The sequence below is a fragment of the Ovis canadensis genome, chromosome 12 (assembly GCF_042477335.2).
Source record: "Ovis canadensis isolate MfBH-ARS-UI-01 breed Bighorn chromosome 12, ARS-UI_OviCan_v2, whole genome shotgun sequence".
Classification (NCBI taxonomy): domain Eukaryota; kingdom Metazoa; phylum Chordata; class Mammalia; order Artiodactyla; family Bovidae; genus Ovis; species Ovis canadensis.
Window position 1 is genome coordinate 42,694,583 of NC_091256.1, and position 254,777 is coordinate 42,949,359.

At 41.3% G+C, this 254,777-nt stretch overlaps 2 protein-coding genes and 1 pseudogene across 3 annotated transcripts; 1 reads left to right on the plus strand and 2 right to left on the minus strand.

The window, feature by feature from the left end:
• Window positions 1-20,290: 20,290 nt before the first annotated feature.
• On the minus strand, window positions 20,291-166,223 carry EFCAB2 (EF-hand calcium binding domain 2). Of its 2 annotated transcripts, XM_069545502.1 has the most exons (8): window positions 165,699-166,223; window positions 117,069-117,153; window positions 77,805-77,877; window positions 53,899-53,978; window positions 53,269-53,311; window positions 53,098-53,164; window positions 22,043-22,109; window positions 20,291-21,098 (listed from the first exon to the last, which is right to left on the minus strand). In XM_069545502.1, exons 1-8 carry the CDS (start codon window positions 165,727-165,729, stop codon window positions 21,056-21,058), a joined length of 489 nt encoding a protein of 162 aa, XP_069401603.1. In that variant the 5' UTR covers window positions 165,730-166,223; the 3' UTR covers window positions 20,291-21,055. The 2 variants fall into 2 exon arrangements, with proteins under 2 accessions (XP_069401603.1, XP_069401602.1); XM_069545501.1 differs by lacking the exons at window positions 20,291-21,098; window positions 22,043-22,109 and adding an exon at window positions 47,930-48,062.
• A 62,356-nt stretch (window positions 166,224-228,579) lies between these two features.
• Window positions 228,580-229,733, plus strand: LOC138415878 (protein Mis18-alpha). Its single transcript, XM_069544412.1, has one exon. The coding sequence runs from the start codon at window positions 228,700-228,702 to the stop codon at window positions 229,252-229,254; it is 555 nt and encodes a 184-aa protein (XP_069400513.1). The 5' UTR covers window positions 228,580-228,699; the 3' UTR covers window positions 229,255-229,733.
• A 22,690-nt stretch (window positions 229,734-252,423) lies between these two features.
• Window positions 252,424-252,724, minus strand: LOC138416416 (keratin-associated protein 3-3-like; annotated as a pseudogene).
• Between the last annotated feature and the right edge of the window lie 2,053 nt (window positions 252,725-254,777).

Below are 254,777 nucleotides of genomic sequence, written 5' to 3' on the forward strand. Positions count from 1 at the left end.
GTACACCTCCGGGCAAGTGCCTGCTTCCGTCCATATCTGTATTCCGCGCAGGTGCTGCGGGAAATAGCATCGCCATTAGCTACGCCCTGCTCATCTGCCGAAAAGCAGCACGTGGCCAGGTGAAACGCACTAGCCCGTGAGCCGCGGGTGGGGAAGGTGAGGTGTCGAGGGAGAGTACTGAGGAGCTGGGAGATTCACCTTGGAGACGGAGACCAGAGGTGGTCTGATTTGCGTCCCAAAGTAGCTGTGGCTCTGAAGCCTGTTTGGTGAACTCGGAGCGCCCTCTGTTGATCAAAGTTTGCAACATGAAGCCCAGCAAGAGAGTTTGATATGAGGCTTTTAAAAAATGGATGTAAAATTTACATGCCGTGAAATGCACACTTTTTATGTGTACAGTCTATTAATTCTGATAAATGTACACTCCAAGGTAAGGCACCAACTCAATCAAGTTATATATCTCCATCACTCCAGAAAGTTCTTCCTGTGTCTTCCCAGGTGATCCCAATCCGTCATATAAAATCACGGTTCTGATTTATGTTGTATCACCATAGATTAGTTTTACCTGACTGAGAAGTTTTTGAGCGATATGTTGTTGATAGTATGGGTCTGTTTTCTGTGTGAACTCTGTTTTTCATTCCTGTCTCTCCGGCCTTCTTTTTGTTGATTGAATTGTTTAGTATTTCCCTTTCACCCCTCTATTAGCCTTTTAACTGTTCATTCAGTTAACTCAATCGTATGAGACTCTGCGACCCCATGGACGGCAGCACACCAGGCCTCCGTGTCCATCAACAACTCCCAGAGCTTGCTCAAACTCATATCCATCAAGTTGGTGATGCCATCCAACCATCTTATTCTCTGTCATTCCCTTCTCCTCCTATCTTCAATCTTTCCCAGTTCAGTTAAGTCATTCAGTTGTGTCCGACTCTTTGTGACCCCATGAACCACAGCAGGCCAGGCCTCCCTGTCCATCACCAACTCCCAACTCCCAAACCCATGTCAATCCAGTCGGTGATGCCAACCAACCATCTCATCCTCTGTCGTCCCCTTCTCCTCCTGCCCTCAATCTTTCCCAGCATCATGGTCTTTTCAAATGAGTCAGCTCTTTGCATCAGGTGGCCAAAGTATTGGAGTTTCAGCTTCAATATCAGTCCTTCCAATGAACACCCAGGACTGATCTCCTTTAAGATGGACTGGTTGGACCTCCTTGCAGTCCAAGGGACTCTCAAGAGTCTTCTCCAACACCACAGTTTAAAAGCATCAATTCTTTGGGGCTCAGATTTCTTTATAGTCCAACTCTCACATCCATACATGACCACTGGAAAAACCATAGCCTGGACTAGATGGACCTTTGTTGGCAAAGTAATGTCTTTGCTTTTTAATATGCTGTCTAGGTTGGTCATAACTTTCATTCCAAGGAGTAAATGTCTTTAAATTACATGGCTGCAATCACCATCTACAGTGATTTTGGAGCCCAGAAAAATAAAGTCAGCTACTGTTCCCCATCGATTTCCCACGAAGTGATGGGACCAGATGCCATGGTCTTCGTTTTCTGAATGTTGAGCTTTAAGCCAACTTTTTCACTCTCCACTTTGACTTTCATCAAGAGGCTTTTTAGTTCCTCTTCACTTTCTGCCATAAGGGTGGTGTCATCTGCATATCTGAGGTTATTGATATTTCTCCTGGCAATCTTGATTCCAGCTTGTGCTTCTCCCAGCCCAGCGTTTCTCATGATGTACTCTGAATATAAGTTAAAGAAGCAGGGTGACAATATACAGCCTTTACGTACTCCTTTTCCTATTTGAAACCAGTCTGCTGTTCCATGTCCAGTTCTAACTGTTGCTTCCTAACCTGCATACAGGTTTCTCAAGAGGCAGGTCAGGTGGTCTGGTATTCCCATCTCTTTCAGAATTTTCCAGTTTATTGTGATCCACACAGTCAAAGGCTTTGGCATAGTCAATAAAGCAGAAATAGATGTTTTTCTGGAACTCTCTTGCTTTTTCCATGATCCAACGGATGTTGGCAATTTGATTTCTGGTTCCTCTGCCTTTTCTAAAACCAGCTTGAACATCTGAAAGTTCACGGTTCACATATTGCTGAAGCCTGGCTTGGAAAATTTTGAACATGACTTTACTAGTGTGTGAGATGAGTGCAACTGTGCGGTAGTTTGAGCATTCTTTGGCATTGCCTTTCTTTGGGATTGGAATGAAAACTGACCTTTTGCAGTCCTGTGGCCACTGCTGAGTTTTCCAAATTTCCTGGCATATTGAATGTAACACTTTCAAAGCGTCATCTTTCAGGATTTGAAATAGCTCCATTGGAATTCTATCACCTCCACTAGCTTTGTTTGTAGTGATGCTTCCTAAGGCCCACTTGACTTCACATTCCAGGATATCTGGCTCTAGGTGAGTGATCACATCATCGGGATTATCTGGGTCATGAAGGTCTTTTTTGTAGAGTTCTTCTGTATATTCTTGCCCCCTTTTCTTAATAGCTTCTGCTTCTGTTAGGTCCCTACCATTTTTGTCCTTTATTGAGCCCATCTTTGCATGAAGTGTTCCCTTGGTATCTCTAATTTTCTTGAAGAGATCTCTAGTCTTTCCCATTCTGTTGTTTGCCTCTATTTCTTTGCATTGATCGCTGAGGTAGGCTTTCTTATATCTCCTTGCTATTCTTTGGAACTCTGCATTCAAATGGGTTTATCTTCCCTTTTCTCCTTTGCTTTTCACTTCCCTTCTTTTCACAGCTATTTTAAGGCCTCCTCAGACAGCCATTTTGCTTTTTTGCATTTCTTTTTCTTGGGGATGGTCTTGATTCCTGTCACCTCCATGCATAGTTCATCAGCCACTCTATCAGATCTAGTTCCTTAAATCTATTTCTCACTTCCACTGTATAGTCATAAGGGATTTCATTTAGGTCATACCTGAATGGTCTAGTGTTTTTCTCCATTTTCCCAGCATCAGGGTCTTTTCCAATGAGTCAGTTCTTCCCATCAGGTGGTCAAAGTATTGGAGTTTCAGCTTCAACACCAGTCCTTCCAATAAACACTCAGGACTGATCTCCTTTAGGATGGACTGATTTGATCTCCTTGCAGTCCAAGGGACTCTCAAGAGTCTTCTCCAACACCACAGTTCAAAAGCATCAATTCTTTGGTGCTCAGCTTTCTTTATAGTCCAACTCTCACATCCATACATGACTACTGGAAAAACTATAGCTTTGACTAGATGGACCATTGTTGGTAAAGTAATGTCTTTGCTTTTTAGTATGCTGTCTAGGTTGGTCATAGCTTTTCTTCCAAGGAACAAGCATCTTTTAATTTCATGGCTGCAGTCACCATCTACAGTAATTTTGAAACCCAAGAAAATAAAGTCTGACACTGTTTCCAGTGTTTCCCCATCTATTTCCCATGAAGTGATGGGACCAGATGCCATGATCTTAGTTTCCTGAATGTTGAGTTGTAAGCCAACTTTTTCACTCTCCTCTCACACTTTCATCAAGAGGCTCTTCTGTAAAGATTATAATATGCATCTTCGACTTGGGCTACTTAATTTTGTGCCACTTCACCTAAAATGTAAGAAATTTGCAACAATATAATTCCATTTTGCCTCCCTCCTTTATGCTACTTCCCTGGGTCAGGAAGATCCCCTGGAGAAGGCAATGGCAACCCACTCCAGTACTCTTGCCTGGAGAATCCCATGGAGGGAGGGGCCTGGTAGGCTACAGTCCATGGGGTTGCAAAGAGTCGGACATGACTGAGCGACTTCACTTCACTTCACTTTATGCTACTATTTGTTGTATTTTATATCCACATACATTGTAAAATCCATAATACCATAGTCTCCATTTTACTTTAAACAACTTGTCTTTTGGTAAAGCTAGAACATTTTAAATATGTGGGTTTTTTTTTTAAAAAACTAACTGGGTAATTCTGGTGGCTTAGAGGGTAAAGAATCTGCCTGGCATGCAGGAGACCCAGGTTTGACCCCTCGGTCGGGAAGATCCCCTGGAGAGAGGCATGGCAACCCACTCCAGTACTCTTGCCTGGAGAACCCCATGGACAGAGGAGCCTGGAGGGTGGGCTACAGTCCATGGGGTCACAAAGAGTCAGACACGACTGAGTCACTAACACATACACACACAAACTGTTTATTTATTTATTTGGCTGCTGTTGGCTCTTAATTGAAGCACAAGTGGGATCACAAGTGGGATCACAATTGAAGCACAAGTGCTTCATGAGGGATCTTTTATTGTGGTTCCCCAGTTCCCTTGGAGTTTGTGGAATCTTAATTTCCAGACCAGATATTGGACCAGAGTCCCCTGCATTACAAGGTGGATTCTTAACCACTGGACCATCAGGGAAGTCCCTGGTGGTGGCGGGGTGGGGGGGGTGGGAGGCGTTGTTGTTTTTTTTTTTTCTTTTTATATTTACCCAGTTTTATACTGGGGAGACTGATAAAAAATTTTTTCCTATAGAGCCAGCTTTTCAACTAGGTCATTTCCCTTCAGACTGAAGAACTTCCTTTAACATTTCTTGTACCAAGGGTCTAGTGGTGACAGATTCCCTCAGCTTTTGCTTATCTATCTTTTTTTCACTTTTGAGTCTGAAGAACAGTTTAACGTATTTTGAATTTTTGGTTGACAGTTATTTTTCTTTCCACCCTTTAAAAATGTCATTCATTGCCTTCTGTCCTTGCTTGCTTCTGATTAGAAGCTAACATTAACTCTCATGGGAATTCGTGTGTGTGTGTGTGTGTGTGTGTGTGTGTGTATGTGTGTGTGTGTGTGTGTTTCTCTGGATGTTTTGAAGATTTTTCTCTTTACAATTGGTTTTCAGCAGTTTGGCTATAATGCTCCAGGATGTGGTTCTCGCTGTATTTATCCTGCTTAGGGTTTGCTGAATTTCTTAGACCTATAATTTGATCTGTACGTTTTTCAGCAAGTTTGGGGAAATTTCAGTCATTATTTATTGAATTTTTCTAGACCCATTCTCTCTTTTCTGTCCTTCTGGGACTCCAATTACATGTATACTAGGACACTATTTGAATTGTCCCATGAGTTACTGAGGCTCTGTAATTATTTCAGTCTTTACCCTTTTATTCTTCAGATTGGATAATTTCTATTGATCCTTTATTAAGTTCACTGACATTTACCTCTGCTATCTCCAATCTCTGTCAAACCTATTCAGTGAATTCTTCATTTCAGATATTGTACTTTTCAATATATAAGTATATAGTTTCCCTTTAAATCTGTGGATATAGTTATAATGACAGCTTTAATTTTCTTGCCTGCTAATTCCAACATCTGGCTCATTTGGGGGTTACTTTCTATTAATTGTTTGTTCTCTTGACTCTGAATCACATCTTTCTGTGTATTTTCATAACCAGTAAATTTGACTGCAAGCTGGATATTATGGATATCACATCACAGAGATGCTAGATGCTGTTACCTTCCTTTGAAAAGTAATGATTTTGTTCTAGCAGGCAGTTAAGTTAGTGGTGTGTGCGTGCATGCATGCTCAACCGCCCGGTTGTCTCCAGCTCTTTGCAACCCCATGCACTGTAGCCTGCCAGGCTCCTCTGTCCGGGATTATCCGGGCAAGAATACTAGAGTGGGTTGCCATTTCCTCCTCCAAAAGATTGTCCCAACCCAGGGACTGAACCTGAGTCTCTTGTGTCTTCGGCATTGGCAGGCAGATTCTTTACCAGTGGGTCACCGTAAACTTATAAAGGCTTGGCTTTGTGCTCTGTTAGAGCAGATAGTTCTGTTGAGGTTTGGCTCTTAGATCTGAGGAAAATCCCTTAGTCCTGGGACTTGTTCTTTACCCCTAAAGTATGCCCCTTCTGGGGTTTTGATGGAAGGACTAAAGTGGAGGCTTCCCTGCGGGCTCAGTGGTAAAGAATCTGCCTGCTAATATGGGAGACACAGGTTTGATCCCTGGCCCAGAAGGATCCCACATGCCACAGAGTAACCAAGTCCGAGCACCACAACTACTGAGCCTGTGCTCTAGAGCCCAGGAGTCGCAGTGTGCCCTCGAACCTGGCTCTGCAGCAAAGGAAACCACCTCAATGAGAAGCCCCCTCCCGCCGCAGCTAGAGAAAAGCCCAGCGCAGCAACAAAGACCCCGCACAGCCCAAAATAAATACATACAATTTTTTTTTTTAAACGAAAATTTTAAGTGTTTATCAGGTCCCGCCAACTTGGGCATTAAACTCCAAGCTCTGCTCCCCGGTAGTGATAGCAGCTGAAGTCTCTTCAGCTCTTTCAGCTTCGAGATGCCTTTTCCCTTGGACTTCTTGTAACTCTTCCATGTATGCAAAATTAAAAAATATCAGCCAAGGATTTGAGAGAAATATAATGTGAATTTCAGGCCTGCCTCACTTTGACTCTCTCCTCCCTGGGATTTTTTTCCTCCCTTTCCAGCTATACCCTGAACTCCACTGTGTAATGTCTCTAACCAATAAGACTGGCTTTCACGTTGAGTTATAGCCACTGTGCCCAGCAGACTGGAAAAACCCCTGTAACCCTTCTTTCAAGGATTGAATCTTTGAATCCCCTCCAGTCTCTGCCCTGCTTTCGGCTAGTCTCCAGTACCTTTAAATAGGTCCTTGTTGCTGTTGTTACCCAGATTGTAATTGTTTTCTTTTGGAAATTCAGTTGTATGTAAAGCACACCTTCATTTTAGCTTAAACGTGTTTTTTTCAAGTTGACCTAGGGTTTTGTAATTCTTGTAGTTTCAGGGGTTTCTGTTTTCTGAGTTAGCAGCCTAAAGAGTTAGTTTTTAAAGAAACTAGCTATAATTTTATTTTCTATCTAACTGAAGTTCTTTTCATGATGCAACCCAACTCCTCACAGATAGGTAGAAATTTCTATATCTATACAGGCATGTTCAGTTCCAGACTACCACAATAAAGCAAATATCATAATAAAGTGAGTCTCGTGAATGTTTTGGTGCCTCAGTACATATAAAAGTTACTTTCATACTCTACTGTCATCTATTAAGTGTGCAATAGCAATATGTCTAAACAATGTACAGAGTAAAAGTTGCTCATTTGTATCCAACTCTTTGGGACCCAGGCCAGAATACTGGAGTGGGTAGCCTTTCCCTTCTCCAGCGGATCTTCCCAACCCAGGGATTGAACCCAGGTCTCTCACATTGCAGGGGGACTCTTTACCAGCTGAGCCACAAGGGAAGAGCAAGAATACTGGAGTGGGCAGCCTATCCCTTCTCCAGTGGATTTTCCTGACCCAGGAATCGAACTAGGGTCTCCTGCATTACAGGCAGATTCTTTCCCAACTGAGCTATCAGGGAAGCCCAAAAAATGTATGTACTTTAAGCTAAAAATGCATCATGTGACAATACAGAGTTGCTGCTGCTGCTGCTGCTGCTGCTGCTAAGTCGCTTCAGTCGTGTCTGACTCTGTGCGACGCCATAGACGGCAGCCCACCAGGCTCCCCCGTCCCTGGGATTCTCCAGGCAAGAATACTGGAGTGGGTTGCCATTTCCTTCTCCAATGCATGAAAGTGAAAAGTGAAAGTGAAGTTGCTCAGTAGTGCCAAACTCTTAGCGACCCCATGGACTGCAGCCTACTAGGCTCCTCAGTCCATGGGATTTTCCAGGCAAGAGTACTGGAGTGGGGTGCCATTGCCTTCTCCTAATACAGAGTTATAAACCTTCAATTTGTAAAAAAAAAAAAAAAGAAGAAGAAGAAGAAGCAGCATTATAGGTGAGATGTAATAAAATTTGGTGTGCTTGTATACTTCTCACATCTTCCTATTTGAGAGTGTTAATGGAATTACTTCAAGATTTAGGTTAAGAAAAAAAAAAACCTCTTATTATGGATAAATTACATACTGACTTCCCAAAACCTAGAGCTCCTATTAACATCAATTTATTTATTCCATTGATATCCCTGGGTGAAAAACAGTATCTCCCTGCTATATTCATAAGTACAAAGTGCAAAAAAAAAAAATGTTAAGGTCCATTACCTGACTTAGAATGAAATTCTTATTCCATATTCCTTGTTGCTTATTTATTAAGCAGATGTAGCTTCTTTGGGAGTGTTTTGTGGGACTTTTATATTTTCAGAAAATGAAATTTAGCTTTTTCATTATTTATACCTCAGGGGTGAGTAGCTCATAAATTTTATAGCTAAAATATATTATGCCGCTGTGCTTTTGAAAGCCCCAAAGTATAAATCAGGAATAACCAAAATCAGGCTGGCAACTTCTAATTGCTAAGCAGAGAGCAGACTATAATAGCTTCCACTCCTCTTTAGTATTTTTCTTTTGAATAATTTCCACATTGGTTCAGGCACCAACATGCCAGCAGAGCCAGTGGAGCGCATGTGCCAGAGGCGCCTGCGTTTCTCCTTGAAAGAGAATCAAAGCAGCTTACACTGTCCATGTGGTATCGTGATGAATATGCAAACAATATTTGCATGTGATCTACTGGTGTTCTGGGGACCATATGATCATGTATGGGCTGCCAAAGAATCATCCGCAAGCTGATAACTTTAATTTGTGTACTTGGAGCACTACTGTAGTGCTGGAGAAGGTTGTTATCCTGCAACCTAAGGAAGGTTTTCCACTCTTGGATGATCATTTCAATCATTAATCATTTTATGCTCACAAATTCCTTTCATGCTCAATTCCAAGTTTGATTTCAGTCCAAAGTTCAGATAGTTCAGAAGATAAAGAGGAAAGGGTGTGAACCAAATTTGTGTGGTTAGAGTGATTTTTTTTGTTTTTGTTTTTGGCTTTCAGATTGTGAAGAAAAGACCAATGATTAAAAATAGAGATGTGGGGGCTTCCCTCGTGGCTTAGTGGTAAAGAATTCACCTGCCAATGCAGGAGACATGGGTTTGGTCCCTGGGCCGGGAAGATCCCCCAGGCTGCACAGCAACTAAGCCCAAGCACTACAGCTACTGAGCCCATGTGCCCTAGCGTCCATGCCCAGCAACAAGAGAAGCCACCCCAGTGGGAAGACTGCACACACAACTAGAGCAGAGCCCTTGCTTGCCGCTACTAGAAAAAAGCCTGCACAGCAACAAAGACCTAGCATAGCCCAAAATAAATAAAATTCAAAAAGAAAGATATATTTAAAACCAGAGGACGATCTGATGAGTGCCCTCCCATTGACACTGGGCACCAGATGTGATGGCCATGGAAGATGCTGCCACTTATCACAAGAAGCCTCCTGCTCTGAAAAGGGATTACAGCACTCTGTGTACCATTGTTTATGATAGTGAAGTCAGAGAAACAATTTATGTGTGCATCAGTAGGGGATGGGTTTAAAAACTTACAGTAGTCAGACTGTAGAGTACCATGCAGCCATTAAAAATGTTCTCATAAAAGAATAATTTTATGGAAAAAGTGGAAAGATGTTGATGATATATTAGTGTTAAGTTTTTTGTTGGTTTTATTGGCCAAACTGTGGTACATGTGGGATCTTAGACCCCTGACCCAGGATCAAACCCATGTACCCTGCATTGGAAGTTCAGAGTCTTGACCAATATCTTTCCCATCAGGGGAGCCAGTGTTAAGTATTTTTTAAAATGTAAGTATGTACAATATAATGATAATTCAGTGGAAACAAAATTATGCAACAGAAAAAAAAAAGAGAAGTAACATCAAGGTATTAAGAGTACAACAGCTCTCTGAGAGTTTCCTCTATGTTTTCTGAGAAAAATGTAACATTATAATCACTATTTTACTATAAGAAAATTTTAGTTCAGTTCAGTCACTCAGTCGTATCTAACTCTGCGACCCCATGGACTGCAGCCCACCAGGCTTCCTTGTCCATCACCAACCCCCAAAAAGCTTGCTAAGAAAAGTTACTAAATTTAAAAAAAAAAAAGGAAATTAAAGCAAGTTTTAATTTTTAGAAAATGAATCACAAGGAGCTAGAAGGGTAAAGGATGTGGGTTTCCTACCTATGCGTAGTGGAAGCCAGGATACAAAAACAAAAGAAACAGCAACAACAACCAAAAGGGCAAAAAGTACGATATGCTGGCAAGACAGATGGAAAGAGAATACTGGTGATTAAAAATATTTTACAACAAAATAATATTTCAAAGCACTTTACAAAAAAAAAGAAAACTAATTTTACATCATTTACCTTCACAACTCACTAAATTTATAGTTAGGAATATAAGAAGGGGATCCTAGAACCCTCTAAAGGGGAGGTGACCTGCCCAAGACACAGATCCAGTCGGGGGTGGGGCAGGGTGCAAGGGAAGAAGCACAGACCTTTCTTCGGTCCCCAACCAGGAGCCACACACAGAATCAGAAGTACAGCACGTGCTGGTGATAGATGAGACTTTAAAAGGCTGTGAGAGTCCAGGACACAAAACAAAACCACTTCATGTCTAGTTGATGACTGCTCTGATGAACTTAGAGCTGGAGCAGAATATCATTGTATTGTTGGGTGCCGGGAAACATTCTTATATAAAATTTCAAAAACAGCACTTGGTTTAGAGGTAGGTCAGCTAAGCAGGTCAGCAGAACAAAGGAAACAGAGTCAAGGAAGCCAGAGAAAGGTGGGATATTCTCACTGGGGAAGTCAGTGAGGAGGAGTGGAGAGTGACTGGGCCTTGAAGGATGGGTCAGAGGTTAGGAAAGGGTGGGAAAGACGTCAGACAAGAGACAGACACCCAGGAGAAAAGGGCAGGGATGCCCCGAGGGAACTCTTTTTCCAGAACCCAGGTGCCTGTGGGAGTATGGAGGGATGGAACCATGTCATGTAATAGTTTGAATGTCAAGGATTAGGGTTTTGAACTTCAGACAGTGGAGAACACTAAGGGTGAGGAACATGGCCAAGGCCACACATAACTTTAATCTGGTAGCACTTTGTAAAAACTAGGTTGGAGAAGTGCTACATGGCAGCAGCCAACCAGTCAAGAGGAAAAAGGTAAGGGGAGGTCATAGAATTCAGTCATTAGGAACCAAGAATCCTCATATAAAGACAAAAAATGTGGACAGTGTTTCATCAAAGAAGTTATATAAATGGCTAATAAAGCACATGAAACAATGCTTAACATCGTTAGTCATTATGGAAATGAACATTAAAAACCACAGTGAGATACTACTTCATACTCACTGGAATGAATATAATCACAAAGGCAGACAATAGCAACTCTTGTTGAAGTTATGGGGAAACAGGAACCCTCATACATTGCTGGCGGGAATGTAAAATGAGGTAGCCGCTTGGGAAAACAGTTTGGCAGTTTCTCAAAAAGTTAAGTATAAACTAAGTATCTACCTGAGAGAAATAAAAACAATACCACACAAAGACTGGCACACAGAAAGTTCATAGTGGCATTATTCATCATAGCCGAAATGTAGAAAGAACCTAAATGTTCACCAGTTGGTAAGGGGTTAGACAAAATGTGGCATATCCATACAACAGAACATTATTTAGCAATAAAAAGGAAGGAAGAGTTGATACCTGCCTCAACATGGATGGCCTGCAAAAACATTAGGCTAAGTGAAAGAAACCAGACATGAGAAACCATATATCATATGATTTCATTTATGTGAAATTTTCAGAATAGACAAATCTGTAGGGACAGAAAGTAGATTAGCAGTTACGTGGGGCTGGGGGTAGAAACAGGGATTAACTGTAGGCCTGAGGGATCTTACTGGGGTGATGCAAATGTTCTGAAACTGACTTATGATAATAGCTGCACTACTTGCTAAATTTACCCCCCCCCCAAAAAAAGAAGTGCACTTGTGTAGATTGAACCTGATTATATGTAAAATAAACCTCACTAAAGTCATTTCTAAAAAGTAATGGGAGAGATAAAACAGCAAGTGGAAATGAAGATTGATTTCAGAACTATCAGCGCTTGATCAGCTGGGCTCAGAGACCAAACAAATAGGAGGAGGAAGCTTGAGGTGCAAGGGGTGATTTTCAGGATGTGAGCTGAAATAGCCTTTTTGACAACAACGGAAAAGGAGAAGACGATGTGTTTCATTTAGAAAAGATGTAGCCACAATAATCCAATTGCCTTTCCCTCTGAAGCAAAATTCCCAGAGAGAAGGTTGACCTGCGTGTGCACTTCAGGAATTCCAGCAGCTACAGCTGGAACCCTGGAGTCTCTCTTCACATCGATCAGAATGAACGCAACACGGGGAGGAACACTAGGAGACACTCGTTAATTCCTGGCGGGAACAGAAGAGTCACGAAAAAGCTGAGAATACGTGCTTGAGAAAAAGTTGTGCTATTAGCATCTCTGTAAGGAACTGCCAGGGGCTTCCCAGATGGCTCAGCAGTCAAGAATCTGCCTGCACTGCAAGAGATGAGGGTTCAATCCCTGGGCAGGAAAGATCCCCTAGAGGAGGGCATGGCAACCCACTCCAGTATTCTTGCCTGGAGAATCCCATGGACAGAGGAGCCTGATGGGCTACAGTCCATTGGGTCTCACAGAGTTGGACACGACCGAAGCGACTGAGCATGCAGGCACGCAAAGAACTGCCAGAACAAGATCGAGGTGGCGGAGGCAAGGGAGTGAGCAAACATTGGCAGGAGCAGGAGTGGGAGCAGGTGCTGGGAACGAGCACCACAGTCAAGCCCAGGAGGTGATGGGCAGGGAGGTCCATGCAGCCCAGGGAAGGGCTTCGAAGCCTATGGTGGGGGATAGGTGGCCACATGGAGACCCTTCCTGAGGGAGAGAGGAGCTTGCCGGAGCTGGGGAACTGCACAAGTTCCTCCAGTGAGAGCTTAGAGTCAAGATCGATTTTTCTAACCAGATGCTGCTGTTGCCACACCCAGATCCCCCAGCTACATGTTGCCTGAGCCCAGGGCACCAGCCTGTGGGGCCTCTGGTCCTCCGAATTGCTAAAATCTCCCCTTTCCCTGCAGCCACACCCTCTGTCGCCTCCACCTCCATCTCGCCACTCTACAAGATCTGCCAACACACATCTCTGTCACCAAAGACATCCTCTCAGTTCTGTTCCTGCTAGAAAATCAATAGTTCTGGTCCACCTGCATTTGCCCCAGTCGGCTCATGAACTGCAAATGCAGTGTGTTGGATGGGTGAATAGATGGGTGGGTGGGTGGGTGAACAGAGACAAGACCTTGGGGGAAAAAAAGAGGGATCAGATGAGAGAAACTGGACAACAGATGTTCCTTGGTGGGGAAGAAGGGACAGCTCACACAGCTTCTTATGGAAATGTTGTGATTGAGATCAAACGCTGATCTTTCCTGATACTTTTCTAATACGAAAAAAAAAAAAACCCCACAGGATTTAAATTTAAAGCCTCACTTAAAAGCAAAATACAGATAAGTGTCAGAGAATTCAGGCGTTACGGTTTCCACAGCAACATCCACATGGCCATCCAACTACTACTAAATAAATGAAATTAAGCGTTTCTATTGCCCTTGACATTCAGCCATATGCTAAGCAATCTCTTTATTGGTTTATAATTCCTTGCAGCCACCTGTGCAAGAGGGAGCCTTTGCACGCCCACATAAAGAATGATGAAACCAAGTCCCAGGGGAGTAATAATAACGTATCCAGAGGAACCCTGGCCGTCTGACTAAGTGGTGAATCTCACGGAACAGCAAGCGACAGGGTAGAATGACAGTCGCAGGGCTGCCCGGAGTGCACAAGGAAGGCCAGTCACTAGTTAATGCCTCTGCGTGCTAGGTCCTGCTGGTGAGCTTTCTCAAGCCCCCGATAATGAAGACGGAGCCACAGGCAAGTAATGAAGCGATAAGAAAAGCCAGAGGCCTCAACATTCCAAGTGGAGGGGATGCAAAGAAATACTGCGTAACCTGGGTTCAGTTGGCCTCTCATGTGGCCAGCGTCACGGCCTGCCCAGGACTCTGAACATATACTAAAGGAAGGAAAGTGTTCCTGCAGTGGTTCAGAAGAATGAGGGGCAACAAACTCCTAGGCCTCACAGAACAGAAGCCAAGCCCAGTGTACAAGATTGCCTGTGGAAGCTCCACTTGTCTGACAGACGAACAGGCCCAAGAGGTGGCAGATGTTCACCGTGGCAAAGCTCTTATGGCAACAAATTCTAGCAAATCTCACCTAGCAGATGCACACGGGCACGTGGATTAAAGGCATCAATACAACCCAGGGCTCTGAGCCACAAAGTGTGACGTGGGGCCCACGGTCCCAAGGCGGGCCGGCTAAGGACTTAGCTGTCATCTTAATGAGCGATCTTTAAGGAGAAATGAATGGTGGCTCATGAAATACGTGGCTGAGCTAAATCGGGAGGTGTTGCCAACGCACACCTGAACAACACAACCTAGTGCGTGAAAATGCACACTTTTGGTTTGAGAACAAAAAGCACAGAGGCAAGCCCCAAACATCACACTTCCTGCATCAAAGAGATAGGTTTGGAATCCCAGATTCTGAATGGTAGAAAATTAGAAAGTTTTTCCTAAAAGACAAACAGATAATAGGTTCAAGATCAATATAAACTTTGGCTGTATTAAAGCAAACCCACCTCCTGCAGGAAGTTTTTCCCAATTAGTCCTACTTACGTACCCTACAGCCCTTCTGGGACAGCAAGCTTATCTTCCCAATATCCCTAATAACCAAGCATTAAGCAGGTACCTATATAACAACATAGCCATGCATGAGCTGTCCATATATCTGTTTTCAGTTGTCCTCTTTTCTCTATTAAGTGGATTATTCCTCAAGAGTTCTAAAGCCATGGTGCAAAGGTGCAACCTGATTGTTAATTACAGAGCTCCAACTTAAGATATGAGGCATCCATGTAGGATTCCAAAACTGTGTGCGTGACATGTTAGATTATGAGCCAGTGGCCACATCCTTAATCTTTATGTCCCTAACACTCAGCACAATGCTGGCTGTGGCTCTTAATACATGTTTATGGGGGAAATAAATGTGTACCATTATATTAGTGCTTTGCTTTTCATATGAAATAGGTGACTTGAAACTTACCTTGAACACTGCATTCTGTTCCAAAAGTCCTACAGCCAAAAAGACAAACGAAGTGACCAATCACAAGCAATTAAAAAGCCTAGGAGAGACTGCTCGACAGAGAAGACAAAAATGACTAGAATACAGAGTCTAAAAAAAAAAAAACATGTCATGCACACAGTTTTGGAATCCTACATGGATGCCTCATATCTTAAGTTGGAGCTCTGTAATTAACAATCAGGTTGCACCTTTGCACCATGGCTTTAGAACTCTTGAGGAATAATCCACTTAATAGAGAAAAGAGAGCAACTGAAAACAGATATATGGACAGCTCATGCATGGCTATGTTGTTATATAGGTATCTGCTTAATGTTTGGTTATTAGGGATATTGGGAAGATAAGCTTGCTGTCCCAGAAGGGCTGTAGGGTACGTAAGTAGGACTAATTGGGAAAAACTTCCTGCAGGAGGTGGGTTTGCTTTAATACAGCCAAAGTTTATATTGATCCATTTCCAGGAGTGAGAACAAAGACAGGAACATACCTCATTCTCAGTTCAGTTTCAGTTCAGTTCAGTCACTCGTCGTGTCCGACTCTTTGCGACCCCATGAATCACAGCACGCCAGGCCTCCCTGTCCATCACCATCTCCCGGAGTTCACTCAGACTCACGTCCATCGAGTCCGTGATGCCATCCAGCCATCTCATCCTGGGTCGTCCCCTTCTTCTCCTGCCCCCAATCTCTCCCAGCATCAGAGTCTTTTCCAATGAGTCAACTCTTCGCATGAGGTGGCCAAAGTACTGGAACTTCAGCTTTAGCATCATTCCTTCCAAAGAAATCCCAGGGCTGATCTCCTTCAGAATGGACTGGTTGGATCTCCTTGCAGTCCAAGGGACTCTCAAGAGTCTTCTCCAACACCACATTTCAAAATCATCAGTTCTTCGGCGCTCAGCCTTCTTCACAGTCCAACTCTCACATCCATACATGACCACTGGAAAAACCATAGCCTTGACTAGACGGACCTTAGTCAGCAAAGTAACGTCTCTGCTTTTGAATATACTATCTAGGTTAGTCATAACTTTTCTTCCCAGGAGTAAGCGTCTTTTAATTTCATGGCTGCAGTCACCATCTGCAGTGATTTTGGAGCTCAAAAAAATAAAGTCTGACACTGTTTCCACTGTTTCCTCATCTATTTCCCATGAAGTGATGGGACAGGATGCCATGATCTTCATTTTCTGAATGTTGAGCTTTAAGCCAACTTTCTCGCTCTCCTCTTTCACTTTCATCAAGAGGCTTTTTAGCTCCTCTTCACTTTCTGCCAGAAGGGTGGTGTCATCTGCATATCTGAGGTGATTGATATTTCTCCCAGCAATCTTGATTCCAGCTTGTGCTTCTTCCAGTCCAGTGTTTCTCATGATGTAATCTGCATATAAATTAAAGAAGCAGGGTGACAATATACAGCCTTGATACAGCCTTTTCCTATTTGGAACCAGTCTGTTGTTCCATGTCCAGTTCTAAATGTTGCTTCCTGACCTGTATATAGATTTCTCAGGAGGCAGGTTAGGTGGTCTGGTATTCCCATCTCTTTTAGAATTTTCCACAGTTTATTGTGATCCACACAGTCAAAAGCTTTGGCATAGTCAATACCTCATTCTAGGAGACTAAAATTTAGGAGACGAGTTTAGATTAGAGCTAAGATAGTGCAGGCTTTCATGATAAAAATAATGACTGAAAACTCTGTCACAGAGTCACTCTGACACAGAGGACTTGTCATCATCTCCCTAAGCTACTGGAGGCAAGCTTACCAGTGTTGAATTTTCAAGGACACCTGGTTGATCCTCTAGTCCAATATCCAGTTTCATGCCAGCACAGCATATTGTTCTTTAGCAGTTGGCTTTTCAGAATACTTTACACCAAGTGATTAGCATTTCCTTACCCGTTATTCTTCTATGAAGACAGCTGGCAGAGTTATTTCACTTATACTGGTGAGATGCCCCAAAACACAAGAAAGCTAAATGATATGCCCAACATCACAAAAGCAGTTAAAATGGCAAAGAGGAATTTGAATTCCAAACCTCAAACCGTCCTTCTCTACTTACTCTCTATTTGCTACAGTGAGCAAGCGATGTTTCTGTTCCAGGATTCCTTGAGGACATGCTTCCTGAGACCTGCTCCTAGCTCGTGCTTCAAACTTGCAGGCATTGCATTCAAATAGTCTTTATTTTTATGTTACTGACAAATACACCCGAACCGCACACAGCTAAGAGCCCTGGAACCAGTGTTCACACTCCTTAGGGTGGGGGCGGGGAGTGATCAAATGACTGAAAACTGGAGAAGGACATGGCAACCCGCTCCAGAATTCTTGCCTTGAGGACCCCCATGGTGAGAGGAGCCTGGCAGGCTTTGGGATCGCAAAGCATCGGACAAGCCAAAACAACTGAGCACGCACACATGCATAACATAAAATTTACCGTCTGAGCCACTTCTGAATGTACAGTTCAGTGACATTAAGTACATTCACAATGTTGTAAGCCATCACCACCATCTACCTCTGGAATGTTTTATCTTCCAAACTGAAATGTACCATCAGACACTAGCTCCCCATTCCTCCCGGCCTCTGGCAACCACCATTCTACACTTTGACTTTGACTATTCTAGATGCCTCATCTTACATGGAATCGTACAGTATTTGTCTTTTTTGACTTTCACTTAGCATAAGGTCCTCATGGTTCTCCTTTTTGGCTGCCTTATTTTGAAGGTCGAAACCGGCAGACTGAATGAGAAGACAGAGAATGAGAGGAGGTGAGAATGATTAGCTAGCTTTTTGACCTGAGCTGGATGGATGGAGTCTCCATGGAAAGCGGAGCTAATACATCAGCCCATAGCCATGTCTACGTTCCAGTATGTTCTCACATCCCCTTCACCCCTGCTCTAGCACCTCATGGACCTCACTAGAGGTGCCATAGCAACAAGGGACCAGTGGGATTTCCCTGGTGATCAGGTGGTTAAGAATCTGCCTCACAATGCAGAGGACAAGGGTTCTATCTGGTTGGGGAATTAAGATCCCACATGCCAAGGATCAACTAAGCCTGCATGCTAAGCCCATGAGTCACAGCTAGAGAGTTTAGGACAGCAAGAAAAGGTCCTGCCGGACTCCTACATGCTGCAACTAAGACCTGACATCACCAAATAAAGAAATATCACGAAAGAAAAAACCAAGGCACTGGTGACACCTTTAAATCTTTCCATCATCCAAATGAAAGATGCAAGGAGGATTTGGACATTCATCTTGCCCTCCCCCAATGTCAGAGAAACAGAAAACAACTCAAGAGTCTAAGAATACTATCAGAGAACAAGCAAGCATCTCAGTCACTGATGTACACACCCTCAGAGTCAGCAATTCACCAGCTAACATGCTACGGGATGAGATGCTGAGAGAATCTTGTACACCTTACTTAACCTGAATAAGGAGTGAACGTTGATCGGCAAGGAGAGTTTTCCGCCAGATCTAGCCCAGAAGCTGAACAGTTCAGTCCCTGATCACAGAGACGATCTTAGAGCCAACTGCTTTCCTCTTTCGTCTTCCCATGACTCCTTCCCTAGGCCAGCACTCACCTCCTCATAATGAGGGTGATGGTGGTGGTGTCCACACAGGATGCTACCTCAGGTCTCACCCCAGCCCAGTAAGTCTTCCAAGGAGGTGCAGACAAGCCACCCCCTGCTCAAAGCTTTAAGGGTCCCCTTTATCTAGGGCATAGGACCCTGGGAGGAGGATGCCCCAGCAGACACTTTACACCCTTTGGAGGGGCTCTTTCCAGCTACACCCTCTACTGGAGACTCTCAAACCGCCCTCCCGGGGCTGTGCGCTCCCTCCCAACCTGAGAACAGTGCATCCGCACAACAAACTCCTTTGCATGACCTTCAGGGCCCTTCATGGTTGGGTGCCAACCCAGCCTCTCCACACTTAATCTCTGCTACTTTCTTCCACAAACCCTAACATCCAACAGAGCTGAGACCCTCATTTTTCCCCGCACACACTGGCAACCTTTCATGCATCTGTTTTGCCTTTGCCTAGAATGGCCTTCCTCCTATCATTCCCCCACACACTCAGTCCTCCCTTCTACAACAACCCTCCTCAATGCCACCTCTTCCAGGAAGCCCTTCTCTGAGCCCTCTACCCAGCTGCACTGTCTTGCCTGAATCCCCGCATCTGTCTCATGTGGGCTCCTTTCCTGTGAGAAGGTCCTTCTCTCCTATCAGACCATGAACTCACCAAGGGCACTGGTCAGTCGCATCCCTATTGGTTCCTCTCCTGGGGCCCGACACACGTCATCAGGGTTCAGAGTTTGTTAAGTCAGTGAACAGATATGACAATCATTTATGTGAGTCAAATATATAGCTAGAAAATCACTGGGCACAGGGACTCCTGGAAACGTCAGGATCGTATTTGTTTCCCTGCTCTATGCCTGCTGCATGTCACCTTTATGATCACACACAAAATCCAATGAGATAACAGAAAAAAATGGCTGAACTCTTATCATAGGTTTCTACTCCCTCTCAGGTTCTCAATTGCCTGTTTTTTCCCTCAGTCCTACTCCAGATTTTTAATAGCTTACTGTTTATCCATTCATTTTACTTTTTTTTTTTTTTACAAAACAAAACCGAAAAAGAACTTTAAATTTTGCCCAATACTCCTGAGAAATTCTCCTTTACACTTAAGTCAAAACAAGGGTAAGTTATCCGTAGTGGGTTGAATTAGAGGTACCCCAGGAGATACAGTCAAATTCTAATGCTCCCCCCCTGTAAATGTAACCTAATTTGGAAATAGAGCTTCTGCAGGTGTAATTAAGTTAAGGATCTCAAGATGAGATCGTCCTAGACTTGGAGTGGGCCCTAAGTCCAGTGACTGGTAGAAGATCTGAGGCATAGACACAGAGGAGAAGTAGGGGCAAGGGCAGCCTCTGAGAAGGTGGAGACAGAGATGGGCGTGACGCTGCTGCAAGCCTAGGAACTTCTGGAGCCTCCAGAAGGTGGACAAGGCAAGGAATGGTCCCTCCTGGAGCCTTTGGCGGGAGGATGGCCCTGTCAACACCTCGATTTGGGGCTAATGGCAGAACTGTGAGAGAATACATTTCTGCTGTTTGGAGCCATCAGGTCTGTGATAATTCATTATGGCAGCCACAGGAAATTAGTACATTAACCCATTGTATCAGTCCCCAAATAACACTCAAACCCAACTCTTCAGACAGTTTCCTCTCTTCCTATTACTCTTAAAAAAAAAAAAATCATCTCATCTTACTTGGCTTTCCTCTCTCCCACCTTGTACTTGTCAGTCTCTGTCTCAGTGTGGGCTGTCATAAAAAAAAAAAAAAAAAAAAAAAACCTCTATGGACTGGGTGGCTTAAACAATAAACATTTATTTCTCACGTCCTAGAAGCTGAGTCTGAGATGAGCATGCCAGCAAATCTGGTTCTGGCGACTTCTCCCCGGTTGCAGACTGCCGACTTCTCCCTCCCTGTGTCCTTGCTTGGTAGAAAGAGGCCCATCTATCCCTCCGCCTCTTCTAAGGGCAGTGATCCGTTCCAGAGGGCTCCATCTTCGTGGCTGATCTTCTTCCAAGGCCCCACCTCCAAACACCATCACACAGGGGAGGGTGGGCTACATCAATATTCGGTCCATAACAGTCCCCTTTCCACCTTTCGGTTTTCTTTCTCTACTCTCTGCTTCTTTCTGGTTTGGGTGCCACTATTCCTAACCTCGCTTCATCATGCAGGTGGGACCTCTGAATCGCCTCCCTGGAAGTCCCTGCGTGATAAATGTTGGATTTATACTGCACACTTCACCACGTGAGAATTGAAACCTCTCATTTGGAGCAAAAGCCACAGGAAATAAGCAAAAAGCTACTCATCACGTCATTAGAGAATCTTAGCCCACTTCCAACCTATCCACTCCCTTCCCACAGCTTCAGGCCATCATTTCTCCTGATAACCAGTAATTTCAGTCATTTTCTACATGCGTTTCTGTTGGTCTTCTGAGAATTCTCATTTCCCAAAGTAGAGAGGCCACATCGTCTTTGGTGAGCCTGGGTGGTACAGGGGGTTGCTGTGCTGGGGGAGATTATAGTGTGACAGGGAAGGGGGTGAGACGGCATCACCCCACTTTCTACCCACCCTCAGCAGAAGGGAGACAGCAGAGCAAACAGCACCTGGGAGAAAGGAGAGATTTCCAGTTACTTCCTTCCCGGGTTCTTCCCCGGAGCCTCTGTTATCCCTACCCATCCTGGGCCAGAAAAGAGTTTAGTGAATGAAGAGTAAAGTGTCCAAGCCTTGTAGGGCGCATGAAGGAAGTCATCAAACCAGGGCAGGAGGCCCCCCAGCCACAGCAAGACTCTGTGTTCACCTGGTGAAACACCACTCAGAAGTCCCCGTGTGTGTGTGTGTGCACACGTGCAGAAGTCCTCTTTTTTTGGCGTCCTTTAAATTTTCTTCATCAACGAAGTACATGTACATTAGTTGAAGGTCAAATAGGCCAAAGTGTTTTTACAAATCCTCTGTCCCACTCCCCTGTCCCCCACCTGTGCCCCTCTTCTCTGGAGCAACTTCTGAACTTCTTGGGGTATTTAGCTTCATTTTTTAAAATGTGCTTGTGCTCTTCTTTCTGCCGCCTCTTGGTTTATCCATTGCAGACACTGACCCTTCACTCTGCATTGTGACGCTTGAAGTTTGAGTTCTCTGCTCTCTCCCTCCTCCCAACGATGGTATTGATAAAAACCAGAGCAGGCTCCTAACTGTGGGGCCTTGCACAGCTGGTCACCCTTTCCTCCCTGATCCCACACTCCCTCCTGTTCCCCCCGCCTCACTGGTCACTCCCTGGGGCACCTCTGCAAGTTCTCTCTCTCTTCCCTGCCCTCTTAGGGATGGAGCAGGCAGCGTTCAATCCCTGGTCCTCTCTTCCCCTCCATCCACTCTCCCTGCTTGGTGGTCTCATCTAAACTCACAGCTCTAAGTACATCCATTTCTTGATGACTCCCGGGGATTCATGTCTCTAGCCCTGACCCCTTCCCTGACGCCAGACCCCTATGCCCACCTCTCTTCTTGACCTCTCCACTTAGATGGCCAATAGACACCCCACACTTAACACAACACACACCCACTCTGGCTGGTCATTCCAAAAGCTGCTCCCCCTGCTGACTTCAGTGGTTGCACGAGTACAAAACCTACAGGGAGGCAGGGGTACAAAGAGAAGAGAGTCAGTGAGAAATTCCCCACAGCAGATGCGGTACAGACATTTTTAAAACAAGCTAATATCCTCAACATTCATAGCAGGATTATTCATAGTAGCTAAAATGTGGAAATGCACACGCATCCATCAATAGATGAATGGATAAACAAGATGATATATACCCATACAATGGAATATTATTCTACCATAAAAGGAATGAAGTTGATAAATGCTCCAACATGAATGAACCTTGAAAACCTTACGCTAAGTGAAAGCAACCAGACACGAAAGGTCACATATTACATGATTCCATTTATGTGAAATGTCCAGAATAGACAAAGAGCAGATTATTGGTTGCCAGGGTATGGAGAGAGGGGGGAAGCGAAGAGGAACCCTGATGGATACAGAGTTTCTTTCTGGGATGATGAAAATGATATGCGATTAAACAGTGGTGATGATCGAACAACTAAAAACCACTGAATTGTACACTTTATAAGAGTGAATTTTATGGTGTATGAACTACATCTAGAAAACTTTTTTATGAGCTACATTCAAATTTAAATAGTGTGCTGCAATGTGTTACTAAGTAACTCATTCTCATTACTCCAGTCTTCAGTTAAGGACTGCCATATACACTGCCTCTCTTAGAACACATTGAAGCAAATTAGGAGAAGAGAATGATGTTCTGTGTTTGGGTGAATATGGAGAAAAGCAAACAGTCACACAAGGACTGTAGAGAGGAGATTAAGGATTAAGGAAGCAAAAATCAGATCAAGAAATAACTAGAAGAAACCTAAGAACTGTGATGCTCCTACAAGGATCTGTGGTGAAAGAAAGTGAAAATGAAGGCACTCAGTCGTGCCCGATTCTTTGTGACCCCATGGACTGTAGCCTACCATGCTCCTCCGTGCATGGGATTTTCCAGGCAAGAGTAATGGAGTGGGTTGCCATTGCCTTCTCCAGAGGATCTTCCTGACCAGGGATCGAACCTGGGTCTCCCACATTGTAGGCAGATGCTTTACTGTCTGAGCCACCAGGGACCTGTGGTAGGTGATGCCAAAGACAGAACCTGCTGGTTTTCCTCCTGTTAGAGGCATGGGGACTCTAGAGATATTTGCTAATTTCCTCCCAGCCTCCAAAGTCTCTAGTTTTGTTCAGATATGTACCTCTTCCTGACACAGTCCATATACTGCGTGGAAAGCCGTTGGTTTTAGGGGCAGGGTATTGGCCCAGAACTAAGCTACTCAGTGCTGGTCCCAAGACGACCTTAGGGTGTCAAGTCAGAATAAAGTCAAAACAGGGGATGGAAATAGGGTTTCCTGATGCTATATCTCTGCAAGGGAAAGTCCAGGAACTACCTTCAGCCATCTTGAGAGGAGGTGGTTTGAAACTGGAGCTAACACAAAGAAAGAGAACCAAGACTTAGACACTAACTCTGACATACGAGCCGCGGGCCAGGCTGCATCTACACCTTTGTCTACTATTAGACTGTTCAGTTACACGAGCCAATTAACTCCTTTTTATGGGGTGAGCTTTCTGTTACTCGGAGCAGCAAAGATCACATCTATAGTCAGTCAGGTGACGATGTTTGAGAGCACGCAAAGTGTGCAAACTACACCTTTCTATTTCCCTATCATGTTGCTTGTTTTTTTCATCAGAGGTTTATAAAAAGGGACATAAAACCTCCTGAAAATTCTGCTTATGAAATACTGCATGGGTTTCATGATAACTAATACAAATCGATAAAGCTTTCAAGACTGAATAAAAATGTAACTGACAAAATTAATTTTGATTTGTGTTAGCCTTAAATATTTTGAAAATATAAGTCTATACTTGACAAACCCAAGTTCAAGCCACATTAATATTATTCCTGTCAACACATCCACCTTCTGTAGAAGGTCAGGTGCTGTGTTGTTTTGGAGTGTGTGTGTGTGTGTGTGTGTGCTCAGTTGTGTCCAACTCTTTGAGACCCCGTGGACTGTAGGCCACCAGGCTCTTCTGTCCACGGAATTTTCAAGGCAAGAATACTGGAGCAGGTTGCCATTTCCTATTCCAGTGGACCTTCCTGCCCCAGGATTGAACCTGAGTCTCCTGCACTAACAGACGGGTTCTCTTCTGCTGTTCCACCTGGGAAGCCCATTGGAGTACAGTGGACTGCAAGTCAAACTTGCCCTTAGCCTGTAAATCCACCCAGACTCATTACTCAACACAGTTCATGTATCAGCGTCTAGGGGCCGTCCGATCCCAGAAACTAGCTTGGCCGCTTTTCATGTAATGCTCTCAGTGACAGATGTCTCTGTATATAAAGTCGAAAATTATAGCAATCGCTGGAAATGTCACCATCACTGCCTGAGTATGCAAGAGATGCACCCAAAGCAAAATGCTTAAGCAACATTGAAATATAGTATGAGCAAAAACCTACCAGGCAAACGAAATGAGGGAAAAAAATGGAATATTAATGGTTTTAGCAACATGGAATTTTCCCACCCCGACACACTGACCGAAAGCATGAGTCAGGCTCAGCCAGCACCTCACAGCCATCAGTAACCTGAGAGCACTGAGTTCTCTACCACCTGGGCCCAACTCCTCACTGAGTTAGTGAATCGGGCCCCTCTCCCAGCTGAGGAGCTGGTCAGCTGGCCCTGCTGCTACTGCTGCTGCTGCTGCTACTGTTAAGTCACTTCAGTCGTGTCTGACTCTGTGTGACCCCATAGATGGCAGCCCACCAGGCTCCCCAGTCCCTGGGATTCTCCAGGCAAGAACACTGGAGTGGGTTGCTATTTCCTTCTCCAATGCATGAAAGTGAAAAGTGAAAGTGAAGTCGCTCAGTCATGTCTGACCCTTAGTGACCCCATGGACTGCAGCCTACCAGGCTCCTCTGTCCAAGGGAGTTTCCAGGCAAGAGTACTGGAGTGGGGTGCCATTGCCTTCTCTGCAGCTGGCCCTAGGCAGGCACAATTTTCTCTTTGTACAGTATCTGCTATAAATCAGAGTTTCCTAAATGGCCCTGAAGGTGGTAAGTAGGATGTCCCCAGTTCTCCAGAGGCAGGCGGAGGGGAGCAGGAAGCCTCACTGCCTCAGCAGTCCGGCCCAATCCACCTGCACACATTGCTCTCAGCCTCTCTTCTTTCCTCCCAAGATTTACTGATCCTCCTGGAAGGGCTGCTGTTGCTCTGCCGCTCAGTCATGTCCAACTCTTTGCAACCTCGTGGACTGTATCCCGCCAGGCTCCTCTGTCCATAGGGTTCTCCAGGCAAGAATACTGGAGCGGGCTGCCCTGCCCTCCTGCAGGGGATCTTCCCAACCCAGGGATCGAACTTACATCTCCTGTATTGGCAGGCAGATTCATAATTTGTTCTAATTCCCTTCTCATCTATTTCTCATGGCAAATGGTGGATTTTTTTTTTTACTTTTAGGATCCTTAATTTGCCTATATAATGTAAATATGGAGCAGTGCAGCCTGCCTCATTCTTTCAAAATTATTCAAATTTTGCTCATTCCTGCGTGCTGTAACTGTGGCTTCTGCTTGAGTAGCCACTCCCTGCCTAGTAGTCATTATTTCTCATTTGAGGCATATTTAAAACTATGCAGATGTGCTTTAGTCTTGCTGTTATGATTTGCCAATAAAAGGAAGCCAGACTGAGTGACAACAAGCTCTCTGCAAATTGCTTCACACTGGATATCTTTGGGAGCTTCTCAAAACTGATTTTTAAAAAAAGAATGAAGAAAAACTGCAATTTTCTTTACAGTGCTTAGAGGCTTTTCCATGGATATTTCTGAATGTCAGATAAGATCATTGCTGCCTTTGTAAGTATTAGCCACAAGAAAAGAGATAAAAACAAATACTTTATACCGCCCTACACACAATGAAGAGCTAAAGAGCCAGGATATTATACAGTTCATCCATGTATTGATATTTAGTTCATAAAATATTTCTACAAGACCAGCATTCATGCTATTTTGACAACATGAATCTTTGTGTCTATAGATTAAGACAAAGAAAGATTTTAGCCAGATATTTAAGGTGGCTGAAAGCTTTAGAAAAATATAAATTAAGATTTTGTATTTACGGTACAAAATAGAAACAAGAAACCCAGGCACTCTCTTCTGCCCTTGGTGGATATCTTTGTTTGAGGCTTGCACCTGTTTGGGGCTTCCCAGGTGGCGCTAGTGGTAAAGAATCCACCTGCCAATGCAGGTAGACTTAAGAGACGTGGATTCGATCTCTGGGTCAGGAAGACCCCCTGGAGGAGGGCATGGCTACCCACTCCAGTATTCTTGCCTAGAGAATGCCAAGGACAGAGGAGCCTGGAGGACTATAACCCATAGGGTCACACAGAGTCAGACCCATCTGAAGCAAAGTAGCATGCAGGCAAGCTGGCTGGCCCCAGTTCTGTGCCTTAGCATGAGCCATCCCCACCTGAAACAACATCCCTTTCCCACAACTTGGCTGGGAACCCCCTACTTGTCCTTTAAGACCCAGCTCAGATGGCACCTCCTGATTTCTAGACTCCCCAAGCCGGGGTTGCTGCTGTCTTCTGTGCTCCACCAGCACTTTGACCATCGCCTGACCATGGCATTGGCCATGAGTGTTGTGATGCACCTGTTTGCATGTCTGTCCCCTTCACTGCACAGCAAGCCCTGTGGGGGCAGGCTCTGCAGATTAATCTTTAAGGCCCACTACATAATTTGGTACGCCTCACTCAAGGAAGGCGCTTACTGATGAACAAAAAAATGAATGAATGAGTGACTGAAAGATTGACTTAGATACACACATCCAAGGTGGCAAACAGCTGGCTGAGAATGATACATCAGTTGTCACCAGGTCCTGCCCACCACACTGCTCCACTTAAGAGCACACCCCTCATATCATTTGTGAGAACTGCCTTCCCAGCTGTAACAGCCACTCCTGAGGATCCAGGAAGTAACTCTCCTTCTAAAGAGTGGGGAACAATTTCTTTAAATACTAATTGAAATTAGTTGATTGATAGCATTTCCCTTTAATGGATTTCTAAGAAACAAAAGTTCTGCCATAGATTTCCTTCCAATCAGGCATGCTCTTCAAGCATCACTGAATTCCCTCTTGATTAAGAATGGCAAAAATGGGCCTCTGGCCAACCACTGGGCTTTGCATGGTGACTTCCACAGGAAAGGTATACAGGAAAGGACCTAGAGACAGCCTCAGAAGACACTTTTTAAAATTCGTGAAGCGTTCCATATTTTTTCTTTTTAACAAGTGGTGCTGGGAAAACTGGTTAACCACTTGTAAAAGAATGAAACTAGATCACTTTCTAACACCTCACACAAAAATAAACTCAAAATGGATTAAAGATCTAAATGTAAGACCAGAAACTATAAAACTCCTAGAGGAGAACATAGGCAAAACACTCTCTGACATAAATCACAGCAGGATCCTCTATGATCCACCTCCCAGAATTCTGGAAATAAAAGCAAAAATAAACAAATGGGATCTAATTAAAATTAAAAGCTTATGCACAACAAAGGAAAATATAAGCAAGGTGAAAAGACAGCCTTCTGAATGGGAGAAAATAATAGCGAAGGAAGCAACTGACAAACAACTAATCTCAAAAATATACAAGCAACTTATGCAGCTCAATTCCAGAAAAATAAATGACCCAATCAAAAAATGGGCCAAAGAACTAAATAGACATTTCTCCAAAGAAGACATACGGATGGCTAACAAACACATGAAAAGATGCTCAACATCACTCATTATTAGAGAAATGCAAATCAAAACCACAATGAGGTACCACTTCACACCAGTCAGAATGTCTGTGATCCAAAAATCTGCAAGCAATAAATGCTGGAGAGGGTGTGGAGAAAAGGGAACCCTCCTACACTGTTGGTGGGAATGCAAACTAGTACAGCCACTATGGAGAACAGTGTGGAGATTCCTTAAGAAACTGGAAATAGAACTGCCTTATGACCCAGCAATCCTACTGCTGGGCATACACACCGAGGAAACCAGAATTGAAAGAGACACATGTACCCCAATGTTCATCGCAGCACTGTTTATAATAGCCAGGACATGGAAACAACCTAGATGTCCATCAGCAGATGAATGGATAAGAAAGCTTTGGTACATATACACAATGGAGTATTACTCAGCCGTTAAAAAGAATTCATTTGAATCAGTTCTGATGAGATGGATGAAACTGGAGCCGATTATACAGAGTGAAGTAAGCCAGAAAGAAAAACACCAATACAGTATACTAACACATGTATATGGAATTTAGAAAGATGGCAATGACGACCCTGTATGCAAGACAGCAAAAGAGACACAGATGTGTATAACGGACTTTTGGACTCAGAGGGAGAGGGAGAGGGTGGGATGATTTGTGAGAATGGCATTCTAACATGTATACTATCATGTAAGAATCGAATCGCCAGTCTATGTCTGACACAGGATACAGCATGCTTGGGGCTGGTGCATGGGGATGACCCAGGGAGATGTTATGGGGAGGGAGGTGGGAGGGGGGTTCATGTTTGGGAACGCATGTAAGAATTAAAGATTTTAAAATTATAAAAAAATTAAAAAAAAAATTAAAAAGAAAAAAGAACTCCGGCATGCAGACCAGTAGGGCACTTGGCAGGTGAGACCAGGGACTGTATTATGCAAAACCTTATGTCATCTTTTCAGATGTTCCTCTAATAAATTGCTCCTGTTTCATTTTCACTTCAATTTTAAAAAGTACAAAATCAACTCTCTTTTCTTTCCAAACTAGACATCCTGAATGATAAAATGGTGTACCAATGGTTGGCCTAACAATGATGATGACTATAAGCTCGGACCCTGAAATCAGATAGATTTGGGTTGGAATCCCCATTTCATCACTTCTTAGTACCATGCCCTTCATCTCTGTGTGTCAGCCTTTCCCACTGTAAGAGGCAGAGAACACTAGCCAAGTGTAGGGTCTTGTGAGTAAAGTGCCTAGCATGGTGTCTAGCATGTGGTTAATGCTCAGACTGTTGGATCTTAATACCGTTATTGTTGCTCCTGTTGTTCAGTCGCTCAGTTGTGTTCGACTCTTTGTGACCCCATGGACTGCAGCATGCCAGGCTTCCCTGTCCTTCACTATCTCCTAGAGCTTGCTCAAACTCATGTCCATTGAGTCAATGATGCCATCCAGCCATCTCATTCTCTGGCCCCCTTCTCCTCCTGCCCTCAATCTTTCACAGCATCAGGGTCTTTTCCAATGAGTTGGCTCTTTGCATTAGGCGGCCAAAGTACTGGAGCTTCAGCTTCAATATCAGTCCTTCCAGTGAATATTCAGGGTTGATTAATATGCTAATATTCCAGAACATTAATCGGAATGTATTAATGTTCATATTGCATGTTCATAAATGGCATGTTAATTTTAGACTGGAAACCACTATGTTTTCAGTGGCCATCTCTAAGTGGAATGTCCTCTTTCTATTGCATTTTTCCTCAAGGAGCTGCATTACTGCTCCAGAATTCTAGGTACATTCATTTTTTGGCCATGCCACATGGCCTGTGGGCTCTTAGTTCCTCAACCAGGGATTGAACCAGTGTTCCCTGCACTGGAAGTGCAGAATCTTAACCACTGGACCACAAAAGAGGTCTCTAGGTACATTCTTAATAGCTTTCTCAGAATCTTTATGGAGAAGTACCTGGAAACCTCATAAAACTAGCATTTCAACTGTGTCTCATTTGGCTGACTTATAAGACACTGTGAGGTGCTTTTCAAGGGTGGGGGGAGACTGCATGGGAAAAATAGTCTTAAAAACACAGTATGATGAGCAGACATTATTTAAGGATCAAGTAAACTGTATCCCATTTTTCAAAATCTAAGCCATTGTTATAAAATTCACATTCAAAAAAGGGTACAGTGAGGACCAAAAGTTATTGTTTCATAAGTAAAGAACTTCAGTTTCGAATAATAAACTTCTAGAGACAGTTACACAACAATGTGAATGTACTTAGTGCCACTGAACTGTACGCATAAACTGGTTAAAATGGTGAATTTTGTGTTACATATATTTTACCACAGTAAAAAAAAAAAAAAGAAAAATAAGTTTAACAATCACATGTTTTTACACATCTCTCCAAACGTATGAACACACACATACAAATTTCAGTAAGCTTCTCTCACCCAGCTACGGATATCTCTTTTAAAAACTCCAATAGTCTTAAAGATGACCTTAAAGGAAATAATTAAAGTAATAAAGATAATCCATTTAAAACAATGATAGTCAAATCCTTCAGGTCAGCAGGTGGGCCACAGGGCTTTCAGGAAGTCCCCTGTCTGTGTTCCCTTAAATGAGCTAAGGTACAAGAGGTAGCATGTTCTTTTTTCAGGAAATTTCAAAGTCAGGAGGGAAAAGCTATCTTTTATCAAAGTGGAGAGGAAAGGGACAAAGGAAGTAGGCACTGGAAATATTTTCAAGAGGTAAGGAAGCCAAAATAGAAGTCATGAAACTAAATGATTCCTGTAACCTTCATTAGTCTTGCTTTTCGCAGCCCTAGAAAAGTCCAAGTGCACTGCAGAGAAATTGTTCGTAGCTCCATCCTTTGCCACAAATGACTCATGGGAGACCAAGGGTGTGAGAGGCCCAAGCTTTTCCTTTACAAACACTCCGTCCTGCAGTCAGCAGGTGGACAGAGGCTCGGGCACTTCCGTCCTCTGCAGGTCTCCCTCAGTTCCCGGCACCAACCCACCCACGTGCACTTGGTGGTCTCAGCGCAGCGCACACGAGTGCCAGACACCCACCCAGGAAAGGGTGAAGAAAGAGGGGGAGGGCTGTCTCCCCTCTGCCTTTCTTATGTCTTTGCTGTTCTCTCTCTATCCCCTGTTGCCAGAGAGTCAATTATAAAGTTAATTTTTAGCAGCAAAGTTTGCGTATTTTGGTCTTTGTTTTCCTAGGATATACTTATTAGTAGGTTCAGTATTTGACTGTGTAGTCAGGGTTTTATAAGTTTGCACATGCAGTTCTTTTCTTTTGTTTTTATTAAAGAGAAAAGTATCATTTTCTCAACTCTCCATGGGCTAGTCTATTACAGTGGACCTGGGTGGAAGTTTCTTCCAGTGAGAAGCTGTCTCCCTCCCACTTTAGGATGGATGGAAGGTCCACACTAAAACTTTAAACCCCTTTGGCCATGTGAATTCAAAAAACTTTTAAGACAGCAGAGCTCTGGAGGGTGAGTAGTCCACTGACACCTCCTCGTCTTGCCTCTCTATGACCACAAACCACCGGCCAGCCTCACTCAAACATGTCCTGTCAACATTCCCAGGACAGGCAACAAAGGCAAAGACACACAAGTACAACTGTATCAAGCTTTAAAACTTCTGTGCATCAAAATCAGTGGAGGGGAAGACAGCCTACAAAATGGGAGATAATATTCACAACTCGAATATTTGATAAGAGGCTAATATTCAGACTATACAAAGAACTCCTACAACTCAAAAAAATCAAATAATCCAATTTTAAAATGACCGAAGGACTTGAATAGATATTTCTCCAAAAGACAATATACAAGTGGTCAAGAAGCATGTAGAAAGATGGTCAGCATCACTAATCATTAGGGAAAGGCAAATATAAACACCCATTAGATGGCTACTATCAAAAAACCACAAAACAAATGTTGACAAGGATGTAAAAAAATCGGAAGCCCTGTGCATTATTGGTGGGATGTAAGATGGTGCAATCACCATGGAAAACAGTATGGCGGTTCCTCAAAACATCACAGACAGAAGTACCACATGACCCAGCAGTCCATTTCTGGGTTATGTCTGAAAGGACCGAAAACAGGCTCTGGAAGAAATATTTGCATTTTCACCTTGTTAGCAGAATAATTCTCAATAGACTAAAGCTGGAAGCAACCAAGTTGTTGCTGTTTTGTTGCTAAACTGTGACTCTTTGTGACCCCAGGGACTGTAACCCGGCAGGCTCCTCTCTCATGGGATTCTCCAGGCAAGAATACTAGAGAGGGTTGCCATTTGTCCCTCCAAGGGATCTTCCTGACCCAGGGATCGAATCTCTGTCTCCTGCTTGGCAGGCAGCTTCTTTATCACTGAGACACCAGGGAAGCCCAACCAAGATGAACAGATTAAAAAAATAAAGTATGATATGTACGTGCAATGGAGTATTATTCAGCCTGGAAAAGGAAGAAAATTCTGACATATGCTGTGACACAGATAAACCTCAAGGATACCATGCTAAGTGAAATAATCCAGTCACAGAAAGACAAATAACGTACGCTTTCACTTACATTAGTTATTTAGAGTAGACAAATTTACAGAAACAAAAGAAGACTGGTGGTTACCAGGGGCTAGGGCACGGAGAAAGGCGAGCTGTTATATAAAGGACTGCAAAGAGTTGGACATGATGGAGCAACTAACACTTTCACTTTTCATACCATTTCAGACGTACAAGATGAAAACAGTTTGGAGATGTGTTTTATAACATTGTAAATATACTTAACTGTACACTTAAAATGGCTAAAATGGTAAATTTTATGTTATGTGATTTTTTACCACGATTTTTAAAAACACATTCTGAATCACAGAGGTTAAGAGCTTTAAGGAATTTTTTATTTAATGTTTTGGTCTTCTATACATAAACTAAGAAGAAAACAGACTGTCCCTTGATGTGAGCAAGGGTTTTGCCTCTGTCCCCAGGGGAAACCCCATCTAGATCGAAAACCACCTAATATTTCAGGGGCTTTTCAGAGGACCCAAACCTTGCACCAGTAGGGTTATTGTGCCTCTTTCTTTCCTGCCCAGCAAAATGTGTCCAGAAGAGTCAAAACAGGCCTCTATTTTTCTTTAAAGAAGTTTTCTTTCTTTTTTTTTTTACTTTACAATACTGTATTGGTTTTGCCATACATCTTCCTCAGTGTTTGTGTGCATGATATTAAAATGAAAGTCCAATTTTAATATTAATTCAGCTTAATTGTAATTTTAAAAGTTAATGAAGGCCTTTAGTCCAAGTTATGCAATGGGCCAGGCATTCAAGATGAAACACAAGGGATTCACAGACTAAAAGGCAAGTCAGATGAATGAACAAGTAACTATGCTACAAAATAACACCTGCTATAAAAAGGCATATACCTAAAAAGGTACAGCACACCATGGGAAGCTGAGAAGAGAACATCTAGTGGGTGAGAAGGAATAAGGACAGGTCACTGCTGTGAGCAGAGTCCGCAAGCATGAGGCAGCTCATCGTAGTGGTTAGCCCACGACACAGACTTTGGAACAGAGGAACCTGAATGTCAGAACACAGCCCTGCCACTGCTCGCTGTGTGCCAATAAGCTTATTAGTTAACCTCTCTGAGCCCCAATTTCCTTACCTACAGAAAGGAGATAGTAATTTTTAGAAAATATGTAAAGTTATTATAAGGGTTACATTAAATTAACATAAATAAATGACCCATGCTCAATCCATGCTCAGTGTTATCAGTTAGCCTAAAAGAGAAGGCTCACGTGGAGGCAAGAACAATACGTGTAAGGCACGGAGGCACAAGAGGTCTTGTGTTCCCGCCAGTGTGCATGGAAGGTCTTGCAGGAGGGAGCAGGACAGGAGGCTGGAAAGGCTGTCTGTGGGCAGCGGGGACCTGTGGAGGGTTTAATCAGGAGGGTGATGAGGAGACATTACCTGTGCCCCTCACACTGCCCCACCTTGTTGTTCAGTTGCTTAGTCATGTCTGACTCTTTGCAACCCCATGGACTGCAGCACACTAGGCTTCCCTGTCCTTCACGATTTCTCAGAACTTGCTCAGACTCATGTTCATTGAGTCAGTGATGCCATCTAACCATCTCGTCCTCTGTCGTCCCCTTCTCCTCCTGCCTTCGATCTTTCCCAACATCAGGTGGCCAAAGCATTGGAGCTTCAGCTTCAGCATTAGTCCCTCCAATGAACAGTCAGGGTTGATTTCCTTTAGGATTGACTGATTTGACCTCCTTGCTGTCCAAGGGACTCTCAAGAGTCTTTTCTCATACCGCAGTTCGAAAGCATCAGTTCTTTGGCACTCAGCTTTTTTTATGGTCCAGCTCTCACATCCATACATGACTATTGGAAAAGCCTTACCATTTCAATAACTGGTCTGACTTCCATGTCTGAGGGCTTCACAGGCTCCCTTCCCCCAAGTACTGCAGGAGGGTCATCCACTGCTACAGAACTGGCTCCTCTCCCTGATCCCAACCAAGCCTGATGAGAGCTGGGACAGAAATGGCCCTGCTCTCTCACCCTCAGGTAGGATAAATCTGAAGCACGCATTCCACGGTGACTCCACCGGTCCCCCAGCAGGACTCAGTTCCAGTTACTCACATTGGTACCCAGCTTGATAACACATCCCTCACTGGCTGGCTTCCCTTCCCCATCCCACCTCCCTACTCCCATGGTACCATTTCCTGAGATTACCTCCCCAATGAACCAAGAACCAGAATCCTTATCTCAGGGCCATTTTTTAACAAAAGCTACACTAAGACGTGTGCCATGACCTTATCTGTTTAAAAAGATGCTTCTTGAAGCAAGTGAAGAATGGATTGGACTGAGTGGAGCTAGAGGCAGAGAGTCAGGAGATCCCTGCAGTAAGCTAGGCAGGAGGTTGTGAGTATTATAGCAGAGTGGAAGCGACACTCCGGAGACAGTGCTGCTGCTGCTGCTGCTGCTGCTGCTACTGCTGCTGCTAAGTCGCGTCAGACGTGTCCGACTCTGTGCGACCCCATAGATGGAAACCCACCAGGCTCCTCTGTCCCTGGGGTTCTCCAGGTAAGAACACTGGAGTGGGTTGCCATTTCCTTCTCCAATGCATGAAAGTGAAAAGTGAAAGTGAAGTCGCTCAGTCGTGTCCGACTCTTAGCGACCCCATGGACTGCAGCCTACCAGGCTCCTCCGTCCATGGGATTTCCCAGGCAAGAGTAGTGGAGTGGGGTGCCATTGCCTTCTCCGCCGGAGACAGTGAGGCAGGTCCTCAATGACTGATGCATGTCACTAGGTTGGGCCAACAAGAGTTGAGGAAGAGCCTCCTCTTGCAGGTTTCGCTGCATACGAGGGACCTGCAGGACATTCACTGGTGAAAGCCTCAGTGACAGGTTGGATCTCGAGGTTTACAACTGCAAGTTTTCAGCTTGGAAGTGGTAGATGAGATCACTGGGATGAATGAGGCCACGTGGAGAGAGGATTAAGGAAGAAAAGGTAAGACTAGCATCCTGGGGATGCTAATATTTAAGGATAGGCACCAGTCAAAGGTAAGAGACAGTCAGTCATCAACAAAAAAGGAGAGAATCGGTGAAAAGCACGTCTTTGAATCCAACAAGCATGAAACACTGCAGTGAATTCAAATTGGTTAAGGCCTGGAACAAGGTTACCAGCCTTGGCAGCTGCTGTGTTGGTGGCAGCAGCTTGAGCAAAGTGATGAAGGCGAAAGGCAAACTGCGGGAGCCTTCGAGACAGAGGGAGGTGTGGATGTGAGCTCAGAGAGGATGGAACCCTCTTTCCAGTTGGTGGGCTTGATGGGATGGAGAGAGAGAGAGAGACCATGGGCCCAGAGGAGTGGGGGTGGGGCACAGGAAGGAGAACACATCTAACAGAAGGGAAAGCGTCATTTGGGGTTTTTTTCCCAAACTGTAAACTTTTTATTTTATATTGGGGTATAGTTGATAACAATGTTGTGGTAGTTTCAGGTGAACAGCGAAGGAACTCAGCCATACATATCCATAGATCCATTCTCCCCCAACTCCCCTCCCATCCAGGCTGCCACACAACATTGAGCAGAGTTCCATGTGCTATACAGTAGGTCCTTGTTGGTTATCCATCTTACATATAGCTGTGTGTACATGAGGGAAAGTGTCTTTTAAAAGATGGGGTAGACCTGAATAAGATTATGGTCTGAGAGAAATAAACGCACGGAGAAAGGTAAAGACAGAAGGATAAAGACAATATTTGACAGCGAAAGGTCAGCAGTGAGGCAGCTGGGGGTGGGGACAACGGCACAGGAGGCTGGCTTTGAAGAGGGTGGGGATGTCTGAGAGCAGAGATTAGGAGGTTGGGATGAGTGAAAACAGGTAAATTTAGATATGAAGAGGACTGCACACTGAACAATTGCATGTACAGGAAATTTGGGCTGGCACGGGGTGGTAATGCAGAGTGTCTTGAATTAAAGGGCTACTCTGGGAGCCTGAAGGCTTCCCTGGTGGCTCAGATGGTAAAGAATCTGCCTGCAATGGGGAGAGACAGGTTCGAACTCTGAGTCAGGAAGATCAGAGAAGAGAATGGTTACCCATTCCAGTATTCTTTCCTGGAGAATCCCATGGACAGCGGACCGTGGAGGGCTACAGTCCATAGGGTCACAAAGAGTCAGACAGGACTGAGCAACTAACACTTTCACTTTTCACTTTGGGGGAGCTTGTGGAGTGGGGGGAGGGGCAGAGAGAACTGGAAGGCCTGGGAACCAGGAGAGGGCAGTGTGGAGGCAGGAGCTGGGGCCAAACCCACAGAGCAGACACTCCAGGACACTCCTTTGCCTGGCAGCTGCACCTTCTGGCCCTGGATCTTAAAGGTGCCATTTGGTCTTTGATGAGGGAGATTGAAGAGCATGCAAACCTAAGGGTGTGTGTTTTCCGTAAAATAAGAGACCAGGTCCTCCAATCAGAACAGAAGGCCCAGGGGTGGGGTGGGAACTTGAAGAAGAGTTGTATAGATCTGGAGCAGCCTTTGATTTCATGTTGATTCATCAGGGGGTTAGCGACGGGATGCAGTGTACAGTCTCAGAGTGCCTGGCCCAGAGAACAGCTGGATGGCCACTTGGCTCCATAAAGTCTGTTACCTGAATACACACACACTTCTTTTCCCACATCTTGACTCTTGGCTCCACCTCCACTTCTGCAACTTGCAAGCACCTCAAGCCAATAAAACTCCCTGTGCTGACCTTCCCTGCATGGCACCCTGTAGGTCTCAGTGTCCATACCCACTTACGGACACGGTGGAATGACTCCCCGATCACCTTCCTCCCAGAACGGTTTTCAGTTACTGACTGTGCCTTTTAGGCCCACGGGGCCCACTTCTCTCTGTAGGTAGAACTGACCCTGCCCACTCACCTTCACTAGTGCTTCATTGCTCTCGGGACTAGTGCCCTGGATCTTAGCCATGTATTAGGATAACGTCCATCAAGGAACTAGAAATGCAATTTTTCTTCGGAGTTAGGTTACCACTGTTTGGAAGTAGTTCTGTTTCCTATAGTGTATGAATTTTTAATCACTAAAGAGAAATTTTAAATTATCTGGTTAATCCTGATTATTACAGAAATTAATCTCTACCTGGTTTACAAGTCCAAACTCAGTGGTAACCAATATATGTTGTCAAAGACCAAATTTAAAATGGAAGAATGACAGTAATGATAATTTGCAAGTATGAGTTGTGTGAGTGATTTTCTTCTTTTTTAGTATATATTATTTTCACATACAACTTAGATATACTATTGATAAATATCCAAATATATTGTATGTATTAGTTGATTAATGTGTTTTGTTAGGGAAGAATTGTATTCAGAATTATTATGAATCCTTGCTGTGCTATTATAATTTATATGTCGTTATTCTAAATCACCGTTTCCCCTGTAACCTTATGATGTTTGAAATCTGTTTCATCAACCTGCAACAGCTTTATTAAATCAAGTCAAATCCAAACACTTCACTTCCACCTACACTGAAGAAAAGATAGACTCTCACTGCGACAGAAATAGCAGCGTAACTGCTAATATAGACACTGCAAATGCCAGGAAGTAAGAAGGCAAGAATGGTACCCAGTGCAGCCTTGGCTGGCATAGGTGCCAAATGGGGGCTTACACTTCTGATAAGGACACAAGCAATTTCAAGCCCCACCTGTCATACACACAGGTAGAAAAAGAAAGTGTGTGTTTTTTAAATAAATTAAGAAATACTTTTGAAAAATTAAAACAATGAAGAGAACTGCTGTATCCTTGCTAGTATAAACTGCATTTCAAAGAAGCCAAACGGTCCTTGAAGGAAAATTATCCTAAATAAAGGAATTGCAGCATATATATGCAAAAAAGAATGATAGGATTTTCAAAAAATCACATTTCCCAGCTCCTGCTAACCCATGTTTATAGGCAAGCATTAGGGAAAGGTCGATGAGGAACATTGCTTTGGCTGGATTATGCTGACAGCAATTGAACCTGAGCAAGTGACGAAAAGAGAGATGACAGACATCACGTGCCTTCACCCGCGGGAAGGCAATAAAAAATACACCACCTGCAATGAAGCTGACTTGTGGTGGTCTAGTTGCTAAGTCGTGTTCAGCTCTTGCGACCCCATGGACTGTGTGGCCTGCCAGGCTCCTCTGTCCATGGGATTCTCCAGGCAAGAATACTGGAGTGGGTTGCCATCTCCTTCTCGAGGGGATCTTCCCGACCCAGGGATTGCACCTGGGTATCCTGCAATGTAGGCAGATTCTTTACCAACTGAGCTATGAGGGAAGCCCTACTTCCTACAAGGAAGCCTTACTTCAATGAAGTTGATGTACAAGAAAGAAAAAACAAAACTGACCTTGAACTTGATCAAGCCTCTAGATAAAACAATGGGTCTATAGCGAATACCGGGAAGAGAGGGACATGTCACTTAACACCACAGAAGTGCAATCAGACAAACCCAAAACGTGGGGAATAGAACTAATTCAGAACCAATGGCCAAGGTTCTCAACAAATAAATAGCAAGAACCAAAGTGGACAGGAGTGTTAGAGACCAAAAGACACATTAACCAAACTCAGTGTATAGGCCTTGTTTGGATCCTGATTGGAATAAACTACTAGTAAAATGGCATTTATTAAACAACTGTGGAAATTTGAATAATGTTTGTGTATCAGATGTTATTAAAGAATCATTGTTAAATTTTTTGTTACGAAAACGGTTTCAAGATTGTGTGGGAAAAAGAGGAGGAGATCCTTATCTGTTAAAGATATTATCAGAGCCCTTATAGACGTGATGTCCCGGAATTTGTTTTGGAATAACCCAGCAAGGGTGAGGGTTGAGGTCAGGGAAACTGTGGGGGGGCGGGGGGTAGATAAAGCATGATTGGCCATATGTTAATGGGTAATGGCTACATGGGGGTCTGTTTACTCCATTCTTTTTGTGTTGAGATTTCTTAACGGGAAGTCCTTTTCTTAACCACCTAAACTGGTGATCGGGCTTCTCCGATAGCTCAACTGGTAAAGAACCTGCCTGCAATGCAGGAGACCCCGGTTCGACTCCTAGGTTGGGAAGATCTGCTGGAGAAGGGATAGGCTACCCACTCCAGTATTCTTGGGCTTCCCTTGTGGCTCAGCTGGTAAAAAAAAATCTGCCTGCAATGCGGGGGACCTGGGTTCGATCCCTAGGTTGGGAAGATGCCTTGGAGAAGGGAAAGGCTTCCCACTCCAGTATTCTGGCCTGGAGAATTCCATGGACTGTATAGTCCATGACGTCGCAGAGTCAGACACCACTGAGCAACTTTCAGAAACGGATGATCAGTCCCTTGCAAAGATAGTTCCAAAGCCACTTGAACTTGGTTGCGCTCCATTCATAGACCCTTCTCTCATGTCCCCACCTTCTCCACCAAAGCAAGCACCCTTTTAATTCTAATGTCCCCATAAAGGCACTTGAAACCAATTCATCACTGTCTTCTGACTCTGTATGTTGAGTCTACTGCCCCATGCCTCTTTTTACTGTGTTATCCCCAAACCTACCCTCCCTCCTTAGGTCTATTTTTATGGATCTTAGACAAAGAATGTGACTTCTTTCACAGTTATCCTCTTGCCAGCCTCCAGCAGACCATGCTACACATAACCATTCTTCTTCTCTCCGCCTTTCCTTCAATGGGTCTCACTCCTGATACCACGGAGTTTTCCAAGCCCCCAGTAGAAGCAAATAGTCTTAACCACTGGTCTTCCAGGGAAGTCCCAACAGCCTTTCTTATTCCCAAAAATCCTGTAAGTATCTGGACCCAAACTTGTTTATAATTTTAAAAGATTGAGAACATTGGGGAAATATTTATATTCATCATTCAAAGGATATTTCCTGAGTGCTTTGTAATGGTAGATACCACGTATCAAGTCCTGGGCAGGTAGCCCTTAATGCTCAGGGTAACCTGACTAGGGTATCTACAAGGTAGATATGATTATGGCCATTTTATACCTGGGCAAGAGGTACAGACACATCAAATGACTTTTCCCACTCACATATTCTGTACCTGCTGGCACAGCTGTAATCCAAAAGCAGGCCTATTATCCTCCCTAAGCCATGCTATCACTCTATTTTAGCATGAGCCTTAAGCCACCCCATTCCAGAACATTCTCTCCCACCCAGGACTGCAGCAGTACTGCCAACAGGAACACAAGAACCACTGCGGGTTCATCCTATCAGTTCCTCTAGGAAGCTCTCTGTGAGTCCCACCAGCAGACCTGGCAGCTCTCTGCTCTGATACCAAAGCACTTTGCTAGCATTGCTGAACACCTGTTACTTGCTTGTAACTACTTGTCTCCACAAGAATGAAATCTCTCAAGGACAAGGACTATGTCTCCTACTTATTTTGGCACCTCTGGTGCTGAGAACAGTGTCTGGCCTATAGTGGGAATTCAATAAATGTTGACTGAATGAGCAAATGAACTGCATTGGGAAACATGTTCCCATCCCAAGAAGCTAGTAGTGGAGCAGATGGCCAGTTGGCTGCTTCTTCTGGCCTTGGTGACCATTCCTCACTTCTCATTTGCATGTTTGTTTCCCAAGGTCCTGTTTCTTTGCTTGAATATCTGTGACATCTCCTGCTAACAGTTCTGTGCGACAGCAGCTCATTCTCACTAATCACCTTCTTCAAGTGTTAATTGTTCAGAATGAAAGTGTACCCCTTAAATTCAGAATCTGCCCATAGTGCTGTGTTTTGTGGGATCCATTTCATAGCAACCAGAGGGGTTCTTATATCTGATGGGAAACAATCTGTGAGGTTCAAATTTGGTGCCTCCTTGAGCTAATCCAATTGAATTCTTCAGTATACATGGTCATGAACCTTTAGAAAGTTCAAGTAATCAACAGAATGCAAATTTCAAGAAATCAATCAGATTATTTTTTGTCTATCAGTTTGGCAAAAATTAAAAACAAAAAAAAAATGCTGATGAGGTTTGGGATATGAGAACAATCTTCCTCTGAGATACCTTGAAAACACATTAACAGTAGACTTTTAAAAAGGTCTCCAGCTCTTTAAAGTTGATCCAACAGTTCCAATTCTAGGAACATGTTCTAAGCAAATAATTAAGATTTAACTACCAGGAGGTATAGAGCAATTTATTATAACAGAAAAAAATTTGAAAATTATTTAAATAACCAGGAATAAGAAATGCACAATGGAATATTACTCACCTATAAAAAAAAAAGAACACATTTGAGTCAGTTCTAATGAGGTGGATGAAACTGGAGCTTAGAGTGAAGTAAGCCAGAAAGAGAAATGACCAATACAGTATATTAACCCATATATACAGAATTTAGAAATACGGTAATGACAACCCTATATGCAAGACAGCAAAGGAGACACACATGTAAAAAACAGAATTTTGGACTATTTGGGAGAAGGCAAGGGTGGGAAGATATGAGAGAACAGCATTGAAACACGTATATTACCATATGTAAAACAGATGACCAGCGCATGGTTAATGCATGAAACTGGCCACTCAGAGTTGGTGCTTGGGGCCAACCCAGAGGGATGTGGTGGGGAGGCAGGCAGGAGGGGAGTTTAGGATAGGGGGACACCTATACACCCATGGCTGATTCATGTCAATGTATGGCAAAAACCACCACAATATTGTAAAGTAAATTAGCCTCCAATCAGAATAAATAGATTTTAAAAAAAGAAATTAGTTAAATCAGTTAAGGTACATCCCAACAACTAGATGCCACTCAGTGACTAAAATTTGTATTTCCGGACTTCCCTCATGGTCCAGTGGTTAAGAATATGCCTGCCAATGCAGGGGACACAGGTTTGACCCCTGGTCCAGGAAGATTCCACATGACATAGGGCAATGAAGCCTGCAGGCCACAGCTACTGAGCCCTCCTGCCCTAGAGCCAGTGATCTGCAACAAGAGAAGCCATCACAATGAGAAGCCTGCACATCGCTACTAGAGAAAAGCCCACTCACAGCAAGAAGGACTCAGCACGGCCAAAAATAGATCGATAGATCGTTTCTTACAAACACCTGATGTAGCCAAATAAATAAATATTTTTAAAAATAATAATAATTTCTGTCACACTCTAACCTTTAAAGAATTTTCACTTTCATTATCTCAGACAGTGCCTCTTACCCTTCAGCATGCATAAGGCTCCCCTGAGGATATCTGTGAAAATGTGGGTTCCTGGACCTCTGGAGGGTCTGTTCTAGAGGTCTGGAATGGGACCTGGAAGTTTAAGTTTCTAACAAGCACCCCCTCCCAGGTGCTTCTCAGCAGGTGATTGGTAATCTATACTTCAGTAGGTGCAGGCCCAGGAGACCATCACACATGGCACGAGGCAGGCACATGTGTCCAGGAGGTTCTCTGCCTACTTAACCTGCCCAGGAGAGACAATGTAGTTACACTGATCTTCTACAGGGAATTGGCTATATAAATAAGGTAACTTTCTTAACTGGAAGCGGTTAGAAAAGGGGAAGGAAGGAGACAAAGCCCTAGATCCACTCCATTCCACAAAAAACTGTCCCACCAGCGAAAATCCCAACCAGCCTGCCGTCGTGGACATTCTTCCTCGTCTCTTACCATTTGACACTTGGACATTGGGTACATGCAAAGGGGACTCCATCTGCGCTGCTTTTGGAAGGTGGAAGGAGAACTATAGTGGGACTCTTTATTTTCCAGACACAGGAACACAGGATGGAAATGCCTGACCCAGAGTGGGTCTCAGGCGAAGCAGAAGTCAGGGTGAGAGGATCTCCCGATGCCAGGCTTGCACCCCAGCCCTGAGTGATGGAGCTTCCCCAGCCCCGAGGGTTTGAGAGCAGACTTGGGTTTCTACAGGGCCCGAGACAGCGGGCCCTGCACAAGCCTGGAGTCACATAGACAAGCAAATTTTCTACGCAAGAGACCGAGCTCTCTTCTTGCCAGGAAAATGCCATTGTGACTTAAACTGGATGTTGAGGGCTAAGATCAGTGAAAGAGGTAAAACATGAATCTAAATGGTTAGAACATAAAGAAAAAATTTTCCTTTTGCAAATATGCTACAATTATTCTGCAACTAGGATATAAAATAAGATTTTTGTGGGAAGCCTGTTGTACTTTTTCATGGCCTTTTAAAAAACAAATCAATGCTAAAGATAGAAAAATGAATCATTCATAAAACTCTTTTAATTACTAAAGAGATAAAATTTCCTTGAGATGCGGTGTGAAGTTTGACATCAGTCAGAACTTTTGAAAGTATTCTAGAAGGTGAGACTTGGGGGTGCCCAATCCTGAAGTATCCTTCCCCAAAAGAGAATATGACATTACCACTTATGAAGAACGCATGTGGGTTGTATGCCCAGTCATGTCCGACTCTGCGATCCCATAAACTGCAGCCCACCAGGTTCCTCTGTCTATGGAACTTTCCAGGCAATAATATGGGAGTGGGTTGCCATTTCCACCTCCAGGGCATCTTCCCGACTCAGGGATCGAACCCACGTCCCTGGGGTCTCCTATATTGGCAGGTGGATTCTTTACCACTGAGCCACCTGGGAAGCCAATTTATAAAGAGACTGGGGCTGATTCACCAGCCTGTATTTCTCTGTCGTGACCAGGGTCACGCAGGGTAATGGGCTTAGAGAAGACCACTCAGAGCTGCCTTGTGGGCTCCAAACAAGTCTGTACCTGGGCTTCCGCATGGGGCGCCAGCGCCCACTTTCACGGTGCGTGTTGTGCCGGCTGCTGCCGCCGAGGGATATGCCCCTGGGTGTGCTTCCACCCTCAAGGGCGTTGCATGTCTCTGGCACCCTCCTTCCCAGCTGCAGTGTGTCACCTATCAGAAACAGCCTGTCTGCTAAGGTTCTGGGGGTCGCCACACCCCTGCCTCACACTTCTCCGCCCTGGCCTCAGGGCACGTGGCTCACGCTCCCTCTGGGTGATGATTCTAACACGCCTGGCGGGGTGAGAGGCACCTTACGCCTTCACTAGGCTCTCACCTCGGCACAGTCTCAGGACACTAGTGAAGGAAGAAACGCTTCCTGGGAAGCACTTCACAGTATTTCTTCCTGAGAAGAAATACAGTCTGTCGTTACTTTTTCATAAAACCTCTGTTAAGATGATTCCTCGCCACCATTTTGATGCACTGTTTTTCAAATAGGAAGACCACATATTCAGGGACACTTCTAAGAGGTAGATCTGTTAACAACTACGCTGGGACAAGTGAATGCTGAGACCACCCCAGGTAGCCTGGGACACATGGTCACCCTGCTTAGGAAGGAGATGAGCTGCCCAAAGACGGCACGTGAGGCTGAGTCCCAGCTGACCCCAGGTCACACAAAACACGAACACAAAAGAACTCTTCGTGTAGTAAGTCACTGAGGTTTCAGGTTATTTGTTACCATGGCATCACCCAGCACAGACTGATGAATACAGCCTTATAGCTGTGTAACTTCTTTGTTACCACCTGGGAGAAATGGAGGTAACATAACACAATCCACGTCACTGGGTGTTTGTGAGGATTAAAGGAGCTAATATAGAAAAGCACTTAGCTCGGTGCCTGGCACATGGTCATCAGTCCACCAGATGTTAGCCAGTGTTATTAATTATAATAATAACACAAGAGAATGAAAGAACACTCTAAGAACACAGGGAAGCCAAATTTCAAACCAAGCATGCATGCACTTACTCAGGAAGGCCAACCGCGTTTAACCTTCGCCCACAAGCTGTTTGCCCCTTTGGCCATTGGAGGCCCTACCTCCTTCTCTCAATCCAGTAGCCTACTCCCACCTGTATCTCTCCTGACCCATGGACTAGAGACCATCATTACAACGGCTCTCTTGCGAATTCCTCCACTCCTTGACCTTGGGTTGCTTCCATCTCACCCAAATGACAAACCTTAATCCTGAATCAATACAACGATCCAACATTTTTGCTCCTGGGCCCACGTTACTGAACAAAATCCTCCCCCATTTCCTGATGTCTTTATATGGGCTCTTTCTCAATTCTTTCTCCCATTTCCCACAAGAGATATTTCCAAATTTCACCATTCTCCTCGAGCTCTCAGCCCTTTGAATATAAATGTGCCTGCTTGTGTCCATCTTCCAAAAATAACTCCCTCAGCCTGCTCTATCCAGCCCTGCGTCTCCCCTTCTCGGCATGGCCAAGGAACTGTCCTCCGCACTCCATTTCCTCACACCCCCTGCTCCTCCACCCACTGGACTCTGCACCCTGCCGCTTCCCAGGCTTCCCCAGCAGAGGTTATCAATGAACTCTGTTGTGATGGACATTTTCTCCGTCTTTAATTGACCTTGCCTCCCGTGACATTTGACGGGGTTGGTTACTGCCTCCGAGTGCTTCTCTCCTGCCTTGGCTTCATGACGCCTCTCCACTGCTGGCCCTCCTCTCCAACTTCTCGTTCCCAGTGTCTTGTGGCTCCTCTTCCTCTGCCCTCTCTTAAATGCTGGTGTTCCCCATGCTTCCCTGTGGCCTTCTTCTCTTTTCTTGCCAAGGCATTAACTACTATTTAAAAGCCGAGAACTCAGAGAATCACGTCTCTGCCCAGCTCTTCCTCCTAATGATCCAACTGATTATTGAATGTCCCCACCTGGGTATCTCACTAGCTCCTCAGTCCCCTGGTGTCCAGAGCCAAACTCATCATTTTGCCTACCAACCTCGACTAGCTTCTTGGATTTCTGAATGAATGACATCACAATTCACTCACTGTCCAAACCAGAGACCTGGCACTCAGGCTTGACTTTTCCTAATCTCACTCCTCCCACCAACCAAAGGGCTACCATCTGGTCTCCCTACTTCTTAGTCTTCACCCTTCAAGTCTATTTTCCTTACTTACAAATGATCTTTCTCTGTGATCTTCAGAAGAAAGTTCAAACTCTTACACTAAAACCTTAACTGTATACTTAACCCAATATCCTTAATGATACAGCTCCTGACTGCCACCCCTCTTTCATCTCTCATGTCCCTAAATCTCCTCCATTCCAGCCTACTGAACTATTAATATTTTAAATTTCCAGACGGTTCCGTGTTTCATGACACCTCTGGATTTTTTTTGTTCTTGTTCTTGCTGCTCTTCTGAAATACCCCCTGTCCTGCTGCCCACTTAGTAAACCACTCATCTTGAAGTGAGATGTTACTTGTTTCCAGAAAGCCTTCTCTACTCAAAGTAACCTTTTGTCTCAGAGAAAGTTCCCCACTCCACGCTGAGTCAGCTGCCCTCTTCGGTCCCCTGAACATGCCCTGTCTGAAATGTGATTGCTGACTGCCCTGCAGGTCTCCCTCACCAAACTGTAATCTTGACTAGTTAGGGACTGATCCACACACAACTCCAATTCCCGGTACATTATCTGATGCTGTGGTTTAGTCACTAATTAGTGTCCGACTCTTTTGCAACCCCGTGGACTGTAGCCTGCCAGGCTCCTCTGTCCACAGGATTTCCCAGGCAAGAATGCTGGAGTGGGTTGCCATTTCCTTCTCAAAGGGATCTTCCCAACCCAGGGATTGAACCTGCATCTCCTACACTGGCAGATGGATTCTTTACCCCTGAGCCACCAGGGAAGTCTGACTTTATCTAGTAATTCTCAGTAAAGGTTTCATGAATGAATAAACAGTAATAGTCTCTTGAGTAGCAGCCCCTGCATGTCTAAGAGGAACAATCACAAGCAACATTAAGTGTTTATACGCTTATATATACATGCACATGTAGTGGTGAAGCACCTTTAAATAAAGATCAGTGTGTATGTGTGTGAAAGAGTGATACAGGTTACGGAAGATGACTCATTTTCCTTTACCTGACTTTCCTCTTTGCCTTTCCATTGTGATTCTTTGTACTCAGATAACATTATTCTGCTCTTTCAACACCTGTACCTCTTATATACCATAAAATTTCTCAATATTCTTACTCAGTGTTCAGAACAATATTCTCATGACAGGTATTCTGAATAGGTAAGATTCTAAAAACCACAAGAGAACTGCCACTTCCACACATTATCAGTTTCCAAATCAGTCTTCTTTTCTCAAGGGTCAGCCATCTCAACTCCTTTAGCTATGCCATAAATGGTAGGTAACATGCTAGATCAGCCAATTTAAATTTTTACATACACTAAGTGACTATCATCTCAGATGAGATTTGAAGTTGGCACCCACAAGAAATTAATTATTAATATCCATTTCAATGAGCCTCCTTCCCCACTCTGATTGACGAAGGGTTTGTTGTTTTAAAAAGAAGCTGTCATCACATTACTACTCATTTTCAATTTGTGGTCATCCTGCCTCATCCCAAGATCTTCATATGCTAAACCTTAGGTCTTTCTAATCAGTCTTCACTTTTGTCAGCTTAATTAATTTGAAAGCAACCTGGGTTTTATTGTAGAACATTAACAATAACCCATGGATAATGTTAAATATTTTATGAATAGCTTAAAAGCAATGTGTTTAATTAGCAATGTAATGTGTCATTCCATTAGGCTAGACATGCTAAATCTATATTTTAAATTGTATGATCACCTTTAAAGAACAAAATATCTTGAAATAGTTGTCACAAGGCATTAATTAGCAATATGTAGGAGTTATAAGATAAAATGTGAAATTAACAGGGACAAGCAGTCTTTAAAATTATACTTCCAATTAGAAATGAAGTCTTTGGAGAGTTTAATTCTCATCTATCACCATCATTGTTATGTAGTCCTTATAAAGAACTGAATTCGATTCTGGATCAATTGCAGCAGACAACATTTCTTCCATTTCCTCCTGAGAAAAAGGCTCACCTGGGAGGAACAAGAAAGGACACTCATCGTTTACAATCATCTGATTTATTTTTTTCTTTCTCTTTCCACTAATCCACTAAATTGCCATGGAGCCCCACCATCCCACGTTGTGTTGCCGGTTACTCTCCCTGGGGCCATAAAGCCAGCACATCCTGACAATCAGAGATTCAAAGAGTATGCTCTCGTGCTCCTGGCAAATCTTGGAGTTATTTTACCTTGCAGATAGCATAGTTCAAGCAACCTTCAGCATCAATCATTTCAGCCAAAACAGTAGGAGGACATGAAAACATAAATAAATAAGGTTTTCTATTTATTTAAATTAAAATCACTAAAATTGCCAAAAAGGCAATTAAAAGGATTAACCTGAAATCACAGTTTTATAGGAAGTCTAATCATTATATTTAGTAAGCATATGAAGAAAGGATTAAATGGTTGCTATGCAGAAAGGCTGAACAACAGATAACATTAAAACTGTAAGTGAAAGTGGAAGTGAAGTCGCTCAGTCGTGTCCGACTCTTTGCAACTCCATGGACTGTAGCCCACCAGGCTTCTCCGTCCATGAGATTTTCCAGGCAAGAAAACTGGAGTGGGTTGCCATTTCCTTCTCCAGGCGATCTTCCTGACCCAGGGACTGAACCCCGGTCTCCCACATTGTAGGCAGACGCTTTACTGTCTCAGCCACCAAGGAAGTCCAAAGTGTAAGAATGTCTATGAATATCCTCTAATGAGGGTAGATCAATTTAGTGTCTCAGCTGCACCCAGTGACCACACATGCCGTTCACCAGTCATTTCAAAGCAGTCTTCTTTGCTATAGTTTGGCCCAGTGTTGCTGTCAAATGAAACCAAAAGTTGGACAGAAAATCTGTGAGCTTTAGTTGGGTTCAGATAACAACTGAAGGCCATCTTGGATACTGGTTTCACCAAGATGAAAAGCAAATTTAGGAGGAACATTGGAAAGGCTGTCATCTATTTAAGACAGAATTTTGTTCTGATATTAAACCAAAATACAGAAACATCCAAATTGTCACCTTATTCCTAAAGAGAATTAATACAAGTAGATAAATTACCAAGGCCTGAGAGTTACCTACCTTACGCACTTAAGTCACCTGCTACTACAAACTATGATGACTTCTAAGGTGGAATTCAGTTACTAACACAGAAATTATTCAAGTGGGGGTTTCTATGATGATGATGATAGTATTACCAAACAATGGAACATGCTTGTGTTTTTTTGAAATCATGTTTACATCCTAAGGAAAGAAAGAATGCCTAAAATGTCTAAAAAAGACAAATTCTGAATCTTTCTTATAACCTAATGGGTAAACACTAAGTCCACTGCCAATGAACTTTGATGGATATGGGAGTCCTTATGAGAACACAGACAACAAATATTTATCAAGAACCACTGTTTGCCAAGCACTGATCTAAGTGCTTCACAGATACTAAGTTAATCTCTGAACCACCTCCTGAGAGGTAAGAACTGTGAATCCCCGCTTAGAGCTCAGGACACCAGCACACGAGGAGAAGAGGCAGGCAGCCCCAGCCAGTGCCCGGAGGAGCTGGATCTGCACGCCAGCAGAACAAGTCGAGGTGCAGGAACCGCACTCGGTCACTTGGAACGAGGCCGTGTTCACAGTGAAATTCAGAAGGTAGTCACTGCTTCCTCAAGCAAGGAAAGAAAAGTAGTATTTGATTAAGGATGGGAGGAAAATAGCTTAATCATTAAAAAGCACAGCTTGGGGGCCGGACTGCCTGGGTCCAAATGCTCCACTGTTTTGTTAGCTTTAAGATCCCGGGCAAGTCCCTGACTTCTGTGTCTGCTTTCCTGTCTGTAAAATGCTATCTCATGGGTTTGCTGTTGTGGTTCCGTCACTCAGTCATGTCCGACTCTTTGCGACCCCTAGGCTGCAGCATGCCGGGCTTCCCTGTCCTTCACCATCTCCCAGAGCTTGCTCAAACTCATGTCCATTGAGTCAGTGATGCCATCATCATCTCATCCTCTGTCGTCCCCTTCTCCTCCTGCCTTCAATCTTTCCCAGAATTAGGTCTTTTCTAATGAGTCAGCTCTTCGCATCAGGTGGCCAGAGTATTGGCGCTTCAGCTTCATCATCAGTTCTTTCAATGATGTTCAGGATTGATTTTCTTTAGGATTAACTGGTTTGATCTCCTTGCAGTCCAAGGGACTCTCAAGAGTCTTCTCCAACACCACAGTTCATAGGTTTGTTATGAGTATTAAAATTGTTCTTATTTGAATAACACTTAGAACGTTGCCTGGCACACAGGCAGCAATATGTGTTAGTTCAAAAAAGTTCTTTTGAGATCTTTCCTGCTAATAAATACTACTTGACACCGTATACATACCTAGACACATGTGGACTTCTATCCTGTAGGAGCTTGATTCAGTGTGACTTATGATGTTCATCATATAACATCCTGGGCATTTAGAATGCATATTCTCAAACTGATTAATATTCTGTGGATATTGTGAAAAGCTGCATTGTCTCTGGATGCACCGCGGTCTGATTCCTCTATTTCAGTGAGTACCATTACCCTAATACCCACCACCCAGGCCAAAGCCTTGTTATTTTGACTCAGCTCCCCTCTTTGTGCCCTGCACTCAGTTGCTCATCATATATAACCTGTGGATCTTGCTGCAGACAGTACTATTGTATCAAACCCTTCTTTCCATTCCCATTGCCACTGCTAGATATAGCCCTTATTGGGATACCTTCAAAATGCTGAACCAGCCTCCTAGCTGGTCTCCCCAGTCTAACCTCTTTCTTGCTCTTCTCACAAGCCTACCAGCCCCAGGTCAACCTTTCCACAATCCCTCTTGCACTGCGCAGCTCACCTGCTCAAAACCCTACAGTGCTTCTCCATTGCCCATAGGATAAAGTCTCCTGAGCCTCAGCCTCCACAATCTAGTCCTGGTTAATCTATCTAGATTCATTTCCTACTGTTTGCCAACAAGACTCTCTGAGTTTTCTCAGTCTCCAAAAATATCATGCTCATTCCTACTTCCCCGTCTTTGTTCATGCTTTTTATCAATCAATGTCTTCCTCTCATCAGCTATCAATGGATGTCTTCCTCTCATCAGCTCCTTCATCCATTCTACCTCACTCACTCATTAATTTAACGAGTACCTGCTGAGACGTATGATGTAAGGGAGTGCCATAATGCATAATATTTTAGCCCTTCTCCTGATAACTCACCCATATTATTCTACTATCTTTAGAAACCTATTTTCTCTTAAAGTCTTCCCAGAACAAGCTTTCCAGGCTGGTCCAGACCACACTGATCTTCTGATACTCACTTTTTTCTACTATCTTACATTTTGAATTGTTTTATTCCCTCCTGAAAGACTATAATCTCCTTGAGAAAGGAAGCAGATTTCAGTATTATTACCTCTCAGTGCTCTTGTATCCCTTACCTACACACAGTAGGCACATCCTACTAATGATTTGACCCTTTTGACTAAATTCATATTGCCTGATATAACCTAGTATTTATTTCCCTTAGCTTAATCCCTAAGCTGATGCTCTGAAACATCACATTTCCATCACAGTTCATCCCTAAGATAATTTTAAGAGGGTCATAAGTTCTTGGGTGGCAGCTTTAATAATCATGTCACACCCACTCTCACCCTCTGTATTCTCACCTAATGGTGGACAAGTCAAAACGGTCAAACCAGCGGCACATGGAGACACAGTCTTAGTCTTCTGTACTCAAAATTTCATGCACTTCTGATTGTCTCAACTGACTAGCAACTCTGAATTACTCATCTGTGAACTAGTGAACTAGACAGAGAAAGAGTTCTAACTTTATATGGGAAGAGGGCAGGTGAGACCATGAAACCATATATATGAAACCATGAGAATAGTTTCAAGAGCATGTCCATTAGGCTACTGACACTCAGGGAAAACAAGTTTACACATGAGACTAAGTAGAGAGAATTCCTAAAGAAAATATGTTGGCCTTACAGAGGTGTGCAGGTATTATATATAAGTGTGTGTGTGTGTGTGTGTGTGCAGTTTAAGTGCAAAGCAAATATATTCACTGTCATTAGCATAAAAATGAAAAATTTAATGGAATTCATATATACATTTGAGGCTGTATTGCCCCTAACTTTACCAACTGAAAAGTTCTTTAAAAGAGGAATTTGGGGCTTCCCTGGTGGTCCACTGGTTAAGAATCTGCCTTGTAATTCAAGGGACACCAGTTCGATCCCTGGTCCAGGAAGATTCCACGTGCTGCAGAGCATGTGGTAAGCGCCTGTGCCACAGCTGCTGAGCCCACACGCTGCAGCTCCTTAGAGCCCATGCTCTGCAACGAGAGAAGCCACGGCAGCGAGAAGCCTGTGCACCGCAGCTAGAGACGCAGACCCTACTCACCCACTGCGACTGCAGACAGCCTGCACACAACAGTGAAGACCCACCACAGCCAAAAAAGAAACATGAACAAACCTTTTTTTTTTTCTTTAAAAAACAAAGGGAATTTTTACAGACTCCAGGTGAAATCTTCAATCTAGTAACAAGAATGATTGATAGTTCATGTTTTCCTGGTGACATACCTTTTATTCTGGAAATACTCTAAGTGAATGAAATGACTTCAATTTATAGAAGTATCATTACACTTTACAAAATCCTATAAGGCAATAATCCATCCCCTCTTAACTTACCCTTTGTCCTCTTACCCACCACAAAACTCCAAAACCAAAATGATAAGAATACTAAGTACCTTCTTTTAACTGGAATGATCAAAGTAGACTCTAGAACTTTTGCATAATTGTTTTAAAATTATTAATCACTTAAATAAGTCATTGTTAACAAGTAACAAAACTTCCCTAGTGGCTCACACAGTAAGAATCTGCCTTGGGTGGGGAAGATCCCCTGGAGAAGGGAATGCCAGCCCACTCCAGTGCTCTTGCCAGGAGAATTCCAAGGACAGAGAAGCCTGGTGGGCTACAGTCCATGGGGTCACAAAGAGTGAGACACAACAGAGCGACTTTCATTTATAAGTAATGAATCACTCTCACCTTCTTCAGTCATATACTTTATCAGTTCGTCCTTAGAAAGAAATCCACGTTTAGCTGGATCTAATACCTAGGAGGAAGGAAAAGATAGGTATTCTATTTTTTTATGAAAATTCCACATGATGATTTTTTTCACATAAATATAAATATATGTAAAATTTGTGGCTTACATACCTCAAAAGCTCGAAGAAGGATATCTTCTGGAATTGGTCTATATCTAATTATGCAATAAAAGGAGTAAACACCACAGTATTTAGCTCAATCTCCAAATAACAAATGATCGCATTTAAAAAAATAAATAAAGCTGCTAGCATACTAGGATAATAATTCATCCCTCACTGAAATATTTTTGGATTTCTAGATAATAAAGTTGAAAGTACTCCATACCCCCAAGGAATACTTAGTTAAATGTTATCTGTTAGCTTTTTTCATCATTATGGGAACAAAATTCCTACAGTAAACAAACTATGGTAAGCTAATGCTACACTTTCTTTAGAAAAATGATTAGGGTTAATTCTTATTTATCACTGATAATTCAAACAGAAGCTAATAAGAATGTTGTTGATTTATGCTTTTTGCAGCTTCTTTGCCCTTTAATTACACTTTGATTATTAGATTAATACCGAAGTGGTGGATATTTCTGAGAACATACCAACTGGCCATTCAGAAGTGTAGAGAAAAACTAGGAGGAAGCTATTCTGTGATAAACGTTGGCTGAGTATAACATACAAAGTGAAAAGGCCAAGTGTTTTGAAATTAATGCAATTCTAATCATTACCTCAACAACTGTATTTACTTTCTTACCTTCTTTCCAGTAGGACTTCAGTCATCACTGGTAGAAATTTTTCAAATCGAATGTATCCAGTGGGTTCTTCTTCCTCCACCTGGAAAATCAGTAAAAAACAGCCTCTTATTCATTCAGCAAATGTAATGACCAGCTACTTTTTCCAAGCACTGTGCCAAGTACTGGGGACTTGATAATGGGGAACATTTCATGCAAAGATAGGCTCAATAAAGGACAGAAATGGTATGGACCTAACAGAAGCAGAAGATATTAAGAAGAGGTGGCAAGAATATACAGAACTGTACAAAACAGAGCTTCACGACCCAGATAATCACGATGATGTGATCACTCACCTAGAGCCAGACATCTTGGAATGTGAAGTCAAGTGGGCCTTAGAAAGCATCACTACAAACAAAGCTAGTGGAGATGATGGAATTCCAGTGGAGCTATTTCAAATCCTGGAAGATGAGTACAGCTGCGAAAGTGCTGTACTCAATATGCCAGCAAATTTGGAAAACTCAGCAGTGGCCACAGGACTGGGAAAGGTCAGTTTTCATTCCAATCCCAAAGAAAGGCAATGCCAAAGAAAGCTCAAACTACCGCACAATTGCACTCATCTCACATGCTAGTAAAGTAATGCTCAAAATTCTCGAAGCCAGGCTTCAGCAATATGTGAACCATGAACTTCCAGATGTTCAAGCTGGTTTTAGAAAAGGCAGAGGAACCAGAGATCAAATTGCCAACATCTGCTGGATCATCGAAAAAGCAAGAGAGTTCCAGAAAAACATCTATTTCTGTTTTATTGACTATGCCAAAGCCTTTGACTGTGTGGACCACAATAAACTGTGGAAAATTCTAAAAGAGATGGGAATACCAGACCACCTGACCTGCCTCTTGAGAAACCTATATGCAGGTCAGGAAGTAACAGTTAGAACTGGACATGGAACAACAGACTAGTTCCAAATAGGAAAAGGAGTATGTTAAGGCTGTATATTGTCACCCTGCTTATTTAACTTATATGCAGAGTACATCATGAGAAACGCTGGACTGGAAGAAACACAAGCTGGAATCAAGATTGCCGGGAGAAATATCAATCACCTCAGATATGCAGATGACACCACCCTTATGGCAGAAAGTGAAGAAGAACTAAAAAGCCTCTTGATGAAAGTGAAAGTGGAGAGTGAAAAAGTTGGCTTAATGCTCAACAATCAGAAAACGAAGATCATGGCATCTGGCCCATCACTTCATGGGAAATAGATGGGGAAACAGTGGAAACAGTATCAGACTTTATTTTTTGGGGCTCCAAAATCACTGCAGATGGTGACTGCAGCCATGAAATTAAAAGACGCTTACTCCTTGGAAGAAAAGTTATGACCAACCTAGATAGCATATTCAAAAGCAGAGACATTACTTTGCCAACAATGGTCCGTCTAGTCAAGGCTATGGTTTTTCCTGTGGTCATGTATGGATGTGAGAGTTGGACTGTGAAGAAAGCTGAGTGCCAAAGAATTGATGCTTTTGAACTGTGGTGTTGGAGAAGACTTTTGAGAGTCCCTTGGACTGCAAGGAGGTCCAACCAGTCCATTCTAAAGGAGATCAGTTCTGTTCATTGGAAGGACTGATGCTAAAGCTGAAACTCCAGTACTTTGGCCACCTCATGCGAAGAGTTGACTCACTGGAAAAGACCCTGATACTGGGAGGGATTGGGGGCAGGAGGAGAAGGGGACGACAGAGGATGAGATGGCTGGATGGCATCACCGACTCAATGGACATGAGTCTGAGTGAACTCTGGGAGTTGGTGATGGACAGGGAGGCCTGGCGTGCTGTGATTCATGGGGTCGCAAAGAGCTGGACACGACTGAGCCACTGAACTGACTGACTGACTGACTGATACTCGGACGTGGTCCCCACTCACAGGGTTCATACTCTGAAAGTGGAGATATAAATCCATTAAAAAACCAACAAAGCTGAGTGTCTAATTATAAGTTTATATAAGAAACAATGAAGTAAAGGAGCAAAGGTCTATTAGAGTACAGAAAAAAGAAAACTTTTCTTGGCCAAATTATCAGGAAATGCATTCATAAAGAAATCACACTTGAGTTGATTATTATAAAGGATGAGTAAAAGGTATCAAAAACAGCAGGGAAAGACACTCCCAGGTAGATGAAATTACAGGCACTAAGACCCTGTGGGATGCACCGGAGCCCAGGAGGCTGAAGCATAGGGAGCAAGGCGGAGAATGTTTTCAGATGAGGCTGGAGAGAGAAATGGGGACTAGACCATGCAAGGTATTACCATCCATGTACATGACTTTGGTTGTTATCCCAAGACACTGTTACCCTAAATCACTGAAGGTCTCATAGATGCGTGTCTAGAAAATCACACTGGTTGTGGGTAAGGCAGCTTCTGCAGTAGTCTAAGCAGATATGCCAAGGGCTTGGATTAGAGAGCGGTGGCCACGGAGAGAGAAGTAGGTGTTTTCAAGAAACACTTAAGATATAAAACCAAGAAAACCTGGTACTGTATCTATTACAGGCAAGGATGAGGGGAAAAAAAGAGGGCCAAGGACCACTCCCAGGATTCTGACTTGCACAAATGAGATGGACTAATGCTTCCCCTGACATAAGGAACACTGGCTAGGAGACCAGATTAGGGAACCAATGAATCTCAAGGACTGTACTATTCATTAAATAACTAGATGCTCTGTGGAACACTGTTATACCACCGCTAACTAAGAGAAGACAACACCTAACAATTTTGGTACCCAGAACTATTAGATGAGAATGAGGAAGACTCAAGCTCAAAAGGTTCAGCTTTGATGGTGTGGCTGAACAGTACTCTATTGATTTTAAATTTCATGTCAGGCTATTTATGAGAAGTTGTAAATGTTCCACTCCCTTTCAAAAATTCTATTGAAAGGCTCACACATTCCGATTCAACAGTGGCGATTTTAAAAGATTTATTCTCTGAGCAAAAGATGAGAAATCTATAGGTGCTGCTAAGTGGAACGCACTGTCATCAAATGACAACTATTTTTTAATGTTTATACTAGATTCTCACCTAGTATGAGGCAAGCCCTTGAACTCCACTATCAGTAAGAAATGTCATCCATCTAATGACAGAATGATGTGTTTCAGAATCTCTGAGTCCATCGATACATGAGCAATTGTTTTCAGCTGCCTCTAGATCCAAGGCAAGCAATTTGCAAATCAGTGTTCATGTGGCTGTGATTTGTGGCTGTGGTTCAGACGTGCTTAAGTAGCACTCTAACTCCCAGCCCCACAAACTGCTTAAAACTAAAATGCCAATCTAATGAGACTGCCTCCAGAGGGATCATTTTTAAATTAAAAGGTTGTGTTTCTATTCTGATTAATCCAGAAATCTGTTCCAGAAGCTGGCACTATAGTTTGTTTCCCTTTCCCTGTACCCTCAACAAACTGCAGAGCCAACAGTCTTGACCATGCAAGAGCAAAAATCCTATGTTATGAGCACCCTCATCAATTCACAAACGGTTCATAGTTTTTCCAAAGGGAGTTCAACTCTACAGCACGCTCTCCATCATGTGAGAAGTCACAGACACATCCTATGTCCCTCATAACGCCTACCCCACCATGATCATGCTCCTGGACAACTTCCAGAAGCCCTTGGTGCTCTGAACACAGGTGAAACGCTATTCTGTGTACAGCCAAATGGCCTGATGGATCTGTATAGGCCTAAAACTTCACAAAAATAATAAGTTAAAGCAAAACTCCAATGAATCAGGATAGCAGATGAGGCATATATTTTCCTTGATTTTTTTAAAGAGAGATAATGAACAAATAAAGGCCTTGGGGTTAAAAAAGTAAGAAGAAAAATATGTAAGTCCATCTTCAACTTGGACAGTGTGAAAATCTTTCTATGACTCAACACTGTCCTCTAGAGGCCACATCTAATCTGCTCTTTTTGTATTAAGAGATATATAAGCAATGGCATAAAAATAGTACAATTATATAATATTTCTAAACACAGTATTAATGAACTGTATAACATATACTAGACACTACCTTATATTATTAAAAGCTTTTATTATATATACGTAGTTTAGAATAGATTTAGATTTACAGATAGCAGAGAGTTCTCATATACCTCCCAGTTTCCTCTATTGTTTACCCTTGCATTATTATGGTACAACTATACTTGGTTCTTGGAAGAAAAGTTATGACCAACCTAGACAGCATATTCAAAAGCAGAGACATTACTTTGCCAACAAAGGTCCGTCTAGTCAAGGCTATGGTTTTTCCTGTGGTCATGTATGGATGTGAGAGTTGGACTGTGAAGAAAGCTGAGTGCCAAAGAATTGATGCTTTTGAACTGTGGTGTTGGAGAAGACTCTTGAGAGTCCCTTGGACTGCAAGGAGATCCAACCAGTCCATTCTAAAGGAGATCAGCCCCGGCTGTTCTTTGGAAGGAATGATGCTAAAGCTGAAACTCCAATACTTTGGCCACCGCATGCGAAGAGTTGACTCATTGGAAAAGACTCTGATGCTGGGAGGGATTGGGGGCAGGAGGAGAAGGGGATGACAGAGGATGAGATGGCTGGATGCATCACCGACTCGATGGACATGAGTCTGAGTGAACTCTGGGAGTTGGTGATGGACAGGGAGGCCTGGCGTGCTGCGATTCATGGGGTCGCAAAGAGTTGGACACGACTGAGTGACTGAACTGAACTGAACTGATACTTGGTTCATTGTAAAACCCATTGAACCAATACTGACCTATTATTATTTACTAAACTCCACATTTTATTTTGATTCCACTGGTTTTTTAAAAGGCATTTAAAAAATATGGTACATTTCTCTATCATAGAAGAGAAGCAAGAAAAGCAGGATAGAACAACCTGCCTGACAATCTGGAAATGGCTGGATAGAGGGGAGGATAATAAGTGCTTCTATTACTTCTGGTGCAGGACAAACTAGTTGACTTTATGAGGCCATGAGTAAGACAGCACAAAAACACTAGTTTCTATAAATGTTATGCAACAATGGCTCAATGATTATTTAAATGCCTTTAAAATTTAATAGAAATGTATCAAATATTGAACCACAATTTATCATATATTGTATGTAAACATATATAGATAGTTATAGGTTCAGTTATATCTTGCCCAAGTTCATATGTTGGAGTCCTGATCTCTGGTACACCTCAGAATGTGACTTCTTTGGAAACAGGGTAATCAAGTTTATCCTCAGTGAGGTAATCAAGTTAAAATGAAGTCATTAGGGTGGGCCCTACTCCAATATAACTGATGTCCTAATAAAAAGAAGAAATCTGGACACAGAGAGAGGCACACAGGGAGAATATCATGTGAACATGAAGACAAGCTCTACAAGCCAAGAAGGCAGGCCTAAGACAGATTCTTCTCTCCTAGCCAACAGAAGCAACCAACTCTGCCTAATTCTGTCCTTCTAGCTTCCAGAACTGTGAAACAATAAATTTCTGTTAAGACACTGTGGTACTTTGTTACAGCAGTTCTACCAAACTTTATACATTTGCACACAAATGGTGTGAGAAATATGACATAAAGGTGCTTTGTAAACCTTGAATTATTATGATTATTATTATTTTAATCAGTAGTATACACACTTCTGGTTCTATATTCTGCAATAACACCGCCTCCTAAAAGAATCGATCTCTGGTGGTAAAATTTTAGACACAGCCTCCTTGACCCACCATAGGGAACTGCTTTTTACAGAAGTCTGATCCTGACTCCTCTCTGTAAAATGCCACGTGGAATGCGGCACGAATGTATTAAGCTGCTAGGCATGTCTAATGCCTTGTCCCTCGCCCCTGAACCCTGGCCTAGAGGAGAGGGTTTGCAGATCAGCAGCCGTGATGTCTCCACTCTGCTGTTCCCCTACTTGCTTCCTGGGCTGAAAGGAGAGGAGAGTAACAGCCAGCCATCTGTCACATCTTCCTCCTCTTCAAAAGACAAAAACGAAACAAATATATCTTGTTATTGTGCACGTGAATGAGGCAAAGTAAGTTCTAATCTGGTCTGTTTCATCTAAGAGAAAGGCTAATGTGCTAGAAAGGAGGTGATAATTAGAAAGTAAGCTCGGGAGCATTTATGAATGCAGAGGAAATAAAACCTCTTTGTAGGAAGACCTCCAGCTTAGCCTTCAAACACCATTTATAGGAGGAGCTCATCTTAATAGCCAGCAGGTGTCTACCTGGAAGAAGACTGAGGCCCCAACACACCTCGCTTCTCCTCCTCCAAAGAACTACGGTGGCAGAGGCAATCTGAAGAAAATACCCTGCTTCCCTGACACACGAAGGGGCCCGCCTCCACGGGCTAGCACAGGGCCTCCAGCCATTCCACAGCCTCTTTGCATCCTCCGGCCCAATAAGGAGCCATCTCAATAAATATGTAAATACTGTGGGATTATTTTTAAATCAACATTTATCTAAGTGTCAAAGCAGGTGGCAAATACTCTTTCTCACTCTACCTTGGTAAAACACAATTGTTTTCACCTGTTTTGCACTTGAGGCCATTCTAGCACAGACAGGTAAAGCACCCCTCAGGGTCCTCAAGGGCAGTCAGGTGCTGTGATGGGACCACAGCCCAGAGTTCTTTCTCCCATTCCCACAGTGAAGTCATCAGGCCATCTCTTTTCTCATTAAAGCATTATTTATTTTAATACTGAGTTCTCTGAATAGGCACAATAAAACACACTGAAAATTCATTTCTCCCCAGAGACATACAATCCATCAATAAACTGAACTATTTCACGCTTCACAAAAGCAAGATAATACCAGCAGTTTAGATGGTTTATAAAGCACCTACATTTCATCTAGTTCCAGGTCACCAAATAAGACATACATATGAATTTTTTAACTATTTGTAGTAAAAATATAAAAACAATGAGATATTTCAAGTTAGACTTGAATATCACATATGCAAATTTTGACATAAATTGTGTTTCAGAACCAAAACACTAATACAATTTAGAAAATACTTCTCTGCCTTGGATAGAATAAAATGATAACAAAAATTCACCGGCATTTACCAATTAGTCTTACAAATGAAAAATCCTAAAGTTACTTGCTTTAGAAAAATTATTTACTTCAAACATCCCAGAGGCTGTTGTGTAAAAATTGGGATAAGTACTTCTTTGGGGTTATAAGTCCCTTTCTTATTCTAAGAGGTATCAAAAAAGACTAACTCATCTTTTGGGTGGACTATCAGAGAGTCGAAGAATCAATAGGTGGCCAGGCCATGTAATCAAAAAGGTCCTTTTTTGATTTGAAGTTTCCATAATTTGAAGCAATGGGAGTCGGTTTCTGTCAAGCTGTGAATCCCCCCAATCTACCTGCAGGCCGCAGTAGGGGCAGGGAGAGGAAGGGGCTCCACTTACCCCCCTTCAGTTTCAGTTGCTCACCACCCCTAGCAGACAGAGGCAGTAAGTGTTGAAGCAACTGTTCCCCCAAGGTAATCTACTATTTATATCAAAAGTAACTGTTTAAAATTGTGTTGCAATAAGATTGGAGGAAAAGCTCTATCCTGGGTTGAGACTTGGTTAGCATAATAAATATCCAATATCACATAAGCTTTATTAGGTCCAGAGACAGTTCTAAAATCACATTCATAACAACATGTTAGTTTAAAGTATTACTTATTCTTACATTTCATGAAGCAATTCAAACTCTCAAATATCTTTAACAGACTAAGAGTTCAACTACTTTAGATACCTCAAGTAAGTGGAGTCATGAAGTATTGGTCTATTTTGTGACTAGAATTTTCACATATCTTCACGTTTCATCCATTTTACAGTATATGACAGGATTTCCTTCTTAAAATGTTCAGTTCAGTTCAGTCGCTCAGTCGTGTCCGACTCTTTGCGATCCCATGAATCGCAGCACGCCAAGCCTCCCTGTCCATCACCAACTCCCGGAGTTCACTCAGACTCACGTCCATCGAGTCCATGATGCCATCCAGCCATCTCATCCTCTGTTGTCCCCTTCGCCTCCTGCCCCCAATCCCTCCCAGCATCAGAGTCTTTTCCAATGAGTCAACTCTTCGCATGAGGTGGCCAAAGTATTGGAGTTTCAGCTTTAGCATCATTCCTTCCAAAGAAATCCCAGGGCTGATCTCCTTCAGAATGGACTGGTTGGATCTCCTTGCAGTCCAAGGGACTCTCAAGAGTCTTCTCCAACATCACAGTTCAATAAATTAAATAACAGTATGAAAGAGTCACTTTGATGTAATATTGAGTAAAAACGTAAAATGTTCTGGTTGTGTTTGAGTGACGGAAACAAGAGAAATCACTCCTCTGTTTTTTGAGCATCCAATTTTAATCAGCATGCATTTTTTAAAGAATGAAATTTTTATAATAACATTGGAAATGACTGTGATATACAACCAGCAAAAAAAAGCAAGGTTGAAATTGTACATACTAAATTGTACTATAAGATTACTATTAAAAAAAAAGATTACTATTATGCTAAAAACATGTACAGGAAAATAATATGGGAGGAAGTGCACTAAATTACTCATACTGATTATATTAAGGTGATGGACTGGGATGTCACCAATATGGCAGGGTAGGAAGACCCCATGCTCCCATCTTCCCACAGGCACATCAAAATCCCAACTACTTGTAAAGCAACTCTCTATGATAATAATTTGAAGACTATCAGGAAAGATTTTTCACAACTAAAGATAAAGAAGTAACCATAACAAGGGGGCTTCCAAGGTGGTGCTGGTGATAAAGAATCTGCCATAACAAGACAGGTAGGAGGACTGGAGACACTGTATTGCCAGGACCCACACTCCCAGGTGTATGACACACTCCAAGGTATATATATGACAAACCTAGACAGAGGCAAATTGGAAGGGTCACACAGGAGATGGCAAGAGTGAACGTCTACATTTTAGGCGAACTAAAATGGACTGGAATGGGTGAATTTAACTCAGATGACCATTATATCTACTACTGTGGGCAAGAATCCCTTAGGAGAAATGGAGTAGCCATCACAGTCAACAAAAGAGTGAAATGCAATACTTGGATGCAATCTCAAAAACAACAGAATGATCTCTATTCATTTCCAAGGCAAACCATTCAATATCACAGTAATCCAAGTCTATGCCTTGACCAGTAATGCTGAAGAAGCTGAAGTTGAATGGTTCTATAAAGACCTACAAGACCTTCTAGAACTAACACCTAAAAAAGATGTCCTTTGCATTATAGGGGACTGGAATGCAAAAGTAGGAAGTCAAGAAACACCTGGAGTAACAGGCAAATTTGGCCTAGGAGTACAGAATGAAGCAGGGCAAAAGGCTAATAGAGTTTTGCCAAGGGAATGCACTGGTCATAGCAAACACCCTCTTCCGACAACACAAGAGAAGACTCTACACATGGACATAACCAGATGGTCAACACCAAAAACAGATTGATTATATTCTTTGCAGCTAAAGATGGAGAAGCTCTGTACAGTCAGCAAAAATAAGACCAGGAGCTGACTGTGGCTCAGATCATGAACTCCTTATCGCCAAATTCAAACTTACATTGAAAAAAGTAGGGAAAACCACTAGACCATTCAGGTATGACCTACATCAAATCCCTTAGGATTATACAGTGGAAGCGAGAAATAGATTCAAGGCATTAGAGCTGATAGAGTACCTAAAGAACTATGGATGGAGGTTTATGACATTGTACAAGAGACAGGGATCAAGACCATCCCCAAGAAAAAGAAATGCAAAAAGGCAAAATGGCTGTCTTAGGAAGCCTTACAAATAGCTGTGAAAAGAAAAGAAGTGAAAAGCAAAGGAGAAAAGGAAAGATATACCCATTTGAATGCAGAGTTCCAAAGAATGGCAAGGAGAGAAAAGAAAGCCTTCCTCAGTGATCAGTGCAAAGAAATAGAGGGAAACAATAGAATGGGAAAGACTAGAGATCTCTTCAACAGAATTAGAGACACCAAGGGAACGTTTCATGCAAAGATAGGTGCAATAAAGGACAGAAATGGTATGAAACTAACAGAAGCAGAAGATATTAAGAACTGGTGGCAAGAATACACAGACGAACTATACAAAAAAGATCCTCATGATCCAGATAATCACGATGGTATGACCACTCACCTAGAGCCAGACATCCTGAAATGCAAAGTCAAGTGAGCTTTAGGAAGCATCACTACAAACAAAGCTAGTAGAGGTGATGGAATTCCAGCTGAGCTATTTCAAATCCTAAAAGATGATGCTGTGAAAGTGCTGCACTCAACATGCCAGCAAATTTGGAAAACTTAGCAGTGGCCACTGGACGGGAAAAGGTCAGTTTTCATTCCAATCCCTAAGAAAGGCAATGCCAAAGAATGCTCAAACTACTGCAAAATGGCAGTAATCTCACACACTAGCAAAGCAGTGCTCAAAATTCTCCAAGTCAGGCTTCAGCAGTACATGAACTATGAAATTCCAGATGCTCAAGCTTTAGAAAAGGCAGAGAAACCAGATATCAAATTTCCAATATCCACTGGATCATCGAAAAAGCAAGAGAGTTCCAGAAAAACATCTACTTCTGTTTTATTGACTATGTCAAAGCCTTTGACTATGTGGATCACAATAAACTGTGGAAAATTCTGAAAGAGATGGGAATACCAGACCACCTCACCTGCCTCTTGAGAAACCTGTATGCAGGTCAGGAAGCAACAGTTAGAACTGGACATGGAACAACAGACTGGTTCCAAATCAGGAATGGAGTACGTCAAGGCTGTATATTGTCACCCTGCTTATTTAACTTATAGGCAGAGTACATCATGAGAAACCTTGGGCTGGATGAAGCGCAAGCTGGAATCAAGATTGCCAGGAGAAATATCAATAACCCTCAGATATGCAGATGATACCACCCTTACGGCAGAAAGAAAAGAGAACTAAAGAGCCTCTTGATGAAAGTGAAAGAGAGTGAAAAAGTTGGCTTAAAGCTCAACATTCAGAAAACTAAGATCATGGCATCTGGTCCCATCACTTCATGGAAAATAGATGGGGAAACAGTGGAAACAGTGTCAAACTTTATTTCGGGGGGCTCCAAAATCACTGCAGATGGTAACTGCAGCCATGAAATTAAAAGACACTTGCTCCTTGGAAGAAAAGTTATGGCCAATCTAGACAGCATATTAAAAAGCAGAGATATTACTTTGCCAACAAAGGTCCATCTAGTCAAAGCTATGGTCTTTCCAGTGGTCATGTATGGATGTGAGAGTTGGACTATAAAGAAAGCTGAGTGCCAAAGAATTGATGCTTTTGAACTGTGGTGTTGGAGAAGACTCTTGAGAGTCCCTTGTACTGCAAGGAGATCCAACCAATCCATCCTAAAGGAAATCAGTCCTGGGTGTTCATTGGATGTTGAAGCTGAAACTCCAATACTTTGGCCACCTGATGAGAAGAACTGACTCACTGGAAAAGACCCTGATGCTGGGAAACATTGAGGGCAGAAGGAGAAGGGGACAAGAGAGGATGAAATGGTTGGATGGCATCACCGACTCAATGGACATGATTTTATGTAAACTCCAGGAGTTGGTGATGGACAGGGAGGCCTGATGTGCTGCAGTCCATGGGGTCGCAAAGAGTCAGACATGACTAAGCGACTGAACTGAACTGAGACAGAGTATTAAAAAGCAGAGACATTACTTTGCCAACAAAGGCCCGTCTAGTCAAAGCTATGGTTTTTCCAGTAGTCATATTCATATGTGAGAGTTGGACCATAAAGAAGGCTGAGCACCGAACAACTGATGCTTTTGAACTGTGATGTTGGAGAAGACTCTTGAGAGTTCCTTGGACAGCAAGGAGAGCAAATCAGTCAATTCTTAAAGGAAATCAACCCTGAATATTCATTGGAAGGACTGATGCTGAAGCTGAAGCTCCAATACTTTGGCCACCTGATTCGAAGAGCTGACTCATTAGAAAGGACCTTGATGATGGGAAAAATTGCAGGCAGGAGGAGAAGGGGACAAGACAGGATAAGATTGTTGGATGGCATCACCAGCTCAATGGACAAGAGTATGGGTAAACTGGGAGATGTTGAAGGACTGGGAAGCCTGGCATGCTACAGTCCACAGTGTCACAGAGTTGGACATGACTGAGAGACTGAACAACAACACTCCCAGGTAGGTCGCCCACAAACAGGAGGACAGTCACAATTGCAGAGGTTCCTACCAAGAGGTAAGAGGTTCAAGCCCCACTTGGGCTTCCCAGTTCAGGATCCTGCACCAGAAGATGAGCCCCCAGCATGTTTGCCTTTGTGAACAGGAGAGCTAGAGGGCTATAGGAAACAGAGACTCCTCTCTTAAAAGGTGCACATAAAATCTCACACTCTGAATGCTAGCTCAGAGGCAGTAGTCAGAAGGAGCCTAGGTCAGACCTACTTGCTAATCTTGGAGAGCCTCCCAGAAAGGCAGGAAGCAGCTGGACCTCCAAGGGATGAAGACACTGGTAGCAGCCTTTTCCGCGAGCTTCTTCTACCACAACGACACCAGCACTGCCAAGCTCCATTTCAGAATCCTCCACTAGCAAACCTCTGCTGGGGGCTTATTCACCCACCAGTGGGTTGGCAGCAGCCCCTCCCTCACAACCCAGGCCACACAGAGAGCTGCGGATGGACTCAGCCCTGCCCTCCAGTGGTCCAGCAGCAGTTGCACCCCCTCACCAGGCTGCTCAGACAAACCACACAGGAAGCCTATCCCACCCTTCAGTAAGAGGCAGCGCCTTGCAACCAAGTGAATCAGGGGCCAGCCCCCTCACCAGCATGCCCACAGTAGTCAGCCCTGCCACAATAGAAGGGCACACGCAGCCCACACAGGGGGCATATAGCTCTGGTGATCAGAGGGGAGCATGCTGCTGAGCCCCCTAGGACATCTACATAAGGCCACTACTCCAAGAATGGGAAACAAAACTGACCTACTTAACACATAGAAATAAAGAAAATTAGGCAAAATGAAGAGAGTGTAACAAGAGACAGAGAAGGACATTACATAGTGGTAAAGGGATCAACCCAACAAGAAGATATAACTATTGTAAATATATGTGCACCGAACCCAGGAGCACCTAAATACATAAAGCAAATATTAACAGACATAAACAGAGAAATCAACAGTAATACAATAATAATAGTAGGGAACATTAACATTCCACTTGCATCAATGGGCTTGCCAGCATTTAACATTTTCAGACTCAAATCTTAGACATTCTAATGGATGTGTAGTGGCACCTCATTATCCCCACGGACTAGAGATATTCATCGTCTTTTTATGTGCTTATTGGCCACTGATACTTTTTCTTTCATGAAATGGCCATACAAATCTTTGGCTATTTTAAAAATTAGGTTGAAATAGACATTCATATTGGAGGAGGCAATGGCACCCCACTCCAGTACTCTTGCCTGGAAAATCCCATGGAAAGAGGAGCCCGGTGGGCTGCAGTCCATGGGGTCGCTAAGAGTCAGACACGACTGAGCGACTTCACTTTCACTTTTCTCTTTCATGCATTGGAGAAGGAAATGGCAACCCACTCCAGTGCTCTTGCCTGGAGAATCCCAGGGACAGGGGAGCCTGGTGGGCTGCTGTCTATGGGGTCGCACAGAGTCAAACACGACTGAAGCGACTTAGCAGCAGCAGCAGCAGACATTCATATGGGCTTCCCTAGAAGCTCAGCTGGTAAAGAATCCGCCTGCAATGCAGAAGACCCCAGTTCGATTCCTGGGTTGAGAAGAGCCCCTGGAGGAGGGCATGGGCAACCACTCCAATATGCTTTCCTGGAGAATCCCATTAACAGAGGAGCCTGGCGGGCTACAGTCCATGGGGTGGCAAAAAGTCAGACACGACTGAGCAACTAAGCACAGCACAGACATTCATATATTATCAAATGAATTATACAATATCAAATAAATTATCTTTCAAATGTTTCCCCCCAATCCATGACTCGCATTTATTTTTATTTTGGGCTGTGCTGGGTCTTCATTGCTGCCTGTGGGCTTTCTCTAGTTGCGGCGAGCAAGGGCTACTCTTTGCTGTGGTGTGCAGGCTTCTCACTGCAGTGGTTTCTCTTGCTGCAGAGCATGGGCTCTAGGGAGCATGGGTTTCAATGGCTGAGGCTCGAGGGGTCTAGAGCTTGGGCTCAGGAGTTGTGGCACACGGGCTTAGTTGCTCCACAGCATGTGGGATCTTTTTCAGATGAGGGATTGAACAGTGTCCCCTGTATTACAAGGCGGACTCTTAACCACGGGACCACCAGTGAAGCCCTGTATGTTTTTAGCTCTGCCCTTTGATGGGCAAAAGTTTTTAATATTGATGAAATTAATCACTGTTGTTTCTTTATGGTTCATGCTTCCTTGTCTCTTTATCTAAGAAATCTTTGGCCAACCCAACGTCACAAAGTTTTCCCTATGTTTTCTTCTAGAAGTTTTATAGATTTAGCTCTCATGTTCAGTTCTATGATCCATTTCAAGTTAATTTTTGTATACGGAGTAAAAGAAAATTGAAAAGAGTGTTGTTTCCTTCTATTCAGATTACCATTTGCTCAAACGCTATTTATTGAAATGATTATCCTTTTCTCATTGAATGATGTTAGCACCTATGTCAAAGATATGTATGGCTCTATTTCTCAATTCTCTAGTCAGTTCCAGTGATCTATATGTGTACCAGTGTACAAAATATCACACTGTGCATGATACCACACAATATGTGTACAAATATAATGCTCAAGATTACTGAAGCTTCATAGTAAATCTGCAATCAGTTCAGTCGCTCAGTCGTGTCTGACTCTTTGCAACCCCATGAACTGAAGCACGCCAGGCCTCTCTGTCCATCACCAACTCTCGGAACCTACACAGACTCATGTCCATTGAGTAAGTGATGCCATCCAACCATCTCATCTTCTGTCATCCCCTTCTCCTCCTGCCCTCAATCTTTCTCAGCATCAGGGTCTTTTCAAATGAGTCAGTTATTCGCATCAGGTGGCCAAAATATTGGCGTTTCAGCTTCAACATCAGTCCTTCCAATGAACACCCAGGACTGATCTCCTTTAGGATGGACTGGTTGGATTTCCTTGCAGTCCAAGGGACTCTCAAGAGTCTTCTCCAGTACCACAGTTCAAAAGCATCAATTCTTCGGTGCTCAGCTTTCTTTATAGTTCAACTCTCACATCCATACATCACCACTGGAAAAACCATAGCCTTGACTAGATGGACCTTTGTTGGCAAAGTAATGTCTCTGCTTCTTAATATGCTGTCTAGGTTGGTCATAACTTTCCTTCCAAGGAGTAAGCGTCTTTTAATTTCATGGCTGCAGTCACCATCTGCAGTGATTTTGGAGCCCCCCAAAATAAAGTCTGACACTGTTTCCCCATCTATTTTCCATGAAGTGATGGGACCAGATGCCATGATCTTAATTTTCTGAATGTTGAGCTTTAAGTCAACTTTTTCACTCTCCTCTTTCACTTTCATGAAGAGGCTCTTTAGTTCTTCTTCACTTTCTGCCATAAGGGTGGTGTCATCTGCATATGAGGTGGTATAAATCCATCTTTGTCTTTTTTGTCAAAATTATTTTGGTTGTTCAAGGTCTTTCACGTTTCCATTCAAACTTGAGAATCAGTTTGTACATTCCTTCAGAAAATTTTGCTATGATTAGTTGAAAATGTGTTGAATCTAGAGATCAGGCTGAGAAGAACATCTTAAAAATATTGAGCTTTCTAATTCACAAACGTGTATATCTATTCATTTATTTAGATCTTAATTTCCCTCTACAATGTTTGCTGTTTTCAGTGTGTAAGTCTCATCTATCTTTTGTTAACTTTATTATTTCACTTTTTAGGCTATTATAAATGGAACTGATTACTTAATTTTTCTAATTGTTAATTTATAGTTTATAGAAATGTAATTAATTTTGTGTGTTGACTTTGTAGCCTGTAACTTGGCTAGCTTCATATATTAGTTCTAATGGCTTTTTGGTAAATTTCTTAGGATCTTCTACATACACAATCATGTTGCTTGAAACATAGTTTTACTTTTTATTATCCAAACTGTGTATCTGTTGTTATTGTTTCTTGCCTTGTTGCACTAGCTAAGATTTCAAGTACAGTGATGACTAGGAGTGATGAACATAGACATTCCTGATTTTAGGCAGAAAGCACTGAGTTTTCACCAATGAGCAAGATGTTAGCCTTAGGGACTTTTGTAGATGTCCTTAGCCAGGTAAAGAAGTTTCCTTTTCTTCTTATATTGCTGGGTATTTTTATCTTCAATGAGTGTAGAATTTTTTCAAGGTTTTCTCTTTATTTATTCAAATGATCATATCATTATCTACTTTGTTCTATTAATGTAGTAAATTACATCGATTAATATTAAGCTAACCTTAAATTTCTGGTATAAATGGCACTTGCTCATGATGTATTATCCTTTTTAACATATTGTTGAAATTAATTTGATAAAATTTTATTAAGGATTTTTTTGCATCTATGTTAATAAGGCCCATAGTTTTATTTCATGTAATATGATTGTTTGGTTTTGGTATCAGAGTAATACTAGCCTCAAAAAATGAGCTGGATAAAAATTAAAAAAAATTTTTTTTTTAAATGAGCTGGAAAAGTATTCTTTCCTGTAATATTTTCAGAAAGATTTTTGTATAGAATTGGTACTCCTTCTTCCATAAATGTTAGAGCAAATTCACCAGTGAATTCATCTGAATTTCTAGTTTTCTTTGTGGGAAAATTTTTAATTATAAACTTAATTTTGGTAATCGATATGAGACTATTCAAATTCTCCAGTTTTTGTTGAGTCAGTTTTGGTCATCTGTGTCTCTCAGGGGATTTATCCATTTATCTAAGTTGTTAGACTCACTGGCATACAGTTTTTGATAATGTTTTGTTATTATTTGAAGGATAATGAAAACTCATTCTTCATCTTAAAAAATTTTTTATACAGAAGCTACTCTTTAATTTCTGTTTCAAGAAGTGACTACAGCTCTAGTACTATTAAGAATTGGTAGAAGGGAAATTTCATAATTAAATAAAAGATAATTTAAAACACTTTTTATTGAAGTATATAGTTGATTTACAATGTTGTGTTAGTTTCAGGTATACAGCAAAGTGATTCAGTTTTGTATTTATATATACATATATATGTTTATATATATTCTTCTTCAGATTCTTCTCCATTATAGGCTATCACAAGATAGTTTCCTTTAATCTTGATATTGGTAATTTGTATCTCGATGTACTTAGCTATGAGTTTATCAACTGTATTTGAACAGATTCATATTTTATTTCAATGATTTTTCTCTGTGCATTTTCTATTTCACTGATTTCTGCTCTTTATAATTTTCTTCCCTCTATTTATATTGTGTGTATGTTGGTCTTGTTTTTCTAGTTTCTTATGATGAGAATTTAGATAATTACTTGCAGATTTTTTTGTCTTTTCTAATATAAACACTTAGTGGTAAAGTGATGTTTTACCTGCATCCCACAAAGTTTGACATGCTGTATCTTCACTATCACTCAGGACAAAATGTTTTCTACTTTTCCTTGTGATTTCTTCTTTGATTCATGAATTATTTAGAAGTATGTTGCTTATGGGGAGAGGGGAGGAGAGGTGAGATATATGGAAAGAGTAACAAGGAAATGTACATTACTATATGTAAAATACATAGCCAAGGGGAATTTGCTCTATGGCTCAGGAAACTCAAACAGGGGCTCTGTATCAACCTAGAGGGGTGAGATGGAGAGGGAGATGGGAGGGAGTTTCAAAAGGGATGGGATATATGCATACCTATCACTGATTCATGCTGAGGTTTGACAGAAAGCAACAAAATTCTGTACAGCAATTATCCCTCAATAAAAAAATAAATTTTTTAAAAAAGAAGTATAATTCCAAGTACTTAAGGATTTCCTAATGATTTTATTCTCAATTGCTCTCTATTTAATTCATTTTTGGGGGTATTAAGAATCTACTAAGACTTGTTTTGTGGCCTAGTACTTGAACTATCTTAATGACCACTCCATGTACATATGGAAAGAACACGTACATTGCAGTTGTTCAGGGTCGTGTTCCATAGATACTAGTTAGCCTGGAGTGGTTGATGGTATGGTTCATATCTTCTATATCTTTGCTAATATTTTATATAGCTATTCTATCAGTTACTTAGAGTTTACTGTAATTATCATCTGTGATTCTGGAATTGTCAGTTTTTCCCTCTAATCTGTCTATGTTGCTTTATGTATACTAAAGCTCTGTTATTAGGTGCACACACATTTTTGATTTTTAGACTTTCCTGATGACTTGACCTTTTAAAAAATCACTGTGCAATGTAATAATCTCACCAGCATTGATGTTATTTTCCAAACATCTTTTAGTTCTCTTTTGTAATTACTTTAAATTCTCCATAAGTACACTTAGGTTTGAACTTCAAAGGATGTAGACCACTAAATATCCCTTCCACTTGTACTGAAATGTCATTATCTCCTCCCAGCTCTTGCACATTGACGATCCCAGGTGGCTCTAACTTAACAGCAAAGGAAAAAATGTTTAGTAACCTGTATGTTGATAAGATTTTCATTAACCTTTCTCATTTTTGCTGGGTTTGTGACATTCCAAACAGACAGAGATTATGTGGGACCAGTGGTTAACTACAGAATATTAAGTAGACGGATCAATGCAGAGTGATTTTTTTTTAATGATCTATTTCAAGAGAAACACTGGATTTCAAATTGATCTCCAAGAAGTGGACAACTGAAAGTTAGTATGAATCTACAATAAAATTCAATTAAATGACAATTAGAGAACAGAACACAGACTTCAATTTTTTATAGAAGAATTTTAAAGTATAGTCACTGTTTCACTTCAGAACAAATGAGGCGGAAACAGTTTCAGTTCTGAAACTACTACAGAGCATTTAGCAATATGACATCTACCCCTAAACATTTACTATTATGTAGCTTTGTATGTATGTATGTATGTATCAAATATCTGTGCACTTTTTTTCCTCTCAGTTATTTGGGAAACTTCAAAAAGGACAGTCACATGCAAACCTTTTCAAGCATATTGCTAGAATGCAATGTGAATAAACTGCATTGTAAGTGCAGAAAAACATTTATATAGAGCTTAGATAGCTCAGTGATCTTTATGAGACCATAACTGTTCTAAATATCTGTAATTTTCAAAAGTTGTGTCAATGTACCTAAGAAAACGGTAAAGACAAAATAAAACATTGTGACCTGAACACCTACTGTTGGTAACTGCCCAAACCTGTGGGGGTGTTTTGGCAGCAAGTCATCTACAGAGCAAGCAAATCCAAATATGCAGAGTGCCCACTAAGTAACAGCTGATTCCTTACAGTTATTAAATTTAATACTCATAAAACACCATGCTATTGTTGCATTCCTTTTGCATGTGAAACCAGACTTTGAAAGATTAAGTGGCTCACCAAAGGCCACACAGCTGTAAGCAGTAGTTATGGGATCTGAGCCCCAATCTCCTAACACTAGACATAGTATTGGTTCTACTTTGCCAGAGAAACCTATATATAGATCAGGAGTTGGCAAACCTTTTCTGTAAAAGGCCAGAACTTTTAAGCTTTGCAAATCATATGGTCTCTTAACTCTACTCTTGTAATAAGTAAATAGCTATAGATAATATGTAAGTAAATGAGTCTTACCCTGATGATGGGAAAGATTGAAGGCAAAAGGAAAAAGGGGCAGTGGAGGATAAGATGGTTAGATAGTATCAATGACTTAATGGACATGAATCTGAGCAAACTCCAGGAGCTAGGGGAGGACAGAGGAGCCTGGCGTGTTACAGTCCATGGGGTTGCAAAGAGTCAGATATAACTTAGCAACAGAACAACAACAACAAAATGAGTCTAGTTGTGTTCCAATAAAACTTTACAAAAGTAGGTTGTGGACTGGATTTGGCCCAGGAGTTGTGGTTTGCTGATCCCTGCTATAGATTAAAACATACAAGCATCAAAAAATGGGCCAAAGAACTAAATAGACATTTCTCCAAAGAAGACATACGGATGGCTAACAAACACATGAAAAGATGCTCAACATCACTCATTATTAGAGAAATGCAAATCAAAACCACAATGAGGTACCACTTCACACCAGTCAGAATGGCTGCGATCCAAAAATCTGCAAGCAATAAATGCTGGAGAGGGTGTGGAGAAAAGGGAACCCTCCTACACTGTTGGTGGGAATGCAAACTAATACAGCCACTATGGAGAACAGTGTGGAGATTCCTTAAAAAATTGCAAATAGAACTACCTTATGACCCAGCAATCCTACTGCTGGGCATACACACCAAGGAAACCAGAATTGAAAGAGAAACATGTACCCCAATGTTCATCGCAGCACTGTTTATAATAGCCAGGACATGGAAACAACCTAGATGTCCATCAGCAGATGAATGGATAAGAAAGCTGTGGTACATATACACAATGGAGTATTACTCAGCCGTTAAAAAGAATTCATTTGAATCAGTTCTGATGAGATGGATGAAACTGGAGCCGATTATACAGAGTGAAGTAAGCCAGAAAGAAAAACACCAATACAGTATACTAACACATATATATGGAATTTAGGAAGATGGCAATGACGACCCTGTATGCAAGACAGGGAAAGAGACACAGATGTGTATAATGGACCTTTGGACTCAGATGGAGAGGGAGAGGGTGGGATGATTTGGGAGAATGACATTCTAACATGTATACTATCATGTAAGAATTGAATCGCCAGTCTATGTCTGACGCAGGTTGCAGCATGCTTGGGGCGGGTGCATGGGGATGACCCAGAGAGATGTTATGGGGAGGGAGGTGGGAGGGGGGTTCATGTTTGGGAATGCATGTAGGAATTAAAGATATTAAAATTTAAAAAATAAAAAACTAATAAAAAAAATAAAAAGCAGAGACAAAAAAAAAAACATACAAGCAAACCATAAAAGAATTAGGTTCTAAAGTTTCAGAGGTATTTTTCATTACTGCTCCACTTAGTCTACTCGATTACAAACAATAATTGTGATTTCACTGTAAATTCATCTTCCAGTTTCTAGCTCTTCCACAGTGCCAACTTTCCTCTCCCCAATACAAATTCTAGCTTTCATGATAGTCACTGTAAGGGAGTGATCAACACTTTTTGTTAGTGAGGACCAGTGCAGGAGATGTTTTTTCCCGCTACTCAGGAAAAATGACTTTCAGCTCAGTTCAGTTCAGTCGCTCAGTCATGTCTGACTCTTTGCGACCCCATGAATCGCATCTCCCAGAGTTCACTCAGATTCACGTCCATCGAGTCTGTGATGCCATCAAGCCATCTCATCCTGGGTCGTCCCCTTCTCCTCCTGCCCCCAATCTCTCCCAGCATCAGAGTCTTTTCCAGTGAGTCAACTCTTCTCATGAGGTGGCCAAAGTACTGGAGCTTCAGCTTTAGCATCAGTCCTTCCAAAGAAATCCCAGGGTTGATCTCCTTCAGAATGGACTGGTTGGATCTCCTTGCAGTCCAAGGGACCCTAAAGAGTCTTCTCCAACACCACAGTTCAAATGCATCAATTCTTCGGCGCTCAACCTTCTTCACAGTCCAACTCTCACATCCATACATGACCACAGGAAAAACCATAGCCTTGACTAGGCAGACCTTAGTCGGCAAAGTAATGTCTCTGCTTTTGAACATACTATCTAGGTTGGTCATAACTTTTCTTCCAAGGAGTAAGCGTCTTTTAATTTCATGGCTGCAGTCACCACCTGCAGTGATTTTGCAGCCCCCCAAAATAATGTCTGACACTGTTTTCACTGTTTCCCCATCTATTTCCCATGAAGTGATGGGACCAGATGCCATTATCTTTGTTTTCTGAATGTTGAGCTTTAAGCCAACTTTTTCGCTCTCCTCTTTCACTTTCATCAAGAGGCTTTTTAGCTCCTCTTCACTTTCTGCCAGAAGGGTGGTGTCATCTGCATATCTGAGGTGATTGATATTTCTCCTGGCAATCTTGATTCCAGCTTGTGTTTCTTCCAGTCCAGCGTTTCTCATGATGTACTCTGCATATAAGTTAAAGAAGCAGGTTGACAATATACAGCCTTGACATACTCCTTTTCCTATTTGGAACCAGTCTGTTGTTCCATGCCCAGTTCTAACTGTTGCTTCCTGACCTGCATAAAGATTTCTCAAGAGGCAGGTTAGGTGGTCTGGTATTCCCATCTCTTTCAGAATTTTCCACAGTTTATTGTGATCCAGACAGTCAAAGGCTTTGGCATAGTCAATAAAGCAGAAATAGATGACTTTACTGGACCCCAAAATGAAAAACAGTTTCCTGCTTTATTGAATATTTTTAAATGCTAATAAAAAATGGGTACTTGGTTTTAGTTATCAAAATGGTAATGTAAATGAACTTATGGACAAAACAGAAACAGACTCACAGAAAACAAACATTGTTACTAAAGAGGAAATGTAGGGGAAGGATAAATTAGGAGTTTATGATGAACATATCCATACTACTATGTATAAAACAGATAATAAACAAGGACCTACTGTATTGCACAGGAAACTCTACTCAAGATTCTGTAACAACCTATATAGGAAAAGAACCTGAAAAAGAATGTATATATGTATGTGTATAACAGTCATTTGCTGTACACCTGAAATTAACAACACTGTAAATAAACTATACTCCAATACTAAATAATTAAATTTTAAACTTGTTAATGTGGAGCAATAGTCATCTTTCCAATCTATGTACTTTAGGATTCAAAACTTGTCTTCTTATACATTATTTCATTTATCTTTGAAGCAAATTCTGAAGTAAGTATTATTATGGAGAAACTGATGCAGAGGTTAAGCGACTCACCCCGAGTCACTTCCTTCTCTTCTGGGTAAAACTGAACAAGCGAGTACTATGCTGGGTGCAAGGAATAAGGAGATAAACAAAATCATACATGCTTGCCTTTGTTCCTATCCTCTTTGTTGATACTTGGCCTCCACCAAAATCCACATACCTCATAAGCAAGTTTGAAAAGAGTTTTCTAGTGACTACCCAGGTAGTTTTTTCCCTCCAGGCCTCTGCCTCGTTGAACTGAAAGGTGTACTTGAAATTTGATCAGATACTTTTCCGGAAAACCAAACAAGGAGTAAAGCTCTCTGGTTTTGGGCTTCTCATCACCATTTATAAGATAAGTCCCTCCAGCAACTCATTGACACTATTACAAATTAGCATTTTCAAAATTCAATGTCAAATGAGTTATTATTTTATTTACTACTTTTTCTGGAAGTTAGTTTTATTTCCTCAAATATATTCTATACAGTCTCTACTCTTTCTATTCCCGGTAAACTGACATTATTTACTATATTCTTTTCGGCTGTCAATATTCACTCTGCATATAGTCAGTCCCCTGTGTCTACTGGCCTTTCTTCAACTAATTACAAAGAGTGTAATATCTAAAGTGAGGTCCTTGCTTGATCCATCGCATTACCTGGTCATACACATTTCTTTAGGATCTGATATCAATTCTTGCAGATTCTGTTGAGTTGCTAATTCACATAGCTGTCCTAGGGCTTCCCTGGTGGCTCAGCAGTAAAGAATCTGCCTGCAATGCAGGAGTCATGGTTTTGATTCCTGGGTCAGGAAGATCCCCTGGAGGAGGGCATGGCAACCCACTCTAGTATTCTGGCCTGGAGAATCCCATGGACAGAGGAGCCTGGCGGGCTACAGCCCATGGGGTCGCAAAGCGTCAGACATGACTAAAGCGACTTACGTGCACGCATGGTCACAGCTGCCTAACGTCCTCACGGAGTACATTTGGGAATCTATGGCATTTTCACTTCAGGTATGGATTGTTGCTTGTTTTTCTTTATTACAAGAAGATAGAGCCACGCAAAGAGTCATTCCATTTCAGTCAGCCATGAATGAAAGTTTCTTAGCCTACTTACCTCTGCAATCAGATCATGCAGCTCTCCTTCACTAGGGCAGCATCCCAATGACCGGATAATTGTTCCGACCTCTCTAGGGGGAAAAAAAGTAGTCAATTGTTTTAGAATATAAACTCTGAAAAAACAAGCACTATGTTTCTCTAAATTATTTCAGAGCAGGTGTAGCACAGCAAACAAAGTCATGTAATAAACATTGCCTCAGGAGGATGGAAGATACTTTCTGGGGAAAGGAAAAGGCAGACAAGTGAGCCCAAGAGAGAAGAAAGAAGTGTTTGTGCTGACTGGCAAGCGCAAACCCTGCCACTTCCTAACTGGTTTTAAGTGTTACTTAATTCTTCTGAGCCACAGTGCCCACATCTGTAAAATGAGGATGATGATGCCTAATGGGGTGAAGTCTAGAGGCAGGGTACCTAAGAGCAGGACCTCTAGTGGCAGACTGCTGCTGCTGTTTAGTCGCTAAGTCATGTCCAGCTGTTTTGAGACCCCGTGGGCCCACCACGGGCACACCAGTCTCCTATATCCTGGGATTTCCCAGGCAAGAATACTGGAGTGGGCTGCCATTTCCTTCTCCCGGGGATCTTCCCGACCCAGGGATCAAACCCTCGCCTCTTGCACCTCTTCCTCCGCAGGCAGATTCTTTACGGCTGAGCCGCTGCGGAGGTCGCTGGCAGACTGCTGGGGGTCTACCTCCAGCCCTCTAATTTGCTAGGCTGGGCAGGGGAGTCTGCATGCATAAGCCTACCTGGCAGGCAGCACAGACTCTTCCTTGAAATACCCAGAACTGGGCTGAGAACACTCTAGCGGTCACCACCATAACATAAAGCACAGCTCTTGACAGAGTAGCCACTCAACAAATATTAGTCATTCCTCACCCCCTGCCCCATAGGAATGTAATTCAATTTAACAATAAGCTGAGAAAAGTATAAGCTATATTCAGTACTCCCTGGATGCTCAGACAGGTTGTTTATAATAGATTATTAAATATTTTCATTTAAAATGGTTAACAAGTTGTGATATTTTGAAAGTTAACTTGTTCAACTTAACTAGATGTTAATGTTAACTAATGTTAACAACTTAACTAATGTTCACTTAACTAAACTATTTAACTTCTTTACCACTCTGGCTAATATCTGTGGTATTATATTTACTCTCTATTTTACAGAGAAAACATTTTAAATAAGAATTTTTAAGTTCTTCAGGAGGCTGAAGGATGAGTATCAAGAGAAAAACCTGAAGTCAATAACTGTGGAATACAGGATTCTTGGTGTTCACTGACTGAAATTTGAGAGCCAACTAAACATGTAATGTTTTCACGTCAACTCTATTTCATACCTCCCTGAGCTCCTTAGTCTCACTGCTTTTCATGCCCACATGCCTCACTGAGGCAGGATCTGAACATGATGCTGTTACTAGAGACTAAAAGTATTTTACAAGATTATACCTTCTCTCAAGAAGCAGTTAAAGATGACGCATGAAACTGGCCAAGACCAACGTAGTAATATTCTGTAACATTAGACTGGCTATTGCATACATTAGAACAAATAGTTAATGAGGCAGGGACCAAAAAATGTAATTTGATAAACAGTCATGGATTTATCGCCTCCATAACCTTCTAGATCTTCTGTTCTGTGAATCAGAGAACTGCTTCAACTCCAGACTTGGATAAGAATAATGGCTGCCTTAACTCATAGAAACAAAGGGAAGACAGGGACGTGAGGAGGGTAGCGTCTGTATGCCCCTGCAGGTTAGAAATCCTGGGGAGGTGGGCTGGGGGGAAGGAAGAGAAATTTCAGGCCTGCACCATGCAGTACAGGAGCTGCTACCTCCACTGGCTTCAGAGCACTGGAAATGTGACCAGTCCAGGTTGAAAAGGGCTCTAAGTGAAAAATCCAAATGGATTTCAAAAACTAGTATAAAAAATGTAAAACATCCATTAATAATTTTCAATTGGTAACATGTTGAAATCATATTTTAGATATATTGGTCAAATAAAACACATTGTTTTACCTGTTTCTCTTTAACTTTTTAAAAATACAACTAAACCAATACACTATTGTAAAGCAATTAGCTTCCAATTAAAATAAATAAATTCATATTTAAAAATAAATAAAAATACAACTACTAGAAATGTTTGAATTATATATGCAATCCTCCTTTTGATGGTTCTTTTCTAGGGAGTAGCTGCCGTCATGACGCACTTTGTGAAGACAGGTACAGTACATAAAGAGAAAATTAGAATTGCATTGTGCTGTGTCAGCAATGTAATTGAACCCCCCTGTGCCACCATGAGAAACTTTCAACCGTATTTATTTATTTACTAATTTACTGGCCACATGTCAAAGCATGCAGAATCTTGGTTTTCTGACCAGGTTTCCCCCTGCAGTGGAAGCACAGAGCCTTAACCACTGGACCTCCAGGGAATTCCCTCAACCATATTTAAATGAAGTCCTGGGTCGCTGGCCCAGGTCCCACATCTTCTGCCTACATCCGAGAAACAGTAACAGGCTAACTTACTGGCTTTCGAAGGGGTTAAGATCAAAGGGTAGACTTGACATGTATAAAGATGCATAGGAGAAGATCTGGGCTGGAAACCCAGATCTGGAAACAAAGCCACGGGAGCAGAAGTGCTCCCCTAGGAAGAGCGCCTTGGCTGGAAGAGATGATGACCCAGGAAGAGCTCACAGGAGTACCTCCACTGACACAATGGCCCAGGGATGAGGAATCTGCACTAGGTTCGGAGAAGAGGCGCCAGGAAATAAGCTGAAATTCAGGACAGGGTGATGTCACGGAAACTAAGGAAAGAGATGGAAAAAATTGAGTCATCTTTGGTGTTAAATGCTGCTGAAAGGTCAAGGAAGATGAGTTCTGAAAAACGTCCACTGGAATTAGTAAAGAAGGAGATCAGTTCTGACTTTTGACCAAGGATATTTCACTTGAAGGCTGAGGAGGAATCAGGGTTGAAGTGGATGGATCTGTGCAATGAAGGGGAAGAATTGATGTCTGGAGGGGGACACAGTGTCAAGGAAGATTTTTTATTTTTTAAGACCAGAAAGATGTGAGCATGTTTAAATACCAATGGGCATGAGCCAGGGTGAAGCAGAAGACTGATTAGGGCACCATCAGCTGAACACGTGGGCTTCCTGAGGAGGCAGGAAGGGCTGGGTCGGGGGCTTAGTGCTATATCCACATGGCCATCTCACCTAAAGACCTGCCACCAGCAAGCTGCTTCCTATGAGAAGGTGGCAGATTCCTCCTTGCAGTCTTAGGAAATTTTACTCTGTCCCTCTTTCCACTTTGCTCTGAAGAACCCATCACCATCTGCTTTCTGAGGGCACTGGGCAGGCAGACCACAGAAAACAAAGCCTGATGTCCTCTGAGTATCAAGGAGATTCCTTCTGTCTCGTCCTGATGATATAAGAAAAAAGGGCAAAGACCCTTCAGCTGAGGAGTCCATAGTGGCCTAGAGAACAATACATAACCTCAAGAGCTCTCCTGTACACAAACAACAGGGTCTCTAGCTCGCCCACCCTCTCTTTCATCGGAAAGCTAATTCCTCCTCTGTGCTCTGGGCTCTGGGAGCTGTGGTCCAGATCCCTGCAGCCAACCTGGGCACAGAGGAAGGGAGTGATGCCCGTGTCTTCAGGCCTAGACATCTCAGCAGCACAGCAGTTTCCTTGCCCTTGTTTTCCCTAAAGACTGCATTAGCCTCCTAGTACAATGAGGGCCCTGGTGACTCAGACAGTAAAAAATTGGCCTGCAGTGCGAGAGACCTGGGTTCAATCCCTGGGTTGGGAAGATCCCGTGGAGAAGGGAATAGCAACCCACTCCAGTATTCTTACCTGGAGAATTCCATGGACAGAGGATCCTGGTGGGCTACAGCCCGTAGGGTCGTAAAGAGTTGAACAGGACTGAGTGACTAACACTAACTAACTGAGGACAATATGAGAAAAGAAAAGAAGGAGCCACCAAATTGCTAATGTTGAACTTTTCTGGTCTTGCACATGGTGAAATGGAATTGGATTCGGTTTAGAAAAACACAGGAATGTGACACATCTTTTACCTCTAGTCTACTAGACTACTCTAGATACAGTTCATATCTATAACCCCAGTTCATGGTTTGGGAATGAGATGCGAAGTCTTCTCTTTCTGTCTCCATTCTTTTCTGCTCCGCTTCCCCAGGGCCTGACCTACTGCACCAGCTCCCTTGCCCCCACGCTCCCGGTCCCAGTTGCCCAACACGAGGCAGAGCATTGCAGGTTTCCATTGCTGGATCACACACTGCCCAAAATGTGGGGGCTTAAACAACAACGAGGTCTTATTTTTTATAATTCTGTAGGCTGGCTCGATGGTTCCTCCACTGGTTTCCCCTGGGGTTCACTTATGCAGTGTTTAGCACTTAATTAATCTATCTACATATCGGGTTGCTCAATATTCCATAGTCAACTATTCAAAATTTCCATTATCACCGCCCTGGATTTTGGGTCCCTTAACCTTCCATCCTGCCTGCTCTATTGATCCATAACCCTGAGCATCTCTGCGTCTCTAATTTTAATTTCCTATTTCTGCAAAGCACTGCTGGAAGAAAACAACAAAAAACGTGTGGCCCACTACAGATTCATGCCATCTAGCATCAAGTGTCCTGCACGTTGCCTGACAATGCTTTCTCTCATCTCCTGTTGATGCCCTAGCAAACCTCCCAAAGAGCTATCCTGAATCCTCTCTGGCCTCAAGCTCCAAAGCATGGCCTCCCTTAATCTCAGCAGAAAACCCTATCACCTACTTCACCGAAGAAATGAAAACAGCTGAAGTCGGCACCATCACCGACCTTCCTCACTCAGCTCCGGTTGCTCTAACAATATACCACAGACTAGGAGAAGGCAATGGCACCCCACTCCAGTACTCTTGCCTGGAAAATCCCATGGATGGAGGAGCCTGGTGGGCTGCAGTCCATGGGGTCGCTAAGAGTTGGACACAACTGAGCGACTTCACTTTCAGTTTTCACTTTCACGCATTGGAGAAGGAAATGGCAACCCACTCCAGTGTTCTTGCCTGGAGAATCCCAGGGACAGCGGAGCCTGGTGGGCTGTCATCTAAGGAACCGCATAGAGTCAGACACGACTGAAGCGACTTAGCAGCAGCAGCAGCAGCAGCAGCAGCAGGGAACCTAAACCACAGACATTCATCTCTCCCAGTTGTAGAGGCTTGAAGTCTGAGATCAAAGCACTACCTGATCTGGGGTCTGGTGGCAGTCCACGCCCCAGCTTGCAGACGGCCTTCTTCCTGCTGTGTCCACGCAGAGCGAGAAGAGAGCAGGCTGGGGTCTCCCTCTTCTTTGGGGGGCTCCACTCTCACGACCTTATCTAGACCTAATCACCTCTCAAAGGTCCCACCTCCAAATACCATCCTGTTGAGGGTAAGGACCTCAATATACGAATGTGAGAAGGACTCAGACCTTTAGTCCATACCACCACCTTTCCGTGCACTTCTCTCACACCACTACAAGTGTGCACATGAAAGGGAAAGTGTTAGTCACTCCACTGTGTCCCCATGGACTGTAGCCCACCAGGCTCCTCTGTTCATGGAGTTCTCCAGGCAAGAATTCTGGAGTGGGTTGCCATTCCCTTCTCCAGGGGATCTTCCCAACACAGGGATAAAACCTGGGTCTCATGAATTACGGGATTCTTTACCATCTGAGCTACCAGGGAAGCAAACCTCCTTCCTTACACTCTCAACCATGGAGGAAAAAAAACACCTTCCTAACAAAGCTAACCCCACTCGGTTTTCTTAGTTCCAGTCTTGGCTCTTGTTCTTGACACATGTGCCTCTCTTTCAGCATCTTCATTCTTTCCTTTATTATCTGCTACCTCTCTGGCTATAAAACATTCACAATCTTCCTTCTCTTGAAAAAATTTTGAAGGGTGCCCAACCACCTCCAACTATTCTATTTCTCAGCTTCCTTTTGCCATTACAATACTTAGAAATTATCCCTCTTATAACTGTCGACTCCATTCCCCACTCATCCTCTCCATGTCTAACCCCTCTGCAAAAACACTTTCATCCCTGGCTCTCTACTCATCAGTCAGGCCAGGCCTCTCTCACTCCCTCATCCCTTCCCTTCCCTTCATCTGACCCTCTCTTCTTCCCGCAGCCCCTTTAAGTGCCCCCTGCTCAGTACCTCTGTTGCAGGATGATCTCTGCTGTTAAAAATATTAAAGGTGGCCCAAAGAATAAGGACTATCTTAGATTTGGACCAAAGAAGACCACTGGTATCTCAGTATGGAGTAGGAAATGGCAACCCACGCTGGTCTTCTTGCCTAGAGAATCCCATGAACAGAGGAACGTGGTGGGCTACAGTCCACAGTGTCACGAAGAGCTGGACACGACTGAGCAGCAGAGCACGCATGTGCAGTATCCTAGTAACAGCACTTAGAAGAAAGAGGAAGAACCCGCCACCACCAGCAGCAAGAGTGCCAGCGGTAAGAAAGTCTAGACCGGAAGTACAGAGTACACAGCTGCGGGGGATGCCCACTGAAGGAGACGCAGAGCACACCCGACAGCTCTGTCCGGCACATTCTATCAACTCCCTTAATCCTCAGGAAGCGGGCACTACTATGACCTCCATTTGCAGAGGAAGAAATTAAATCCCAAAGGCATTAAGGAATTGGCCCGAGGCCACATATAGCCAATATGTTAAAGCAATGACTCCCTTGGGACTAGGGAAATCTCAGGAGCTGGGGAGAAGTCTGACAAGGGGGCTACGCAGAGAACAGGGATGAGAACAGAAACAAAAGCCCTCACGGTGTGAGAAAAGAAGATTAACTAGCCTTCTGCCTTAGGAATGGACATCTCCTCTAAGACTTCTAGAAAGAACAGACTTTACATCTCATTCACCTCCCTTATAACATGATCATGATCTGTATGGATATGAGAAAAAATATCTCCTCACAATAGCTCTGTGCGGTAGGCACTGTTATTTTATATATGGGGGAAACTGAACCACAGAAATGTCTGGTAATTTTCCCAAGATCCTAGTAAGTAGCCGAATTGGGACTCAGACGCACACACAGGCTGGACTCCACACTCTTAACCACTGCAAGCCACTATCTCTCATAAATCCCAACTGCACATTTAGTTAGACTTAAAAAAGAACTTGACTGTAACAAGGTGCTTCTACAGAAAGCTGTGGGTATGCCACCCCATGAGAGCCTTGAAGATAGATCCAGGGATCACAAGTTGATAACCAAATGAACAAATGTGGCCCTCAGATAAGGTTTTGTTTAGTATAGCATTCGTTTGCTTCTTTGTTTACAGGGACATATGTAAACATCATGAGAATGGTCCTGCACTTCTGATTCACATATCACAGGCATGTTCCATGTAGAAGTCTGTATACATCACTCCTGAAAAATGCCAACTTTGTACTGTTTAGGAATTTATTTGCAAGAAGCAGGGGAAGGAGCCAAATGGCTTCTTAAAGTTCTCCTCAAGTGCTTGACTCTAAGATTATTTTTAAACACACACACACACACACCACACAACCTATGGCTTATAAAAGAGAATGTTCTTGTTCTCAGAATATATACATTCAAGTATTTAAGGGAAAAGGTCTCAGTGTCTACAACTTACTCTCAAAGTCTAGTAAAATGATACACATCAATACCAGAAAAACAAACAACCCAATCAAAAAGTGGGAAAAAGACCTAAACAGACATTTCTCCAAAGAAGATATAAAGATGGCTAATAAACACATGAAAAGATGCTCAACATTGCTCATTATTAGAGAAATGCAAATCAAAGCTACAATGAGATATCACCTCACACTGGTCAGAATGGCCATCATCAAGAAATCTACAAACAATAAACACCAGAGAGGTTGTGAAGAAAAGGGAACCCTCTGCACTATTGGTGGGAATGCAAATTTATACAGCCAGTATGGAGAACAATAGGAAGAATCCTTTAAAAACTAGGAATAAAAACACCATATGATCCAGCAATACCACTACTAGGCATACACCCTGAGGAAATCAAAATTTAAAAAGACACATGTACCCCAGTGTTCACTGCAGCTCTACAATAGCGAGGACGTGGAAGCAACCTAGATGTCCAGCAACAGATGAATGGATAAAGAAGCTGTGGTACATATATAAAATGGAATATTACTCAGCCATAAAAAGGAAACACATTTGAGTCAGTCCTAATGAGGTGGACGAACCTAGAGGGAAGTAAGTCAGAAAGAGAAAAACAAATGCCATATACTAACGCATAAATATGAAATCTAGAAAGATAGTACTGAGGAACTGTCTGCAGAGCAGCAATGGAGATACAGACATTGAGAATAGACTTATGGACACAGCTGGTGGGGGAGGAAGGAGAGGGGGGGAGGTATGGAGAGAATAACATGGAAACATACATTACCATATGTAAAAGAGACAGCCAGTGGGAATTTGCTATATGACTCAAGGAACTCCAACTGGGGCTTGGCAGCAACCTAGAGGGGTGGGATGGGGAGAAAGGCAGGAGCAATGTTCAAGTGGAAGGGGACATGGGTAAACCTACGGCTGATTCATGTTGATGTTTGGTGGAAACCAACACAACAGTGTGAAGCAATTATCCTTCCATTAAAAACAAAATTTAAAAAAGACTCTAGTAAAATGAAAATAATAGTAAAATACAAACATAAATATAAACATAATAAATATATAGGGAGAGAGCACACACATCAAAAGCAAGCATGGTAAAAATGTTGGGAACTGGTGAATCTAAGGAAAGTACACACGAGTTCAGTGTACCATTTATTATTTGTCTATAAGTCTGAAGTTTTTTAAACTTCATTTCATTCTTGAAGTCAAAATCAAAGTAGTAAGAAACAATAGCTGAAACTCTGCCTTGTATAAACTATTCATGAAACAATTTGCTCCTTTCATGTTATACAGTTTTTTATCATTTTGACTTGAAAAGTTGATTATTAAGGATGTCTTAGCCCTCAAGTTTCGGAGAAGGCAATGGCACCCCACTCCAGTACTCCTGCCTGGAAAATCCCATGGACGGAGGAGCCTGGTAGGCTGCAGTCCATGGGGTCTCAGAGGGTCAGGCACGACTGAGCGACTTCACTTTCACTTTTCACTGTCATGCATTGGAGAAGGAAATGGCAACCCACTCCAGTGTTCTTGCCTGGAGAATCCCAGGGACGGGGGAGCCTGGTGGGCTGCCGTCTATGGGGTCACACAGAGTCGGACATGACTGAAGTGACTTAGCAGCAGCAGCCGCCCTCAGTTTCACAATAAAATGTACAAGTTACAATTTTTCCCTCCGTATTTTAGAATTTAATATTGAAAACTTGGCAAGATGATAGATCTAAAGTAGTCTGTTTCCAGAAGTACAGGTAGAGATGAGGCTGGATACCAGTCTACCATGCTTGCAGGTAGAAGAAAAGTGTATGGAAAGGATGGAGCCCTCTCATCCCTTCACCAAATACCAAGAAGGCGGCACCAGAACTGCTCCTGCTGTTCCAGGGAAACAGCTGGTTTTCGTGAGTGACTCTAACAAGCACTGGGCTCTAGCTCTCCAAAGACAAGCAACGGCCAGGTCAGCCTCTGGCCCAGAAGGCAGCTTACTGGGAGGTGCCCTTCTGTGGCAGTCCGTTGATTGCACTGTGCTCTTTCTTCAAATGACACCAGATGAGATGAACATATTTGACTAGTCTCTCGAGTTCCTAAACAGAGTCCCCGAGAGGAGAGTAAAGGGAAATGACAGCAGAAACAAATGTGATGTGGAGCTTTTGTCTCCAATGTCCTGAAATATGAGGCCAGAGCACTGAAGACCACGTGATCCCCTGAGCTGCTCTCACATCTTAATTCTAGTGCCAGAACAAGGGACATAACAGGAGGGTTAAGGTGCTCTGAAGAACTCCAGATGGATCTGAGACTCCGGCTGTTCTGAAGGAAACCACACTGCAAACATCCAGCCTTTGGTGTTGTAAGGCTCCTGAGAGTGGGCTAAGGAAAAAAAAAAATGCAAGAAAGAACAGAAGATAGAAAACCCCGGGGCCATTAATTTTTTAGAAAGAGACAGAGGTCTGGAAAGAAAGAGATCTGGAAAGCAAAATGTAAGGAAACATGGAAAGAGATGAGAATATAGTTTTAAGAGATAAGGAATAGAAATGTCAAAGCTTAATGATGAAAATACATAAGCTCAGAATTAAGAGGAAGTATGTATTAGATAGGAACTAGAAAATGAAATAAAAATATGAAATAAGAAAATAACTAGTATAATTATATATAATATTAAGGCAGATTGGCCTATTTAACTTCAACTAAATGAGATTTTGAATCAAGCTAATTGATTGAAAAATATTTCAAAATAACCTTTTAAAATTACTGTGAAAGTGTTTAGTTGCTCAGTCATGTCTCACTCTCTGTGACCCCGTGGACTGTAGCCCACCAGGCTCCTCTGTATGTGGACTTCTCCAGGCAAGAATACTGGAGTGGCCCAGGCAGACACTCTAAGGAATCCAAAACTGAAAGATACACATGTGACCCACTGTTCATTGCAGCACTATTTACAACAGCTAGAACATGGAAGCAACCTAGACGTCCATCAACAGATGAATGGATAAAGAAGTTGGGGTACATATACACAATGGAATATTACTCAGCCATAAAAAGGACCACATTTGAGTCAGTTCTAATGAGGTGGATGAACCTAGAACCTATTATACAGAGTGAACTTAGAAAGAGAAAGATACATATCATATTCTAATGCCTATACACAGAATCTAGAAAAACGGTATTGCAGAATTTATTTACAGGGCAGCAATGGAGAAACAGACATGGAGAACAGACTTGTGGACATGGGAGAGTGGAGGAGAGAGTGAGAGGTATGGAACGAGGAACATGGAAACTTACACTACCATGTGTAAAGTGGATAGCCAACGGGAATTTGCTATACGGCTCAGAAAACTCAAACAGGGTCTCTGTATCAACCTAAAGCGGTGGGATGGGGAGGGAGATGGGAGGGAGGTTCAGAAGGGAGGGGATCTATGTATACCTATGGCTGATTCATGTTGAGGTTTGATAGAAAACAGCAAAATTCTATAAAGCAATTATCCTTCAATAAAAAATAAATAAATTAAAAAAAAAAAAAGAATACTGGAGTGGGTTGTCATTCCTTTCTCCAGGGGATCTTCCTGGCCCAGGGATCAAACCTGGGTCTCCTGCATTGCAGGCAGATTCTTTACCATCTGAGCCACCAAGGAAGCCCTACTATTATTAAAACTATTAAAGTCCTCAAAATTATTAAAGTCACCATTTAAAAGAACTATTAAAAACATATTGATGTCAATGCAATAAAATTAAAATAGTTCTTGAATTCTAATAGTTTCTTCTAAAGTCTTTCTGTCAGGCTTTTGGAAGAGGAGAGAGAGAAGGCATAAACAAGCTTATTTGTTTACATAGTGTGCGGGTGATCAAGTGGTTTCCTCAGGAGAAAAAGCCCTGATCAGGAGCGTTTGCATCTTCATCGCGCAAATCTACCCACCGTGGCCAGTTTCAAGCTACCAATCTGACGTCACTCACGATGGAGTTAGTGACAATAGCCCTATCACGTGGTACCCTCCCACACAGGAGACATATATCATCTCTGGAGCCGAGATAAGATAGAAACATAACACAGTAATTAGGAAGTGGTAAGCTGAGTGTTTGTCACCTTGGTTATTTTTTCACTGGTAATCAAACGACAACTGGAAAAAGCATAGAACCCTTCTTGAGTTTGGGTGTTACCCTTGTGCAGGGGCCACACTGATTTCTCTGCACCTGGCTTCCCTGGTGGCTCAATGGTAAAGAATCCACCTGCCGATGCAGGAGACACAGGCTCCATCCCTGATCGGGAAGATCCCACATGCCGCGGAGCAACTCAGCCCGCGCACCGCAACCACTGAGGCTGCGCTCTAGCGTCTGAGGGCCGCGGCTACTGAAGCCCGTGCGTTCTAGAGCCCGTGCTCCGCAAGAGAAACAGCCGCAATGAGGAGCCCACGCACCACAACTAGAGAGTAGCCCCCACTCTGCAACTAGAGGAAGCCCGCACAGCAGAGTCCAAGCTAAACAAACAAATAAAAATTTAAGAAGTTTCTCCGCACCATTCCAATTTTAGCATAAGGGCTGCCCAATGGAGCACATTTGTTTTTAATATAATTAACTTGTAAGTTTATAGAGCTTATTTTTTACATCACTAGGTTTAACAAGGGCTTACAGAATTCCTGAAAACTTAGTCATCAGCTCTGCTGACCTGGTACAAGTCAACACGACTTCACTCCAGCACACCACTGATCCTGTGAGTCCCAACCACCTCATGGGACTTCTGCCCTGCCATCTCAAGACAGGAGCACCACCTGCACAGCCAGCAGTTAGGTCCAACTCACTTAGTGTTCTATACACATGTACGCAAAACAGAAAGCAAATACAATCTATGTTCAAAACAAAAAAAAAGCAACTTTTTCCTTTGGAAAAAAAATTTTTTTTTCTTTTAGATAAATTTCATGGGATTTTTAAAAAATTACCAACACCTCAATTTTGATAGGCCTTTCAGAGAAAATGAAAATCAACTGTCTCATCTAAAGTCCTTAAAATTTGCAGAGACATTTTTTTGTCAGAGGTCTTAATATTGATAAGAGCTACACGTCGGTCAGTCAGTTCAGTCGCTCAGTTGTGTCTGACTCTTTGCAACCCCATGGACTGCAGCTCACCAGGCTTTCCCTGTCCATCACCAACTCCTGGAGCTTGCTTGAACTCATGTCCATAGAGTCGGTGATGCCATCCAACCATTTCATCCTCTGTCGCCCCCTTCTCCTCCTACCTTCAATCCTTCCCAGCATTAGGGTCTTTTCCAATGAGTCAGTTCTTTGCATCAGGTGGCCAAAGTATTTCAAGAGCTATAAACTTAAGTCCAAAAGCCTTTTTGGCTAAATACTAAGAATTTGTTTCCACTCCTGCATTATATAAAGAATAGTAGATATGGAGGTGAAATCATTTCACAACAAATGAGTCACAATAAGGTTGTCCAATAGTGGCATCATCATTTAGTTTACACGCAGCAACTGGACCACTTAAAACGTTTGGCCAGGGGCAGGCAGGCTCTTGGTAGGCTTCTTGGTGAGTGCAGTACCATGTTCCTGACACAAGGTGGAGCCAGTGGCATTGAGTTAGGTTGTGAGTCTTCAGTTTGAGGGCAGTCTAAGGTCAAAAAGATCACAAAGTGAAGACCCTATTCTGCAGGTCTAGGGGGAGAAAAGAATTCTAGGCAAGAAAAGATTAGGCAGAATATTGCACCTTCTCTATGAAATAGCTGACACTAGGCTAAGTACAAGAAAATGTTTAAAGCAATTCCAAAATGTCTAAGAAGGAACAAAGGGTTTGAAAATGATTTTTATTGATGTAATAAATATTTATTGAACACTACTGTGCCAGGTACAACAGAAAACAAAATGAAGACTTTGCCCTTGTGGAAGCCACTTTTTCACCGACTCATTCCTGGCAAAGCCATGGAATGAAGCTTAAAATCATGGCTCATAACACCTATGGCTAATTCATGTTGATGTACGGCAGAAACTCAAGCCAATATTGTAAAGCAATTATCCTTCAATTAAAAATAAATAAATTTTTTAAAAAGCAGAATCAAAGCATTAATTCCTCTGCCTAAGAGCCCCCAGCACTCCTCATTGCACTGAGAATCTAAACTCCTTTTTCATGGCCTATAAGGCTGTACATAATTTGGCCTCTGCTGGCCTTTGCGACTCGATCTTATACCACTCTCCTCAAAGCTACACTGTCCTTTATGCTTCTTTCCAACACATGAACCCCTTCCCTTCATAGGGCCTTCATACTTGGTCTCCCCTAGTTCACCACATGGCAGGCTCCTAGTCTTAAAGATCTTAACTCAAAAATTACCTCCGGAGAAAATTTCCTTGACCAGAATGTTTAAACTGTCCCCATAGTAGTCATGTATGAATGTGAGAGCTGGACTATAAAGAAAGCTGAGCACCAAAGAATTTATGCTTTTGAACTGTGGTGTTGGAGAAGACTCTTGAGAGTCCCTTGGACTGCAAGGAGATCCAACCAGTCCATCCCAAAGGAAATCAGTCCTGAATATATTGGAAGGACTGATGCTGAAGCTGAAACTCCAATACTTTGGCCACATGATGCAAAGAACTGGCTCAATGGAAAAAACCCTAGTGCTTGGAAAGATTGAAGGCAGGAGGAGAAGGGGATGTGAGAGGATGAAATGGTTGGCTGGCATCACCGACTCGATGAACATGAGTTTGAGCAAGCTCCGGGAGTTGGTGATGGACAGGGAAGCCTGGCGTGCTGCAGTCCATGGGGTCGCAAAGAGTCGGACATGACTGACAGACTGAACTGAACTGAATCCCACCTAACCACCCCTCCTTCTCTAATACATCAATGCTATGTTCTTGATACCATATTTTATTACCTTATCCTATTTTATTTACTTTATAGCACTTATTACTATGTGAAATTGTATCTGTTTATCTGTTTGCTATTACACTGTTTGTCTCTTCTTTCTAAAATACAAGTTCCATAAGGACAGAAGCCTTTCAATGTTATATTCCGACCCTCAGAAGGAGCTCACACCTAATAGGAACTCTAAATATTTGTTAAATAATAAGTGAATACTTTTCTATTTCTCTACACTCATTTAATTCTCACATCAATCCATATCATAATCTCCACTTTAAAAATAAGGAAACTGGGACTTGGAGAAGTCATACTGATGCGCTCTCTAGGAACATAACTAGTATGGAGCAGAGCCGGAGGCTGGTTCCAATCCTCTGACTCCTGCGATTCTCTCTCTCAGCTCTCTGCAATAACATCTTAGAACAAATCATGGTGGTGAGTGTAATTTGGGAGGAAAAGTAGTGATAGAGAAAAAGACTCAGATGCAGATCAGAATCACTATGCCTTCTGCATATTTCTCATGGATGTTTTGGTTATAACAAGAGTATTAATAAAGGCTAACTAAATTGACTAAAACATTTTGCATTGTTGCAAAAGGTCTAAATAATTTCAAATTCAACATTGCCAAATGGCTGTTTACTGCCCAAACAAAGCAAACAAATAAAATGTCCACTCTCATGGAGCTTCCTGTTTAAGAAGCAACACCGAAAAGCCTTTTGGCAGACACTACAGTAATGGGGGAAAAAAATCAACCAATAAATGCTAAAATTAGTGGGCAAATTTGGAGGAGAAATAGGATGTTTGCATGGTCTTGACGTATCTCCCCAAGATATTTACTAATTAACAAAGTGAAAAATAATAACCTCATAGTGGGAAAACACTACCTTAACTAAGAGACCAAGGTTAACATTGAGCACAGCATAACCCTGCCGTGGTGCACTAAGAAAAATACAAAATCACTTCTGCATTATTCTTGGCAAAAATGCATTAGCTCAACCTATGCATGCTGCTGCTGCTGCTGCTGCTAAGTCACGTCAGTCATGTCTGACTGTGCGACCCCATGGACGGCAGCCCACCAGGCTCCCCCTTCCCTGGGATTCTCCAGGCAAGAACACTGGAGTGGCTTGCCATTTCCTTCTCCAATGCATGAAAGTGAAAAGTGAAAGTGAAGTCGCTGCATGAGAAAACATCTAATATACCCAAACTAAGGAACATTCTACTACAACAAGTATCAGGATCATGAAACAAAGACTGAGAAGCGGTCACAGCATAGAGGACCTACAGACATATAACAACCAAATGCAAACAGGATTTTGAATTGGATCCTGGAAGAGAGAAGGGAGATTAGTGGAAAAGCTGGTACAAGTCAGTAAGATCTAGAATTTTTGTTCACGGTTCTGAAAAATGTTAATTTTTCTTTGATTTCAGTAATTGTACTACAGTTATAAGACATAACCATTAGGAGAAACTGGTTGAAGGAACACCCTGTACTATTTTTGTATTTCTGTAACTACAAAAGTAATTTCAAAACAAAATGGTCTCAAAAACATTGAAAAGATTAAATTTAAAAATACAGGCATTATAAGGTCCTTTTTGCTCTATGAGCAAAGAGTGGAGATTTCTGGTTAATCAGATACTTTCAGAGTTACCACTTTTACATGTTAGGGGTATCAGTCATTTGTAATATAACATTTTCTCAAGTTGTCATTTATCTCTGGATTTAAAGTTTTGTTTTGCTTTTAGCTAAAAAAAAACTTCTATGTGGCTGAATGTTTCAGTCTTTTTACTTTTGGATGTTATTTTGAGTCATTTTTCTCTCCTCCAAGTTCATAAAGGAATTCACCCACATGTTTTTTAATACTTATACAAAATTTTATGTTTTATGGTTAGATTTTTTGTTGCATACAACCTTATCTTGGTACATAACCTGAAGTACAGATCTAATTTTACACTTTTCAAATGGCTATCTAGCTATTAAGTCTATCTTTTCCCCACTTACTGGAGATGTCATCTATATCCTGTATTATCTTTCCTTTGGCACTTGGCAATTATTTCTGAATTTTCTGTTCTACTTCATTGGTCTGTCATGACACACTCTTTTAATTTTGTAAAGGATTTGTAATATATTTTAATATCGAATAAAGCTAAACTGGAGCTTCCCAGGTGGCCCAGCGGTAAAGAACTTGCCTGCCAACGCAGGAGACTTGAGTTCAATCCCTGGGTCGGGAAGATACCTTGGAGAAGGAAATGGCAACCCACTCCAATATTACTGCATGGGAAATCCAACGGACAGAGGAGTCTGGCAGACTACAGTCCATGGGATTGCAGAGTCGAACACAACTTAGGAACTGAACAACAGCAACAACACAGCTAAACTTACCTCCTTGCTCTCCTTTGTCAGCTTTTTATTGGCCATTCTGCTTATTTATTTTTTTTTAACTTGAACATTAAATTCACTTGTCTAGCTCCAGAAAAGACTTGTTAGTATTTTAACTGTGTTTATAAGGTGATTTAGGATTACTTGACACCTTTATGATTTCAAGTCTTCCTATCCATAAACATGGTATGTCTGTCCATTTGTTCAATTCTATCTGTATTTTTTTTTTCAGGTTTTCCTAATGTAGAATTTTATTTTTCGTTATGTCTATAAAATTTAAACTTTTTTGTTGCTATTGTAAATGGGTCTTACCTCTGATTATGGGCTTCCCAGATGGCGCTAGTGGTAAAGAACCTGCCTGCCAATGCAAGAGACACAGGAGACATGAGTCCGATCCCTATGTTGGGAAGATTCCCTGGAGCAGGAAAAGGCAACCCACGCCAATATGCTTGCTTGGAAAACTCCATGGACAGAACAGCCTGACGGGCTTCAATCCATACGGTTGCAAAGAGTTGGACACGACTGAAGCAACTTAATACGCATGTACCTTTCATTATATATCACCTAACAGGTCATTATTTGTATAACTGAAGGCTTGATTTCTGTATATTAATTTAATTTCCTACAACTTTATTAAACGTTCTTTGCAGTGATTTTTCATTGATTTTTTTTGGGTTTTCTAGATATTTCCTGATTTCCTATATGTAAATAGAGACGGTTCTTTTTCTTCTATCTTTTCGTGTCCAATATTTATGCCTCCGTTATTACTTGTCTAATTGCTGGCTAAAGTCGCTGCTGCTGCTGAGTCGCTTCAGTCGTGTCCGACTCTGTGCGACCCCATAGACGGCAGCCCACCAGGCTCCCCTGTCCCTGGGATTCTCCAGGCAAGAGCACTGGAGTGGGTTGCCATTTCCTTCTCCAATGCATGAAAGTGGAAAGTGAAAGTGAAGTCCTCAGTCATGTCTGACTCTTCGCGATTCTATGGACTGCAGGCTACCAGGCTCCTCCATCCATGGGATTTTCCAGGCAACAGTACTGGAGTGGGGTGCCATTGCTAAAGTCTCTAGTTAATACTAAATAATAATGATGAATATGGATATTCTTATTTTGTTCCTGACTTTAGTGGAAATGCTGATTGTGCTTCTTCATTAAGTAAGAGACTGGATTTTAGGCTGAGATACACGTATTTCATGTTATGGAACTATTTCCTCAAGATGTATTTCACTGAGTGTGATGGCTAATTTTATGTGTCAACTTGATTGGGCTTAAGGGATGCTCAGTTGGCTGACAAGACATTATTTCTAAGTGTATCTGTGAGGATACCTCCAGAATCCAGCATTTGAATGCGTAGACCTAGTAGAGAGTGGGACTTCCCTGGTGACAGACGGTAAAGCGTCTGCCTACAGTGCGGGAGACCTGGGTTCAATCCCTGGGTCAAGAAGATCTCCTGGAGAAGGAAATGGCAGCCCACTCCAGTACTCTTGCCCGGAAAATCCCATGGATGGAGGAGCCTGGTAGGCTACAGTCCATGGGGTCGCAAAGAGTCGGACACGACTGAGCGACTTCACTTTCACCTAGTAGAGAAGATCGCCCCCACCAACTTGAGTGGGCTTCATTCAATCTGTTGGTATGCTAAGTAGAACAAAAAAGCAGAAGGGCACATTTTTTCTCTTTGCTTGAGCTGAGACATGTATGTTCTCCAATTCTTGAACAACCATGCTCCTGGCTCTCAAGCTTTAAGGCTCAGAATGGTTTACACCACTGGTTTTTTATTCTCCAACTTGCAAATGTCAGATCATGGGATTTCTTGGCCTACATAATTATGTGAGCCAATTCTTAAATTCCCTCTTCTCTCTTTGTGTGTGTATTTTAAAGATACACATATCATCAAAATTAGGAATGTGTGCTGAATTCTACCAGATGCCTAAGTATTTATAAAAATGATCCTATGCTATTTCTTCTCAGATCTACTAGTATGATGAACAATACATATATACTTCCCAACATAGAACTGTTCTTTTATTCTTGATATAAACTCCTTTTTGCTTTAATGTGCTATTGCATTTTGTTGCAAGTAATTTATTTTTTTATTTTATGGTTTTTTAGGTTGTGTATCTTTTTCAGTCGATGACACGTTTTATTTTTATTTTTTTAAATTTTTTTGTGTGTTTATTTTTTATTTATTTATTTACTTTATTTTACTTTACAATACTGTATTGGTTTTGCCATACATTGACATGAATCCACCACGGGTGTACATGCGTTCCCAAACATGAACCCCCCTCCCACCTCCCTCCCCATAACATCTCTCTGGGTCATCCCCATGCACCAGCCCCAAGCATGCTGTATCCTGCATTGGACATAGACTGGCAATTCGATTCTTACATGATAGTATACATGTTTCAATGCCATTCTCCCAAATCATCCAACCCTCTCCCTCTCCCTCTGAGTCCAAAAGTCCCCTATACACATCTGTATCTGTTTTGCTGTCTTGCATACAGGGTCATCACTGCCATCTTTCTAAATTCCATATATATGTGTTAGCATACTGTATTGGTGTTTTTCTTTCTGGCTTACTTCACTCTGTATAATCGGCTCCAGTTTCATCCATCTCATCAGAACTGATTCAATTAATGGCTGAGTAATACTCCATTGTGTATATGTACCACAGCTTTCTTATCCATTCATCTGCTGATGGACATCTAGGTTGTTTCCATGTCCTGGCTATTATAAACAGTGCTGCGATGAACATTGGGGTACATGTGTCTCTTTCAATTCTGGTTTCCTCGGTGTGTATGCCCAGCAGTGGGATTGCTGGGTCATAAGGCAGTTCTATTTCCAGTTTCTTAAGGAATCTCCACACTGTTCTCCATAGTGACTGTCCTAGTTTGCATTCCCACCAACAGTGTAAGAGGGTTCCCTTTTCTCCACACCCTCTCCAGCATTTATTGCTTGCAGATTTTTGGATCGCAGCCATTCTGACTGGTGTGAAGTGGTACCTCATTGTGGTTTTGATTTACATTTCTCTAATAATGAGTGATGTTGAGCATCTTTCCATGTGTTTGTTAGCCATCCGTATGTCTTCTTTGGAGAAATGTCTATTTAGTTCTTTGGCCCATTTTTTGATTGGGTCGTTTATTTTTCTGGAATTGAGCTGTATAAGTTGCTTGTGTATTTTTGAGATTAGTTGTTTGTCAGTTGCTTCATTTGCTATTATTTTCTCCCATTCAGAAGGCTGTCTTTTCACCTTGCTTTTATTTTCCTTTGTTGTGCATAAGCTTTTAATTTTAATTAGATCCCATTTGTTTATTTTTGCTTTTATTTCCAGAATTCTGGGAGGTGGATCATAGAGGATCCTGCTGTGATTTATGTCAGAGAGTGTTTTGCCTATGTTCTCCTCTAGGAGTTTTATAGTTTCTGGTCTTACATTTAGATCTTTAATCCATTTTGAGTTTATTTTTGTGTATGGTGTTAGAAAGTGATCTAGTTCATTCTTTTACAAGTGGTTGACCAGTTTTCCCAGCACCACTTGTTAAAGAGATTGTCTTTACTCCATTGTATATTCTTGCCTCCTTTGTCAAAGATAAGGTGTCCATATGTGTGTGGATTTATCTCCGGGCTTTCTATTTTGTTCCATTGATCTATATTTCTGTCTTTGTGCCAGTACCATACTGCCTTGATGACTGTAGCTTTGTAGTAGAGCCTGAAGTAAGGCAGGTTGATTCCTCCAGTTCCATTCTTCTTTCTCAAGATTGCTTTGGCTATTCAAGGTTTTTTGTATTTCCATACAAATCTTGAAATTATTTGTTCTAGTTCTGTGAAAAATATCACTGGTAGCTTGATAGGGATTGCATTGTGCAAGTAATTTATTTGTAATTTTTGTATAGAAGTTCTCATAAGTAAGACTGTTCCCTAGAGTTTTTTTTAATGCATTCTTTATTAAGTTTTGAGTATCACTGTTATACTCATTTCAGAAAAATAATTTGGAAGTTTTTCTTCTTTTCTTATTTCCCAGAAAAGAGTAAGTACCATTGTGACTAAAATTTTTTAAGTCTGATAGAATTCTCCTATGAAACCATTGGTATTGAAGCCTTTTTATGAAAGAATTCTTTGAAAACTTGCCTTCTGATTCTATGCAATTTAGTATGTTTAGATTTTCTATGTTTACTGGGATCAATTTGTTTTGTTTTGCTTTTTATTTTTGGTAATTGACTCTTTTCTTAAGTGTATAATTCAGCGGTTTTTAGTATATTCACAATGGTGAGCAGCCATCACCATTACTGATCCTAGAACATTTCATCACCCCCAAAAGTATCCCCATACCTGCCAGCAATCACTTCTCATTCCCCACTCTCCCTGCCTCCTCGTAATCATTAGCCTATGGTCTGTCTCTATTTATTTGTCTGTTATGGACATTTCATATAAGCATCACACAATGCTTTCCAGGTTCCACCATGTTGCAGCACAGGTCAGTACTTCATTTGCTAGTGGCTCAGATGGTAAATCATCTGTCTGCAATGCAGGAGACCCAGGTTCGATCCCTGGGTTGGGAAGATCCCCTGGAGAAGGAAATGGCAGCCCACTCCAGTATTCTTGCCTGGAAAATCCCATGGACCGTGGAGCCTGGTAGGTTATCGTCCATGGGGTCGCAAAGAGTCGGACACGACTGAGTGACTTCACTTCAATATCCATTATATGGATATATCACATTTCTTTATCCATTCATCAGTTGATGGACATTTGAGTTGTTTCTGCTTTGGGAATATTATGAATAATGTTGCTATGAACATTTATACACAAGTTTTTGTGTGAATGTATTTTTTCATATCTTTTTGGGCATATGCTTAGGAATGAAATTCTTGGGTCATGTGGTAACCATGTTTAAAATTTTGAAGAACTACAGAACTGTTTTCTAAAGTGACTGTACCATTTTAGATCTCCACTAGCAGAGTATGAAGGCAATGGCACCCCACTCCAGTACTCTTGCCTGGAAAATCCCATGGAAGGAGGAACCTGGAAGGCTGCAGTCCATGGGGTCGCTGAGGGTCGGACACAACTGAGTGACTTCACTTTCACTTTTCACTTTCATGCATTGGAGAAGGAAATGGCAAGCCACTCCAGTGTTCTTGCCTGGAGAATCCCAGGGACAGGGGAGCCTGGTGGGCTGCCGTCTATGGGGTCACACCATCGGACACGACTGAAGTTACTTCGCAGCAGCAGCAGCAGAGTATGAGGGTTTTTAATTTCTCCACATCTTCGCCATCTTTTGTTATTTTACTTTTTAAAATTACCTTAGTAGATTTGAAGCAGTATTTCTGTAGTTTTGACTTCCATTTCCCTAACAACTAATGATGTTTTGCATATTTTCAGTTGTGTAAGTAAATAAGTAAGTGTTAGTTACTCAATCGTGCCCGACTCTTTGCGACCCCAAGGACTGTAGCCCACCAGGCTCCTCTGTCCATGAGATTTTCCAGGCAAGGATATTGGAGTGGGTTACCATTTCCTTCTCCAGGGGATCTTCCCAATCCAGGGATCAAACCTGGGTCTCCTGCACTGCAGGCAGATTCTTTACCGACTGAGCTACAAGGGAATTCAGGTGTGTGTTAACCATTACATGTGTTCTTTGGGGAGATAGCTATTCAGATCTTTTGCCCACTTTATAAGTGGGTTATTTGTATTTTTATTATTGAGATATAAGAGTTCTTATATATTCTGGATGCTGGACCCTTATCAGATATGTAATTTGCAAATATTTTCTCCCATTCTGTGGCTGTCTTTTTATTTTATTATGTCCACTGAAGCACGTAAGTTTTCACATTTGATGAAGTCCCACTTACCTGTTTTTCCTCCCTTGGTTGCTTATGCTTTACTTGTCATATCTAAGAAACTACTGCTTAATCCTTGGTCATAAAGACTTATGCCTGTGTTTTCTTTCAACAGTGCTATAGTTTTATTTCTTACATGTATGTTTTTTCCTCTATTTTTAGTTAACTTTTATATATGGTATGCTATAGGAGTCCAGCTTCATTCATTTGCCTGTGGATATCAAGTTGTACCAGCATTATTTGTTGAAAAGCGTATACGTTCTCCATTGAATTGACTTGCCAACTTCATTGGAGATCAACTGACCATAAATGCAAGGGTTTCTAGATTCTCAACTCTATTCCACTAATCTACATATCTAGCCTTATACCATATGCCAGTATCACAGAATCTTGATTACTGTAGTGTCATAGTAAATTTTGAAATCAAGAAGTGTGAGTTCAACTTTGTTCTTTTTCAAGATTGTTTTTGACTATTCTAGGACCCTTGCAGTTCCATAGGAGTGTTTAAAAGCTATTTATTTATTTATTTGTGGCTGCACTGGGTCTTCGTTGTGGCGCACGGGCTCTCTGCTGCTGTGCACAGGTTTTCTCTAGTTGCGGCGAGCCAGGGCTATTCTCAAGTTGTGATGTGCAGGCTTCTCACTGCGGTGGCCTCTCTTCTCTTGTCGTGAGCAAGAGCTCTAGGATGCGCAGGCTTCAGTAGCTGTGGCACAGGAGCTTAGTTTTCCCACATATGTGGGATCTTAGTTCCCAGCCCAGGGATTGAACCCATGTTCCCTGCATTGGCAGGTGGATTCTTAACGACTGGACCACTAGGGAAGTCCCTCCATATGAATTCTAGAAAAAGGCTGTCAATTACTGAAGGAAAAAAAGATGCAGCTTGATAGGGATTGTGTTGAATCTGGTGATTAATTTGGGGAGTACTACCATCTTAACAGTATTAAGTGTTCCAACTCAGGTACACAAGACTAGAACAAGCTTTGACAAATAATTTTTAACTGGAAAGTTGCTTTTTTCATTTGGATTCTCAAATTTGCTTATAAAATTGAACATACCATTCTCTTATGATATTTTAAATTTTCCTTTGTTTTGATGGTTATTCCTCCCAAGTCACCAGTGCATTTGTGCTTCCTTAAAAAAAAAAAATTGCCAGTGGTTTATTGTGTTTTTTTTAAGCCTTTTATAAAAATCCGGCTTTTCATTTTATTCACTAGTTTCGACTATTTCCCTGTTTTCCAGTCCCATTAATTCTGTTTTTATCTTTTCTAATTCCTCCCTTTTGCTTTCTCTCAGCTTACCTTTTTCCTTTAGCTTTTTGAGTTGAAAGTTCTATTCATTTTTTTATGTCTTTTGTTTTTCTTTACATAGGCATTTGAAGTTGGTTGCAGCACATAGATTCTGCTGTCATTTCCATTTTCATATCTCATCTCCATTACAGATATTTTCTTGATGTTTTCAATTTCATTGTCCTAAAATCTCCCCTTTGACCTAAGAATTGTGCCTGCGTGCATCTGTGTGTGCTAAGTCACTTCAGTCATGTCCAACTCTGTGTAACCCTATGGACAGCAGCCTGCCAGGCTCCTCTGTCCATGGGATTCTCCAGGCAAGAATACTGGAGTAGGCTGCCATGCCCTCCTCATGTATAGACTTTAAATTTTTTCTAGGTTGAGCTTGAAATTTAGGTGTAAATGAGGTTTCCCAGAAAAGGGTGGAAAGTAAAAAGACGGAAGGAGATGAATCTCTGGTGGACATTAATAAGTCAAATGGAGGGATCAGTTCAGTTCAGTCCAGTCTCTCAGTCATGTCTGACTCTTTGTGACCCCATGGACTGCAGCACACCAGGCTTCCCTGTCCATGACCAACTCCTGGAGCTTGCTCAAACTCATGCCCATCTAGTCGGTGATGCCATCCAACCATTTCATCCTCTGTCATCCCCTTCTCCTCCTGCCTTCAATCTTTCCCAGCGTCAGGGTCTTTTCCATTGAGTCAGTTCCTCACATCAGGTGGCCAAAGTACTGGAGCTTCAGCTTCAGCATCAGTCCTTCCAAAGAATATTCAGGACTGATTTCCTTTAGGATTGACCGGTTTGATCTCCTTGCAGTCCAAGGGACTCTCAAGAGTCTTCTCCAGCACCGCAGTTCAAAAGTATTAGTTCTTCGGGGCTCAGCTTTCTTTATAGTCCAACTCTCACATCCAAACATGACTACTGGAAAAACCATAGCTTTGACTTTTGTCGGCGAAGTAATGTCTGCTTTTTAATATGCTGTCTGAGTTGGTCATAGTTTTTCTTCCAAAGAGTAAGCATCTTTTAATTTTATGGCTGCAGTCACAATCTGCAGTGATTTTGGAGGCCAAAAAAATAAAGTCTCTCACTGTTTCCTTTGTTTCCCCTTCTATTTGTCATGAAGTGATGGGACTGGATGCCATGATCTTAGTTTTCTGAATGCTGAGCTTTAAGCCAGCTTTTTGATTCTTCTCTTTCACTTTCATCAAGAAGCCCTTTAGTTCTTCTTCGTTTTCTGCCATAAGGGTGGTGTCATCTGCATATCTGAGGTTATTGATATTTCTCCTGGCAATCTTGATTTCAGCTTGTGCTTCATCCAGCCTGGCATTTCACATGATGTACTCTGCATATAAGTTAAGTAAGCAGGGTGACAATATACAGCCTTGACGTACTCCTTTTCCTATTTAGAACCAGTCTGTTGCTCCGTATCCAGTTCTAATCGTTGCTTCTTGACCTGCATACAGATCTCTTAGGAAGCAGGTAAGGTGGTCTGGTATTCCCAACTCTTTAAGAATTTTCTATAGTTTGTTGTGATCCACACAGACAAAGGCTTTGGTATAGTCAATAAAGCAGAAGTAGATGTTTTTCTGGAACTCTCTTGTTTTTTGATGATCCAACAGATGTTGGCAATTTGATCTCTGGCTCCTTTGCCTTTTCTAAATCCAGTTTGAACATCTGGAAGTTCACGGTTCATGTACTGTTGAAGCCTGGCTTGGAGAATTTTTGAGCGTTACTTTGCTAGCATGTGAAATGAGTGTACTTGTGCAGTAGTTTGAACATTCTTTGGCACTGCCTTTCTTTGGGAAAATAGAGGGATAGTTGACCCCAAAAGAAACTAGGAAGGAACAGTCAGAGACATTGGATGAAAACAAAAGGTGATGTCATGGAAAACAAGGCATAAGACAGTATGACCTCAGGCAACACAGTTAGAATGGGAATAGGGTTGAGAGATAGAAGTTAAATAATAAATTGCATGTTGAAGAATGAACAGAGTGATGGTTATCATCAAAGTAAACTCCTTTTCTTATTAAAATTCTTGGCTATGAAGAGAAAGACACAGAACACAGCCTGGGTGTTACTGGGTAGAAGTTGTTGTTGTTTTATGTTTTACATGGAAGACACTTACGCAGTGGGATAGTTTAGAACAATAATGGAGGTTCTTCCACTCTTAATTCTTTTTACCCTTCTCCCAACCTAGGCGGCTAGGGCATTTCAGGTCACTGCCTCAGGGGAGACGGAGAAGGCAATGGCACGCCACTCCAGTACTCCTGCCTGGAAAATCCCAGGGACAGAGAAGCCTGGTAGGCTGCAGTCCATGGGGTCGCGAAGAGTTGGACATGGCTACTCGACTTCACTTTCACTTTTCACTGTCATGCATTTGAGAAGGAAATGGCAACCCACTCCAGTGTTCTTGCCTGGAGAATCCCAGGGACGGGGGAGCCCGGTGGGCTGCCGTCTATGGGGTCGCACAGAGTCGGACACGACTGAAGCGACTTAGCAGCAGCAGGAGCAGCAGCCTCAGGGAAGCAGATAACTTAGCAGAATACAGAGATCAGCATGAATGCCACAGAAAGCTTAGTTATCAAAAGAGATCATTACCTGTGTGGGTGTGGCTAAGGCACTGCTACTGTCCACGCATGCCCCTAGAGACATCCTTATTTCTGCCTGGCTTGAGGCCAGTGCTCAGAAAGCCACCAGGCTTTGTTAGCTTGGGGAGCTCTCCGCTGCTCTTCTGTTTTCAGTCCTAACAAATGGGGCTTGTGGGCAGCGCTGTAAGACCACCACATAGATAGGGTCATCCAAAATTTTTCCCAAGCTCTAATTAAGATTCCTTTTCGCAGAGTATGGGAATCCCTCTTGCTCCATTATACCCTTGTCTACACCTGATACTGTGAGACTTTGTAGCGTTGAAGTTTGTTCTTCAAGTCCCTGGGGCAAATCTCTGCCATTTTTTCTGTGGTTTTTAACTCCCTAGCACCCAGCACTAAGAACCACTGCTCCAGTCCATGCGCCAACCTCTCCCCCATCCTGCAGCTAGTCTCCTTTCTAAAAACTCAAGTCTGATCTTATCACTTTTCAACATTTATGGATTTATTTTTCCTGTATAACCAAATCCAGTCGCCTTAGGGCACCAAGCAATCACTCACTGTCTGGCCCCTAACACACCTTAACACTTTCATTTCCTAATAACTCCTCACAGCTAGTTACATACCTTCTGCTAACATCATCAATGCTGTATATACACAAAGACAGTGTTGTACATATTACATAGCCCAAATATTAGATACATTTGTCTTCAATAAATTTATAACTTAAGAGAGACAAGAAATATAAACTTTCAGGTAAAAATATAAATATTTAACTTAAAGTTAGCAAAGAAAAGCCTAAAATGAGCTCTCAGAGGAAGGTCAGAAACTATTATAAAATACATCAGTAGTTTTCAGAAATAAAGTAGACGTTTGCTCGTCACTTCTCAGCAATTCGAAAACTAAAATAGAAGAAGGCAAAGGGTTAGGAGCTGGTATGACTAACATGCACTTAAATTAACCAAGAGTTGACTTAAATTACAGTGCTTACACCATGGCTTCCGGCCTGGCTTCAGTACTGCATTGTACACTGGCATCTCTAAACACTTGTTTCTGAACCTTTCGAAGACAAAAATAATGAATTCCCATGTTCCTTGGGACCCTGCTATTGTAACCGAATCTTTTCCCTTTCATAGCCACCTGAATAGAACCCACATGGGTACAGTTTTTCTCACCTCCCCCCAGGGAAAGAACAGTTTAGACATCTTGCCTTATTATCTCTGTAGATAAAATGAATGAGCTTTCTGGCACTCACCCTGTCTAGAATATATAGAATGCTGAATCCCACTGCTGCAACTGACTACTGTTCAAAGTTACTTGCTCTGTGTAACAAGGTAGAACCATGAGCTACTGCTTTGTCCTCCAATTAAATTGAGGGCAATTTCAAACACTGAATCTGATATACGTAGCCTGCAATTTGTAGAAGAAGTCTTAGAGGGAGATATTCTTCATGCCATGTTTGATGGAGTAGCAAAACAATGATGGCTCTTCTTCTCTACCCCAGCAGCCCCCTCTGAAGGTGGTGCCCTCCCAAACAACTTCATTCAGCCTAGGACACAGCTTAGTAAGATATCTAGGAGACCCAAACCCTTCCTTGAGTTCCTATGAAGAATATTCAATAACAACAATCTGTGAGGGAAATGGTCACTGGCGTAACAAACTCCAACACCCAGTGACATAATGCTACTGTCACGGAAGTGGCTTATGTTAAATTCAAAATGAGTTTTTCTCAAAATAGGAGGCCTTCCTCAAAGAAAAATCACTGAGAAGCGCAGCTCATTCCGTCGTATGGATCTACCCCTCCCAATGCATGGCTTTCGGTCACTCCACTTGTCTGTCTCAAGCTAGAAGGGGAAAAAGCCTGAAGGGTCACATATGGAAGCTTTCATGGATCAGACCTAGAAGCGGTGCACAAAAATTCCACCTACATCCCCCTGCCCAAAGCTCAGTCACATTCCAAGCCTCCCTCTATCTTTAAGAGAGTCTAGGAAGCACAGTGTAGCTATGTGCTCAGGAAGCAAGGAAACAGAATTAGACCCCACAGTCTCCACTATAGTGGATCACCCTGACATGAATCATTAGCAGTATCAAGGAAGGGGAGTGTTAAGAAACCAGTGAGTTTAACACAGAGCTCCAAGTGGCCTAGAAATTGGGTTGGAATAGACTAATAATAGGCTTGTACAACCTCATCAGGATTTGAAGGACCTGACAAATCCACAGTCCTCCTGAGTTTCTTAATGGACAGGTTGTTATGCTTTGTACCACTTGGACTGCCTCCCTAGGCACAGCTGCTTTAACCGGAGATGGCTACTTCACCCAAAAATGATCTCTCTCTATAGGCCCACAAAAGCAAGGCCTATGAAGTTGCTTACTGTAAGAGCTCTGCTCAACAAAAGTAATCTCCACTCAGTATTGACAAACAGCAAAAGCAAATTTTTCTCTCTCCTTCGTTGGGAGTTTTAAAGGAAGACAGAGAGGGACACAGATGACAGAGAGATGGAAGAGGAAAAACATATAGGAAGCAATAAGCAGAATCAGAAGGAATCAAAAGCCATAAGCAAATAGAAGCAAAGGAACAGGAGACACACAGTGGAGGTTAAATTAGCAGCAAAGTAGTAAGAAGAATCTGGAAGAGAAGGCACGGAAGCATATGAATAAACAAAGGGGAAAGGTGGTGGGGAGGGATAAATTAGGAGTTTGGGATTAACATATACACACTACTTATATAAAATAGATCACCAACAAGGACCTGTAGGGAACTCTACTCAATATTCTATAATAACTTATAAGGGAAAAGAATCTGAAAAAGAATAGATGTATGTATAGGTATAACTGAATCAGTTTGCTGAAACTAATACAACATTGTGAATCAACTACTGTTGTTCAGTCGCTAAGTCATGTCTCACTCTTTTCAGCCCCATGAACTGCAGCACACCAGGCTTCCCTGTCATTCACTATCTCCCAGAGTTTGCTCAAATTCATGCCCATTGAGTTGGTGATGCCATCCAACCATCTCTTCCTCTGTCATCCCCTTCTCCTCCTGTCCTCAATCTTTGCCAGCATCAGGGTCTTTTCTAATCAGTCAGCTCTTTGCATCATGTGATCGAAGTATTGGAGCTTCAGCTTCAGCATCAGTCCTTCCAATGATACATATCAAATCAACTATATTTCAGTATAAAATAAAAAAATTCTAAAAAGAAGCATATGAGTAAAATCCCCAGCATGTTGGGCTACTAGAGTTGAAGTGGACTGCCAAAACACTGGAGCCCTATGGTCCCTTTGCAACAAATGTCATTCCAGTGGGCTAAGAGGACTGAATACCACTGCAGTTGTTTACTTATTCCTTATGAATTTAAGAAATAATTACTTCTTATACCATTCATTTCCAAGTATATCCTTACAATACACTTGGACTAACTGAAAAAGCATAAGGATTATTTTGGTCCCATGCAGCCTGAAAGAGTGTAAGCAACAGAATAAGAGGGAGCCAGATTTCCAAATATGCCTGTAGCTATCTGAGTACATGGTAATTAATGCTTCTTGGGTTTGTGTTCCCTCTAACTTTCAAAGCTAATGAAGATACTGCCATGAACTGTTCTTTGTTATGTATTTGTATTAAGTCTTCCACACTTAATAACGTGGACAGTTTTCAAATGAATCCAATATGTTATTTCCTAAGCTAAGGAGAACACATTGAGGCTGAAGCTGTCCAAACTTGGAAACCACAGAGGGTACACACCCAGAGGTCACAGGAATTATATGCCCAGAGGCCCCAGGTAGTACACTCCCTGTTCACTTCAGTTCAGTCACTCAGTCGTGTCCAACTCTTTGCGACCCCATGAATCGCAGCACGCCAGGCCTCCCTGTCCATCACCAACTCCCGGAGTTCACTCAAACTCATGTCCATCGAGTCAGTGATGCCATCCAGCCATCTCATCCCTCTGTCGTCCCTTTTGCCTCCTGCCCCCAATCCCTCCCAGCATCAGAGTCTTTTCTAATGAGTCAACTCTTCGCATGAGGTAGCCAAAGTATTGGAGTTTCAGCTTTAGCATCATTCCTTCCAAAGAAATCCCAGGGCTGATCTCCCTTAGAATGGACTGACTGGATCTCCTTGCAGTCCAAGGGACTCTCAAGAGTCTTCTCCAACACCACAGTTCAAAAGCATAAATTCTTCGGCACTCAGCTTTCTTCACAGTCCAACTCTTTTCCATATATGACCACTGGAAAAACCACAGCCTTGACTAGACAGACCTTTGTTGGCAAAGTAATGTCTCTGCTTTTGAAAATGCTATCTAGGTTGGTCATAACTTTTCTTCCAAGGAGTAAGAGTCTTTTAATTTCATGGCTGCAGTCACCATCTGCAGTGATTTTGGAGCCCCCAAAAATAAAGTCTGACACTGTTTCCACTGTTTCCCCATCTATTTCCCATGACGTGATGGGACCAGATGCCATGATCTTCGTTTTCTGAATGTTGAGCTTTAAGCCAACTTTTTCACTCTCCTCTTTCACTTTCATCAAGAGGCTTTTTAGTTCCTCTTCACTTTCCGCCATAAGGGTGGTGTCATCTGTATATCTGAAGTGATTGGTATTTCTCCTGGCAATCTTGATTCCAGCTTCTGTTTCTTCCAGTCCAGCGTTTCTCATGATGTACTCTGCATAGAAGTTAAAGAAGCAGGGTGACAATATACAGCCTTGCCGTACTCCTTTTCCTATTTGGAACCAGTCTGTTGTTCCATGTCCAGTTCTAACTGTTGTTTCCTGACCTGCATATAGGTTTCTCAAGAGGCAGGTCAGGTAGTCTGGTATTCCCATCTCTTTCAGAATTTTCCACAGTTTATTGTGATCCACACAGTCAAAGGTTTTGGCATAGTCAATAAAGCACTTCCCAAGACCACCAATAATCTGAGAGCCTCTGGCTCCCAATTTTTGTAGACACACAGCAAACTCTGCGCCTGATCTAGATAACACAATAAGTACAAGACAGATACCTACCAGCCAGAATCAAGTGAAGTTGATCACCAAAGATATAAAATACAAAAAGGGTCTCCTAAAAACAGGCAATTAAGTACTCTGAACAGGACAGCCTGAACCCGAGTGTTATTTTTCTGTTAGTGCCATTGTATTACCAAACTTTCATCTATAAAGACACATAAAAATAAATAGCTTCAGGAAGTAGAATTTGGGATAGTTTTTTAAACTTTCTTTAACTAATTTTTAAAACTGATTCTTTAATCACAGTTTATTAAAAGGGCTATTACAAACAAACCAAGTTTTTACAAATCAACTTGAAAGTGAGATGGTAAAATAATAAGATATAAATCACCCTTTAAAACTATTTATTTTTATGTGTAATTGTGAAATATTTCAGAGAAAAGTAAAGAAAAAAGGATTACATGGAATTCCCTGGAGGTCCAGTGGTTAGGACTCTGGGGTCTCACTGCCAAGGGCCAGGGTTCAATCCATGGTCATGGAATTAAGATCCTACAAGCTTTGCAATGTGGCAAAAAAAAAAAAAAATTATAAATTTCATATATCCAATGCCAAGATTAAATAGAAGTTAACATTTTGCCACATTTGTTCCCTAACAATAAAACATTGCAGAAACAGCTAAAGTTCTGCTCATCATTCCTGTCCCTCCATCTTCAGATGCAACCACTACTCTAAGGATACTGTTTATCATGCTCATGAATGATGTCTTCATAAACAATAGACTATCACTTTGTATATTTAAAATTTATATTATGTGGTTTTCACTGTTGTAGCCATGCGTTCCAGGAAACAAACTCACTCAGAAGGACAATGCAGACAGTGGAGTGCAGTTTATTACACCGGCGGGCCCAAGGCAGAGTCTCCTCTTAGCCAAGGACCCCGACCAGTTTTTGTGATAACCTTATATACCCTAAGAGTACGTGCTCAAACCCACCTCCCCAAATTCTCTGAAACTAGTCTGAACAAAGGAAAAGAAAGATACAATCAAAGTTAACCCGATTCTATGCCTTAAGCCTAGGTAGTTAACAGTGAACAATTATCAATAGGCCTGTGGTCATACCCCAGTAAGCATAATAGATAGAATTTATGATTCTATTCGGTTACACAGATAATTGGGATATTGTTTTAGGCTCAGGAGAGTGTAGGTACGAGCCCTGGGGCTCTTCCATCTGGGGGTCTGGTTTTCCAGTTAGTATGTTGTTCCCATAGATACTGGGCATATAGATCAAAGTCCACAGTCTGGCCCAAGATGGAGTCCTGCTTTCAAGATGGAGCCTGTTCTGTCTCTTTCCTCCTTCATCATAATTTTCACTTTCTTTTGTAATATTTTAAACTTAACATTTTTCAAATTTATCCAAGTTACTCATGCAGTTTTATTTCATCATTCATTTTATTCATGCATGTGAATTATCACTGTATGAAGAAAATTATAAAAATTCACTCCCTATCAACAGGTCTGTGGGTCTAACAACCCCATTCCTCTTTTTATAATATACTTCTCCAAGCCACAAATGCAGATCTATTTACCTATGCAGTTTTTCAAAAGCTCTTTGAGTGACCCCAAGCTTTCTCTGACAATAATTGCTTGGGGAAACTGTCCATGCAATTTCTCTATATTCCCCACACTTTTACAACCTGATAAAGATGAACTGTGAAATGCTATATTAACCTCTCTTCAAAAATAGTATTAAAAGTGAAGTAATATTTATGGCACCTCCAATCCTCTTAAGAGTTATTTCTAAATCATTACCAAAAAGTTCTTATCATATACTTCTCACTGAATTTTAGACAAGATCTAATACACTCAAGGTTCTTGCCAGTTGCTTAAGAAACTTAAGTCTCCTTATCAGTGAAATAGATGAATACTGGGTGTTGTGAGCCCCAAAGACTCATGCTAAGTTGAGATAATAGCAGTGAAAAAGAGATTCTCTGCATTAGCAAAAGGCTACCTGGGGTTGCTGGACTGCATAAAATTTGCATTATTCAAAGAGCCAAAAGGTGGAAACAACCCAAATGTCCATGGACAGAGAGCTGAATAAACAAAGTGTGTTATATACACACAGTGGAATATTATTCAGTCTTAAGGAATGGAATTCTGATACGAGTTACAACAAGGAAGAACCCTGAAGACATTATGCTAAGTCAAATAAACCAGACACAGTGAGGTACCTAGTATAGTCAAACTCATAGAGACACAAAGTAGAATGGTAGCTGCCAGGAGCTAAGGAGAAGGGAGAATGGGGAGGTGCTGTTTAAAGGGTATGGAGTTTCAGTTTGGGAAAATAAAAAAGTCCTGAAGATGGATGGAAATAATGTAAATATACTCAATATCACTAAACTATACACCTAAAAGAGCTTTCCTAGTGGCTCAGACAGTAAAGAATCTGCCTACAATGAGGGAGACCTGAGTTCGATCCCTGGGTCGGGAAGATCCCCTGGAGAAGGGAATGGCAACCCACTCCCCTCTCCAGTATTCTTGCCTAGAGAATTCCATGGACAGAGGAGCCTGATGGGCTACAGTCCACGGGGTCACAACAAGTCAGACATGACTGAGCGACTTAACACACAGCCACACACACTTAAAAATGGTTAAAATGGTAAATTTTGTTAAGTATATTTATCAAAATAAAAAATACACACACATCTGTACTTGCATGGACTATCTCTGGAAGTATTAGAGAAAATTATAATGAATCTTGCCTTTAGGAAGGGGAACCAGAGAGCCAGGTGAAAGTCTACCTATCACTATATATTCTTTGTACCTTTAGAATTTTACCTTATATATTATCTAGTCAAAAATTTAATTTTCAGTCATGCTTTTGATTGAAATCTGAACACAGAGCAGGAAAATGTATGCAAGTCAAAATGTATAATGGTTTATGCTTGTATGAGGCAAAATACTATTAAAAACCTGCCATGACGTTTTTCAAGATGCAACTTTCAAAAACTATTTTACAAGGAAAATGGAAAATAAAACAAACTGCTTCAGAACTGAAAAGATCAAAACAGAACACACAGCTTTAAGTAAAATGTTCTTAGGAGAATACAATATAACATTGCTAATCCAGATTAAATAGAGGAAAAACAAGTCTAAATTATTTACTTTAAGAATATAGAGTAGAATAATAATATGAGCTAATATTGTTCTATTGTTCTAAGCTTTAAATCCCAAATTAATTTGTTCTAAGTTAATGTTGTTCTAAGAGCTTTAGAAATGTCCACTGACAACAGTGGTTCTCAAACTTTTTGGTCTCAGAACCCCTTTTACATTCTTAAAAGTTATTCAGACTCACAAAGAGCTTTTGTTTATGTGAATTACATTTAATATTAAAAATTAAACCTCAAAGTTTAAAAATGTTTATTATTCATCCAGCTCAGTTCAGTTACTCAGTCACATTCAATTCTTTGCAACCCCATGGACTACAGCACATCAGGCTTTCCTATCTGTCACCAACTCCCTGAACTTGCTCAAACTCATGTCCAGCAAGTCCAAACTCATGTCCATCGAGTCAGTGATACCATCCAACCATCTCATCCTCTGTCGTCCCCTTCTCCTCCTGCCCTCAATCTTTCCCAGCATCAGGGTCTTCTCCAATAAGTCAGTTCTTCGAATCAGGTGGCCAAAGTATTAGAGTTTCAGCTTCAGCATCAGTCCTTCCAATGAATATTCAGGACTGATTTCCTTTAGGATTGACTAGTTTGATCTCCTTGCTGTCAAATTCATAGAAATAACAATAAACTCATTATATGTGCTCAGTGGCTTCAGTTGTGTCTGACTCTTTATGACCCCATGGACCATAGCCCACCAGATTCCTCTGTCCTTGGGATTCCCCCAGCAAGAATACTAAGTGGGTTGCCATTTCCTCCTCCAGAGGATCTTCCCGACCCAGGGATTGAACCCGCTTTCCCTGCATTGCAGGTGGATTCTTCATTGCTGAGCCACTAGGGAAGTCCCATATTTGCTTACATAAATATTTCTTGTGTGTGAAAAATAACTATATTTTCCAAAACAAAAAATCAATTTAATTAGAAGAATGGTAGTGTTGTACATGTCTGCTTTAACGTCTGGCTTAACAGAAGACAGCTGGATTCTCCTTTCTGGCTCTGCCTTCAATCTGTTGCAATATCACACATGCAGCTTTTGAAAAAACTCCAATATACACTTGTGAAAAATGAGAATGAAAATAGCAAATACTGTCTCCGATTTATTACAAGAATAGCTTTGATTTCACAGACTCCTGAAAGAATCCTAGGGATACACAGGATTCTCCAAACCATTTTGAGACCTACTAACTTATATCAGTCCTATGTGGCAAATGTAAAAACTGAGGCACAGAAAGAATAAATAAGTTACTCTTATTTAAATAAGAGTAAATAAGTTACTCTTCGATCCCTGGGTTGGGAAGATCCCCTGGAGAAGGAAATGGCAACCCACTCCAGCATTCTTGCCTGGAAAATCCTATGAACGGAGGAGCCTTTTAGGCTACAGTCCATGGGGTCGCAAAGAGTTGGACACGACTGAGCAACTTCACTTCCACTTTCAAATAAGTTAGAGTGAGTAAATAAGTAAATAAGTTAGAGTGACAAAGCTAGGAATGAACTCAGAAAGTCTGATTCCAGTCCCCAGGTTGTCCCTCAGAGCCAGGAGGAAAACAGCTCATTTAATAACGTTTTACACAATGATGAAAAAAAACGAAAACAAAACAAAACCCACTGGCTGCCTGGCAGTCACAGTACCATACCTCCACTCCACCTAAAGTAATAAAATTTCAAATTAAAGTTTCCAATTCATGCAAAGCCGAGATAAGGGGTGCTGGTCTGCCCTTCAAGAGAAACAGCGTCACTGAGGGATCAAGCACACGACAGGGCAGAAACAGTCAAAAGCCCAGTAAGTCTCTCAAGGAACAACTCTCTCTTCCAAGCCAAGCTATTTCTGTCTCTGGAACTCTTACCCCATTCAGACACCTCTTTACTCAATCTACCCAGAATACTGCCTTCAATTCTTTTTTTTTTATTTTAATGTTTAAAGTCTTTATTGAATTTGTTACAATATTGCTTCTGTTTTCTTTTTGGTTTTTGGGCTGCGAGGCAGGTGGGATTTTAACTCCCCAACCATGAATCGAACCACACTGGAAGGTGAAGTCTTAACCACTGGACCACCAGGGAAGTCCCCTGCCTTCAATTCTTAATTAAAATGCTCAAAAAGAAGAGTAATGAAGAGACTAGTTCTATCAGATAGTAAAGCATACTATATAAATTGAGAGCAATTAATGTAGGATTGTCCTAGCATGGCTTCCTTGGTGGTTGAGAAGGTACAGAATCCGCCTGCAATGCAGGAGACCGGGGTTCGATCCCCAGGTTGGAAGATCCCCTGGAGAAGGGAATGGCAACCCACTCCAGAATTCCATGGACAGAGGAGCCTGGTGGGGTCCATGGGGTCGCAGAGTTGGACGTGACTGAGCGACTAACACTCACTTTCACTACTTGTCCTAGTATATGGTCATGAGGTAAGGCAATAGGTCAGAATACGTAACCCAAATCAGATGCAATTATAGAAAATGTAGTATATTATAAAATGAATCTAATAATTCAAGAGATAAATAAATGGAATGGCTTAGTAATTTGGAAAAGGAGAGTCTATTTAGACCTTCACTTTTAACCATAAGCCAAAATAAATTTGAGCAAGATTAACTGTTTTTACAAATAGAAGAGCCCGCTAAAGCTAAGAAAAGCAGGACCAGACTTTACTTCAGCACTACGTCCCCTGAGCCTCTCCCAGGGCTGAGGCACAGCTGCCCCAAACAGAAGAAACTAATCTGAGTTTCGACTGCGTCGTTATCCTGTTATTCCATCTTTGGCAAGTCACTTTGCTTCCTGGCTGATTTATAAAAAGCAGATAGTAATGATACTGGCAGCATGAGAATGCTCACTGTAAACTTTAAAGTGCTATACGAATTAGCAGAAGGAATAAAGACTAGAAATTGCATCATTCCATGTTGCTACCACTTGGATATTTCAGTGGTAAAAACTATGCCAATTTTCCTGGTAACTGTCTTTCTTTTATAAAGCAGACAATTTAAGTGAGAACATATACTTTCCCGCTGGGTCTCAGGACAATTATTTTAATTCTGAGTGGGAAGAAAGATGCGTCCCATAAGCGTGTGTGTGTGTGTGTGTGTGTGTGCGTGTGCGCTCAGCTGTGTCCAACTCTTTGTGACCCCATGGACTATAGCCCGCCAGGCTCCTCTGTCCATGGGATTTCCCAGGCAACAATACTGGGGTGTGTTGCCATTTCCTAGGGGATCTTCCCAACCCAGGGATAGAACCCAAGTCTCTCGCATCTCCTGCATGGGTGCGCTGGTTCTTTACTAGCGGAGCCACCAGGGAAGCCCATGAGCGTGTTTGCATGTATGCTCTGCCGCTTTAGTCATGTCTGACTCTCTGCGACCCCATGGACTGTGGCCCACCAGGCTCCTCTGTCCAAGGGATTCTCCAGGCAAGGATACTGGAGTGGGCTGTCATGCCCTCCTCATAAGCATGTTTATGTCCCCTGAATTGGCCCTTTCACCAAAAAAATGGCAGGCATCACTGCTCTAAGGGATTTGGGAGATTTTCTCTTTACTGCTACTTTTTGGAAGCCTCCCCTCAAAACAGGAGACTATCCTGTGAAGTCCATGAAGGGTGGGGTGGAGAGGAGGAGGGTAGAGGTGGGTATCTTGGAACCAATACCTTGTGGATACTGAGGGATGACTGTAGTTACAATCGGTCATACTCATATTGTTCATTCAGTCTAGCTCAAATTTAAAGCATTTAGTCCTCTGACCAGTCTGGAAGTGATGGGGCTGGTTTACAAGCATCAAATGGTTCTTGCCAAAACCATTTAAAAATCATTTCCCACTGTTTTGTTGGCCTCCATACTGAGTTCTAACTCTTGAGATTGTGATCACATCAAATATTTCTCAATCAGCTTGGCTTCCTGGAAGGATGATTTCATTATCTTTCTTTGATGTACATGTGTGGCACAGATTCTACAACATGCATAATCTCCTCTATCTTTTGCCTCTTTTTTTCAAACTATTCTTTGTCTCCTGTCCTCTATTCTAAATCTACCAGTATTCGTGTTTTTTTCTCATCTTTTTATGTTCTTTTGTTTTGGTTCTTTTTGTTATTTTACTTGAGGAGTGCATCATGTTTGAGAATTATTAATCCTTCTCTATAATATCCCATTTATGCCTGATAATACATAGCTATGGTTTTTGGTTTGGTTTTGTTTTTTGCCACACTGCACTGTTTGTGGGATTTCAATTCCCCGTCCAGGAAATGAACCCAAACCACGGGAGTGAAAGTTCAGAATTCTAACCACTAGGCCACCAGTGAATGCCACATATCTATGTATTCTAAAAGTAAATACATTCTATGTATTGTAAAAGTAAACTAATATTTACTGAGTGTCAACTGTGTGTCCAGCACTAAAGCTATAGTATACAAGTTTGTCTCATTCACAGAATTTAGTCTATAGATTAGAATAGGCAATGTGGACATATAGTCTTTCCACTAGATTATGAAGACTAAGAAACAGTACTGATACAAAACAGCAGCTAGAAAAGACTTTTTGGCCAGCACAGAAACATAAATACTTTAGCATAGTAAATTCAAAGAATGTAGAAAGAGAAATGAACCATCTTCTATTTCACCAGTTGTATCGGCAATTTAGAATTAGAAGGAAACATCTCCAAACCTCACATCCACTGTATTATTTGATTCATGGTCAAACACTTCAAAAGCTTCTTTGATTTTTTTGTGAAATTCTGCTACAGCTATCTCTGCAAAAGAAAATAAAATTATTTTACTCTAATTTTAAATTCAAAACAAAAAAATTCAACAACTAGAAATTATTTATAAGGAAGAACATGCAGAACACTTCCCTAGTATTCTTTTTCGGCGGGGAGGGGAGTTATGTAGGGGAACACCTTTTTTCTTAGGAGAGGCATGCTGAAGTCTTTAAGAGTGAAATGTTATAATATTTGCAATTTACTTCCCCCGTCCCCTTCCCAATATTCTTTTTGTTTGTTTGTTTAATTCCTAGATTAATTTTTAAATTTATTGCTTTAATTACTTTATTTATTTGCCTGCATTTGGGCTTAGTTGTGGCACATGAACTACCATTCATTCTATTTCACTCACATGCTCTATTTTTCCAGGTTGCAACATAACCTTCAATTGTGAAAACTATCAAAGGGATGTAACAATTTACTGATATTTATTAATTATTAATTTATTATAATAACATGGTGGCAAACTTCTAGTTTGATAAGCAAATAAATGTTAGCTCATTATTTAAATGTACAGTTCCTTGCTTACAAGTAAATCTGAATAGTGATCCTTAATGCTTGTTTATCACCTCTGTTTTCTATGTTTTGAATTGTCTGTTCAGGTTCTCTGCTCATCCCTACTGGGATCTTCCATTTTTTTCTTAACAATTTGTAATGAGCTCTTTAAATAATAAAGACTTACTGAAATTCTTACTTAATTCTTACGGAAAACAATTTAAAGAATTACTGAAAACAATTTTCCAGGTCAGTTGTTTGCATTTGTTTTCCTAAAATGAAAACAGTTCCATCTCCCTTATGAATATCAAAATCATACATGATTACTGAAGACAAAAAAAAAAAAGAAGTTGAGACCAAGTAAAAATTACTTCAAATCCTAACATGCAGAGTTAACTACTCTTACTGTTGCCCTCTAATCTAATGTTTCACTCAACAGTAAACTGTGAGCACCTTTTCATTCTCAAAAAAGTATTTATTACATTCTCATTTTTAGTGGCTGATTATCCATTATAGAACTTTATCATAGTTTATTAAACCAGCTCCCTAACTGTAGACATTTAGGTAGTTTCTAAATGTTTTTGTTGTTAAGTATATTCATTCTTGAGTGAACCATTCTGCCCAATTCACCTTTGTGCATTTGTCTTATTATCTCACTGAAATACGGTAAGTTGAATGCAGCTGAATTTGTGTTAGATAGTGGGAATGTTCTTACTAGTTCTCATGGTAACTTGGGGAAAATCTCACTGGTTATAATACTGTCATTTCACAAAGCTGATATTTGCTTTTTAAATTTAAGATTACCTTTTAAAAGTATGTTATTTTTTATTTTTATTTTAGTCACACCTGTTGAGACTTCTTATCCTTTAAAGTTGAGAAACACAGCCTTTGAAAGGACCACCAAAAGAGGGAGAAAATTATCTTTTTTCAATTATATTTTTCAATTAAAGGGTATGTGTTTGACAAAAACAGACTCACAGATACAGAGAGCAAACTACTAACTAGTGGTTATCAGTGGGGAAAGGAGTGAGGGGTGAAATAGGAGAATGAGATTGAGAGACACAAACTACTATATATAGAATAAATAAGCACCAGTCAGAATGGCCACCATCAAGAAGTCTACAAACAATAAATGCTGGAGAGGGCATGGAGAAAAAGGAACCCTTTTACATTGTTGGCGGGAATGTAAATTGGTACCGCCACTGCGGAAAACAGTACAGGGGTTTCCTAGAAAACTAAAAACAGAGGTACCACATGACCCAGCAATCTCACCCCTAGGCATGTATCCAGAGAAAAATCACAATTTGAACAGATACGTGCACCCCAACGTTCATGGCAGAACCATTTACAATAGCCAAGGCATGGAAACAATCCAAGTGCCCATCAACAGACAACTGGTTTAAGGAGATGTGATATATATATACACAATGGAATATTGCTCAGCCATTAAAAATAATAATAATAATGCCATTTGCCACATGGATGGACCTAGAGATTGTCATATGGCGTGAAGTAGGTCAGACAGAGAAAGACTAATACCATATGATATTGCTTATATGTGGAATCTAAAAAAAGGGTACAGGGCTTCCCTGGGGGTCTAGTGGTTAAGAATACACCTGCCAATTCAGGGAGCATAGGTTCAATCCCTAATCCAGGAAGATCTCACAGGCTGTGGAGCAACTAAGCCCATGTGCCACAACTACCGAACCCGTGTGCTGCAACTACTGAAGCCCACATGCCTAGAGCCTGTGGTCCACAACAAGAGAGGCCACCACCATGAGAAGCCGGCAGACCTCAACAAGGAGTAGCCCACGCTCGCCACAGCTGGAGAAAGCCTGAGCCCACTGCAGCAATGAAGACCTAGCACAGTCAAAATAAATAAATAATCTTAGAAAATAAAAATTAAAAAATGTAAAGGGTACAAATGAACTTATCTACAAAACAGAAATGGTGTTACAGATGTAGAAAACAGATTTAGGCTTCCCTGTGGCTCAGTGGTAAAGACGCCGCCTGCCAACGCAGGAGACACGGGTTCGATCCTTGGTCTGGGGAGATCCCGCGTGCCGCAGAGCAACTAAGACTGTGCACCACAAGCCTGTGCTCTAGAACCTGGGGACCACAACTACCGAGGCAACATGTACAGCTACCAAAGCCCACGAGCCCCAGAGCCTTTTCTCTACAAGAGAAGTCACCGCAATGAGAAGCCTGAGCACTGCAATGAAGAGCAGCCCCTGCTGGCCACAGCTAGAGAAAAATCTGAGCAGCAGCAACGACCCAGCACAGCCGAAAACGCATAAACAAAAAACTTCAGAAAGAAAAACTATGGTCACCATCGGGTAAGACGGGAAGGGCAAGTTGGGAAATGGGGATTGACATATACACAGTACTCTATGTAAAACAGATAACTAACTGTACAGCACAGGAAACTCTACTCAATACTGTGCAACGGCCTATACGGGAAAATGATCTGAAAAAGAGTGGGTAGATGGATAACTGATTCACTTTGCTGTACAGAAGAAACGAATTCACAGTATTGTAAGTCAACTATACACCAATAAAAATTATAAACAAATAAACAGGATATATTATACAGCACAGGGAAATATGTCATTATTTTGTAATGACATTAAATAGAATATAATCTATAAATATTGAATCACTATGTTGTACACCTGAAATGAATATAACATTGTAAATCAACTACAGTTCAATTTAAAAAGGATGAGTTTTTGGAATTATAATTTCAATTGTTTTAAGTTTTTTAATGGCTGAGAAAAATGCTTTCACATTTTTACATAAACAAAGTTTCTCACTGGTAATAAACTATCAAAAATTGAGGATCTTATACTTTAAAATTTAATCAGGAATTGAAAATGTCGTCCCTCGGAATCCATGGGGAGAGTGATTCCAGGACCTGCAGACACCAAAATCTGAGGACACTCAAGTCCTTTATATAAAATACCGTAATATTTGCATATAACCTACACGTATCCACCCATATAGGCTAAATCATCTTTAGATTACTTATAATATCTAATACAATGCAAATGCTACATAAACAGCTGCTGGCATGGCAAGCTGAAGTTTGAATCTGAAACTGAAAGCTTAGTAAACAACTCTATACCCACCACCTGTATCAAACTATTATTAATGTTTTGCCATTTTTTTCTTCTTTCCTAAATCCCTGTCTTTAATTACAGACATTACAATTATTCATCCCTAAATACTTCAACATGCATCTCCTAAAAATAAGGACATTCTCCTACATAATCCCAATATAATTATGATATTGTTAAAATTCATAAAAATTCACTAAGAACATATAATATCTATTCAATATGCAAATTTCTAAATTGTACCATAATGTCTGTTTTACAGTTACTTTTTCAATCTGCACTCTAATTAAAGTTTATGTCATACATTTGGTTTTAAAATTTTTTGGTCTCTTTTAAACTAAAACAGTCTTTCATTCTCTCCTGGTCTCCTGTCCCCCAGAGAAATTGGCTTGTGGAAGAGACCAGGCTATGCAATGTCTTATAAAATGGCTTACTTTCTGGACTTGTCTGATAGCGTTATTTCACCCTCATGTTAAAAAAACTACTACTCCGTTAAGTTTCATTCCTTCATATCACCTGCTACTCCTTCTCACTACTGTTCTCTACTGATTCTCTGATCACTTTCCTCCAAATTTATCAAGCCAACCAATTTAATTTCCAACAACCCATCCTCACACTTCTATTTGAACATCAACACCTTTCGATTCTAATTATTAAATACTTTAAAAATCAGTCTCCCTCTTCCATTTCCACTGCCACAGTTTAAGTCTAGACCTTCATTGCTTCTGGCCTGGATTAATGCAGTCACTTCCCCTGGATTTATGCAATCATTTCCTGTCTTTTTGCCTTTAGTCTCCTTTCCCTCCATTTCCATTCCATCCTTCAAACCATAGTCCACATTTTGCTAGGATTATCTGTTTAAAACAAAAATTTGTTCATATGACTTCCTGGTTTAAAATCTTTCAATGATTCCCAAGTTCTTTCAAAAAAATAAAGAAGCATTCAGTCTCCTAAATCGCGTCTACAAACTGGCCCTTCCTTATCTCAAAAATGTCATTTCTCAATACTTTTTCATACAGATTCTCCACCTTGGAAATCTTAGTAGTTTTTCAAATAGTATGCTTTTTCATTGTTATTATGATTGATAGTCCTCTGTATGAAACAGTCCTCTCCTTTTTCTGGATAATTCCTACTTATCATTTGAGACAATAACACACTTTCCTTTCATCTTCTTTTTGAATTAGCTACCCTCCTATGTAATCATATAGCACCCATGGATATCTCTATTATAATATTATATCAAACTGTATTGTAATCAGCAGTTAACTAGTCTCCCCTTCCACATTTGTAAACACCTTGAGAACAACTTTGACACTGCCTGGAACATACTAAATTCTCAATAAATGCTTATTAAATAGTTAATAATTATATATGAGACAATCCATGTCCCATTTGGATATGACAACTCACAATTTCCCTTTTTGATGTTTTGTTGGGTATTTTTAACAGAATTATATTTATTTCCTTTATATAATGAAACTGGAGAATGCCTAATTGTTTTTCTATGTCACAGAACAATTTGTGTAGCAAGAGAACCATCTTTTGGGTAAGAAATTGGCAAGGAAAGAAGTTACTATAAAAAAATGACAGTAAAATATAGTGGTTAACAAATTCAGCAATATATTACAAGGATTAAACATCAAGACCAATGGAATTTATTCCAGAGACACAAGACTGTCAATCAGAGTTACATACTACATTCATAGAATGAAGGCAGAAAAGCCACATGATTAGGATAATTGATATAGAAAAAGCATTTGACAAAACTCAACATCCTTTCATGATATTAATATTCTGAACACTAGGAACAGAAGCAAACTTCCTCAACATGATAAGGGCCTATATGAAAAACCCACAGCTAATATCATTTTCAGGGCTGAAAGACAAAGCTTTTCCTATAAGATCAGGAATAAGATAAAAAAGGCCTCCTTTACCACTTTCCAACATAGTATTGGATGTTCTAGTCAGTTAATCTGGGCAAGAAAGAGAAATAAAAGGCATCCAAGTTGAAAAGAAAGAAGTATAATCATTTCTGTTCATAGATGACAATCTTATTATGTAGAAAACCCTCAGTCTAAGAAAAAAAAGAAATCTGACAGAGCAAATAAATACATTCAGCAAAGTTGCAGGATGCGAAATCAACACACAAAAATCAGTCACATTTCAATATAATAAAAACAAACAATCTGAAAAGGAATTTTAAAAATTCCATTTGTAATATCACTAAAATATCAACCAAACAAAAATACATAAGTTGGATGTCATCAAAATTAAAACTTTTGTGAAATCAAAGGACACTACTAAGAGAGTGAAAAAACAACCCACAGAATGGGAGAAAAATTTGCAAAGCATATATCTGATAGGGATTAATATTCAGAATATATAAAGAACTCCTACAACTAAACAACAACAGAAAAACCAACCCAATTTAAAAAGATGAAAAAATTTGAATAGACATTTCTCAAAAGAAGTTATACAAATGGCTAATTAGTGCCTGAAAAGATGTTCAACATCACTAGTCATTAGGATATCTGTTATAAAAATAGGAAATAACAAGTCTTGGTGAAGATATGAAAAAATTGGAACAGTTGTACCTTACTGATGGAAATATAAAATGGTACAGCTTTGTGGAAAACAGTATGGAAGTTCTTCAGAAAATTAAAACCTAATTACCATAAAACCCAGCAGTTCCACTTTTGGGTATACGCCCAAAATAATTGAAAACAGGGTCTCAAGTATTTGCACACCAGTGTTCACAGCAGCATTATTCACAGCAGCCAAAAGGTGGAATCAACCCGAATATCCACTGACAGGTGATACATAAATGAAAGTGGCGCATACAGACAGTGGAATATCATTCAGTCTTAAAAAGGAACAAAACTATGAAACCATGACACGTGCTACAACATGGGTGAACTCTGAAGATGTTATATGCTAAGTGAAATAAGCCAGATACAGAAGGACAAATATTGCATGATTTCAAATGTATGAGGGAGGCAGAATAGTCAAACTCATAAAAACAGAAAGTAGAATGGTGGTTGCCAGGAGCTGGGAAGAACTTGTCAGGAGAGAAGAGGAATAGGAAGCTAATGTCTAGTGGGTACAAAGTTTTTGTTTGGAATGATTAAAAGTTCTGATAATGGAGAGGGTGATAGCTGCAGAGCACTGTGAATGTTCTTTGTTGTTGTTCACTCAGTCACATGCGACTTTTGTGACCCCCTGGACTGTGGCACGCCAGGCTTCTGTGTCCTTCACTGTCTCCTGGCGTTTGGTCAAACTCACGTCCACTGAGTCAATGATGCCATCCAACCATCTCATCCTCTTTCGCCCCTTCTCCTCCTGCCCTCAATCTTTCCCAGCATCAGGGTCTTTTCCAGTGAGTCAGCTCTTCGCATCAGGTGGCCAAAGTATTGCAGCTTCAGCATCAGTCCTTCCAATGAATATTCAGGGTTGATTTCTTTTAGGATTTCCTTTAGGTTTGATCTCCTTGCTGTCCAAGGGATGCTCAAGAGTCTCCTCCAGCAGCAATGTCACTGAATTGGGCATTTGTAAAAGGTTAGAATGGTTTTTTAAAAATCCTAAAAATCGAAGTTCAAAAAGAAAGAATCAACCATTCTAATGTCATTGTTCTAAAACTGACTGGTAATGGGTGCACATATCTATGAATATATTAAAAACTGAACTGTATATCTTGAAAGAGTGAACTAGATGGTATGTGAATTATATCTCAGTAAAGCTGCTATTTTAAAAAAATGGAAGGGATATTATAATTCTTACACTCATAGGTAAGATAATTATATAAGTAAACATTCCTCTTATTCTAATGACAATTTTTTTAAGTTACTAAAATATTTTCAAAATGCCAATTAATGTAATTTTTAACATGCTTGTGAAGGCAGTCCTTCTCAATCTGAACTCTTATTTCCTCTTCTTGTACCTTACATTAGCTGTCTTAGTCTATTGGGCTAAGATATTGGACTGCTGTAACGAAGTATCACAGACCAGGTAGTTTATAAACAACAGAAACTTATTTTTCACAGTTCTGGAGGCTGAAATTCTGAGACCAGGATGTCAGTATGGTTCAGTGAGGACTCTCTTTCAGGTTACAGACTTCTCATTGTATTTTCACATAGTGGAAGATGGTAGGGACCTCTGCACGATCTTTTTTATTAGGGCAGTAATCCCATTCATGAGGGCTACATCCTCATGACCTAATCATTTGCCAAAGATTCCACCTACTAATAACATGACTTTTGGGAGTTAGGATTTCAACATATGGTCTGGTGCTCAAAAATTCAGATCACAGCTCAATTAGTAAGTAATATCTTGTATCTTGTGAACGGGTATGGCTAGATAGAACACTCTTGCCTTGTTCCTAATCTTAGTGGGAAAGTCTCAAATTTCTCACCATTAAGTCTGATGTTAACTTTAGGTTTTTGTAGATGCTCTTTCTCAAGTGGAGGAAGTTCCCTCTATTCCTAGTCTACTGCTAAGTTGCTTCAGTCGTGTCCGACTCTGTGCGACCCCATAGATGGCAGCCCACCAGGCTCCCCCATCCCTGGGATTCTCCAGGCAAGAACACTGGAGTGGGTTGCCATTTCCTTCTCCAATGTATGAAAGCGAAAAGTGAAAGTGAAGTCGCTCTTTGCAACCCCATGGACTGCAGCCTTCCAGGCTCCTCTGCCCATGGGATTTTCCAGGCAAGAGTACTGGAGTGGGGTGCCATTACTAGGAACTAGTAATTTTTCTTTTTTACTCTGTTGATGAGATGAGTTACATTAAACGACTTTTGAATGTTGAATCAGTCTTGCATACCTGGGATAAATCCTACTTGTTTACAGCATATAATTGTTTTTATATATTATTGGATATATATGTATTAGAAGCACTTAATATGGATCAGGCAATAATCTAAATTCTTTACGTATTTTAACAAATGGAATCAAGCTGGAATCAAGATTGCTGGGAGAAATATCAACAACTTCAGATATGCAGATAATACCACTCTAAAGGCAGAAAGTGAAGAGAAACTAAAGAGGCTCTTGATGAGGGTGAAAGAGGAGAGTGAAAAAGGTAACTTAAAATTCAACATTCAAAAAACTAAGATCATGGCATTTGGTCCCATCACTTCATGGCAAATAGACAGGGAAACAGTGGAAACAATGACAGATTTCATCTTCTTTGGCTCCAAATCACTGCGAATGATAACTGCAGCCACGAAATTAAAAGACACTTGGCTCCTTGGAAGAAAAGCTGGACAAACCTACACAGTACATTAAAAAGTAGAGACATCACTTTGTCAACAAAGGTCCATATGATCAAAGCTATGGATTTTCCAGTAGTCATGTACGGATCTAAGAGTTGGACCATAAAAAAGGCTGAGTGCCAAAGAACTAATGTTTTCAAACTATGGTACTGGAGAAGACTCTTGAGAGTCCCTTGGACAGCAAGGAGATCAAACCAAGCAATCCTAAAGGAAATCAACACTGAATACTCATTAGAAGGACTGATGTTGAAGCTGAAGCTTCAATACTTTGCCACCTGATGTGAAGAGTCAACTCATTAGAAAAGACCCTGGTGTTGGGAAAGACTGAAAGCAAAAGAAGAGGGCGACAGAGGATGAGATAGTTGGATAGCATCACTGATTCAATGGACATGAACTTGAGCAAACTCCGGGAGATGGTGAGGGATAGCAAGGCCTCGGGTGCTGCAGTCCATGGGGTCACAAAGAGTCAAACACAGTTTAGTGACTCAACAACAACAAATCATTAACCAGACTTACACACGCATACTTGCTAAGTCACTTCAGTCATGTCTGACTCTTTGCAACTCCATGGACTATAGCCCACCAGGCTCTTCTGTCCATGGGGATGCTCCAGGCAAGAGTGCTGGAGTGGGTTGCCATGCCCTTCTCCAGGAACCAAACTTATCAGGATGATGCCATTATTTTTTTATTGTAACAAAATATACATAACATGAAAATTTCCACAGCCATTTTTAAGTATACATACAGTTTAGTGATATTAACTACATTTATATTACTATGCAGCTATCATCATTGTCTATCTCCAGAACTTTGTGCTATATATGCATTAGATGGGCTTCCCAAGTGGCTCAGTAGTAAAGAATCTGCCTCCTGATGCAGCAACTGCAGAAGTGGGTTCAATCCCTGGGTCTGAAAGATCTCGAGAAGGAAATGGCAACCCACTCCAGTATTCTTGCCTGGGAAGACCCATAGACGGAGGAGCCTGGTGGGCTATAGTCCATGGGATTGAAGAGTCAGATGCAACTTAGCGACTGAGAATGTATGCACCTGTCAGCTCAGTTCAGTTCAGTCATTCAGTCGTGTCTGACTCTTTTTGACCCCATGAATCGCAGCACGCCAGGCCTCCCTGTCCATCACCAACTCCCGGAGTTCACTCAGACTCATGGCCATCGAGTCAGTGATGCCATCCAGCCATCTCATCCTCTGTCGTCCCCTTCTCCTCCTGCCCCCAATCCCTCCCAGCATCAAAGTCTTTTCCAGTGAGTCAACTCTTCCCATGAGGTAGCCAAAGTACTGGAGTTTCAGCTTTAGCATCATTCCTTCCAAAGAAAACCCAGGGCTGATCTCCTCTAGAATGGACTGGTTGGATCTCCTTGCAGTCCAAGGGACTCTCAAGAGTCTTCTCCAACACCACAGTTCAAAAGCATCAGTTCTTCGGTGCTCAGCTTTCCTCACAGTCCAACTCTCACATCCATACATGACCACTGGAAAAACCATAGGCTTGATTAGACAGACCTTTGTTAGCAAAGTAATGTCTCTGCTTTTGAATATGCTATCTAGGTTGGTCATAACTTTTCTTCCAAGGAGGAGTAAGCGCCTTTTAATTTCCTGGCTGCAATCACCATCTGCAGTGATTTTGGAGCCCAAAAAATAAAGTCTGACACTGTTTCCACTGTTTCCCCATCTATTTCTCATGAAGTGATGGGACCAGATGCCATGGTCTTCTTTTTCTGAATGTTGAGCTTTAAGCCAACTTTTCCACTCTCCATTTTCACTTTCATCAAGAGGCTTTTTAGTTCCTCTTCACTTTCTGCCATAACGGTGGTGTCATCTGTATATCTGAGGTTATTGATATTTCTCCCAGCAATCTTGATTCCAGCTTGTGCTTCTTCCAGACCACCGTTTCTCATAATGTGCTCTGCCTATAAGTTAAATAAGCAGGGTGACAATATACAGCCTTGACTTACTTCTTTTCCTATTTGGAACCAGTCTGTTGTTCCATGTCCAGTTCTAACTGTTGCTTCCTGAGCTGCATACAGGTTTCTCAAGAGGCGGGTCAGGTGGTCTGGTATTCCCATCTCTTTCAGAATTTTCCACAGTTGATTGTGATCCACACAGTCAAAGGCTTTGGCATAGTCAATAAGGCAGAAATAGATGTTTTTCTGGAACTCTCTTGCTTTTTCCATGATCCAGCAGATGTTGGCAATTTGATCTCTGGTTCCTCTGCCTTTTCTAAAACCAGCTTGAACATCTGGAAGTTCACGGTTCACATATTGCTGAAGCCTGGCTTGGAGAATTTTGAGCATTACTTTACTAACGTGTGAGATGAGTGCAACTGTGTGGTAGTTTGAGCATTCTTTTGCATTGCCTTTCTTAGGGACTGGAATGAAAACTGACCTTTTCCAGTCCTGTGGCCACTGCTGAGTTTTCCAAATTTGCTAGCATATTGAGTGCAGCACTTTCACAGCATCATCTTCCAGGATTTGAAATAGCTCAGCTGGAATTCCATCACCTCCACTAGCTTTGTTCGTAGTGATGCTTTCTAAGGCCCACTTGACTTCACATTCCAGGATGTCTGGCTCTAGGTGAGTGATCACACCATCGGGATTATCTGGGTCATGAAGATCTTTTTTGTATAGTTCTTCTGTGTCTTCTTGCCACCTCTTCTTAATAGCTTCTGCTTCTGTTAGGTCCATACCATTTGTCCTTTATTGAGCCCGTCTTTGCATGAAATGTTCCCTTCGTATCTCTAATTTTCTTGAAGAGATCTCTAGTCTTTCCCATTCTGTTGTTTTCCTCTATTTCTTTGCATTGATCACTGAGGACAGCTTTCTTATCTCTTCTTGCTGTTCTTTGGAACTCTGCATTCAGATGCTTATATCTTTCCTTTTCCCCTTTGCTTTTCACTTCTCTTCTTTTCACAGCTATTTGTAAGGCCTCCCCAGACAGCCATTTTGCTTTTTTGCATTTCTTTTCCATGGGGATGGTCTTGATCCCTGTCTCCTCTACGATATCACAAACCTCATTCCATAGTTCATCAGGCACTCTTATCTATCAGATTTAGTCCCTTAAATCTATTTCTCACTTCCACTGTATAATCATAAGGGATTTGATTTAGGTCATACCTGAATGGTGTAGTGGTTTTCCCTACTTTCTTCAATTTAAGTCTGAATTTGGCAATAAAGAGCTCATGATCTGAGTATTAGATACTAATTACTATGGTTAAATATGAACTTAAATAAGTTTCTGTTTCAAAATATTGTATCACGGGATCAAGACTATTCGAATTGATGAGACTAACATGAATGAAGTCTTATGGAGAAAAACAATTGAAAACCTTTGACGAGTCTATTATTTAAATAGATTAAAATAAGGCAAGGTTGATTTTTTTAATGCAATTACTCTGGCAGACTCCAACAGTCATAACTGGTAGCTGAGAATGCTACCTGAAAGAGTAAACCCAGATCTCAAGATGAAAATAGCACCTATTGTACAGGCTGCCTACTGTATTTTAAAACTAGTAAGAAAAACAAATCTTTAATAGAGTAGCATGTGTGCATGCTCAGTAGCTCAGTCCTGTCCGACTCTGCAACTCCATGGACTGTAGCCTGCTAGATTCCTCTGTTCATGGAATTTTCAAGGCAAGAATACTGGAGTAGGTTGCCATTTCCTTCTCCAGGGGACTCTTCCTGAGCCAGAGACCTAACCTATGTCTCTTGGATCTCCTGCATTGTCAGGAGGATTCCTTTCCACTGTGGCACCTGCAAAGCCCTGGATAGAATAGACACAACAGTAATAAATACACTTCATCCTAATTCAAATGTCTTGTTGGTTATAAAATTAAAGCGCACATCACAGGGCAACTAAGCCCGAGCACTACAACTACTGAGCTGGTGCTCTGGAGCCTGCTAGCTGTAACTACTGAAGCCCGAGCACCTAGAGAACGCCACCACAAAGAGAAGCCTGAGACTGACTTGAGAAAGCCCGTGCACAGCAACAATGGCCCAGCACAGCCAAAAATAAAATAGATAAAATGTTATGAAATAATAAAGGGCATACATATTTTAGACAATAAATCAAGTTTAACAATTCTAACACTCCTGAATACTACTATCAAAGGTTCCAAGTAGTTAAGCCAATCAAGAAGCTAAAACCAAACTAAAGCATCATGTTCCCTTCTTGCCCTTTAGTATCCCTGACTTCTTTTTTTTATTTAGATTCTTCATCTTCAAAATACAAAAAGCCAGATTGTGTATATCATTGCCAAAATATAAGACTCAGTCTCATAATATTTGGCTAAAATACCGTGGTAACAAGTCAGAAAGCTATATTAACCTATTTACATGTTAACAGCCTAATGGAAGCTTTAAAAAGTTTTTATTGCTGTCAGAAAAAAAATAAACTATTTAAATTAAAATGAAAGTACAAGAATATGTCTTTGCAACAATGGATGTGAATATATGCCAAAAATATTAATATTTGGCAACTTATACTGATTAAGTCAGTATTTCAAAACAATTAAAATAATGCCTGATGGAAAAACAACTTTTATCAGGAAAAAATCTTGAGGATTAGAATATAACAAATGAGATACTTGAAATAATTATGTCTTAAGAAACAGACCTTTTTTAACCTAAAAGTATATTAAAACAGAATGTAATGTGATCAAATGTGCTATCACTAATTTTTAAAATGATTTTGGTAATCAAAGTACTTCTCTCTATGAATTTGTGTGTATATAACATTATTTAAGTTGGTACAAGTTTAAGTTGGTCCAGTATATCTTCGTTAGTTATTAACATACAGATGATTTTTTGCAAATTTTTGAGAAATTTCCAAAATGTTTGGCTGATGACATATTTAGGCCAGTAGAGAAGAAAAAAGACAACTGAAAACCTGGGAATCAAGAACTGAAACAAAATTTAGAAGTCATTTAGCCCTCTCAACTAATGAGAAAATCCCCTCTGAAATGTGCTTATGTGGTTGTGGATCAAGGTTTGGTTTATTGTCCTCCACTGTGTGACTAATCACTCATTTTTGTTTTCGGTTTTAAGAAGCATTGCACTTAAAAAGGTGACCAAGACCACCATTAAGAATGGTGAAAAATATGTTCACATAGCTCTTAAAAAAAAGAAATCCATACTCAGTCCTCATTCACAAGGCATAAAGTCTCAATTAAATTTAACTCTTTATTAGTCATATCAATAGAAAAGTAAAGTCATAATTCATAAATGTGACAAATGTGCTCTGGAAATAATAAATCTCTTGCTACAGAATATGTTTAAACCATAACTTTAACATATATGAATAAATGCTTGGGAATTCCTTGACAGTTCAATGGTAAGGACTGGGCACTTTCACTGCAGTGGCCTGGATTTGATCCCTGGTAAGAACTAAGATCCCTCAAGCTGCACGGTGCAGTTTTTAAAAAATGCTTGGTTGATAATCCAAGTAATTCCACTTATTTAATTCATGGTTACATCTAATTCAACATCAAAAATGTTATCTCAAAAATTAAGTAAAGCTAAAATATAATAAGCAAGTGTTCAGCAAGGTAGATGCAGTTTTGTGAAGCTTGGGAAAAATATTAGCAATAACATTTAATTTCACAGAAATGTCACATTCAGCAGGTGTTCTAAAAAATGTTACTTTTTATAGCATGCTCACTTAGCAAATGAGCACTTTCATAAAATGGTCAGATGGTGAAATAATATCAGACATACTAGTTAACAAGCACATTTTAAAAATGTAATTAATTACTTTATTTTAATTGGAGGCTAATTACTTTACAATATTGTGGTGGTTTTTGCCATACATTGACATGAATCAGCCACAGGTGTACAGGTGTCCCCCCATACTGAATCCCCCACCCTATCGCTCTGGATTGTCCCAGAGCACCAACTTTGAGTGCCCTGCTTCATGCATTGAACTTGCACTGGTCATCTATTTTACGTATGGTAATAAATATACATGTTTCAATGCTATTCTCTCATATCGTCCCACCCTCGCCTTCTCCCACAGTCCAAAAGTCTATTCTTTGCATCTGTGTCTTTTTTGCTGTCTTGAATATAGGGTCATCATTACCATCTTTCTAAATTTCATATATATGTGTTAATATACTGTATTGGTGTTTCTCTTTCTGACTTACTTCACTCTGTATAATAGGCTCCAGTTTCGTTCACCTCATTAGAACTGACTCAAATGTGTTCTTTTTTATAGCTGAGTAACATTTTATTGTGTTTATGTACCACAACTTCCTTATTCATACCGACAGACATCTGGGTTACTTCCATGTCCTAGCTATTGTAAACAGTGCTGCAGTGAACACTGGGATACATGTGTCTCTTTCAACTCTGGTTTCCTCAGTGTGTATGCCCAGTAGTGGGATTGCTGGGTTGTGTGGCAGTTCTAGTTCCAGTTTTTTAAGGAATCTCCACACTGTTCTCCATAGTGGCTGTACCAGTTTGCATTCTCACCAACAGTCTAAGAAGATTCCCTTTCCTTCACACCCTCTCTAGCATTTATTGTTTGTAGACTTTTGGATGGCAACATTCTGGCCAGTGTGAAATGGTACCTCATTGTGGTTTTGATTTGCATTTTTCTGATAATGAGTGATGTTGAGCACCTTTTCATGTTTGTTAGCCATCTGTATGTCTTCTTCGGAGAAATGTGTGTTTAGTTCTTTGGCCCATTTTTGTTTGGGTTTTTTTTTAATATAAATTTACTTATTTTAATTGGAGGCTAATTACTTTACAATATTGTATTGGTTTTGCCATACATCAACATGAATCCATCATGAGTGTACATGTGTTCCCCATCCTGAATTCCCCTCCCACCTCCCTCCCCATCCCATTTCTCTGGGTCATCCCAGTGAACCAGCCCCAAGCATCCTGTACCTAGACTGGCAATTCATTTCGCATATGATAATATACATGTTTCAATGCCATTCTCCCAAATCATCCCACCTTCGCCCTCTCCCACAGAATCCAAAAGACTGTTCTATACATCTGTGTCTCTTTTGCTGTCTCACATACAGGGTTATCATTACCATCTTTCTAAATTCCATATATATACTTTATTATACTGTATTGGTGTTTTTCTTTCTGGCTTACTTTCTCTGTATAATAGGCTCCAGCTTCATCCACCTCATTAGAATTGATTCAAATGTATCCTTTTTAATGGCTGAGTAATACTCCATTGTGTATACATACCACAGCTTTCTTATCCATTCGTCTACTGATGGAGATCTAAGTTGCTTCCATGTCCTGGCTATTATAAACAGTGCTGCGATGAACACTGGGGTACACGTGTCTCTTTTGATTCTGGTTTCATTGGTGTGTATGTCCAGCAGTGGGATTGCTGGGTCATATGGCAGTTCTAGTTCCAGTTTCTTAAGGAATCTCCACACTGTTCTCCATAGTGGCTGTACTAGTTTGCATTCCCACCAACAGTGTAAGAGGGCTCCCTTTTCTCCACACCCTCTCCAGCATTTAATGATTATAGACTTTTGGATAGCAGCCATTCTGACTGTCATGAAATGGTACCTCATTGTGGTTTTGATTTGTGTTTCTCTGATAATGAGTGATGTTGAGCATCTTTTCATGTGTTTGTTAGCCATCCGTATGTCTTCTTTGGAGAAATGTCTGTTTAGTTCTTTGGCTCATTTTTTGATTGGGTCGTTTATTTTTCTGGAATTGAGCTGCAGGAGTTGCTTGTATATTTTTGAGATCAATTCTTTGTCAGTTGCTTCACTTGCTATTATTTTCTCCCATTCTGAAGGCTGTCTTTTCACCTTGCCTATAGTTTTCTTTGTTGTGCAGAAGCTTTTAATTTTAATTAGGTCCCATTTGTTTATTTCTGCTTTTATTTCCAATATTCTGGGAGGTGGGTCATAGAGGATCCTGCTGTGATTTATGTCAGAGAGTGTTTTGCCTATGTTCTCCTCTAGGAGTTTTATTGTTTCTGGTCTTATGTTTAGATCTTTAATCCATTTTGAGTTTATTTTTGTGTATGGTGTTAGAAAGTGTTCTAGTTTCATTCTTTTACAAGTGGTTGACCAGTTTTCCCAGCACCACTTGTTAAAGAGATTGTCTTTAATCCATTGTATATTCTTGCCTCCTTTGTCGAAGATAAGGTGTCCATTAATGCATGGGTTTATCTCTGGGCTTTCTATTTTGTTCCACTGATCTATATTTCTGTCTTTGTGCCAGTACCATACTGTCTTGATGACTGTGGCTTTGTAGTACAGCCTGAAGTCAGGCAGGTTGATTCCTCCAGTTCCATTCTTCTTTCTCAAGATTGCTTTGGCTATTCGAGGTTTTTTGTATTTCCATACAAATTGTGAAATTATTTGTTCTAGCTCTGTGAAAAATACCTCTGGTAGCTTGATAGGGATTGCATTGAATCTGTAGATTGCTTTGGGTAGTATACTCATTTTCACTATATTGATTCTTCCGATCCATGAACATGGTATATTTATCCATCTATTAGTGTCTTCTTTGATTTCTTTCACCAGTGTTTTATAGTTTTCTATATATAGGTCTTTCATTTCTTTAGGTAGATATATTCCTAAGTATTTTATTCTTTTCATAGCAATGGTGAATGGAATTGTTTCCTTAATTTCTTTTTCTACTTTCTCATTATTAGTGTATAGGAATGCAAGGGATTTCTGTGTGTTAATTTTATATCCTGCAACTTTACTATATTCGTTGATTAGCTCTAGTAATTTTCTGGTGGAGTATTTAGGGTTTTCTATGTAGAGGATCATGTCATCTGCAAATAGTGAGAGTTTTACTTCTTCTTTTTCAATTTGGATTCCTTTTATTTCTTTTTCTGCTCTGATTGCTGTGGCCAAAACTTCCAAAACTATGTTGAACAGCAGAGGTTAGAGTGGGCACCCTTGTCTTGTTCCTGACTTTAGGGGAAATGCTTTCAATTTTTCACCATTGAGGATAATGTTTGTGGTAGGTTGGTCAGATATACCTTTTATTATGTTGAGGTATGTTCCTTCTATTCCTGCTTTCTGGAGGGTTTTTTTTTTTTTATCATAAATGGATGTTGAATTTTGTCAAAGGCTTTCTCTGCATCTATTGAGATAATCATATGGCTTTTATTTTTCAATTTGTTAATGTGGTGTATTACACTGATTGATTTGGGGATACTGAAGAATCCTTGCATCCCTGGGATAAAGCCCACTTGGTCATGATGGATGATCTTTTTAATGTGTTGTTGGATTCTGTTTGCTAGAATTTTGTTAAGGATTTTTGCACCTATGTTCATCAGTGATATTGGCCTATAGTTTTCTATTTTTGCGGCATCTTTGTCAGGTTTTGGTATTAGGGTGATGGTGCCCTCATAGAATGAGTTTGGAAGTTTACCTTCCTCTGCAATTTTCTGGATGAGTTTTAGTAGGATAGGTGTTAGCTCTTCTCTAAATTTTTGGTAGAATTCAGCTGTGAAACCATCACAGCTGGTCCTGGGCTTTTGTTTGCTGGGAGATTTCTGATTACAGTTTCAATTTCCATCCTTGCAATGGGTCTGTTAAGATTTTCTATTTCTTCCTGGTTCAGTTTTGGAAGGTTGTACTTTTCTAAGAATTTGTCCATTTCTTCCAAGTTGGCATATAGTTGCTGATAGTAGTCTCTTATGATCCTTTGTATTTCTATGTTGTCTATTGCAATCTCTCCATTTTCATTTCTAATTTTGTTGATTTGATTTTTCTCCCTTTGTTTCTTGATGAGTCTGGCTAATGGTCTGTCAATTTTATTTATCTTCTCAAAGAATCAGCTTTTGGCTTTGTTGATTTTTGATATGGTCTCTTTTGTTTCTTTTGCATTTATTTCTGCTCTAATTTTTAAGATTTCTTTCCTTTACTAACTCTGGGGTTCTTCATTTCTTCCTTTCCTAGTTGCTTTAGGTGTAGAGTTAGTTTATTTACTTGACTTTTTTCTTGTTTCTTGAGGTATGCCTGTATTGCTATGAACCCTCCCCTTAGCACTGCTTTTACAGTGTCCCATAGGTTTTGGGTTGTTGTGTTTTCATTTTCATTCATTTCTATGCATATTTTGATTTTTTTTAATTTCTTCTGTGATTTGTTGGTTATTCAGCAGCATGTTGTTCAGCCTCCATCTGTTGGAATTCTTAATAGTTTTTCTCCTGTAATTGAGATCTAATCTTACTGCATTGGGTCAGAAAAGATGCTTGGAATGATTTCAATTTTTTTGAATTTACCAAGGCTAGATTTATGGCCCATGGTGTGATTTATCCTGGAGAAGGTTCCATGTGTGCTTGAGAAAAAGGTGAAATTCATTGTTTTGGGGTGAAATGTCCTATAGATATCAATTAGGTCTAACTGGTCTATTGTATCATTTAAAGTTTGTGTTTCCTTGTTAATTTTCTGTTGAGTTGATCTATCCATAGGTGTGAGTGGGGTATTAAAGTCTCCCACTATTATTTATTGTTAATTTCCCCTTTCATACTTGTTAGCATTTGTCTCACATATTGCGGTGCTCCTATGTTAGGTGCATATATATTTACAATTGTTATATCTTCTTCTTGGATTGATCCTTTGATCATGATGTAGTGGTCTTCTTTGTCTCTTTTCACAGCCTTTGTTTTAAAGTCTGTTTTATCTGATATGAGTATTGCTACTCCTGCTTTCTTTTGGTCTCTATTTGTGTGGAATATCTTTTTCCAGCCCTTCACTTTCAGTCTGAATGTGTCCCTTGTTTCGGGGTGGGTCTCTTGTAGACAACATATATAGGGGTCTTGTTTTTGTATCCATTCAGCCAGTCTTTGTCTTTTGGTTGGGGCATTCAACCCATTTACATTTAAGGTAATTATTGATAAGTATGATCCCATTACCATTTACTTTATTGTTTTTGGGTTCAAGTTTATACCTCTTTCTGTGTTTCCTGTCTAGAGAAGATCCTTTAGCATTTGTTGGAGAGCTGGTTTGGTGGTGCTGAATTCTCTCAGCTTTTGCTTGTCTGTAAAGCTTTTGATTTCTCCTTCATATTTGAATGAGAACCTTGCTAGGTACAATAATCTGGGATGTAGGTTATTTTCTTTCATCACTTTAAGTATGTCCTGCCATTCCCTCCTGGCCTAAAGAGTTTCTATTGAAAGCTGTTATCTTTATGGGAATCCCCTTGTGTGTTATTTGTTGTTTTTCCCTTGCTGCTTTTAATATTTGTTCTTTGTGTTTGATCTTTATTAATTTCATTAGTATGTGTCTTGGGGTGTTTTGCCTTGGGTTTATCCTGTTTGGGACTCTCTGGGTTTCTTGGACTTGGGTGATTATTTCCTTCCCCATTTTAGGGAATTTTTCAACTGTTATCTCCTTGAGTATTTTCACATGGTCTTTCTTTTTGTCTTCTTCTTCTGGGACTCCTGTGATTCGAATGTTGGGGCATTTAACATTGTCCTGGAGATCTCTGAGATTGTCCTCATTTCTTTTAAGTCATTTTTCTTTTTTCCTCCCTGTTTCATTTATTTCTACCACTCTATCTTCTACCTCACTTATCCTATCTTCTGCCTCTGTCATTCTACTGCTGGTTCCCTCTAGAGTGTTTTTGATCTCATTTATTGCATTATTCATTATATATTGACTCTTTTTTATTTCTTTTAGGTCTTTGTTAAACCTTTCTTGCATCTTCTCAATCCTTGTCTCCACGCTATTTATCTGTAACTCCAATTTGTTTTCAAGATTTTGGATCATTTTCACTATCATTATTTGAAATTCTTTATCAGGTAGATTCCCTATTTCTTCCTCTTTTGTTTGGTCTGGTGGGCATTTATCCTGTTCCTTTACCTGCTGGGTATTTATCTGCCTCTTCATCTTGTTTATATTGCTGTGTTTAGGGTGGCCTTTCCATATTCTGGCAGTTTGTGGAGTTCTCAATTGTGGATTTTCCTCGCTGTGGGTGGGGTTGGACGGGTGGCTTGTCAAGGTGTTCTGATGTGTGGAGCTGGATTTCTTCTCTCTGGAGTGCAATGAAGTATCCAGTAATGAGTTATGAGATGTCAATGGGTTTGGTGTGACTTTGGGCAGCCTGTATATTGATGCTCAGGGCTATGTCCCTGTGTTGCTGGAGAATTTGCGTGGTATGTCTTGCTCTGGAACTAGTTGGCCCTTGGGTGGTGCTTGGTTTCAGTGTAGGTATGGAGGCATTTGATGAGCTCCTATCAATTAATGTTCCCTGGAGTCAGGAGTTCTCTGGCGTTCTCAGGATTTGGACGTAAGCCTCCTGTCTCTGGTTTTCAGTCTTATTCTTACAGTAGCCTCAAACTTCTCCATCTATACAGCACCAATGATAAAACATCTAGTTTAAAGATGAAAAGTTTCTCCACAGTGAGGGACACCCAGAGACGTTCACAAAGTTACATGGAGAAGAGAAGAGGGAGGAGGGAGATAGAGGTGACCAGGAGGAGAAGAGGGGGAATCAAAAGAGGAGAGAGGAAGCTAGCCTGTAATTGCTTCCCTATGTGCTCTCCACAGTCTGGACCACTCAGAGATGTTCACGGAGTTACACAGAGAAGAGAAGAGGGAGGAAGAGACAGAGGTGGCCAGGAGGATAAAGGGGGGAATCAAAAAGAGAGAGATAGATCCAGCCAGTACTCAGTTCCCTAAGTGCTATCCACAGTCTGGAACACACAAAGAGATTCACAGAGTTGGGTAGAGAAGAGAAGGGGGAAGGAGGAGATAGAGGTGACCTGGTGGAGAAAAAGGAGAGTCCAAAGGGGAAGAGAGCAGTCAAGCCAGTAATCTCGCTCCCAAGTAAAAATGGGTACTGAAGATTGGGTTCTTAAAGGTACAAAATTGATAACAAATATAAAAAAGCAAAGTTTAAAAATCTACAGTAGAGGTTGGATTCTCAAAAATACAATATTAAAGAAAAAAGTCACAAAAATTATAAAATATATATATATGAAGTTTGCTTTAAAAAATAGGGTCTTTTTTTTTTACAAAGTAATAGTAGGTTACAAAAATGAAAATTAAAGGAGTAATTGAGGACTTAAAAATAAATCTCTTTTTTAATTTAAAGAATGATAATAGTAAAACTATATCTAGGACTTTCTCTGATGTTGTGGACAGTGTGGGCTCAGTTCATTTTCAGATAGTTCCTTGATCCGGCTGATAGTTCTCTGCCGGGGTCCAGCCCCGGTGGATCCAGAGTGATTCGATCTATAGGTCCCTTCCTATGTAGTCGGTGCTAACTACAGGGTTTTAATCTATTGCACCTGTCACTTCCAAGCGGTTCCCTCTGTTTGTTTCAGCTTCTTCTGTTTGCTGGTCTCTTCATTTCCGCCCTGACACAAGGGGGCAGTGGTGGACACTTTTTTAGGCTCATTTGTTCAGTCGTGCTGTGGGGAGGGAGGAACCCTGCAAACAAATAACACTGGCATGTCCTCGCAGTGTCTCAGCCACACTGGGTTTAACCCTGCTCACAGCGTGTGTGCTCTCCCTGTCTACACTGCTCAGGCTCTATGTTGCTCTGCCAGGAAATGTCTGAGGCTGGCCCTGGGTTGTATGCACTTCCCAGGTCTAAGCCGCGCAGGTTCAGGTACTTGGGTACTCCACAAAGGCGCAGACTCGGTTGGGCCTGCGTTTTATGCCCTTCCCAGGTCTGAGCAGCTCAGGCGACCAGGTGCTTGGCAAGCACAGTCACTGTGACTTATCGCCTTCCCTGTCCCTGCTGCTCGGTTTTCTGGGTGTACAACTGGTGCACCTTCTCAGGTGTGCCGTGTGTCTCTTCTGGGGAGCTAATCTCTGGCTGTGACCCTCCCGGCAGATGTCGACCGTCCAGATTCCCAAGAAGTCTTGGTTAGCAACGAAGCCTGCTTGCAGTTTGGTAGATGATGCCTCTCTGGGGCCGTGATTGCCCCCTTTCAGCTCTGGCTGCCCTTGTCTGCCTGTCTCCGGAGGGGGATGGGCTGGTCCACAGCCAGTAGCTCTACTCAGTCCTTTGTTCTGTGAGCAGGCCTGTAGGTGTCTTAGGTTAGGGCTTTTCGTGGGATAACTATCCCACAGTCTGGTTTGCTATCTCAAGTTAGTTCCCTCAGATTGCCCTCGGGGCATACAGGCCCAGTCTTTACTCTAAGCAATGCCGTGCCTCTCTGTCCAGCCCCTGCTTGCTAGTGGCAGATGCGGGCGTCTGCACTGCTTCTCTGCTGGGAGTTACCCTTGAGCACGTAAGCTGTGGGTTTTAATTATTTATTTATTTTTTCTCCCAGTTATGTTGCCCTCTGAGGTTCCAAGGCTCACCACAGACTCGCCAGTGAGAGTGTTTCCTGGTATTCGGAAACTTTAATGTTTTTTAAGACTCCCTTCCCGGGACTGATCTCCATCCCTACCTCTTTTGTCTCTCTTTTTATCTTTTATATTTTTTCCTACCTCCTTTCAAAGACAATGGGCTGCTTTTCTGGGTGCCTGATGTCCTCTGCCAGCATTCAGAAGTTGTTTTGTGGAATTCACTCAGCGTTCAAATGTTCTTTTGATAAATTTGTGGGGGAGAAAGTGGTCTCCCCATCCTATCCGTCCGCCATCTTAGGACCACCTCACCCTTTGGCCCATTTTTGGATTGGGTTGTTCATTTTTCTGGTATTGAGCTGCATGAGCTACTTGCATATTTTGGAGATTATTTGTCAGTTGTTTAGTTTGCTATTATTTTCTCCCATTCTAAAGACTGCCTTTTCACCTTGCTTATAGTTTCCTTCATTGTGCAAAAGCTTTTAAGTTTAATTAGGTCCCATTTGTTTATTTTTGTTTTTAATTCCATTACTCTGGGAAGTGGGTCATAGAGGATATTGCTATGATTTATGTCAGAGAGTGTTCTACTTATGTTTTCCTCTAAGAGTTTTATAGTTTCTCGTCTTATGTTTAGATCTTTAATCCATTTTAAGTTTATTTTTGTGTATGGTGTTAGAAAGTTTCATTCTTTACAGGTGGTTGACCATTTCCCCAGCACCACTTATTAAAGAGATTGTCTTTTCTCCATTGTATATTTTTGCCTCCTTTATCAAAGATAAGGTGTCCACAGGTGTATGGATTTATCTCTGGGCTTTCTATTTTGTTCCATTGATCTATATTTCTGTCCTTGTGCCAGTACCATACTGTCTTGATGACAGTATGTAGCTTTGTAGTATAGTCTGAAGTAAGGCAGGTTGATTCCTCCAGTTCCATTCTTTCTCAAGATTGCTTTGGCTATTCAGGGTTTTTTTGTGTTTCCATACTGCTGCTAAGTAGCTTCAATCGTGTCTGACTCTGTGTGACCCCATAGAGGGCAGCCCACCAGGCTCCTCCGTCCCTGGGATTCTCCAGGCAAGAACAGTGGAGTGGGTTGCCATTTCCTTCTCCAATGTATGAAAGTGAAAAGTGAAAGTGAAATCGCTCAGTCATGTTTGACTCTTTGCGATCCCATGGACTGCAGCCTACCAGGCCCCTCCATCCATGGGATTTTCCAGGCAAGAGTACTGGAGTGGCATGCCATTGCCATTGTGTTTCCATAAGTATTGTGAAATTATTTGCTCTAGCTCTGTGAAAAATACTACCGGTAGTTTGATAGGGATTGTGCTGAATCTATAGATTGCTTTGGGTAATATACTCATTTTTCCAATCCATGAACATGGCATACTTTTCTATCTATTTGTGTCATCTTTGATTTCTTTCATCAGTGTTATAAAACTATAAAGTTTCCTATATATAGGTCTTTTGTTTCTTTAGGTAAATTTATTCCTAAGTATTCTATTCTTTTCATTGCAATGGTGAATGGAATTGTTTCCTTAATTTCTCTGTTTTCTCATTGTTAGTGTATAGGAATGCAAGGGACTTGTGTATTGATTTTATATCCTGCAACTTTACTATATTCATTGATTAGCTCTAGTAATTTTCTGGTGGTGTCCTTAGAGTTTTCTATGTAGTGGATCATGTCATCTGCAAACCGTGAGAGTTTTACTCCATCTTTTCCAATCTGGATTCCTTTTATTTCTTTTTCTGCTCTGATTGCTGTGGCTAGGACTTCCACTATGTTGAATAGCAGTGGTGGGAGTGGGCACCCTTGTCTCATTCCTGATTTTAGAGGAAATGTTTTCAGTTTTTCACCATTGAGGATGATGTTTGCTGTGGGTTTGTCATATATGGCTTTTATTATGCTGAGGTATGTTCCTTCCATGCCTGCTTTCTGGTGAGTTTTTATCATAAATGGGTGTTGAATTTTGTCGAAGACTTTCTCTGCATCTATGGAGATAATCATATGGTTTTTATCTTCCATTTGTTAATATGGTATATCATATTGATTGATTTGTGAATACTGAAGAATCCTTGCATCCCTAGGATAAAGCTCACTTGGTCATGATGTATGATCTTTTTAATATGTTGTTGGATTCTGTTTGCTAGAATTTTGTTGAGGATTTTTGCATCTATGTTCATCAGTGATACTGGCCTGTAGTTTTCTTTTTTTGTGGCATCTTTGTCTGGTTTTGGTATTAGGGTGATGTTTACCTCAGAATGAGTTCAGGAGTTTACCTTCCTCTGAAATTTTCTGGAAGAGTGAGTAGGACAGGTTTTAGCTCTTCTCTAAATTTTTGGTAGAATTCACCTGTGAAACCATCTGGTCCTGGGCTTTTGTTTGTCAAAAGACTTTTGATTACACCTTTGATTTCTGTAAACAACCACATTTTTATAACAGAATGACTGTAATATACGTCAGAGTATCTTGTATATTTTTTAAACATATTGTATGCTGACAAAGATTTATTTTTATAAAATAAGAATCTTAGAAGTATTTTTAAGTGTGTCAACAAACAGGAACACTTTTCAGTTATTGTGTACCCTCCATTTTCCATGCATTCTTATGAGTATTTATTAAAAACTAATTCTTAAATGTGCTTTTAAAAATCATATCCTGTAGGTTAGCTTTGTTCAATTTTTTTCTCCTCCTTAAAAAACAATTCAAAATAATAATATTGTATAACAGTTTTAGAAAAGAAACTAAAAAGCATGAGAAAAAATTCGAGTTTTTGCTCCTTTACTTCCTTATAATTGGACATAACTAGAAAAAGTGTGGGAAGAGACTTGATGTTATTAAGGGTCTTTTTCAGTAACACACATTAAAGGAATAGCGATTTTATTCTAAGGGCAATAGGTATCAAAGTAGGGTTTATCAAGTAGGGAGTATCTGACTAGATTTATTATCAAGAAAGATCACTCTTGTTGCTAGGAGGAAATCTCAATTGGAAACAAAGAAATGGCTAGTGATCTGCAGAAAGTGTATCCTCAGTGTGTCCTATTCTTTCCCATGCTGTAATCACTTGATGGGGGTGCCCAAGTTGTCCTTCCCCAACCCTCATCAGACTGCAAATTCAGTAAGTCATAGGCTTCATCGGTTCTCATCACTTCTAGGTAGTATGTATTCCAGGATCCCAGCAGAGAGACATTCTACAAAAGAGCTGACCATTAATCTTCAAAGCTATCAAACTGATCATGAAAAATAAGGAGAGTCTGAGACTGTCACAGCCAAGAGGAATGTAAAGAGACATGACAGCTAAATGCAATGTAGTATCAGAGGTGGGATCCTGGAAAAGAAAAGGGCATTGGGTAAAAATTAAGGAAAACTGAATAAAGAATGGATACAGGACACTTGGGGGTGGTGCACAGGGATGATCCAGAGACATGATATGGGGTGGGAGGGGGGTTCAGGATTGGGAACTCATGTACACCCGTGGAGGATTCATGTCAATGTATAGCAAAACCAATACAGTATTGTAAAGTAAAATAAAGTAAAACTAAAAATTAAAAACAAAACAAAACAAAAAAGAAATAAAAAAGTTACTAACCTCTTACTTTGAAAAAGTTTTGCCACCATTTCTAGGTTGCAGCACAGTATCTGACTACCTGGGTTTAAAGATCAGATCCATCAGACTATGCCAAAGCCTTTCACTGTGTGGATCACAATAAACTGTGGAAAATTCTGAAAGAGATGGGAAGACCAAATCACCTGACCTGCCTCTTGAGAAACCTATATGCAGGTCGGGAAGCAACAGTTAGAACTGGACATGGAACAATAGACTGGTTCCAAATAGGAAAAGCAGTACATCAAGGCTGTACATTGTCACCCTGCTTCTTTATATGCAGAGTACATCATGAGAAACGGTGGTCTGGAAGAAGCACAAGCTGGAATCAAGATTGCCGGAAGAAATATCAATAACCTCAGATATGCAGATGACACCACCCTTATGGCAGAAAGTGAAGAGGAGCTAAAAAGCCTCTTGATGAAAGTGAAAGTGGAGAGTGAAAAAGTTGGCTTAAAGCTCAACATTCAGAAAATGAAGATCATGACATCTGGTCCCATCACTTCATGGGAAATAGATGGAGAAACAGTGGAAACAGTGTCAGATTATATTTTGGGGGGCTCCAAAATCATTGCAGATGGTGACTGCAGCCACGAAATTAAAAGATGCTTACTCCTTGGGAGGAAAGTTGTGACCAACCGAGACAGCATATTGAAAAGCAGAGACATTACTTTGCCAACAAAGGTCCATCTAGTCAAGGCTATGGTTTTCCCAGTGGTCATGTATGGATGTGAGTTGGACTGTGAGGAAAGCTGAACACCAAAGAATTGATGCTTTTGAACTGTGGTGTTGGAGAAGACTCTTGAGAGTCCCTTGGACTGCAAGGAGATCCAACCAGTCCATTCTGAAGGAGATCAGCCCTGGGTGTTCTTTGGAAGGAATGATGATAAAGCTGAAACTCCAGTACTTTGGCTACCTCATGCAAAGAGTTGACTCATTGGAAAAGACTTTGATGCTGGGAGGGATTGGGGGCAGGAGAAGAAGGGGACAACAGAGGATGAGATGGCTGGATGGCATCACTGACTCGATGGCCATGAGTCTGAGTGAACTCCGGGAGTTGGTGATGGACAGGGAGGCCTGGTGTGCTGCGATTCATGGGGTCACAAAGAGTCAGACACGACTGAGCGACTGAACTGAACTGAACTGAACCTTTTGGACAGGTAACCTAACTGCTCAATACTCAGTTTCTCTCATCTGCAAAAAGGTATCAAGACTGTCTTAATGTCACAAGGTTGTTTTGAAAGCTACTACCAGAACTACAGTAATATTCAATAAAAGTTACCCATTATCAGAATTTCTTTTTAATTTGAGCAAAGTTACTCAGTATCTGAAGAAAGTAAGTTATATAAATTTGACTGAGAGAAATTAAGTTTTCTGTTACAGTTGACCCTTGAACAACTGTAAATACTACAATACTACAAGAGTCCAGAGTTGATTGAATTTGAGATACAGACCATGGACAAGGAAGAATCACCTATATAAGGAGGACCAGTATAAATTATATGCAGATATGCAACTATGCTGTGGGTGGCATCCCTCCAACCCCACATTGTTCAAGAGTCAACTGTACTCATTTACATGAAATGTAATGCAAGAGAAAAAAGGAAAAACTCTATTAAATAATTTCACCCAGGATTATTAGCATTGGTTTGCATGCGTGTGTTAGTCACTCAGTTGTGTCTGACTCTGCGACCCCATGGACTATGGCCCACCAGGCTCCGCTGTCCATGGAATTCTCCAGGCAAGAAACTGTAGTTGGCACCCATTCCCTTCTCCAGGGGATCTTCCTGACCCAGGGATCAAACCTGGATCTCTTGCATTGCAGGCAGCTTCTTTACCATCTGAGCCACCAGGGAAGCCTGAGCTTCCTACACTGGTTTCCAAGAAGTCGTAAACCTTACCAGAATCTGTTGGTATCTCACTAATATTTTTTGAACTAGTAATTACTTTAACTATTGGGTTAGATATGCAAATCATCTTTTTAAAAATAGGGACTAAATAGGGACTTCCCTAGTGGTCCAGTGGTTAAGACTTCATGTTCCCAAAGCAGGAGGTCCCAGTTCATTCCCTGGTTAGGGAACTAGATCCCACATGCTGCAACTAAGATCCAGTGCAGCCAAATAAATTAATGTTAAAAAAAAAGATTAAAAAATACAAATAAAATGTATATATTTTATATTATTTACATTATTCATAGTTGTTCCTACCCTTCTAGGTCACAAAAGCATACAGCAAACTTCATTTTTATAAAATAAATATAACTAAATTAATACAATACAATAATAAAATACCTTTTAATTGGTGAAATCTCAGAGGCAAGTTATATTACTGCACAGTAATTACTTTTACCTTCTTCCCATATTACACATTACCAAAGCCAACAATTTGACATATTTGTTTTTCAGCAATAGAAATACTAGGGCTAAAAATTATCTATTATACTAAGTTAAAATCAAACCATACCAAGACAAAACCAAAACTGTGCTATTCTTAGTTGCTCAGTCACGTCCGATTCTTTGTGACCCCATGGACTATAACCCACCAGGTTCCTCTGTCCATGCGGATTCTCCAGGCAAGAATACTGGAGTAGGTTGCCATGTCCTCCTCCAGGGGATCTTCCCAACTCAGGGACTGAACTCAGGTCTCCAGCATTGCAGGTGGATTCTTTACCATCTGAGTCACTAGGGAAGCCCCAAACCAAAACTACTTAACATTTAATTTCAAAAGAGGAAATTAATGATAATAAATACAGAAGGAGCTATATAAACCAAAATATATGTCAAACTGCTTAAGAAAACAGAGAGGCTTTTGTTTTGTTTCCTTTCCCTCTGTCCCATTGAGTGATAGCTGCCACTGACACAGTCCCAGGGCAAGGACGAAATCAAGGGTTACCAAATACTGGCCCCACTACCCAGGGAGAATAGAGAAGTTTTTAAATATCACAGCTGGGTTTTTTTTTTTAAAGCTAAGATGTCTGTATATATATTTAAATACTAGGTACTCAAAACCCCACCTACATAAATTAAGAGAAAATAATAAGCGTCAAGAGAAATCCTTATCATGAGACCTGTTTAAAACACACAACAAAGAAGGTAAAGAAATGCATTCCAAGTTAATTAACTAGAAGTATAAATTATGTTATTGTTCTATTTGACCCAAATAATGCCAATACCTATTCCAGAGATATGCTGTTAAAAAAGAAAATGTTAAGAACCCATTAAGGTGTTTTGGGGGGAGGAGGCATTCTTAATGAATTCTTACTTTATAAATGGCTTGATCCAAAAACAATTTATCACCAAAACACCTGGCTTAAAATACTGTATGGTATTCACTCATGATCTAGCTTTATGTTACTATTTGCTTTCATTTATCAAATATTTATTGATCATGTACCAGAAATACATTTTAATTTAAAAGGAAACCAAACCAGCTACAGTGAACTATAATAGCAGATGTGCTAAAACTCAGCAAAGTATGTAGACAGTGTTATAGAAGCACAAGAGTGACACCCATCTCAGTGTTTAGAGTGAGACTTAGGTAAAGATGAAGAAATAGTCAGAAATGGAAATGGAGAGGCATTAATTCATCCCTAACCCTCTTCAAATCTCAACATCCAGTCACAAAGAAATTCAGAATCTCTAGGCTCTAAAACCTTCTTACCTATTTCCTCTGCTACCACCTACCCTAGTCCAAGATAACACCATCATCACCTGCTCTTGCCCTGGTCCAATCTGCCACAGTGTAGGCAAAGGACCTTGGACCTCTTAAAAACATAAACTGAATTGTATTATCTCCCTAGTTAAAAGGCTTCAATGACTTCCTCTTGCTCTTGGATAGAGGTCAGTACCCCTGACCTGGTCATCTAATAGGTGTGGTTTCAGCCTACCGTCTTACAGTCTCACCCACCCTCACTTCTTCACACCAGCTACACTGACCCTTATTCAATATTTCTAGTAAGCCATGCTCCTTTATTTATTCAGGCTTTTGAATCTGCAGTCCTTTTAGCTGAAAACTAGTAGGTTTGGGGGGCTTCCTCGGTGACTCAGTGGTAAAGAATCTGCCTGCCAGTACAGGAGACATGGGTTCTATTCCTGTGTCAGGAATAACCCCTGCAGAAGGAAATGACAACCCACTCCAGTATTCCTGCCTAGTAAATCCCCTGGATAGAGGAGTCTGGCGGGCTACAGTCCATAGGGTCGCAAACAAGTCAGACATAATTTAGCAACTACACAACAACAACAGTAGGTTTTTCAGAATAGTGAATGCCACACTCAAAGCCCCTGAAGTAAGAAAAAATTAACTCAGGGGTCCCTCTTCTAGAACTTTTTGAATTTATCCCAAATATCACTGAATTATGGTTCTCTTCTCTACGGTATATAATCTCTTAAGACGGTAAGACCCAAATATGTTCTATTCTCCAATGTCCATCACAGTGCCTGACACACTAAGTAATTAGTGATATAATATATAGAACTCATACTACATACTTTACCACTGTATGAGGTAGCTTCTAATTTACTCCTCATTTAACATGCAAAGAAGTTAGAATAGTTATGTACCTAGCCTAAAATTGTTGCTGTTGTTCAGTCACTAAGTCATGTCCAACTCTTTTGAGATCCAGCTATTAAGAGGTAGAGCTGGAATTCAAATCCATAAAGACTTACTATCAATTTCATGTTCTGAACCACTAAACAATACGATTTATTCAAGATAGCCCAGGATGAGAAAACAATATATACAGAGGCTTAATACTTTCATTATGGAAAAAACAAATAAACTGTCCATTATGGTACAATATAGAAGGCATGAAGGGTGGCACCTACCAGACTTGTGATTAGAGAAGAACCTGGAGAACTAAAACATCATAGTCTGCTCTATTAGAGAATTAGACCATACTAAGGCAATGGTGATGGACAGGGAGGCCTGCTGTACTGTGATTCAGGGGGCCGCAAAGAGTTGGACACGACTGAGTGACTGAACTGAACTGAACTGAACTGAAGGCAATGGGAAACATGAAAGGTTTCTGACACAGAATTCATCATCAGATAAGCAGATTCTCAACATGGTAAATGAAAATAAGTAAAACAAGAGGCTTTTGCAATAATTCAGTAGATGCACATGTACGTATGAATAAATTGAAGAAGCTCCTATTTTTATGACTTGTACTTTCTCTGTCATATAAGAAGTGAAAAAATGAATAGGGAGGATGCCCACTCTTATCACTTCTATTGAACATAGTATTGGAAATCCTAGCCACAGAAATCAGACAAAAAAAATAAAACATATCCAAATTGGAAGGGAAGAAGTAAAACTGTCACTATTTGCAAATGACAAGATACTCTATGCAAAGGCATTAAATTCTCCACACAAAAACCATTAGAACCAATAAATGAATTCAGCAAGGTAGCAGGATACAAGATTAATATAAAGAAATTTGTTGCATTACTTTATACTAACGAAATATCAGAAATAGAATGCAAAAATATAATCCTGCTTAAAATTAGGTCAAAAAGAAATACCTAGGAATAGACTTAAACAAGGAGGTGAAAGACCTATATGCTGAAAATTATAAAACATTGATAAAGGAAATTGAAAATTATTAAAAGAATGGAAAGATCTCCCATGCTCTTGGATTGGGAGAACTCATATTGTTAACATGGCTTATCCCACACAAAGCAATCTACAGGTCTCATACAATCACTATCAAACTACCCATGACATTTTTCACAGAACTAGAACAAATAATATTAAAATTTACATGGACCCACAAAAGACCCAGAATTGCCAAAGGAATCTTGATGAAAAAGAACAAAGCTGGAGGCATAATCCTTCTACACTTCAGAGATTGCTGCTGCTGCTGCTGCTGCTGCTGCTGCTGCTGCTGCTGCTAAGTCACTTCAGTCGTGTCTGACTCTGTGCGACCCCATAGACGGCAGCCCACCAGGCTCCCCCGTCCCTGGGATTTTCCAGGCAAGGACACTGGAGTGGGTTGCCATTTCCTTCTCCAATGCATGAAAGTGAAAAGTGATAGTTAAGTCACTCAGTCGTATCTGACCCTCAGCAACCCCATGGACTGAAGCCTTCCAGACTCCTCCGTCCATGGGATATTCCAGGCAAGAGTACTGGAGTGGGGTGCCATTGCCTTCTTTGTCAGAGACTACTACAAAGCTATAATAATCAAAACAGCCTAATGTTGGCATAAAAAAGATATATGGACCAATGAAACAGAATAGGGAGCCCAGAAATAAACCCACATACTTACAGTCAATTAATATAGAGCAAGACAGCAATCAAATACAACAGAGAAAAGATAATCTCTTCAGTAAGTGGTGTTGGGAATACTGGGCTGCCACTTGTAAATTAATGAAATTAGGACATTCCCTCACACCATATACAAAAATGAACTCAAAATGTTTTAAACACCTAAATATAAGACATGACACCATGAAGAGACTCCTAGAAGAGAACATAAGCAAAACATTCTCAGACATAAATTGTAGGAATATTTTCTTAGTCTCCCAAGGCAAAAGAAATGAAAGCAAAAGTAAACAAATATAACCTAATCAAAATTAAAAGTTTTACACAGCAAAGTAAACTGTCAACAAAATGAAAAGATAGCCTATGAACTGGGAAAAAATATTTGCAAACAATGTGATTGATAAGAGTAATAGCCAAGAATATAAACACCCCATACAATTAACTATCGAAAAACAAACAACCTAATCAAAGACCTAAGTAGACATTTCTCCAAAAAGACATACAGGTGCCCAACAGGCACAAGAAAAGACACTCAACATGACTAATTATTAATGTGAATCAAAACTAGAATGAGGTATCACCTCATACTGGTTAGAATGGCTATCATCAAAAAAAGTCTATAGATAATAAATGCTAGAGGGAGTGTGAAGGAAAGGGAACCCTCCTACACTGTTGATGGGAGTGTAAATTAGTACAGACACTTTTGCAAACAGTATGGAGTTTCCTTTAAAAACTAAAAATAGAGTTACACACACACACACACACACACACAAGAATATTACTCAGTTATTAAAAAGAATATTTGCAACAACATGGATGGGCCTAGAGAATATTATACTAACTGAAGTCAGTCCGAAAAAGACTAATATTATATGATATCATTTATATGTAGAATCTGAAAAATAATACAAATGAATCTATATACAAAACAGAAACAGATTCACAGATATGGAAAACAAACTAATGGTTACTAAAGAGGAAAGAGCAGGGAGGAGGAATAAACTAGGAGTATGGGATGAACAGACACAAAATACTGCATATAAAATAGGTAAGCAGTAAGGATTTACTGTATATAGTACAAGGCACTATGTTCAATATCTTATAATAACCTACCATGGAAAATAATCTGAAAAAAAGAAATATATATCTATCTAAACTACTGCTGTATACCTGAAACTAACACAATACTATAAATCAACCATACTTAAATTTTTTTAAGTGTATCCAAATTAAACTTCATAGAGATTTTACATAAGAGATTATCTTTGTTCCTAGGAAATATATACCAAAGTATTAAGGAAGAAAGCGGTACAACTGCAACATACTACTCCTAAATGTTTCAAGTAAAGAATATACATATATAACAGATACATACAACAAGTTATATGTATATATATATGAGAGAGAGTGATAAAATGTGACAAAATATTGAAATTAATCTGGGTAAAGGGAATGTGGGAATTCTCTGTACTATTACAATTTTTCTGTAAATTTGAAATTACTTTACAAAATTATTATTCAAAATTATTCTTAAAAATAATCAGTGATGAATAAAAAGGCAGTTCAAGAATGAAATATCTGAATTGAGGATGTCAGAGGTCGCACAATTCTAGATGTTATAAGATACAAGTTCAGCCATGAAAGTGGGCAGTTGAAGTATAGTGCAGACAAAGTCATTGAAACTGGTCACATTTGAAACACTTTCCCTCTCATTTCATTATATTGCACAGTTTCTATGAAACTTCACTTACTGATTTCACCTTTCACTCTTCTTTTGAAGCCTTTAGTGCTTATGCTATTTTATAATGTAGTTACCAATGCAAATCTACTAACCAATTAAAAAGTTGCATAGTTCCCTTTCCTTTTAACTAATGAAGATCTTAATTATTAGAATTTCAAATCTCTATCTCTTTGACATCCTATTAAACAGACTGCCACTTTTCAGGTTTATTATCTTGGGTCCTACTCAGAAGTATTTGAGAGTCCCGTGGACTGCAAAGAGATCAAATCGGTCAATCCTAAAGGAAATCAACCCTGAATATTCACTGGAAGGGCTGATGCTGAAGCTACAATACTTTGGCCACCTGATGAGAAGAGCCAACTCATTGGAAAAGACCCTGATGCTGGGAAAGATTGAAGGCAAAAGGAGATGCAGGTGGCAGAGGATGAGAAGGTTAGACAGCATCACTGACTCAATGGACATGAATCTGAGCAAACTCTGGGAGATAGTGAAGGACAGGGAAGCCTGGTGTGCTGCAGTCCATGGAGTTGCAAAGAGTCAGACAAAACTTAGCAACTGAACAACAACAACAGAAGTATTTAACCTGTGTGATACTATTAAACTGAATACAAATGTTACCGTCAGCTACTATATCAAAGTTGGTGATAATAATAGCACATCGCCCCCTACTGTGCCAGGCATCCCTGCATCCTGAATTTCTCTGACTTAAATTTCCAGAAGTTATCACCTGGTTACGCCATAGGATGAGAGATCCAACCACTTGCCTTATGACTTTCATCCAACCCCCCATATTTAGTCTCACTCCACACACAGGCCATCAGAGGTGGCTGCTGCCTCCAGTTCTAAAAATTACCAGGATTTCACAGCTCCCCTTGGTTTGTTTCTTTTTGGCTCCCTCCTCCACAGGCTTATGTTTATTTTCTTTGGTTCTGCTAAGTTAGTGGCCACTCATTCATCCATTTAATAAATTATTATCTCCTCTAGTAATGTCTTTTTATAAACCCCTATTATCTCCTCTCCTATTCTCTTTATCTTTGTAAGCCTATGCCTTTTTTTTTTAAATTCTTTTACTGTCATTCTGTGGGATTTCAGTAAGGGCAAAAATAAACACAGGTACTCAATCATCATGTTGAAGCAGAAATGCCATTCTAGCATTTTAAACAATGAAGTTGGATTTAAAATATAATTTCCAATCTAAGTGCTTCTGCAAATGTAACCAGGGTAGCTCTGAACTATTTTCAATATTTTTAGAAGGTTAAAAAAAAAAACACATTTACCCATGAAGAGACCATGCAAGATGACACTAAACTACTTTACTCAATATGTTACCCTTGGTTCATTTATTCCTTCAACAAAGATGTACAGATTGATTACAATAAATCCTATAATTGGTCTAAATCCCAAGGAATTGATAGAAAGTGAAATAAAGTCTCTAACTTCATGAAGTTTTCACTGTAGCAGGACAGACAAACAGTAAGCAAATATGTATCTTATTCTAATCATAAGCTCTGACTGGCAATTGTGTATCTTCGATTAATTAACCATTTTTAAAAGAAAATAATGTAATTAGTAAAAAGGATCACAATAAGTACTCATAGAAGTTAGAAATGAGATTATCTTCTGTAACTCATAAATAACTAGTATGAACCAACAAAGAGGAGAAGGAATGAAATCATTTTTCCAAAAGGGACAGACAGTGGGGATCAAAGCTGTGTCAAAACATTGTTACAAGACATTCATTGACCATTTACAGTGGTGGCATTATTCTGCACCATTATTTATAGCACAGAAAATCTGGAAACAGTGCAGACATCCAATAGTCAGGGAAAGCCTCTGCTAAGTCTGCTAACTCACTTCAGTCGTGTCCGACTCTGTGTGACCCCATAGACGGCAGCCCACCAGGCTCCCCCATCCCTGGGATTCTCCAGGCAAGAACACTGGAGTGGGTCGCCATTTCCTTCTCCAATGTACGAAAGTGAAAAGTGAAAGTGAAGTCGCTCAGTCATGTCCGACTCTTCTCGACCCCATGGACTGCAGCCTACCGGGCTCCTCCGCCCATGGGATTTTCCAGGCAAGAGTACTGGAGTGGGGTGCCATTAGTTAAATATAATTCATAAATATAATAAATGCAGCTATTAAAAATAATGCTGAGAAATACTGATTCACTGAAAAAGTGCTTATAATAGTAAGTACAAAAGCTGGATATAAAACTATATACATTGTAATCTCAAATCTGTAAAACAAAACAAAATACAAATCTGTCTAGAAAAAACCTAGAAGCAAATACACTGAAACTTTACCCCAGAATCTAGATCAATGGTTTTTAATAGCATCCTCATCCTCCGGTAACTTTGTTAGAAATGCAGATTCTCTAAGAGCCCACCCTCAGCCCCCAGCCCCAGACTTACAGGTGAAGAAACTTTGGGAATGGTGCTTAGCAATCTGTGGTTTAACTAGCCCTTCAGGTGAGACTGAAGTTCATTAAAGTTTGGGAACTACTGCTCCACATAAGGAGATCATGGGCCAAGTTTTCCTTCCTTTTACAATAAAATTCCCCTTGACTTCTCTATGTGGGGTATAGAGACTAAGAGCATTGGCTTTGGAGTCAGACAGACTTGAACGTGAGTCCTTGTTTCAGCAGTTAGCTAAGTGGCTGGCCTTGGTCATACTGCTTTACCTGTCTATCAACACTACTCTAATCCATGCTCTCCTGCTTTACATTGTTTCTGACAAGAAGCCTAGGTAAGGCTTCTTTCTTTTCTTCTGACTTCTTTCAGGATTTTCTTGTTATCTTTGGTTTTCTGCAGTCTGAAATATAATATACCTAGGCATAGCATTCAGGTATGACCTAAATCAAATCCCTTATGATTATACAGTGGAAGTGAGAAATAGATTTAAGGGCCTAGGTCTGATAGATAGAGTGCCTGATGAACCATGGAATGAGGTTCATGACATTGCACAGGAGACAGGGATCAAGACCATCCCCATGGAAAAGAAATGCAAAAAAGCAAAATGGCTGTCTGCAGAGGCCTTACAAATAGCTGTGGAAAGAAGAGAGGCGAAAAGCAAAGGAGAAAAGGAAAGATATAAGCATCCGAATGCAGAGTTCCAAAGAATAACAAGAAGAGATAAGAAAGCCTTCTTCAGCGATCAACGCAAAGAAATAGAGGAAAACAACAGAATGGGAAAGACTAGAGATCTCTTCAAGAAAATCAGAGATACCAAGGGAACATTTCATGCAAAGTGGGCTCGATAAAGGACAGAAATGGTATGGACCTAACAGAAGCAGAAGATATTAAGAAGAGGTGGCAAGAATACACAGAAGAACTATACAAAAAAGATCTTCATGACCCAGATAATCCCGATGGTGTGATCACTCACCTAGAGCCAGACATCCTGGAATGTGAAGTCAAGTGGGCCTTAGAAAGCATCACTACGAACAAAGCTAGTGGAGGTGATGGAATTCTAGTTGAGCTGTTTCAAATCCTGAAAGATATGCTGTGAAAGTGCTGCACTCAATATGCCAGCAAATTTGGAAAACTCAGCAGTGGCCACAGGACTGGAAAAGATCAGTTTTCATTCCAGTTCCAAAGAAAGGCAATGCAAAAGAATGCTCAAACTACTGCACAATCGCACTCATCTCACATGCTAGTAGTAATGCTCAAAATTCTCCAAGCCAGGCTTCAGCAATATGTGAACCGTGAACTTCCAGATGTTCAAGCTGGTTTTAGAAAACGCAAAGGAACCAGAGATCAAATTGCCAACATCTGCTGGATCATGGAAAAAGCAAGAGAGTTCCAGAAAAACATCTATTTCTGCTTTATTGACTATGCCAAAGCCTTTGACTTATGGATCACAATAAACTGTGGAAAATTCTGAAAGAGATGGGAATACCAGACCACTTGACCTGCCTCTTGAGAAATCTTTATGCAGGTCAGGAAGCAACAGTTGGAACTGGACATGGAACAACAGACTGGTTCCAAATAGGAAAAGGAGTACATCAAGGCTGTATATTGTCACCCTGCTTATTTAACTTCTATGCAGAGTACATCATGAAAAATGCTGGACTGGAAGAAACACAAGCTGGAATCAAGATTGCCAGGAGAAATATCAATAACCTCAGATATGCAGATGACACCACCCTTATGGCAGAAAGTGAAGAGGAGCTAAAAAGCCTCTTGATGAAAGTGAAAGAGGAGAGCGAAAACGTTGGCTTAAAGCTCAACATTCAGAAAATGAAGATCATGGCATCTGGTCCCATCATTTCATGGCAAATAGATGTAGAAACAGTGGAAACAGTGGCTGACTTTATTTTGGGGGGCTGCAAAATCACTGCAGATGGTGACTGCACCCATGAAATTAAAAGACGCTTACTCCTTGGAAGAAAAGTTATGACCAACCTAGATAGTATATTCAAAAGCAGAGACATTACTTTGCCGGCTAAGGTCCAACTAGTCAAGGCTATGGTTTTTCCTGTGGTCATGTATGGATGTGAGAGTTCGTCTGTGAAGAAGGCTGAGCGCCGAAGAATTGATGCTTTTGAACTGTGGTGTTGGAGAAGACTCTTGAGAGTCCCTTGAACTGCAAGGAGATCCAACCAGTCCATTCTGAAGGAGATCAGCCCTGGGATTTCTTTGGAAGGAATGATGCTAAAGCTGAAACTCCAGTACTTTGGCCACCTCATGTGAAGAGTTGACTCATTGGAAAAGACTTTGATGCTGGGAGGGATTGGGGGCAGGAGGAGAATGGGACGACAGAGGATGAGATGGCTGGATGGCATCACGGACTCGATGGACGTGAGTCTGAGTGAACTCTGGGAGTTGGTGATGGACAGGGAGGCCTGGCGTGCTGTGATTCACGGGGTCGCAAAGAGTCGGACACGACTGAGTGACTGAACTGAACTGAACTGAGGCATAGCTTTTTGGTATTTATCCTGATGGTGTTCAGTTAGCTTCCTAGATCTGGTTTGGTGTCAGTCATTAATTTTGGAAAATTCTTGGCCATTATTTTTTAATATTTACATTTATTTATTTATTTTATTTAGTCACACTAAGTCTTAGTTGTAGCATGTGGGATCTGTTCTCTGACCAGGGATCGAATCTGGGCCCCCTTGTATTGGGAGTGTGGAGTTTTAATCACTGGACTGCCAGGGACATCTGTCCTCTTGGCTGTTATTATTTCAAATATTTCTTGTGCTTCATTCTTTGATTCCTTTTCTTCTGGTAGTTCCAATTCTGTGTATTTTAGACCTTTTAAAATTGTCCCAGTTCTTGGATGTTCTGGTTTTTCTTTGGTTTTCACTTTTTCTCTCTGCATTTCAGTTTGGGAAGTGTCCAGTGGCATCATCTTCAAGCTCAATGATTCTTTCCCCAGTCACGTTAAGTCCACTGATGGGCACATCAAAGGCATTCTTTCACTTCCGTTACAGTGCATTTGGTCTCTAATATTCCTTTTTCTTTCTTGGAGCTTTCATCTCTCCACTTGAAATACTCATCTGTTCTTGCATGTTGTCTACTTTTTCCATTGCAACCCTTAACATATTAGTCATAGTAATTAAATTCTTTATCTGATAATTCCAAAATTTGTACAATGTACCTGAGTCTGGTTCTGATGCTTCCTTTCTCTTCAGGTTGTTTCTCTTACCTTTCAGCATGCCTTGAAACTTCTTGTTAAAAAACACACCTGATGCATCAGGTAGTAAGAACTGAGATAGAAGGTCATTAGTCTGAGGCTTTATGCCTGTTTGACTAGCAATACGGTGTTTGTGAGCTTCCCAGATGGTATTAGTGGTAAAGAACCCACCTGCCAGTGAAAGAGACAAGAGACGTAGGTTCGATCCCTGGGTCAGGAAGATCCCCTGGAGGAGGACATGGCGACCCATTCCAGTATCCTTGGGAGAATCCCGATGGGCAGAGGAGCCTGGCTGGCTGCAGCCCATGGAGTCACAGAGAGTCGGCATGACTGAAGCGACGGAGTGCACAGGAGGGTGTGTTTACCGCTTCCTGTTTCCTGTAGCTCTGGTGCCAGGTTCCTGACAGAATTCCTCCTTAGACACAGTGTGCAGTTACGCTTTCCAGCTGTAAAACACTGGTATTACACTGGGTCCTATTCATGCAGTGATAAGGTGTGAGTGAAGAAAAGCAATCTATAATCTCGTGGTTAAATTTGTTTTTGGTTTCTGGAATGTGACCCTTATAACTGTTTTTTAGCTACTCCCGATCCTCTTAGATGAGATAAGAAGGCTATGGGGCACTGTGGCCGGCTAAACACAGATAGGTAGGACAAGGCTCTGGTAATGTTTTCCCCCTGGAAAGCACATCTTTTTATGAAAAATGTTCTGGAGATTTCAAAACGGTTACTTTCCCCCTCTGCCTGCTAGGGCAATAAGGAGGTCTTTCCTGTCCCTTTACCAGATAGCCTGGTGGGGTTCCTGGAAGTAAAACCCAAAAAAATATGAGCGACTTCTTAAGGCTGTAGGTTGCCAGCAGTTTCTCACTAGCACAGCTTCCACATAGCCTTCAACTTTTTGTCAGAATTACCAAGTATTTCTTCCAGTTTATGGCAACAGGGGTGATGACTTCCAAGACTTAGTGTTGGAGCTGAAACTAGAATTCTGCTTTACCATCCAAGCCCCTGTTATTCATTTGTAGAAAGGGGATAAAAGGGATCTCTCTCACATAGGTTTGTTCATAGAATTAAATAACATAATTCATGTTAAATATTTAGCCCAGTGCCTATTTCAAAGTGCTGATGCAACCAAGAACTCTTTGAACTGAAGTCTAAGGAAATTAAATGACATGCCAATGAAATCTGGAAAAGAAAAAAAAAAAAGCAGTGTTCAAGTTCAAGCCCAAGTCTTAAGCTCCAAATTTATTGCTACATTTAAAAAATAAGTTATTTCTTTACACTCATTCATTCCTTCAACAAGTATTTACAGAGTGACTGCAATACATCCTACAACTGTTCTAAATCCCATGGAATTAACAGTAAGTGATATAACTCTTATTGAGAGAGTCAGTTCCTAGGTAGGCTGAAGTCAGGGTTCCCAAGGAGAAAGGGGTCCGGAGCCCTCGGGAAGGAGAAAGGGGTCTGGGGCTCTCAAGGAGAAAAGGACAAACGTTCTTTTCTATGTTGCTTTGTCTTAGTCAACATAACAATGCATCTTGCTTGAGGACACGTTTCTCCTTAACAAGAACCTTTTGACTAACCCTGTCATCTTAAAATTATATTATGGGAGTGGGTCTGGTAAAATCTTTCTATTGTTCATTCCAATCTTGTTAATTTAAGATGTATGTTGTGGGAGTGGGTCTGAAAAAAATAAATAAGGGCTTGATAAGACTAGTCAAAAGCAAAGGCGAAAGGGAAAGATACACCCATTTGAATGCAGAGTTCCAAAGAATAACAAGGAGAGATAAGAAAGCCTTCCTCAGTGATCAGTGCAAAGAAATAGATGAAAACAATAGAATGGGAAAGACCAGAGATCTCTTCAAGAAAATCAGAGATACCAAGGGAACATTTCATGCAAAGATGGGCTCAATAAAGGACAGAAATGGTAGGGACCTAACAGAAGCAGAAGATATTAAGAAGAGGTGGCAAGAATACACAGAAGAACTGTATAAAAAAGATCGTCACGACCCAGATAATCATGATGGTGTGATCATTCACCTAGAGCCAGACATCCTGGAAAGTGGGCCTTAGGAAGCATCACTATGAACAAAGCTAGTGGAGGTGATGGAATTCCAGTTGAGCTATTTCAAATCCTGGGAGATGATGCTATGAAAGTGCTGCACTCAATACACCAGCAAATTTGGAAAACTCAGCAGTGGCCACAGGACTGGAAAAGGTCAGTTTTCATTCCAATCCCTAAGAAAAGCAATGCCAAAGAATGCTCAAACTACTGCACAATTGCACTCATCTCACACACTAGCAAAGTAATGCTCAAAATTCTCCAAGCCAGGCTTCAACAATACGTGAACCGTGAACTTCCAAATGTTCAAGCTGGTTTTAGAAAAGGCAGAGGAACCAGAGATCAAATTGCCAACATCCGCTGGATCATTGAAAAGGAAAGAGAGTTCCATAAAAACATCTATTTCTGCTTTATTGACTATGCCAAAGCCTTTGACTGTGTGGATCATAATAAACTGTGGAAAATTCTGAAAGAGAAGGGAATATCAGACCACCTGACCTGACGCTTGAGAAATCTTTATGCAGGTCAGGAAGCAACAGTTAGAACTGGACATGGAACAACAGACTGGTTCCAAATAGGAAAAAGAGTACATTAAGGCTGTGTATTATCACTGTGGTTATTTAACTTATATGTAGAGTACGATCATGCAAAATGCTAGGCTGGATGAAACACAAGCTGTAATGAAGATTGCTGGGAAAAATATCAATAACCTTAGATATGCAGATGACACCACCCTTATGGCAGAAAGCAAAGAACTAAAGAGCCTCTTGATGAAAGTGAAAGAGGATGGTGAAAAAGCTGGCTTCAAACTCAACATTCAAAAAACTAAGATCGTGGCATCTGGTCCCATCACATCATGGCAAATAGATGGGGAAACAATGGAAACAGTGATAGTCTTTATTATTTTGGGGGGCTCCAAAATCACTTCAGACGGTGACTGCAGCCATGAAATTAAAAGATGCTTGCTCTTCAGAAGAAAAGCTATGACTAACCTAGACAGCATATTAAAAAGCAGAGACATTACTTTGCCAACAAAGGTCCATCTAGTCAAAGCAATGGTTTCTCCAGTAGTCATGAATGGATATGGGATGTGAAAGTTGGACTATAAAGAAAGCTGAGCCCTGAAGAATTGATGCTTTTGAACTGTGGTGTTGGGGAAGACTCTTGAGAGTCCCTTGGACTGAAAGGAGATCAAACCAGTCAATCCTAAAGGAAATCATATTGAATATTCATAGGAAGGACTGATGCCGAAGCTGAAACTCCAATACTTTGGCCACCTGCTATGAAGAACTGACTCATTGGAAAAGACCCTAATGCTGGGAAAGATTGAGGGCAGGAGGAGAACAGGATGACAGAGGATGAGATGGTTGGATGGCATCACCAACTCAATGGACATGAGTTTGAGTAGGCTCTGGGAGTTGGTGACGGACAGGGGAGCCTGGCACGGTGCAGTCCATGAGGTCACAAAGAACTGGACATGACTGATCGACTGATCTGAACTGAACACTTAGATTTCATGTCATACATATGGAATCTACTAAACAGCCACTAATTCCCTAAAATGTACCAACCACTTCTTCCAATTTATTCAGCATTCCTTTAATGTCAGGCATTGTGGTGGGTGATAAATGACTAAGAAGATACTGTCCACATTAAAACAGATTATGAAATAGATATAACTATTTCCAGTTTACATTTGAGGAATGTGATGATCCCTAGACTTAGTATCTTGGCTAAGATCAGATAGAGCTTGAGGAAACCATGATTTAAATTCAGATCTTACTTCAGTGCTCATGTTTTCTACTATTCTGAACTACACTCTATACTATCAACAGTTCACTTTTCAACAAGTAGTATTAACCTGAAATCTCAGTTTTTTACATTAGATTTCCAAATGTTGAGTTTCAAGAGGAATGGCACAATATAGGGAAACAAACACAAAACAAAATTATAAAACTTCTTCCATCTAGGAGCTGATTCCTGAATTGGAAATACTTTACCAAGCAATATTATCAAAGCATGCAAAGTAAAAAGAATATTTTAAAACAAACAAAAATCATAAATCCTAGAAAGAACTTTGAGTACCTGAGTCTTATTTAAAAAAAAAAAAACAAAACTGCCATGCCTTCCAAAGCTCAATGCTGCTAAGTCGCTTCAGTCGTGTCTGACTCTGTGCGACCCCATAGATGGCAGCCCACCAGGCTCCCCTGTCCCTGAGATTCTCCAGGCAAGAACACTGGAGTGGGTTTCCATTTCCTTCTCCAATGCATAAAAGTGAAAAGTGAAAGTGAAGTCGCTCAGTCGTGTTGGACTCTTAGCAACCCCATGGACTATAGCCTACCAAGCTCCTCCATCCATGGGATTTTCCAGGCAGGAGTACTGGAGTGGGGTGCCATTGCCTTCTCCAAAGCTCAATGGCCTGCCAAAAATTAGAATGTTATTCCTAAACAGTCTGTTTCCTAGACATGATTTTAATCACAAATAGAAGATTCTTCCAGTCCTATATAAAAGTCTCTAAGAGATAGAAACATTAAAATAAGATTTAAAGATCCAAAGAATCAACAACTACATTGATTCCTCATTTTAAACAAAACAGAGGAAAAGAAAAAAATTAATAAATGATGCTCTGGTTGAGGAAACTCACATGGAAATAACAGAACTTCAAAAATAATCTTTCCTATCCTGCTGCAAACATTCTTCTTTTGGTAAAACAAATAAAATTAAGTACTAAAAAAAAAATCAACTTGATTCTAGAATTTCAAATTCTTTGTCATATTTTCTAATCTAGGAAAAAAGATAAATTATACTATGTATAAGGTACAAAAATGTTACAAATTAAGCATGATTTCAATGTATATAATCTTACAGAAAATTTTTATAAAGAGAGCAAAATAGCCCATCATAGATTTAGTTACTATTTCTTACCAATATTCTCACTATTTGTATCAAGATTAATCCCTAAATGTTGAAGAGCTGGACATGATGACTACCCAGAAACTTAATCCTTTAGAACTTAAAACAAATTCAAGATTAAATATGAACAACTTAAAATATATGTGTTGTTATTTTTTAAAGACATGCCAATGAATTTTTTTGGCTCTCAAAAAAAATGTTTGTTGAGCCAGATGAAATAAAAGCATATAGCTTACTTGAAAGGAAGAGGGAAAAAAATCTCTAACAATAATTGTATAGGCTTTTAGGTGTAGATCTTTGGGGAAACAGTAAATAATGCTTTGATTAAAACAAACACTTTTAATTAAATTATCTGAATGTGGCAATATTTATTGAATTTCTACCATGTGCTGTATACTCTGCAAGACAATGAGCATAAAGAAATGATCCCCATCCTCTTTGAGCTTAATAGATATAGCCTTCAAAACTATCCTTTTCTTTTGCTTGATTCCATGTTCATCAAGCAACTTTAAACATATAAATCTACCCTCTACAAAAGCTTAATACACATAAAACAGTATACGACATTGCAGAGGTCAGCTTCCTGACTGATGTATCAATTTAAATCATACCCCAATTTAAATTAATAAATCATTATTCAGGTTTGTACATCACTCTTTATGAGTTTAGTTAGTTTGAGTGAATCCTCAAAGCCTAGCCTATTCGGATTAATTGGTCAGGCGTAACTTCTGAAACTTCAGAGCAGAGAATCAAATATATGAGTGAAATATGTGTATTCAAAGATGGTTATCAGCATATGAGTCTCTAATTTATCCTTAAGACAACATACCTTTATTTCATTCTCGAGACAACATACTTCTATTTCATCATGCCCGTCAAGCTGCAATTACAATCAGCTCATAGGACCGTTGTAAAGAGTAACTGAGATATACCGGGGAACAGTGCTTCTCAAACTTTAATGTGCATGTGGATCACGGGCAGGAATGCATAAATGCAGAGTCTAATTCAGTAAGCCAGGGGCACGGACTGCCCTCCTTCCTTTCTTACCAGCTCCCAGCGATACCAGGCTGCTGCCCTCATCAGGGGATACAGCACACCTGGCAAGCAGCTGGCACATCGGCTGCACATACCAGTCCAGCTGACTGCTCTCTCCCTTCTGTGAATGTCTTATCTTCCTTATATAGCTCACCTTCTTTGGGAGAAAAAAATACCCTCCAAAGTTCTAACCTGACTCAGAATGCCTTCCATATGGCAGGCATTAAACACATGTCAACTGAATGAATGACACCCAATCTGATTTTAACAGTCATTACTTCTATGGCTATAGACAGAATTGTTTCTTCTCTGAAATAGTTTATTATAAATAGGAAAGTATCCTTGAAAATCAAAAAAGCTTTTCAATCTATTTTTTTAATGAAGAAAAACAAACTGTATTTGAAGCATAATCCAGTGTGTGTCTTTTCCTCAGGCTGACCTAATCAAATCTTTTTAAAAATCCATGATTACCTCCTGAAAGTCTTCCTTTTTTTTTTTTAAATAAGAATTTTAATAAATAAAGGTAAGTCTTTCTGGGGAAGTTTTGTTTTGTTTTTGTTTTTTAGCTGCACTGGGTCTTCTCTAGTTGCTGCCAGCGGGGGCTACTTTTCACTGGGGCACAGGAGCTTCTCATGCCCCGGGCTTTTTTTTGTTGGAGAGCCCAGGCTCAGCAGTTGTGGCGCAGGGGCTTAGCTGCTCCCTAGCATGTGCAATCTTTCCCCAAGAGGGATGGAACTTGTGTCCCCTGCACTGGCAGGCATATTCTTAACCGCTGGACCACCAGGGAAGTCCCTCTGGGGAAAGTTTTAAAACTAATATTTAAAAAGTAATCATTTTCTTAGGACGTACCTTATACTTTTAAAACAGCACAATAAAATTATAAGGACATCTTAGGAAGGTAACATCTATAAAATGTCTGGCTTTTCAGACTAACGTAATCATAAAAAAACAAATCAAATAGTATTATTGCTATCACTACGTAGCTCTTTGGCACAGTGCCGTGTGTTTCTCCGCCTTTTTTCTGTGATCACCACGACAAGTGACTGACGACCTCAGCGCTGGCTCCTACACTTGTAACTATTACTTAATATCATTACATCTTTGTTCCATGCTGAGAAAAATGGTATGCTGATATGTCTCAAGCACTCAAAAAAAGAACAAAGGTGGGGTATTATTTTCATTTCTAAGATGTTTACCTCTATCGTTTCAATGGCTTGACGTTTTAGCGACGAGTTCATCAATTACTGAAATACACTTATTTTTGAGTAACTAAAGGATGGTTAAAAAAAAAAGCATCAATTTTTTAATCAAACTGAATTAAAACAACGTTAACAGTCTTAACAAATAAACATGGATAAGCAGGTTTCCTTTCCCCTAATAATGAAAACATCAATGCCTCCCACCCGGCGACCGGAGGCCCAGTCCCGCCTCTGCCGCCGCGAGCGCGCTGGGCCGTCTAGTGGCGCCGCAGAGACAGGCCTGCGCACCGAGCTCTACGCGTCGCCTCTGGAGTTTGCTCTTTCATCTTTATTAAAGTTATTTGTATTTTGTCTTGTTTTTCGCATAAGACAAGACACCAGGCGGGTGGCGCGCGCGCTTCGGATCCTAGAGGCGCGGACGCAGTCGTGGTGACCTCCAAGCCGTCCTCCCACGTCCCCGCTACGAAGGCAAAATGGTGGTCGCAGACGCCAGCCGTCTGGGCCGGGCGGGGTTTCAGCGCAGCCGGGGAAGAGCACGGCAGACGCCCGCAGCCTAAGCCGTCCTCACCCAGGCCGCCGCGCGGGCCCAGAGCCTGAGTAGCTGCCGGCGTGGCGCCTGCGGCAACGAGAACCCAAGCTAGGGCTTGGAGGCGGTGTCCTCGACACCGTGAACAAGGACGCCATTATGGGGCTCCGGGCCGGCGCCTCGGCCGCAACCCGCGCTGGAAGCGAGGCTCGGGGCTCCGCGGGCGGGACGATGGGGGCGGGGGCGGGATGAGGGCCCGGGAGGCGGGGCGAGGGGGGCAGGAACGGGGGAGGGGGCCTCCGCTGCGGGGCGGGCGGCGCGGCCTGGCTGGGTCGGCCTTCTCCCTGAGGGTGGGGCTCCAGAGGTAGGGGGTCCCACTCTGTCTGGAGCTCCCCGGTGCGGCCGAGGTCGCGGCGGGCGGCGAGGGCTGCGCTTCGCGGTGCCTCTTACCTGTGCCGTCCCTGTCTCTGTCGTCCGCCATCTTGTTGCGGCGCCGTCGCCGGGGAGAGGCCTGTCGCTAAGCTAGGTCACGGCGTCCTGACACCCTTCAGCCCCGCGGCGAGTCGGCCCTGGAGGATGGGAGGCTCCGAATCCCGAGGGAAGGAGACCCTGGGGCGGGGGTGGGGGGAAGGAACGCTCCGAGCGCGCGCGCCCCCCGCTCCCGCTAGGACCCCGTGGCGCTCGGAAGCCCGGATCCTCGCCCGCGACCCTTTTTAGTCGCGTCGGTGGCTTCAGCCTATTCTGCCCAGTACCGAGCCCTGAACCCTGATTTTTCTGGCATGGAGGAAGTATTTAATAATAAAGTTCAGAACCCCTCCTTTCCCATTTTTCTGATCCATTTGGGGACACACTGCTCTCCTCGTCCCCTCCAGTTTGTAGGTTGCTCCACTTTTTTTAACTGCAGATTTTAAAACGCAGCTGGAGAGCTGGTGCAGAGCTCGACTCCGGAGGGTAACAGAAGCAACCCGCAGTGCCGCCGCCTCCCCTTCCCATCTGCCCCACCTCCGGCCCACGTTTTCGCCAGGCCAGTGCTCGCCGCCCGCTCCCAGAGACCGGGAGTGCACAGCGGGCGAGCGCTGGAGCTGGGACGGAAAACTGGGCTGGCGGGCAGGAAACCAGAGAGCCATTAGAGTGTTACTGGTGGAGCTGAACCGCTGTAGAAAAACATGCTGTAAAATCGGCGCAAACATTGCGTCGTCAAGGCTGCGATTTCTCCTACAAAATAGAGGTTCTCATAGCAACAAAGACGTGCCTGTATTGTGCCCACTGTTAGGTACATGAAGATGTTCCTACTTGTGAAATTTGACCGGATGTCCAGCTAAAATAACCGAGGGAAAGTTTTACATCTCGCTTTTCTGAAATTTGAAACCTGTAACATGTTAAATGTTTGTCTCATTTTAAGGAAAAGTTCACTAGAATATTTTCTTTTAAAAATGATTTTTGAATAATATGCCTAATGGTGTGGTTCGAGCGAATATATATATTTTTGAAACTAGTTTTAGATGGTTTTTTAGTCCATGTGCGTGCTAAGCCGCTTCAGTCGTTTGACCGTTTGCGACCCCTATGTACTATAACCCGCCAGGTTCCTCTGCCCATGAGATTCACAGGCAAGAATACTGGAGTGGGTTGCCATTTCCTTCTCCAGCGGATCTTCCCGACTTAGGGATCCAACCCTGCGTCCCGCATAGAAGGCAGATCTTTTACTGTCTGAGCCAGGAGGGAAGCCCCTTTAATGCATGTGTATATTAATTTAAATGACTTAATTTTATGTAAAAATCATTTATAAACAACTATTAAGAGGCCTTCAAAATATAAGGTATTTAATGGTTTGATTAGCTGAGTTTTTATATTTTTTATTCTGGTTCTATAATCCCTCAGTAAACCCTAAAGAAAACTAATATTCTTTATTAAAATAAGTATTTTCTCTGTAGAAAATATTCCTGTGGTGCTCCAATCAGCATTCTCTTTGAAATTGACTACGAACAATTGAATCCTCACAAAATGGCTCAGAAGATAGATATTTATATAAAATGAATATAACCATGAATAATAATTTCTTAATGCCAAAAAGTAGAGTAATCATTAGCACAGACTTCCCTGGTGGCTCAGTGGTAAAGAATCCACCTGCCAGTGCAGGAGATGTGAATTCAATCCCTGGGTTGGGGCGATCCCCTGGAGAAGGAAATGGCAACTCACTCCAGTATTCTTGCCTGGAAAATCCCCTGGACAGAGGAACTTGGTGGGCTACAGTTAAGTAGATTCACAAGAGTTAGTTGCGACTTAATGACTGAACAACAACAAATGATTAGCACTCATGTATATTTAAATTTCATGATTGTTACGGTCTAGTTATTTGTTTTTTCAAGACCCTCTTCATATAGGTGATGAAGGCCTTTGAAATAAATGTGGGAAATCCCAGCTTTAGTCTTCATGCTCACTACTCACTGTACCTTTTCCCGTGCTGCTCCCAGTTTCCTTTTTCTGGAATGCCTTTTTCTCCTCTCTCTAACATTCACCCTCCTACAGACACACATTTGTCCCCTCCCTGTTGTCAGTGACTTCCGTGAAGGTCATGTGCTCCCTGATGCTTTCCGTGTCAACCCCTTCTTCTGAGCTGTTATCTGTAGACCCTCACAAGGACTTCCCTTGTAGCTCAAACAGTAAAGAACCTGCCTGCAATGCAGGAGACCAGTGTTCCATCCCTGGGTTGGGAGGTTCCTCTGGAGAGGGGAATGGCAATCCACTCCAGTATTATTGCCTGGAGAATTCTCCTGGAATTGGAGAATTCCATGGACAGAGAAGCCTGGTGGCTACAGTCTGTGAGGTCGCAGAGAGTCAGAGACGACTGAGCAACTAAGACACACACACAGACCCTCACGTTGATTTACAGAGATTCTACTTGTTTCCCCCCACCAAACTGTAAGCTCTTGAGGATGGGAAGTGTTTCATTTGTCCAAACTTTTCAATGTTTTTGTCTAAAATAATGTGCATTTCTAGGGCTTTCCTGGTGGTCCAGTGGTTGAGCGTCCACCTCCCAATGCAGGGGACATGGGTTCAATCCCTGGTCCAGGAAGATTTTAGCTGACTTGGGGCAACTAGTCGCGTATGCCACAACTGTAGAGCCAGTGCTCCACAACTAGAGAGTAGCTCCTGCTCACTCCAACGAGAGAAAATCCACATGCAACAACGAAGACCTAGCACAGCTGAAAATAAATAAAGTTATTTAGCAAATAAAATGTGTGAACTCTATCAAACTTGAAAAACTAATGTGCATTTTTAAAATTAGGACAGAATTTAGTCTTCTCAATGACACTGATAGGAAAAGCTTTTTATTTTTTAGATTATTTCAAGCCACATTAACCTCTAATTCTCAACTCCTACAGCATACTTAAGATAACACTCTAAATTTGGATGAGTAAAAAAATTTATGTTAATTAACCCCTCCACCCAATATAGATTTGAAGATGGATCCTAATATATACACATCTTTTGTATCCCCATAGTACCTATCCCAATTTGGGACACATACTAGGAGCTTAAAAGTACTTTTCAGTTGACTAGTTAGACATAAAAGTCTGTTATTATTCTGGAAAACTTTCCACAAAGTGAAAAAAAGGTTATCCAAGTGACAAAAGCCCACTATGCCAAGGAGTGGGGCCAGAGGGATATGTATAGGTTGTCTTTTTGTGTGATTGAATTTATAGTGTGATAAATTTGTTCACACAGGCATGAGTTCTGTGCCCATGAGGGACTCAGAAAATGTTTCTTCTGAATGCAATTGACTCAGTTACCTAAGATGTGGGTAAAGTAAAAGGGTAAGTGGTATGAATAATGCAAAATGATAGTAAAACCTTTACAGCCCTGTTACTTTCCTAGGATGGGGATCATTGACATCCCCTTGGACTAAGAATAATTTTTTTAAAACCAGATTTTCCTTAGCCATTGCCCTGTACTGACCTCTTGATTCTAGGCAAGGCATGTAATCTCTTTAAAACCTAGTTAACTTAAAGAAATGGAGATACCAACATCCAAGCTCCTTGTCTTAAAGTTTTCATAAGACTCAATAGATGTAACTGAAAGCTTTGAAAATTTTAGAGAATTTGTGGAGACTCCCCACTTTCAGGTAGGTCAAACCCCAACTTCTCTCTCAAGATTCAGCTTCCACTTGGAGAGTTTGCTTTTCCAGGTCTTCAACAGGAGGCTGACTCCAGGTCTTACACAGATGACAGAGCTTCATGTTAAGTTTGTGGCCCCTTCCTGATTTCCCACCTTGGATTTTTAATCCTTATCAAGCATGAGTGGCTTTAAGGATATCTAGATTCTTTGGGCTCTAGAGTCAGGAAAATGAGAGGGAGGTTACTTCTCAGATCTAATTCCAGTTTTCTAATGGAAGATAAATCTTTCATCCTTCTCTGGATGATTAACCTCAAGAATCCCCAGACCTTCAAGAAAGACACTGCTCCTAACCTACCCTTACCCATAAGGGGAGTAGCCTTACTCTGTGATCTCAAAAGGAAACATCAGAATATGATAGAATAAGGGTACAGTTTTCTTACAGTTAAAATAATAAAAACAACTCTAAATACTTTGTATATATTATCTCTTTTAATCTTTCTCAGGCTGATAGTACCTCCATTTCACAGATGAAAAAACTACATCTTCACATTAATGGCCTGTTTAAGGTCTCACAGCTAGTTGGTAAGAGAGCTGGCAAGGAGTCTAGTTCTGATTCCAGAGCCACTGAGCTTCTCTATAAATGTAAGATACCATTGTTATATTCTATTTAGTAACCTGAATATTTAGAGAAGAATGTTAAGGGCAAAAATCCTGGACAGAATTAGTCACCTTCCTCACCCTTTTTTCTTTTTTTCCACTGCTTCAAAACATCAACCAAAGCAACTGGCAGAGACCCTTAGGGACTTGAAAGGAACTAGATAATGGCATGCGTGGTGCCCTTGTCCAGACAAAAAAATTAAATGTAAGGCCTAGCTTTGGGGTGGTAGGAGAGGAGGTGAAACCACACCCCAGCGGTCTGCTCACCTTCTTTTCTTTCCTTCCCGTCTTCCAGAAGATTGAGGTTTCAAGGCCCCTTGGTAATGAGGGAGAATTGTGTTAAATCCTTGGCTCTGGACAAGCGCATTTTCAGTGCCAGAGTTCCTTCAGGCTTTTCAAGGAGACCCAGGGCAGGAAGCTGGAACTGCAGCACTTGTGGGCAACTTGAAAGTAAATCTTACATGAAACCACAACTCTCAAAGCGTTTGGAAAAATAAGCGTTCCTGGTGTTACTTCTCTCAAAAGTACATGTTTCTTTCTGTTTTCCTTAAGAACGCATATTGACACAACAAGTTACTGTTTAATTCATTGCTTAAGCATTTCCTGTTCTAAGCAGCACTTTTCAGGGACACTCATTGCTAAGCAACTTTTGATGAGTCTCTGGTTCTTTATTCATTGAAAGTCAGACCTGAAAGGGGCAGGGTGGTAACTGACCCAGAGACTCAAAAAATGTTCATGATCTCTGATATAACCTCTTTCCTCTTAAGTGTGGAAATAGAGGGAAAGTGTAGAATTATATAGGTGGTTAACTTTGGAATAATGGTTTTTAGTTCCAGCTTCAAAAATAGATCTTTGAACTTAACTTTCATTTCTTGTTATATTTACATTAGGAGACAGAACTGTGCAGAAGAGTTAAGCCTTAGGAGGTAAGTGGACCCAGGATTGAACCTCAGTCCACTGCTCATTAGCTATATGAGTTTAGACATTATTTCTCCTCTGTAACCTTGGCTTCCACATCTAAGGTTTTTGTTGTTATTCAGTCACTAAGTCATGTCCAGTTCTTTGCGACCCCACGGACTGCAGTACACCAGGCTTCCCTGTCCTTTACCATCTCCTGGAGTTTGCTCAAACTCATGTCCCTCGAGTCGGTGATGCCATCCAACCATCTCATCCTCTGTCATCCCCTTCTCCTGCCTTCAATCTTTCCCAGTATTAGGATCTTTTTCCAGTGAGTCAGCTCTTCGAATCAGATGGCCAAAGTATTAGAGCTTCAACTTCAGGATCAGTCCTTCCAATGAATATTCATTCAGAGTGGATTTACTTTAGGATTAACTTGTTTGACCTCCTTGCTGTCCAAGGGACTCTCAGGAGTCTTCTCCAGCACCACAGTTCATGGGATAAGGAGATGATTGACCAGTTGGGACATGGAGGCCACCTCTGCTTCTCCCTTGACTTCTGGCCTGATGTAATTTCTTTAGACTATGGCCATGTGTATCTCTTCTGAAACTAGGGCCAATAGTGATAGTATTTGGAGCACTTACTATGTTTTAGGAACTATGCCCAATATTTTATACCATTGCAGTAACCCTATAAGAAGGATACTGATATAGTTCCCTTTTAAAGATGGGGAAAAAAAAAAAAAAAGAGTTAAGATCCCAAAATTGCTTCTCTGAGAGGAAAAGTGGCTTTTCTGCTGCTGAGCCCCAAAGCCTTTCCTGAGATGCTCCCTCAGAGTCTTATTCTGAATTTTCCATTTCCTACCTATATCAGTCCCCTGGGACACGACTGCTCTCCTGTCCAGCCAACGCACTGAAGAGGGACTGTGAAGGGGGCTGGCTCATCCCGATCTCCACCTTCCCTGCCACCCTGGATATGAACATGCAGGCTAAGAGTTTCATTACTGACATGGAGAAAGAGATAGGATAGTAAAGTTGGCAAATGGGGATGTTATTAATGTCCTGGAAACTTAGACAAATTTTGCAGACCTAGTTCCTGATTCATAAAGCTCTTGATGCTTTCTGAGATGATTAGAGTGTGTGCCTGGCACACCCGGCTCTTCCCTTCACTATACCACTCCATTCGTGCCACTACTATAGTTAATTTTCCTTCCTCGAGCTTATACAGATTAACGATAGTCCATGTAGCTCTTACAGGACGTAAATAAATATGTAAAATTTTAAAACTCTAGGTGATGGTTTTATATTGACACAGAATTTTTTTTTAATAGATTTACAATATTGTGTTAGTTTGGGGTATATAGCAAGGTGGTTCAGTTATACATACAGTCATTCTTTTATCAGATTCTTATGTAGATAATCACAGAATATTGAGTGGTGTTCCCTGTGCTATACAGTAGGTCCTTGTTATCTTTTTTTTCCCCTGATTATATCTATCTTATATGTAGTATTCTGCTAAGTCGCTTCAGTCGTGTTCGACTCTGTGCGACCCCATAGACGGCAGCCCACGAGGCTCCCCCGTCCCTGGGATTCTCCAGGCAAGGACACTGGAGTGGGTTGCCATTTCCTTCTCCAATATGTAGTATTGTGTGTATGTTAATCCCAAGCTCCTCATTTATCTCTCCCCAGCATGTTTCCCCTTTGGTAACCATAAGTTTGTTTTCGAGGTCTGTAAGTCTGTTTCTATTTTGTAAGTAAGTTCATTTGAACCATTTTTTTTTTAACAAAATAGATTCCCCATATGAATATCATAAGATATTTGTCGCTTTTTCCCTTTGGTTGTGCTGGGTCTTCGCTGCGGCACTAGAGCTTTCTTTAGCTGTGGAGAGTGGGAGCACTGTCCAGTGGTTGTGCGTGAGCTTCTCCTGGTGCAGAGCACAGGCTCTCGGCAAACCACCTAGTTTGCCTTCAGTAGTTGAAGCACATGGGCTCAGTAGCTGAGGTCCACTGGCTTAGCTGCTCCTCGGCCTGTGGGATCTTCCTAAACCAGGGGTCGAACCCATGTCCCCCTGCATTGGCAGGCAGACTCTTATACTGCATCACCAGGGAAGTCCTGATATTTGTCTTTGAGAGACATATGGATTTTTCAGTTTCAGATACTGAAAAGTAAATTTGTGCTACCATTTTGTATTATAGATAATTCCAGTACTGTTTGCATCTTTAGAGCTGAGCAGAAAATGACTCAACACTATGCCTCATCTTGACTTTGTAAGCCTGGCCTGTGATTATGGTTGTTTACATTTAATAAAATGCCTGTGAGTAGCAAGCAGTTGAGACTACACACTCTCATGCATTGGAAGCTAACTCCTTGATAAAGTTCCACGTTACCTAGTAACTGCCCTAGAACTCGGAGAAGGCAATGGCACCCCACTCCAGTACTCTTGCCTGGAAAATCCCATGGGCGGGGGAGCCTGGTAGGCTGCAGTCCATGGGGTCGCTAAGAGTCAGACATGACTGAGCGACTTCACTTTCACTTTTCACTTTCATGCATTGGAGAAGGAAGTGGCAACCCACTCCAGTGTTCTTGCCTGGAGAATCCCAGGGACGGAGGAGCCTTGTGGGCTGCCGTTTATGGGGTCGCACAGAGTCGGACACGACTGAAGCGACTTAGCAGCAGCAGCAGCAGCCCTAGAACTGCAATTGCAACCCCAAGAGGGAACATCACTAAACCGATAGTAACATAAACAGATTTTAAAATCGTCACAGATTTTGCTGGGGTTTGCTTTATCCTTTTTTTTTTTTTCTTTTTGAAGTTAACTATATTTTCAAGAAGGTAAGGGAAGGTGTGAGAGTGGGAGTGAATAGTGGTGACAGGAAAGAGAGGTCAAGAAGTTATTTTTAGGAAGGCTTGGAGGGGAAGGGAAAGTCAATTATACACCGGGAGTGGGGGCAGGGTGACTAAGCCAAGGGAAAGCTGGTTAACTGGGGAAGGGTTTACCTAGTTCTCCAGTCCCTCTTGTTTCTTCCTGCACGTTCACAATTCTTCCTCACCAAATAGTATAAGAACAGCAGCTGCAAACTCCTGGGTAGGAAGGGTGATCTTGTTCATTTTAGCCTCCCTTTCCTTTCTTGGAGAAGGAAGTTTCCCTCAGTTATCAGAAAATATTTATGAATATTTTATGTCCTGGGTGCAAGACAGCCTGTTAGGCTCAACAGGGAGTACACAAACATGATAGCTGATAGCTGCTTTCCATTTGCTGAAATACTTTTAAAGCTGGTAGTTTTACCATTTGTGTAGTTATTTTCTGGCTGAGCCACACAGCATGCAGGATCTTATTGCACCCAACAGGGACTGAACCTGTGCCCTCTGCTGTGGAAGAGCAGAGTCTAAACTGCTGGACTGCAGGGGAAGCCCTTAGAGCTGGCAGTTTTAAACTGGCAGTCTTTTGAGACTTCCCGGGCGGCCCAGTGGTTAGGACTTAATGCTTTCACTGGTGAGGCCTGGGTTCAATCCCTGATCAGGGATCTAAGATCCCACAAGCTGTGTGGCCTGACCAAAATACTAAATAAATAAACTAGCAATTTTGGGGGTTCGGGTTTTTTGTCATCTAATCTTTTGTCCTGAAGTTTGCTAAATTACTGGTCCACAAAACTGAAATACCCACCCACCAAAACTACTTTCTCCTTCTTATGATGGATAGTGCATACCAGACCCTTCGCATAGTCTGTGTCCCCAACGACAGTTTGTATCTACAATAGTGATCAATTATTAGTTACCAGAACACCACAGAAATGTGTCATTGGGTTGAATTAATAGTCTTTCCTCCAGAAGATAAGTGGTTGCAAATTTAACTACTTTGACTAAGTCTGTTCACTAGGTTGGGTTTCCCAGGTGGCTCAGTGGTAAAGAATTTGCCTGCCAGTGCACGAGATTACAAGAGGCAAGAGTTCAATCCCTGTACTGTGAAGATCCCCTGGAGTAGGAAATGGCAACCCACTCCAGTATTCTTGCCTGGAAAGTTCCAGAGGACAGAAGAGCCTGGTGGGCCACAGTCCCCGGGGTCCAAAGAGTTGGACTCGACTGAGCAACTGAACACACATGCACATTCATTGGATTTTTTTTTTTTTAAGGCTGTGCCACAGAGCATGCAGAATTTTAGTTCCCCAACCGGGGATTGAGCCTGTGCTCCCTACCTTGGAACCTTGGAGTCTTAATCACTGGAGCACCAGGGAAGTCGTTCGTTAGACTGTTTGATTTCAGTGCCTGGAGTGGATCCCAAGTCCTTTGACTTTGTAGACCTTTAAGTAGAATATTAAATAGAAATTTACTAACTATGGCTTATACTGGGCTTCCCAGGTGGGCTAGTGGTAAAGAACTCATCTGACAAAGTCCCTGGGTTGGGAAGATCCCCTGGAGGGAGGGCATGGCAACCCACTCCAGTATTTCCTGGCCACCTGATGGGAAGAGCTGACTCATTAGAAAAGACCCTGATGCTGTGAAAGATTGAAGGCAGGAGGAGAAGGGGACGACAGAGGACAGGATGGTTGGATGGCATCACCGACCCAGTGGACATGACTTTGAGCAAACTCCGGGAGCTGGTAAGGGACAGAGAAGGACTGGCAGTCCATGGGGTCACAAAGAGCTGGACATGAGTGAGTGACTGAACAACAACAATCAGTATTCTTGCCTGGGGAATCCCATGGACAGAGGAGCCTGGTGGGCTACCGTCCATGGTGTCGCTGAGTCAGATACAACTGAAGTGACTTAGCATGCATGCACACACATGGCTTATATCTCACAGAAGAGTGTATATTGTAATCAAAAAACCATGTTTTTCATGGAAAAAAATATGCAACCAAGAATATAATAAATATTTTGAAAACTGATGTCCACAAACATAAAGCCTTTCCTAGATGGTCTTAAAAAAAACTATGCCTATACAAAAATGGAAGTCTTCCCTGTAGCTCAAACAGTAGAGAACCAGGGTTTGATCCCTGGGTTGGGACGATCCTCTGGACAAGGGAATGGCAATCCACTCCAGTATTCTTACCTGGAGAATCCCTTGGACAGAGGAGCCTGGTGGGCTACGGTCCATACGATCGCAAAGAGTGGGACATGACTGAGAGGCTAACAGTGCCACTACTCTACAGAAATAAGGGTTCAAGTATATCTTCTTTTTAATGGCCTTCTCTTTTTTAAGTTAATTTATTTTTTTACCGAAGGATAATTGCTTTACAGAATTTTGTTGTTTTCTGTCAAACCTCAACATGAATCAGCTATAGGTATACATATATCCCCTCCCTTTTGAACCTCTCTTCCATGGCCTTCTTTTTAAAATGTGAGTGATACAAGTGCCCAACAAATTCTGTTCTTTCTTTACACTGGGTATTTTTTAAAAAACAATCTCTTTAAGAAGGAACAGCATAATGTGATGGCCAAGCTGAAGAATTTTGAATTTTATTTCTATTTTTGCTCTAGTGTTATTTAGGAATATCTACCGCTGGAATTTCTGTGGAATATTTATTAGACTTCTATGCCTCCATTTCTCTAAAATGGGTATAGCATTTTTACCTCTTAGGCTTTGAAATTTTAGGATGAGAATTATGATCTCTTCCATTAAGTATCACTTACCTAATAAAAGCACAATAGAATTTGAGGATCAAACATGTTAAATAGGATTACTATCTTATCTTGACAATATGAAAGGCAAATTTCATAACCAATCCAGGGTGCCTACACCTATGTGCCACCCAGATCTATTGTACTCACATCTCTGTCTGGTATTGAGCTATCCCGGCAATGAATGCTTCAATATACCCGATAGCAAAACACTACCGTTAAAATAAAATGAATGAGAAAGATATCAGCTAGAAATAAAAGCAGTTTTAAACAGCTGGCCTCAATACCATTCTTTGTTTTTATCAATAGGCTTTATTTTTTAGAGCAGTTTTAAGTTTACAGGAATATTAAGCAAAAAGTTGAATTCCCACATACTTCTTTTTAAGCTCACTCTATACACACTTTCCCCTATTATTAAAATCCTGTATTAATATATTTTACTACATTTAAATAATTGAAGACAACTATTGCTTGGTGATTAAGAAAATAAGTACTCTAGTGAGCTTGAGCAATTGGACATCCTGGCTACTAACAGAATTTCTTTGGCAACATTTACACACAGACTAAAGTTATTTTATTTGGCAATTCCCATATTTAAATAGCTATTCAGCTAGTTGGGGGCACAATTTGCCACCAAACATGGTAAAGGAAACACTAAACTTATAACATGAAACTATATACTGAGGTTCTGCCCCTAACTTCCCTTGGCTAGTGGCTTTGGCTGGGTCTCTTTACCTATGTGAATTAATTTTTCAATCCCTTGTTCCCAAGGGCTCAAATATATGTGTGTATTTTTTTTTTTACTAAGTTCTGTTTCTAGTTTAATGTGTATTAAAAGCCTAGTACCTCAGATCCATGATTTCACAAATATCATTGTTTAAGACAAATTGGTTTTAAAATTAGTCGATTCATGTGAAATTAAGGAAAATGTTAAGTATCTAATTATACAGCCTACTCCAGTACTCTTGCCTGGAAAATCCCATGGAAAGAGGAGCCCGGTGGGCTGCAGTCCATGGGGTCGCAAAGAGTTGGACACGACTGAGCGACCTCACTTTCACTTTTCATTTTCATGCATTGGAGAAGGAAATGGCAATTCACTCCAGTGTTCTTGCCTGGAGAATCCCAGGGACGGGGGAGCCTGGTGGGCTGCCGTCTTTGGGGTCGCACAGAGTCAGACACGACTGAAGCGACTTAGCAGCAGCAGCAGCATACAAGTAACAGGCATATGACAAAAATCAGAAGTAAAGGGCATGGACTTCTCAGTGGTCCAGTGGTTAGGAATCTGTGTTTTCACTGCCAAGGACCCAAGGAACTAAGATTCCACAAGCCATACAGTGCAGCCAAAATATATAAATAACTGAATAAGTTTTGGGAAACACTGGATTAGTTAATGTACTAATTCACTTGAGAAATTGTTTCAAGTGCAGCTGTGTCCCACAATTCTTTTTTGTAATCTGTACTCTATAATTTGGCTCAATTAAAGAACCTTAGAATTTACAGGAGAAAGACAATACAATAAGAAAAGTATTGTATTAGAGAAATGCCAAGAGGTTAGGGAGCACAGAGCAGAGCGATTAAATCTAATTCCAAAATAACTTCACTATTTCTGGAAATTAGACAAAATCTGCTGGGCCAATTTGTGAATAAAAGAAAGGGCTGATTAAACCTGTCTTAAAGTTTTTCATGCTCTAACAGTTTCCTTATATTATACGGCTTGTAACTTGACAAATTATCCCGAACTTATCCTAGTATTTAAGTGAATTCATAGCTCTTTCTCAAGTAAAATGCTGTCATGACTCAATCATGAGGCAACCCCATTCTGCATGGCACCAACTGAACTGGCTTTTAACTGGAAAGGAGACATGCGACTCTCATTTTCGCATAAGGCTTCCTCTGTCGCCTCAAGTATCCAAGGCATGTGACTCTTACTTTAATACACGTGTGGAATATATAAGGCCAAAACGAGTAATGCACCTTATTCTTCTCCATAAGCCATGTATCTTTCCCAAAGCAAAACTGAATGTGTTATTCATTTGTGTCCTACACTTTGCAACCTCATGGACCGTAGCCCACCAGGCTCCTTTACCCACGGAATTCTCCAGGCAAGAATACTGGAGTGAGTTGCCATTCCCTTCTCTAGGGGATCTTCCCGACCCAGGGATCGAACCCGGGTTTCCAGCATTGCAGGCAGATTCTTTACTGTCTGAGCCACCAGGGAAGCCATCTTTGCCTAAAGCCTGAAATAAAAACCTGTTAAGCAAAAATTGAAAAAAGCTAATTACAAATAAACCGTGATCCCATTCTGGTAAAGATACACTTAAAGTATCAGTCATTTGAAATTCTTTCATCCATCCATTTTTTTCTGGCTTTTCCATGCCCTACTTACATAGGTTAGAAGGAAAAGAACTTGGATGATGTCTCAGTTCCCAACCATAAGTTAGAATATAGCGCTCTTTTGGAGAGTGGACAAAAGGTGCATCACTTTAATAATTAAGTCTGTATGTACAAAGCTGCCATTGAAAATATCTGCTATTCCAGGCAATGTCCTGTTAGTTAAACGTTCATTTAATAACCTTCTATTTAAATTGGAATAATTTCTGTTGATGAATGTTTATTGTTTCTTTCCCAGAAAGCAAAATCTGTCTTTTTTCCCCTTGTGCTATGCATAGTCGCTTCAGTTGTGTCTGATTCTTTGAGACTCCATGGACCATAGCCCATCAGGCTCCTCTCTCCATGGGATTCTCGCAGCAAGAATACTGGAGTGGGTTGTCATTTCCTCCTCAAGGGGATCTTCCCAACCAGGGATCGAACCCACATCTCCTGTGTCTCTTGCACTGTAGGTGGAGTCTTTACCACTGAGCCACCAGGGAGGCCTTGATTATAGTAATCCACTTTGCTCAGGTATTTAGTAATATCTATCACCTCTGTTACTATATTTAGAATTGCTGGGTGCTAGGCCCATAGCTAGCATATAGGACTTTAACACTCACAATGATCCTATGAGTTATAGACTATGATTTTTCCTATTTGATGTTTTAGAAAACTGTGGCCCAGAGAAGTGAGATTCTGTGTCTTTTGACCAAACAGAGACATGAACTCAGGTAGCCTGACCCCCAAACCTGTGCTGTTACCTACTCTCTACGTTTTTGTCCCTAATTCTCCTATTTTGCATCATGTTCTACAAATCAACCTCTTTTAGACTTTTTTCCAAAGGAGAAAGGTTAATGTTCCTAAATTTGTAAATCAATTTTATAGTGAGTCCTTCTGCGAGTTTTTTTTAATCCTTTATATTGTTACTCCGAAAATGCATTCCCCAGATGTACCTGTTTCAGTGTTTGTATTCTTACAGAAAGATTTGCTTGATGTGATGTGCCATTACTTCAAGTTATAGTTATAATACATAGCTTACATCTAATATATAACTTATGCTATAATACATAACATAATACCCATCTGTCATTCTCTTCTTGATGTTCATGGAATAAAATTATATGATTTAAAGACACACATTTCAGGGCTTCTTCCCTAAATAATCATGCCTGCAACTGGGGCACCCTAGCAACTAACTGTGTGCTCCAGACAACATTTTAAAAGTAGGGCGCTAAAGGAGGCCCTAAGCTTCATCCCATCTCCTGAAAGCCACTGTGGTCCTGGGGAATGAGTCCTGGGCACAGTGACAAGAGTTTTTATCTGGCATACCAGCTCTCACGGTTTCAGATGACAGAATGTTAACCCAACTTTCTAAGTCTGCCACTGTAAATCTACCGGCACAGAGGGAACAGTTATGAATGCAGCTTCTGTCCCCCATCCTTGCTAGTTATATACCAGTTTAGCCATGTGTGCATCAGCACCTCTAACATTTTAAACATTAACTGTCCTCTTTCCTTCACCTAAAGATTTTAAGAAAATGCCTCTTACGGTAGCGTATCTAATAGTAGGCCAGTCGCACTCTGACTCTTTGCCACCCCATGGACTGTAGCCCATTAGGCTCCTCTGTCTGTGGGATCTTCCAGATAAGAATACTGGAGTGGGCTTCCATTTCCCACTCCAGCTGATCTTCCCAACCCAGGGATCAAACAACGTCTCCTTCACTGACAGGCAGACTCTTTACCACCTGGGAAGCCCTGTAGTATATTTGTTATGTGTGAGTAAGTACGGAAGCCTCGAAATGAATAGGTTTGTAAATAATGTTATTGCAGACTAGTGAAATCAGAATATATTACCTTTGGGTTCCCCTGCCTACAGTGGTTAGGACTCCATGCTTCCACTGGGGGTGGCATGGGTTCAATCCCTAGTCAGGGAACTAAGATCCCATAAGCAGCACAGTACAACCAAAAAATAGAAGAATTCTTTTTTTAAGAATGTATCATCTTCGTTTATTTATTTGCATATGTAGATATGTACATGTCTGTATGTACTTTCTGCTGTAGAGAAAGGATGTACTGAATTTAAATGGAGGATAGATACTTTTGTACAAATGCATAATCAGTTTGTGTGTGTTCTTTTTTTTTGTTGCAACCGCTGTCACTGCTTTTCATGACTTGGTATCTTAGATTGAATTTCTGCTCTTTCTATGTTTAGAAACTATTTTTATCTTGGCCAACTGACTTACCATGGAGCCATGTGAGTGTTGTTATTTTTAAATATATAATAGTCATCCCTAGAACCCATTTAAAGCCCTTAGAAGACCACTGTATGCCTGTCCCACTCCACAGCACATGTTCCAGGATGTAAGATAAAGGATTTTTTAAAAATAAACATTTACTGAGTTCCACTGTATACCGGACAACAGGCTCTGTGCTTTCATGTTTTTTTTTTTTTCATTTTCTAACAACACAAAATTCTGTATTGCTAAAGACTTCTTGCCTTACAAGCATATGGTACTTTTCCATGTCATTATAAGGCTGTGTTGAATGAAATGAGCACGGGTATTAATGCCAGTTAGTCCTGAGTTCAAATCTTATTTTTTGCCACTTATTATCTACATGAACTTGGACAAATTACCTAATTTCTTTGAGTCAAAACTTTTTCATTTGAAAAATGAGAATAATACTTCCTTGCTGAGTTGTTATGAAGAAATATTGGGTTGGTGTAGGATACCAGGCTTCTTGGACTTTCCTGGTGGCTCAGCAGTAAAGAATCTACCTGTAATGCAGGAGATGTGGGTTTGATCCCTGGGTTGGAAAGATCCCCTGGCAAAGGAAGTGGCAACCCACTCCAGTATTCTTTCCTGGGAAATCCCACGGACAGAGGAGCCTGGTGGACTGCAGTCTACGGGGTCACAAAAGAGTCAGACACGATTGAGCAGCTAAACAACTAGGCACTTAGTGTCTGACACAAAGCAATACAGTAAAAGGCGGTTATTGCTATCTCTTATTATTCTGAGTTTCTTCCTGTCTTAAAAAAGAAAAGATCAAAGAACTTGGAAGACACGTGCTAGTTAAAGAATCACTACACTGCTCCTCAAACTGTTTGACCTGGGCAGTTTCCATTCACATGGTTGCAAGGTGGTGCAGTAACCTGATGTGGCATTTGAACAACTGCCAGGCCTTTCAGTTGGGGCCTTTTGCCCCTGGGCATCCTCAGACATCTGCTGGAACCCCATGAGTGAGTCCTGGTAACTGTTTAACAGAATATTAGCTTTGATGGGTGTGCCTCTGTCTGCTTGGTCTTGATGTGGTGTGTTGAAGAGCAGCAATGCATTGCAGACACCTTCAGGAGAGACTGTTGGCTCTCATGTCCACATCCACATCCAACTGGGTCTGGGTTGACACCACCTGGTAAAGATTCCAGAACCCCTGAAATGTTCTCTGGGAAATCTACTAGGTGCTTTCTGGATCAAGGGCCCCTGGAGCTTTTCTGAGTGATCTGAGGTTGCCTGTTGTGACTTCAGGTTTTCCCCGACTGCCAACAGAGACAGCAGGTTTGCTTCCCCTTCTCCTGCTCTAGCAGGCCCTTTGGGTGGTCTTCTCTACTGTACCCTTGGGAGAACTTGATATAATTCCTTTACCTGGGGGACAGGAGTTGTGGGACCTGGGCTGCTGCGATTGGTGAGGAAGGAGATAAGAAGTCTTAAATTTACAGAGTTGTGCAAAGAACTTCACAGTGGAGGTAGCATTGCAAGAGGTAAATCAGGGGTTCCAATACTTCACAGGTTCCAATGGACTTTCTGAAGTGATTATTATATGCTCAGGTATTTATTTACTCCTCAAGTGCAAGAAATTTGGCTTTCATTTTTCTGGTATTTCCCAAATCACCTAAAACAGGTCTCTGTTGTAGTGTCTGCTTCACAGCTGTAGCTGGGGCAATGAAAATTTTCAATGATGCTGTTTAATACCTCAAGATAAACATTTTTCTGAACAAGCATTTTTGCTTGAAATTTTACACACTGAAGGGCTCTCACTTTGTTTCATAAAACTAAATGATCTAAGCAGTCCTTGGAGATGCTTGATATTTTACATATCTCTCTCTTGTGTACAGACTTATATGGAAAACTCTTGTTTTATTTGCCTTAAATAAAACAGGCAGTCAGGATTTACGTAAATGGTTGATTCTACACATGATACAATTTTGTTAACAAAAAGCAAGTATAAAACCACAAAAAAGTTTTATATGTAAAAGTAATACAGTTACTCAAATTTTTGAAAAAATAGATTTTGATACTTTAACATCTAAAACAAGCTTACTATCCTGCTCATTATATGTTAAAAAATGTCCTCATTTAAAAATTCTATGTTCTCATTAGAATTTTAGCAATGGATCAAGCGTCTTTGCAGAAATAAAGTATTTTTCACTTTTATGCCCAGCAGGCAGTTTAGAAGTTGTTATAAATAGGTTTTAACACGATTCATTTAACTTGTTTAACTTAAATATTTTAACAGATTTGGGCTTTCCTGGTGGCTCAGCGTAAAAAAATCTTCTGGCAATGCAGGAGACACAGGAGACCCAGGTTTGATCCCTGGGTCAGGGAGATACCCTGGAGGAGGACATGGCAACCCACTCCAGTATTCTTTCCTGGAGAGTCTCATGGACAGAGAAGTCTGGTGAGCTACAGTCCATAGGGTTGCCGGGTCGGACACAATTGAAGTGACTAAGGATGAACACACGCCTTATCAGACTTGAATGAGACTTTTCAGAGAATTTATTTTGGCTTTTTTGTTATCAAAGCTTTGAAACTTTATAAAAAGAAGCTTTCAGTGAAAAGGATAGTGTAATTTAAAATTCTTTTTCCTCTGCTTAAAAAGGAAACTAGTTTTTGAATCACTAATATAGGCACACGGTACAAAATTCAAAAGGTACAAAGTCTTAAATATTGAAAAAGCAGTCTCCCTCCCTCCCTGTCCTCCACTCACCTAATGTCCTTCCCTAAATACAGTTACCAGTTTTTTGTTTCTATTTTTTAAAAAGCATATGCAAATATATATTTTTTATTTATGGCTTTTTACCTTCCTTTTTGAGTAACCCCCAAAGAGTCCCAGCATATAATCCTTCTGGAAGTCTATACAAAATCCTTATTCTACCTAGGAAGCACAGAGAAAATAACCAATTTTTATTTTCTGTGGGAAACTTTTTTTATTAAATATTAATACAATAATGATAATAAAGTAAACTCTGCTATAGATTATGAAGGAAATAACCAAAAATGGCAATATTTATATTTTAACTAAATAGAAAACTAGTTTATTAAAGTTTATAATAAAATATTTTAAGATTATTTGATGATCATTTTTGTATATTGTTTAACTCTGATTTTCAAATTCCTGAGTCAAAGCTTTCCATCAATTTATACAGGATTTGAAAAAAGTCTAGTTTCTCCTCACTGGGAATCCTGGTCTTCTTACTATTTTTCTCATGTGGCAAGTTTAAAAAGTAGAATGTACTGGACATATTAAATATATCTAATCCTCATCATTGTTTATGTGGTTCTCAAGGCAAGAATCCTGAAGTGGTTTGTCATTCCCTTTTCCAGTGGACCACACTTTGTCAGGCCCTAACTAACAGGGACATGCCCTTCAGCTACTCAGCATAGCTGGATGACATGCCTGGTGCCCTGACTGTCCCACTGCTGGTCCTTGTTGAGTATTTAAACCTTCACTGGCTATCGGGTGTTGGTCAACATGCAGCCAGGGGTTGAGGCAAAGGCCGTGCTGGAGTGGCTGGGAAAGGGATCCGGGGAAGGCTGGAACTGATGTTGGATGCAGAGCACATTGTGCGAAATAAGGGGCTGGATGAAGCACAAGCTGGAATCAAGATTGCCAGGAGAAATATCAACAACCTCATATATGCAGATGATACCACTTTAAAGGCAGAAAGTGAAGAAGGTAAAAGAGGAGAGTGAGAAAGCTGGCTTAAAACTCAACATTCAAAAAACTAAGATCATGGCATCCAGTCCTATCACTTCATGGCAAATAGATGGGGAAAATGTGGAAACAGTGTCAGATTTTGTTTTCTTGGGCTCCAAAATCACCGCAGTCAGTGACTGCAGCCACGAAAATTAAAAGACATTTGCTCCTTGGAAGAATAGCTATGACAAACCTGGACAGTGTATTAAAAAGCAGAAATGTCACTTTGCCGACAAAGGTCCATCTAATCAAAGCTATGGTTTTTCCAGTAATCATGTACATATGTGAGTTGAACCATAAAGAAAGCTGAGCCTTGAAGAATTGATGCTTTCAAACTGCGGTGTTGGAGAAGACTCTTGAGAGTCCCTTGGACTACAAGGAGATCAAACCAGTCAGTCCTAATGGAAATAAACCCTGGATATTCATTGGAAGGACTGATGCTGAAGCTGAAGCTCTAATACTTTGGCCACTGATGTGAAAAGCCAATTCATTGGAAAAGACCCTGATACTGGGAAAGACCGAGAGCAAGAAGGGGGCGATAGAGGATAAGATGGTGGGATGACATCACTGACTCAGTGGACATGAGTTTGAGCAAGCTCTGGGAGATAGTGAAGCACAGAAAAGCCTGGTGTGCTGCAGTCCATGGGGTTGCGAAAAGTCAGACACAACTTAGGAACCAAACAACAACAAAAATCGTCATAACAACCTTGTAAGATTGTATTTTCTGTCCTCTTGGAAATGAAGAAACTGAGACTCTGAGAACTGAGGTGACTTGCCATAGGCTCAAGTAGGAAGTGCAAACCCAGGTGCCCCTCTAGCTCTAACGACCCAAGACATGACCCACGATGTTGTTTGAAACACAGAATCTCTCAGCCTAGAAAAGGAATGACAGTATGGGTCTCATTTCATCAAGGCAAGTGCCAGAAGCCTGAAGACACATTTGCAAGCAAAATATTAATAGAGTCAGGGAAACTAGGTGAAAATATATTTTGTTGTTGTTTAAGTCGTGTCTGACTCTTTGCAACCCCATGAACTGTAGCCTGCCAGGCTTCTCTGTCCATAAAATTTCCCAGGCAAGAATATTGGAGTGGGTTGCATCTCCTCCTCCAGAGGATCTTCCTGACCCAGGGACCAAATCACATCTCCTGCAGGTGGATTCTTTACCACTGAGCTACCTGGGAAGCCCCTAAAATAAATTTAGGTGAGGTGATAATTAATAAAATAACCATATCCTTCAGATTGTTGATTAGCAGCCTAAGTATTTCTGGGAGTAGGTGCAGTAGGGCTCAATCCTTGGCACTGTTCTGATCAATGTTTTATTCATGTTTAGGACTAGAGCAGTGACTATAGTATTGTAGGGTATATAAATGCCTATTGAATAAATGTATGAGTGAAAGAAGATTATGCTAATCATATCTTTAGCTCTCACAAAATTACAAATCACAATAATTATATCAAACAGGACATTTAAAATTAGAGTACCATAACAGGTAAATTTGATAGGTTAAGGCTAAAATAATTAAATTTAATAAGGATAAATGTTAAATCCTAAACTTAGGCTTTTTAAAAAATATTTATTTATTTATTTATTTATTTGGCTGTGCCAAGTCTTAGTTGTGCCATGAGGATCTTTAGCTGCAGCATTGAAACTCTTGGGTACAGCATGCATGCCCTTGGTTGCGGCATGTGGGATCTGGTTCTCCAAACAGGGATTGAACCTGGGCCCCCTGCATTGGTAACATGGAATTTTAGCCACTGGACCACCGGGAAGTTCCTAAACTTAGACTTCTATAATCAATTTTATGATGAGAAGGTATGGGCATTAAGACTTGAAGTGTGAAAGAAAAGAAGAGTAGAAAAGGCAGGAAGGAAAGAAAGAAGGAGGGAGGAATGTTTGTGCTTTTAATGAATAACAACTTCATAATAAGGCTAATAATATGATACAGCTACTGAATGAAATTAATAGACAATTGGGGAACAAGGTGGGTATTTCTTGTGGTTGCTCTACAATAGTCAGATCCCATCTGGAAGATGTTTCAAGCTCTGGGTCTCTCTTGTTAAATGGAACAATAGAGATCTGAAAAGAATCCATAGGAAAGTGACTAGGGTGATGAACAGGATTAAATCTGTGATACAAAAAGGATAGTGATGGTATTAGGGACTTTTAGAGAAAAATAAGTGGGGAAGCATGATAGCTATCTTTGAGAACCTGAAAAATATATTGTATTTACAGGATATTACTTCCCTGGTGGCTCAGAGGTTAAAGCGGCTGCCTCCAATGCGAGTAGACCCCGGTTCGATCCCTGGGTCGGGAAGATCCCCTGGAGAAGGAAATGATAACCACTCCAGTATTCTTGCCTGGAGAATCCCATGGATGGAGAAGCCTGGTAGGGCTACAGTCCATGGGGTCGCAAAGAGTCGGACACGACTGAGCAACTTCACCTTCACCTTCATTGGACCATAGACTCACATGTTTGGAGAATCCTCAGAGGTTATCTCATCCACCTATACAGCTGCAGCTGTAATATTTTGACATTTCTCAGCAAGAGTATAGAAGAGTTGTTGACCTGGAGCCTGAATTAGTGATTCTCAGGGTATAGACCCAAAACTAACACCACCAGTGTTACCTGGGGCCTCATCAGAAATATACAACTCTACCCCAGATCTACAGAATCAGAAACTCTGGAGTTGGGGTCCAGTATTCAGTGGTTTAACAAGCTCTCCAGGTGATTCTAGTGCATGATAATATTTGAGAACCATGAGAAATCATCAGATGTAGGTGTTTAGCCTAAAACCTTGATGGCAATTTTGTCTGAAAACCTCCCCTCCCCTCAGTGATTCTTATTCATCTATCCTTCAAACTGCTCCGACCATTAATCTAATTAATCTTATGCAATGAATATTTGTCACGTATTGGCTACACAGCTTCCAAATCCCCTCTCTGTTAGGATTGATATTGCATTTTAAGAGTCTTAAGAGTAGAAAAGGTGTCCCACTATGGATCCCAAAGGGTCTAGATAGTCCCTCTTCCAACCCTCTGGGAGTAAGGTGAGCCAAATAACACATTACTTTCTCCTGCCTGGAACTCTTAACCTTGAACAAGTAACACAAAGACAAAGGGATGATTTAGAGTTCATTCATTGAGCAGGGTCTAGGGACAGAAGTTGGCAAGAGTGTCTGATGCTGGTGGTGGAAGCAGATTTCTGTGGGGTACTTCTTCCTAGCTTCCTAGCATTTCTGTCCCTTTTCTGAGCCTGGTTCTCCAGCCTTCCTACAAATTCCATGATCCATCCTATATCCTTTTAATATGGTACTTTAAATAAGTTAGGCAGAGTTAATTTCTGTTGCGTATCAGAACCAGAAGGATACATACCTACTGTTTCTTAGCAAATGTCCCATATTCCGCTAGGCATTCAGATTCATATCTCTGCTTTAGACCAAGACAAAAATAGGTAATCAGTGCTGGCAAGAGTTAAGGAGCAGAAAAAAAGTCTGAAGCTAGTGGATGGATTTGGGGACTCATATCTTTAGGAAAGATTCCAAATCCTTCCTGAAATAGTCCAGCATCGCTTGACTTTGTAGAAACATATTAAATCACTAATGGCTGTGCCACCTCTGAAATAGTCTTACCCAAGAAATTGAAACTGAATCTGATCAAGTTTGTTGAGCTAGCTTTCATTTACAGGAAATGGGGCAGATAATGAAAGAATGAGTTAAATGACACCAGTAGGAAGTGTGTTCGTTGTTCATTTGTGTCTGACTTTTTGCAAACCCATGGACCGTAGCCCAGGCTCCTCTGTCCATGGAATTCTCCAGGAAAGAATACTGGAGTATGTTGCCATTTTCTTCTCCAGAGGATCTTCCCAACCTAGGGATTGAACCAAGGTCTCCTGCATTGCAGGTGAATTCTTTACCATTTGAGCCATCAGGGAAGCCCAAGCAAACAGGCAAATCCAACATATGGGACATTGTATAGGACAACTAAACCAGTATCTTCCGCAAGTCAATGACATTAAAAAAATCAGTAGGAACAAGGGAAGATCACTCTAGAAGAAAAGAAAATTAGGAGCTATAACAACCACATGTAATGTGTACATCTTATTTGGATTCTAATTTAAATAAACTAATTGTGACATAAGAAGAGTAAATTTACAAATAAAAAATTTAAAAAAACACAAATTCTCCAAAGCCTGTTATTGATGTAGTGCCATAAAGCTCACCTTTGATTTTCCACAACTGTTAAATAAGAAGATGATTTGCAGTCAATAGTTAAAAAAAAAAAAAAAAAAGATACCCCATAGGATAGAGTGCCTAACAGTTTCAGACCTGTGAGATCTGATCATGGTTATTCCTGAGTGACCCTGAACAAATTACATGACACAAGCTGTAGAATGAGAAGTATCACATAGAACAGTAATTTTAAATACCTAATAAAAGCTATAGTAAAGAACATGGTAAGTGTAAGTGCTGTAGAGCTGTGCCTTTATAACAATAGTCCACTAGAATGTTACATGGCCTCTAAGGTGACCCTGAATGGTCTCCCTCTCCTCCTCCTTCTCCAGGTGTTCATACCCTGTGTATTCCCTCCCTTTTGAGTGTGATATTATTTAAAGATTAGGTTATAAAAAAAGATGTCAGATGTGTAATAAATGAATGAAAAGAAAAAGAAAAGGCAGCAGCCTATCTTTCTAGCTCGAAACAGATTTTACCTTAAAGTATCTCGGATTGTGCCTGCGCATTGAGAATCATGTACATCTCGACTGTGTGCAAAGAAAGTGACATTGCGCCTGTAAGGAGGTATATCTTAAAGAAGCACAGGGGCGTTAAGAAAGGGAAAAAGCCAGACTATGTCAATGTACGGCAAAACCAATACAGTATTGTAAAGTAAAATAAAGTAAAAATAAAAATTTAAAAAAAAAAAAGAAATTTACCATCTTAATCACTTTAAGGGTATAGCTCTCCAGAACTTTTTCACCTTGCAAAACAAACTCTATTCCCATTAAACAACAATTCCCCATTTTCCCCTCCCTCCAGCCTCTGTAACTGCCATTGTCCTTTTGGCTTCTATGAATTTTACTACTTTAGATACCTCATATAAATGGAGTTATATGCTGAGACTGGTATATTTTGCTTAGTGTCATGTCCTCAAGATTCATCCATGTTAAAACTCATGACAAGATTTCCTTCCTTTTCTAAGACTGGATAATATGCTATGTATGTTCATACCACATACTGTTTTATCCATTCATTCATCAAGGGACATTTGGGCTGCTTCTGCCTCCCGGTTATTGCGAATAACATTGGTATCTACATGACTGTGCAATATCTCCTTGAGATCCCCATTTCAATTTTTCTGGGTATATACCCAGAAATGAGTTTGCTGGATCATATAAGTAGCTCTATTTGTAATTTTTTGAGGAACTGTCATACTCTTTTCCAAGGCAGTTGTACCATTTTACAGTTTCAACATTGCATGAAGATCTGACTTTTCCACATCCTTGGCAAAACTTATAATTTTCTGTTGTTTTTTTTTTTAATAGTAGCCAACGTAGTGGGTGTAAGATGATATCTCACTGTGGTTTTGAGTTGCATTCTCTGATGATTAGTGATTTTAACCATCTTTCATATACCTGTTGGCCATTTGTATATTGTCTTTGGGGAAATGTTCATTCAAGCCCTTTGCCCATTTTTAAATTGATTTGATTTTTTTGTGAAGTTGTAGTTCTTTATATATTCTCTATATTAACCCCTTATCTGGTATATGATTTACAAATTTTCTCTCCCATTCTGGTAGTTGCCTTTTCACTCTACTGATTGTGTCCTTTTTTTTTTAATGATTTATTTATTTATCTGTTTATATATTTTTGTCTGAGCTGAGTCTTCATTGCTCTGTGCGGTCTTTCTCTTGTTGCAGTGAATTAGAACTTTTCTTGTTGTAGAGTGCAGGCTCTAGGCATGTGGACTCAGTAATTGTGGCTCCCAGGCCTTAGAGCACTGGCTCAGTGTTTGTAGCACACGGGCTTGGTTGCTCCACGGCATGTGGGATCTTCTGGGACCAGGGATCAAACCCATGTTCCTTGCATTGCAAGGCAGATTCTTGATCATTATGACCAGCCCCTGACTATGTTCTTTAATGCACAAAAGTCCTTAAGTTTGATGTAATTCAATTAGTCTGTTTTCACTTTTGTTTCCTGGGCTTATGTCATACCAAAGAAATCATTGCCAAATCCAGTGTCATAGTCTCCTGTGTTTCCTTTGAGGAGTTTAATTTTGGGTCTTTAATCCATTTTGAGCTAAATTTTCTGTATATATATAAGATAATGGTGCAATTACATTCTTTTGCAAATGGATGTCCAGTTTCCCAGCATCATTTGTTGATGAAACTATCCTTTCTCCATGAGTGGGCTTGGCACCCTTGTTAGAGATCACTTGACCATATATATGAAGGTTGATTACACAAATGTTAGTTATTATTTAATGCAAGGAAGAGGGAGTGAGATGGTGGAGGAAGGGCTCTCTAGTTGAATGAGGAACCAGCATTGGCTCGTGGGGTGGTGGCCCAGAATGTAATGGATAGGATCATAGAGCTGTAAATATTATTCTCCCAAATTCAGAGATTCTTGGTGAGATCATTTCCCTCCACCTTTTATTTTGCCACAGAACCTTTGTATTATAAAAATTGAAATATTCTAAGCCCATGTGCTGTAAGTGAGCCCATGCAACCTACATCCTGTGCTCTGCAACAAGGGAAGCCACCGGAATGAGAAGCCCATGCATCGCAACTAGAGAGTAGCCCCTACTCGCTGCAGCTAGAGAAAGCCCACACACAGTGATGAAGATCCAGCACAATCAAAACTAAATAGATAAATAAAATTTAAAAAACATTTTTTAAAGGATTAGATGGATAGATTTTTTTTTTTAATTGAAGTAGAGGTAGTTGAAGCATATGTCTGGTATCTGATTCAGCCTCAAACTACTCTTGCAGCAACCTACCTGGGGTACCCAGTGCTTCCACTAAGGTCACTTAAGCTTCCATTCAGCTTAAGCCAACCAAAGTGCATGCCACGGCCACACGTGGCAGAGGCAGCTGCTTCTCTTCCTTCAGTTTGTGCTGTGTTGTTCATTCAGTTTTTTGATATGCTATTCAAAGTACTTTTTCAGGTGTTCACTTTCTGACCTCTCAGCTGACCAAAGGAGCTTATCTATCTTCTTAGTTGTTTAGTCTCTATCCTAGTGTTCTAGGCACAACAAAAACTCAATTGCTATTGATTATCAGAGGAATCTCCCCTTGCCAGACTCCTCTGGAAATTGAAGTCTTTGCCACCAACATAGGCCACTCTACTCCACTACTTCCAGGTCACCTAATAGCCACAAGGTCACCATGACCACTCTAGCTGGCTTCTGAAAGACATAAGGTAACACATGGTCATGATTAGAGCATTGACCAGGACTGGGCTCACCTGGTCTCCTCATGGGGCAAGGGTCTGCTCCAGAGCCCCCCAGCACCTGTGTAGGCCGGAAGGAGGGGAGCATGTTTAGGAGCAGAGTGCACTCTGTGCCCACAGGGCTGCTGCCATGTGGTCTTGGCTTTCTGAGTCTGGGTGGCAGCCATGTGGCCCCCACACTCAATTCAGAAATCCTAGGCCCACCCATTTCCAGTTCACACTGCGTCCCACTGCTCGGGGGCTTCCCTTCTCATCACCCCGAGTGGCTGTTTGCATCAAAACTTCCTAGAAAGCTGGCTCCTGTGTCTACTGAGGAAGGCAACAGGTGGAGCTGCCAGGTGGTGACTCAGAGGGACCCACAGTTTTGGGGAGATGGCTCTAGGCCAGGAAGCCTTAAACTTGGGCCTGCTTGGTCAGGATGCATGTCCTCTCCCCAGGAGACTCCCCTCCCGAAATGTCCTCCAGGTCTGCCCATGGAAGCTGGTCAGGCTGGTCCCGCATGGAGCAGGGATCAAGTACCCACACATGAGTGGCCTTGGAGCTATGTGCAGAGGTGGTGTGCCCAGGTGTGTGTCTGCTTCTGCAGCCAAGAGTGTCCTGAGCAGAAGCCTGCTTTTGTAGATAGCTCTGTGGTTTCAGAGGGCTTCTCAGGTGGTACTAGTGGTAAACAGCCCACCTACCAATGCAGGAGATATAAGACATGCTGGTTTAATTCCTGAGTCAGAAAGATCCCCTGGAGAAGGGCACAGCAACCCACTCCAGTATTCAAGCCTGGAGAATCCCATGGACAGAGGAGCCTAACGGGCTATAGTCCATAGGTTTGCAAAGAGTCAGACATGACTGAAGCAACTTAACACACAATCTGCATATCAAATCAAGAACCAAACCAAAACAAGACAAAAATAAGCAATCTCTGTAGGACAACTTGGTGAATCTGCCAGGTTTACCTGGCAGTACCTTGGATGGCAAAGCCCTCTTCTGTTCTCCTGCCTGCCATCTGATTACATGTATTCATCCCTCCCACGACCTGTTTGAGGACAGGTAATCTTGTCTTCATCCGAGTTGACTAGGATCTCTGTCTAAATGTTTCTCACCCTCTCTACTTTTCATCTGAACTACTGCAGCCCAAGTTCGGGCCTTAATTGTCTGGCCTGCCTGCTAAGTGGTCTCCCTGCCTTTAGTCCTTGTTATTGTTGATTAGTTGCTAAGTAATGTCCAACTCTTTGTGACCCCATGGATTGTAGCTCAGCAGGTTTCTCTGTCCATAGGATTTTCCAGGCAAGAATACTTCAGTGGGTTGCCGTTTCCTCCTCCAGGGGATCTTCCCAACCTGGGATTGAACCTGTGTCTCCTGCATTGCAGGCAGATTCTTTACTGTCTGAGCCACCAGGGAAGTCCTGCCTTCAGTCCTGCTCCACTGAAATCCATCTTCCCCACTGCTTTCTAAATAACACATCATGTTGCCCGCATCATCTTTCTAAATGACAGATATAATTGAATCACGTTCCAGCTCAAAAATATTAAACACTTCTCTGTAGCCTATAGATAAACTCCAAAAGCCAAAATACTCTACAATGCACTTTATCATCTGACATCAGTATAACTTTCTTTCTCCCCAGGTGGCTCAGATGGTAGAGTGTCTGCCTGCAATGAGGGAGACCTGGGTTCGATCCCTGGGTCGGGAAGATCCTGTGGAGAAGGAAATGGCAACCCACTCCAGTACTCTTGCCTGGAAAATCCAATGGACGGAGGAGCATTGTAGGCTACAGTCCATGGGGTCGCAAAGAGTTGGACACAACTGAGAGACTTCACTTTCACTTTCACTTCCTGTCTAGTGCTACCCCAGCTCATACCAACCTTTTCTCTCCCCATTTAAAGTCTGAATGCTTTAAACTACTGTGACATTTGTGCTCAGATTGTCCTGTTGACCTGAAAAATCCTTTTCCTTGCAGTAAATAACAACTAACATTTGTATAACACATTATCGTTCCTGGAGAGAGGCTTTCTGATAAACACTCATTTGAGAGCTTCATGTCAGTGATTGGGTTTTGATGCATCACTTATTTGCTGTGTAAACATGTGCAATTTATTTAACCTCTAAAAGTTTCTGCTCTTTAAAAAGAAGTTAATAATAGTGTCTCATCTCCTAGGCTTGTTTTGAGGACTAAATGAATTAATACACTTAAAGCCTTTAGAACATTGCCAGACACACAGCACACACTGAATGGGGGTTAGCTGTTATTTGTTGTCTTCACAACACTCCCACTGTTAAACAACAATTAGCCCAAAGTCTCAGGAGTTAAGACTTAGATCTTCCCACTCTAAAGCTTAGTCAGTGGATTTTGCCTAGCATATTGCTTTTCCCCCTAGTGAAAACCTCACTCATTCATCACAGACCCAGCTCAAGAATCACCTTCTCTCATCTATGTGACCCAAGGACACACCCAATGTATTTTACTGAAGATGCCATTGATTGTAAGATGCACCATTGTTTTGTGTGTGATTAAGAAGAAAAAGAAACCTACCAATAATAATTGTGAGACACTATCATTTGTAAGATGTAGAAGGCAATGGCACCCCACTCCAGTACTCCTGCCTGGAAAATCCCATGGACGGAGGAGCCTGGTAGGCTGCAGTCCATGGGGTCGCTGAGGGTCGGACACGACTGAGCGACTTCACTTTCACTTTTCACTTTCATGCATTGGAGAAGGAAATGGCAGCCCACTCCAGTGTTCTTGCCTGGAGAATCCCAGGGATGGGGAGCCTAGTGGGCTGCCGTCTATGGGGTCGCACAGAGTCGGACACGACTGAAGTGACTTAGCAGCAGCAATGAAACAAGGTACAGGTGTGTGTTTATGTCATCCAGTCATGTCTGACTCTTTACAACCCCATGGACTGTAGCATGCTGGGCTCCTCTGTCCCTGGAATTCTCAGGCAAGAATACTGGACAGGGTAGCTATTCCCTTCTCCAGGGGATCTTCCCAACCCAGAAGTCAAAACCTGGTCTCCTGCATTGCAGGCATATTTTTTCTTTTTACCATCTGAGCCACCAGGGAAGCCCAAGGTAACCCCTCTCAACTGGGTTTAGGTGGACAGCTGCACAAGTCCCTAATGAGCACATATACACTGCATTATAATTAGTTGTTAACAAGGCTGCTTTCCCTGCTAGATATGAGTAACTTTAGGGTAGGAAATGCATCTTACTTACTTTGGCGTCCCAGTGCCTAACTCTGTGCTTGGCACAAGATAGATATTCAATAGCCATTTGCTTAATATGCTTTGAAATTCTCATATAAGATCATATTAGACACTATGAGGAGTACACTGAGACTAAAAGGTAAGTGACGGACTTTGCATAATAATAAAACTTCATTGACCCAACAGTTTGACCAGATATACCTTGGCAAATTTGTCTTCCTGTTTTAAGGTGCAGAAAAATGAATGACACCATAGCATTCTTCCTGTATTGCCACTACCTTCCACAAGAAACAGGGATGTTACCTGCTGGGAAGTATTGTAAACACATATGCATCTTTTATGGGTTCTCAAAGACAGATGGCCCTTTTGCCATCAAGAAAAGACTAACAATATTCCTAATGGTCTGAAGATGTCTATTTTTAAATTAAAGAGGATAAAGAAAATGTTCATCTCTACATTCTTTGAGGATATACCTATTCTTTTGCTTTCTTTCCCTTTTTCTGGAGGGTTTGAATGACCTGCCTTTTAAGGTTTAAAAATAAGTGCCCAGACTTGGCTTTGAAATACTTCAAGAGTACAGAATTACATGAATCCAGATTCTATAAAGATTTTAGCTACACTGTCATCCCTACAAACACTGTGACTTATGTCATACCTTCAAAAACAGTAGCAGTAGTGTTTTTTTCCTTTTCTATATCATTCCATTAATCTTTCAAAGAAAAGAAAGTTTCAAATGGTGAAAGAAAGTTGCTTTTGAAATTGAATCTTTTGATCTTAAGCATGCATGTACAGTGCAAACTAGCAGTCCAGGGAAACAAACTGACCCACCTGGAAACACAGTGAAGACGAACTTCCTCTCCACCTAGAAGGAAGTCTTTAAAGGGGTTCTTGGCTGGCTTCCTTAATGACAGAGCAACAACCATGGTCATTGATTCTGTTTAGTCTCTCTCTCATTAGTTGTATAAAACCAAACGGAGCATACAGTGGATGGTCCATGTAACACTACATGTGTGTGGTTGCTTGCATTCTTCTTCAAAGACATGGGTGTTCTTTGCGCATGTGACCTTGCTTTGTGTCATATAAGCCTCTAACCTTGGGCTCACTGACCATGAGACTGCTCTAGCCAAAGCCAGTGAGCCATAAAGGGAGAATATAAGCCCATGAAATGGCCTGGCATAAGAACCCTACCCAAGAGGACTAATCCAGGTTGCTTATTGATTGGTCAACCTGATCAGATCATTTATCTCGAGGAACTTTGATTATGAACCAGAGAGAAGGTATTAGAAACTGAATCTGAAAAAATGAGTATGGACATGCGACTAAAGCAGCGTACAAAAGCTTCTACTTCAGAAGAGAGAATAGGATGACTATATTGTGGGACCTCACTGGCTGTCCACTGGTTAGGACTCTGAGCTTACAGTGGCCAGGGTAAAGGTTTGATCCCTGACAGGGGAACTAAGATACCACATGCCAAGTGGCAAGGCCAAAAAGTAAGTAAGTAAGTAAATATCTAGGTCCTGCTGCTGCTGCTGCTGCTGCTGCTGCTGAGTCACTTCAGTCGTGTCCGACTCTGTGTGACCCCATTGACGGCAGCCCACCAGGCTCCTCCGCCCCTGGGATTCTCCAGGCAAGAACACTGGAGTGGGTTGCCACTTCCTTCTCCAATGCATGAAAGTGAAAAGTGAAAGTGAAGTTGCTCAGTAAGTGTCCGACTCGTTGCAACCCCATGGACTCTGCAGCCTTCCAGGCTCCTCCATCCATGGGATTTTCCAGGCAAGAGTACTGGAGTGGGGTGCCATTGCCTTCTCCATCTAGGTCCTGCTGCTACTGCTGCTGCTAAGTCGCTTCAGTCGTGTCTGACTCTGTGCGACCCCATAGTTGGCAGCCCACCAGGCTGCCCCATCCCTGGATTCTCCAGGCAAGAACACTGGAGTGGGTTGCCATTTCCTTCCCCAATCTAGATCCTAGGTGTACTTAAAAAAAAAATAAAATATATATATATATATATATATATATATATATATATATATATATACATGGGAGGGGGCTTCCCTTGTGGCTCAAACAGTAAAGCATCAGCCTACAATGCGGGAGACCCGGGATCGATCCCTGGGTTGGGAAGTTCCCCTGGAGAAGGAAATGGCAACCCACTCCAGTATTCTTGCCTGGAAAATCCCATAGACGGAGGAGCCCAGTTGGCTACAGTCCATGGGGTCGCAAAGAGTTGGACACGACTGAGCCACTTCACTTCACTTCATATATATGTGACCATGTCATTAGAGCTGCTATTGTTTCCTACAAGGCATTGCTCAGAATTACTGTTTTATATGAAGCTTGAATTTTCTGCTATTGAGACATTTTCCTGTTTCTTTCTTAAAAAATTTTTTTGTTGTTCTTGGTTGCGTTGGGTCTTCATTGCTGCAAGCAGGCTTTCTCTAGTTGCAGTGATCGGAAGCTACTCTTTGTCATGGGCACCAGCTTCTCATTGCGGTGGCTTCTCTTGTCGCAGATCACCAGCTCTAGGCACCTGTGCTTCAGTAGTTGTGGCTCATGGGTTTAGTTGCCCTTCAGCATGTGGGATCTTCCTGGACCAGGGATCTTGTCCCCTGAATCATCACGTGGATTCTTAACTGCTGGACCACTAGGGAAGCCAATTTTCTTGTTTCTTTACTTTCCTTGTAGTCTTTATGTTTAAAAAACCTTTTAAAATTAAAAATATGGTACTCTGAACAAACTTCAAACAATAAAGAAATTTATGTTGGAAAACTTATGCTTTCCCATTTTAATATCCTAAAGATAAATGTGCACATTTATTTTAATAAATCATGTCCTGTTACTTGCTCTTTTTATTCAGTAATAAATCCTGAATACCTTTACATGTTAAACAAAAATTGTCTACATATCTATCCATCTAGACCTTATTTTTTGTGACAGCTGCATTGTATTCCATCGTATGCTGCTGCTGCTGCTAAGTCGCTTCAGTCGTGTCCGACTCTGTGCGACCCCATGGACGGCAGCCCACCAGGCTCCCCTGTCCCTGGGATTCTCCAAGCAAGATCACTGGAGTGGGCTGCCATTTCCTTCTCCAATGTATGAAAGTGAAAAGTGAAAGTGACGTCGCTCAGTAGTGTCCGACTCTTGGCAACCCCATGAACTGCAGCCTACCAGGCTCCTCTGTCCATGGGATTTTCCAGGCAAGAGTACTGGAGTGGGGTGCCATTGCCTTCTCCAATTCCATCGTATGGGTATAGCATACTTTACTCGATTTGTTTTATTAACCACAGCAATCTGATACCAATTGCTGTGGAAGCTGTTTTGAATATTCAAAATAACAACTTACAATACAAATATAAAAGTCACCCTTTCCCACACATATTTATGTATTTATGCAAATATAGATATATATTTTGGCTTATAAACAGCAAACATTTATTTCTTACAGTTTGAGAGGCTGGGAAGTCCAAGGTCAAGATACCAGTAGAGTCAGTGACTGCTGAGGGTCCACTTACTGGTTCATCAACCTCTGTCTTCTCACTATGTCCTAACATGATGGAAGGACCCTCTTTTATAAGGGCGCTAACTGAGGGCACTAATTCCACTCATGAAGATTATACCTATTGATGTAAGTATTTCTGTATAATAAATTCTCAGAAGTAGAATTTGGAGGGTCAAAGGAATGTGCACTTACAATTTTAATAGATGTGGCCAAACTGCCTCCCTACCAGTTGAGATCATCTAAGGCTCCCTGTGTTTCTCACCGTCTAAAGCATGGCAATGTGGATTTGGCTGCACTGAAGGTCAGTCACTCTATCATGGTGAAGTTGACTGTGCCTGAGTTAAAAGCGCCTAATGGAATCTATCCTTTCTTACCTGGGAGGTGAAGATGTGCCTTGTCATGCTGTCGGTCTTTTTTACAGCCCCTTGCTCAAGTAGGTTACACTGAAATGAGTACCTTGCACATTTTGAGAAGTTCTTGTGATTGTCATTCAAGAACTGTTATATGCTGGGATTTGTCCACCTAAAAGGTAACAGTCAAAAAGACACACATTAATTTCAAATGCATTATTTAGTGCAGCGGCATGTCTGAGGTTAAGTCTAAAAAAGAGGAGAATTTTATACAAGCCTGCATCAGGCCAATTTTATGTATGGAGGCATAAAGGTAGAAGCCATTCTTGAACTATGCTATTTGGAAAGCACATGTCCAATGAAATTCAAATAGACAAAGCAAAAATTGAATTAAGATAGCTGAACATACCTTTTTAAAATGTAGCAGACTAAAGTGCCAATAGAGAAGCAAGTTCTAGGCTAAACTGAAGGTCATCTTCATTCAATAACCTTCTATTAAGAACCTATACGGTCCTGTGCTGCATACTAGGGATTCAGAGACAACTAGGATGGTTCTCTATCTCAAGAAAATTACAGATCTATGAGAATGTGAAAAAAATACCGCTTTCCTAGTGGTACAGTAGATAAGACTCTACCTGCCAAGCCTGAATGGGAGAGCAGTTTGGGAAAGAATTGGATATATGTATATGTGGCTGAATCCCTTCACTATTCAGCTGAAACTATCACAGCATTGTTAATTGGCTATATGTCAATACAAAATTTAAAGAAAAAAAATTTAATGCTAACAAGATGAGTCATTTTAATATTAATGCAGAGATTTATGCTGTAATGAGTTATGATCACGTACGTACTGATAATTGCTCATTAAATGATAAAAAAGGGAATACATCTTTTGCTATGCTCAGTAAATTTAAAAGCAAAACAAACAGCAACAAAATAGATGGGGCAACTAACCAGGTCTGAGAGGCCTCGGGCAGATTTCACAAAGATGACCTCTGAATGGAGACTTGAAAGATAAATAGGCATTTTTTTCAGATCAAAAAAGAAGGGGAAAGCATTTCTGGGTGAAGGGACAGGAGATGTAAAATGATCTGGCAGGTCTAGGGAATATGCAAAATGCTAAGTTTAGTGCTTTTGTAGGACAGTGCTCATATGGGTCTTATCAGAAGTGCTTCATCTGATGCGTAGCTTTTATGAACTGTGTGTCTCCAACTGGGGCCTTTGTCTCTGTCTTCATTCTCCATCTTGGATGTGGCTATCCTATATGGAAGCCATTGCCCACCTGTCGCTACTGAGCTCTTAAAGTGAGTGTGGTCAAGGAACTGAACTTTTAACTTCATTTATATTTTAATTAGCATAAATTTGAAAATAAATACTCCAGTTATTGGAAAAATTAAGTGTATTTGGGATCACTTGGGTATGTGACTGTACTTTTTCAGCTATAAATTGTATGCACTCTAAATACAGACCAAATATTTCTGATAAAAAACTGACATCTGAATTGAGATGTGCTGTAAGTGCGAAATATACACTGTATTTCAATGACAATACACAAACAAAAGATGTAAAACAGCTCATTGACAACTTATATGGATCACATCTCCAAATGATAACATTTTAGAGACACTGGATAAGTGAAATCTATTATGAAAGTCAGTGTCACGTGAATTCTTTTTTTCTTTTTAAAATATGGCCAATAGGACATTTTAAATTATGTGTGTAGCTTGCAGCATAGTTCTGTTGGTATTGCTGGTACTATTCTCATCGCTTCATGCCTGGATCTCTGCAATAGCTCTCTACCAGTTCTTTCTACCATTCCCATTTATCCCATTCTCTACACTATGACTAGATGAATCCTCTCAAAACACCAATTTTATCAGACCAGAACGCCAAACTCCAAATCACGCCTCATGTTCTGGAATTTCAACTCCCTCCTCTCTCTTCAGTCTAGCCTTCATGAGCCTCCTCTGAGCCTCCTCCACGCCATCCAGTCTCTTCCAGTCCAGCCAAATCTGCTTTTCTCTCTGACCTATAACTCAGCTCCATCTTCTGAGTTTACAAGAGAAATCCAAATTTCTATGTAAAATTTTCTGATTTTTAAAAGTATTGACAACTGATAGAAAATTTTTACCCAATATTGACTCCCCTCTATTTTCCTTATACAAAGAACCCTGCTTTAACCCAGACAGCAAGTCCATCTGATTTAAAAAAAATATACATTCTCCAACTTCTTTTGCACCTTGGGTGGATGAGATAAAAAGGGAAGTTGTGTGGAAAGTTCAGGTAATCTCCCGGGCCAGCCCGGCTGGAAAGCGCCCCCTTTTCCTCATCTTCCTCCTTCCTGACAGAATGCAATGGCTGGAGCCTCAGCAGCCAATTTTTTTTGGTTTTTTAAAACCATAACACTACATAGAAGGTGAAGGGAATTCCCTGGTGGTCCAGTGGTTAGGACTTTCACTTCTGGGGCCCAGGTTTGACCCTTTGTGGGGGAACTAGGGCACAAGCCACTTGGCGCAGCCAAATATGTCTGTAAGCCTGTGTCTGTGTGTGTGTGTGTATGTGTGTAACACATGATGGAAGCCATGTGTTAAGAATGGTAGAGAGGAAGGATATGTGTCTACGATCTTCCTGACTCTGGAGTTACCACCTTGAGTTGCTCACCACTAGTTTTTCTCTTACATGGGCAAGAAATAAAACTCTATTGTCTTTAAGCCACTAAATTTAATTTTCTATTCATAGATGGCCAGGCCTATGTTGGCAACTACTTTAATGTTTGTTTCAAAAAGCACTATGCAGACACAAAGAAACAAAACAAAAAACATGTCCAAGGTTCACTTAAAAGTGTCTGGGCCTCAGTTTCCCTATTTGAAAAATCAATTTATTTAACCAAATTTTGGAGACCATTTCCATGCCTGAAACTTTGTGTTTGTATTGATTTACTCATCACATGTATGATTGCCTATTATTTACCAGATATTACTTTAGGCAGTAGGGTGTAGCAGCGAACATGAGTATAAGTCAAACTCTCCTCTGATACTCACACTATGATTCAGTCCGTGATGAGCTTTAAGCCCAGGCTTCCCTTGTGGCTCAGTTGGTAAAGAATCTGCCTGTCATGTGGGAGACCTGGGTTTGATCCCTGGGTTGGAAAGATCCCCTGGAAAAGGGAAGGGCTACCCACTCCAGTATTCTGGCCTGGAGAATTCCAAGGACTGTATAGTCCATGGAGTCACAAAGAGTCGGACACGGCTGAATTCACTTTTACTCTCTGCCCTAACACACTGTGCCAACAGTACATGCAACTTAATTTCTCTGTTTTGTTTTGTCTAATCAGCAAATAGATTAATAACACTTTACCTCAATAACAATAGTTAACATATATATATATTGATATTTGGACATTATCTCATTGAATCCTTAAAACTAGCCCCAACTTCTTTGGAAAAAAATGAGAAAAGAAATTAGATAACTTGCACATAGGTGGTGCAGTGGTAAAGAACCCACCTGCCAATGCAGGAGATGCGGGTTTGATCCCCAGGTTGGGAGGATCCCTTGGAGAAGGAAATGGCAACCCACTCTGGTATTCTTGGCTGGGAAATCCCATGGACAGAAGAACCTGCTGGGCTACAGTCCATGGGGTTGCAAAGAGTGGACAGATTGAGCAACTGATCAAGCACCCACTCAGTTTGCACACGACCAGTAAGCGCTACAGCCAGGTTTCAAAATCAGTCTAATTCTATGGTCATTTTGAGGATCAAGTGAAAATAAAGAATTTGAAAATATTTTGGTAACTTAGCAATAGCATGGGCTTCCTGGGTGGTGCCACTGGTAAAGAACCCACCTGCCAATGCAAGAGATATGAGATGGAGGTTCAGTCCCTGGGTTGGGAAGATCCCCTGAAGGAAGGCATGGCAACTCATTCCAGTATTCTTGCCTGGAGAATCCCATGGACAGAGGAGCCTAATGGGCTACAGTCCACAGGGTCTTGAAGAGTTGGACCCGACTCAAGCAACTTAGAGGGCACTCGGCAATTGTATACAAATTCCTTGCATAGCAAAGGTCACTCGAAAACTAGAATGAAAACAAAATTTCTAAGTGGATGATGCCTGTAACACACAAACAAAGATAATTTTCACTAGTTATTTTTTGTCAGAGATATTGCTAAGAGCTCCATATCCATTGTTGTTGTTTAGTTGCTAAGTCAGCAAGTTGAGAAAAATCCAATAGGTTATTTATATACTCGATTAGCTTACATCTTTATTGAAGCATCTGGGGCTCAATTAGTGGTCAGTACACAGCAATTAAGTAAATAAAACAATGAGGCAATAACTAACACTAGCAAAAACTGTGTAGCAAAGAAAATTTAATTAGTTGTGAACTGTATTTATACAATATAAATGACTGTAACAATATAAATCACAAATACTGATTTAACAAAAAATTATGATGGGACTGTATTGGGAAGATGGAGAGAAGGTAATGGAGCAAGAGCTGGGGGTCATCCTGCAAAAAGAAAACAAGTAGATTCAAATAACCAGAGGAAACAGTTTAAAGGAATTTAACATGTTTACCTCTAGGGAGTGGGAACAGGGGATTAGGAAAGGGGAAACAAGAAACTGTTGTTTTAATTATAATAGCAGTTTTGACTCTTTAATGTATAAAACTATATTTAAATATCACTGTAGGGACTTCCCTCGCAGTCCAGTGGTTAAGGCTCTGAGCTCCCAGTGCAAGGGGGCGTGGGTACACCCCCTGGTCAGGGAACTAAGACAGGCACAGCCAAGAAAAAAAGATTATCATAACTTATATAAACAACCTTTTGGCTTTTCCAACTGCCAGATATGTCAAGCTAGATTCTTTGGCCTGACCGTTAAGTCTCTCCACAACCTCTCTCCACCCGCCCTATTTATCTTCTCTCTGCATTTTTTCCCACCTTGTATTCTGGTTCCCCTCAAGCATTATTCATTTGGCATTCCTGAATCTCTTCAAAGACATCACTTACCCAGCCTGAGATGGCCTCTTTCCTGTCTGATCTAAAAATCTTACTGCTGCTGCTGCTGCTGCTAAGTCGCTTCAGTCGTGTTTGACTCTGTGCGACCCCATAGACTGGCCTATGCAGCCCACCAGGCTCCCCCATCCCTGGGATTCTCCAGGCAAGAACACTGGAGTGGGTTGCCATTTCCTTCTCCAATGCATGAAAGTGAAAAGTGAAAGTGAAGTCGCTCAGTCGTGTCCAACTCTTAGCGACCAAAATCTTACTAGTGGATGGAAAAAAGAAGCACTAGAGTGAAGGTCGTCCTTGGGACAACATGAAGAAGCACCAAAATGTGATAGGTGAGATCAGTCAACAGTAGACTGAGAGGTTGATAAACTGGGAAGAGTGTGTTAACAGAAGAGGGATGGTCTATGCTATACCTTGTTATTCAGTCACATCCAACTCTTTGCAACCCCATGGACTAAAGCCTGCCAGGCTCCTCTGTCCATGGGGTTCTCCAGACAAGAATACTGGAGAGGGTTGCTATGCCCTCTTCTAGGGGATCTTTCTGACCTAGGGATCAAACCCTGGTCTCCCACATTGTAGGAGGATTTTTTTTACCAGCTGACCTACCAGGGAAGCCCCGGGATGGTCTATATGCATCTGTAGAAAGTAGGTTCTTGAGTCATTCAATATAAACTCATTAAGTTCCTAGTATGTACCAAGTATATACTCCTGGGAACATATAACAGAAAGGAGTATAGTTGAATAGCAAGGATTCAGAGGCACTGAAGTATTGCAGTTGGTCTAGAGGGCTAGAACTTCCTAGAAAAGAGAGGTCAATAAATCAACCATAAATAATTACAATCGGGGGACTTCCCTGGTAGTCCAGTGGTTAAGACTCCATGCTTCCACTGCAGGAGGCACAGGTTCAGTCCCTGGTCGGGGAACTAAGATTGCGCATGGCAAAAGGGAAAAAGAAAAGAAAACAACCACAAAGGCCTCATCTACTAAGCAGACATAATCTCTGTAGAGAGAAACACTACAGGCTTGATGATGTTAAACGGAATGGTTTCTTTAAGATCCATTTTGTAAAAAATTCTGGGCTAGATGCTTTATATCCATTTTTCTGAACCATACAGCAACCTAATAGACTGAAGTGAAGTGAAGTGAAAGTTACTCAGTCATGTCTGACTCTTTGCGACCCCATAGACTGTAGCCCACCAGGCTCCACTGTCCATGGGATTCTCCAGGCAAGAAGAATACTGGAGTGGGTTGCCATTTCCTCCTCCAGAGTATCTTCCTGACCCAGAGATTGAACCCAGGTCTTCTGCACTGCAGGCAGATTCTTTACCATCTGAGCTACCTGGGAAGCCCAACCTAGTGAACTACCTATTATTAATTCCATTTTTCATAGGAACAAACCAAGGCTCATAAAAGCCAAGATTTTATGGCCAGGATCAGAGGAGAAAATTGGTTTCTGGTCCAATTCCAAGAAGAATTTAGTGATCATTGATTTCCCACTATACCCCATAGCCTCCTGAGTCAGCTAAATCATGCATATTGTGCAATCTCTGATTTAATCTGATTCCATATGTAGGGAAAAAATGCTCTGGTTCGTCAATAAAACCTTACTGGGGCTTCCCTGGTGGTCCAGTGGTTAAGAATTCGCCTTCCCATGCAGGGGATATGGGTTTGATCCCTGGTCAGGAAACAGATCCTACATACTGAGGGGCAACTAAATCTGTGTGCTGCAATTAGAGAGCTTGCACACGGCAATGAAGCGCCTACACCACAACAAAGACCCAGCACAGGCAAAATACAAGTAAATAAATAAATGAAACCTTACTTTGCTAGGTAGTTAGCAGTAATAGTAAAATTACTAGCTGCTATTGTATTAAATATTTGTTACTAGGCACTTTGCTAAGTACTCTACCCGCATGAAGTAGAAACTGTTATCTACATCCATTTTACAGAGAGGAGAACAAAGACATAAAAGATGTAAATAATCTGCCTTGAGACACACCACTAGTAAGAGGGCGAGCTTGTGTTCTTGACCATTTTACGTGTGCTGCCATCTAACATACACTGTACAGTGGTAAAGACTTTCCTATAATCACGTTTAGTGAGCACCACTCCATGGTTTGGGGCTTGTTGAGGGAGTATCAGTGCAGCATAAGACCTATTCTTTGGCTTCCAAATATTTACAACTGAACCAAAGAGGCAAGATACACACAGTGAAACTCTTAGGTAACAATTGAGGGGTGTATATAATTAAGTACAAAATTGATTAGCACAACCAAAAGGACATTGAGATTTCAGAGTAGGGAGGTTACTGAGAGCCAAAGCAGAGATGAATAAGCTGGGAACAGAGCCCAGCAAGGGAAGGTTGCAAGGTGGGAATGAGCATGGTGTCCCTGGGGACCAGCGACCAGGTACCCCCAGCAGTGGAGGCTCTCAGTGTGAAGCGATAGGATTCACAAGCAACTTCCTTCAGAGCCTCGCCTCAGAAACTCTCGGGAAGCCTTCTTGGGGAGACAGTTCAGTTCTCTTCCTAACTCAACTTCAGACAATGAAGTATCCACAGATAGCATGAGCTTCTCAGTTGTAGCCCTATCATCTTCTAAGTAGCTCCCCAGAGACTCAGGGACGAAAAGACAGGAAGCTAATGGAAGGCAAAAAAAAGAGAAAAGTTCATCCCCATAACCCAGCACTTTTGACAGTGACAGCTCTTGCCTGTACTCAACAGATGCTTCTCAAACCAGGAAGGAAGGACCCCTGCACAATGTAGACGGGCAGCTAAGGGTGTGAGAGGCAGCAGAGGCTCCAGGTCTGCTGGGCGACTTTGCAGTTACTTCACCTGTTACAGCACAATCTTCTCACCTGTGGAAAGGGTCTACTGGAAGGGTCTTCCTCAGAGGGTTTGTTGAGAACACTGAATGAATAGAAGCGAAGCACTTTGAACAGGCCTGGCTTCTATTAAGAGCTATTTATGTCACTGTAATACAGGCTCTAGAGCCAGACCAAACGGTTTGAAGCCTGTCTCTGCTTATCATGGGAGTAGTCCCTTTGAACCTCAGGTTTTCCATTTGTAAAATAGGTATTTTAATAGCACCATCAGTCTTATGAAGCTATTGTGAGGACGAGGTGAGCTAAACACACACAAAAGCACTGAGCACAGGCCCAGGGCACACCTCAGTAACACAAGAGAGCATCAGTCGGCTTGCTTAGTCACCAGGTCTCTCCTCTTACTCTGATACTGCAGCTGGCAGGTGGTTAGCACATTTCCGAATTAGGCAAGACTTTATTTATGGAGTTGGTGTTGTTCTACCAACGCCAGTTCCTCTTCAGCTTCCTTCTAGGGTGGTTTCTATTTTAAAATACATTTAAAATTTTTTATTATGAAATTTTCAAGCATATAAAACCAGAGAGAATAATGCAGGGCCTCACCACATACCCATCACCCAGCTTCAACGGTTATCAACACATGGCCAAACATACTCCATCTATATTACATCTGTGTTCCCTACATCGTATCTACTTTCCTCTCCAACTAGATCCTTTTGAAATAAATTTCAGATATTGTAAAATTTTACCCATAAATACTTTTGTATGTATCACTAAAACAGTATTTCTTAACATACAATTGTACTACCACATTTTAACATTTTAATGCCAATTCCTTATTACCACCAAAACACCAACAACCAGCATTAATTTTTCCTTGATTTTTTCTCATTATCTTTTACAGCTATTTTTTAAATGTATTGGAGCATAGCTGATTTACAATGTTTTGTTAGTTCCAGGTGTACAGCAAAGTGATTTTATTAGAAGTAGATCTGTGTAGGAAAATTGCTCAGTCGTGTCTGACTCTTTGTGACCCCATGGACTGTAGCCCGCCAGGCCCCTCTGTCCATGGAATTTTCCAGAAAAGAATACTGGAGTAGGTAGCCATCCCCTTCTCCAGGGGATCTTCCCGGCCAAGGGATCAAACCCAGATCTCCTTTACTGAAGGTAGATTCTTTACCATCTGAGCCACCAGGGAAGCCCAGGCACACATCTATTCTTTTTCATATTTTTTCCCATGTAGGTATTATAGAATACTGAGGAGAGTTCCCTTTGCCATACAGTAGGTTCTTGCTGATTATCTCTTTCACAGCTTTTTTTAATTAGGATGCAAACAAGGTCCAGAAATTGCATTTATCTGGTTTTTCCAGTCTCTTCCCATCTATGGCTTTCACGCTCTCCTTCCTTTCCCTCTTGCAATTTATTGTTGAAGAAACCAAATAGTTTGTCCTGAAGAGTTTCTCATTCTAAATGTTGTTGACTGCTTCCCTATGATGTCATTTAATATCTTCCTCTGACCCTTGGAACATCCTGTTGTACCGGAAGCGAGAAAGCTGTCAAAGATGTCTAGAGTGGTGCCAGACAGACACAAGAGCACTGGCAGGAAATGGGATATTTTGAGCATCAAATAAATAAGTAAATAAATAACTGCAGCACATTGAAATGCATCAAGTACAATAATATCCACAGCTTCACAGTAACTCTCCAAAAATAGACTCACTGGTCACCTTTGAAGGATGTGAAGGAAGCAACTCTTTATTTCCAACAAAATGGATAGATACAAGAGTCAAGCACTTATTTTGCCTTTTCTGTATGAACTGTATCTCGGGGTACTCAATTACTGAGAAGAGATCCTGCCAATAAATGAAGAAGGAATGACAGAATTAAACTATTGCCATTTTGCAGCCGCGAATGAATACAGTATCTAAGAAACGGTTATCAAGGGCTGCTGAAACCATAGGTGGAGAGCGGGTGGGGAAATTTATAATGAACATACCAGGTTGATAGTTTCTGTCAACGAATACTGTCATCACAGAAAGAAAAGCCACTGGGGATTACGTGCCCTTGATATGATACAGTGTCTGTGAAGTAATGATGTCCAAAAATTCGAATCTGATCAAGCCTCTGTTGGTGACTACTACCTTAAAGGTAGTTTATACTCTTAATATTCATTTTTCCCCAAATGAGCAAATATTAAATGAAACCCACCCAAAATCATACAGCACAATACTGCTCCAGTAAAGAAAGAAATACAGCCCCCACAGTTTCAGAACGATTACATTCCTGAGATGCGGCTCCTCCTATAACAAATGAACATTGCAGAGCAGAGGAGACTTTTAGACTTCGGGATGTCCATGCACTATCTTTTTGCCCGGATCTGTAAGATGAGCTTTTGTTCACACGTGCCATGCCTTTAAAATATATTGTTATCGTGTTCAAGAAGATGATGTTACTACACAGGCAAGCTGGCATCTGACAGCCAAATTATCTGTCAAGAATCCCCGTCCGTGTGCAGGGAGAAACGAAACTGTGTTTCTGAAAAGCCACAGGCCTGGGGCGAGTTCTGCAGCCCAGGGACTCCGGGGCAGGGCAGACGTGGGTGCGCACCGGGAGCTGCGGGAGTGGCCTGCGCGCAGAGATGCGGTCAGGAGGGTGCGTGCCAGTCCCCTGGGTCGCGCGGCGCAGTTCCCAGGGGAACGCAGGGCCCATCGCGCGCGCTGCCTGCCTCATTATTTCTTTGAGCCTGTTCATGTTTTTGATCCGGACGGCAAAAACCCAACCGCCGTAGGCTTCTTCTTATTTTCCGGTATCAAATTCCGTATTCCTGAATAAGAACCTGCAGATTCGGCTATCATTTTCACAGATAACTTAGTTACATATACTGGGAAAACTGCAGCTCTTAAACGTGACCAGCTGGCCGGCAGTGCCTACCATCATGTATATTTAGAGTTATTTAGTACTCCACTCTGTGCTCAAGAACGCTGATATTTTATTTCAGAGATCACATGAAAAGAATGAGTCACAAGGAATTAAATTACAATACAAAAAAGATTGCTAGATGCTTACTTAGAGTCACTATAAAATTTTTTAATATATAGGAAAGTTTCAAAGCCCAGTGGATTCTTTAATTTACTTTCATTTTCAGATGCACACAAGAAATAATTAAATGATACTTTAAAATAACTTTGAAAAGAAGTTAATTTCATCCCAAAGAGCAGAAATGACATCTTTTCCCGCTCTTCTAAGTTCTGCCACACACTGACACATCAGTTAGAAAAGATCCAAGATGTATCCTGGCATTTATCTTGGTTCTCTTTGCTGTTCTCCTGGAGATGTGGTGAATGCAATTTCCTCTTAATGGTAGTATTCAGCTTAGGTTCTGTGGATTCTGTTTTTCGGAGGTGGTGAGGGAGGCAGAGTGGGATACACATTCAAGCTGAGTCTGAGCTCATTTGACTTGTGTGTTGAATCTGAAAGGAATTTTCCTTGCACAGGATGAAAAGTAAAGGAGAAGTCCCCTCATTTACCATCAGCCCAGGCCAGAATGATTATTTCAAGCCTGACATTTAATACACCCATGATCATAGATATTGCCACTGAAAGCTTTCCCAACAAAGCAGGAACCAAAGAACATTGCAGCAGTGTCTAACTTTAATTCAGAGAAGTGAGGGAGCTCTGAGGTGGGGATAAACTCTGCAAAACACAGTATCAATATCTCATTAACACAGGGAAAGAACAGCAAAGTGAAGAGAACTGTATGTATACATAAAATGAGTATGGGCTTACAAAGAGCATGGCAAATCCAAATGCAATGTGAACGTCTGACTGTGAAGAATTGTTTAAAGTATGTTATTGATGTTTTACCCAACCCTGTGGGACCCAGGCTCCTGGGAACAGCATCTATGCTACAATCACTAGGCAAAAAGTAAACTGGGATGAAAGGAAAAGTAAGATAAAAATTCTTCCTGTGTGCTGTGTCTACCTTTTTCTCCCCTTTCTCTAAGATGCCTAACCCCAATAGTTCTCTTTTGCAAAACTGAACAATAGGATGGAGGGGGGAGGAAAAATACGGTTATTATGTGTAGCAGTTGTCATTTCCATGCTCTCGCCCTTACAGCTTTGTAGTGATGCTTATACCAAAATAGTGATTCTTCAATCTATTCATTATCTTATGTTTGAATTTATTTCAGCTTCCACAAAGAAATATTACTAGGGCTCCCTTTCAGAACAATACCATGTTGTTAAATTTTCAAATGTGTATTTCACATACAATTGTTGGTAAGGAATTTTTGTTTGAAAAGTCAAAATGATCATTTGTTAAGGATCTTCTTTATCATGGGGTCAGTATACTAGCTATGGTTTTTACTTTCTACATTGACTCAAGAAAGCTGTGAGCTGGGAATTCCCTAGTGGTCCAGTGGTTAAGAGTCTGCACTTAGGGAACGCAGGTTCAGTTCCTGGCCAGGGAACTAAGATCCCACATGCCGCAGCCAAAAAAAAAAAAAAAAGGCTGTGAGCTTCTCCAGGTCATGGCTATCTCCTCTTCTTCCTTGCCTCAACGTCCTCTGCACTGCTAAGATTGCAGGGTGTGTTCGGCGAGTATTTGCTAAATAGATGAAAGGCTCATGATTTTACTTAATTCATTTCTAAGCAGTGAGATCTAGTGAAATATCATGGAACACAACTGAAAATAAACCATGTAAAGAATTCAGCTCTTCAGAGACTGTAGGAGGAAAGCAAAGTACTACCTGGGAAAACAACTTGCCTTGAAAAACTAATGTAAAGAGAAGCAAAGCCTAAAGTGGAGAACTGACGTACTAGCCTTGACTTAATGTGGCATCCTTGTCCTGGTGAACTGGTTACCTTAATTAACATAGGAAGTTAATTTACATGCTTATGTTTAAAAAGAAGAGTGAGCATAACGATTATCTTAGGGTCCTTGCTTTTAATTACACATAAGTATTTATTGTGGTGAATTAATTAATTTTAGGGGGCTTCCCAGGTGGCGCTAGTGGTAAAGAACCCACCTGACAATGCAGGAAACATGAGATGTGGGTTCAATCCATGGGTCGGGAAGATCCCCTGCCTGGAGAATCCCATGGACAGAGGAGCCTGGCAGGCTAGTGTCCATAGGGTTGTACACAGTTGGACACAACTGAAGTGACTTAGCATGCATGCAATCAATTTTAGAATAAATTAGTCTCAATGTATAGCAGACATTCAGTTCAGTTCAGCTCATTCGTGTCCGACTCTTTGCGACCCCATGAACCACAGCACGCCAGGTGTCCCTGTCCATCACTAACTCCCAGAGTCCACCCAAACCTATGTCCATTCAGTCGGTGATGCCATCCAACCATCTCATCCTCTGTCGTCCCCTTCTCCTCCTGCCCTCGATCTTTCCCAGCATCAGGGTCTTTTCAAGTGAGTCAGCTCTTCGCATCAGGTGGCCAAAGTATTGGAGTTTCTATGCCTAATAATTAACCAGAATTTTTTTCTTGTGTATAGCAGAGAGCCTGAAATACAGCAGTGTGCACTAATCTAAGTATGTTGAATTCTTTGACATACAAAGAAGTCATCAATTTTTAGGGCTGAAAAGAAGCTTGGCAATCTCATTCCAACATCTTTCACTTATTGAAGAAGGAATTGAGACTCAGACGTATGTGAGGACATTCACCAAAACCAACAGAAAGTGATGAGTGCTCTGGCCAGAAACCATAGCTCCTGTCTTAATCTTGGGCCTACATGAATTATCCCTTATTTATTTTATTGTTTTTTTCTCCCTTTTCAAAACTTAAAAGTTTCTGATTAATAATAGTAATAATAATAAAGTATGTTAGTCGCTCAGTTGTATCTGACTGTTTGTAACCCCATGGACTCTAGCCTGCCAGGCTCCTCTGTCCATGGAATTCTCTAGCCAAGAATACTGGAGTGGGTACCCATTCCCTTCTCCAGGGGATCTTCCTGACCCAGGGATTGGACCCAGGTCTCCTGTATTGCAGGCAGATTCTTTACCATGTGAGCCACCAGGGAAACCCAGTAATAATAAACAGCTATAGCATGTCCTCAGATTTACAGAAGCCTTTAACACATTATATGCAAAAATCACAGCCCCTATTGATCCCTGGGTCGGGAAGATCCGCTGGAGACGGAAATGGCAATCCACTCCAGTACTATTGCCTGGGAAATCCCATGGACAGAGGAGCCTGATAGGCTACAGTCCATGGGGTCGCAAAGAGTCGGATACGACTGAGTGACTTCACTGATAAAGAAGATATTTAATTTTTTGAGACAAATACATAAAGAAAAACAGGAAAGGGACTGTCTCAAACTTGCTCAAATGGAGCCTTTTTGTTTTAATCATATGCAGCAACAGTAAATGATCTAACTTTATAGTAAAATTAAGATGTTGCTGAAGGGTGTAAATCAGTCATTTGCAAACTTTTAAACTATTGTTCAGAACTCTAAAACATGTAACAGATAAAAGTGGAGCTTCTCTGCTTGAAGTTGAAAAAGAGAGTTCCAGCAGTTTATCCTCCTCTGTGTTTCCGTTTTGGAGCCTCTATAGCACTGTTGGAAAAGTCAGTGATTTAAAGGAAACGGTCAGAATTAAGCCTAGACAGTGTCTGGAGTAGGCAGAGGCTGAACGTTCTCATCAGGCTCACAGCCAGTTGATTCACTACAGCATGATGAATTGAGCTTTGCCACTCTGTGATGATAAGCTCAAATACACTCCCCCTCTCTATTTTTTTCCTGTATGTTTTGCTTGTTCTTTTATTCTCTGTGGCAGGGTTTTAAACTGGAAGGTATGTAAGAGCCACCTGGTGATCTTATTGAAAATTCAACTTCCTAGCCTTCAGCTCCATAAATTCCCTTTTAATGGATCTAGGGTACAGTTCTTTAATTTGTCCTTCAAATGAGTACCGCAAGTGAATTTTGAACCCCTCTTTGAGAAACACTACTCTGAAGCATCTATTAATAATAAAATGCCTCATATGTGACACTTATGTATAATGCTTTTTTTCCTGAATTTAATCTTCACCATATGTATTAAAAGGGGGATTTGTATTTTCAGATCCTAATAATTATGCAAATTATGATTTTGTTCAGTTGCTCTGTTGTGTCTGACTCTTTGCGACCCCAGGAAGTGCAGCACACCAGGCTTCCCTGTCCTTCACTGGGTCCCGAAGCTTGCTCAAACTCATATCCATTGAATCAGTGATGCCATCCAACCATCTCATCCTCTGTCATCCCCTTCTCCTCCCGCCTTCAGTCTTTCCCAGCATCAGGGTCTTTTCCAGTGAGTCAGTTCTTCACATCAAATGGCCAAAGTATTGGAGCTTCAGCCTCATCATCAGTCCCTTCAGTGGATATTCAGGACTGATTTCCTTTAGGATTGACTGGTTTGATCTCCTTGCAGTCCAACGGACTCTCAAGAGTCCTCTCCAACATTACTGTTCAAAGCATCAATTCTTTGGCACTCAGCCTTCTTTATGGCCCAATTCTCACATCTGTACATGACTAATGGAAAAACCATAGCTTTGTCTAAATGGACATTTGTAGGCTAAGTAACGCAGAAGACAATGGTACCCCGCTCCAGTACTCTTGCCTGGAAAATCCCATGGGCGGAGGAGCCTGGTAGGCTGCAGTCCATGAGGTCCCTAAGACTTAGACACGAATGAGCGACTTCACTTTCACTTTTCACTTTCATGCACTGGGGAAGGAAATGGCAACCCACTCCAGTGTTCTTGCCTGGAGAATCCCAGAGATGGGGGAGTCTGGTGTGCTGCCGTCTATGGGGTCACACAGAGTCGGAAACGACTGAAGCAACTTAGCAGCAGCAGCAAGCTAAGTAATGTCTTTGCTTTTTAATATGCTGTCTAGGTATGTCATAGCTTTTCTTCCAAGGAACAAGCATCTTTTAATTTCATGGCTACAATCACCATCAGCAGTGATTTTGGAGCCCAAGAAAACAAAGTCTCTCACTGTTTCCATTGTTTCCCCATCTATTTGCCATGAAGTGATGGGACCAGATGCCATGATCTTAGTTTTCCAAATGTTCAGTTTTAAGCCAGATTTTTCACTCTTCTCTTTCATTTTCATCAAGACGCTCTTTAGTTCTTCTTCACTTTCTGCCATAAAGGTGGTGTCATCTGCATATCTGAGGTTATTGATATTTCTCCTGACAATCTTGATTCCAGCTTGTGCTTCATCCAGCACAGCATTTTGCATGATGTACTCTGCATATAAGTTAAATAAGCAGGGCAAAAATATACAGCCTTGACATATTGCTTTCCCAATTTTGAACCAGTCCATTGTTCCATGTCTAGTTCTAACTGTTGCTTCATCAGTAATATATATTAAATATGGGGCTTCCTTGGTGGTTCACTGGTTAAAGAATCCACCTGCCAATGAAGGAAAAGTAAGTTCTATCCCTGGGTTGGGAAGACCCCTGGAGAAGGAAATGGCAATTCACTCCAGTATTCTTGTCTGGGAAATCTCATGGACAGAGGACCCTGGAGGGCTAAAGTCCATGCGACTACAAAAGAGTCAGACATGACTTAATGACTAACATTTAACAACATGTTAAATATAATGTATATTAATTCAAAATGAGTTATGTGGGGCTTTATGGAAACAATTTTTGGTCAAAGGAATTCTGATAAGTATAAAACTAGAATGCCATTAGTAAAGAAAAAAATAAAAGGAATCTTCTCTCATGTGATACAATCTTTTCTATTTGAAATCAACAACTAACATTCATTTAAAAATCTGAGACAAGTGTGTAAGTTGTGTACCCTATCTGTTGTTCTGCTAGTTATAGCCAATGAAAGACATAAATGAAAACATGAGTTTGATTATTTGAAAAGAGACATATTCTTCTTTTCTCCCTCTTTTTTGCAGTAGCTATGTTATTTGCAGTGAGAAACTCCAAGAGAGGCAACTGAAATATTGTTGGAAAGAATGAGAGAATTCAGTAAATTGATGGTTATAAAATCAACATTAAAAAATAGCTTTCCAGACTTCCGTGGTGATCCAGTGATTAAGAATCTGCCTGCCACTTCGGGGGACACAGGTTTGATGCCTGGTCTAGGAAGATTCCACATGCCACAATGAGAACTGATGAGAACTTTCTCAATATGTACACTGCGACTAGAGAAAAGCCTGAGCAGCAAAGACCCAGCACGACGAAAAAATAAGAAAAACTTAAAAAAAAAAAAAAACCTCTGTCAATTCTCCCCAAATTAATGTACATATTTTACTCAGTTTCAACCAATGAATCCAAAAACAATTTCATTGAAAATAAACAAAATGATCCCAAAATGAAACTGAAAGTGTAAGTACTTGACAATATCAAATACACGACAGTATGGAAATTTGATAATTAAATTTAGAAAATATATCTTTTAAGGAACTTAGCATTTACTCTTTCTATTTTTCTAACTTAATAAGGTAGAGTAAAATTGGTTCCGTTTAACTTTCATTTTATAGGCCTTCCCAGGTGGCACTAGTGGTAAAGAATCCACCTGCCGATGCAGTAGACATTGGTTCAATCCCTGGGTCAGAAAGATCCCTGGGAGTAGGAAAAGGCACCCCACTGCAGTACTCTGGCCTGGAAAACTCCATGGGCAGAGGACCTGGTGGGCTGCAGCCCATGCGCCACAGACAGCAGGACATGACTGCACGACTAAGCACCAGCAGCATGTACTCTAGTATGTTGCCATTGCATAGAACCCTAGATACACAGAATTTTCATTTTTAGGTGGGAAGCTGAAGCACAGGAAGGCTAACTTTTTAAAAAATCGAGGTATAATTGGAACACAGTGTACAATGTAATGAGTTGACACTGTATTCACTGAAAAATGATATGGTTTCTATTTTTTCTGGGCAATGGCACCCCACTCCAGTACTCTTGCCTGGAAAATCCCATGGGCGGAGGAGGCTGGTAGGCTGCAGTCCATGGGGTCGTTAAGAGTCGGACACGACTGAGCGACTTCACTTTCACTTTTCACTTTCATGTGCTGGAGAAAGAAATGGCAACCCACTCCAGTGTTCTTGCCTGGAGAATCCCAGGGACGGCGGAGCCTGGTGAGCTGCCGTTATGGGGTTGCACAGAGTCGGACACGACTGAAGCGACTTAGCTTAGCGTTTGTCACCAAAAAAATTACACAAAAGTATTTTGTTTCCTCTTGATGAGAACTTTCAAGATCCACTCCACTGGCAACTTTCAAACATGCCCAACAAAGTCATTGACTATCATCACTATACTTCGCGCTGCACCCATGATTAATTCATTTCACAAGTGCAAGAATGTACCTCCCAACCCTCTTCCCTCATTTTGCCCACTCCCAACACCCTACCCCCGACAAGCAGCACTCATTTCTCTGGATGCATGAGTTTTGGGAGTTTTGTTCACTTGTTTTGTTTTTTATATTCCATATATAAGTGAGACCATATGATATTTGTTTTTCTCTGTCTGACTTATTTCTCTTAGCATAATACCCTCTTTTAGCATAATGCCTTTGGCTCTTCTGTGCTGCTGCAAATTGCGAGATTTCATTCTTTTTCATGTCTGAATAGGATTCCTCTGTGTGTGTGTGTGTGTGTGTGAGAGAGAGAGAGAGTCATCTTTACCCATTTATCCATCAATGAACACTTAGATTCCTGCAATGAACATAAGGCTGATATATTTTTTCAAGTTAGCATTTTCATTTTCTTTGGGTAAATACTCAAGAGAAGATTGTCAGATCATTTAGTAGTTCTATTTTTAGTGTTTTGAGGACACTCCATACTGTTCTCCATGGTGGCTGTGGTTTAGTCGCTAAGTCGTATCCGACTCTTGTGATCCCATGGTCTGTAGCCTGCCAGGCTCCTCTGTCCATGGGATTTTTCAGGTGAGAATACTGGAGTGAGTTGCCATTTCCTTCTCCAGGGGATCTTCCTGACCCAAGAATCGAACCCAGGTCTCCTGCATTGCAGGCAGATTCTTTACCTACTGAGCTATGACGGAAGCCCATGGTGGCTATACCACAATTTATATTCCCTCCAACAGCGCACAAGGATCCCGTTTTCTCCACATCCTTGCCAACACTTGTTATTTCCAGACTTTCGGATAATGGCCATTCTAACAGCTGTGAGATAATATGTCATTGTGGTTTTGATTTGCATTTCTCTAATGAGTAGTGATGTTTAGTATCTTTTCCAGTAAGGATGACTTTTAAAGAACATCTCCCCTGAAATCATCCTGCTGTTATCACCATGCTGTCTGTACTAGAGTAAGGCTGTCTCCAAAGATATTAGATTTCTTTTCCTCGTCATTTTCAATTTTTCTATTTCATCAAATTTATGATTCAGCAGCTGCTTCCCTGTGAAAATAATAAAGCCCACCCAAACCTCACCGCTTGCCTCTGTTATGATTATGCATCGACACACACCTTTGTTTCTTTGGTAGGAGTTGCATATCTCTCAGTCACTGTTATTTCTACGTGGCTCAATGCACAATGTATTTTTATAGTCCTCTGCAAATCTACCTCTATTTTCATCTTCTTCCATGTTGTCCGTGACCTAGAGGAAAATACAGATTTCTCATCAGAAGTTAGTCTCACAAGAATTTTGTGTGCTTTACTCATATTTAGTCACCTCAATTCTCTTAGTTGTTTTAGTTTTCACCATAAAAATCTGATTAATTGGAATATCTACATTTTTCTTTATCCCTAAAGAGTTTGATAATGACCAAGAAAAAGAATATATCTTTACATGATAATTTTGTTTGTTTGTTTGTTTTTGGCCACATGATATGCAAGATCTTAGTTCCCCAACCAGGGATTGAACCTCTGCCCCCTGCAGTGGAAGCGTGGATTCCTAACCACTGGATCATCATGGAATTCCCTACATGACAATTTTAAAAATAACATTGTATTACCAAAAGCATTAAATATTCTTGTTAGATATAAACTGTTAATTTGTAAGTATTTTAAGAATAATAATATTAATAATAATTGTTAACTTTTATTAAGCATTTTCTATGTACCAGCCATTGCTCTCTAAGCCTTTTACATGCCTTAGAAACTTGTGTAATCTTAACAACCATATTACTCAGTTATACTTATCATCCCCATATTACAGATGCAGAAATTGAGGAACAGAGAGATAAAAACAACTTTCATAGAGTAAAAAGCAAACAAATAACATGAGCCATATCAAAACAATTGCTGAATGAACTGGCATATATTTTTTTCTTCTATGCAGGTTATAACCGAGCAATACAGTGAACATTTAAGGCAGGAAATTGCAGATTGCATTGGCTCTGTAGTCCTATTATTCACTTAAAGTACTGCATTAATTTTACACTTTAGAAACCCATAATTGGAAATTATGGCCCTATTCAGTTTGGAAAATATACCTATGTATTATGTAGGACAGAGGTCACCTGCCTAGAAGTATGCAAATTCTCCCTAATTTCCTTTAAATATTAGAAGAGCTTGACACAATATAAAAGTCTTGTCAGGTATCTCTTCTCTCCTAGAGAATGAGCTTTGCAATTAGAGACCTAAGTGGAGGCCTCTATTTCAACCTCGTCAGGTTTGCTTTCTGAAGTCTTTCTGCCTGGCCATGTGATTGGATTTCCACACAGATGCTGCTGCTGCAACATTTCATCCTAGACACCAACCTAGCCATTTTTCCATTTTCTGTTTCTCCATTCATTAAATGATATGTGCCTTATCTATAGTTGTCGCTCAATAGTACTTTCCTGCTTGGACAGTTTGAGGGGTGGGTAGAAGGATAGGGTCGATCATTAGAACATACCAGAGGAAGGGTCTTTGGGAGCTAAGAAACTGACTGAATTAGGAGACCATAATGGAAAGTGTAGCACTGGGAATGTTAAGCATATTAAAGAGGAGAAAGTCCAAGGCAGTATCAGTCCCAGTGTTCTCACCTGTGAATGCTGATATTCAACTGACTCCTGTTCTTCCATTTGCCTCACTCTCCCACATTACCTGTGCTCAGCTCAGCTGTGGTGAAAAGCTCTTTTCTCTCTGGACTTATCGTGCCATTTCTTTTTTTTTTTTTTCATTCTGAGTTTATTTAACATTTCATCCAGTTGAAATGAAATAATACATGGACTCCAACACTGGCTAGACACTGTGCTAATACTGAAATAAAAGCTGCCAGTCATTCATACTTATAATTCATTATGTTACCCAAAATATTAATAACTATTTACCTTTATAAGCTTATTGCACTTCATGTCAACTTTTCTCCAGAAAAGGTATTCCTAAGAGATAAGCAAAGACTGCCAACCTTGGTTCATTTTGTTCCTTTTGATAAACCATGATTCAACTTTACAGTTCATATTTCTCTATAGAAGCATCAAAAATCAGAAGCTTCAGCAGATAACGCTTAAAAAGACACATCTCCAGGCTCGTTCCCTTTTGTCACGAGGCTCTGGTTCTCTCATCCTGGTACGTATTAAACGTTTGGTCAGTTCGTCAATCTTTCAACCAGCCATTCATTTTTCAATGAAGGTTAAGATGGAAATGCCAATGGTCCGGGGCTAAGAATTCTGAGGTTAGCTGGAGGCAGGGGTCGGGGGGTGGAGGCTTCAAGGCCTTGAGTGTGAAAGTGTTAGTGACTCAGTCGTGTCCAGCTCTTTGGGACCCCATGCACTGCAGCCTGCCAGGCTCCTCCGTCCATGGGATTCTCCAGGCAAGAGTACTGGAGCGGGTTGCCATTGCCTTCTCCAGTGTGCCATTTCTAATTGATGGTAACCCTCTCTGCACTTTTTGTTTCTAAAAGAATATTTCTTTCACAACAGCATAAAGCAATTACAAACGGACAAGGTATTACGGCTTCACAGTTGTTACGTGTAAGCAAAATTAAGATCCTGGTATAATCTTTTGTAGTATCTTTCATAAAAGAAATCAAAGTTTCTCTTAAAAAGTGAGTAAAATGGCATCAGGAAGACTGACATTTTCCCCACATATTACATTTTAGTGTAATCTTCTCTCACATTGCTTGTGAATGATTTACATGCTTCTTTTTTGTACAATTCAAAACAATTTGAATTGTATACTTTAAAATGGTGAATTTCATGTCATGTGAATTTTACCTCAATAAAAAATAATTTCCAAAAAAAAAGAGTGGATATATGTATGCATATACTGATTCACTTTGTTTTACACCTGAAATTAACACAACATTGTAAGTCAACTATACTCCTTATGAAAATTAAAAAAAAAAATCCATAATGTAAAATTTACCATTTAAATCATCACAAAGTGTACAGTTGGTGGTTTTTTGAAGCGTATTCACAATGTTGTATAACCCTCACCACTATCTCTTTCCAGAACAATTTCATCATCTCCTGAAAAACCTCTTGCCCATGGAAAGTAGTCACTCTCCATTTTCACCTCCCTCAGCCTGCAGCAACCACTCATCTACTTTGTCTTTACAAATCTGCCTCTTCTGAACATTTCACATAAAGGAAATCACATTATGTGGCCCTTTAAGTCTGCCTTCTTTCACTTTGCATAATGTTTTCAAGGTTTATCCATGTTGTAGCATGTATCAGTGCTTCATTTTTTTATGGCTGAGTAGGGGTCAGACACGACTGAGTGACTGAACTGAACTGAACTGGAGTATTCCATCGTATGGATAAATCATAATGTGTTTTCCTGTTCATCAGTTGATGGACACTTGACTTGTTTCTACTTTTTGGCAACTATGAATAATGCTGCTAAGAACACCCATGTACAAGTTTTGTCTGAATATATATTTTTAATTCTCTTTGGTATACACCTAGGAGTTGAATCACTGGGTCGTATGCATGGGTCATATGCATGCATGGTAACTCTAGGTTTAACTTTTTGAGGAAATGCCAAGCTGTTTTCCACCGCAGCTGTAACATTTTTGCATTTCCACGACCAGTATATGAGGTTTTCAATTTCTCCAAATCCTTGCAACACTATTTATCCATCCCCCTTCCCGTATTTATTTTCACTGTAGCTATCATGGAGGCTATGGAGTGATTTCTCATTGTGGTTTTGATTTGCACTTCCCTAATGACTAATGATGTTGATCATCTTTTCATGTACTTGTTGACTAGTTAGTTGCTTGTTATTCTTCAGGTTTTAGCTAACAGCTATCTAAAGAGAGAGAGTTTATTCTCTCTCTTATTGTTCTAGCATCCTAAAATTCTTCAGAGCACTTACAATATTCTTTTATTATTTGGTTAGCTGTTTACTTCACTTTGACAAGGACAGTTTCTGGCACATAGTAGGGGCTCAATAAATATTAATTCAATGAACAAATCAGTCAGAAGACTAAGAAGACATGGAAATAAGCAACTTGGTTGCCAACTAGAAAATGGCAACAACAACAAAAAAATTCCAGGAAATCAGGCAGATAAAGGAGCTGATACAGAAAAAGTGAAGCACAGGCAAGAGAGTCAGTAGGGTAACTGGCATGAACACTGAGTCATGCATGAAAAGCAAGTTTAATATAATGGAATAAAACCAGAAGAATATACCTTGAGTCTTAGAAAAGTGTCCATACCCTTACTGGTCAGTGATGTAGAACGATTTATCCTTGAGGATCTTAACTGTGGCATCTACTGCAGGATCAGGAAGTTGGAAACACCACCATTGTTGCTCAGTAGGGAATGGTTACATAAACCCTCCACACAGTGAAACACTATGCTGCCATTGCCAATGGCTTCCATTGAAAACTAAGATCATGGCATCCGGTCCCATCACTTCCTGGCAAATAGATGGGGAAACAGTGGAAAGAGACTTTAGTTTTCTGGGTTCCAAAATCACTGCAGATGGTGATTGCAGCCATGAAATTAAAAGATGCTTGCTCCTTGGAAGAAAAGTTATGACCAACCTAGACAGCATATTCAAAAGCAGAGACATTACTTTGTCAACAAAGGTCCGTCTAGTCAAGGCTATGGTTTTTCCTGTGGTCATGTATGGATGTGAGAGTTGGACTATAAAGAAAGCTGAGCACCAAAGAATTGATGTTTTTGAACTGTGGTGTTGGAGAAGACTCTTGAGAGTCCCTTGGGCTGCAAAGAAATCCAACCAGTCCATCCTAAAGGAGATCAGTCCTAGGTATTCATTGGAAGGACTGATGTTGAAGCTCAAACTCCAATACTTTGGCCACCTGACTTAGAGCTGACTCATTGGAAAAGACCCTGATGCTGGGAAAGATTGAGGGCAGGAGGAGAAGGGGACGACAGAGGATGAGATGGTTGGATGGCATCACCGACTCAGTTGACATGGGTTCGGGTAGACCCCAGCAGCTGGTAATGGATAGGGAGGTCTGGCATGCTGCAGTTCATGGGGTTGCAAAGAGTCAGACACGACTGAGCGACTGAACTGAACGTTGCCAATGAGAATACAAAAATCAGACAGGAAAAATTCAGGGGTACTGATAAAAAAAAAATTTCAGGGCTGAGGCCAGGGACCCAGGAAGTTTCTTGGCAAAAAATTTCTTGACACAGGAAGTTTCTTGGCAAAAATTGAAGGAGAAGAAATAGGGGAAAATTAGAAATCTGGAATCAGAAGCTAGACAGACACACATTGAGTTAATAAGGGAAAAATCTAACACCTTTATATCACTTTTTAGCCAAAATCAAAACCAGAAGCCCAAGGAAGAATGACCTAAGTCACCAGTCAGATGTTTCATGAGCATCTACTATATGCCAGGTACTGTTAGGCACGGGGAACACAGGACAACTAATACACAGAGGTTAAAGTTGGGTCCAGTTCAGTTCAGTTCACTTCAGTCGCTCAGTCGTGTCCGACTCTTTGCGACCCCATGAATCGCAGCACGCCAGGCCTCCCTGTCCATCACCAAATCCCGGAGTTCACTCAGACTCACGTCCATTGAGTCAGTGATGCCATCCAGCCATCTCATCCTCTGTCGTCCCCTTCTCTTCCTGCCCCCAATCCCTCCCAGCATCAGAGTCTTTTCCAATGAGTCAACTCTTCACATGAGGTGGCCAAAATACTGGAGTTTCAGCTTTAGCATCATTCCTTCCAAAGAAATCCCAGGGTTGATCTCCTTCAGAATGGACTGGTTGGATCTCCTTGCAGTCCAAGGGACTCTCAAGAGTCTTCTCCAACACCACAGTTCAAAAGCATCAATTCTTCAGCGCTCAGCCTTCTTCACAGTCCAACTCTCACATCCATACATGACCACAGGAAAAACCGTAGCCTAGACGGACCTTAGTCGACAAAGTAATGTCTCTGCTTTTGAATATGCTATCTAGGTTGGTCATAACTTTCCTCCCAAGGAGTAAGCGTCTTTTAATTTCATGGCTGCAGTCACCATCTGCAGTGATTTTGCAGCCAAAAAAAATAAAGCCTGACAGTATTTCCACTGTTTCCCCATCTATTTCCCATGAAGTGATGGGACCGGATGCCATGATCTTCGTTTTCTGAATGTTGAGCTTTAAGCCAACTTTTTCACTCTCCACTTTCACATTCATCAAGTGGCTTTTTAGTTCCTCTTCACTTTCTGCCATAAGGGTGGTGTCATCTGCATATCTGAGGCTATTGCTATTTCTCCCAGCAATTTTGATTCCAGCTTGTGCTTCTTCCAGCCCAGCGTTTCTCATGATGTACTCTGCATAGAAGTTAAATAAGCAGGGTGACAATACACAGCCTTGCCGTACTCCTTTTCCTATTTGGAACCAGTCTGTTGTTCCATGTCCAGTTCTAACTGTTGCTTCCTGACTCTTTGACTATGTGGATCACAATAAACTGTGGAAAGTTGGGTTAGGAAGGCAATAAAATTAAACAAATTATCACTAAATGATCAGTTAATTACAGGTGCACAAACTGTTGTGATGAGGAAGCACAGGTGTTACCAGAATATAAGGGGGTAAGGAAGTAACATTTAAACTGAGAGGTAAAGGAGCTTCAGGAATCCTCAAGGCAACAGGAAAGGTACAAGAGGAGGAAAGTGTACTCCAGGCACTGGGAATGGCGTTTGCAAAAGCCCTGAGGTGGCGTGAAGTCCAACCTGAGAAATGGGGGTGGGGGAGGGGAAGGAAGGATGTGAAAAGAGGCTGGCAAGATGGGCCGGGTTGGCCATCCAAGGCCTGAGGGGCCATGCTAAGGATGAAGGATTCCAGGGAATTCCCTGGCAGTTCAGTGGTTAGGACTCTGTCCTTCCACTGCAAGAGTCCCAGCATTGATTCCTAGTCAGGAACTAGGATCCTGCATGCCATCTTGCATGCCACATGGTGTGGCCAAAAACAAAGCTTTTTTTTTTTTTGATGAGTGGCATAGTGAGAGTCCCCTTCGATGTCCATCCACCTTTTAGTGTATAGCCTCACTCCCTTGACTATAGTTTATTAGACTAGAGGTATCTAACCCAAATTTTCCAATAGGTTTCTTCTTTTTTTTGTTGTTATACTTTTATCAGATTGAGTTTATACTCTAACATGGCTATGCCAAGTATTAGTTTTTAGTTCTTAAAGAAACCAAATATTTCCCTTCTATGAACATTTAAAAGAACACTTGAACCAAACTGATTTCAAACTAAGAGACATGTAAACAACCCCAAAATGAGAGTTCAAGTATTTAGCTGCTCCAGGGAGAAAACAATCTCTTCTTTTTCCTTTGACCTTATAATCTGACTTACTAAACTACTATCCCAGGCAAAGACTCATACAGTTTGCTATGTGAGTTAAAAATGCCATGTTCTTGGTCAAGACTGTAGGTTTCTGCAGCAATTCTTTGATCTTTCTTTTAATAGAATATAATTGGCATGTAACATCACATAGCATATGATATAATGATTCAATATCTCCATATATTGCAAAATGATCACCATAATGTGATAATATGACAAACATAATGTTATTCTGTATTTGTTTTTGGTGTTTTTTTTTTTAGATTTTAAGTGAGGAGGCATATGGGACCCCCAGAGAAAAGCAACTGGAGATTCGTTCTCTATTGACCGAAGCTCCAGGACAAGAAAAGCAGGACAATTAAGGGAGGTTAGACCTTGCACAGACCACTTATTTCTTGTTCCCAAAGCCAAGAGACCTCCCTGACCACATGTGTGCTGAAAAGGCTCCTCAGAGGCCAAAGAGGAGTCATATCAAGGGATGTTCTACCCATAAGCCTTTGCAGTAGAATCCATCTTGGTTTCACAGATGCATGTGTACACATGGGAGGATCCTGAGATACACCAAATATGGACTGTGAACCAGGGAAGTCATAATGATTAGCCAAAGGAAACCCAAGAGAAGTGTTCCATAAAAGTAATTCAAACTACCATGAGGCTGCAACTCAGCAACTCAGAGACTCTCCCTGTGAGTCTGCCCATGTGTCTATCCACAAGTACTGTACATTTTCCTCCTAATATATATTTTGCTTGCTTCAGTACTTTCTGTCTTTGTGGAAATTCTTTTCTACAAAGCCTAAGGGCCAGGGCCCATGTCACTGACCACTGGTCCAGTGGCTGGGATCTGGTGCTTTCACTGCCGTGACCTAGCCTCAGTCTCTGGTTGGGAATCCAAGACTTGCTCTAAGCCATTACAGGCTGAGGCCACCCAAGATCAGATCAGTTTCACATGTGAGATCATATTGTATCTGTTTTTGACTTATTTTACTTAGTGTAATATCTTGAAGTTCTATCCATGTTGTTGCAAATGACAAGATTTCATTCTTTAATGCAGATGAATAAAATTCCATTGTGTGTGTATATATCACATCTTCCTTATCCATTTGTCCATCAGTGGACACAGGATGTTTCCATATCTTGGCTATTGTAAATAATGCTTCAGTGAACACTGGGAAGCGTATATCTTTTTGAGTTAGTATTCTCAGTTTCTTTGGAAAAATATCTAGAAGTGGAATTGATAGATCATCAGTTCAGTTCAGTCGCTGAGTCGTGTCCGACTCTTTGTGACCCCATGAATCTCAGCACGCCAGGCCTCCCTGTCCAACACCAACTCCCGGAGTTCACTCAGACTCACGTCCATCGAGTCCGTGATGCCATCCAGCCATTTCATCCTCTGTCGTCCCCTTCTCCTCCTGCCCTCAGTCCCTCCCAGCATCAAAGTCTTTTCCAATGAGTCAACTCTTCTCATGAGGTGGCCAAAGTACTGGAGTTTCAGCTTTAGCATCAGTCCTTCCAAAGAAATCCCAGGGCTGATCTCCTTCAGAATGGACTGGTTGGATCTCCTTGCAGTCCAAGGGATTCTCAAGAGTCTTCTCCAACACCACAGTTCAAAAGCATCAGTTCCTCAGCTCTCAGCCTTCTTCACAGTCCAACTCTCACATCCATACATGACCACTGGAAAAACCATAGCCTTGACTAGACGGACCTTACAGTAGTCCTATTTTTAATTTTTTGAGGAGCCATCAGAATTCTTTTGGTATTTATACCTAGTCTTGCTTCTCCTTACCAAATGTTTTAGGTGACCAAATGCTTACCAGAGGTAGATAATCAGATATAAAATATTTTTGAGATTTTTCTCACAAAGTGTAGGTGTTCTCTTTAAACCAGTAGTTCTCAGTTAGTATGTCTTTGCCCACCAGGAGACATTAAGCAATGTCTGAGACAGTTTTGATTGTCACAGCTTGGAGAGGGTGATCCTACTGGCATACAGTGAATGGGTAGAGGCCAGGTATGCTACTAAACAAGTACACATAAACACACACAGGACAACTCCCTCAAAACAAAGAATTATCTGCCCCAAATATCAGTTGTGTCAATACTATTATACGGTAAAGAATAAGCCAGTGATCTTCCAGCCATAAAAGCGGTGTTAATTCCTCCTTTAAAAAAATAATTCTTTTACCTATAAATATGAAAAGAGTTAACAACAAAAAAACGTTACAAGGATTCCAAGTGTATGGCATTATGGAAAGTTCAAATTATGATGACAGTCAAAAGATCAGAGGTTGCCAGGGGTTGGGAGGAGGGAGGGACCAAGAGGAAGAAAACAAAGGGTTTTCAGAGCAGTGAAAATAATGGTAGGTACATGTCATTTTACCTTGGTCCAAAGCCATAGTATATACACCAAAAGTGAGCCCTAATGGGAACTATGGACTTCTGGTGCTAATGACGTGGCAGTTATTCATTGTAATGAATGTACCACTGCAGTGGGGGAGGTTGATGGTGGGGCAGGCTGTGTGTGGGGGCGATGAGACAGGGAGTATATAGGAACTCTCTGTCCTTGTCCTTTCTGCATAATTTTGTTGTGAACTGCCCTTAAAAATAACATTTATTTTTCGAAGAGAAAATTAGTTGGAAAAATAAAACTTTTAAGAAGCTTGGTGAATTTCCCACTCTGACACTATTTGAGAAAAGGAGACCTAAAAATTCATAATATGAATTTTATAACTAAATCCATCTTTCACCCGGAAGGATGTTCCTCTACAAGCTGTACGTTTGGCCACAGGGGCGAGAGGGAAGACTCCTCTCTGTTAGGCAGGCGGCTCTCGGAAGACTCGAGCCGCCACCAGCTGCTGCAGGAGTGGGCGAACATGTGGAGCTCCATGAGCGGAGACGCCTCGGTGGCCTGCTCTGAAAGGACGCGGCGCGAGGAGGCTGCGGAGCCGGCGGAGGGGCACAGGCCGCTGGTGTTTCTGTGCTCGCGCTGCCGGCGACCGCTGGGAGACTCGCTGAGCTGGGTGGCGAACCAGGAAGACACCAACTGCATCTTGCTGCGCGGTGTTACCTGTAATGTTTCTGTGAATGAGGAACAGATGCTATCCAAACGTAAACATGATAATTGTTGCATCCTGCAGACTTTGTACTGCACAGGTTGTTCGCTCAGCCTCGGCTACCTGTACAGGTGCACACCCAAGGATCTAGACTACAAGAGGGACATGTTCTGCCTTAGTGTTGAAGCCATTGAAAGTTATGTTTTAGGGTCATCTGAAAAGCAAATTGTGTCAGAAGACAAAGAGCTTTTTAATCTTGAAAGTAGAGTTGAAATAGAAAAATCTCTAAAGGAGATGGAAGATGTTTTGAAAGCCTTGCAAACAAAGCTTTGGGAAGTCGAATCAAAACTGTCCTTTACCAGTTGTAAAAGCTGAATTGGTTCCAAGGCCCACATTCTGCAGGCCTCTGCTGATGGAGAGTTCTTTCATATGTAGCAATTCTTGTTATAATATACTTCACTTAGAACTGAAAGAGTTGGAAACAGTCATGTACGTTGTATCCTCTTGTACTGACCGGCTGGTCACGTGAGAAGAACTGGAGAACTTTTCTGGCTGTGTTTGATGGTAAAGAGGTGATTGTTTCCTAAACTCCAGTTTTAAAGTCATGATAATTGCTGGAATTTAAGAGTTGTTGTTTTGATAACAAACTGCTATAATTTTTTGAATGGTTTTCTCCTCTGTATCGATTTGTTATTTTTTATTTCCTATTTTTTAACTATTTTTCACTTTTAATAGTTTGGGCATTGTTTAATATTGAGTGCTTGGAAAATCTTAGAGGTGTTTCCATCTACTGTGTGGTTGAATCTTCTTTGAAAACTAATGAATACAGCTTTCTGGAGAAAAAAAAAAATAAATCCATCTTTCAGTATAAAATTCTGAAAGGTGTTCATTTCAGTTCAGTTCAGTCGCTCAGTTGTGTCCGACTCTTTGCGACCCCATGAATCGCAGCACGCCAGGCCTCCCTGTCCATCACCAACTCCCGGAGTTCACTCAGACTCATGTCCATCGAGTCAGTGATACCATCCAGCCATCTCATCCTCCGTCGTTCCCTTCTCCTCCTGCTCCCAGTCCCTCCCAGCATCAGAGTCTTTTCCAATGAGTCAACTCTTCACATGAAATGGCCAAAGTACTGGAGTTTCAGCTTTAGCATCAGTCCTTCCAAAGAAATCCCAGGGCTGATCTCCTTCAGAATGGACTGGTTGGATCTCCTTGCAGTCCAAGGGACTCTGAAGAGTCTTCTCCAACACCACAGTTCAAAAGCATCAATTCTTCAGCACTCAGCCTTCTTCACAGTACAACTCTCACATCCATACATGACCACAGGAAAAACCACAGCCTTGACTAGACGGACCTTAGTCAGCAAAGTAATGTCTCTGCTTTTGAATATGCTATCTAGGTTGGCCATAACTTTCCTTCCAAGGACAATCCCAAATACAGGATTCAGTGCCAGACACCTGCATGCAACAGCGTTCTCCTTTTGTGGCCGATGCAGCGTCAGGTCTGCAGTCTGTAATAGGTCTCACGGGAATGAAAGTGTTTGAGAAACCATGAGTTAAAGAAAGTAAAACATTTTGGGGGTTTTTGTTCTTGTTATTTTTCCTTTCATGAAGAACCACTTGGGGCCTTGCAGATGCCTGTGTTCATTGTGAAGTCTTAAGGGGTTTCCCAAACTTTGGTGACCACAAAACACTTCAGGAATATCTGAAGGGACCATCTGGGACACTAATTAGTAGACTCAGGAGAGTCATTCAGGTCGGTAACGCCCTGGTCTCAGGCGGAGATTTTGCTGTGCCCCCTTGCTTCCTTATTTGTGCCTCCTTGCTTGCTTGTTTGGCTTGTTGCTCGCATTGCCTCCAACACTATCGTCTCCAAGCTTTGACCCATTCCCCTAGAACTGAGAGTACAGTGGGCTGTCCCCAAGAGAGGGTCGGCAGCTTCACCGCCTTGAGCGCCTCCCTCGGGCCTCCTGGCCCTGTGCTTCACGTGTGGCGGGGCCCCGCTGAGTAACTTTCATGTTTATACACTTCCTGCGTGTTCACATACCCAGGTTTTGAACCCCAGGAATGCCTCACTGTCTCTGAGAAGTACTGAATTTCATTCTCTCTCCATTGCAGAGGAAATTCAAGTCCTTTTAATAGGGTTGGATACAATTTTCAAGTCAGCTTCACAAGGCCTCTCTCCTGACATCCCACCTTGCCTATAGTACAGGGGAGTTTCTGTGTTTTTGTGAGTGGGTGCGTCTGTGCTATTCTGGGTCTTTCTTTCCCGGCTGCCAGCAGAGCAGGTGTTTCTCATGGAACACGAGAGCTGCCAGGATCCACGCTGCCTCCCCCTTTGTGCTCAACACTTGTGTCTGGGCTGCCTGGTGCTGCCAGGACTGTAGCTTTATTCCCCTGGCCTTCTTTCCCATTGCATGAAAAGACGAAGCAATCTGTTAGACAGATCCGTAATTTTCTCTTTGTCTTTATAGAGGAAGAAGAATGTCTGCTCTTTGCTTTCTTAATAATTAGAATAGAATATCTAGTCAAACCCTTGGAACTGTTGTCATAAAGACTGCATAATATTTGACTGAGGTTGTCTGCAGTGTTCCACTTCATCAGACACTTAGGAACCTCTGTATGTCAGGCATCGTGCTGGGTGCTGGGGATAAAGGGACGAATGAGACAGATTCCGTACCCGGAGGCTGACACAAACAAGAAAACAAGCAAGTTCAGTAGGGCAGGAAGTGCTTTGAGGGAATCTGTACCCAGGGGGCCCGTGAGATATAGGGAGAGCTTCAGGTGGGCGCCTGGGAGCAGATGCCATGAACTGGGTCTATGGGACTTCTGCTGAAACTCCCAGCACGATGTATTTCCTTCGGGTTACAAATGAGTGTTGTACATTCAACTTGTTTTGTATAACACATAAGGTTGAGAGCATTTTTATTTATTTTCATCTTGATTAAGGTTTTAAGGATTATTGCCAAGAGAGTGGCTACCGTTACCAAAGTGCTCATTTTGTCAAAGGTAGTGGGAAGAAAGTCACAACAGAAAAATCTATCAAGGCATCTTAGGAGTCAAATGATAGTAAATCACATTTGTATATTATTTTAAGAGTTTGCAACGCATTTTTGCATGTATTGTCCTGTTTGGTACCAACAATAATCTTACAAAGTATGTAGGGAGATTGCTGATTAAACACAGCCCAGTTAACTCAAGGGTTCATCTCTGTTGCTCCTGCTGCTGCTGCTGCTAAGTCGCTTCAGTCATATCTGACTCTGTGCAACCCCATAGACGGCAGCACACAGGCTCCGCCATCCCTGGGATTCTCCAGGCAAGATACTGGAGTGGGTGCCATTGCCTTCTGCATCTGCTGCTCCTGAAGCTCTACATAATGACAGAAGGGAAATGAAGACAGCACAAGACTACAGGGTCAAAGGGGCTTCCCAGGTGGCAAAGCGGTAAAGAATCTGCCTGCCAAGAGGGGTGGCTGCCCAGGAGATAGGGTTCGATCCCAGGGTGGGAGATGAATTGGGAGGTTGGGATTGGCATATGCATTCTACTATATTTAAAATAGATAACTAATAAGAACCTACTATATAACACAGGGAACTATATTCAATAATCAGTAAAAATCCACATGGGAAAAGAACCTGAAAAAGAATAGACATATGAATATGTATAACTGGGGCTTCCCTGGTGGCTCAGTGATAAAGAATCCACCTGCCGATGCAGGAGATACAATCCCTGGGTCATGAAGAGCCCCTGAAATAGGAAATGGCAACCCACTTCAGTATTCTTATATTCTTGCCTGGGAAATGTCATGAATGGAGAAACCTGGATGGTTATAGTCCATGGGATTGCAAGAGTTGGACACAACTTAGCAACTAAATCACCACCACCAGCACCATACATATAACAATCACTTTGGGCTTCCCTGGTGGCTCAGAGGTTAAAGAGTCTGCCTGCAATGCTGGAGACCTGGGTTTGATCCCTGGGTCGGGAAGATCCCCAGGAGAAGGAAATGGCAACCCACTCCAGTATTCTTGCCTGGAGAACCCCATGGACAGAGGAGCCTGGTGGGCTACAGTCCACGGGGTCGCAAAGAGTCGGACACGACTGAGCGACTTCACTTCACTTCACTTCACTTGCTGTACACTGCAACTAACACAACATTGTGAATCAGTTATATTCTAATATAAAATAAGACATTTAAAAAAAGAGAGAGACATCTTCAGCTCTGCAAGATAGCAACCATTTCACTTCCTGCACATCCATCTTTAGGAAGCTGCAAGAGAATAAGATCCACTGAGATGAAGGTATAACCCAAGAAAGAGTAGGATACAGAGTCAGGAAAAAAGAATCCATCACAGAAGAGAGGAGGAAGGAAGTCTCAGGACAGAAGTTGCCCCAGGGGAGCACCAACCCATGCAGCCCAGGGACAGAGTCATCAGAAGCGTGACATCCAGGGGAAAAGAGTTCCCAATAGACAGACTTAACTTGATGTGTTTGACCACATAGAAAGTCTTGTTCTGGGGCTTTTCAATTCAGTTGGAGAATGCAGAAATAAATAGTGATAATGATATGGGAAACTGAGCAAATGAGAAATTAAGTTGTATAAAAAAGGGAATATAATGGTTATGCATAAATCAGCTCAACATAAATAAAACTTGCACAGTAGTAATCGTAAGGCAAAAAATAAATGTTGGCTTAACAAACATTGATATAGTTGTGTTTGGGTGACTGAGCAAGCAGAAGGGGAGGGTGGGATAGTAGACGAGTATGGTACCTTCATCTTCCAAAATCAGAAGTGCAACCATAATACATCTGACATGTAGTGGTATAAGCATAGTAACTCTTATGAAATTATAAATAGTGAGAAGAGTCAGGTACAAGAATGGAAAGAGTTTGCTCTCAGGAGGAGGAGACTGAAAGATGAGAAAGGTTGGGAAGTCTTCCAGTTACTACTGTGAGTAACAGATTATCCTCAGATTAGGTGGCTTTAAACATTAACAACCGTTTTCTGCATTCTCCTTCCTGGTTTCTGTGGGTCAGGGTTTCAGGCAGGGCTCCGTTGGGCAGCTGCGGATGAAGCTTGAGCTGTGCAATCAGAGGCAGGAAATGGAGCTGGAGCTGGGACAGTGAGGGCCTGGAGCAGCTGGGGCAGTGGTGCCTGGCTGGGTATCTCTCTGCCTTCCCATCATCTCAGGGCTTCACTGCAGGATTTCTGTAGGTTGGCTGACTTGGGCTTTTCATACCATGGTGACCTCAAGGCACTTAGATGCCAAGTGCAGCAGTTCAGGATTCCAGAAGTGAGTGGTCCCTCGCTCTTGTTTAGAGCTCTTTATTGCTACCTGGATGACCAAGGACAGCCACTGTCATTGATATTAATGACCACAGTCTAGTTCAATTACAACAGTTAACAAATGAACTGGCTCTCCAACCTCAACATTTTTAGCCTTACCTGATCATTAGTATGACTCTGAATGCAATTTATCAGATCTCAACTAAGCAAGATCAGGGAAGACACTGATAATGTTTAATAAGATACATCAGGCACCTGAAAATTGAATCTGGTTTTTCAAGGGACAGACCCTGGAATTGGAATTACACTTAATGCCCTTTAGAGTGATTCTGCCTTAGGCTAGGACTTTTCAGTGCCCACCTAACACACACACATTTGTCAGACTACCACAAAAAACAAAATTCTTTTAAATAAGGCTCTGCCTAGATTAGTATCGCTACCCTTGTCCATCCTCTAAACAACTACCTGCACCAATGACAAATTTCCCACAAAAGAACATTGAACTCAGGCCTGTGAGTGCCCAAATTAATTCCCGTTGCCAGGATGTTACACTGCTCTGCCACTGAGTCACTGCGTCTGAGGATCTGCTGCTATTCCCAGACCGCAGCCAAGGACTAGGACATCACTCCTGGATAGCCAGGTACATTGGTCAACTTTGAACCTGGTCTATGAAGCAAGAATGCCACATGCAAAGCTAAACAACATAAGCTGTATATTGCAGCAAAAGGGAAAAGAGTGAGGGCCCCCAAATTACATTCTTGAGATGTTTAATGAAAGTCAGTGCTGCTTGCTTCATTGAAAATGATATTTACAAATTTCTGAATGGAAAGAAAATGTTTCGGGGAATCTGGTTCAAGCTGTGTGGAGGTGAGTGGGATTTAAGTGACTGCATAGCAGAGAATTAAATAATTCTAAAAGCTGCTTTAAAGAAAACAAAGGCGTAGAAGAAAAAGGCAGGCAAGAGTGGAACACAAGTTACAAGAACTCCATTGCAAATAAAAGGGTTTAGGATAGTCTTCAGAAGAATCCAGGTCAAAACGATAGAAAGAAGGGAGAGAGAAAAATGTTCTAGGGCCCTGCTAGGCAAGCTGAGTTCGTGATAGGGTAGCTGTCACATGTGAAGAGTTTATAATCAAAGCATTTGGGGTGGGTGTGCCCATTACAAATGGATGTGATTCCTCGAGAGATCAGTGAAGATTGCAAGGCAGAGCCCAGCCTTGAGACGAGAAAATAGAAATATACTACCCAAATAGAAGGGCCATGACAGGGGCTTTGAGGTGCACCTAGAACTCTGAGTCTATGCAAGGCTGAGTGTCAAGAAGTAATATTCTCACTGTTTGTTTTGAGCTGACTTGTGTACATTCCACCCAAATTCCTATGTTGAGGTCCTGACCTCCAGTATCTCAGAACATGACTGTATTTAGAGATAGGGCATTAAAGAGAGGATTAGGTTAAAATAAGACCATTAGGATGGACCCTAATCCAGTCTCACATATGTCCTTATAAGAAAAAGACTATACAGCCTGGTGAATTTATTTTTCCCAAGCATAGAGAAGACAATTCTCTATGCCACTAATGCCCTAATTAAAAAAATTAAGCATATTGTGGTTAGAGAGCCATAATATAAATGACAAACTCTGAGGACTTAGATGCAATGCAAGAGGAGCTGGCTGACTGGTAGGCAGAGTTCTTTCTTCATCCCTTCCTTGGTTCCCAAGAAGGAATTTTTTAAGACAAAAAGAAAAAAATTAAAACAACCAACTATAATAAAGTGAAATGGTAAAATAACTTTTTAAATAGGATATTCTGAGGAGCAGAACAGGGAAAGATGAAACAGTGAAACATGTCCTTTTAGATTTATCATCTGAAGAGCTTTGACTATCGCTCTCAATCCCTGGGTCAGAAAGATCCCCTGGAGGAAGGCATGGAAACCCACTCCAGTATTCTTGCCTGGAGAACCCCATGGACAGAGAAGCCTGGCAGGCTACAGTCCATAGGGTCTCAAAAAGAGTCAGACATGACTGAAGCAACTTAGCACGCAGCACGCTAAAGACCTCAGATTTTATTTTGTAAGCATGATGAGGCATCTAAAATGCAAAGAGGTAATCACATCAGTAGTTTAGAAAAAGAACTATAAGAGCCAGAAGCAGGGGGTGGGGCGACAAGATGGGGCCCAGAAGTAGGGAAAGCAGTGAAGAGGTTTTATAGTCCAAGGAGAGATGAACTGGCCCTGCATGAAAATCAGGAAAGCAAATGGATTATTACAGAGACACTCAAAGGTAAAAGCAGAAGGAATAAGTGATTTGTTGAAATGAGTAGCATTAGCAACTTAGTAGCAGCAGCAGCAAGGGGAGAGAGTTGTGAAAGGCTTCTGGATTAATTAGATCTAGTTGTCAAGGCTTCTAAATTGGGTAGAGTTTTAGTTTCTCCAGCTATTCTAACAAATCATCATAAATCTAGTGTCTTAAACAAGACAGAGTTACTACCTTACAGTTCTGGAGTTCAGAAGCCTGACATGGGCCTCACTGGCCTAAAATCAAGGGCTTCATGGACTTCCCAAGTGGCGCTAGTGGTAAAGAACCTGCCTGCCAATGCGGGAGACGTAGGAGGTACGGGTTCCATCCCTGGGTCTGGAAGATCCCCTGGAGGAGGGCACAGCAACCCACTCCAGTATTCTTGTCTGGAGAATCCCATGGACAGAGGAGCCTGGCAGGCTAGAGTCCGTAGGGCACTCACACATAGGGCTGCGTTCCTTTCTGGAACTCTAAGGCAGAGTTTATTTGCTTGCTCTTCCCGGTTTCTAGAGGATGCCTGCATCCCTTGGCTCGTGGCCACCTTTTTCCATGGTCAAAGCTGGCACTGGCACACTGAATCCTTATCTCTTTGCACATCTGACCCTTCACATTTCTCTTTGACCATAGTCAGGAAAGATTCTCCACTTTTAAAGGACTCGTGTGATTAAACGAGGCCCATCTGGATAGTCCAATATAATCTTCCCATCTCAAAGTCTGTAACCTTAATCACATGTGCAGAATTCCTTTTGCCACCTAAAGGAACGTTCCTTTCTCAGGAATTCACAAGTTCCCAGGATTGTAGACACATGAGGGAGATATTATCCTGCCTGTGAAAAGTGCAACTGTTAGCCGCTCAGTCGTGTCTGACTCTTTGGGACCCCAATGGACTATAGCCCTCCAGGCTTCTCCATCCATGGGATTTTCCAAGCAAGAATACTGGAGAGGGTTGCCATTTCCTTCTCTAGGGGATCTTCCTGACTCAAGGATTGAACCTAGGTCTTCCACATTGCAGAAAGATTCTTTACCATCTGAGTCACCAGGGAAGTCCCATTCTGCCCATCACAGGTATCAAAGAGCAGAGCGTTTCAAGCTTTTCAAATGGATCCATAAGTGGATTGTGAAATGAATTTCATAGGGCACTACCAGTACTTTTTTTTTAAAGGAATATAAATTAATGGAGTACAGTGTGTATGCTGGGGCTACCCTGGTGGCTCAGATGGTAAAGAATCTGCCTGCAATACAGGAGACCTGGGTTTTATCACCTGGAGAAGGGAATGGCAACTCACTCCAGTATTCTTGCCTGGAGAATTCCATGGACAGAGGAGCCTGGCAGGCTATAGTCCATGGGATCCCAAAGACACGGACACAAAGGAGCGAGTAACACTCACAGCACAATATGTATGCTAAGAGTATTGGTGTTTTGTGAAGCTTCGATTTAGTTTTTTCATTTGTGAATATACTGGATTGTGATATAAAATATATTTCCTACTGAAGGTCACGGGAAAGTGTTTAAAAGCATTGACTTTGATGAGAGGAGAATGAGAGGATTAAGCAAAATAGAACATAATGTTAACAGCTAGCATTTATTGTTCGAAGTCTTAATATTCATTAGCTCATGCCATCTTTCCAACTATCATACACTAGATCCTTTCATTTTCTCCATGTTGCGAATGAGGAAATAGTAAGAGATTGAATGTCTTGCATAAAGTCACACAGCTACAAAATGGTATTACTGAAATTTAAAATCAGACAGGCCAGTTCCTAGCTTCCAAGTCTGTATAGTTAACACCATCCTGCTGTGTCTACGGACACCCAGAGTGTGAGAAGAAAGGCGATCTTGCTTCTCCTGTTCATCCTGCTGCCCTGGGAACCTTTGCCCATGTATAGTATCTTATTTAAAATAGGAAATGCTAATAATAACAGCAGAGCAGAAAGTAAGCTTCTTACATAACTCAGGTATGGTTCTGTAGTGGGAAAAGAAGGGCAAGAGTCTCTCAGTCCCAAGGACAGTGACCTTCTCTTTTCAGGCTGAAAGCCTGAACTCAACCTAGGAGCATAAGTGTAATACACATTGTTAAGACTAATATGTATGCAATTAATATTGTTACCTTAGCAACAAAGGAACTTACCAATAGATAATGTTTTTAGACATGCAATACATTAGATGTCATACCTAATACAAGTCTAGCATTGCTTTAATTGCTTTGTAAACCTTAGTTTATTTAATGCTCATTAAAAACTGAGGGACCTCCCTGGTGGTCTATGCTTCCATTTCAGGGAGCACAGTTTTGATCCCTGGTCAAGGAATTAGGATCCCCAGATCCCCTCACTGCACATGGCACAGCCAAAAAAAGAAAGGGAAAAACGCCCCAGCTCTATGAGTGTCTCTTATTATTCTCATTTCATAGACAAGATGCAGGTTTGATCCTCAGGTGGGAAAGATCTGCTGGAGGAGGGCATGGCAACCCACTCCAGTATTCTTGCCTGGAGAATCCCAGGGACAGAGGAGCCTGGTGGGCTACAGTCCATGGGGTCACAGAGAGTCAGGCACGACTGAAGCAACTGAGGGTGCAAGCATGTAATACTTACCCTCAAAGAAGCTCAGAATATTTTTTAACAGGTGGGGCATTCTCAGGATTCTAGGGTGTGGAGCCCAATCCACCTTCTTCTAAGCAGGCCTTATCCCAGTAATGTGTCTTCTGCCCCAGTGCCAAGTGGGATTCTTTCCTGGGGCTTGGACTTTGTTGAAAGTAAAAAATTGCAAAATTTGCTTAGAAATGCTGGAGTGAGAACTAGAAATGAACAACTGAGAACAGTTGATAAAGAAACTGAGAAAGTTGTGTTGATTCTGACAACAGAAAGCCAGAAAGGGATTGCTGTTAACAGAAGTATGTGAAGGAGTGGAAAAAGAGTAAAAAGGGTAGGAGTGAAGGAACCTCCACGATAATCTGAAACTCTGGCTGTGGAAGCGTTTTGTCATGAGGAAAGCCCTAAGCAAATAGCATGTTACTGTCATGTCCTATTTTTTAACTTGTTTAGTTGCTCAGTTGTGTCTGACTCTTTTGCAACCGCGTGAACTGTAGCTCACCAAGCTCTTTTGTCCATGGGATTTTCTGGGCAAGATTACTGGAGTGGGTTGCCATTTCCTCATCCAGGGACTCTTCCTGACCCAGGAATCGAACCCGCATCTCCTGTACTGGCAGGCAGATTCTTTACCGCTGAGCCACCAGGGAAGCCCCAAAGGAAACATTTATTGAGCAGGAGTTAAGTACTGCTAAGATGCTTGGAATGCAAAGATAAATAATGACCAGTCTATCTAGTTAAAATGTGTTTTGCATACAAAGGGTGACTTGGTTTTAATTTTTAGTATATTTCAGACTATTAAATAAGTCCCAGACTGCATCTTTATGTTACCCGTAGTAGGCACTCTAAGAATATTTAATGAAGTATTAGAGATAGATAGGACCTGGTTCAAAACACTTAACTATCTATGCATTCATTCAACAAAAATTTTTACTGTGGTAAAATACGATAGCATAAAATTTACCAGTTGACCATTGTTGAGTGTTTGGTGGCATTGAAAACAATTCACATGGCAACCATCACTCACATCCATATCTCCAGAAGTTTCTCATCATCTCAAACATAAACCCTGTACCCGTTAAACAAAAACTCCCCATCCTCTCATTCAACAAATTTTGGCGTTCCTTCATTCAAAAGGTATTTACTGAGCACCTGTAATTTAGCCCAGTTCTCATTGTGGAAGGTCTGGGTAACCGAACAAATAGAACAGATGTGCTCTGCCATCTCACAGACACAGTCTAGGGAAGGAGACTAGCAGGACAGCAACAACGTGGGAGGTGGGGGAGGGCTAACATTGCTGACTGCTCCCTACTCAACAGTCCATTTGAATTTGCAGTGCTTCTTTGAGGTACGTCTGTATCACCACCACCGCGTGTTAGGAAAAGGGAGGTGTGGGCTCCATGCGGGATCAAGCTCAATCTGGACGACAGGGCTTGGTCAGGACATCGGAATTACGTTGAGACCGGAAGCTTGAGTGGAGGCTGGCCAGGCTAAGATTTTTCCCAGAGCAGGAAAGGACAACAAGGCCAGCCCTGGGATCAGATGGGTTCCGCCAGGCCGAGGAAGCACAGCACAGAGAAACAGAGGGAAGACGGCAGAGGGAGCAGGAGCCACTTCCTGGAAGCCCCGGATGGTTTCCTGTTCTGTCTCCATAGCAGGGGGAAGCCGCTCCAGAGCTTGAAGTGAAGTGAAGTCGCTCAGTCGTGTCCGACTCTTTGCGACCTCATGGGCTGTAGCCTCCCAGGCTCCCCTGTCCATGGGATTTTCCAGGCAAGAATACTGGAGTGGGTTGCCATTTCCTTCTCCAGGAGATCTTCCCAATCCAGGGATGGAACCCGCATCTCCGACTCGGTGGACGTGAGTCTGAGTGAACTCCGGGAGTTGGTAATGGACAGGGAGACCTGGCATGCTGCGATTCATGGGGTTGCAAAGAGTAGGACACGACTGAGCGACTGAACTTAATTGAACTGAACTGAACTCCAACTTGGTAAGCAGATGCTTTAAGGTCTGAGCCAGAGCTTTAAGCCGGGCGTTAAAAAGATCTATCACTCTAGTGAAATGCTAATGAGTGATTCACTTCCCTCCAGCTCTTTATTATCATGCTGATGGCAAGTAAGTACAGCTAACCTTGAACCACCCATCATAGAAAAGCAATTGGTATTTACACTGTAAAATCTCTGTGTACTTGTGTTTGAAAGTTCCTCATCTGGGAAAAATGTGAATTTAATGATATAACCTGACTCAAGATCTAATGAAGGAAAAAACTAGAAACTAGTCTCATTTTGCATCCCAACAAACCAAATCTTATCACCTTTCAGAGAGATCTCAAATGTATAACATACATTTGAGTATGGCCAGTAAAACATAACTGGCCATCATCTCTCAACTCGGGAATTTGTGTCAATTTCTTCAGTTCCTTCTGTTACTTAAGCTGTGTCAAACTCTTCTGAGACCCCATGGACTGCAGCACGCGAGGCTCCTCTATCCTCCAGTGTCTCCTGGAGTCTGCTCAAATTCATGTCCATTGAGTCAGTGATGCTATCTAACCATCTCATCCTCTGCCGCCCTCTTCTCCTTTTGCCTTCAATCTTTCCCAGCATCAGAGTCTTTTCCAATGTGTTCGCTCTTCACATCAGGTGGCCAAAGTACTAGAGCTTCAGCTACAGCGACAGCTCTTCCAAAAATACTCAGGGTTGATTTCTGGACAAACATAAATTAAGCTTCTGTTTACCAAGTGCTTTAATTAGCTTGCCTAGGCAAAATGATTGATAGTAATTTGAGAACGATCTTGCTTCAGACTCATCTATTTCGGACTGCTAGGCTGCTCTACCATTTGTAGAATAAAGGCCAGGTTCAGAATTTCAGTTTCTGGAGGGGAAGACCTGGAGAAGATAAGTACCTCCGAGGTGAAACTCCATTCTGACTGTTGGACTGCGCTGCCCTCAGTCAGTTCAGTTCAGTTCAGTCGCTCAGTCGTGTCCGACTCTTTGCGACCCCATGAATTGCAGCACGCCAGGCCTCCCTGTCCATCACCAACTCCCGGAGTTCACTCAAACTCATGTCCATCAAGTCGGTGATGCCATCCAGCCATCTCATCCTTTGTCGTCCCCTTCTCCTCCTGCCCCCAATCCCTCCCAGCATCAGGGTCTTTTCCAATGAGTCAACTCTTCGCATGAGGTGGCCAACGTACTGGAGTTTCAGCTTCAGCATCAGTCCTTCTAATGAATACCCAGGACTGATCTCCTTTAGGATGGATTGGTTGGATCTCCTTGCAGTCCAAGGGACTCTGAAGAGTCTTCTCCAACACCACAGTTCAAAAGCATCAATTCATCAGCACTCAGCTTTCTTCACAGTCCAACTCTCACATCCATACATGACCACTGGAAAAACCATAGCCTTGACCAGATGGACCTTAGTCGGCAAAGTAATGTCTCTGCTTTTGAATATGCTGTCTAGGTTGGTCATAACTTTCCTTCCAAGTAGTAAGCATCTTTTAATTTCATGGCTGCAATCACCATCTGCAGTGACTTTGGAGCCCCCCAAAAATAAAGTCTGATGCTGTTTCCACTGCTTCCCCATCTATTTGCCATGAAGTGATGGGACCAGATGCCATGATCTTCGTTTTCTGAATGTTGAGCTTTAAGCCAACTTTTTCGCTCTCCTCTTTCACTTTCATCAAGAGGCTTTTTAGTTCCTCTTCACTTTCTGCCATAAGGGTGGTGTCATCTGCATATCTGAGGTTATTGATATTTCTCCCAGCAATCTTGATTCCAGCTCGTGCTTCTTCCAGCCCTGCGTTTCTCATGGTGTACTCTGCGTATAGGCCTGGTGGCTCAGATGGTAAAGCGTCTGCCTGCAGTGCGGGAGATCTGGGTTTAATCCCTGGGTTGGGAAGATCCTCTGGAGAAGGAAATGGCAGCCCACTCTAGTATTCTTGCCTGGAAAATCCCATGGATGGAGGAACCTGGTAGGCTATAGTCCATGGGGTCGCAAAGAGTCGGAGACAACTGAGCGACTTCACTTTCACTTTCACTCTGCATATAAGTTAAATAAGCAGGGTGACAATATACAGCCTTGACGTACTCCTTTTCCTATTTGCTCACCTCAATATCAGTCCCAAGTCAGAGTGGATGGTGAGCGAATTTATCACCACTTGACTGGTAGGCAGTGACTTTGTTCTCACATTTTAAAGCAATACACTCTTTTTAGTGCCTTGTCAATTTTAGATTTTTAACTTTTCACAAATAATAATGCTTCTGCAGAAATAAGGTAAGGAAACCAGCTAGTTATCTTTTTCTTTTAACCAGAGTGGTGCTTGTGAACTGTGTGCACAGATAAGCACTCAAGAGTCAAGAATCCCTCTGGTTTCTTTCTTTTTTCCCCCCTCTTCCTTTTTCCCAAAATCTATGTTTGAAAACTAATAATGACATATATACCATTGACATTTTATAGCTTAGTATTTCAGCCCATGTGACTTTTGCCTCTCGGGGGTAGACAGGACAGTATCATTTTACAGGTAGAGGCTGAAATTGAGAGAAGGAAACAACTCTGCCTAAAGTAACTGTCTGGTAAGGAATACAGCCATTTGCTGAGTTATACTGATCTCCAAAGCATCATTTATTCCACATATCATGTGTCCTGAATGCTTACTTCTCAGGCTGATCTAAGAACATAAAACAAGCTGGACATACAGCAGAGTCCCCTTGAGAAGGTCGATCAGTGGGAGACAGACACAGAAGCAATCAGTTCAGTTCAGTCGCTCAGTCGGGTCCGACTCTGTGACCCCATGGACTGCAGCACGCCAGGCCTCCCTGTCCATCACCAACTCCTGGAGCTTGCTCAAACTCAAGTCCATCGTGTTGGTGATGCCACAGAAACAGATCATCATTAGTCCATGGGGCACGAATAGCACTGAAGATTTAGGAAGCTCGGAGGAGGCATACTTAATAGAGTAAAGGACGAGGGGGTTGGGCTAGGAGCAATCAGGAGCATCTTCTTGGAGGAGGTGCCACCTATACTGAATCTTAGAACAGATTAGAATAAGCAGGTCCTAACCTTATACAATCTCATTATCACCGTGAGGATGAGATAATGATATGATATTCACACGTGTTATATACAATAAGTAATTAAGAAACGAGGCAGTGATACAGCTAGGCAGTGGCTCAAGCAGATGACCTGTAGGAAGTACAGCATTGTTACCTCTTGCTAAGAAACAAAAAGTTGTAAGATTCTCACACATACGTCCCTCCCCTCCACGCGGTCCTTTAACTGGGCCACTTCTTGACGGTTCAGCTCTGCCTGCAGGCCTGCTAGTCTGCTTTCCTCCCACACATCACCTCCCGTTGGATTACGAATTTCCTGTTGTGTTCCTGTACTTTTCAGAACTCTCCTAAATATTCAGTTTAACCCTGTTTCGATGATATAAATAAGTAGAGGGAACTGAAACAAGTTCCCAGGCCTGATGTGTCACTAAGGTTTGCTTTGATTCTATGGCTTAATTCAGGTGTCTCCTAATGTGTCTGTGGCCTTTTAGGGGTGAGTGGGATGAAAGGAACAGGTTAGAGATTGAACCACCAGGGCTTCCCTGGTGGCTCAGATGGTAAAGCGTCTGCCTGCAATGCGGGGGACCCCGGTTTGATTCCTGGGTCAGGAACATTCCCTGGAGAAGGAAATGGCAACCCACTCCAGCACTCTAGCCTGGAAAATCCCATGGATGGAGGAGCCTGATAGGCTACAGTCCATGGGGTAGCAAAGAGTCGGACAGGACTGAGTAACTTTCACTTTCACTTTCATACACGAAAGCACTCAATCTCTAACCTGTTCCTTTCGTCCCACTCACCCCCAAATGGCCACAGACAGATTAGGAGGCACGTGAATTAAGTCATAGAATCAAAGCAAACCTTAGTGACACGTTAGGCCTGGGAATTTGTTTCAGTTCCCTCTACTTATTTATACCATCGAAACAGGGTTAAACTGAATATTTAGGAGAGTTCTGAAAAGTACAGGAACACAACAGGAAATTTGTAATCCAACGGGAGGTGATGTGTGGGAGGAAAGCAGACTAGCAGGCCTGCAGGCAGAGCTGAACCGTCAAGAGGTGGCCCAGTTAAAGGACCGCATGGAGGGGAGGGAAGTATGTGTGAGAATCTTATACTTGTCCCCAAAGGCCCCCAGTCTAGGCATTGCTCAACTTCTCCCTTTTAGTAAGACTGTGCCCCTTCCCGCAAAATTTTCCATCTCCATTCTAACGGCAGCATTGTTTAGAAAATTAATCCAATACTTATATTTACCTAGACTGAGCGGTCAAGTCAGAGTCCAAACAAATATCACTGGGGTTTAAGAAAACCCTCAGAATCTTAAGTAAGCTTTCTTCACCACTCCTTTACCCTTCTCAAGATTAAACAAACCCATTTGACCTTGTCAGAGTGGTCATCATCACTTCTCACCTGTTTTACTCCAAATAACCTCGTACTTGGTCTTCTCGCCCATGTTCACCTCAAGACTCTCTAGCCAGGGCTCACAAACAGATGGACAAAGATGCACCTTTTTTGGCCTGCTTAGTGTCCGCCACCTCTGAAACTTAGGCAGTGTCATAGAAAAATGAAAATTTCCCATGTCCCTTAAAAAAATGGAATAACTTGGCAGTCCTGAGTCCTATTCCCACATGGTTACAGGGGTCACGGTCACAGGGTCATTACTGTTTTTGTTGTTAAGTCGCTCAGTCACGTTCAACACTTTGTGACCCCATGGACTATAGCCCTCCAAGCTCCTCTGTCCGTGGGATCCCCCGGGCAAGAATACTGGAGTGGGTTGGCATTTCCTCCTCCAGGGGATCTTCCCGACCCAGGGAATGAATCTGAACCTCCTGCATCTCCTGCATTGCAGGTGAGTTCTTCACTGCTAAGTGACCAGGCCAAAATGACCCTTTAGTTCTTTCTTTATTTTTACTTTCCAAATCATGTATTTATTACTTTAGAAGAGTATTAATTTAAAAATGAAATAATTTGTAAAACAAAGAATTAATTCTTCCCATATTTCCATTGCAAGGAAAAGTATACTTTCATCAAGGTGCTGGCCCCCAATTTTTTTAAATTAATTAATTTATTTCAAATGGAGGCTAATTACAATATTGTGGTGGTCTTCACCATACATCGACTTCAATCAGCCATGGGTGTACATGTGTTCCCAGTCCTGAACCCTCCTTCCTCCTCCCTCCCCATCCCATCCCTCTGGGTTGTCCCAGAGCCCTGGCTGTATATATATTTTTATTTTTTCAAGCTGTCAGTATTTTTATTGATCCCAATACCTGGGTTGGGAAGATCCCCTGGAGAAGGACATGGCAACCCACTCCAGTATTCTTGCCTGGAAAATCCCATGGACATTGGAGCCTGGCAGGCTATACAGTCCTAGGGTCACAAAAGAGCTGGACATGCCAGAGCAACTAAACAACAGCGACAGCAATGGCCCTATGAAGATTTCAATATTTTAACTTTTATGTATAGATAAATTATTTTGCCCAGTTAATTTTCATTGTACTCTACTCACTGACTCCCATCTCTGGTGATGAAAATTCCATCCCTCCTGTGCTTAGAAGCCTTTCTTAATTCACCATGATCAGATAAGATCTAGTCAAGTAACTAGAAACCACATTAGATCTCTTAAGCAGAAGAGTTATTTTGATACATATGTATTGAAAGTAACCAGAGACCTTTGAAATTTTGGCCAGATCATATCAATCATCTACCCATAATTCAGATAAAACCTGAATTATTTCCCAAAGAAACATCTGCATCTTTTTATATTCTAAAAGTATCTTCAGCATCTGCCTCTCTGTTATTGCTACAACTTCATACTTATGTTCTTCCCATCACTGATTCTGCTATAAGCACACGTATTTTTTCTTCCCATTTGATGTTTTACTAACACTTTTTTCTTTTCTAGTTTGTCATTTTGGCACTGGTTATCTATATCATCAAGAATGTTCTTCACCTATACAAATGAAAAAAATTGTTTTTTATAATTTACCTTCCTGATGATATCTAACTTTAAATTTTTAAAAAAAATTTTGATTTACCTTTTAACTGGTGGGAAATTGCTTTACAATTCTGAGCAATACGTATTTTACATTTTTATTTACTTATTTATTGACTGTGCTGGGTCTTCCTTGCTGCATGCAGGCTTTTCTTTAGTTGAGGCAAGGTGGGCTCCTCTCTAGTTGCGGTGTGCAAGCTCCTCATTGTGGTGGCTTCTCTCTTTGCCCAGCATGGGTTCTAGGCGCGCAGGTTTCAGTAGTTAGGGCACATGGGCTTAGCTGCATGTGGAATATTCCCTGAGCGGGGATTAAACACTTGTCGCCTGACTGGCAGGCAGCTTCTTTACCGCTGGACCACCAGGGAAGTCCCCGTGAGGTCCTTTAAGTGAGTCCTTTGTCCCAGTTCTCTGAGATTTTTGTCACTCCCAAAGTGTCCCTGACATAAGACCAAGTGACATTTACATGTCTCATCTTGACTGCAGTTTTCCTTATACCTTGAATCCTCTTCATTCATTTATTATTTCATGCTCACAACTTGGATCCACATGAGTTTTCAATACTTATATGATCTTTCTAAAATTTGGACCTGGTCATGCCACTTCTCAGATCAAAATTCTTTGGTGCTCTCACCCCCTCCCCCTCTTTATCAGTGGATGAAGCTCCAGCTTCTAGCTGATCTGGGTTCTTTTCAGTCTGCCTCTTTGATCGTTATAACCATTCCCTATCTTTACCCTGGAGAAGAAAATGGCAGCCCACTCCAGTATTCTTGCTTGAGAAATCTCATGGGCAGAGGATCCTGGCAGGCTATAGTCCATGGGGTCGCAAAAGAGTCAGACACGACTTAGCAACTAAGCAGCAACAACAACTTTTACTCCTACCCTTGCTCCTGCCCTCTTTCCCCAAATTTTGTACTCCAGCCTTACTGTATTCCAGCTGTAGGAATGATTCTCATCTTTATGCATCTGCAGGGGCTGTTCCTATTGCCTGGAATGGCCTTCCTTCTCTCTCAATCTCCTTGCTTTTGAAGATACAGTCTTTTCAAGTGTCTTATCCCCCAAGAAGCCCTTTGCTCCATTTTCTAAACTCAATACACACCGCTATTGCAGCGCTTTTGTAATATACTACTCCTGTAATGTAATTGTTGGTTTGTCTGTCTCTTTCTCCTGTACTGTAATATACATAATGTGTACATATTGCACACTATTTGTACACATAGTATACATACTATACACTACGAAATCTTGCTAGAATCAGAGTATATCATTTCTGACTTGAAACTCCAATGCTTCAAACTTACTGATGCAGGAAAGGGCTTGGCATGGAAGTCAGGCACCCCTGATTTGATGTCAACTTTACTACTCACTGAACTTGTCAAGTTCCTTAATCCCTCTGTTTTTCAGTTTCCATATCTATAAATTGAGACAAATAATTGCCATATTATGAGATTACTATGAGGATTAGAGATATTTTGTATAAAATGCCAAGTACAGTGACTGGTACATAACCAGGCACTCAATAACTGGCAGTTGATATCACAAATAAATGAATCAAGAAAAATACTGCAGACTTAAAAGATGACCCATCTGAAATATGCTGTGTGGACCAAAGTGAAAACAGTGAAAAGGAAGAAAGGTTATATAAACACAGAGTATAAACATAGCGTCTACGCAATTAGGACAATGTGGAAAACACTTTTGGTTTGATTTTTTCCCCTTAAACTCCTGACAGCTTTTTAAAAAAATTGAGATATAGCTGACATATGATATTATTTTAGTTTCAGATGCACAACATGATTTGATATTAGTGTAAATGTTTGATATTTGTATTCAAAATGATCGTCGCAATAAGTCTAGCTAACATCCATCACCATACGCAGTTAACAAAAAAAATTGTTTTCTTGCGATGAGAATGTTTAGCATCTACTCTTTTAGCAACTTTCCAATATATAATACAGTATTATTAACTATAGTTGCCATGCTATATTTTATATCCCCAGGGCTTATTTATTCTCCTGACAGTTTTTAGTGAAAGACTTACTTATCAGCTGGTAGAAATCTGCAAATAATAGGCAGCTCTGTATATAAAATAATGAATATGATGAAAAAAAAGTGAAAGTGTTAATCACTCAGTTGTGTCTGACTCTGTGACCCCATGGACTGTAGCCTACCAAGATCCTCTGTCCATGAAATTCTTCAGGCAAGAACAGTGTAGTGTTCCCTTCTCCAGGGAGTCTTCTCGACCCAGGGAACAAACCCAAGTCTTCCGCACTGCAGGCAGGTTCTTTACTGTCTGAGCCCCCAGGAAAGCCCATTATTGCTAATTACTGCTTACTTGTCATACAGCTGACTTCTTGAAGGTGTATGTGAGGTTTTGTTTCGTTTTTGCATGTGTGAATATTTGTGGGTGGTCAAGTGTTACAGACCTATACCATGGGAACTCTATAGCTCGGTGGCTGGTCAACATGGCTGAATCCCCATGAAACAGCTGTGCTAGTATAACAGCCTGGTTATAGCTTGTATTTATCCCCAAGCTGCAAACTCCTGGAGGCTGAGAACTGTATTATTCATGTATGTTTTCCCTGAACATAGTATAGAACGTGGTATGTAGTAGGTGTTTAATAAATATTTATTAAGTAGATCAAAGGATGAATTGGGAGGTTTACTACCCATGTGTGTGTTTATAAATGTATGATATATTTATACATACACATATACACACACTTTCACTCTGATTCTCGGGGTCAGCTTTCCCTTTAGTCTGGCTTGAGCCATATGCAGACTAGGGTTGGTCCCTGGGTATAAACTTTATTTTTAAAACAGTCTGTAAACAGCTGTATCCCAAAGACCTTTCTGTGATGATGGATATATTCTATTCTTCATTGTCCAGTATGAGACTAATGGCTACAGAACATTTGCAGTGTGGTTAAGTGATTAAGGGATCGAATTTTCAATTTTAATTTTCATTTAATTAGCTACTTGTGACAATTGTATTGGTTAACACTGGTAAATAATCTCCCATGTGTCATCTCTATGTATTTTTCCAGATCATATTCAACTGATATGTTCTGGGTTACACTTTTTTGATGGGGCTTGTATGTGGAGTCGTAAGACTTTCTTAATAGTTTAATACCACTTTCTAAATAAAGTAAAAATATTTGCTGACCATCTAGTGCTTGGCAATATTGCTGGCATTATGGAGAATACAAAGTCCCTACCTTTGTGTGGCTTCTATCTATGCTGCTGCTGCTGCTAAGTCACTTCAGTCGTGTCCGACTCTGTGCGACCTCATAGACGGCAGCCCACCAGGCTTCCCCGTCCCTGGGATTCTCCAAGCAAGAACACTGGAGTGGGTTGCCGTTTCCTTTTCCAGCTTCTATCTATGAGGAAATGGAAATGGAAAGATCGAGCATTAAAACAGAAAAATGGACTACACAGCCTTGGGTATGGCTCTGCTAAACATGAGATTAAAATCGGTTAACACAATCCTGCTTCACTACATGGAAGCAATCACACAATATACTGTTAATGTAGAGGGTAGAGAACCTGGACATGTAAAATCTACAGGCCATAAAAAAATCTGTTTAATAGTTCTAAGAGTTTAGGATCTCTGATGGTGTTCACTAATATATGGTTTCCACAAAAAAATATTAACTGCCAAGTGGAAAGCCGAGCTTGCGAAGAAATTTAGTTGTTACTTATTAAACAAGTGCTAGTGTTATGCCAAGAAGACTCTGCTGAATAAAAATTATTATTACAGCTTCTACTTGATTTTTTAAATAACTCTCTCTTAATTTTTATTTATTTATTTTTGGTTGTGCTGGGTCTTCGTTGCTGCATGTGGGCTTTCTCTAGTTGCGGTGATCAGAGGTTACTCTCTAGTTGCAGGGCCCAGGTTTCTCATTGTGGTGGCTTCTCTTGTTGCAGAGCATGGGTTTTAGGGCACCCAGGCTTCAGTAGTTGCAGCATGTGGGCTCAGTCGTTGCGGTTCCTGGGTTCTAGAGCACAGGCCCAATAGTTGTGGCACACAGGCTTAGTTGCTCCTGGGCACATGATATCTTCCTGGATCAGGGATCAAACCCATGTCTCCTGCAGGCAGATTCTTTACCACTGAGACACCAGGGAAGCCCAATAACACTCTTTTAAATCAAGAATCCTTCAGTTTGAGTCAGGGTTGCAACGCAGTTCACACATTTTTAAAGGATATTTTTTATTTCCGAGCTCCTTTCTTGTTCCCTAGTGCAATGCCATGCTGTCTGTGAATGTGGAGGGAAGACACCGCACAGGTGCTGGAAAGGTCAAGTTCCTCTCCTTCCCCTCAAGGAACTTAAGTGAAGACGTGAAGTGAAGTTGCTCAGTCGTGTCTGACTCTTTGCCACCCCATGGACTGTAGCCTAATCAGGCTCTACTGTCCATGGGATTTTCCAGGCAAGAGTGCTGGAGTGGATTGCCATTTCCTTCTCCAAGGGATCTTCCCAACCCAGGAATCGAACCCGGGTCTCCCGAATTACAGGCAGATGCTTTACCGTCTGAGCCACCAGGGTATAACAAGGAACTTAGACTAACTTCAAAACAGATGATGATATCACAGGTAGAAGGTGGGAACTTATGAAGTCATAATAACTTTAGACTTTAGTCGTATTCTTGACTGTGGTTCAGGATGGTGCAAATATTTTCTTCCTCTTTTTAAATCAGGTACTGTGATACTGGCCAGTCACTGGTAAGGTATAATGGTGTACTCTTTCAATAAACTCCTCATTGTCCAACCTGCCAGTGTTAGATGAGTTTTGCTAAATATTAATCACTCTTCACCTGGTAAATAGTTAAGTTGTCAGAAAAAGCCTGATATCTTACTATGAACTACATGAGTCCAGTTTTCCTATAGGTTTCTAATGGGCACATCTGATTCTACAAACGTTATATAATGTGTGTGAAGACAGATTCATAACATTAAAGACAAGATAGCACCTACAGAAACCACTTATTTATTTGTTGTCACAGAAATAAAGTTTATGGGAAAACCCATCAAGAAATTTCTTTTTTCTCTATGAAAATACTCAGTATAAGAAATGGGATCTTGGAAGCAACATGACCAAGAAAATACAGTCTGAGGTCTGAAAGATATCAATACCTTTGATAATAGATGACAGTCACCTGCCCAAATGAACCAAATGGCGCTCAGCCAAATAGCCATAACAAATTTCTTGATTTTCTTTCCATTAAGATGAAAGGTAGGTTGCCCATATCTAGGCGATCTGATCTGCCTCAATGTCTAATAAATATACTGAGGCAAGTGAATGCTGAAGAGATAGCTTCCATATTATCACCAGACACTGAGGGAAGCAGCCATCTGTCAGCAGCAGCTTGGGATGGAGGGCTCATCCCAGGGCTGAGTGAAGGATATGAGGTTGAGGGTCTCCAGGCCTAGGGTGGGCTGGGAGGAGTGGAGCAGGAAGCAGGTGGGCACACAGGGCCAAGGAATGTGGCATGGTGGGGGGCAGCTGTCACAGCAGCTTGGCTCCGGTAACCAAACTGCATGTGGGCAGGTGCTGGGCAGGCTGAGTCCACATAGGCAGCGTTTATCAGAGGAGCAGATGGTGGTGGCGGTGTCAGTGGGGGACACTGCAGCAGCAATGGGAGGCACAGAAAGCCATGGCGGTGGGAATCTGGTTTGCTTTTGGAGAAACCCTTTACTTTAAACCTCTTAGCCTATTGTGGTATCCAAGTTTAAATTATTGGGTTGGCCAAAAAGCTCGTTTGAGTTTTTCCATATAAATGGGAATATTTTGCATCATTTAAAATTTAAAGGGTGTGATACACTAGTTTAAATTTCATGTCTGCTAATTAATTATGAAATGCTTCAAGACTCTAATGCAAAGTTTTGAATGTAACAAGTAAAACTTGAATATGAATAATCAATATTTCAAAGTTTAATAGTGCTCCTCCATGGACAGTGTGGAGTCAGCAAACAGGAGACTCACAGAAGTTTCTCCCTAGAGGGACTCTACGAATCTTCCAGTCTGCTCTGCTTCATTTATAGATGAGGAAACAAACATCCAGAGAGATGGTGCAATTTGCCAAAGGTCCCCCAGCTGGTCACAGTGACAGTACCATGCCCAGAAGTGAAGCCTGCACCCTCCTATCCAGACTTCATTTCACTATGAACAATTCATTGACAATTTACACAATATGTATAATTTCCTAAATAAGATTTAGCAATTCAACTCCAGATTTTCTTAAGCTCATTAAATTGCTCAAAGTAGCTAATGAAGACTAACCTATGCTGAGCTCTTCCTGTGCTTCCAGTCCTGTCCTCAGAGTTTAGACTATCTCAGTGCATTTTCCCAACAACCTCACGAGGCAGGTATCATTTTAGATGTAAATACTCTCAGGCACAGAGAGATACATAGCTTGTGCAAGATCAGTTCAGTTCAGTTCAGTCGCTCAGTCGTGTCCGACTCTTTGCGACCCCATGAATCGCAGCACGCCAGGCCTCCCTGTCCATCACCATCTCCCGGAGTTCACTCAGACTCACATCCATCGGAGTCCATGATGCCATCCAGCCATCTCATCCTCAGTCGTTCCCTTCTCCTCCTGCCCCTAATCCCTCCCAGCATCAGAGTTTTTCAGCCAATATGCTATCTAACTGGGACCGCAGCCCATGTCTGTCTGATATTTATGTTTGTATTTTTACCCAGAATTTGAAACATCCTCCCTTCCTACTGTGCATTTCTGTTGGCCTATATGAAAGTGTACTAATTCTTAGTAATTTGTAGGTACTTGTAACTTCTCACATTTTTGTAAGAAGATTGAAAAATGTATCACAGTGTGTTTCTTGCTTCTTTTATTAAATTGGCATTGATTTTCTATACAAAAAAAAAAAAAGACGTACATGAAATAGCATCTTGAGTCCACTGAATCTAGCATTCCTGCAGTTCTTATCTCTTCACTAGTAACAACCCTTCAGTATCTTCCTTCTCACTGGAGGCAGAAGCCAAAGTCCTTACAAAACCACTGACAAGGCTGCTGGCAATCTGCACCTCCCCTCAACTCCCTGCCTATCTTCCCCCTCAGGACTACTTACTGTTCCCTCCACCTCTTTGAGATATTTACTCAAATGTTACCTTACTTCTTAGGCTCCCCAGACTACCCCATTTATAACTGAAAAACTCCCCCAACCCCAGCATACCTTACCCCTGTCCTGTTTTACATTTCCCTGCCATACTTGTTACTTTCTCTATTTTAACTTATTGGCTAATCATCCCTAAGAGAATGAAGGCATAATTACATAGTTCACTGCTGTATTCCTAGTGCTTAAGAGAAGGTGCTAAAAAATATTTGCTGAGTGAACTTAATGACAAACTATATCCAGGTATGTGCCTTTGTTTCAACTTCAAAATGTAAGCTACATATTCTGAGCACCCTAACTCTGTAATGCCCTGTCATAGATCTATTACCTATGGGCAATTCACTAATTATTTTGTTTTTTTACTGTTGAAATTAATTTTCCCCCTCTTCCACTCTGTATTCTTGGTGGGCTCCAGGATTTCAAAAAGGGGGAATATCAAATTTTTGATAGATCCCTCAGCAATTTAGAGAAAGTGATCTGTACTTTAACTGGTCTCTGTAGAACAGAACTATCATGACAGCATTAAAAATATAAGAAGAAAAACTATTAGGAAAGTGAAGTCACTATTTGTATTTTCA

What these genes read in the sequence shown, in the direction of transcription:
- LOC138415878 (XM_069544412.1), top strand. Translation starts at nt 228,700, where the DNA reads ATGTGGAGCTCCATGAGCGGAGACGCCTCGGTGGCCTGCTCTGAAAGG.
- EFCAB2 (XM_069545501.1), bottom strand. Translation starts at nt 165,729, where the DNA reads ATGGCGGACGACAGAGACAGGGACGGCACAG. An exon ending in GAAGTCCTACTGGAAAGAAG is followed by an intron (nt 53,312 to 53,898) that starts GTAAGAAAGTAA and finishes TTGCATAATTAG; the next exon opens with ATATAGACCAATTCCAGAAG. An exon ending in TCCTTCTTCGAGCTTTTGAG is followed by an intron (nt 53,165 to 53,268) that starts GTATGTAAGCCA and finishes CCTTCCTCCTAG; the next exon opens with GTATTAGATCCAGCTAAACG.